The sequence below is a fragment of the Amblyomma maculatum genome, unplaced genomic scaffold, assembly GCF_055883805.1.
Source record: "Amblyomma maculatum isolate TAMU_Amacu unplaced genomic scaffold, ASM5588380v1 scaffold_13, whole genome shotgun sequence".
NCBI lineage: Eukaryota > Metazoa > Arthropoda > Arachnida > Ixodida > Ixodidae > Amblyomma > Amblyomma maculatum.
In genome coordinates this window covers 25,801,115-26,058,672 of record NW_028146738.1, presented here as the reverse complement: position 1 = coordinate 26,058,672, position 257,558 = coordinate 25,801,115, and the positions used below count along the sequence as shown (strand labels likewise).

The 257,558-nt window shown below is 47.3% G+C and overlaps 1 protein-coding gene across 1 annotated transcript; it reads right to left on the bottom strand.

Moving 5' to 3' along the window:
- Nucleotides 1-16,544: 16,544 nt before the first annotated feature.
- Nucleotides 16,545-200,007, bottom strand: LOC146172401 (band 7 protein AGAP004871-like). Its single transcript, XM_084586070.1, has 8 exons — nucleotides 199,703-200,007; nucleotides 63,311-63,414; nucleotides 41,890-41,962; nucleotides 38,459-38,541; nucleotides 24,100-24,303; nucleotides 23,129-23,184; nucleotides 20,698-20,776; nucleotides 16,545-20,403 (listed from the first exon to the last, which is right to left on the bottom strand). Exons 1-8 carry the CDS (start codon nucleotides 200,001-200,003, stop codon nucleotides 20,146-20,148), a joined length of 1,158 nt encoding a protein of 385 aa, XP_084442196.1. The 5' UTR covers nucleotides 200,004-200,007; the 3' UTR covers nucleotides 16,545-20,145.
- Between the last annotated feature and the right edge of the window lie 57,551 nt (nucleotides 200,008-257,558).

Genomic DNA, 257,558 nt, shown 5'->3' with positions numbered 1-257,558 from the left:
GTGTGTGTGTGTGTGTGTGTGTGTGTGTGTGTGTGTGTGTGTGTGTGTGTGTGTGTGTGTGTGTGTGTGTGTGTGTGTGTGTGTGTGTGTGTGTGTGTGTGTGTATATATATATATAGCAGCTGCAGGGCACTGCCTGGTTCATGATGCTTATGTGGAGAACAGGGCAGGCAGGCGGCCTCTGAAGGCACAGGGCAAAAGTAAGTTTGTTGCAGCTCAAAATTCAGTGGGAGCTCGTGGAACCTACAGAAGCAGCTCGCGGAACCTCCGGCTTACGGTGAACCCAGTTTGAGAGCCCATGTTGTATGGTATGCTTCTTTATAAATACAAAAGTAATGGAATGAACTGCTGTAGTGCAATGTGTTTTACATACACAGTTAACGGGAGTTACCTAAAAAAGCGCTGGGTAATTTATTCGTGTGATGCGAAAAGATATGTGTGGTGGCAATAGTCCGGCCTTGCCTCCTCTGGACGACGTCGCTGATATGGCACATCTTACCACGTCCACGTTGCGACGACTTTTCGAATAGTCCCATCGCGTACACCCTGTGAACTTCCAAAGGAGGTCTGTTTTAGGATGTGGGACTCGAACGTTTTTGAAAGTCTCGCGGATATTTGGTGTTTTCTGTGTTTCTCCTTGTTATGAAGATTCAGTTAATGTATTGAACTTTGAACCATTCAAGCACTCTGCTTTAACAAAACTGGAAGTCGCTATGCAGAAGTGCGCACTATAAAATTAGTTTTGAACCAGAATGTTTACGAAAAGAGATACCAGAATACCAGAACTAGACTCACGTGCTTAAAAAGCGCTAAATCTGGTTAGGTATGGCACCAATATTTCTGCACCTCCGTCTCAAAATAACACGGTGATGACATCTGCAAGTCCGCAGAAACAATAATTCCTAACAGTACGGAAAGGAGCTTGCGTTCCTTATTATGCCTCATAATCTGTCCCTTGTTTTATTGCTTATGCAGTCAAATGCTTGATAGTATGTGCATAAAACGGCTGTATGTGTCCCTCAACAAATCAGCGGAAGCGCTTGTTCATGTCTGTGTCCCTGTGTATTGTGAAATTTCAATGTTTCCCTAATGACGAGACTTCAGAAGGTCGTGTCTTCCAGACTGAGACTGCCAAGTCCACATAACTGCGCCTAACTAAAAACGGCGGAATGCAATGACTCTAACGGCATTTTGCTGATCGCATAATCAAGGTTGTTAATAAACGAGGAAGGAAATGACAATGCATTCTCTCCTTGCCCTTGAGCGTCAGTGTATTAACACTAATATCAGGAAACCTTATAATTGACCTTTTTCGTGCACTTTTGAGATAGCAAACTGGAAATAACTAGATCGAGCGACAGAGACACATCGTCAATTTGTATCAGGGCGGGTACTATTATCATCTGGCAAGTAAGAAAAACTCGAAGCATAAAAGCGCATCTCTCTCTTCACTATTGCACAAATGCCTACCCTTATGCTGAACAACTTCCCTTCTCTGCTATACTACTAATATTTAATGTCCTGTTACTCTTTTTTTACCCCTTAAAACGTGATTCTACGCTGACTACATCTGAAATGCGATGGCGTCTCAGATCTCTGTGCTGGTCTCTGCTTGTGAGGGTTAAATGTTCTTGCAGTGGAGAAAATTATGCGCACTCTTATCCCATCCTTGTGCAAAGAACGGCAATTATCGTCTTTAGCGTGTAATGCTTCTATGTATGTTGCATCACGTCCTGTACTCCTTGTCCTAGCGTTGCAACGTAGCGACAATCGAAGATAGCTTCCACTTTAATCTTGCACTAAGTTGTCCAGTAGAGCTTTAATCTCGCTTTTCTTAGCCCTTTCTTTTTTCAGCCAACATTCTTTCGACCAATTATTCTCTGTTTTGATTAATTCTACTTTGCTGAGTTGTACTTCGGCTTGACATCAGTAAGCGCACTAGCGCATTTTGACGACAGGCAACGGTTTGCGCCGCCTAGAGATGCGTCCTGCAAAGACTGTTCTCTTTACCTACCTTAGCATCCACCAGGCGACGCGAGTGGGCGACTGCGGACAAAATACGTTCTTTGTGAGCCACGAAGACTAGGCGGCGGTCGTTTCCAGGCACTGCAAAGGCACAAATCGGCTTACCTGAGTGCACATGAGGGTACACCCTGAAAAACATTCTACACTCCGGTTAGTTTTTGTTCTGTCCGGTGATTAATAATCTAATGTCGGGTAGGGAGGCGGAAAGACAAAAGAAGAAATTAGCAGAGCTGCCATCATCATTTTTTTTATTCTTCTATCCTTTATTTCAAGCCTTGTTCTATCTTTTAGCTTTGCCTTACATAGCGTGACCATCCAAATTACCAAATGGTCACTGTTCAGTTAGCTTTTCGCCGCCATGAGAAAATTATTTTGGTTTTTGAAATCTCTCCCCCATTTCATCCTGTTTCAAAGATTAAAGCGACATTATATCATAGTATGCCTCCTTAATATCGGGGTCGATATTATTACCTCCTCTTCCATTGGTTCATAAATTTATGCAATGAGCTCCCATCCCCAAAGTCCTCCGCTCCTCCCTCAGCAACCTCGCATATCAGCGTTATTTTGTAGTGCCACTTGCTGGCAAAATGTGACTAAGCGGCCTAAACCCAGCCAAGAGCCGTGTTCTGTCACCTCCCTCATTACTGCCTTGGGTCCCCCGCGGTACATGTTTGAGACAACCCAATGAACGCAAGGTCGTCCACAGAGTGACCTCGGGATGCCGCAGTCCGAATGTTTGGCCATGCGAATGCGATCTATCTATCCAGCCAAAGCACTTGTTCATAGTATCCTCAGGAAAAAGTTTCAGGACCTTTTCCCTATCGTTCGAGGACAACCTCTGCAGGTTTGCTTTCGTACTGGGCTCGAAGCAATTCAACATGGTGTCAAAAGATGCGCTAAGCTATCATTAATACTTCTCTCTTAAAGGCCCGTGTTTGGGTATTAAAAGAAGGGGGGGGGGGGGGGGGGGGCAATAAAAACCTTGATACTGAGAAAAACGTCAGGATAAATGTAACAAGGTAGCTCAAAACGTGAAAAAGGCAAATAATGCGCTAGGCTAATCAATATTGCCTTAACACTAAGAGCATCAACCTCGTTGGAGAGAGATCCGGGTGGCAGGGCGAGTATACAATGATTACATAACAAAAGATCAGTATAAGAAGCTTTTCTACAAATGGGTCCGCTTGAGCAGCACAACACAAAGTGCGTTGCAAAAATGGTAGGTTAGCAGAAGACTAGAAGCTAAGAATGACTGCCTAAAATACATCTTTTGCCGAAAAGAGCTCAATGGTATCCATCATTAATGAAAATTCCTTGCTTGCGTCAATTCTCTTACAAGCCTTCAAGATATGTTTGAATTCGATCGGTCGGTCGGTCAGTCGGGTTTAACGCTCCAAAGCGAGTCAGACTACGAGACGCCGCAGTTGTGGGCTCCGGAAATTTTAACCCCATGGGGTTCTTTACCGTGCACTGACAACGCCCAGGTGGCTTGCTTTTCGCCTCTATCCAAAAGCGGCCGCCACGGCCGAGATACGATCCCTCCCCTCGTCCATCGATTCAGTAATCGGGCGCCCTAGCGATTGAGCCACCATGGCAAAGCAAATATATAGAATGATATCCACTGCTATGACAGTCTTGATCATGTGCATATAAAGGACTCATCTGTAGTTGAACACAAATTAGGTGCACTTATAATACACAGCTCGTGGTTACAGGCAATGAGATATATGTTCTATTAAAAAACGACAATTCTTCTATGTGTAAATAATGTGCAAAATGAAATGAAACCATTCCCATCTATAATTCAAGGACAGGTTGGAGTTTTGTTGGAGGTTTGGAAGTAGATGCATGTGATTTAACTAGGCTGCTTATTCAACCTCGGAAGACTGGAAAATAGTTATTATATTGTTACGGGGATGTACTTAATGTAACAGCACCGCGAGATGGGCTGAACTCGACGCTGAGACTTCAGTAGCCGTGCAGTGTCCACTCTGTCAGAGCGTCGTCCTCTTTTTCAACGCTTTGTCGTGCCCGTGTTCCTCGGTCGTAGTCTTCGTCAGGGTCCCGCGTTTCCAGGTAACACTACCCCCCTCGGCAAAAGGCAACGTCCCGGTGCGTATTAGGCGTGCGATGTGGAGGGGGAGTAATATGGCTTTAGGCGGGCGACATGTACGATTTCGGAAGTGGGTGTAGCAGTTGGTGCCTTTGGGTGGAGCGGTGAAATCTCATAGGTCACGTCGGTCACTGGGCGTAGTACACGGTAAGGACCTGTGTAGTGGGGCAGAAGTTTTTGACACAACCCCACACGATGGCACGGAAGCCAGAGCAACACCAGAGATCCGGGAGGATAGTGCACATCGCGGTGGTGAGCGTCGTAGCGGCGTCTTTGAGCTTCTTGAGAGATGGTGAGATTGTGACGAGCAATCTGGCGAGCAGCGTCGGCTCGGGCGATGGTATCGCGGGCATAGGTTGTGACGGGGCCAGCGGCGGAAAGCAAAGTGTCGAAAGGCAGTAAGGGGTCTCTTCCAAAGAGAAGATAGAATGGAGAGTACCCAGCAGTGTCATGACGCGAAGAGTTATATGCAAAGGTGACAAATGGCAGACTAATATCCCAGTCGCGATGACTGTCGGATACGTACATTGCGAGCATGTCGGTGAGTGTGCGGTTAAGACGCTCCGTAATGCCGTTCGTCTGAGGGTGATACGCAGTGGTGAACTTGTGCCGAACGGAGCAAGAACGAAGTATTTCCTCAACAACTCGGGAAAGGAAACAGCGGCCACGGTCGGTAAGTAGTTGACGGGGGGCACCATGGTGTAGTATGACGTCGTACAAAAGGAAGTCAGCAACGTCTGTGGCGCAGCTGGTTGGAATGGCGCGAGTGATCACGTACCGCGTGGCATAATCAGTGGCCACAGCGATCCATTTGTTTCCTGACAAGGACTCGGGGAAGGGCCCTAGGAGGTCAAGGCCAACACGAGAAAGTGGCTCAGTCGGGATAGCAATCGGCTGCAGGTGTCCAGGTGGTAGCACAGGGGGTTTCTTCCGGCGTTGACAAAGGTCGCAAGCGGCTACATAACGTTGGACAGAGCGGTAGAGTCCAGGCCAGAAGAAACGCCGGCGCACGCGGTCGTATGTGCGTGAGAGGCCAAGATGACCAGCTGTAGGGGCGTCGTGCATTTGTTCGAGAACGGCAGAGCGTAGGTGTTGGGGAATGACCAGCAAGTGCTCAGCGCCATCAGGTCGCATGTTGCGGCGGTATAGCGTATTCCCATGAAGGAAGAACAGGGCGAGGGAAGAGTCACGGCTGTGTGTGCGGAGGCGGTCGATAAGAGAACTGAGGGTTGGGTCCAACCGCTGTTCGTCGGCTATGTGGGAAAAGTCCGATATAGAGAAGACGCAGGGGTCCGACTCATGGTCAGTAGAGTAAGGGGGATCGACGGGATAACGGGACAGACAGTCTGCATCCTGGTGAAGCCGACCGGATTTGTACACAACGGAAAAGGTATACTCCTGCAAGCGCAGTGCCCAGCGGCCGAGGCGGCCAGCAGGATCCTTGAGGGAAGAGAGCCAACATAAGGCGTGGTGATCGGTAATTACAGTGAAGGGTCGGCCAAACAAGTAGGGTCTGAATTTTCCAACGGCCCAGACGAGAGCCAGGCACTCCCGTTCCGTAATAGAATAGTTCTGTTCTGCTGATGACAGGAGACGACTGGCGTAGGCAATAACGCAATGTTGGCCGCGTTGTCGCTGTGCAAGAATGGCACCAATCCCGTGGCCACTGGCGTCGGTGCGAAGTTCCGTTGGGGCAGACGGGTTGAAATGGGCCAACACAGGAGGATTGGTGAGAATAGCGATGAGGGTGGAGAATGCGTTAGCCTGCTCTGGTCCCCATGAGAAAGGAACGCCTTTCTTCAGCAGATTGGTGAGAGGACGAGCAACAGCGGCAAAGTTTGGGACGAACCGGCGAAAATAAGAGCACAGTCCTATAAAGCTGCGGACATCACGGGGTGAACGGGGACATGGAAACGCACTGACAGCGCGAACTTTGTCGGGATCGGGTTGCACTCCGGTGGCATTCACCAAATGGCCAAGCACTTTAAGTTCGCGGCGACCAAATCTGCACTTCTTTGAGTTCAATTGAAGTCCGGCACGGCGGAAAGGTGCCAAGATGGAAGAAAGGCGACGAAGATGGCTTTCGAACGAGGGCGAGAAGACAATCACGTCATCCAAGTAACATAGACAAGTCGTCCATTTGAAGCCGCGGAGTAAGGAGTCCATCATTCGTTCAAACGTAGCAGGGGCGTTGCAAAGTCCAAAAGGCATAACCTTAAATTGGTAAAGTCCATCGGGTGTGACAAAAGCTGTCTTCTCGCGGTCTTGTTCGTCAACAGAGATTTGCCAGTAGCCACTACGTAGGTCGATGGAGGAAAAGTAGCGGGCTCCATGTAAACAGTCCAAGGCATCGTCTATTCGCGGCAGCGGGTAAACATCTTTCCTTGTAATCTTGTTCAGATGTCGATAGTCGACACAAAAGCGCCAAGTATTGTCTTTCTTTCTAACGAGCACGACAGGAGATGCCCAGGGGCTGTTCGAAGGTTCGATGATATCGTTGCCCAACATCTTGTCGACCTCCTGCTGGATGACTTGGCGCTCAGAAAGGGACACACGATAAGGCCTCCGATGTACAGGCTTTGCATCGCCTGTGTCAATGCGGTGAGTCACAACTGATGTTTGGCCCAGAGAACCGGCAGCAAAGTCAAAAATATCGGAGAAGGATAACAAAAGGTTGTGCAGGTCCTGAGTGTGTTCGGGGCTGAGGTCAGAGGCAATGATTGCGGAAATAGGGTCAGTAATTGTGGTGGAGAGTACAGGTGTTACAAGAACGCTTGAATGTGGGCCAGGAGTGAGTGCACAAATGGTGCAGTCTGTGAGAGGGGACAAGGTAGCAAGGGATATTCCTTCGGGGAGAACTTGGGGTGACAGTCTGAAGTTCAGGATAGAAAGGTAGGTGCTGTTCTGTGTAACGCGTACGATGAGATGAGGAAGAACGACGTTGCGGTCAAGAAAGACCTCTGTGATAGGGCAAGCAAGATAGTCACCATCAGGCACAGGCGGGAAAGGTGACAGAGGTAGGTAAACAGCAGAGTCAGGGGGCAGGCGAGCGAACTCAGTGGAGCGGAGGCGGGGTGCAGATGGAGGATGTTCTGAGCAGACAGGTAGGTCCAAACGAAGAAGGCCGCTGGAGCAGTCGATAAGGGCAGAGTGGGCCGTTAAAAAGTCAAGGCCGAGGATCACATTGTGAGGGCACTGGTTGAGGACGGTGAACAAAACAGGGATGTGATGACCGGCAAGGGTGACTCGGGCAGTGCACTGCCCAGTGACGGCAGCAGTACTGCCATCGGCAACACGAACGGTGGGCGAAGCGGCGGGGGTCTGTACTTTCTTGAGGCGGCGGCAAAAGGATGAGCTCATGATCGAGACTTGGGCACCAGTGTCAATGAGGGCAGAGACGGGAACACCATCCACGAACAGGGAGAGGAGGTTACAGGGCGAAGAAATGGGCAGTAGAGGATTTCCAGGTCGGGGTACCAATGCAGCGTCACCTCCGGGAGCTGCATTGGCTAGTTTCCCGTGAGGCGGCCGGCAGAGGACGGCGAGGAACTGCGGCTAGGAAGAGGTGAACGGGACCGGCGGGCTGGCGGGGAAGGAGACCGACTGGACACAGGAGGAGGCGGAGTAGTATCGGGGCATGAGATGGGCTGAACTCGACGCTGAGACTTCAGTAGCCGTGCAGTGTCCACTCTGTCAGAGCGTCGTCCTCTTTTTCAACGCTTTGTCGTGCCCGTGTTCCTCGGTCGTCGTCTTCGTCAGGGTCCCGCGTTTCCAGGTAACAATATATTGCTACGGACGAGCAGCGAAAAAGTAGCGGGCAGTGGCGCGGGCAGTGGCGCGGGCAGGAGCGCTCACGCTAGACCCGCTAATATATTCATAAAACGCCATCTCACGACGATCGAGCATTATCTTTCTTTTCTCTGTTTTCATAAGCTTGCCGCCAAGTAACATTTGGTTGGAGGTGGAAGGTACTTCAACATCACCCCCTCATCTTGGCCCGGAGCTTCGGCGCCCTGCGATTTCTTGCGCCGTCGGCTGAAGGTTAAGAGGCATCGCATGGCTGCTCCCCAGCCTGCCAGACCCAGCAAGACTTTGCCGTTCCTCCACCGCGTCCCCCTGCCCCGACCGCAAGACACGACAAAGGAGAGACTGACCCGAGATGGCCACGCATGACCACAAGACACAAGGAGAGACCCGAACGACCATATGTGACCCCTCTGACCTGATGTGCCGACCAACGACCCCACGACCCAAGACACCGCTGCACTTGAAGACATACTTCCCTGCCTATGCCATGCGGTGCGTGCCTTGGCCTCCGCTATCGAGTCGGGGCAACGTGTGGCCCGAGAGTGTCCTGGGCCAAGGTTCATCGGGCATCATCGTGCCGGCAAACCGTACTATTCTTCCATCTTCCTCTTCTTCTTCGACCATCCAGACATCATCATCATCAGCCTGACTATACCCACTGCAGGGCGAAGGCCTCTCCAATATTTCTCCAATTAACCCGGTTCTGTGCTAGCTGCATCCACTTGACCCTTGCGAACTTCTTAACCTCATCCGCCCACCTAACTTTCTGCCGCCCCTTGCTACGCTTTCTTTCCCTTGGAATCCAGTTTGTTACCCTAAGCGACCATCGGTTATCCTCTCTTCGCACTTCGTGTCCTGCCCATGCCAATTTCTTCTTAATTTCCACTAGAATGTCAGTAACTTGAGTTATTTCTCTGACCAACTCTGCACGCTTCCTATCTATTCATGTTACCCCTACCATTTTTCGTTCCATAGCCCTCTGAGTTGTCCTCAACTTACGTAGAACCCTCTTGGTTAGCCTCCAAGTTTCAGCCCCAGGCATGCCCATCATCATACCATGGAATCAACAACATCGGTATTCTTCCTCGTCCACGATCGGGACGATCGCTCGGTGGCACCGGATCATGTTACGGACGAGCAAACGAAGAAGCGGGCAGTGGCGCGGGCAGGAGCGCCCGCGCTAGCCCTGCTAACATATTCATAAAACGTCATCTCACTACCATCGAGCATCATCTCTCTGTTCTCTGTTAGAAAGTTGAGGTAAAAAGGAGTTCGAAAGTATGAAGCAGTTGGAGTTTGCCACCCTAGCCGCTTACAGTTCCTCGTATTGGCCTGTATGGCCTGTATGGCCTATATCTTTCCTTTCTCGGTCTGGTAATACCCAAGCATGTATACGCATTCGCATTTAACATCAATTCGCCTTTGTTCCCTACCCCAAGTGTCAGACTGCTTCTTTTCCGACTACAAAGGGCAACTAGACAACTCTGGAGACAAGGATAGGATTGAGAAGGCATGAAATCCTGCAAAGTAATCAACGGGCCTAGAGAGCGCGCAGGAGGCATCAAGAAGCACTGCGAAAGTTGCCGTGGTCATAGTCAGCATAGCCATCGGGACGCATCGAACCGTACCGTCACTCGATGAGCGATCGGCAGTCGTACACAAAAAGGTTTACCTAATACTTGCAAATGAAGCAGATTTCGGGTGCGAGTGCGAAATCAGGAGGACGTCAGCAAGCAAAGACGCGTTTACTTCCTCACGTCCACTGTTTTTTTTTTTTTCTTCTCACTCACAACATGATTATGCTGTCACCCATTTCTTTTCATGTCAACGTCTGACGCCACAAATTCACGTACCCTTAAATGCATGTCGCCTACTCTGCTGGTATCATGAAGACAACCTGTGAAAAAGTAGGCGCCAGTGTAAGATAATGGATCGGCTGCGGCTTCTAGAGCAGAGTCGAAGCGACCGCCGCTGATGGGAAGGGGGGTTGGAGACAGACCGTTTGGTGAAAGCGTGCTGCGCTGGCCGGTCTTCGGAGGCTTGAATTACGTACGCTGCTGCGCCCTCGCTCCTGGCATCGGTTTCTTGCTGACCATACGCGGCCGTGGACCGCTTTCGGCCGCTTGGTGAAAGCGACCACTATGCCACAAGATGCCACCACATCCTGCAGGCTCCTATAAAGGTTCGTGATGCTGTCTGATCGGCGGAGGTGGCTGAATTCGCCTCTTAGATGTTCTTTCTCCGGGGTGACGAGAAAGCAATGGCCTAGTAAATTCCCCATACGATAGCACTTCCGGTAGCACCGTATGATGGCGCTGGTAGCCCTCCTTGAAGGAGTTGCAACACCATCGGTATTTCCCAAATGCGACCAAAAAAGAATCGACTTGTAAAAAAATGAAGAGGTCTCACAATGCGAGAGGCCGACGTTTTGTGAAGCGAGCAGAAGCACACTGACTTAATTTGTTCATTCTAGATTTCTTAAAGGGAAGCTGAGCATCTTTTGTTTTGTTTTGCTTTGTTATTTAATTCGACGAGACTCGAGAATTCGAATGGTGGACATTGTAAGAATCGTGAGCGCAATCGCAGAATAAAGCCGGGACAATGTTGACAATGTTCACGCTTTTCTCATGGCACCCCAGCAACGCGGCGAAACTCGGTAATGGCATCGTGAAAGTCTGCAAGATATCAAATTTCTTCTTCCTTCGCTCTGTCCAAGCTGTGCGTCTTCGCATACCACCAAACAATGATCCGTGCGCTTCATCCTCTGTGGCTATGGCTTTCTTCCTGAGAGCGAGCGTCTATGATCGTTCGAAAAGTGCCAGTGCCGTAGATGATGATGAGTTCTGCTGAACATCGTCGCGGATTTGTTCGGCGATTGCCTCCCCATATGGAATGATAGCACTAAGGCTGCAAATGATTTATTATCGAGGTTGACACGTTCGAAGCCCCTTAAGCTAAATGAATTCTAAAGCTATTTCAGTCGCTTTGAAGTGGAAAACTAATCGCGTTATAATATTATACTGTACTTTTTTTTTTGTTTATTAGTACATATCGGAACAATATAACTGCATCCCTTTTGCTTTATAGATGACACTTTGGTTCCCGGGGAAAACTGTCCAGACAGCGAGTTGGCTGTAATACCAAATAGGAGAGGAAACCAAAAAGATAAAAAAAAAAAATTTAGGGATCGTGGTCTCTTTCTGGGCACTCACTATGACAGTGATGTAGCGAAATGGAAATAAGGCAAACTCTTGGCGGCTCCAAGCACATCATCTTGGTTTGTTTTCCCTTTAAAAATTTTCCGTGTGATTTGGATTACCTAATCATTCACGACAAGCTTAATGATGTCTCATGTCGTGATCAAATATATCTCATTACAACACATGACACCCCATAAACCGCCATTACATATTTTTACTCTCCTGGCTGATATTTAATGTAATCATAACCTTAATACTGTTTTTCTTTTTTTCAGCAAAAATTGTGACTGTGCTGAATACGGCTTTCAGCGTAACAAAAGCTGCACGGGAAGTTCCATTCACACGCGCTAAAGGGAAGATGGTAGGGCTCATAGACCAGGTATATTGGAGCTGTAAACATTAAGTGACAGAATACCATCACTGCAAGCACTTCGATTATCCCTGTTTTCTGTTGTAGTTGCAACTCAAAACACAGGAGAGAACATATCTGGCAAGCGCGGTTTACATTCGGTTCTCATTTCTGTTCACATCAACACGACAAAACGCATAGTTCCCAAAGGATCAAGACAAGGGATGCTTGCATTTGCACCATGTTCATTGTCCAGACAGCGAGCGTCAATATAAATGAGGACTAAATATATTGAAAAAGTGTGGTCCCTAGAGAAAATATCCATCAATCAAGTCGTCAATTTCAACACAGGTAGTATTAATCCGCCGCGGTGGCTCTGTGGTTAGGGCGCTCGCCTGCTGGACGCAAGGACGCAGGTTCAATCCCAGCCGCGGCTGCCGGGCTTCGACAGAGCCGATAAGCACATCCTCTGTGTTTTGTGCGATTTCACTGCACGTCGAAGAACCACGGGTGGTCAAAATTTTCCGAACCTTCCACTGCGGCGTCTTTTATTCCCCGAGTCAATCAGGGACGTTAAACGCTATAAGCCAGCCAATTAACTCGACAAGATTATAGCGTTTAGCCATGGAATCCGAACGCACAATATCTACACAGTGCTTGCAGTTTTCAGCCGAATAAGTTAAGGTGGCGGGTATTTAGCCTACAAGTTTTGGACACCTCAAAAGCGTCCACAAGAACAACTCCAACCGTAGTGGATGACGTGGAATGTTCTTTCTTAGTTAAGAAGCCCGGTACAACCCGAGATATCGAAAAGGGCGTCGGCTGTTTGAGAAACCTCTTGCGCTACGTGTTGAAATAGAAGCATGTTTGTTCTTAATATGCAGTGAGGGACAAAAGTTTGCGGGACGGGAGTTCGTGGAAAAATATTTGTTCTTGTGTGACAGGGCAAACATGGTAAATAATATATGCTAAATAATGAGGGGTCGTACATGCCCCAATCAGAGAAAAAATATCGGAGGAAAAACAAGCAAGGTAATGAAGATATAAATACTTTTCCACAAATTCGCGTCCCACAAACTTTTGTCCCTGACTGTACCTCTAATTCAGCGCTAAAATACTTCGAAAAATAATTTTTCACTCTAAACAACAGTAACAAAAACAAAGCATTACATTCACCTATGCTTTGCATGGTTTCAGTAGCACATGGCTTCATTTGTGAGAAAACGCGACATAGGGAAGACAGAGACAGTGACCAGTACAACGCGTCAGTTGCGTATATATGACGTTACCATTTTTATTTCACTCCATTCAGCGCCACTCAAATGACATCTTGAGGTTGCTTTCGATGACATGAAACCTAGTTGTGTGTCTATTAATGGCGACATCATTTTGAATGAACATTTCTTTTTTGCAGGCTGCACAGCAAAGTCCACAGGGAGCAAACAAAAATATACCAGCATCAGATCTAAGCATTCCTTCCTTTCTCACACTCAAAAAGCCAGAGAACTTAAAAACATGCATAGCGAAGATTGACGCACGTCGTTTTATATCTCCTTTTTTTTTTTTTGGCACTTCTACGAGATAAGGCTCATAGCTTTTTCAGTCTTTATAGCCGCTGCCCCCCATACATTAAGCGAAGCTCTATGTATTGCGAAACTAGACTTAGCATATCATCTTCCACATCTTTGGCACTGTCCGAAGTGCCCGTTGAAATTCAATGATTCTTGCAGTGAGACCTGGTACAGTATGTTTTTGTTCTTTTTCAACGCGGAAGAAAAAAACATGAGAAGAGGGTGAGGTAGAGAAAAGTGCCTTCTACTGACTCTTTCCGCTTACATAATACAGTGGGTTGCCGTGGGCGCATAATCAGCGTAGTAGCTGAGCTGCCATGGCGGACTGATCACATGAGCTGTCATATAGTACGCGAAAAAAAAAAAAGCATAATTCGGCTTCGGACGACGGCATGGGAAATGTAAAAAGAAAAAAAAAAGAACCAAGAGAATCATGACTCGGGGTCAAGACGCTGTCCACGGTGAAGAGAATAGATATAGGTGGAACATGTTTCGGCAACGTCATCACCGTAGCGGGAACAGAACACGCCATAACTGTTCAGGACCGTGCTAAAACCTCCAGTAGCTGGGGTCAACCCGAGTCCTGTGCTCGGTTTCTCGTGCTTGTCACTCGTTTCTTTTAGTTTTTTCCATCTATATCAAGAACGTTGGCAGCAGAAGGAAGGATGTTTAGAACAGGAAATGCTAAAAGAGCGCCCGAAAATATTCGAACTAAGTGCGCACGAACGTTCAAGCAAAATCTACACCTCAGTGTGGGCGCGGAACGTGGTTTCGCGGAAAAGTTCCAGTTATGCATGCAGTGCCACGATCAGTTACGGCCACGGTGAACGCGAAACCTCGGCCTTCGACGCGCGAGTTCAAAGTTATTTGCACAGATGGTATGGGAACAGGATAACTACACAAAAGTTTTGTCTTCATGTGCCGCTTGGACGAACGGTTGGATGTTACCGAAAAATGCTTTAATGAAATTAACGGTTCGGGAAATACTTAATTCATACAGCGCGACGTTTCCTCCAGATGATTCAATGAACCTAGACATTTTTCTTATAAACTCTCACCGAACACCTTTTGCGAAGCGCTGGCTGTGATTTGCCACTTTCTTAATAAGTCTCATTAACGCCACATGGAACATTGCAAAGCTTGGCTTCATCGCCACCAGCGAACTGTTGAACAGAACATCCAGCGATATAACGTCAAGGTAAGAATAGTTTCTCCAGCTTTACTTTACATGCCTAATCGGCGACATTGTCGCCGCATAATTGGTCATAACTGGCGGTTTGTTTTCAGTGAGACTGTCAGCGTGCAAGCCACATTCAAGGAGTAACAAGAAAGTAAAAGCTTGACAGAGCATGGTCCCGAGAAAGAAAAAAAAAACATTGCAACAACCTATAATATTTAATTCTCACACAAGCACTACATAAGGATCACGCACAAGAAATGTAAATACTGAACCATTGGACCACCAAAAAGCGGCGTTAAGTGAGAATCCCAAGCCACCTTACGGCTAGAGCAAATGGCAGCTCGTTATCAGTTGCGGCTACGATCTTTCCAAACACAGAAACTTTGCCGGGAACGTTTCCAAGCAGCTACATTGACAATAAAGAATTGTGTAAAGTATACTTCTTTCTCTTCATTAGTGAACGTTAAAGGTTATTAGGCGCTCCTCAATTTTTCCTGCATACAGTCTTAAGCGGGAGTCAAAATGACAAGCGTCGTAATTGTTCCAAGCGCATATATCTGTTCGTATCCCTGGCTGTTATTTACTGATATACCTGTCGCGTGGCAGAAACCCAGTTGCTTGATAGTTTGAACTGCGACGCCTTCGACCAGAATGAACCGTAAATGATAACTTCTTCATTCACAAAGCCCCTCATTAACGCTACCAGAGCTAGCTGTTTTGTAAATGCAGCCGTCTAACGCTCTTTAGCTGCATTCAACTGCTATTAGCGGCCATAGTAACGGACGTGCACTGCTTCCGGATTGCTAGAAACTATGCGCCTAGGAGTTATGAATTCCTCAGGCATCTCGAGTAGCAGAAAAAAAAAAAACATTCCAGCTTTATATTTCCATGGATGTGCCTCTCAAGCACCACTAATAGTACTTAACGATATTTTTTTGGATGGAATATTATGAGTGGTGCTAAGCCTGTGCATTTGCCTCCAATGACTGCAAATGGCAACACGGAGTATAGGCTGATCTCGTTCAACAGAAAGGAAGTGCGGTTCGACTATCCGAGGTCGAAAACGAGAAATTCGGACAGGTGAAATATATAGTAGCAGCAGAATTACGCATTACATACTCGTAGCAAGTGACTAATTCCTCTCTCTGCTGCTGCGACTCTCACAGCTTGTACTGGCGCTGTAAAAAAAAAATGAGTTCTTAACCTCGCACTCAGTTATCGACAAAGCATTATATCTGCTTTTTGCATGCCTCTTTCAAATACTGTTTAGTCAAGAGCTGTAGGCTGACAAAAAAGCGAAGTTACAGAGACTTGGAAAAGGACAGAGGCGAATACACTGCGTTCTCTAGTCTCATTATCAAGCTGTTATCAAGCTTCAAACAAGCACAGAAGCGAGGCGCGAATCGGATCGAGTAGGCATTGCTACACTAATAAGAGCAGTACCTTGCATGAACGAAGCTTTACGTAAAAGTCTGTTATTTTTGTAATATTTTTCTCGTCTCACCAAAGCTATCCTCAATAGAATTGCGTTCAACGAAAACTACATATCTGCCCGCTTTAGCCAGACGAGAACAAGCGGTAGAGGTGAGCTTGTCCGAGGTGAGCGCGCGATTTGCAAAGAGGCCATCAAACAACGACGTACACCAGCCTTGTGAAGGCTACGAATGACAACAAAAAAAAAAAAAAAAAAAAAAAAAAAACGCAACATAACGCAACAGAGACGTAACAAATGACGCAGGAGCGAAATGTTAACAAGCACATCGCACAACAGTATCGCATCACATTGAGCTTTTGCGTTTTGTCTCTCTTATAGCGCATAACTCTCTTCTGCATCGGAAACGGTCGAAATATATATGTATTTACAACAGATAGCATTTTTTTATTGAACTGGAATACACGGTAACAGCACTTTATAGTACATGTGCACTATGCAACCTCAATGTAGGGGTGGCTGGGAAGAAGTAATCTGTCAGTAACGAGCTGTAAGCCGCTATGCCCCACTGCAGGCTTCTCACATTCACATGCGCGCTGGGACTGTTTGGACACGGAAAGAAAAAGCGCCGGAAAGCACAACTGGAGTGAACCTCTCCTTCTTTTATATACACGTCAAGTGCAAGGTATATGTACACCCAAGATGGCGATTAAGTAGCCCCGAGATTCGATCCCATTTACTGAATATAACCCGCCCTCTTCTTTTTGACAAGTTTACCGAGACATTTGCATTGTGCTCTCACTGAAACGTAAGTGCTCCCTTTGCTACCCCTAGATGAAGCCCATGTGTTCGCACCAGTTTCATTCCCAAGCTTGAGAACACTCATTTATTTATAGTATATATATATGTATATATATATATATATATATTTATATACCGGACTTATAATATCTCATATGAATGTCGTAGTTATATCTATAATGCTTAACTCTGCGTCACTATGGAGGTGTACTTCTCTTCACATAGCCTATATGATACAAGAGATAACAAGAAATTGGATGGACGATAGTGGTATAGTGCAAGTTTACTGGAATCTAGTGCAGCAGAACGTAATGTGCCGCGAGGAGAAAGGAGGCCTGCTCCGCGCAGGTTTGGATGTCCGATATCTTTCTTCTTCTTCGCACGGAATTATACAGCGCACATTGCCGGGGAGTGCATGGGTTTCGTCGATAAAGGCATTTAGGCTTCAGGCACGTCGGCCTGCAGACTCGAACTGTCTGAATTACGAACTCGAAAAATGGGCGTACGCGGTTCAGAAGAGAAAGCGCGGACTCGAAGCAGTCGAATTGCCGCTTCCGGAATGAAGCGCATGCGTGGTACTAGCTGAACATTACAGGCTTAAAGGTCGCGAGCAGTTGGTCTCAAAGAATGGGCGAGGCGTTTATTTGTTTTCAGATGGCAAGTAAACTGCGCATGAAGCGCAACAGTGCCTCGGAAAAGCAGATAAGTAGTGTAGCCTTTTATGTTTGTGAACATACGCGGAGCACGCTGTTATGGTTTAAAGAAAAATGACACTCTTTCTCTTTTCCCCCTCACCAAGAAAAGCGTTTGCCTTATAACACGCGAAATTGTGTTTACCGCTGTACTGAATCGACCATACCCTTCAAATTCGAAATGGCAAGCAAGGAGCTAAAACGTGGTGCTGACATGGCCTAGCCTGTTCCTGTGGTTGCACAACCAGCATGCATGTTTTGCATCTTGCAAGAATGTTAACGAAGGATTCCCCCTATGTACACAGAGATAGATGATTTGGTATCCCTGTTCATGACTGTTCTCCTACACTGTATCGTACGCTATTATAAGTTATTACACACGTGACTAATTCTCCCGGGAAGGACACATGAACGCTGTCTTTATCCGTACACTCGCGCATTTAGAAAATCTACCTGGACAACCCTAGAGGAATCGACTCTATCTGACAGACTGCGGTGTAATGCTATACGTAGTCCTCGCTTACAAGCGAAGGCTTCAACATGCCTTAATGAGGACATTCACCCGTGATGAACTTGCAATAAAAAGTAATGTCTCGCGTGATAAAATACAAAACTAAAATGTATTAAGTCGGCGTGCTCCATTCATTAAACCATGCTCTCTTCGTGCACGTTTGAAACTTCTTTATTTTCCTGGTGCCTTCAGCCAGCTCTCGGATGCAAGTAAGAGTAATTTGCATGGGTTTCACATTAAAGACAACAGACAGGGGAAAAAAGCCAAGCTCCCCGAGTATTGATAAGAGCTCATCGAGATGCTTCCTTCAGGTTACTTGGCCAAGCGCGGAGGCAAATAGCGAAGATAGCGCTAGGTTGAAAAGATTCCTCAGTTTGAGGGGCTTGGATACGAGTATTCGCTTTTTCAAGGCTACAAATGAGCCGCGCTATTTGGGGAAAATTTAAAACATGCCACGCTTATATTACAGGTTAAATCTTTGCTTTATGGAAGGTAAAAGTTTCAAAGAGGCAGTGATCAGGTGAATAAATGTTTAAGAGACGTTTAATTAGCAGTGCCACGCGACATAAGATACGAAACACGTGCGGCGCGTCAGCTTACCCCATATTTTAGCTGGAAAACCTAATTCATGGCGCGAGAAGTGAAAGCGAAGGGTATGAAAGCAACGTGTTTCTTATCGCACTTTCTCACAACCAGTATTGAATTATGCATTTGCGCTGGATATTTTGCCCTAGTTTGTTGTGACAAGTCACTGAAATTGAAACTAAGGTGATATTACTTGCCCCATTTCAGGTGGAAACATCGCATGGCGCACGATCAAATATCGCATGGGACTGTGGTCAGGCTGTGAGTATAGTAAAATCAAATGGCATACTCCTCGCAGCGTGAACTGAATTTCTATACACCTGCGGTAAAGCGATGTTTGCGGCTCCGTCCTTTGCAATTTCACGTAATGGCTCTCATACCTCGGCTAAACGCCCTGACATTTTATAAGGTAATCTCCTAAAGCTACGCTTTCAAACTCTGCAGCTAACGCACCATTTTGGTGCCCCGCCCGAGAGCACCAGCAGTTTTTGTGATACCTTTTGAAAGTGCGCCTTGCTTGGTACAAATAAACAGTACAAGGTTACAAATCACATAGCATGCAACAGAACATGACAAACGCCCGTAATAAATGTGCGCTTCGGAAAAGATAAAACACTTAGAAGCAGTACGCCTTCCGTTTTTCTCCTCCACCTTCTAGGCCAAATGGAGCACGTTGGGTCACATAGCTCAAACGAAACAATACGAAAATGAAATAAGGCAATACTGCTGGAATCGTGTGCTCACTCACTGAACGTGCAAGTTTTTGACCTCGGCTTCATTTCCGAGTTGGACGACCGCTCAGCCGAGTCCATGACCGTTCAGCGATCGTCACAGAGTGCGTTGCTCTGGTCCAGTTGCCTGCTCTTTTGGCCTCCGTTTGCGGCGTTCCGCTGCCCTGTGTTTGGCCTGACTTCATCGTGGTTTCCATCCTTCATTGCGTGCGCAGCCGCGCCAGCATGTGAAGGCTATTCACCCCCTGAGACACGTCGGATGCATGCATCGTCTCTGTCGTGTAGCGCCGCACTGCCCGTCTCTGCGGTCGCCGCGCCTGGCAGCTTCCTTGTCAGCGCCGTCTTCGCGCTTGTGACAGACGGATGCAAGTGTTTCGACGCTGTCCGTCCTTCGAAGCGCCCGTAATTTCACCGCGACAACAAAAGCAAACAAAAACTCGCAAAGCACGCCCAATACTACCACGAGTATGAAGCGTGCACAGCGGAAAAATGGACCGATTCTCCAAGGTGCGCCCATAAGTGTGTTAACGAGGCCGTGCTGCAGCACTCGTCAGTTACTGCGGCCCTCTGGCAAATGTCCTAACCCGTGCGTAATCGCAGGTCACCAGAATACACAACACGAAACATGGTACACTGTTGGGCCCTTTACACACATTTATCGCAGCACTGGGATCTGTCAGCGTGCAAAAAGAAAAGCGAAACAAATCACACAGTGTGCAGCGTGCTTAGGCAGAAAGGCCGGCGGCACCGACAGGACTGGCGTTTCTGCGTAAGCAGCTGCCAGTCGTTTTCACCTAACTGCTGCTACCCGTCCTCGTGGAATCACAACTCTGCCGGGGCGCTTCAAAGGACAATCTGTTGCCAGCAGTGAAAGAGGAGGAAGGGGTGGGGACTGTGCGCGCAGCTGCGTTCTCTCCCGCAGTTCACGCGGCGCCCGCTCCTCGAGGGGAAGAAGGAGCGCCCCAGCGACTCTTTCGACGTCGTTCTGGCCACGATGTGCGCGCGTCGCGGGCGCAGGCCGCGGACCCGGGCGATCTTTTATTTGCCGGGTCCGCCCAGGCGCAGCGGTGGAGGCAGGATAAGCGAGAGCCGCCTCTGGCCCGTCCCGCTCCAGAACAGGCTATTGGAACGGGACTGGCGGGCCCTCTGCTACGCGGACGCTTCGAGGTCCTTCTTCATATCGCCCCCTCCTCCGCCGCCTCCGCCGGCGTGGCTGCTCGCGCTGTTGATGAAGCCCGAGAAGAGCTCCATCGGTATGGGGAACACGATGGTGGAATTCTTTTCCGCGGCGATGGACGCCAACGTCTGCAAGTACCGCAGCTGGAGTGCTGACGGTGTGTCCGCTATCACCTCGGCGGCTTCTTTCAGGGACCGTGAGGCTCTCTGCTCTCCCTCGGCCGCAATCACCTGCGCCGAAGACAAGCGTGCTCAGACCCTGGCCATCTTAAAAGGTTCCATTCCAGTGGATTTCGAGAAATGATTCATTTTGCTGACTGGCACTGCATTACATTAGATTAGGCGTAGGATAGTACTACATACGCAGTCAAGGAGATATCCTAGCTGGTGAACTTCCGGTTAAGCGAGCACCTTGCATGCCTTTTTAAGGGGCAAAACAGTTCCCCGAAAGGTAGGATATTTGTGCGCAGACCTGGCCTCCAGGACACTTTGCGCCGCAATGTAAATAGACCCCGTGTGCCTTACTTTGGCTCGAGCTTCCCGGGCTGCTTCTGCTTCGGCGGCCATGGCCCTCTGCAGTTGCACTGGCAGCCTCACGTCCTTACTGCAATATAAGGAAAGAGTGTCAACGCGTCATTCACTATTTCCGATCGCTCTACCACATAAAAGGACTAAACAACAGCTTACATATGCACCTCCAAATCCTCAAAGTGTCTCACTGTTTATTGATATGCGTGTGTGACGCCGTCTCGCTGTAACCATAAGCTGACTTTGAAGGTAGTCAACATTTCTATGTGCCAAATTAGCTAATGACGCGGTTGCTTCGTTATCAACTTATTTTAAGGCACTGATCATCTTAAGATTGTGCGCATCCCAACTACACTGTCTACGGCGTCAGAGGCACAATTTCAGTTTCACCGAATGGGTGTGACAGCTTCAACCACAGCACGACACAAAAACGGAACGACAGTCTATCAACACATTTTAAAGCTACCCAAGGAAACGTACCTTACAACTAAAGGCAATTAAAAGAAACGTGCCTACATTAGAGCACTGCATGGACCTCAGCCTGAGGTCCAAGCCCAGCCCGAGTCCAAGGCACAAAGCCTGAGCTTGGCCTAGGCCTGCGGCTTCAAGCCTGGGTTCGGCCCGGGTGCGCTAAACTATTGCTCTACTCAGCCCGATCCGGCCCGCAAAGTTTGGAGTAAAACCCAGCCCGGGCCCTGTCCGCACCCGTTCTCGCAATAACGCATGAGGTAAATTGCTTATTGTGAGCAAAGACTCCCACCGTGCAAATAAAGGACTAACCCACAAAGTAGCATAAACCACATTACCTCTTGAACATTTTTTATATGGAAAAGGAAGCCATAGTGAGGCCCGGTCGGCTTTCTGAACAATGATTTCGTATATTCGTAGAGATTGGTTGGTGTGGTTTGGTTGAGGGGGTTTAACGTCCCAAAGTGATTCAGGCTATGATAGATGCCGCAGTGGAGGGCTCCAGAAATTTCGACCACCTGGAGTTCTTTAACGTGAACAGGCAACGCACAGCACACCTCCAACGAAAAGTTGCAGCAGAGGCCGAGATTCAATCCCGCACCCTTAGAGACAGTAGTCGAGCGCCCTAATCACTGCGCCACCCCGGCGCGGTCGCAGAGATAACACAGAAAAACTGGAAAGTTGCAAAAGCGGGATGAAAAGCGTGTATACACGCGTAATAACCTACTTTGCCTTCCAGTAAAATTTTTAAGCAGTCGTATCTAAGGGATCGAAATGTCCCATACTAAACCAGCCTCGCAGCCAGTGAAATGACCTTTTTCTTTAACGAACACGATTTCAAGGGCTGAATTCATTGCAGAACTGGTCTTTTTCAATATAAGCGACAAACAAAAGGGTCTGCGTACATCTCCACCAACTCAGGCTACGAAGGATGCCACGTTGGTGGTCTCCGAACAATTTTTACCCCCTGGGGCTCTTGAACGTGCACTCACACCACACAGTACACGGGCGCAATGCTTTCCACCTCACGCGAAACGCGATCACCGCGTCCAGGGTCAAATTCGAGTGCCCACTCAGTAGCCAAGAGCCTTAACCACTTATCTACCACTGTGGACTGAAAGCAAACAAATGATTCAATAAACCTTAACTTTTACCAGCGCTAACCGTGGCTCTATTTCATCCATGTCATTACTCCAGTGCTTCAAGTTTACTTCAGTCTACAATAGTGAATCAAAAGCCGATCATCGACCATCTTATGTACGGGCTCTAACCCGACCCAGGCTCGCAACTTTAACCCCGAGTCCAGCCAACGCTCGGCAAAACAGCTCATATGCAGGGCCGGTCCGAGCCTTCAGGCTGGCCCGAGGCCGTGCAGTGGTCTAGTCTACAACACCAAACAGTATTGAGGCAATGAGGAAAGTTTTCTCCTGTTTTAGCATTGCTCACTTCCTCCCCTTGCCCTTTGCGTTCATATGACTACGGCTTAATTTCGACTTGAGAAGTCGACTGCCATTTGACAGTTGCAGGCAAGCACGTGACTCTCGCGAGAAGGATAATGCTGCTGTACGGGGTAGCGCAGCAGTAAAGTTTCTTTAACAATAACCAGGGCCATATGCAGGCCAAGATTTTTTAGTAAGATTCAACAAGGTTGTTCGCAATGGATTGTCGCTAAATGTTTAAAGATAGGCGGACCACAGTGCAGAATGGAAGGCTTAGGAACAGCAACAGGATGCTTTTTTTTTTTTTCTTGAGCACTGACGAACTGTCAGCCTGCATTGCAGACATACTGCGAACGCGTTCAGGGCAAGAAAGAAGAAGAACGACAGCAAAGGCATAGGCCACTGGTTTCCTGTCTAGTCATCGATATTGTTTGGTGCTGTATTCCTAGCATATACCAGTGACCACGAACTCGCCAAAGCTTCGATACCTTTAGATTTGAGAAGAAACAGATAACACTTACATCTCAACTCGTTCCACTTTTACTCCCCAGGGGTCAGTGGCTTCGTCCAAGCTTGCCTGAATAAAAGGAGGCAAATGAAAGAGAGCGACCAGTGAGCCATTTGAGTTATTTGCAACGTACGCCTGCCAAGGATGCAACACATAACACATATGAAGTATCAAAAAAGGGTGAATATTTTTTCTGAAAATATGCAGGTTTTTTTTTTAGTTTTTTTTTTTTGCAGGTACTTTAAGACAGCAATGCAATATAAAGCACACTGTGAGTTTTGCTGATGTGTTTTATGCTCAGCGAAGAACCCTTACTGTCGTGTGATAGACCAGCCCCATGACACGGTACCTGAACTGATAAGTACGATTTACGCGCACACAATGCAGTGTGCTTGGTAGGAGCTTGAACACAACTTATTACATATGGTCTCGATTACAAATTCATAGATAATAACAACTAATGTTGGCGTGCCGGAACCAATTTAATCAAGAAAATAAAAACTGAAACATGAACACCTGAACACCTGAAAAAAAACAGCACTTATTTCAAATCGAAGAATCACAGAACTCGTGGCATCGCTTCATCCTGAGATTTTTTTCCGAGTTTCTCTTTTTCTTTTTTTCAGAGCAGTCACTCATTTCAGTTCACGTACAAGCAAAACGCGGCTCTAACAGCGACTCAATCTGTTCAGTGCGTCTTCTCCGTTTCAAGCCCAGGTTCGTGGCTTTCCAGATTTTCGTACTTCCTGCCCACTAATATAAGTCGGCTGAACTTCACCGTAGTGTTATTGCTGTTCCTTTGTAAGCATTTCCAGCGGGTCCGGGCGATATACGTTTTCGTTAAAACGCACGACTTTGTTGCCTAAGTTTTCGTCCAGGCATGGCAAAACTGAGTCGCTCATGCATGCGCGCTAATCTATTGGCGTATAGCCCTGGTTTTCAACCCTTCGCGTCGAGGTGAAAGAGGGAAGGAGGTATACATGCCTGCATGACGTGCGAGATGGATTCCCTCTCGGATAGGATCTCCGAGAGGTTTTTGGTACCGAGCACGTTCCGGAGCGTGGTGGCGGCCAGGAGTCGGGTCGAGTGTCCGTAGTCCTCCACGTTGGAAACGGCGATGGTGGCGTTACTGATGCGGTAGTACACCACGGCATCCACCGCTACTGTCACCGAGTCCTTGGATAGGATCTGCGCACGAGGGTCACACACGACACAGTCAGTGCTGAGCATCGCCGACTGCGCACGACACACGGTCGCTCACAGCACCATGGTAACGCTAACTGAAGCCATGTTTCAGTCCGAAACATGGCAGAAAGTGAACAGTGCAGAAAGTGAACAGTCCGAAACAGTGCAGAAAGTCAGGTTTATGCGTTCTCGAGTCTCTTTGTCACTGTTGATATGCCAGATACACGACAGCAAATTACGCACCACACTTGTCACCTCTAGACAATTATGATACATCCAGTTAGTGATCGTGCCAGAGCGGAAAAAAGAATAGATCCTTCATAAATAACGCTATATAGGTAGCGATGACTTCGTAAGTAGAAACGAACATTTCTTTCCGCCTGTGCGTACGTGTGTGCGTGTGTGCGTGCGTGGGCTTCTTTTTTTTTTTTTGTGTTCAAGTAAACCTTAGTTCCATATTCACCTAGCGAAAGTCTCGTGGTCCTATGTATAAAAACGGGAAAAGTTCTAAACGCCTTTTTGGGGTACGAATAAACCTTAACGTAAAGGGGTGATTATCATTGAACTGACTTGTAGTCATACCCGAGCATTAAACAAGAAAAGGCCTGTATTATCTTTTTCTTTTCTTTTTTTCAACCGCATTCTGCTACATAATATCTGGGGACTGGCAGATTCTGTTCGACGTCGCGGTTAATTCTATTTCACGAAGGTAGTACATGCCAGCCAGCAGCTAAGTCATGCAAGCGTCATAGCAATAGGGGGACTAAAATGGCAGGAGGACCTTCATTACTGTGTATTTCCTGTTTCGTTTTTCTTTTTTTTTTTTAAATTGTCTCCGACTGTAATACAGGAAAATATTCGTCAGAATTTTTAAACTTTCACGAGTTATTGCGCGAAACAGGATGTCTAAGGGCAAAATATAATCGTCACACGCTCAGAAATGTTTTTTCACAGTCGTGGACAAAAACATGAACTTTCAAAGTCGTTTTAGTCAGTGTTATCTCTACCGTACCGAATAAACACGAAGCTTAGAGCTTAGACCAAGTGCGCCGCAAGCAGACATCACTCGAAAGAGTTTTCTTGATTTTTTTATAAACGCACCTCGATCGTTTCCTGTTCATTTTTTGTTTCTACATCAGAATTATTTTCGAAAAAAAAAGAAAGCGTAAACAATGGCGTTCGCTCCAAATTTTGTAAGCAGGAGGGACGAACAATATCGATGACTTTGCGCTATCGTCCCAGTGAATCTGGGGGAATTTTCTCTGCTTCGCATAGCTTCAGGCTTAAAATCTATAGCCTGAGATCTAGATCAAATGTTTTTGTGGTTGTTGATACCCAGACATCGCATGGCACACACAGCTCCAGAGAGAGATCGACGCAGAATCTGGAAGCATATGGGGGCCATTTTCCTAGGGAATATCATTAAAAAGAGAAGGCAAACAACCCGTGCATGCGAGCAGAGCCGGGGACTGTAAAATAGGAACGGAAAGCTAGAACTAAAACCAACAAAAAGAAACAAAGCAGATATTTCAAAACAAAGTTTAAAGCAGTACCGAATTAGAGTTCGCTCTGAAATTTAGTGATGACTGCTTTTATGCATTTTAGTTCACGTGAGTTACTATAATGAGAGTTTAACTTTAGATCCCTCCTCACATTTTCCCATCACAGTTGGAGTGATCTTAGCATAATACTAATATTTCTAGTATCTTAGAAACCCTCAAGCTGCCATGATCTGTCGGTTGAGAGTTGAGTTGGTTGAGATTTCGCTTGTCATCATTAGAACAATGATTTGCACGCATTATTTTGTTCGCATGTGTCTTAATGCAGGCGAACCACTGTTCATTCTGTAGGTAAAAAGAGGGACACTTGAACCGAGTATTTTTATCCGCTTCACCAAAAGACAGAAATTCGTAATAGATCAAATGAAAACACAATTTTTTCCGTTAAAGGAAGCCGGCGAAGCAAGTAATAAATATTGCAGGTCGCCAACTGTTCCAAACTGTCAACTATAAATACTGTCGACAGTCTGATAAGCGTTCTTAAATCCGCACTGTCAAAAATGGGAACTTATACTTCACTGCACGTGCAGCTATTAATCAACAGCTGCACTTCAGGCAATGTTGGCGCGGAACTTTCAATCATGTAAGAACGCTGACAGCTCACAATGTATAACATTCATTTTAGGGGAAATAAAAAACTCGAAACTTAAAGGAGTAGCTTGGCAGCAACTGCTAGTATAAGTCCGCCACAATGCGCTATATTTCATACATACATCAAGACTACAAAATATAACGAGCAATCCTGGCCATCGCGTGCATGCAGTAAAAAGGAACCAACCTTAATTTATTTTATTTTTTTACTTATTTTCGGCTAGGTGAGAGTGCACGCTATCGAATGAATAGAAAACATATAATCCGGCGGCCCCGTTGTTCTCGCGTGTCTTCTTTGTCCCTGTCCCTCTATGCTATCCTTGGAATCAATTTTAGCCGAAAACCAGCTAGCAGAAACCAGATTTCTACTTTAACGTGCTCGCGTTTGAAAACTGGAGCTCACGCTCGTGCAGCGCTGAATCCCACAGTTCGACCCTTTTTCATTCATTACTTTGCGGTCATGTTCATCTTTTTCTGGCTGGCATTTCAGTGCTGGCCACCCGTGTTCTGTTCTGTGCCAACGGTTATGTTGCAATTCAAAGCATCTACCTGGTATATTCACCTTCGGTGTCTCTGTATCTCCACACACAACATATCACTACAAGCCAAGACCAGTTTACGACGGAAGTGCTAGTCATCCTTTAGGTACCCGAAAGAGTTTGAAGAGCTGAAGCAATGTTACGTAGCAGATAAACAAGCGACAGTATATCCCTAAGATGTTTCAAAAGTAGATGGTAATAACTTGTATTTTTTTTTTTTTTTAATTTTGACTGTCGTAAAGAAGACGAGCCGTTCCAGCCAGCTACTGTGTAAGACTCCTAAAGTGGAATCTCATGGCACACCACAACATTCTCGCTGAGCTGATTCGACGTTCAGCGCCTGACCTGCGCAAAGCTTGCATAGCTTACGTCGCAGAAGCGCCACTCGTAAATCCTTCACACACGCCGCAACCAAGGCACTCGCGCATTGAAGGGAAAGCGGCGAACGAAATCCTAAATTCAGTACGAGGGCGCGAGCGGAATCGTAAACTCCGTGCGCATATCCAATAGCTAGGCGAAAGCCCCGCTAAAAAAATACTGAGTGTCCTTCGCCATGTGAGTGACATTTGAAAGCCCACGCCGCGGCGAGCTCCAGCCGCCCATTTTCCCCTAACTTGCAGCGCGGCCGCAACCGCCTAATGACTATCCAGCCCCACCGAAGCGGCATGAAAGCAGCGGAAGAAGGGGGCGGGGGAAAGAGGGCGATAGATCAGTGGGAAGAAGGTGACAGACTTTAGACAAAGAGGCCTCGTCGCAAGCCTCATCCTCCTATTTGAAGAGACGAGGGGAAGCGGCAGCCACGGGGGAGAGGTAATTCCAAAATGCGCGCCTCAATTCGTGGCGACGACGACGACGACAATGGTTTGCGCCGCTAACGAGGTAATTAGCATTAGTTAATGAGAATCGCACGCAAATGGCCACGCAGCGCACGCCACATTGCTTTTCGGGCCTTGTTGTAACCGTGCTCTTCTTGCGCGGTTTTAACGTCAGCGCTATGCATGATCGCGCAGGAGGAGCCTGGCCATTTTCGTCACCGCTACTGAATTCCATTTATCGTGGTCCATCATCAGTGCACTGTTATTAGGATCCGGAAATATTTCTGTTTGCAGGCTTAATAACGCGAAGAAAGCGTGGGGTATAGAATGGCTGCGTTTGCATTTTGGAAACGCAAGCCTTGCGCGAGAACTCCGCTTGTAATCGTTTCAGCAAATGTTGAGAAAGTCTGGGTGACTCGCGTTTTTTAAGATGAACACCAGATATGTATGGCCATCGTAAGCGGAAAACAGCTTAGTATCGATTATCAGGAGTGGATCTCCCATTGCTTGATAAACCAGTTTCAGAATGGGCAATTCTCAGGAAAGCGTAGCAGGGGGAGGCAGAAAGTTAGGTGGGCGGATGAGATTAAGAAGTTCGCAGGGGTCAAGTGGATGCAGCTAGCACAGAACCGGGTTAAGTGGAGAAATATGGGAGAGGCCTTCGCCCTGCAGTGGGTATAATCAGGCTGATGATGATGATGATGAATTCTCAGGGACACTCTCGAGGCCGTTCATTTGCTCCCCTATGAACTATATTTGCGAACGACAGCTTCCTAGCCATTCTCTGAGCACCATTCATACGCCATAACAGCGGATATTATGCGGCGAAACGACGAGCTAATGATGAATGGTTAATGTCCTTGCCACTAGTTTCTGAACGCATATACTTCCAGCAGCAACGCTACACGAGACGAAGTGGAAGAAACAAGGGGCGACGCGAGCGCTGTCTAATAACTGTTTTTTTTTTGTTTTTTTTTGTTTTTTTTTTGTTTTCTACAAGGGTTTATTAAATAGGCACCATACACAACAACCAAAACAAAAGTAATTTACCATAAAACTGCGATAGCCCTCAAAAACCGTACGCACGTGCAGAAGGAGGTCAGTCGTATCATCTTAACAAAGCAATACATGACAAGCACCTGCTACCACCCAGTCGCCGCACATTCGCCGAGAGCGCGAATATCCTTTCCCACAAGATTGATAGAACAAGAAGCGACAAAAGCGTCTCATTTCTGCCTTATCAAAAATGCCTCAACTAACTCTCTGCAGATCCGACCTGGGTGACTGAACAAGATTTTTGTCCTGTCCGAATGGCGGAAACAATCTTTACACTTCCGGCAATACGCAGCAAGGTTGGACGAAACTGCACCTTTTACTGACTTTTTTTTTTTTTAATTTTGTTGTTGACGCTCGTGTCGTCCCTTGTTTCTTCCGCTTCGTTTCGTGTATCGCGCTGCTTTAAGATGGATCATTTCCAATTCACAAGTTTTCTGTTTTCTTGCACTTCCCGCAACTCCGGAGAGTTTACGCGGCAAGCCACGTGTTTTTACGACCGAGTTTGCGGCCCAAAACATTCGTCTCCTAAATGTTTCAAACGATCAATGTATATTGGGACTTGTTAAAAAAAAGAAACAAGAAAAAACTAGCAATTATTTGCCTTACTTTTTTTTTTTTTTTTTACTGATATAACCTATTCACACGAGTTGTGATTACCATGCATTCATAAGCATGCAACAGACTTCGCTTGAACCGCACTGGAGCCAGTTTGGTGCGCTGAGCAGAATTCGTTGTGGGCAACGCGCAGAACAGTACGGGCAGCTCCACGCCTCCATGCCTGAGATATTTCTCTACAAACCTGAAATCCCATTCACCTTTCGCTTCGACCCCTGATTCCCATCACATGTGTTTTACACAGGCGCCTCCGAAGGCACCCTTTGTTTTCCTTACTGGTGCGAAAAGTCGAAGGCAACATATTAGCTACCTATGCAAAAAAAAAAAAAAAAAAAAAAAAAAGCAACGAATTACATTTGCGAGCCAGTGATTTAGTCAATCGCAGCGCAGTTTAGGCGGCCGAACGCGGCGTTCGAGAGCGCGGTCCCCCGCGGAGGAGCGCGCAGAGGGGAGGCGCGGGCAGAGTGCCTGAGGGAGGAAGCCAATGATGGGGCCAGCACGCACCCAAGCGAAGGAGTATTTGAGCGGCGGCGTCCCGTAGAACACGTCCTCCGCGAGCGGTGGCGGAGGCTTCGTCTTGGTCGGCACGAAGGCGGACAGGTACGCCGGAGTCCCCTCCGCCCGGAAGGCGTCCGCCTGGCCCTGGGAGGGGACAGCACGGGCCCTTGTCAGCGTCCAGCCGAGAAGACAGCGCACCAACACCAACCAACCCCCTGCTGCCCTCGCGTACGCTGCCCGGCTTAAGGGAACGCCGAGGACATGTCGCCGCCACACACGTCGGCTTCGAGCGAGTTTCCTCAGTTTTGAGGGGAAGACTTGACGTCGTCTACTCGCGCTTCTGGCTTTGCAACGGCGATCGCTACACGGTGCGCGACAGGCTTACCCTGCAAAGGCCGCCGACTCCGAGTGCCTAAAAATATATTCACGGTTTCGCAAAAAATGCTGCCGGCTATCAGTTGCCGAAGATTGCTACCAAATATGTTAGGGCTTTTTTTTTCTTCGTTTTTATACATCTCTATATTAGATCGCCCGGCCTGATTACACCTGAAGACACAACATTCACGTCAGTCGAAGTATAGTTAGTATAAGTTGCGTGGTAACATACTGCTTCGTGGGGCACCGGCTTCGTGAGAAGGAAAATATGACCCTTGCTTTTTGTTCCTGGTTCAGGAGCAGCTGGTAATTGAGTATTAATTACGGACTCATATAGAATTTTTTTTTTCATGGTCCTGCGATAAAGGACTGCCAGAAAGTTTTATTTACAGATTAAGAACATTACAAAAAAATTTAATCAATGAGAAAGCACGTATTTTTATATTTCCTGACAACGTGAAGCCTTTGAAAGAAGTATGGCAGAAACAAGCGTCACCTGGCAGCGCCTGATTACACTGCGAAACATTGGGACAAAAGAACGATTCCGTGTTCAGTTCCCGCGAATAGACATGGATTCCGTTAAAATAAAGATAAACGCGGATCTTCACCTCCACATCGCATCGCTACGTATGCAAAAGAAATCTGCCCTGCGAATGAGTTCATGCACGTGGGCGACACCATTCGGGAACATTTCGACATTTACTTGTCAAGCCTTCGAAGACAGCCCGACAATATCTGGGCTCGTGAGTTATGTCGCCGCGGCTGACTTCAATCTCCGACCCATGCATTTCAATCTGGCCCCGTGAATCGAACAGAAAGAAACGAACCTCCTTGGACCGCCTAAGTTTACGCCGGAAGGCAGAGTTATTGAGTAGGCGAAGAGGGGGAGAACGCAAGCAGAACAAAAAGCAAGTCTGCCTTCCCCTGACACGTAATCACCTCGGCCAAAGTTTTACGAATCCCATCTAGCTGGCTTCGATAAAAAGATGAGCGCGGGAGACCCTTTCCTGCAGGTACCGGGGCCCAGATTGCGAGGGCGATCAATACTCATCACTGCTTCAACTAGGCAGGTAGTATACTAGGCGGACATCCGGGCCCAGCCAGAAAAGACTGACTGAGAGATCGCGCTGAAGGAGAAGCGAGCTAAGACGAGGAAATATATAAAGGGAGAAGGCGGCTGTCCTGAAAAACAAGGCTGCATGGCCGCCCCAAGAATGGCAGCCTGTCTCTGCGCGAGAGCTAACGGGTGGTGGACGAACGAGCGAGATCGCGACGAGGGCCTTCTCGACGAATGGCCGCTCTCCTTTGTCGGAGGACGGGATAAGACCAGCCCGCGCTCCATTCCCGCGATAAGGGCTAGAGAAAAGCGGAGCGCCAGGTGTACGACGCCGAGCGCGCGCAAGGCCTTTCGTTTTGCCGGACGGCGCGGAAAGCGTCGCGGGTGGGAAAGGTGGGGGGATGCTGTGCGGTGCGAACAGCGGTCGTTAGACCACCGGCCCGGCCAGAACCAAGCACCGCTTCTTCGCTCGCTTTGCTCTCGCGCCAGTGTTTGTTGTGCTCCGCCGACCTGCGCACAGATAAAGCCGCGGCGCTCTCGGCGGTTCAAACTGCTGATGCCACCCTCGCTTTGTCCAGCTTAGTTCACATCAAGAAATGTGTGAGGCGAACGAAAGAATCGGGGAGCTTGCGCCTCGGCTCTTCTTCCTATCCTGCCCGCTTCTTTTCTGCGTGCGAGGAAAAAGGAAACCGTTCATTGCTTCTTTTCGGCGTCATCGAGAAACACTTATGGTTGCTCGCCGATAAAATAAAGCGCCACTTCAGAGAAACTTGAGCGGAACGCGCACCATAGTGTACTGATGTCTAAGCAATGTATATTATATCTGTATGTAGACCATAATACGCTTAATGTTTGCTGCACCTCTCCCAATATACATAGCGGTTCGTAGCCCCGTTTTGAACTAAGATTATAAGGCATCCACATCGCGGCAAGCGCTCTATCTGGCACCTCAGCCGAGACGTCTTAATCTTAGTAGCTCCATTGATTAGCCTGTAGACCGACGGTTTTGTGTTCACGATGTTTATAATCAAAATGAAAATTAATTTACCCATTGTGACCTCAACATCACTTTTCATTACTGTTAAGCGTTAAAAAATGAACTTAGCACTAAAAAAAGCGGCCTAGGCCTACCTTTTGTAACGATTCATTTGTTTTCATTTGGTCGAGAAGCGAATCGTAACGGCAGGTACGATAGAGCTGAACGCCACGCCGCTGCTTGACCCGTACTGCCGCCGCATCCCGTCGGACTATGTTCTGCCAATTAGTTGCCCGATCATCGCACATTTTATTTTCCGAGAGATGGCGCCATGTGAGGAGCATTGCCAGGCTCCCTCATTCGTCGGCGTCAGCGGCGGTCGCCCAGCACGGCACAGAAGCTTTACTCACGTAAGTGGCACCACTACCGTCAACGTCATCGGGAGCATCAGCCAGTGACAGTGAACCAAATGAAATAAAAACGAAATGAAGAGTTACGATCATGGCCTGAGGGAGGGGGGGGGGGGGGGGGGGGCGAGCACCAGCATTACGGCTATCTCCCATCAGTTCTGTTATACTGCCACTATCCGCCACGTCACCTGGCATACCATGGCGGTATGAAATAATATAATAAAGAATAGGGAGATGCATAAGAACTCTCTTTACATATACCCGACTGCGGAGGTCGAGTTGATTGTAATAGACCGGACCAGGTTTACATGAACCCGACCCGACGAGCGGCGATTACGGCGGCGCCTTGCGTCGAGGCGAAGAACTAGCAGACGGCACCCTATTCCAGTTTTATTCCTCCGCGGATTTCTAGCGTTTTCTGTATTGTTCTCCTCTCCCACTGTGCCCCGGCTCAACTCGACGGCATTTATATTCTTCCTGCAGCGGGGTCGAGTCGAGCAACCCACTACCTGCTCAGCACTTTATTCGACTCGACCCCTCGACTTCTCGACCCAACCCCACAGCATTTACATGAACCCGGTAACCGGTTTTCGACCGGATAACACAACTTAATCCGCTCCTGTCGAGTCCATGTAAACGTCACTAAGGTCTGTCTTTAAATGCACGACGCGATAGCGGCCAGTGGTCCTCTGGCGTGCTTGCGCACTGAGAAATCAAGACGATCGATTTATACTGCGAAGCCCGCTTTCGGACGGAAAACTCTGACGATACACAGATGCGATGCACTTTGACGCTGATGCAGCACTGAGAAATGAACCGAAAACAGAGAAATTTTGCGGTTAGGGCGCCGTAGGGCAGCGGCGTACATCAGGTCGCGGTGGTTCCGATGGTAGCCGCACGCTAACGCCACTAAGCCATGTCAGCCAAAGATTCAATGAAATGCTCGCTGACTGCTTCCATAATGCTTCCTTCCTAATTAAGCAGACTGCGTTAGAACACGATCGTAAGGTGCCGCTTTACGTGAAAGACCACATAATATACGCAAAAGCTTCCACTTGTTTCCTAGCCTCGTGAAGGTGTCCTGCGTTGCCTAATTGATAGCGTGTCGGGATCGTAACGCAACGATCGTGGTTTCAAATCCCGCCTGAATTTACTGAAGGTTTTCTTCGGGCGAAATCAGTTCATTTATAAAGTTGCATCATTTGCGACATGCGGCGACCGTTATTTCGCATGGTGCATCGTGTTTTGATCACTGTTAGTCCACGCGTCATATGAAGTTCAGCGTAAATGTTGCGAGTGTTCCTGCGCGAGTTCATGCGGCTGGGAAGTTGTGAGCCTATCGACCGATCAGGATTTTACGCGGTAGAGCAATGTCGCTCAAAAACCAGCGTCGGCGTTTTAACGTTAAAATGCACACGTTATTTTCTCTCAGAATTGCAGAGCAGCAGTTTTTTGTGCAGCCTTCGGGCTGGTGTCGTATCAATATGCTTCTTACTTAGCACCCATCAGCTAGTCATGTTGGAGGCTAGTTTCCGGTAAATATTGGTACCGACACCATATGTACTTCCGATTGTATGCTGTTAATGGTGAGTGTATAATCCACGGGCACGTGAGATAGATACGGCGCCTTCTTCCCAAAACCTAACTGAAACAAAAAATCTAAAGGTTTGCGGAATGAAAACGCGGTGATAAGGCGCTATCGCATCTTCTCTTAAGGAGAACCTTGAGCGCCGCCTGTTCTTCGTATATTTTTTTTTCTCAAGGCCAAATACGCCAATTCTGTGCTTTGTAACGAAGTTGGTCAGGGAACAAAGGTGACCTAGTGGCATTACAGTCGAAATGGAGAAGTGGGTATGGGTTGGGCATAAGCCACTCTGCTTGCTGCCCTTAGCGACTATCGAAATAGCCTCTAAATATGATTATTAAGGCGAAAGCCTTTAACGGCTCATCGTTGACGTCAGCCTCCTTGACTCTTAACAGGAAATCCAACCTCCACCCCCCTTGGATCCCCAGCCTAGCGCTTTATCGCTGCGCCACGCCCCGGATTGTGAAACGCTCTTCATAATTCTCCTTGTCTACAGTGAGAATGATAGCGAGATTTCTTGAGTGGCAGATACTGCGCCTTTCCTTTCCTGTAGACGAATTATAGAACGCGGGTAATGCGTTCAATGAAATGCTGGTAGTGTTCGACAAGGGGCGCGCGATGTACAGTCACGACAGGTCATGACATCAAAAGGAGATTCATCCATATACGAAGCTGCATGACCCCGCCGGGCGTTCGATCCAGGCGTCCGTGCGCCCTTTTTGCAGCATTGAAAGTTAGGTATCTGCAGTGATGTTTCCAGAACCATCACAAAGGCGTTGTATCCGCGAAAATATTCTTCTCACGTTTTGTTTATTACCTAATTTGACGATGAATCGACTATAGTGGGCTTCATGGTGAGGTTAGTTCACAGTTCCTACCTAGATTCAATTCCCAAGATATGAACGTACTGCAAAATAGAGGTGAAGATACAGCTATATCTGTGGCACATGGGAATAAAATGGCGATTTTGTTTTCTGCAAACATCCTACGTAGAGGTCACGCTCAGAATGCACATGTTCTACATTTACCACGAAACACTCTTATTAACTAACACGTCGTAATTTGGAGGGCACACACTAGTGCTTCTAAGGGGATATATTGGAGTAATAAAGTAAATGTCTACCCAGATTACTGATATTGCTTTGTCCCCATACCATACAGTAATTATCTATCCCCTTGTTGAGAGTTTGGCCGTCATCGCTTCTAATTTTTGGACACAGATCCCTCAAAGAAATTAGCCTTTGGCATACTACCTACACTTTTGTTTTCTCTGTATATATGTGTCAGATTTAACCATTTGACGGTTATTTAGCCATGGCTACTGAGCGTAAGCTTTATACGCGAAAGCACATTGTAATGCATCCTTTCACTTAACTCTGCTGTTTCACTTGGTAGCGTAGCTAACCCTAATCGAGCTGATTTATACTTTGGAAGGCGCAATTCCGGCCAGTGAGTGCTCAGAGACCAACGTTCTACTGGAATGTAACCTTACACTCCTTTAGGCCTAGCTAGGCATTTTAGACTTAAATATGAATACGCTCAAATAGGCTGAGGAAGGTATGTTCAAGTCAACGTGTGTTGAGAGACGTTCAGGCTTCATTTTCTAATCTGTGCTTTGTTAGGCATAATTAGCGTTAACTAAAATTAATTGTATTTGTCCTCCACCGTGTTCATGGCCATCGTCACTTATAGCAAGTCATAGTATAAGCACGTATAGCAAAGGTAAGCTTGGTTGTTGTCATGGCAACGCTCGGAGCAAGTCATAGTATAACAATGCACAGCAAAGCTAGGCTTGTTTGTAGTCGTAGCAACATGCGGTTAGGCCGACGGAAACTGAAAATCACGGAAACCCACCGTGTTAGGCTAGAAGAGTTTTCGCACTAAAATATTACCGAAGAAAGCTGCTTCATCTGCCTGTACCGTACCTCTGTCGCGCTAGACTCATCCTACCTGCGAAACCTTCGGGGAAACACCGCCATTGTCAAAGGACACAAGTCTACTACATCTCTGCGAATGCTCGGCGCAGCGCTGTCGCTCAATGCCGCCTTCGTTCCTACAGTGCAAGAACGCTCTTTTATGGATCACAGCCCTTGGGCGAAATTACCCTCCCACTGGTTGTTTAAAACGGCCCATTGCTTTCCAGCTCACTAACACTTGCTAGAAGAAATGTGCGAGATAGAACCTGGTTAGGTCGACGTCAAAGAAGAAAAAAAGAATGCCAACCAGTTCGATACAGCCTAGCCGTTTGACTTGAAAGAGATCAGGAATACCACTGCACGCCTAAGTAATGCCTTAAAACATTATATTTCGCGCGGAAACTTCGAAGGAGAGTCTTGAAGCAGGGCACACCTACATGAGGCGGCCGTCGCAAAGCTTACTCGAAGTGAGGGCGAAAATTCGAAATATCCGCTTTCGATCTAATGGCGTTTCACCGCGGAGAACACTGCGGAAAGCGAGAGGCGGGCGAGAAAGGCCGTTAGATTCCTCCAAGTGCATTGGACGGGAATGAATGCCACCGCCTAGGACGACACTACTTACACGGCCTCCTCGCTGGCATCGCCGGAGGGGGAACGCGGGCTGCGAGGGCAGCGCTGGGGGAGAGCAAGTGCGCGAAACAGAAGCGGCGGCGCAGCAGGCGCCGTTGCAGCGCTTGTGCGCACGCGTAATGGGATTTCGTGTCCATTAGGCGGGAGCCGGCACGCGCGGGAGAGCGCACGCGCCCGCACGCCACCGGCGTTTGCCCCTATTTGCGTTTTCAAAACAAACGGGCCAAATATCGGGAGGCGAAGGGGAGCGCGCAAAACACTCGGCGCCGCCACTGCCTGGCCGATGCGCACCGACGCCACGGCTGGAAAACAAAGGGCGCGCATACTTCTTCTCCAAATACAGCGGCCCCCAGACTAGAAAAATGGAGAAACGTACAAATTAAATCAACGGCGTGGCGCTAAGAGGGGTAGAAAAGAAGAAAAAGAAAAGGCAGTAATGAAAGATAGAATGTCCGTGAGACAGTACCCCAACACCACGCTCGCGGGCTAATGGTGTAGAATCCCTTGTGAGATTTTGCTAGGGTTCGGCGGCCCGAGCCTTCTGTTCTGGCGCCCGCAAGCAGCACTGAAGCTATTGCTTGGTGGTTTATCTCTATTTTCTTTCAGTTTTGCCGGTCCTTGTAGTGTAAAACACGCAGATGCATGCTACGCCGCATTCAAAGACAATAACACACACGCACACCATTATATATATATATATATATATATATATATATATATATATATATATATATATATATATATAGAGAGAGAGAGAGAGAGAGTAATAGAGTACTGCTTGCTCTTGCTACGCAGAGTATTTAACCACCACCGCGCGATAAAACTGGTGTATTGTGTGTTTCGCGCACAAGTTTGCGACTAAAGCCGGCTAAAAAGAACAAGCGTTCATTGCAGTGCCTTACAAATTTCTAAACACAACTTTGTACTGTTGTGTTTGCACGCTTGCCGCTGGTGCAACTTTTCGGTGACTAAACGCGCATACCTGCGTAAGCAACAACTCCCTCGCTTCCTCTCGAACACACTGCTACCGCTTCGTTCGCACACACACAAAAAAGGAAAAAAAGAACTGGCTGAACGAAATTAGACCGTTTCGCCGCGAGGTTTACTGCGGTTGCGTTCAAGACACTCCGCGAAGTTAGCGCGAAAATAAGCGAAACAGCTCAGCAGCGCCAGCCGTCGACGAGTTTAGGGTGCGCGGGAGCGGAACAAAATCTCTGGCATTGAGCGACAAAAAGCACCCTCGGGCAACAAAAACAACAGCCAGGACGAGGCGCACGGGACGGTGCTACCCGACCGGAGGGCTGGCAACCGGTTGGCACGCAAATGGCCGCTGCAGCTAAATATGTCCGGAATGCGCTGCGGAGCTGTTGTACCACACGCTGGCCTTAGTTTCAGAGACAAAAAGCGCTTTGCTCTTCCATGGGGCCAGAGGCAGGGGTGGGGGAAGAGTGCGTTACACACGAGGCAGCAGGTATAATTAGTCATGCAATGCATGAACACAAACTTTGTTAGACCAAAAGACCAGGCAACACTTACCTCCTGTGGAGGAACATCGAATGATACTGTCCTCAAGTCCACCTTGCAATAGGTGTCGATACAGGGTATGATGAAAAAGATACCTGCACCAAGAGACAAACGGCGAGTTTCAGGAAAATGGGGTTTGTTTCGTCTGTAATGAAACCTCCCTTCGCAAATTTCTCTCTTTGATTTTCTTTTTTAAACGCTGGGGCACTTGTCACGTCAGGATCTTTTCCGAGATTTTTCAATTCAAAGATTTTTCTGGGAGGCAAATGCGCGTGGTCCACATCGAGGTTGCACTTTGCCTCCCTCATATTCTTCTCGGAGCTGCTCGTCTACCCAGTGTGCTCCAAATTGGCTACACCGCGGTCTTACAATGGCGGCTTAGAAGCCGATCAGAAAGCAGGAACAGGCTGTCAGGCGCCATTTTGGAGCCGTGCTACGGCTCGCTCCTGTTGCTTGAATTCTATATTGGCCAACCGTAAAAAGGAGCAACTTCTCTTATCATATTCCTGCCTCCTCCTATATACTACACCTCTCTTCGTTATTCTCTCTTTCTTTTTTCTCTTTTTGGTACCACTACTACCAGCTTCACTGACACGAAAGCAAATACAGTTTCGCCTTTTCTTGTTTATTCGGAATGGACAGCGAGTTCTGGCAGGTTAGTAAAAACAGTTTCCCTCCTCTTTCATGCCGAACGTACATTTTACGACAGGGTGTCATATGTACTCTTGGACGGACTAATTTTGCCTTTAAAATGTATATGGATGCACCGCCCATAATTGTCCATAATCGCATCATGCGAGAAGTGTCACTTTCGAGAAAATGTGTTATTCAGATTTCACCTAACGGAAGCCAAACGTGGTGGCGTCGCCTGCCTCCGTAGGCAGCGTTATGCGTTAGCCTGTGGTTAAAAGGAACCGCCTTTATCAAAAGTAGCTTGGCATTCACGGAATTCGTTTCGCAGCAGAACAGTGCAGCCTTTATGGCACCCCTGGAGACAAAAAGGTCCCGAAAGGTGAGGACGAGTGTTTTCATTACTTTGCGCAGCTTAATGGGGGCCATGGTTACGAGTTTCATTACGTGGCTATGGATCAAACGTTGTTATTTGGTTACTGTTCGGCAAAAACGGTACACTGACCTGCTTTCGTCGCTCTCTCTAAACATTATCATCGATTCTAATTCGAATCTCACAGCATTCCAGCTTCGGTGTGAAATGCCGTGAATTGATGCGCATCTCCAGCACATGGCGCCGCTCGCCTCAGTGATGACAGGCACAGGCTCGGATTTGGGAGGAAGGCACTCACTTCAGCTCAGACGGAAATGTTTTGTAGCGAAACCTAGCAGAAGGGAAAGTGGGCTGAGGACCTCCATTTCTTTTTTCGTTATTTTTTTTTTTTTGCCGATGAAAGACCACGAATTGTATTGAAGAATTTTAGGAAAGTCCACCACCCGCCACCTCGAGGAGTAACCGTAAATCCACCCTGAAATATTCAGCTTTTTCTAAGATGGCAAGTTGGGCTAGTTGGGTTATGTTCATCTTGAGGAAATATACAGCGCGACCTGAGATTTTTCTAAGATCCTGGAAATGTGCGTGTCAGGGGGCAGAAGGCCCGTCCTTTCCTCTGCAGTTGATGTTTCATGCAAGAACACGTCGAATGGACTACCATGAGAGGTAACTACGTTTTGGTACATGCAACAAGCATACAGTGCAGTCACTCAAATACTATATACTGAACGGTGTGCATCCACGTTTCGTTTTGGGGCAACGATAGCCTTCGATTTCAGTTGTGGGTCGAAAGATATATATATATATATATATATATATATATATATATATATATATATATATATATATATATATATATATATATATATATATATATATATATATATATATATATATATATATATATACCACGACTTAGAGCACCGCTGCGCTCAAATGCGCTAGTCACGTGGTATTATTTGTATTTCGCGGGCTTTCTTTTGAGCCCGGAAAAAAAGATACACGTGAGACTTTCTTTATCGCAATTAATGGAATGGGGGTTTCCGAAGGTGCTCTACAACTTTCTAATTCACATTTTTGGTCTAAGGTGAATATTTATTAAATTAGAAAAATTAACATAATTAGCCAATTAACTAATTGCAAAACAAAAAATCGCCTGTAGTGCGCAAGGAGGCTGGCAGTTGAATGCAATTGGTTTCACTGACCTACCTCAAATGTATTATTTTGTATCCCTTGGTTCAAGTTAGTTGGGACACCCGGTATATATTTGTGTGCGTGCGTGCGTGCGTGTGTGTGTGTGTGTGTGTGTGTGTGTGTGTGTGTGTGTGTGTGTGCGTGTGTGTGTGTGTGTGTGTGTGTGTGTGTGTGTGTGTGTGTGTGTGTGTGTGTGTGTGTGTGTGTGTGTGTGTGTGTGTGTGTGTGTGTGTGTGTGTGTGTGTGTGTGTGTGTGTGTGTGTGTGTGTGTGTGTGTGTGTGTGTGTGTGTGTGTGTGTGTGTGTGTGTGTGTGTGTGTGTGTGTGTGTGTGTGTGTGTGTGTGTGTGTGTGTGTGTGTGTGTGTGTGTGTGTGTGTGTGTGTGTGTGTGTGTGTGTGTGTGTGTGTGTGTGTGTGTGTGTGTGTGTGTGTGTGTGTGTGTGTGTGTGTGTGTGTGTGTGTGTGTGTGTGTGTGTGTGTGTGTGTGTGTGTGTGTGTGTGTGTGTGTGTGTGTGTGTGTGTGTGTGTGTGTGTGTGTGTGTGTGTGTGTGTGTGTGTGTGTGTGTGTGTGTGTGTGTGTGTGTGTGTGTGTGTGTGTGTGTGTGTGTGTGTGTGTGTGTGTGTGTGTGTGTGCACGCACCGACACACAAGACAGCCCATTCTGCTTAGAATATCCCCATGGACCCCCACTGTACTAACCTGGAAGTCGGGAGGTGTGCAGCTGAAACTGCGCGAGCTCTAGAAATCAATATAATCTCACCGAAAAGTGGAGAAAATGTATGAATATTCTTGGCTGCCTTGCCGCCTTTCCGTTTACACTTTTTTTTAGTTTATGATTTGCAAATATAGCTCAATAAAAGAGTATCTCCTTGACCATACTAATGCAACACTACTGCATTAACAGTGGAGCACAAGCAGCTGTATCACCCGTACCAATTACCTTAATCGCCGTATCTCAGCCTCGGCAACAGTACAGGCACCATGAACAATGAGCATAAACACAAAAACTCAAATGTTTTTGCTGTTGATTCGATAAAACCAGTAAACGTTACTTCCATATCCATTCTTTAGAGCTGCTATCATCCCTTAATGGCTGATTCTAGCAGTGCATATATGCAAGGTTTATCGTCCAAGAAGATTTCAAAATGATTATTACTTCACGAGCAAAATTTATCAAGGGCGCTGGGTTTGCAGACACTCAATTTCCAGAGTCTTGGCTGTGGTCATCCGTAGGATCAACCTCTCACCTGGGCCTTTGGCTCCTCCGCGAAGCAATCGACCGAGGCGGAAGATGACTGCACGCTCGTATTCTTGAACTACCTGCAATATTGAAGCACTCTACTTTGAACACTGTTGGAAAAAGCACATGATTCGAAAACTGCGTAAACAAACGGTCTACGCCTATTTCGGCTACATTTTAGCCAAAGAGAGTCGCCAGTAGGGGCTCTGCTGTGCGATGAAATATTACACCTATTTCCACTCTGATTTTTTCTTTACCAAAATGAGTAAAAAAAAAAAAAAATCGGAAAACCAGTTCAATTTATATTTCGCAAAAGGGTACATATTTATTTTAGCAAGACCGCCAAGAAACCAATGAGCTCACGGCAGCCAATAGCTCCCAACACAACTGCAGGATGATTTCACGCATCTGTTACCAAACGACGCCCCCACATCGCCGCATTGAGGTTGATTCCTGGTGAGGCTGGAATTCTAGGCAATGAGCTAGTGCATCACCCCTCCCACGAATTTCAGCCCCTCATCTACCCACACAGGACGCTATCTCTTCACTACAAAGGAGAAATCTGTCTTCACTATGACAACATCAGAGAAACTCTTCGTACACTTCCTATTCTGGACAAATCCCTCTCTACCAAGCAAATATCCAACTACATTCCTTAATCTTACCCTTTCTTTTCTCTACCGTATCACGCACTCTCTCGCATGCCCCAATCGTCCTGAACTCTATGTTAATTTAGGACACCATATTTCCTCTTCCCCGCTGCAATTCAGCCCCCTGGTATTCAACACCCTTTTCTGCAAAGTGGCGGGCCTGGCTAGCCTCGGACCAGCTGAGAGACCAGTTTGGTGATTGTGGCCTAGGACATTCTATGCGCTTTAGATTGCGTTTCAATAAAGTTTTTTTAATTTTTCTCGTTCGCTTTAACCGAGTCCTATAAGGAACGTACCAGCGTGGCCTGCGGCCAGCGTGTCTTACTCGAAACCCAAGAGTCCTGAAGGGTTGGATTCCGACTTCAACCTTCCCATCTCAAATAAAAAGCCCTGTTTGGTAGCGCCAGCCAACTCGGTCATGTGATGTGGTCTCGTGACGTCACTCAACCCGATGACCAGTCGGTGCATGGCCGTGTCACCTGCCGACTACCAGAGTCATAGACAGTCTTTCGCTGACAACGACGTCAACGCCCGATTTTGAGAGGAAAGAAACATTTAACTATTTTGCTTTATAAATTATCTTAATTTATTGGTGGTACGTGCATCTTGCACGTATTTACAGTCCAGTGCGTCTCTGCACTCTTCATGTAAGCCAACTGAGCTTCACGTTAATTGTTTTACGTTTCTCTCCCAGAGGCACTCAGACACGAGGTAGAAATACGTGCGCCTTATAAATCTGCAAGCAGAAATAAAAGTTGATATGTGCCTTGCAACTAAAAAGAAAAAAATATACATTGCGCCGTGCGCAGTCATTTCGCGGGTAAAAGCAGCTGGCCTTAAAAAAAGTAGTGCAGCAAGAGTCACCGCAGAGAAGCCAACGCCAGACTGGGCGTTGCGAAGCGTTTTGCACATACATGCTGAGTAGCAGTGCCGGAAAGCTGGTACACCAGCAAACGCAATATCGTCAGCGCTTTTTCTTTCGGACACGCATCGACCTCATTCCATGATTCCATGCTGCTGCAGGGCACCCTTTGAGGTTTGTGTCGCCTACACTGGCAAGCACTAGGTCAAAAGGCAAGAGCTGCATCTGAGAAACGATATTCGTAGCCCGTCAGCTAGACGCATGCATCTGCGGGTATGCGTTGTGTATAGAGCAATGCGTTTGTGTGGAACAAGTGTTGATAAGAATTCATGAACCATGTCACAGCTTGCAACAGCTTCTGTGCACCTCGGGTTATGCAATCGCACCACGGAGTGGGACAGTATGTCATTGCGGAAAATTCTATAGAACATCACTGGTGTATTCGTTCGTAACATGCGTGGCAAGAGCGAAATGCACGCTGCGAGCAGCTGCCCATGATAAAAGTGAAATTGACCGGGGCACACAGAACCACTACACACCCTGCAGCCCGCCTTAAGAGCGATACGTAAAAAAATACGCGATTATGCAAATCGAACGAGTGGAGAGGGACCAGAGCCATATGACGAAGTGTTTTCTCCAGAGCTTTATAAACATGAGCATGTGAGCCCTCGTATGTCTTCTTCAGTTGCGACTTTCATATGCGATTGATTATGATAAACGAGGCTTTCAACTGCCATTTATGCGGGTGAAGAAAGGGATGTGCGTTTTATTAGTGACAAAGCGGAGCTACCCTTCCGGGTATCTTTAAAATTTACATTATACTTTTATAACTGCCAGGTTTCAGGACATTGCATTTATTCCGTCCTATCGAAGCGCTCCATTACGAAGCAGCGCTGCTCTGTCTTCCTCCGTCAGTATGCCGATTGATTTCTCCATCGAGTCTGTTGCGACTTGGAATCATTCTCTCGAGTCGAGAAACCAATTGCCGATCCTCTCTCGTACATTATATAGTGACAGCTATACAATACGCGCTAGCAGGATGTGGGGCCAACTCCAGAGGGCGAAAATACGTATACGATGAAGGTTCGCCCCCCCCCCCCCCGGGGGGGGGCGCAGCCGAGAGGGAGGCAAAGGCCTTTTTCCTGCGAAAATCAAAATGCAGAGCGGGACGAGTACGCGTCAATTAAAACTTGGGCCCTTATCTCTGCCTTTCGCTCGGCCGGGTCTGCGCCTGCGATGGTGGTCGCAATCGATCGACACCAGCGCCGGCAGCAGGGGGTGCGCTAGAGGTCGATCTCTTCCAGTTCCCCAAACTCCTATCGCTCGGTGGTCTTCGGAGATAAACCCCCATTGTTCGCAACCACTCCCCCGCTTTGAATCGCGCATTGTTTTGCACAAACATAAAGATGCCAGTGAAGAGACGAAAAGGCCACAGCGCCTTCTTCGGTTTTAGTTTCAACGCGCCCTCGGCAGAAATATATGGAACGCCCGTGAAGGGCGGTAACTCGCTTATCGCTCGCGAAAAGTTTGGTGAACCGTGCGGGTATGCGCGCGCATCCGCCAGCTGGAGAGTGCGGGCTGCTTTGCGCTCACTATTCTTTGAATGCAGCTGTTTTCTGTTTTTTTTTTTTTTAATAACTTTGTGTACTTGGGGCTTTGCAAAATCCTACTGACGTTTTGGCTTTTTGCCATATTTACAAGTGGTCAACGCTGCAATGCCAATTATGAGGCTAAGTTATCACTCTTATCATAACTGCAGTCGTCCACACTATCGCTGACCATAACACGCAAAACTTGTTTCCTTGCCAGAAGTATCGAGCGCCTCACGGCCGTAACCATACCAGGGTAAGAGCGCGGCGGCCCTGCTATCGACAAAGCTGGCGCTAAACGAGGAAACAGCCCTCTCAAAAAGCCACGCTATTAGCAAGATCGTAAGAGGTACAGGGACAAAATTTGACACAGGAGGTACCTGTATACTGAGCTGTTATTTATTGTGCAGTCAGTGAGCAGAGAACGCTGCTAGCTTTGCGAGAAAGGCTGATGACGGCAAGCATATGCACGGCACTCGGACGCCTGAACTATTCGCAGGCGAACTTACAAGATTCTCATTTTGAGCTCGTTAGCAACTGGAAAGCCTTGAAAAAACACTTAAGCAAAGCACGTGATTAAAGTACGTGGAACAGAAGTCGAGAAGCTTCCAGGCCATAGCGGATCTGTAAAGCGCACCCTGTGGCTAGAACACTTTTGTCTATTTCTGCACATTAGGTTACATTTGTTCCGAGAAGATTTTTGTATGTCGTGTCTTTACCACCGGCGCCGTCGGGTTTATTCGGAAATGTCTTTCCGGGCATAGCTTTTGTTGCGAACGACTATTGCTGCGCCAGCCTCCTTCAAGTTCTTAAGAATATAACCTCAAGTTCGCCCGGCTATCAATTTTGCACCGTTCGTCGAACATTAGGCGTGGACTCGCGAAGCGTATGTACAATGCCAAGCTTATTCGTAATTTTTTAAATCTCGCACTCTTGATCTGCCTCTTGCTAGCAAGCTTACATTTAAGATTACAGCGGTATTATAAAATTATGTTTCTTTCGTGTTTATTTTGTTTGCTTCTGCGAGCGCCTGAACCAAAAGTAAAGGGAACGGCTAACGTGTCGTGCGCTCTCTTCGCCAACTGTATTCAGTACCCTGTCTCACAATTGAGTGGGCTAGCGCAGTTGCATTTCATGCCAGCAGAGCAGTGGCAGGACCGTCAAAGGTATGCCGCGGAGTGAGAACGACAGATCGCGTCCATGACTTCACTATTCGAGGTATCCGGGGGTGCAATTGAGAAACGGCCTACCGACCTCGCAACGCTGTAATCTGCGTGCAGCTTTGAGAATTCCAGTTTTCCAGGCAGAAAAAAAGAGGGGGCGACATAGAAGTTAGCTACACAGCAGTCCACAGAGCTAATCCCCTAAAATTGTGGTTCCAGCTGTATTTTATACATCAATGTCAACAAGTTGTAGGGCAGAGCAAAGTTCCTATCCCAGTGTCAGCAGTAGCTAGCCTTTGGATAGATCTGCAGGTGAATTCATATCTGTTTGACGCTGCATTTGTTACTCGTACTACATGGACAGCATGGCCCTCGTTTCTCCAAAATCTGTTGAGAAATTAAGTTATGACCGCAAGGTTGTGCGGGTGGAGTGTTTATCGAAAGAGTGTAAGAGGCAGGGAGATCAGATGGCATGCAGTAATAGTGGTTCATACGGAGCGCGGAATCGAATAGACGCAATTAAAAGATGGATAGTGCCACACCGCTGTCCACCTTCTGGCGCCACCAAGCGGCTGAACCATGTCTTGGCACGTGGATGAGCGTCGTCCTCGTCTCTCTCGAGCTTCGCTTCATTAAAACGGCCAGCTAGGTGGTTCTGCTGCTTTCTATACGCTTGTTGGTGGCAATATTATGAGTGAATTTCCAAAGTCCAAAATTAGGCAAATTCTGCTCTCACAAAAGTGCCGTATTAGACTGCATGTTTGCCAGTTATTTTTATATGTCCAAGCATACTGCCAATTGTGTGTGCATTTGTGTATGCTGGCCAACAGAGTTTTCAGACCCCTACCAAAGCCGTGAGTGCTCCAAGAGATCTCCTAAACTCCTTTTAAGGTTTTTTAAAAGAGCTAGTGCGTACGGTGCTAGTAGTATAGATTATGCAAGCAGTGACCCGTGAATGTTTTCATACAAAAAAAGCTGGCAAGAACTACAAAAATGAGCGTTATTATTTTTAGTTTGTCTTTTTAAGTTTTTCTCACAACACCATCTCCATTCAGCCAGAGTAAGGGTGAATAAAATAGGATATCCAAAGTAGCCTACCGGCAAAAAAAAAAAAAAAAAAGAAAAAAAAATGAAACGCTGTCTTCACTATATAAGATGTTGAACGAGTTACTGAGTTTTTCAGTGCGCCAAATGGATTGCTAAAATTACACCCTAATAAAACAGCCCGGCACTTCTGTCAGAGCCGCGCTTTCCTGCGACTGGCTCATTCGCTCAGCCCTTCTCGTTCAGTTCAAATTGTTTCCTTGAGACTCTTAACATTCTTCTGAACGAGCTGCTGCGGTGTTTGCACAGAGGGAGAGAATGCGTGGAGCGCCAACGCGTTAAGAGCTTCCGGATAGCGCTCGGATTGCTCCCGGGTTGGCCGAGTGCAGCGCGTTTGAACGAAGCGCGAGGATGTCGCTGGGAGCTCTCGTGGAGGACCAAAGAGCTGTTCACTGCTCAACACCGACCATCCTGTGTGCATGAATAATGCACTCCTGAGGATGGAACGTGCTGGCCCTGCGTCTAGCGTTACGTGCGCGCGAGTAAAAAGCAAAAAAATAATGAAATTGGGAACGCCATTGGACCCAGGCTCTGTGCCAGAAGGGACCGCGTTACTTGGACTGCGAGTGGCTCTCAAAGAAGGGCAAGTAACGACCACTTGGGTTACGCGGCTGACTGTCCTAGGAAGAAAACGAATTGGCGCATGGAGGAGAGACACGCACTCTCCTCTTCTGCTTGATTCCCTCGCGCTGGGCGGCAAACCTGATCCATGTGCGGTCGCCGCCTGTGCCTTTCAGCGCCTTCCTTTCAGTTTCCCCCTTTTCGCCAGCATGTTTTTCAATGCGTAGTTCGGTGCTTGTCACTGCTCAGCTCTGATGCAAGGTTACAAACGTGGTCTCCCATATACCGCACTGCGAACGTACCACGGTACCCTCCAACTGCCACAGTACGTTAATCGTATATGCCGACTTGGACCGAAGCAGCTTGAATCCTGCTGCCCCGCTAATTTCGTAAGAGCCAATGCTCTCGCCGGGTCTAGGGACAATCAAGCGTATAATACGGAATTACGCTCCTTCTAGAAAAGCAGATAAGAATGTCCATGGTAGTGGGAACTCTCCTGCACGTTCATCCGCAGTAGCTTAGTCTTGCGTGCTGAATTCTTTGGTGGATTAGAGTTCGCAATAAGTTAGCCTCCCAGAGGTATCTGAGCAATACTTTGCAATGTTTTTTTTTTTTTCTTTTTTTTTTTTTTAAAGGAAATATAGTAGTTGTGCTTCGCCCTTTTTTTTAGAATTCACCTTTCATAATTTTGTTTGGGCGAGTGAGATTTTGTTTTTTCTTCGGACTTGGATATATTAGACAATTTTCTCGTGCTTTCATCGAAGTTGTAGTCTCTTATATTTTGAACACTCGAGACAAATCAAGTCCATTTCACAGACAAGGCTTGTCAAATTTAGCACTGTGAAGAAGCGTTACGGCATCTCAGCGAACCATCGTGTAAGCGATATGCGGTAGCAGTTAGTCATTTTAGAGTGCGTAGACAGCTATTGTGCGTCTATTTTACAACAGTTGGCCTACTCCTGACAGGAAGAAAAGTGGCTGTGGCAGCAGTTTTCATGCTGCAGGTGTTCAAATGGAAGTACAGTAGCCACGAGACGGACTTGTGTCACTTAACTTGTGCGTCACTTGATGTTCGATATAAATTATGCGCATTTGATTTGTATCCCAAAGATTTGCTCTTCGTAGACCTTTGATATTTTCTTTGGCGCACCAGTCGCATGTCCCAACGATGTCATAAAAATCAACTTTACGCACGACACGATACGACACCTAGCATAAAGTCGTCGTTACGATCGCCTTCGGACAGTCGGACCTTAACGTTTCACAAAATGAAGAGCTGCATGTCTAAGTACCAGCATGGTAGAACGAGGCAAAATGCATAAACATCCCTGTGTTGTGCGGTTCTATATATAGCAGCTAAAGAGCCTTGGGTGGCCTCAATTCCGTTCCGACCCTCCCACTACGGCGTCTCCCATAGCCCAAGTGCGGCTTTAGGGCGTTAAACGCATCATAACATGCCAGTGCAGGCTGGCCTATATCTTAACTACCATCACTTGTCTTGCAAGACCAAACCTCTTATAAATAAGTTTTATTATAACTTAATAAGGAACCGGCCTGTTCCAAGCGCAAGATGTCCCAGGCCGCTCAACGAGGTAAACTTGTAACGTTAGGCGGAGCTCTGGGTCCGGATAAAGTACGCAGTTCGAAATGCAACGCTCAGCCTGCGAGGCACCCGCATTAAGGCGCGCTTCCGCCTAATGACCATGAAAGTGGCGAGCGCGAGCACTTCGTGGCCTCTTTAGCTTGCTGTCTCTCATCTGTCGGATTGGCCTTCTTCAGCTGCTATGTCCGGCGGCGTCTCTACCGCGGCAGCGGGGGCTTAACGACCTGGCGTCAGCTGTTCGTGGTTGTATTCGTAGTCTGTCGCAGCATTGTACTGCATCGCAAGAGTTGTTACTTAGTTCTAACCAGCGGCGGGTTGCAAGCCTGACGTGACAAATAAGCCGACGTGCCAAATTAAGAATTTGGGGCTTGGAGCAAATAGGCGAGACCGAAATTATATTTACAGACTCCTTGTTACAAAAGGGATGAGACTGACGAAGCGTTTTTGTAGGCTTGTCGTGCGGCGTTTTTAAGAACCTAGCTTCGAAAAAAAAAAAAAAAAAAGAAGTCAGAAAGAAAGCAGGTCGCAGGACAACGTGAAAAATGCCCGCAGGACTGAATGCCTAGGGATACGCAAAAATTTTGACGCGCCAAAACGAACCAATAACTAAAGACATTGCTCATATGTATTTAAAGGGCACTACATTTTTTTTATAATCATGGTTTTGATCAACGAGGGAAATTAGAAGGTTAATTAACTTTAGGCGGGAGGTAGTTTAACAGAAAGAAGATCTTAGGCTCCCCAGCAAGGTTAATAACTTAACACTTAAAGCACTTGAGAGATAAATTCTGCGCTGCGTACTAATTAAAAACCACCTCTATCTTCCCGCACTGAGAGCTAAGGATGAAATTCCTCGGAAAGTGGTGACACCGATCAAGTCAAGTCGTATATGTCATTTGCTATTAATATGGCAGCAAGTTTCCGCGACAGAATATGAAAGGACCTACTCATCGACATCTACATGATAACTTCACCCCCGTCTCTTTCCTCTTTCCGCTTTACTCTCCATCTTTCTGTTCCCGCTGGACAGGGCAGCGAAAAAAAATTTTTTATGTTGATTTGCCTGTAAATCGAATTTTCCCTTACCTGGAAATCGAAAAAGCTGCTATGAATTTTGAAATTTCGGAAAACTGAAAAAAAAAAAAAAAAGTGGCAATGTGGAAAAGGTGTGAAAAAAGGACTAATTACGTAACTGTATATTATTAACGCTATTGCTCTGAAACTCCCGTCCAGCGGGAAACCGTCGGCGTTCTGAGATAATCCCGAACGTGCATCTGGCAGGTGATTGTTGGCAGGTGACATGGCACTGATTGGTTGGCAATTTGTGTGACGTCACGACACTGCATGGCATGGACGGAATGGACGGAGGGTGAGGTGGGAACCTGGCCCGGTTACCCTTAGAACGCGACTCAGATACACTAATGTCACGCAGGCTCGTCCGTAAGGCTCGCTTAAAGCGGGGCTTTGCATATACATGTCGGGTGACCTTTCGAATAATATGTGCCAATTAGTATACATGAGATATAAAAGACACAATTGAATGCGTCGGGGATTAATCGACAAGCTAAATTCATGTTCGCGAACGAGTGTCCTCAGGACGACCCACAGACGAAAGCCGTTAGCACTGTCGCGTAACGTAACCTTCGAAGGCGGAGGTTAAGGGTCTCTCGTGTGTTTCTTTCCCTAACGATGGGAGTCACAGCAGTCCCGCTGTACATTCACGTTGTGGTATCATGGGCAGTTCAACTCAGAGCAAATCATTTCTATCGTTCTGCAAAGCATCTTATATCCAGCAGCATTCTGATCACTATCCGTCGCCTCCTCGCTGCAGCATCTTCCCAGTTCCTCCGCTGTCGCCAATATTTTGAAAGACCGCGTGATCTCTGGCATCGGCGCCAGCGTAGTTAGTGAAGCCAATACGCGTGACGGTAACGCGTCGACCTCTCGAAGTTTTCCCACGAATAGATATCGAACCCTTAGCAGTTCAAAACGTTTTTTGTTTTCTTGTTTTATCTGGTGTCACAGGTGCATCAGAATTTAGGTTTCGTTTACAAATTAGAGATTCTTGGTGCTTGCATGACACGAAAATAAAATATGATAGGATATTAAAATACTTAAATCGAGGAGGATGTGCGAATGCTTTTGCGCGCAAGTGGAAGTTGATGGAGACGAGGACGTGGAATGCATATTGCGAAAGTATTACATGCCGGCACCAGGGGCGATCGGCTTCGACGATTTTTTATTACCAGTGTTTCTGTTTAGTTATAAAACGGAAATGTGTCTTGTCTTCTTGTTCTGTACTGATGTGCCAGGTAATAACGGAAAAAAAAGCGACTTAGTTGCGACGTTACGCAGTAGCTTCCGACGAGGAATTCCTGGGTTCCAATCCATTCCAGCGGCATTTGTTTTTTTTTCATTCGGGCTCGGAATATGCTATGATTTTTTGGATGTTTGCTTTTGTTATACAATCGGATATCTTGCCAGTCAATGAAACCGAAGGAGATCGCAAAACAGTTCGATACATTCGGTAATTTGATATGCCAGAAGTAGTGATTGATGTATAGTTATCTGTAACCGTTCCACCCACGCTAAAGACGTTCTTCCTGCAGCGGAATGCTTCCAGCGGGCGTACTGGTTGCGCATGGCTTGCTTGGCGTTGTTGCGCCCAATCTGCTTCTCATGGAAGTAGCAGTGCTCATCGCATTTGAACTAACCACTACTGAAGTTAGTGGGGGAAATAAGAAAATAAATAAAATAATGTTGCCTAGCCAGGAACCGCCTAAAGCGCAACGGGCTTAAACCAATAGAAAATAAAATGGTGGCAAAAGAGAAAATTTGGCATTGCGGAAAGAGAGAGAGAGAGAGAAAAAAGAGGACCCCCCCCCCCAAAAAAAAAAAAAAAAAAGGTGGAGGGAGGGGGTTCAACTAACCACTACTATCAGAAGATGTATAATACTGTTACCAGTGCGCGATAAACAGAATAACATCTCATTAAACTAAGGAGGAGTTGGTTTACGCAATGCTTTCGGCAGCTAGCGGAGCGAAGATGACGGTCAGCGCTAGGCTTTAGTTGTCTTCACCGCAAGGCCGCGGTATAGCCTTAAAAATGAGTTCTAAAGACAATAAGAAACCGTTAAGCGCCCTCTACGTTCATCTTTTTAGGTCGTTTCACAGCACAGCAGATTCCTAAAGCCGCGCAGTCCCATCGCGCGGAAGGGAATTGAGAAGCACCGGCTGAGATAAGAGCCCCTTGCAGGGTCGCAAAGAACCATTCAGTGTATTGAATGTTCGGCTGAGAGCGAGCAAAAAATGCGGTTAATAGGGCTGTACATCTTTACGGGATTTTCAAAGGGACTTTCTGACTGTTCGAAGAAAGAAAAAAAAACGATATTTGAATATGCTCGGACTCGACTCCTTATTTATCTTCTCATTTCCCTTAAAATTCATCGGGAAATAGAGTTCGAGGATTAAGTGGACTCTCTGGATCAGGCTGGGGGATTAAAGTTTCGCCATAGCACCTAGGCGGCTTCTACTGTACTTGGCTTCAACTTCGTCTTCAACTTTAGTTTACGGTGAATGATGTGGCTTAACATGAAGGACAGTTTCTGCGTGGGGTCCTATTAGAAAATCAAATGAACGATCGTCGCCGAATGTGAAGCTATGAATTGTACTGGGAGATATAAAGGAAGTTGAACAGTACGCTAGCGGTAAAAGAAGCAATCATGTAAGCGTGAAAAATAAAAGCTGAATTAAGCACAAACGCAGAGACGAACCGGTGCTGTATGCGCTCTATTGTCCTGGCTTCGTTTACGTGTGCAAATGAGGGAAAAAAAGTGCACACCGTTCATCCGCTTGATCTGAACTAGCTAATAATAGAGGGTTCGCAATTTCTGTATTCTTAGACGAAGCATTTCATTTCCTTTCCGAAACTGTCGTCTAAGCTGCATTTTATATTGCGCAGTTTCGTTGCCTCCATCGCAGAACGACGAATCTGAACGCCGGTATTGGGAACAGTATGGGACACTATGCAGAAGGAGACTGCTTCCCTGTGCCCCTACTGCACTACTTCAAAGCAAGCTGCACAAGCGGAATATTCAAGAAATAAGTTTTGCTGCAACCGTGTATCCTCGTGTACCCAACAGCAAGTTTACTTACAGCGCGCGAAGGGCCTATTTCTAAAGAACCGTGGTGCAGGGTGGTAAAGAGCGCGTGTACGACACCGTTCCATCGGACACGCGGAATGGAACGAAATGTCACCACGGCAGCCCCGCTGTTCACGAGCCAAAAGCCGCTTACTAAGCTTGAAAAGGGCGCTCAAGTTCGGGGACTCTCCGAGTGCGCTGCTGCTAATGCAGAAAGTGCGTGGACATGGCCGCGGTGGCGGCGGGCGTTCCGTAGTCAAAGCTGTTAACGTCAGATGCAATCGATAAGTGCCGAGCGAAGGCGTCTCATTCGCCCACTGAGCGGTGAGCGAGGGACTTTATTCGCTCCGTTTGCCTGCCTGCTTTCTTTTCCTCTTTTTCCAGCTCGTGCGTTGTTTTCTGAATATTGATAGAGTATGGTCAGCCCAGTTCAGCTGCCTAGCAATAACTGTGGATTTACACGCAGTTTAGTGCACTATCTCAACCTGCCCGTATTCGCAGCATTCTGTATGTTGGCTCCAGCTATGCGATCGCGCATTCTGGTACACATTTGCTTAAAAGGCGCAAACCTCGCAAGTGGCGTGAGAAGGAGGTCTGAACAGAAAGTGTGGAGAGGGAATGGCAACAAAAATTTAATGTCATTGTGTATAAAAACTGTGAAGCAGCCGTTCTTTGTGCAGCGTCCAAGAATTGTATCATACCGTTTCGCTTCCTATTTGGCATGCAGCTGCTAGTCAGTTTGGAGGCTAGTTTAAGATAGGGACGACACACCTCCTAGTTGTATACCATTAATTGTATGTGTAGTTATCCAACCAAAAGTTAGAAGGCTAGCGCACCTCTCCTCCCCCCTCCCTCCTTAAAAAAAAAAAAAAACAAACAAACAAACAAAATGGAGATGTTTAACACTTAGCCAAACTCTGTCCCAGTCTCTCGATGCTAAAAGCAAAATCCTGCCAAATCATGCCAAATCATGCCAAACAGTGCTTTCGCGCATCTTAACCGGTTTAAGCGTAATTAAACGCTGGTTAAATTTTGTGTCGCCATTACAATTGGAAAATCTCCCAGAATGACAACCTAAAAGTAACAAATGCCCAGGGAATATAGTATATTATTGTTAGTTTTGAAAACAGTGCCATTACGTAGCTTTGTTTTTAGGGCAGCGCCACTCCACCGCGCCTGGAGAACACCGAGAATGAGCCATTTAAATTACCTTGTTCTTGGTTTTCATAAAGTTTCACCTATTTGCCACATGGCAACGCGACTCACGGGGTTCGCAAGCGGCTGCTGGTAACAGCCGACCGAGAAATTCGTACATCCAGCCAACGGCCTCCCTTTTCCTTCGTGGTGTGTTGTTTCTCTCGCGGCGCATTCGTGTACAGGAGCCACAATATTTTCGGCCACTCTTTTCGCCGCCCTTTTCCTCCTAGTATCATGGATACGTTGCACCAGTCAGTTGCATTAATTTCTGCACGTTTTAATAATAGTGTGCCCCGTGCGACAGTGCGGTTTATTGGGGGCCTTTCTTGGCCTTTGGGATAAAGAATTGCCGCTGCCGCTTCCAAGTGACCATACCAACAAGAGTTGTTGGGTGGAGAAGTTTGTCCAAAATGACAGCCATGGGCAGGAAGACGGCCACAACTGTTTAGTAGCTTATGTCGATCTAGTTTAATTGAAGTAAACATCAAGAATAATAATGCCGCATGAATAAACGATAGCCAGGTAAAGGCAAAATTTGTCTCAAGGAAATAAGATAACGAATGATAAGATCCTTAACAATGGTCAGATAGATTTCTGATGCATGACCTATATTTAGCCCCTTTTCGTTTTATTCACCCCTATAGAGCAAATGCCTCCCCTCTCCCTTCCGCGTGCACTTTGACGTCTACGGCTGGCGTTTTTTGTCCCGCTCCCTGGCGCTGCGCACCTTCACGGTAGCCTTTTCCTCGCTTCTGTCGATTTCTTCTAATTACGACAAGCTTGAGCCCTCGCTCGAACCCTCCCTTCCTTCCCTCGTCTTCTAAGCGCTGCCGAAAGCCTTGACGCATCAATAATTGATTTTCACGAAGCTACCCAGGCGATAATTGATTTCGCACCCCTGGCCCCCCTCTCTACCCTAAACCCCCTTCCACCTTCCTAAACAAACTTGATTCGTTGTTCGCATATCCGCGCGCGCGAGCGGCTTCCTTTCCGGTCACCGGGACGAGGGCGCTGTCGCCACGGCGTGCCCGTCGACGCAGCCTCGAGACCTGGCTTCCTCTGACAGTTATCGACCTACGCCTCGGCGACGCGCGCCGCAATATGCGCGCCCTCGCTACGAAATACGCCCCCTCTCCCGTCAACTCTTTCTCGACGCCTGGCGACGACGTTTCCTTTTTTCTTTATATAGCCTACGCGCTTTTATCCGTTCTCTGCACTTATTTCCTGCGTCCCTTCGAAACCCTTCGACGCACCACGGCTTTCTATAACCACCGTTTCTGAATATGCTGGGCCCTCCCTCCCTCCTCCGCCAGCCCTGTTACTTCCTTGCTGCTCCCGTCTCTCCATCGTCTCTATATATTTTCGTCTCTTTTTATTTCCGCTCCATCTCACTGTTTTATACTTGCCCGATCATTGGCGAGCGATTCGGCGCTTGTTCGGCGCTGCCACGTGCGAAGCAATTTTCCCTTTCTGCTAACCACTGCTCGCGCGCGTGCGGTGGCGTCGGCACGTGTCCGTGTCACCCTCTTCCTTGGTGGCACAAGGCGCAAATACGGACTGCGCTGTCTGGCTTTCTTTCTCTCTCTCTCTCTCTGTCTCTCTCTCTCATTCAGTCCGCTCAGCTGGATCGCGTTCTGTATGCAGTATTTCAAATGAACCCTGAGCCAGTTCTTTTTCTCGCCAGCAGAAGGTTTTCAAACTTGCCCAGTTCTCTCTTCCAACATTTGTTGTTTTTTGTTTGTTTGCTTTTTTTACTAGGAGAAGCAAAACAAGAAAGAGATGGAGGGAGTAGATAGGAAAATAGCGGACATAACGCTGCCGCAATGAAGTGCTCCGAACAGAGCAAGTTTTTAGCATTTCAGGTATGATTAGCTATAGTTACACACTCAGGTTGATAACCTTTCGGAAATGAATATTACGCATACGAAGTGGATAAGGACCTAGAAATAACAGCGCCTGTAATAACTACACATACGCCCCTCGCTGCTAACATTATAGTTTTGTGACAATGGAGTTTATTTTAAGGCGGTTATTTTTTCAAGCCAGTTCGCGAATGAACTTTTGCCGCATATAATAGTGCCTCCAAAATAAACCAAAGCAACGAACGAACAAAATTTCGTTTCGCGGCGAGCCCTGGAAGCGGATGCGCATGTGTATAGCTTGGGTGCATGTGGGTCACCATGATGTTCAGCTTGACGATTATCTTCAGCTTGACGATTATCAAAATCGTCAAGCTGAACATCATGGTGACCCACATGAGCATCCCGGACGAAGGAGAGCACTTTTTCCACAGGCCCATGCTCCGTTTTCTTTTGGGGCATTAGTACTTATTTGGCTTGGTTTATGGTGTTTAACCTCCCTAAGCAACTGAGGAACGCCGTAGTGCAGGGCTCCGGAAATGTCGGCTACATACGGGCTCCTTGCCTCCATCGAAAAGCGACCGCCGTAGCTGAGATTCGATCCCGCATCATTAGGTGCAGCTGTCAGGCGTCCTAACCCCTGCGCCACCGCGGCGGGAATGTCACATGTACTGTTGGCGTCCTAGCAGCTTAAAGACGAAAATGATTAAAAATTTGCATAGTAGCTCGCACCTCCGCGAACTCATCAAATTAAAACTTCGCTCATGTCGAGCTTTATTCATTTTATCCTATCATTTTTATTTGTGAGCAACTGAAATATTGTAAGACACTACTGTTAACACACCGATGGGAATGGTGCATCATTACACCAAGTACCCATATCTTGCCCTTAATGGTTTTGTTACGCTCACCCCGAGTATTTAAGGCCAAAGTAGAGAGCAGAATGGGCGTTTGTGACAACTGTGAGGCAACTGCGGAATATTGTCAAATACTGTTGCGAGTATAGCGATTGAATTGTGTAATCTTTCGAAGCGTAGTAAAATCTTCCTTCTAAAGTTTTTTTTCTCAGCTGAACAAAATAGTAAGTACTTCCATACGAAGCCAATGGTGAGCGTTTTTGACAATAAATAGCACAAAGCTGCCAGAGTTTTGAAGCAGGATCTGAGGATATATTGACTGATTTGGCGAAATTTTAAGAGGTGGAAAAGTGCATTTATAAGCAACTTCTTCGTGAAAACAAAAGCGGTTTTAGACAGTTTAAGGGTGCATATATATTTAATTCGTAGTCTAATTTCATCTGACGTCCTCTGGGAAAGACATAATGGCTACGCCTAGATAAATTTCGACCAATGAACACTGCAGAAGGGAATGGAAGGCTCATTTCAACATGTCTGAAGTTTAATTTGCAATTTAGTAACCGTGTTGTGATTCTTCCGTCTGCGTGTAATAAGTGTCACCGCTATTTACTAATGGCGGTGAACATGACAGAGAACGAGAACTCCATGGCCACATAACATTAAGCGCCCAGCCAACTGGTGCGCCAGCTGCTTCAAGGCTAGCCAAGTCCGCCGTTGGGGGAGCATGGCATAAGTCCCCTGCTAATTCGCCTTTTCAAAGTGTCATTTTGCGTTCGGCGAAAATCACAAGCGCAGGCCCGACACGTGTGAGCATTTCGGCTTTGTTTTTTTAGTAACCTGGCAGGAAAATTCTCTTGCAAAACTGAATCGCCCCGGCATATCGTCATCGCGTGCCCTTCAAGCCCCACACACGAATAACAGACCGTCTGCCACCAGGATAAAAGGCAAAGCTGTTGACTTGTGCAAATCCCTGGAGCTGCAGAGACTGGCAAGATATGTTTTGAACTCACCTGTGAATAATTTGTCTATCTTCTTTTCAGTGAAGACCCATAAACCAGATGCACCGTTTAGGGCCATAGTCAGCGAGAAAGGTACTTGGCAGCAACATATAAGCCGCTTTTTGCTTAAGAACCTGAAGGACTTGCATGTTTCTGACCCTTTTTCCACAAAAAAATTCTTTTGATGTAGTCGGTGGGTTGGAGAGGGAAAAGCATGTCGGTTACGCCTTCTCCGTAGATGTCGTAGACCTTTTTTACTCGGTGCCCCATAGCGACCTGTTCACTTCTGTCCGACAATGCATTGAAGCTAGCGGTACCATTGCATTTCAAAATAAAGCAGGGGTTAGGGTTGACAATTTCATGTCTCTTTTAGAGTTTTATATTAAGTCTACTTTCATCCAGTTTGACAACCGGCGGTTCCTACAACGCCAGGGCATTTGCATCGGTTCATGTGTAGCGCCAGTCTTATGTAACATCTTTCTCGCATCTATTGACAACATTTTGGCATCACTAACTGACGACGGAACAGTCCTAAAGATTTTTAGATATGTAGATGATTTTTTAGTGATTTTAAACAGACATGACACAGGCCGCTATGAGGAGACTGCCATGAGAATATAAGAAATGTTTAAGCAACATGGGAAGGGGCTCTCATTCACATTTGAGCTTCCCGAACAGGACTGCCTCCAGTTTTTAGACCTGAACATTAAGCTGGGGGACAGAAGTGTGTGCTGGCGCTACCTTCCTAGGGCTAAGAAAGATTTCTTGCCGTTCGATTCGGCCCAGTCAAAAACTGTAAAGAGGGCTATTGCCGCCCTCTCTATGGAATCTGCATTCCTCAAGTCGTGCTCTCACATGATGAAAGCGAGCTTCCAGGGTGAGGTGAGCAGACTGCGCAAAGCAGGGTTTCCAGACCATGTTTTGGCTAGCGTGACCGAGGCATTGCTACAAAACCTCAAGGGCAAGCCAAAGGGGCAACGTCGAAAACAATCCTTTCGTGGAGCCAAGCCAGTGGTGATACCGTATATACACAAAGTATCCCACAATTTAAAACGAGTTGGCTACAAGTACGGAGTCGCCATGGTCTTCTCCGCCCCCTGCAAATTGGCCAAGATGTGCCCGAACGTTACCAGTATAGGGCTCAAACAACATCTTAGTGTGGAAAGAAACACTCGAAGCCCTACGTAAAGTGTGCCACGGGAGTGGTCTACGAGATCCCCCTTACGTGTGGCAAGGTGTACGTCGGTCAGACCGGACGCTGCGTTAACGAGCGTGCCGGCGAGCATAACAGGTCTTTAGGGAACGCATCAGGCTCGTTCCAAAACCTACCCGCCCATTGCCGCTTTTGCCTTGATGAAAATAAAAAAAATCTGTGAACCACGATTTGGAGAGATTAAAATTCTAACCAGAAGTAAAGACAGATTAGCTCGCGAGCTCGCAGAAGCCTTTTTTATCAAAGAGAGGGGGGGTAAGTGTGTCAGCACGACTTCTGTATCTTTACGCGAAAGTGAACACAGATTGTTAAAAAATACGAGATTATGAGAAGGTTTTTACCTTAGGGTGTTTTTTCTGAATGGTTTTTTCCTTCTTACTTTAGGGACATGCGCAAGCGTTCACTGTCTTCGGGTTATATATGTGCACATGAATCTTTCCATAAACTTAGTTGGAGTTAGCGCCTGTCCCGTCCGTCTTTCTGTGTGGTTCGTCTAAAACTTAGCGCTGTATTTCCTTTGGTTTAACGCAACAGAGCTGATTGCGAGAATTCTGAGTTCACTGGCGTGTGCGGGAGAACAGAGTTCGCGGGTGCTTTCAATTGTATGACGCCCGTAAATTTCAGCCTCAACCTTCCTGCCATGTAACTTGCTATAACTTGCTGCATGAGCAATGGTGCGCGGGCCTTTGTGCTGTGCGTGACGTAACTGTTCCCTTTATCGCTCCACCCCCATCTCTCGCTAACCTCTCTTTCGCTGAAGGTTATTTCCCCGGGGAGCTCCTCAGGGAACCTCTGTCGCACCGGGAACGTGACGTTTGAAGCGCGGATGCGTCCAGCACAACCCGCAGCGACGGCACGCCTTCCACTCACGAAGAATTGTTAACTCGGCTGTAACGTGGGCGGTTGTACCCAAGAATACTTTTATGACAGTCGCGGCTACAGCGCAGGGCGTCCGTTCCGTGACGTGATCGGAGAATGGCGTGTGTACGAGTCTTGCCCGCTGGCCCACATGGCGTGCGCGCGCGCCGGCGTGGCGTGTCATGTGGTGTCCGCGCCGGCGTCATCGGCGCAGCCACACCGAGCGTGGTATAGTATTTGTTTCTCGGCCCGGCGCGGCGGCGCGTGCGTGCGCTGCATGGGCACAACAGCGCCTATTCCTTCTACAAGGGCGTTGACAGATTTCTCGGGGTGTTGCCGTGCAATTCCTACTGCCCGTTGCCTCGACCGACCAAAGTGGCGTCCAGCACGCCATCGAGTGTTAACCGTCGTGTTCATTTTGATGCCCCCATGTTTGCCTCCACTGGTCCCGAGAGAGGCGCATGCGGACGACAGCGCTTCAGCAGTTAAACAACTTCACGCACTCCAGTGATGAATGGCCTCGTTACCGGTTTCTCTCATTTTTTTTTTTTTTTTTACATGGAAGTGGGACGCGACAGAAGTGATCACATAATCCGTGGTTGTATAAATAAAACTGCCCTTCGCATCCTTTTTGTGCTGTATGATTATTTTTGCATGTATAAGCATTCCTTTTGCGCTTTATTTACTTTTATTTATTTCTTCAAATACGCTTGAGAGCAGAGTTTGGCACCCTTAGGTGAGGGCGGCTACTTCTGTTCCCGTTTCGCTTCAACGCACACGGATAATCTATTCACTGATACGGAAAGCCGCATACGAATGGCGAAAGTGCGCAAATGCTCACAACTGAGCCTAAGAGTAGCGCTATGTCTTCTCTGTATAACCAGCACGCTGGTGACACGGATCCCATGTTAACGTCCTGTTGAGGTCTCCAGGAAGTTATCAGAGGATCTGAGCTTGCGCAGACAAAGAGACAAGAGCATGGCAGGCAAAAAAAAAAAAATATTGGCTGTGGTTTGACCAATGGCCATCCCGAGTAGAATTGCGGAAGCAACGTGGCGGCACCTCTGAGTCACCGCGCCGCGGAGGAGTCGGCGGTGTCCCCGGCGCGCCAGCTGTGCACCGCGTGACATCACTCCCTCCTGGCGCATGCGCAGGTGGCACGGCGCCGGTGGCACCTCTGAGTCACCCGCACAGTGGAGGAGTCGGGGGCGGCTCTGACGTGACTCTCCTAGGCTCTCCAGCTGCGCTTCGTGTGACGTCACTCGCTCCTCACGCATGCGCAGATTAGCTCATTGGGTGCTCCGCGGAATGGCTCAGGGACTAGCGTAGCGTTGCTTCCGCAACAAAAAATAATCTAAAAGCAAAAGCTGATTTTATCGCTGCTTAGCAAGCAGTTTTGGGGACAAAGCGTCTGAAAAAATTGGCAGTGGTTTAGCTCCGGTAAACCTTGTTGAGTTGCGAAAGCAACTGTTACATGGCTATGCTTAGGATAACTTATTCTACGCGCTGAGCAACGGCCAGGCTCTCCTACTCCATAGTTGGTCGATCCTGGCCCCGCTGTCCTAGCTATATATACACCCCACACCTCTTCTCCTCCCAACCAACGGAGAGAGTGATGCGCAGCTGGCGCCGGCTGTGGTTGTGACGTCACTTCTCCGTCACTGGCGGAGTTCGCGGTGAAGCGCGGCCGCGACGGCAGCTTCGACACACCAGCTGCTCCTTCTAACGTCACGCGGCTCCTTGCGCATGCGCAGCTTGGCCCAGGCTGTGCCACGCGAAATGGCTCGACTACTAGCGTAGTGTCCCAACAAAACACTTCTCGTTACCCGCACGCTATGAACGAGCGAGCTGATGCGACAAGTTGCACGCCACTCAAGTCCTATTGTAGTATGATTGCGCTAGAAAGAAGGGCGCTATGCTCGCGCTGCACCCGGGCAGCGCGCCACCCGTAAGAGCAGCGAATTAAGAAAATTATATGAATTGATCTACGAGCATGAAACGGCCGCCTCTTTGCCAGGTCAGCGGGACGATATGAATACGCTCTCGCAAAATAGTGCGGCTTTCTCGTGCCTGAGAAGAACGACCAATTTGTGCAATTTAAGACTCAAGTTGCAAAACGACCGTCGTGATAACAGTCGTGCAGTCATCAAAAACAGAGAAGCGTTTGCCAGTATACACTGTCGTTTACGAACCGCACAGGATTCGTTTTACAATCCGTAGTATTCCACTGCGTAGAGCCCCGCGGTTAGCACTGCAGGCTCATATAGCAAGTGTGACTGATGGACACCTCCAAGTGCGGTAAGGGGTCCCTGTGCACGTACCGAGCCTCGCGCCTCGCATATTTGTGGAACGGTAGCCGCGGAAATTCTCGACTTAGGGCAGATTATTGAAAACGTTTCCCGTCTGATTTCGTTAGCCTATTCAGTTGAATGGTTAATACCGTAGCCGGAGGCTGGGATGCTTGCTAGCTATCAATCCTATATAAGGAGACAGGTGGGTCGTAGATGCAAAAGAGATTAACTAGAAAAAGAATCGCTGTGCATTGCAGGTACTGAGGCGCTGCTCCTGAAACTTGCATGCGTGCTACAGAAAACATGCTTTATTTCAGCTTATTCTTTTCATATAGTTGGCTTTTATCTTAGCAACAAGCATTTGTAATAGAGCTAAACGTTCGAAAGAAACGTTAGGTTTAGTGATATTATGACTTCCACAAAGTTAAAAACATTGCATAGAAGCGAAAATTGAACATATGCAGCTGAAATGTCTACTTACCTTGATACAAAAAATGAGTGATACAGGAAACGTGGCGATGATGATGAGTATCGAGATTGTTGTGAGTATGTAGGCACAGATGTCGAGCCCTTCAGACACGGTGGCTGCGAGGAGAGAAAAGAACGCCATTCAATGCAAGAACAAGGTCAATTCTTTTTCGCGAATACAATGGTAAGTATATTAAATGCCAAGTTTGCTCCGCTTGGGGAACATCTGCATAAACAGCGAATGGTCAGACAGGTTTTCCCAGCCTCTGTGTTTCTGCAGAAACGTCCACGATTTTGACTAAGCTTGAACACACACTCCGTATACGCGATAATCCATACTCAGATAATTCTTGCCTCCGTTTAATTTAACATATTTCCAATATATGGTGGTTGCTGCATGCTGCTATCAATGCATCTGAATGTATTGAGCTTTCTTCTGTGTGAGCACGCAGAGTTTCAAAAGAAGCTGGGCAGAATGTTCATAGCATTCTAAGGTGACAAACTGGGTTCAAGTATTATCGTTTAAATGCGCTAGCATTTCATGACCGGCCTTTGTCGGAAACTTTTTAGACGTTTCTCAGAAAATTCATACTCACCTCGTCCCTTCATTCAAGATATTTGTTTTTTTAGTCAACCTAAGAAAACTCCTTTCGACGGTCTGACTGAAAGAGGAAGTTCTTAATATATGCATATCTTAATCTGAAAATTAGAAGCGAAAGAAGTGGGTATGTATACTTTTTTGTCGAAAGTAACCAGGCTGCAAGGTCTACTTTTCAATCGCATTCTGGAGCATTTTTGCCTGATCTCTAATATTAAGACCGGTATTTGTCGCGACTTTTTAGGACGCTTCAATAATCTGAGATTGCTTATGGTCTTCATAATGCAAATGAGAAACAAAACATGCAGTCCGGTTACTTTTGGCAAAGACGACCAACTGCTGCATCTCAAAAGCATGCTATGGCAAGATGTTGAATGTGCTGGCAGATTTGTATGCTCTGAGCGGCCAAATCATGCCGGTAACATTATATGTTCTGTGGAAAGACTTCTTTAGTAATGTAAAATAAAATAGCTTGACTGCAGGTTTTGAATTAGCGCGAATAGACTGCGTGTCGTTCGGTCACTTCCACTCGGAAATGGCATTTTATTTACGCTGAAACGTTGCTGCAATTTACAGCCGCTGCTAATGCAACCAGTAGAAAGGAAAGATTTACAAGGGGGAATTCCCATGCTTCGAATCGATCACAGAGAAATAAAACAACACAGTGAGGGGGAATTCAAAACAATCGTTTTCAACGTTAAAAAGACACAGCTAAGCTCCAGCACACTAGTGCGCGCCTTCCTTTATCTTCGGTGCCTGCATGAACATCAGTGAGTCAGGGGATAATTCGTTGGCCCGAAGAATAACAAACAGTAAACATCGTGCCGGACGGGGAAAAAAATGCCGGAGCCTTCCTGAAGCACACGTGTCACAGTGAGCATAAGTGAAAGACATGGAGTAGCGTATACCATGTGAAAGCTGCTAGTCACTATGCAGGAGGAAAAAGTACCGCATTTTCCTCCAAAACTCATTTGGCACATTGTATTGGTAAGACAAAATTTCTCAAGAAGGTTTCACCCAGATTCAGTTCAAAAAAGACAGCCCGCAAATGCTTTCTCTTTTTTTTTTATTACCTTTCCTAAATGGGCTTCTAACTAACGTTTCCCACCAGTGGCGCGCTTAAACAGCTCCACAACATTTCTAACGACACCTCCGTCATGATAATTTGATAAAATCTAACATCCGAGAAAGTCCACTTGCGTAATTTCGCATCATTTGAGGCCCAGCACGCAAGTATCCAGCAGGCCTACGATGGGAGGCTCGTGCAACTTGCCTCACTCATCGAAAAATGCCCGTCGTGAACCTGCTACTGAACCTGAACGTGGCGAAACTGCAGCCCAAGCCAATGGTATCCTGAACTGAGGAAACCACCCACGCTGTTCCGTTAAACAATTAAAGTTTACTTTCTTTCTCTCTCTCTCTGCTACTTACGACTATTTTCGCTCAGTATGAAAGAGAAAGAAGTTACAGCATTTAATAAATTATTACTGCGTATATTGTGTGACAAATGCATTTTTTTTTTTCTTTTGGCGTATAATATCCATAAGTCATTACTTGCTCCAGTAGATAAATAACGAATAAATTGGTATGCTTTGAAAAACTGTTTGTTTGTCGCATTTATTGTTGAGAGAGTCTGCATTTACGTGCTCTTGTGCATTTTTTTTTTTTGGTCAGCATTTTATTTACTGAACTCCACGCATTTCTTGCTTTCATGGAGCTGATTTACGCGGTTAAAACGAATTTAGTTCGTATTACCAAAAAAGAAAGTTTTTCCACAGTTTCCGTTATAATATGTCGCAGTGTGAGTTTGTCGTAGGTATAAAAAAAAAGAAAAGAGTCTATATTGTGTACAAAGAGAGAAATACGTGGTCTATTCCCTATATATATATATATATATATATATATATATATATATATATCACCTTGTTTGTAGTGATTATGTGCCCATTTTAATACCGTTGTCATCCTTCATTATCGCACACGAATTGGCGAAGCACTTGAACGCTTCCTTCCTCTTTAGCATTTTCTGGAAACTGCCACAATCTCCCGTACAGGATGCGGACAGGAAACTTTCCGCCGCCTTTTTCCCTAGCAACTTTCGAAGGGGAAACTTTGAAGAACACGCAGGGAAGAGAGCAGGTGCGCGCCACTGCGTGGAGCAAGCACACAGCTACAAGAGAGGACCGTTGTTTGCGCTCTCTTTTTCCTGCACGCACGCTCGCATCCGCGTGGAACGCATTGACCCGCTCGGAGAAACTAATTCGCTGCGAGGTCTAGTAGTAGACGATACTCGGACTGGGCTGCCTTCTCCCCTCGAGGTTTGCAAGAGGCAGCGGGCAACTAGGTAAACAAGCGTAGCGAAAACGGGGCCAACACTTTGGGGCCCCGTACACGCAGGAAGTAGGGTCCCGGACCGCAAGAGTTTGCCGAGCAAGGAGATGGGGAAGGAAGGGTAGAGGACTGCGTTCCTCGCTCTGTCTTGACCCGGTGGCTCCTCGCCCTCACCGCTATTTTTCCCCCTTTATTTTGTTTTCCAGCGGACTCCTTCCGCTGTTCGGCGTAGTGGCACCATCTTCGACAAGGGCAACCTTTGCGTTCCGGGCCGGTGGGCGCGCTGCAGGGCCTCGCGCTGCCACCTAATGAACCGACCAGTACTGCCTTCGAAATGAGCTGCGAGAAGCCTCAGGTCCCCGCCCATTCTGTCTTGCTGCACCCGGAGCCGCTCCAACCTCCTCTCCCACACGTCCCGCGGTGTCCGCGTTAGCCTAAGGGGGACGCGCCTGTTCCTGGGGCTCCTGAAGAGCCGCGAGAAGCGCGGGTGCAGGAAAAAAAGGAAAAACAAAAAAAAAAAAACGAGAAAGGTAAAGAAAGGAGCAGCAAACAGGCTGAAGCAAAATGTACAGTAGGGCACAGCCGCGGAATTCCGAGGCCCAATCCCGCATCGAGTGTCGTGGCATGTAGGGATAGCCGTTCCTCGTCGACTGTCCCGCAGCAGCAGCGAGCGCCGCGATCGACTGATTGGTGCCCATTACGGACGGTGGCAGCCGAGCTCGCCTACTCGTACAGCCGGGCCCTTCTTCCGACGTCTCCTACCCGCATTTGGCGGAAAGGAGGGGAAAGTGGTACACGCGCTCTCGATGGAAGCGACTGAGGCGGCCGCCACCGCGTCTAAAGAGCACGAGCCCCGCGCAAACGTGCGACGCCCGCTGCTTCGCCCGTGTGCCCATGGCTGCTGCCCGAGAGCCCCGAAATTAACTCTGCCCGGTCAACGCGCGCGATATTTCCTCCTAGCGCGCATTCCTCGTGCCTTTCTCCTTTTTTGTTCTATCCCTCCTTGCGTTGTGTCGGCCTGCACTGATGCTGCGCTAAATGAGGACGTGCACCCATCGCCGTGGTGGGGAAGTGTTCGCTCGCCTCCGGTGCGGGCAGAGGCAGCGCGGGAGATACGTTCCTCCGAGTGGTAGTGTGTCTGGGTAATTGGATTTCCATGTAAGTGCGGCACACCGCGCTCCTATTAAGGAGACCGCTATGATAATTGAGACTATTTAAGGCGAAAGGGGGACGGGGTGGTAAAAATCTGAAATATGCGTCGCCTTCAATTCGGAGGTTATCGTTTCGCTTCACTCGAGACTCATCCGAACCAACGGTTTAATCTATCAGTTCGCTAATGTGATTATTTTTATCTTTAGTTACCCAGAAAGCTAGAGAACAATCTTCAGCCGACACCACTTCCTCCCTTCAAGTAACAACTGAAAGTGAAAGGAAACCAAGCCTATAGAATAGGTTCTGAAGTAAAGATACAAAGCCATGTGGCGATGGCTGCAGTGCGAAAAAGACACAGAAGTTTATGACTCCAGCGCCAGTCAACTCTGTGGATGAAACGAGAGGGAAAATATTTTCTCTTTTGTCTTTCGTTTTCGGCGTGCACGAAATTGTTCGTTAGAGCAAGCGGCAAAAAAAAAAATAAATAAATAAAATGAAAAAAAAAAAAGCCAGCCGGGGTGAAAAAATGGAGGGGGGGAGGATGCCGCGACGCAGGAGCATTTTGGAAGCAACGAAGGTGCTCGCTCTCCTGGCCGGCGAAGTCCATCTGGAAGTGCGACTCGAATGATGGCGTTCGCCTCGGAGCAGGGTTTCCATCGACGTGACGCCACTGCTAAGGCGTGCGAAGCTCCCGCGAGAGCCGCGAGGCGCCGCCAACGCGCGGCACCCGGCGCAAGCGTGCAGTCCTATCGTGTCCTTGTCGCGGTGACGCGGACGCGGCTGCCGCTATAAATCAGTTGGCCTGATCGATTGATCGGCTCTGCCGGCCGATTCTTCACGGCCGCGGCGGACGCCGCCGCGCGCTGACGATAAGGCGCCGTGCCTCCCCCCTCCCCCCATCCCCTCCTTTACCACACACCAAGCCTTATCTACCCCTTCCCTTCACTTCTGGCACAGCTTCCCTCACACAGCCCATTGAATATTCGTCCGGCCCAGATGTATGCGCTCTATAAGGCTTTGCATACTTCCGACTGAAGAGGGCTCGCTATGGTCGCGAAAGGAAGCAAAGGCGAAAAATCTGAAAAGGTGGTTGAAGGACTTTACTCTTGGGAGCGTATTTATGATGTGGAAGTGAGAAATATCCAATCGATGATCATTCAAGTTTGGTATCAAGCGATCAATTTAAAGAAATTCATTATTTACGCCGAAATTTTCTCCTGCGTATAACTTACGAACAAGCAAGGTGTTAAACTATTCAATCTTCTCGCATATCCAACTTATTTGTGTCGGCGTGGAGCTAACTGCAGTCGTTGAGATAGTGTAAGCTCGCGCCAGGCGAAAAATATTTGCTACGATACGTCTGAAGTACAAGAAAAAATATTGTCCGGGGCGGCGATCCGCGAAAACTGCAAGAATTAAACCAAAAACATATTATAAATAGAGAAAATAATTAGCTTATGAACTCTAAACTACCCTTCAACGTAGCTTCTTTCACCTCTTGTTACTCACACTAAGACGAATAATATGTGTTTTTTTTTTTTTTTTTTTCTCGGTAAGCATTCAATAAAGGCCACTACCAGCATCTAGACGCTTGTGCCTGGTACCCGCCTCGTCTCTATAGTTTGGCGGGCGGAAGTATTTGCTTTGCTTTATGGGAGCGCGTCTTGGCATGAATGCATCTCCATTTGAAACTCACGGTTTATTGTCCTGATAGCTGCCTTTTTTTTTTCCCAATATGTACGTCAGTCATTGCTTTGTTGGGGTTGTTCAGCTGCGTTGAAGCTGACTACAGTGATATACTACTTCTCGCATAATTAGTTCTCGAATACTGATTTTCTCTCCAGCTATAAGCTTTATGCAAATAAAAAAGGCGGCTTTGGTGGCTCAATGCCATGAGAAGTGCCCGTCCCCGAAGCAACTAACGATTTCATAAAAACATGCTTTATAGTCGGTTGTCGAGAGCTCCTTGCTGGGCAAGAGATTCGCATTCGTGGAAATGAGGGCCAGGAAAAGGAACTAATCAGTAAAGAATAGCTTTGTGGAAGGAAAGGAAAGTAGGCGCACCAACCAAAAGCAACGTTCATTTAAGCTGCTATTGGCATTCGCCTCCTTGCCTGGTTAGAGTTGCCGCCCAAAGTCTTCTCTTTGCTTTTGCGCGGTCTAGCCTCGTCGTTTGGTTTGCGCGCAAGGCTGACTCAAAGACCAAGAAGAAGAGAGATGAACAACAACAAGAAAAAAGAAATTACGCAGCCCTTTCCTCTAAGCAACGGGCGAGGGTCGCGAAAGCGGGCCGTTCTCGGTGTCAATGAAATTTTCTTCCTTTCCGCTCTTGCAGCGGCGGGCGGAGGACATCTTCATTCATCCTAAACTTGGACCACTGGCCCGGTCGGAACTCCTAATTACATCCTGACCGTCAGAACACGAACGAGCCGGATGACTAATGGGATCCTATCAGAATGGCGGCTCAGAGGCGGTGCTTCTCAGTTTACGCCCGGCGTGCTCCGGCGACGGGGCCGTACTCTGCGCAGCTCGGACGCTGCACGACTACGTGAGGCCCGGCCGGCTGGAGACTGCGCTGTATACGCCCATCCCTCAAACGGAGCCGCGGTGACTCCGGCGATCGACGACGTCGTAGCGACGTGTTCGTCAGAAATATATCGGTCGCGCCGTGGTTATATAGCGCCCAGCCGTTCTTCCCTGATTGGCCAGAGAAGACGCAGCGACGTGACCTGCAGAAACAGTTGGTCGCGCTCTTTTCCTCATCTTTCAGCTTACTTTGCACTCCGCGAGAACAACAGGGATATCCACAGATAACTGCAGTTCGAACTCTTCAGCGGTCATGAGCGAGAAAAAATTTTGATATTTGTCATAACGCCTTGCCACACTGATATATGTTATCTCAGCGTCTCGGTATCTTCAGTGGAACGAGGAGAGAATGCTATCGCTGAACCGTAATAGGCAAGTGACCCCAGCAATACGGTACAGCAGTTGGTCCACTTTCCTTTGTGTTTTAATGGATCAAGAATTACTTGCTCTTTTAGCTTATTTTACTAAACGAGGGGAAAGGAGAGGAAGGGAGGCTGGGGAGGGGGGGGGGGGGGGGGGGACTAAAACCTTTGCGTTCGCGTTGGCATGCGTTTCGTTCTCGGTTGTCGTTACAGCAGCCACATTGTTTTAAACCAGATATTCCGGCCCCAATACATTAAAATTCCGCTCTACTGCGTCTTCATAATGAAACCATTGAATACTGTGGGCAGTATAGATTCGGGCGCTGACACTCGGTCACTAACATCAGAAACTACCTCGAGCATTTGTTTGTATTCATACCAATTATCGCGCCAATGGAGGTCCTCTCCTCTAGCACATCGCAAAATCGCGCAATTCGAGTTCGCAGCGGAAGAACGGCTTTTCGACCCTTGCATATCACCCAGGCTCGCGCTCTCGCACCGTAGAGCTTCAGGTGCGCCTGCTTTAATCCGCGTGCTACGTTGCTTTCAGGGAGCGACTTCAGGAGAGAACACATCGTCGCAACGAAGTGCGTAGCGTTCTAAAAGAAACGAAATGCTCCACAAAACTCTGGGGCAGGCCAACTGAGTAGCAATATAACTGGCAGTTCAGGCACTGCTGTTGGCTCATTTATTACCGTTCTCTTTTTCTTTTCCGCGGCGTCTTTGTAGGCCACGGTTGTAGTTACAAATCGTAGCATTGGATGCTAGGCCGCCCTCCCCTGACTGGGTTTTCCTCGGCCGTTCTTTAGCTGTGTCCCGGAGGCGGCGGCAAAACTTCCGTTCGGCGGCGGCTGCGCGTTCCCATTTGTACGGCGCGCTGTTTGCTCGGTGGCACCGTGATGGATGACCGGCACAACCCTCGGCCTACGCACGGTAGCCGCCGGCGAGGTTTCGCATCCCCGTTGTCATACTCCCTTCTTCCGGCCTCCTGAGGATGGATTAAGCGGGCGTCAACCGTGTATGCCGACACAAGTGGCGCGGCCGCGCTGATTGATTTCGCTTTAGCAGACTCGAAACCGCGCTCGTTTGAACGCCCGCGGTGATTTATGTACGCCGCTGGACCGATTGTTTCGAACCGCCTGCACCGAAAAACTCGTTCGCAAGCCAAAAACGAACTCGCCTAATGCAAAACTCAAAAAAGAATAAAAAAAAAACTTTTCCGGGAAAGTCAGTGCGGAGAAGGGAAAGATTACAGCTCAGGAAAAATGAGAAACCAGGGTAGACCGCTGAAGTCCATGGGTCACGTGTGACGCGAGGGATATGCGGCTCGTTGCAGCTAACAGCCCAGGCATGCTGCCCAGAATAAAATGGACCACCCGGTGCCTTCCCTGCAGGTCAGCCGGTGAACCTTTAATGCCGTGCAGGAGCTTGAAGGCTGTACGAAAATTTTGTTATTTCTAGCCTGTATTATTCTGCTATGCGCGGCTACAAGCTCGCGCTCAAGAGGCATCAGAAATTGAGCGGAAATAAGCTCCAATTACATCATGCTCTGCTTGCTGTAAAAATTGCCTACACCAGTCGCACTGACGTATCTCGCATAGTTGTTAAAATAAAGATCTGTAAAAGTTAAAACATGCACCACTGGATCTGCGTGTTTTGTTTGTTTGCTTGTTTCTGCCGGTAAAGTTTCACAGCTTAAATGAGAAATGCTGTCATCGCCGGCACAGTTGAAGATGTGTAACTGGTCTTTTATTTGACCGCTGGCGCCCAATCTATTTCCAGTGCCGTGTTCTCACCTACCCACATGCGTTACATCATGCCCAACACGTAGGCCTCCTAAATCTACTAGTATCAGCGCACGCCAATCATGATGCCACGTTTCGCTCTTAATTGTGTTCCTTTTAAAGGGAACTAAGCGCCAGAATGCGTGAAGCGCTACACGAGTACACGTTGCCCAGTACGTAGCAGGAACAGAGCGGCATACCAGTTTACTCTCTTGTAGCTTAGATTAGCTCTCCGAGAGAGGCTGTCTCGGAAAGAGACCGAGTTTATCCGCCACGCATGAGGTGTCAGCCAGCGACTGCGCGAGTGCGAAGGCTGCTTTTCACAGAACAGCGGACAAAGCTCTCAGCGTCTTAACACGCAGCCTAGCGCCAGGAGGAAGCAGTTTCCAGAAGCACCCGCAATGCATTTGCAACAAGTCTGTCCCTGGCCGCTTCTGCACTCTACCGCGAAGTCATGCGTCTAGGTTAGGTAACCGGACCTCGCCACCGAGAGCACCTAGAAAAGGAGCGCCCCTCACCGTTTACAGCATGGAGGACATGGTTTATAGTGAGGTATTGCGTCTGTTGCGACCAGAGTGGCTGGCGGCAGAATTCTCCATTAGTGCAGCTGATATAGATTGCAGCACCGTCTGAACCTTGCAGGTTGTCTTCAGAATGTGTTAGAGAGCAGGATTGCAAACAAATTGCCTTAGGAGACGTTGCGGACAGCAGTCATAACGTCGCTAGCTTATACAATGATGAGACATTTGCTACTGAAACTCCCACAAGTGAACTTCCTGTGTATATATATATATATATATATATATATATATATATATATATATATATATATATATATATATATATATATATATATATATATATATATATATATATTTTTTTTTTTTTTTCTGCCGCCAGTCTGTCGTATCGATTTACAGCAGAAGTCAGTTGACGTCCGAATGTAAGCAATGAGGACAGAAAAGGTGCGGTAGCAACGAAGTCGGTGGCGCTTAGCGTCACGAAATTTTGCCCCAGGTGCCACATGCAGCGCGCACAAAAACGATTTAAACCCAGGTAGCCAAAAGTCCCGTTACAATACGTTCTCAATTTTTACCGCGCTACCCTCCGCAATCTGTCACGACCCACCATCGCAAGTGAGTAGCTGCGCACACATTGTGCAGCTACAAAGTACGCGTGTGCAGCCTCACCAGGATGAATGGGGATTATCAGCGCATCCTTCTTGAAACGGTGAAACGGGGTGGTGGCAGTTTACAAAAAGCTTTTCTTTTAGTTTTTCTTATAGCTTGAATATTGTTATATACCCCTAAACTATTTTGTCATTTCAGTTATTAAATTTCATTAATACGTTTACGTCATCTTTCTGCTTTTCAGCCGCCAGCCTTTCAATCTCTTTTTACTAACTGGCACCACAGATTCCTTCATCCGAACACTGGTGTCTCTAAAGCGTAATGTAAACTCCTCAGGAAGAGTGACTGACAGGTAGTGCTCCCAGTATACACACTGGCAGCGCCATCTGTCGAGCGCGTGCGTTGCGAGAAACTGTTTTAGACCTAACATGCAGCGCTCTTTGGGAACACCAGGTGAAGAAGAGTGCATCAAAATATGGACAATCACCTCCAGCCGTTATAGTCGAGTACTGTTCCTATATGCGCCTATAGGTTCTATAGGCCCTGCGTACAAATACATATTTTCACACACTTTGCTTGTTTCAGATGAATCAGCCAGGTTCCATTATATATGTAGTATAGTGGGTGCTAAAAGGTGTTACGCACGCAGAATTTCTGGCAGTACGGGCGCGTCGGCCGGTTTGCCCTGGTACTGCAGCGCCGACGGCCCTTGGGGCTCCAGCGGGGCCGGAGGCTGGGGAGGCGGGTGTTGCGGCGGCTGGTGGGGCGCCGCGGGTGCCTCCGTCCCGCCTGGAGGCGAGCGACAAGCGACAGAAGCGCTCTCAGTGCGCCCAGCTCTCAGCGTGAGTGGTGCAGTCCTCCTGTTCTCGTCTCCGAAGTGGCTCATCGTCGACCTCACGGTACACTCGTGTGTGTTGAAAGGCTATTCGTGCGTAAAATAACTGTTTTGATTTGTGTGGAGCAGTCCGTGTGAGTGATTGATCCGTGTATAAACACTCTAATGTACGGAATGAGTGGTAGCAGCAGAAGCAAGGGAAACATGTCCATATTGTTATTATCAGGTACACACAGCTGATTTGAGCTCGTCTGCACGGCCCAGCGAGCTTTATGCGCCCCCTCTCGTGACGCGTGTTATTAGAAACGGTTACTGCAGAGTAAGCAGGCTGGACCGTTCTTTCAGATCAGTGAAGTTTATATAGGGTTGTGAACAAACGCCAGTCTCCCTCAACAAAGCTCAGCCGCATTCGTCCTAAATGTTTGGCATTTATTCGGTAATGCTCGATATCTGTCATTAGCTTCCTTCCGGAAGCCGAATAACAACTCAAAACAGATATTTCCCTTCCCGCATAATCTATGGCAAAACCGGCTTAAATCAGGATAAAATTACCAATGACACACAAGGAAAGTATATTGCATATCAGAAGAACAGAAAAAGAAAAGGAAGAAATATTCAGTCGCAGCGAAACCCGCATAAGAAGGGCAAGCATTTCGTAAAGTGAGGTAACGAATAATCATTCTATAGAGGTATTGTTTTTAATTGAGGTATATTATAGAACTGTTTTTACACGCATAGTAAATGAACCAACAATATTATACAATGTTATTGTGCTTGCGTAATTGTGTTCTCGGCTTACTGCAAGTACACGCGCGGGAAGAAGTGACCAGGGTACAACGTTTTTTTTTTTTTTTTTTTTTTTTTCCTGCTAACAAATTTCACTCGTTGCCTGGTTTGAACTGCAGTAGACGCTATATAGCGCGCTTTCTCGTGGACAAGCAATACTTTATTACGTCCGATCCTTTACGGTGGTGTAGTTATACAAAAAAGGGGCGTGTTCCGTTTTATTATACTTATGTCAGCCCAGATGCGGACATAAGTAAACCGAGCATTCTTTTCCGTTCAAATAAATATCACGCCTTCTGCTATACAGATAAGCAAACAATTTTTGTCCCAGTGAACGGGCACTGGGGTCTACTACTGGTTCGTACATACCACAACTCCGAATTTCAATTATTCAACCATGAAAAAATTTAGAAGGAAACTGCGTGCCCCGATTACTTTTGTCCGCACCGGTACAGGTCATAGCCGAGCGTGGATGCTTTCATTCTCGGTCCTTTATATCATGTCTACCGAATGTCGCTTCTCCGGTGTATGCGCACGCGGCAGTTTTCAGGCCCAGGATTCTGGGAAGCGCTTTAACTGTGAGGCAACTGCGGGATATTACAACATAATGTTATGCACACGTTGATGGGAATGATCTATTCTTCCACATGAGTGACAACATTAGTTTTAAACTTTTCTGCGCGGGCATCGAGTATTTAAAACTGGCGTAGAAAACCAATTCGCCGTGTTTTTAATGTAATTCTGAGGCAGCTGTAGAGTAGTGTAAGGTAATTTTATCAACGGAATTGATAGGAATGATCTAACTATCCGATTGCGCAGGAAAATGTCGTTTCTGAAGTTGTTCACGCGCTCGCAACGAGTATTTAAGGCGTGATATTAAGAAGATTTTAAAAACTGGCAGCAAAGAACCTAAAGCCTGCTGAGCGAACACCTGTGCACATTGCTCATTATTGTGAGGAAGCTATACAACAGGTGAAAAAAAATAACGACCAAACTCTGTATCAGAAATTTCAAGCTGTTTCTCGCCAAGAGAGCCTGCTCCTCGTTAAAAAATAAATAAATAAATCAATAAATAAAGAAATAAATAAATAAATAAATAAATAAATAAATAAATAAATAAAACGTGTAATAAAACGTGTAATAAAATGTGCGAAACAACGCGTTGCGCTCCTGCAGAAATGCATTCTCCCACCGACTCTCCACAGAACCCACTGAATTATATCGAGGATAGCTTGTTATCCTTACTTCTTCATCTTTGCGTTCTTCATAGCTTACCTGGAGAACCATGGAGAGCCTACGAGGTCATGCCCCTGGCGTTGGTTATGAGAGCTCGCGTGCTATGCTTTTAAAGGCACTCACTTGCATTGTTCTTTTTACTCATATCCAAGTGAGCTATTCAGGGCGGACGCAAAAGTGGATGATGAAAAATGTGGCGCGAAGCTCCGGGAACGCTTTCTCGCAATAAAAGAAAAATGGGGGGGGGGGGGGGGGGGGGAATAGAAGTTAGCTTTTCCTGCTACGTAACTCTGAAGGCAACGCTATAGCGCAGCACGGAAGACAAGCGGCCAGTTTCGCAGCGAAATTGCAGGTAAGACCCGCGAATCATGCATACTTCCGCCCTATCGCGGGCCCTTATTCCCTCCTCCCACCCTCCCCTCCTCCCCCCCCCCCCCCCCCCCAAAAAAAAAAAAAAAATGGCGCCTTCTTTTAGGTCCGGACCTTGGCTGTTCTCGTTCTTTTCTCGGCGCCCATTCTCTGCTCTCTCTCTCTCTCTCTCTACTCCGCCGCCGGCCCATCTTAATGCGGGAACCGATTCACCGCTTACCACGTTTCGGCTTCACGCGAAGGCGGCGCCGGGGATAATACGTTTTGATTATGCCGCCATGTTTCGTCCGTCCCGGGATCTCCCCGCTGGCCGGGCCAAACCGCTGCTCATTTGTCTCGGTTAAAGCCCTGCTCTGAGCGGCCGCTTTGCACATGCGGGGCACGCGCGCTTTCCAGCCCTGACACCAGCTTCTTCTCGGGCAGCTCGATTTGCTTTCGCTGCCTCTGTCCTTTTTGTTTTCTTTTTTGCTGCTTTTCTGTTTTTCACTCATCACTCGTTTTCACGTCCACTCGTCGGCGAACAGGCTGCTTTTCGCGCTAGGCGCGGTTGCCGGTATAAAATGAAGGAATTCGCCAAATAATAATAAAAAAAGCACGAAAAGAAAGGTTTTTCTACACCAGTGCCAGATCCCGTTCTTCGTTTTCTTCAAGTACCCACGTACGTTACTCTAAATCTATTTGTGCCGCTCGCCACTCTTGTTCTTTTGTTTCGTCCTCGCCTTCATCCGTTCGTGCAGCATCGCGCCTTTTCATGATTCCTTGCTTCACCGCTTCACCGGCGTAGCCAGTGCGTAGTTCCCATTTGCCCCTTTCGTAAGAAGGCGCACACACTTCGCGTTCGCATGGCTTTTCGAGTACCTTCTTTTCTCTCTCTATCTCTCTTTATGCGGTTCTAAGTTCATGCACAAGAGGTAATGCTTCAAGTCTGAGAAAGTAATATGAATGGAGACGAAGAGTCCTTTGCGGCAGCTTAAAAAGAAAAAGAAAGGTGAATGAAAGAAACCCACGGAGAGTAAACGACAGCAACGACGCCTGGTGTCACGTGCGGTTACCTTGTTCAAGAGCGGCTCGCTTTGGGGAGCGCATATAATATGCAGAGAGTGAGAGAGACTGAATGGGGAACAATACTGCGTTTAAACAGAAATATTCGAATAAAACGCACGTTTCAGCGGCGATTTTGGGACCGATGCGCACGAACGTACGTTCAGCGCCCACCTGATACGCCCACCCGTATTATCCTCAATTTTATGGCGTAGTTGCTGTTCAGGAGCCGAAAGTTAAACGCCATTTTTCCCATGCATGGACGCTCGAAGCCTCTGTCGCATAATAAAAATGCCATTTATGGTTGTCGAGGCCCGTGTTTCCACCTGCCTTTTCCACCTTGCATTGTTCTCAGGCAGTTCTCGCCAGAGGTTGAGTTTATTGTGTCTAAAGCGCCGATTCAAATGGTCAACCGCACTGGATTCAAACCAGAACGTTCGAAAGCGATATAAACGGCTTTAAACTCGGCGTTCTTTAAAGGAAGTACAAGGTTTTCGAAAACGGCTGTCGACAGCTCGCACCTAAAGTGGACACGCGAAAGAACAAGAGAAAAGTCTGTAGACGCTTTTACGAAGGTACAACGGATGGAAAAGACTCGGAGACAACATGCCTTCCCGGGTTTTCTTGTATGATATTCTTCAGCATTGGTGGATTGTGCGCACCTATCGATCGTTTGCCCAGCTTATTTGTAACAGCGCGCGAAACGAACAGATCCGAAGAAAGCAAAGATAACTCGATATAAAAAAAAAAAATCGAAGTTCCTGAAGCGTGAAAAAAGAAAAACAAAATATGACGCAAAGAGCTACGAATTTTCATCAAACAGGACGGCGCCAACATTTCTTTTTTTTTTTTTTTTTTCTGGAATTTCGCCAAGAACACCTCAATCGGTAGTAGAGGCTGTTCGATAGACAGGTTTCACTACCTTCGAGCGTCAGTAACGGGTGACACGGCAGCGGCCCTTGCCGGCTTGAATGTCTTGGTAGTTAGGCCGCCAGCGCGTCCACACACATACACACGCACGCAACACGCACACACACACACACACACACACACACACACACATTCACAAGCAGCCGCTCGGCCTGCGTTCACGGCGACGAATCTGCGCGCAAGCAGGAACCATTTGGCTCATGCGTGTTTCGTTTTGTTCCTGACAGAGGCCAACAGCGGCATGAACCGCAAACGTGGAAGTACAAATCCATTTTTCACCATCGTTGTATATTTAAGAAACAAATTTTAAATTTAAAATAAACAAATATAAAATATGAAATGTGATTCACAGCTGAACGCCGGAAAACAACAGAATGTTTGTTCACGCGTTTCGTCATCGTATACACCGACATCGATACAAAGCGAGCGCAAACTATGCGTGGGAGATTCAGGAGATATCGCTCACTTCGCAAAGTGTCCAATTCTGCCCCATTCTAAACTTGAACGTCTCGCATAGCGATTTGTGGCAACCGATGCGAGTCACTTTCAGCTCTGTAAAGACTTTGTAAAGCACTTGCTTTTCTAGCCTTACCCGCGTTTTTCACACGCCCGAAGCAGAATGGCTGTTCGCACAGCCCCTCCGAAGCAAAACAAGTTACTTTGTGTGTGTGTGTGTGTGTGTGTGTGTGTGTGTGTGTGTGTGTGTGTGTGTGTGTGTGTGTGTGTGTGTGTGTGTGTGTGTGTTGTCGTGACGCTGGGGCTATGTCGACCCGGCCTTCACTTGGTAGCGTGCAGAGACTCGGGGTTGAAGTAGGATTGAATCTTCGAAGTTGGTGAAATATGTACAAGCAGGTTTAATGGCACTTTGAGAAACTTATTTACAAGATTATTTACACGAAAAAGAAGGGTACATCAGCAAAATGGCAAGCGTTAAGAGTTCATAGCGAGAAGCGACTGGATGAGCCGTTTACCCAGGGCCCAGAGCGACATTTCGTGCTCTGCAGCGTCCTTAAAACCCCCTACGTCCAGCCCCTCTCTGAAGATGCTGACCAACCAAATCCAGGGCACGCCCCTCAGGTATCGGCATCCAATCGAACACATCACTGCACTGATGGTCTGAAGCACTGACTGGTCCGGCATTCATTCGTTGGGCGTGATCACTTGTTGGCGGGAAAAGCTTGGAAACGGCGAGGAGAGGAGGTACATTTCTATTCTTCAGCAAAGAAACCACAGGCTGGTTCTGACAAGGGGTTTTACTTCTCAGAAACCCGAGTGCACGTGGCGCCGCATAGGGCTCCCAACATTGTCCCTTTTCGACAATTGCAAATCTTTCCTGCATTCCCGGGAAATCACTTAATGGCCGTATGAGTCATGCTCCTTTCTTGTCCTGCACGTCAGCGGACATGTCACTCTGTCGTCTCCTTTGGATAGGAGGCATTCATCACTGGAGGATAGCACTTCTCGACTGGAAGGGTGAACAAAAGAAAGAAAGCACTTCCTGCTATTTCCCGCAGGGGGACGTTTCTTTGTGTTTTTCCAGACGTTCTCTTGACAGGGTCAATTTGGCATTTGCAGGTTGTCCACAAAGCAAAACAGGCTTACAAAACAGGATTCCTGGAAACAGGCTCACTTAGAGCCATTGGACCATCACCACATATTCACAATACTTTTCCATGCCCACAGGCGAACAATAGAGCGCGCAAATGCGGATGCACGGTCGTAACAGCCTCCTCCCCCGCCAGAAGAGTCACGGAGGGCAGCAGTCGCCGCTGCTGCATGAAGAGACGACTTAATGGCCTGCACGTGAACGCTTGAAGCTCGCTGTTGCTTGTCGCGTTGTCTTGATTGTTGTAGGCCAAATTGCTCGAGCTGTCTGAAACTCAACCACATGTCTAAACAAGCACTCGGCTCCCGTCTGAAGAGACCAGGTTAAAAGAAAACTGCCATTGTTGTTCGAGAAAAGCCCACTCTCAAGACGTTCAGGACCCACGTATGCCTAGAAAACCAAACGTGCTGCTTTACATAGTCACACATATACAAGCGCACGGAAAAAAAAAAAAAAAAAAACCTGATTATCAATTTCGATACATGGTGAGGAACATCTCGGACCGCTTAGAAAGAGCGGCTAAGCGCGTCCGCATTCCCATTTAACTTCCCCTTTTTGTATCTTATTTCAAAATTGTACTGCTGTAAAATCAAGCTCCACCTAAGAAGGCGACTGTTCTTCGATGTCGCAGTTTGCAGCCAAGCCAGGGGACAATGGTCCGTCTCTACGGTGAATTTGGCCCCTCCAAGATAGCACTGCAATTTTTGAATGGCCCATACAATGCAAGCGCATTCTTTCTCTGACGCGCAATAAGCCCTCTCTCTAGTACTCAGTTTTCTGCTCAAGTAGAGCACGGGGTGCTCATTACCGTCGTCATCTCTCTGGCAGAGAACAGCACCTAACCCTCGATCACTGGCATCACACTGGACCGTGAATTCTCGGCCATAGTCTGGAGCTCGCAATACCGGACGGCTAATCAGCACAGCCTTCAGGTTTACGAAGGAGGCTTCCTTTTGTTCGTCCCAGACTACATTTGTCGGTTCTGTCTTGCGGAGAGCGTCGGTCAGAGGGCTAGCCAAAGCTGAATAGTTAGGGATGTAGTGATTGTAGTACCCAGTCAGACCTAAGAATGCCCGAATTTCCGTCTTCGTGCTCGGCCGCGGGTAGTCTGCTACCGCAGAAATCTTAATCTCGCTGGGTTTCCTGAAACCTTGACCTACATTGTGACCCAAGTAGTCCACGGTCGCCCTTGCCAGGCAACATTTCTCGGCCTTTACGGTTAGTCCAGCTTGACGCAAAAGGCTCAGTACAGCTCTTAGATGTACCATATGGTCCGCCCATGAGTCGGAAAAAACCGCAATGTCATCTAAGTAAGGCACTGCGAATGTTTCACACCCCTTTAAAACCCTATCCATGAGTCGGGAAAAACAAAATGGAGCATTTTTGAGCCCGAAACTCATCATTGTTGGCTGGTAGCTGCCCGTCGGAGTGACGAAAGCCGCGTATCTGCTGGCGCGTTCAGTGAGCGGTACTTGCCAGTATCCTCGAGTAAGGTCCAGCGTAGTCACATATGCCGCTCTACTGACCTGTTCTACTCTCTCCTCAATATTCGGAATAGGATACACTTGATCCCTGGTGAGAGAATTTAGCTTTCGGTAGTCTACCACAGGCCTAGGGTCTTTACCTGGAGCTTCTACTAAGATCATAGGCGAAGCATAATCGCTTTCCGAGGGTTTTATTACTCCCAATTCCAGCATGCGAGTTACTTCCCTATCCAGAATTTCTCTTTGCCTTGGAGAAAATCGGTAGCACCTTGATCGCACTGGCACGTCTGAAGTCAGCTCAATATCGTGCTCAGTCAAATCAGTCCTGCCTGGCCTGTCCACGAAGCAGGCCTCAAACTCTGTTATTAGCTCGCCCAGATCGGACAGCTGGGATTTCTTTAGTTCTCCTCTCTGCTCCGTCTTTTTGTGAAGCTCCTGAGCGTTGCTTCCTTTTCCGCTGAGGCAAATCAAGTTATCCCCCATCTCCTCGGGAAGGTTTAACGTTAGATTTACCACGGCTTCCTTCTGCACATAAGGCTTCATAAGATTGCAATGATAAATGCGCACTGCTTTACGCCTATCGGGGATTTTCACTGCGTAGTTAGTGTCAGAAAGCTCTGCAACGACTTTAGCAGGTCCTTCCCACTGTACTTCGAGCTTATTCTTGGGATCATTGGCTTGCTCCATAGCTAAGTCCTCTCGGGTTCCACTTAAAAGTCTCGTGAGATTACTAGACACTGGCGGCAAGAGGTTACTTTCAAGAACGTCCTCATTCCGTGTCTTATCAAGCTCACTTTCATGTTGACTTATCTGAGATGCCTCGCTCTCAAAGTTTTCTGGCCCGCTATTTTCCGCATTTACCACTGTTTTAACTGCCGTTTCCTCCGCTGTTGATTTTTCTGAAATGAGCAGTGTAGCTAGTTCTCGCGCCTTTGAACGTGTTAAGGCCTGCACATCTCTGTCTCCGAAAATCAGAAGGCAAGCTTTGACCTTCTCGTAGTTGTCCGCGTCCTCCTTGTTTAGCCGCGCGACAACCTCCGCTGCCTCGCAGGGCAGAACCGTCAATAATCTCTGAGACCACGTGTCTCGCTGGAAGGACAGTTCTTCGCAAGTTCGCTCAAAGTTACCCAGATACAGACCGATATCCCCTGATATCACATATGGCTGCATGTACTTTGACATCTTGAAATCTGCCTCCTTGTTGAGAAGAGGTACCGCTAGCTGGGGACAATTGCCCGACCTCTTGCTCAACTCTACTTCTAATTTCCGGAGCTCAATTTCTAGCTCCCGCTTTTTTGCTTCTCTCTCAAGCTTCTCACGTTCGTGCTCCCTTTCCTCTTTTTCCCTCTCAAGTTCACGCTCCCTTTCCTCTTTTTCCCTCTGACGTTCGCGCTCCCTTTCCTCTTTTTCCCTCTGACGTTCGCGCTCCCTTTCCTCTTTTTCCCTCTGACGTTCGCGCTCCCTTTCCTCTTTTTCCCTCTGACGTTCGCGCTCCCTTTCCTCTTTTTCCCTCTCAAGTTCACGCTCACGCCTCTTTTCCTCTTTTTCCCGCTCTTTCTGCTGTCTGAGCTGTTCCTCCTTTTTTTGGGCGATGAGGTTCCATGCTTCACTGAGCTCCTCATCATCGGCTCCCAAATCTGTGATTGCCTTTATAATCAAAGGTTTTCGTGCCAAACCACTTGTATCAATTCCCAATTCCTCACACAATTGCAACAGTTCCGGTTTCTGCAGCTTTTGTAGGTCCATGATCGCTCCGAGTGTCGGCTACTTCCAAAACAGTGCAAACTACCAAACCTAAAGGCGTTTCAACACTTTTTACCAGTTCTAAAATCTAACCCTGTTCTAGAACCTGGTCCACATCAGAAGAAAAGCCAAGCACTCACCCACACATGCGATCGATGTTCCGAGCTGCTCTCTTGTTGGCCGATTGTTGCTCCTGCTTGTTGCTTGAGATGCCACCTCCGATCACCAGATGTTGTGGCTTGTAGATTCTGATCCACCTCGAATCACCAGATGTTGTAGCTTGTAGATCCAGATCCCACCTCCAGTCATCAGATGTTGTGGCTTGTAGATTCAGATCCCAACGCTGGTCACCAGTTGTCGTGACGCTGGGGCTATGTCGACCCGGCCTTCACTTGGTAGCGTGCAGAGACTCGGGGTTGAAGTAGGATTGAATCTTCGAAGTTGGTGAAATATGTACAAGCAGGTTTAATGGCACTTTGAGAAACTTATTTACAAGATTATTTACACGAAAAAGAAGGGTACATCAGCAAAATGGCAAGCGTTAACAGTTCATAGCGAGAAGCGACTGGATGAGCCGTTTACCCAGGGCCCAGAGCGACATTTCGTGCTCTGCAGCGTCCTTAAAACCCCCTACGTCCAGCCCCTCTCTGAAGATGCTGACCAACCAAATCCAGGGCACGCCCCTCAGGTATCGGCATCCAATCGAACACATCACTGCACTGATGGTCTGAAGCACTGACTGGTCCGGCATTCATTCGTTGGGCGTGATCACTTGTTGGCGGGAAAAGCTTGGAAACGGCGAGGAGAGGAGGTACATTTCTATTCTTCAGCAAAGAAACCACAGGCTGGTTCTGACAAGGGGTTTTACTTCTCAGAAACCCGAGTGCACGTGGCGCCGCATAGGGCTCCCAACATTGTCCCTTTTCGACAATTGCAAATCTTTCCTGCATTCCCGGGAAATCACTTAATGGCCGTATGAGTCATGCTCCTTTCTTGTCCTGCACGTCAGCGGACATGTCACTCTGTCGTCTCCTTTGGATAGGAGGCATTCATCACTGGAGGATAGCACTTCTCGACTGGAAGGGTGAACAAAAGAAAGAAAGCACTTCCTGCTATTTCCCGCAGGGGGACGTTTCTTTGTGTTTTTCCAGACGTTCTCTTGACAGGGTCAATTTGGCATTTGCAGGTTGTCCACAAAGCAAAACAGGCTTACAAAACAGGATTCCTGGAAACAGGCTCACTTAGAGCCATTGGACCATCACCACATATTCACAATACTTTTCCATGCCCACAGGCGAACAATAGAGCGCGCAAATGCGGATGCACGGTCGTAACAGTGTGTGTGTGTGTGTGTGTGTGTGTGTGTGTGTGTGTGTGTGTGTGTGTGTGTGTGTGTGTGTGTGTGTGTGTGTGTGTGTGTGTGCGTGCGTGCGTGCGTGCGTGCGTGCGTGTGTGTGTGTGTGTGTGTGTGTGTGTGCGTGTGTGTGTGCGCGTGTGTGTGTGTGTGTGCGTGCGTGCGTGCGTGTGTGTGTGTGTGTGTGTGTGTGTGTGTGTGTGTGTGTGTGTGTGTGTGTGTGTGTGTGTGTGTGTGTGTGTGTGTGTGTGTGTGTGTGTGTGTGTGTGTGTGTGTGTGTGTGTGTGTGTGTGTGTGTGTGTGTGTGTGTGTGTGTGTGTGCGTGCGTGCGTGCGTGCGTGCGTGCGTGCGTGTGTGTGTGTGTGTGTGTGTGTGTGCGTGTGTGTGTGCGCGTGTGTGTGTGTGTGTGTGTGTGTGTGCGTGTGTGTGTGCGCGTGTGTGTGTGTGTGTGTGTGCGTGCGTGCGTGCGTGTGTGTGTGTGTGTGTGTGTGTGTGTGTGTGTGTGTGTGTGTGTGTGTGTGTGTGTGTGTGTGTGTGTGTGTGTGTGTGTGTGTGTGTGTGTGTGTGTGTGTGTGTGTGTGTGTGTGTGTGTGTGTGTGTGTGTGTGTGTGTGTGTGTGTGTGTGTGTGTGTGTGTGTGTGTGTGTGTGTGTGTGTGTGTGTGTGTGTGTGTGTGTGTGTGTGTGTGTGTGTGTGTGTGTGTGTGTGTGTACTGCACCACCTTAAACTCGCGGCGCAAGGTTCTTCTAGCGCAGAAACCACGCGATACATCCGAGTCCATCGCAGAAGGTCGTTCGGCACATCCAGTTTGCAGCTGTCCCCAGCGTGATCGCCTTTACAGAAAGCTTCATTTCCTTCTGACTGCGCCATCATGTCTTCCTTCCTGTTTGCGCCACCGAACTTTTCGTTCAAGCCGATGTTTGAGCATTTACGCAACCTAATATTCAACTCACTGACACCAAGTCATTCCTTTTTTTTTTTTTTCATACGCGTCCCTCCCGTTTTAAGAACATTTTCTTCTTCCCGGTCATCGTGTCCTTCATCCCCGTATCAGCTTTACCCTTCCACCACCCCTTCGTTCTTTTCTCGATTCTCAGTGCGAAGCCAGGCATCTCTCGAAGGACACCGAATCCCGCGCTACATGAATCTATGTATGCCGGAAGCCCGTTTCGGCGCGATTTTTTGAGCTGAACCCGCCCAAGTGTACACGGCCAGTTCTTTATATATACCGTACGCCCGAGAAATAACGTCACCGATCTCGGGGCTGTCGGTGGCTCCTCGTAGCTGCGGCGTTTCGCACCGAAGCCGCGCAGCGAGGCGTCCCCTGCTGCCAGGTTTCGTTGTTTGTGCGAGGCTCCATTTTTGAGCGCGCGGATAGTGTGAAGGGAATATAGAAAGAAAAAAAGGAAGAAACGGCCGGTCCACTTCCGCCCGGAGGGCGACTGAGGAATGGCGCTGTCAACAGGAGCGAGGCTTCTGCAGCGGGTGGAAGCGCCCCAGGTCGACGCCCATTTCGATATTTCGCAGCCGAAAGGAGATCACGAAACTCATGGAGCACGTCGCGTCTCTCTTCCGCGCGCGTGGGGCCCGCGGGGCGCTCTGTCCGGCTGCGTCCGTTCGCCGCGCGATGTTCGCAATGCTCGTTCGTTTCCCCCCCCCCCCCCCCCCCCCTCCTCGTTGTCGCCGCCTCCTCTCAGCACCTTCGCCCGCACTTGGCGCAAGAAATAAGAAAATCCAGTAGCGGCAATTCGACACCTGGCAAAGAGTGCCTGCCATATATCTCCGATTCGACAATGTTTGTTGCTGCTCGCTTGCTGCCGGCTCCATTACTTCTCTCTGTTTTGTTTCGCGGATACTGTGCCGCGATTTCTTCTTCCTTGTCCGCGGCGCCCGCTGGCTTCGTTTGGGCCGCCGGTGCCGCCTTGAGTGAGTAGGAGGATATCTGGGCGCTCTGGCTTTGCACCGCACTGCTGTTTCTCAAGGGGGACGGGGGGCTGCCGAGTAGTGTATGTTTGCGCCAAGGCGCGATTGTTTTTTCTCGGCTGGATCCCGCAGATCCCTGCTTTACTCCTCCCCGCCTCTTCTCCTATGGCTTTCGGCATCTCTCCCGAGTCGTCGCGCCCGCTTCGTTTCTGTCGCGGGAAGCCCGAGCTGGAACGAGCGGAAAGACGATCCGCACTATTGTGTTTCTCGGCGCCCACTGAATCTCTCGAATTCGGAGGGAGAGCTTCGCTCGGATCATACATTGCCCCGCGGGTGCTTTGTTGGTTGCTTCCCCTCGACTTCTCAGCGCCTACTTTACGTGACCTTTGCTCCTTTGGCCAAATGGAAGGAGCCAGAAATAGTGCGGAGGCGAGTGCTCCGAAGGTGAAGCGGAGAAACGAGGGACGATATTGCCAGATGCGTTATGCTTCATTTTCGTGAGCCGTTCGCGAGCCAGATATGAAGGAAAGGAAAACGAGAACGCGTGACAGTGCCTCACTAGTTGAAGTGCTTGCACCCAGTTTTCCACGAGAAAGTTCTTGACAAGAACAAGTTAAACAAGACAGTGGTGAAGGCAGCATTTACGAGGAGCGTGCTGCTCCGAGCGCTAGAAAAGGGTGTGAATAGACGTGAATTCCTTAGCGAGTGCTTTCGCATAAGGTCACAGTGGCTCTCAAAAACGCACATAGGTTCCGTTTTATCATGGGCGCTGCCACTTTGTGCATGTGGCGTCATCTAGCGGCCAAGTTGAGTACAACCGCCATGCTGGTATATGCGCTCCCATCCGCGAAACAGGCGACAAGTAGCGCACATCGGCATTTCGGAGCTTTCACGTGAATTTTTTTCCTTCCTTAACGTACCTAGCGGAAAGAAAAAAAAAAATAAAAGCTTTTCGGCAGCAGCCAAGCCATTCGGTAAGAAATGCCCAAAATTTATGCTCCTGATGAGACCTGATTACAAATAATCTGTAACTTTTATGTGGAACAGAGAGGCGGTGGCGCACCACTCGCCGCGAGGGCGGTGAAGCAAGCAAGCAACCTTTCAACCTATTTTTGATCCTTAATGCTTTCTAAGTACGAGCTGCCGTAAAAATTTGACCAATAAAAGCAAGCGAATGTGGCCGTTATTTGCTAATCGCGCTACATTTGTTTGGTCAGCCAATCATTCATATACTGTTTGCTGCTTGAGCGGCTATGTGGGAGTTTTTGCACCTCTACGGGGGTTCTATTCTTAAGGATCCATTACCCATTTCGGATCCATTTACTCTGCCTTCGGCTACTTTTGTTAGAAGCGCCCACTACCAGGCAGTTATCTCAAATTATAACCGTACCGCGAGCAGCACAGCCATGAAAGATGGTCTTTCCCTCCCATCCTTACAATCTCGCAGAAAAATCAATCGCTTAACTATATTCCACAAGATATATCATCACGACACGCTACACGACGGCTTCATCTCACCACCAGAATACATTTCCTGTCGCATCGATCACCGCTACAAGGTCGGAACCGCTAAATGCTGTAAAGCTTTTTTTTTTCAGTCTTGCCTTCCCCGGACATCCGTCGAGTGAAACCGCCTACCCTCCGACACTGCAGCCATTGTAGATAACGAGTGTTTTCGCGATGCACTAGCTAATTTTGCTTATTCTGGAAGAAACTGAGTTTGCGCTCTTATAGCATTCAATGTATTGTAGGTACTGTTGTATTCTATGTAGCCTACTCCCCTCTGTAATGACTTTGCCCTGAGGGTACAATAAATAAAATAAATAAATCGGATTTCAGCATCGCCTACATGACTCAACCACACGTTTGCCGGTATGTGCGTGAAGTGGCTATAACTGTTGTCGGTGGCGGGAGCTGCTATACTGCAGTTTCTATGACTGGCCGCTAGCTGCGTGTGTTTGACGCTGCCGTCATGCTGTCATTCAGTTGAAACGCAAAATGGAATAGTGACCTTAAATTATGTTCCATAATGACCTCAGCGAAAGTTGCTCTTATCAACAATTATATCCCATTTGTCATCGAAAGATTTGCTTACTTCAAAAAATCGCTGCTGTTCCTATGACTATATTCCTATTAATTATTGGCAGCAAAAGCTTACGAGATGCCTGTTTAAAAAAAAAATATTGTAGCGCTGTTTCACTAAATAAAAAGTTGACAACCAATTTATTAGGCCCCGTTGTCTTCAAGTGGGACATGTTCTTTCATACTTTCATAAACCTCAAGATGACTGTATGGAAATAGTTTATCTTTCTAGGCGGAATCTCGTAAATATTTGCCGCAAGGAATATCATCTCAAAGGCTGCCGTTATTGCACAGGTATTGAGTTTTTCCAGTCCCTTCTCTACAAACACAGCTTTCGGAACTCACACTAAAGGCTGCCAAGGCGAACACTTTCGGTGGGCTTTGAAATTCACGGCTGCTCTCTACGCCCAAATGAAAGAGTTGCAACTGGAACAGCGTAGAGCGACACACGCGCATACCACTGCTGTTAACATTTTATTTTCTGTTAATCATCTCCTTTTGGTTGTTATTTTCTTGTTAATTCGAACAACATGATAAAGAAAAAGATTTTGTTATCCGCGGGACCTCTTAGCAACTGAACTGCGGCCGGCGAAAGAAAGGAGCGAAAAGAAAGAACAGGGCTGGAGTATGTAAAATGCGCAGAAAATATAAAAAAAGGCTGTGAAGATAATGGATCGCTCGCATCATCTAGCCTGCTTAGACACTTTTCGGATATCCAAGACCCTTTGTGTGCAAAAGACTGCGCAACGCGCGCGCTTTCTCCGTAGAATGTCCTGGTGCCCCCGCTGCTGTCACCGCGTCCCCACGTACCAGAGAGGAGGACCGGCGCCGTGCGCTCCGATTCGAGGCTTTTTTCCTCTTAGCCGGGAAAACAGTCTATAGGTAATAAAGCGACATACCCATATTAGGGTGCCGTTAAACGTTATTCCCCTACAAAGTATAAAAGGCATGCCTTCTCTTTTTTTTTTTTTTTTTTTTCTTTTCTAAGCGGTTTTGCTCATCATGCGTCATATTGCCCAAGTGCTTTTCACGTACGATACACAAGCACAAATGTATTTAGTTGTGCAGTTTGAACAAAATCGATTACATTCTTAACGCTCACAGCTTTACCTTCGAGCCTAGACAATTGGGACAAACTCTTCAAGATTGCACGAATGCCATCTTGTGCCTCTAAAATTATATCTCAATTCTGATTGGTTGGACACTGCAGTGATTTCCTATGTACACCGGGACTGGTCTGTGCGAGCGTAAGAAGCATTTTATTAATAGTTTACAAGCCAGGTTCCGAAGCGCGTAGAAAGAGTATAGGCCCTTAGCATCAACATCTCCGCGAACCATCTATCTATCCGAACTGTATATTCTCTCAATTACAAATGAAAGCATACTACCAACAGTGGACAGATGACGTTAGTTTGTGAATGACCAGCAAAACTGGGCATCGTTTCGTCACGGTACACAACAAGGTTGCGGCGAGATGTGTGTGTGTGTGTGTAAGGGGGGGGGGGGGGGGGGGGGGGGGGTTAACATTCCTTAAGAAAATCAAACGAAGGCTGGATTTCAGAAAACAAGCTTGATGAATGAAAAGTGTTATGAAACGAGCGTTACAAGCTCATTTCCACCGCGGTGAAGATGACAGTGTCTCAGTCAGCTACACTTTGTCCTGTTTACATCACGGACAGGACATAAACCACATGGGAACAATCTATGTCGAGCACCTTCAAAAAGAAAACAATTGCTATCGCATACAAACGCACGCCCAAATGGATCCCCCCCCCCCCCCCCCTTTCTGAGCCAACTGCATTACGTGTATGTCCATCAGGAGTAGTGTCCCGCTACTCTCCGAACCCTCCTTCTCCAAATAACTTGGAGTGCTTGGATAGCGACGCCTAAGTAGTGTAGGATCAACTATAGGATCGGCGTAGCAAGCAATTGGTATATTATGAGAGTTAGTAAGGAACCAAAACAAAGTACTTCGCACTCATGACTTTGCAATAGAGAAAAGAGCAGCACGCTTGCAAAAATTGTGCTCAGAACAGGTGGCCTTGGGTCACAGCCCCGATAGGGTGTTCCTATTTCAACCCTCGTCGTATCTACATTTTAATAAAAATTAATGGATGTTGGTCAGAGTTTTACAGCTCCACCGACCAACGCGCTTTAATGCCATCGAGTGAAATCCAGGCGATATTGAAAACACCAAGTTAAGAATAGCATGCTGCGTAGCACCTTTCCTAAGCGACCTCGCATCGCATCTTAGAGCAGCTGAGTCGGTGTGCGCGGCCAAGAAAGGAGATCCGGGAGCGTCGCACTCGTGACGGGCTCCTAACGCTGTTTGCGTTCCTGCGTTGCGGCCATGTAGCAAAGACTCCATGGCAGCAGCGAGCCATACTCGCTTCTGCCGCCCTTCTCTTTTGCTGGCGGGCCGCGTTTAATGCGACGGCAAACATCGGTCCTTAACCTCATTAAGTGCCGCCTGATGGGCTCAGAAGGAGCGCTGTCCGTCGTCCGCGATGCGGCCGTGGCGCGCGTGTCCACGTATCGAGCGACGAGCATATGGATTCTCCTTCCCAAAAAGCACCACGGCGCCTGCGTACATGTTTAATAAATGAAGCCATTCGAAGACGAGCATGCATGCGCTGAAAAAGCTCGCGCGCTCCATTATTGGCAGCGGTGAAGCTTGCGCGGAGGCGACGCCCCGGCGAAGGCCGCAGTGAAGACGCCGCAGCAACGAAGGTCGCCACCGACAAGGACGGTGGCGCAGTACGGCCCTGCCTCGACGGATGGTGGCAACTCACGAAAAGCAGTGACAGCAGCGGTCAGCAGCGGTCAGCGCAGCGAGTAGCAGCGCTTCAGGGCTTCGCTTTCAATCACTCACACCCCCGCTTACCGAGTCGCTCTATGAGGACGAAAGGTACGCAGCCACAACCGACACTTGTTCGGTTAGCGGAAATCCGCGGTATGGCTCTTTTCTATTCATAATTTCGCTTGGAAAACGCCCTGACACAATTGAGCAGCTGATTGGTGATGCTCACCACACTAAAAAAAAAAAAAAAAAAAAAAAAAAAGATTGTCCTTCAAATAGAGATTGTATCAACAGTTGACGATACGAGTTAACAAAGAACCAGTGGAATGCAACAGAAGCCAGACCGGTTTGTATCAGAACGGCAAAAGTAATCGCTAAGCGACCGAATTGATTGATTGATTGATTGATTGATTGATTGATTGATTGATTGATTGATTGATTGATTGATTGATTGATTGATTTTTGTGTCCAACATCAGCTTGTGCACCTGCAGCCGTTCACAGAATCTCATATTACCTGGCGCATCGCATCGTATCACACCCCTATTAGACCCCCGCTTCAAGGTGCAACCGAATTAGGCCCGTCCGTATTACACTTACGTCTCATTCCGCAGTGGGACTTGTCATGTACGGTCATAATAGACCACCCGCAGAATTTTTTGCGAGAACGATTCTTGAAGGGCTGCAGTCAGAATGATATTTTTATACTATATATTTGTCCATAGCATTGCATAGTCTCCTTCCTTCAGCCTGTTATCTCCGTGCCCCTTCTTATCCAGTTATTTTCCCGTCTCATCGGCGCACGTATGTTTTACTGTTTTGTGATTTTCAGTGTTTTATATTTCATGCGGCTTTTAGCCCTATCTAATTCCTCTACATGATTTTCAGGATACACGGATAATAATATTTTATGGGCCCTAGAGCGGTACTAATTTGAGCCGGCTATTTTCTCTGTGCATATTTTTTTCGTCATCGCGATTCACCAGCCCCGCTTGACAACAGACCTGGCGAATCATACACTGCTTCGTGCATGTAACCAGTGACATCACTGATTTGCACACTATGCAAAATATGGCCACAGAAAACACAGAAACAGCTGAAAAGCACATTAAATTCCGAAAAGGGCGATGAAGTTCTCCGTCAAACCTGCCGAACATATCTCATTATTTGGGCAGCGTGGCAGTATACTCCGCGAAGTAAAAAGCAGTAGCGAACCATCCACGGGGCAACGGTGCAGTGCAGTTGTCCAAGGCATAATCGAGCTCGTATACGAAGTCGCCACTGTCTTGCAATCTCTGCTCTGCTCGCGAAAAAGAATATACACATCGGACTAAAAAAAAAATAGAGTTTCACAATCAAAATACCTGACATCTAGCACCTTACCCTTCTAATGAAGACAATCGCTGCGGAACAGGTACACACAGCTGAGGTATTAAGACATTCGGTTTGTTCGCATGAGCCGCGAAGCCAACGAAACGGCAACAATTCCGCGCGTGTAAGAAACAGGCAGCGGGAAATAATTTAATGCCAGCCTGGCCCTAAATGCAGAAGCTTATCAGCCAGATGAACGAAGCGGTGCTCGGAATGGCCCCGATGCGGCATAAAAGTGATTCACCTGTACAGGAGGTAGAGGAAGAAAGATTCGCCAGATGCGCATGGACAACACCATGTATGGCACGCTCATTAGTTATTCGCCGTCTCTTTCTAACATGGCCTTTTTTGGGTGAAGACGAAGTAGTGTACTCCTGTTAGCTTAGGATAGTCTCGTTTTCTGATGGCGCTGTGATCGAGGTACTGCACTGAGTTTTTCTATGCATCAGTGCCTCGACATGAAAAAAAGAGATGAAGCATCTATCACGATGTCCTTTGCTCTGTATTTCCTTAAATTTTCATCTTAGTCAGCACTGCAGCTTCAACCTGTGCAGTCCCGCGAAAAAGAGTGTCATTGCTTGGTTTTATCGGCATTCAGGTTAAGTATCGCAAACAGAAACATGCGTACAAGACCAAAGTGCAGGAAGCAGTGGGTTATAGGAGGACTCTATCGAGAAGCTTGCACCGAATGCGTGCAACTATCAGGCTGCTGTAACACGGTAAACTAGGTATACATGTATACCCCATCTGTTGCAAACATTTATAGTTCATTGCTCTATTCATCCGAACAACACGGCGGATTGTAAAGTTTTGCAGGAGACGGTACATGTATATAATTTCATATACCCGGAAGCATTCTGAAGAGTCCTTCAACGAGACCGTCACGCAGCCTCACTACTTCCTCCGTGATTTTCCTTTTCTTTTTCTTTTAATCTCAAAGCGATTTCCCTCGTCCTGGCTTACAAGACAACATTGCAGAACTTCAAGCAACCGGCGCGACCATCCTGTTAGCGTTAAAGCACCATCGCCCGAAGAAAATCGCAGTCGCGATAAAAGTAGGAAGCAGGTTGTGACCAACAAAACGAATTGAAATTAGTCCCCCCCCCCCCCCCCTTTTCTGAACAAAATATTGCAGCCGATTAGGTAGACTACGTAATGTGTGCTATAGCACGTAGTTTTTCGTTCCACTTTGGGTTCCAGACTCCAGCGTTAAGGTTGGGCCAAATTAATAAGACTGGCATAATCGATGATTGGGGACCTTCGTGGCAGATCAGCCGTATAAAATTTGGGAGCGCTTGAAGCACATTAAGGCTGTATTCTGGGTCCATCGCACACGAATGACAGTCGATGAAGAAGACAACGTGCAGTCGCCAGGGAGTGGAAATTAACTACGAGGGACGATTGTTGCGGTGATGGTGATAGCATCTGAATGATGTGACATTTATGATGGGTTGAACGATGCGGCCTGTGGCTCAGAGCCTGTCATTAGTGTTGCACTTCCAAACCATAATTACAGAGAAAGAAATTGCGTCGCTAGCATAGCGTTTTCTTGCAGTTGATAGCAAAGCTGTTGCGTTCGCACCAGAGCGGGTTCAGAACACAGTAGCGGCGCAGTTTGGCCGAGCGAATTTTATTTCTTTAAGCGGGTCACAAAGGTCATTCGAGGACGCGGGCAGTAGTGATAACGCCCTAAAAACGCTAATATTGGTTATACAGAAAAGAGAGAACTGGCGCGGAATGACACGTTACTATAGAGTAAGATATATATAAAGAGAGGATACTCCACGCCATTTGTGGCCCAGCTCGAGGTTCCACGACTCCGCCAGACGGCGTTGCACCCACAAAAAAAAAAAAAAAAGTTTTAGCTTCAGGACAGTGCGTAATTAAAAATAGAGTTTAGACAGATCGAAGTAAGTGAATATATATTATACAAGCAGCAACATCGTTCTGTATTGCTTCAGGTACTGCCTGCGCTCTTTTAAACAATGCCGGTAACTACTTTGCGCAAGTGGCGCAAGCGCCTGTGTATCAAACTATGAGACGCACGCGAAAAGCCGAGAGTATAACAATACGGCCTCAGAGATTTGGTATTTTGAAGCGCCCCGCTCTGAGGCTGGCACGCTTCGCCGCTATCCTCTCTTTATATATATCCTACTCTATGAGGTTACGCCGCAGGCATGGACGGCGTCATCATCGCTCACTATTTTCTTTTACCTCGTCGCTACGAAGCGGTCAGACACACATCGGGTTTTCCAGTCGGCCTTCGGCGGAGGGTCTCGCGCGCGCGCCCGCTGTGGGTCTCGCAGCACTGTCAAGTGCTGGCGTCAAGCCAGGGACGCAGTGACGTTGTGCGACGCAACGGGCGGCGATGGGACAGGCGAACAACCACGCATTGTTTTAACACGGAACGGTTCGCGACCTGCGCTCAGCGCCTGAGCCGGGTGCTTGGCCGGGTCGCGTAAACTCTGGGCCCCGGCTGGCGCAGCGCGCCAGCTTTTCCCTGTTGACTCAGCTGGGGCTGTAAACCAGTCTGCTTTATATTTGGAGTCGCCGAGTCTGATGCCGGCGCTGATAGAGGTGGGCGCACGCACACACGGCGCTCAGTTTCGGAATACGTCGCGAGCGCGTGTTTGTTTGGCCGCCGGCATTTTGCAGCGACGCTCCAGCACTTCTCTTCCCTTGTATATACAGCAAATAATAGCGAAAGAGGTTATAACGCATGCCACGGCAGAGTAATGCCCTTTAAGGGGCGTAATATTGGGGAGGAATATCTAACTTGTTTGGTTAGCAACCAGGGGTCATGCCCTGCTTAGTTGCGCCAATATTGCCGAATGACAGCTAGCTGGGATATTTGTACGCATTCTGTGGTAGTTGAGTTTTGCAGAGAAACGCACGGCTGACTCCTTTCTGTTACTCGTTCACTATACACCAGGTGTGGACCCACTCGTGGGCAGCCGGCCGAAGTAAATGTTAACAGGCTCTTATCCAGACAAAGAACGTTGACCGCGCTTTCGGTCTAAAAGCGTGCCTGTGAGCGCTTCTTCTACTTGTCCAATTGCTGCTATTCACCTGCACTAAGTTCTCCTAGAGGAGGAAGACCGCTCGAGCGCGTTCATGTTTGTCAAGAGGGTGCAGGGGCTTGTTAATCAGATGCTCAGAATGCTTGATGTTCATGATACGTCCCGTATGACACAAAGACCAAGTTTAAAGTCACCTCGATGGCGACATAATGTGACACTTCCGTGTATTATTTACATGCTTGACCGCTGAAATGAAAAAAAATAACAATAATAAACCAGTTTTAGCTTTTCTGCAGGGGCAAAATATATCCTCATATTTTCTGCTTTTGTGGCGGCAATTCTTATAATGCCTGCATTAGGTAAAAACTGCACAAAGCACAAGGATAGCTAGGAGAGAATGAATTTGGCCTTACTTTTTATTTAGATGGAAAATAGCGCGAAAGCACACGAAGGACGGAAGGAAGTAAGACACGGACAAGCGCTACTTCCTTCCGTCCTTCGTGTACTTTCGCGCTATTTTCCATCATGAATGTTAACCAACTCGCCCAACTTTCGGCATTACTTTTTATTTAGAAGCACAAAATTTCGAGCACCAAGAATTTCAAGCGCAAGTTTCTTAATAAGAGCAGCGCCTTGAACTGATCATAAGGGATTATAAGGTCGGCAGAGGATAGTGCGCACTATTTCACATCATAAGCGCGCTTACAGGGTTCTGCTGGTGGCGCGGTCATTTCTGCGGTGTACGCATTGTGGATATCCGACATTCGAGCGACCGAGTGTCAGTGATAAATGGAATAGTAATTAATGTAAGCTCGTCGAATCCGCACGTGCTATATTATTTCAGAGATTCCACGTGAAATAAAAAGAAAGAAGCGAAGAAGGAAAGAAGAAAGAAAGAAAGAAAGAAAGAAAGAAAGAAAGAAAGAAAGAAAGAAAGAAAGAAAGAAAGAAAGAAAGAAAGAAAGAAAGAAAGAAAGAAAGAAAGAAAGAAAGAAAGAAAGAGCCCCGAAAACCTCGTCGCAGGCGCAGGGACATTTCATAATAAGCTAGTGCGCACGTTCTCAGATGTGCGGCCTGCGGCACTATAGGCACGCGCGCGTGCGCATATAACGCATGCTAGCAACTGGCGCCGCAGTGCCGACATCGGAGTGCGGCACACGCGGCCAAAAGCGGGCGCACGCATGTGTGTGTGTTCTCGGCAGCGCGTCTCCTTCGGTTAGCATGTCTCAATTAGGGGGAAAGTGGGGCCTTTTGTCGCTGGCAATTTTCGTCCCAGCCTGTCGCCTCTCGGTGGGTCCCCGTATGAAACTTTAACGAGCCAAGCCGAGCTGTCCCTGGCCATTTTAATTTGAGACGCGAGGCGAAGGCGGTATTCCCCAGCTGCTGGCCGAAACAATTAGAGACTCCTCCGGCACAACCGGGACGACAACGGCGGCGACGCGTGCCGCCAGAAAAGAGGCGTCCGCAGAGTCATGCCGCGTGCAAAAATCAAAGGCGTCGCAACAAAGGACGTACGACGCGACGCGGCGCCGTTCTAAGCAGCGACGCGACAGAAAAGCGGGCGTATACATATGTATATGCAGCAGCCCCGAGAATGGCCGTGCCTTTCGAGCGGGTCTTGAGGGTCAGTGCGGGGAACGAGGGCCACTCTGGCTTCTCTCAACGAATAAAACGGGCAGAAAGAAACAGAGGGCGAAGAGCGGGGTATTGGCGAAGGTGTAGTCACTTTGTCCATCCGCGTTTAAGGTCATGAACCTGAGGGCTTGATGGAAGCCCATCTGGTTTGAGATGGACGTGAAGGCGAAGGCGAAACACTGACCAATAATGCATGCTATTCGCCATTATTTCATGCCGTGTTGATATGGCGTGAGATCTGGAAGAAGATTAAACAATGAAAGCACCCCGTGTTATACGCATCCCCGTCGGTCGAACAAAGGCCCTTAGTTTCTCGAGGTTTGCAGGAAAAATAACAAGAAACACCACGGCCCGCAGACAGCAGAAAAGAAAAGAACGAAGAAGGCCAGAATGACCAAATCCAAAACCTTCATCGTCAGTTGTTACGAAAGAGAGCAGCCCCAAACGGGGAAATATATTAGGATGAGAATACCGTTAAGTGAAATTACAAAAACCTGAAATGGCATGCATGCATCTCAGTCCGACTCATTCAAGGTGCCACAAACGCCGCGCTCAGGCTGCAACAATGCTGTGTAATGTATGCATACGTAGAGAGGCTGTAATAGCTACCGACTCTTTGCAACAATGATTCAGAGTCAAGGAAGAGATGTCGGAAAAAAGTGTCAAGCTTCGCACGTGAAAACAATGCCCCATGTAAGCGGAATGGGAAAGACAACACGGCAGACTGCTTAGTGCAATATTTGATTTCAATTGCCAGTGGAGGGATGAAGAAAGACAGCAGTGATGTCGCCACAATCCGCTTTCTATATTTCGCTGACATATTGCCGAATGCTGTGCCAAGTGCGCTTTTAAAAGTTAATTCCTGTCACCGTCTGTATCCGATATATCAGCGTTCCCCCAGGTCAGGTGCCTGCTTAGAATGTCATATGTCACTCCAAGTTCTCGACGTGTTTTAGCAGCAAACTGCACGCCGGTTATTGTGGTTTCATTCGAGGCAAATATCCCTGCGCTCGTAGACATTTAGGATCGTACCTGTTCAAATTCTTTACTTTTTCTTGCTTCAATTTTTTTTTCTGCGCACCTACCGTTCCCGCCGTTTAATCAATACCCGCACCGACGTCTATAAATAACACGTCCTTATTTCTGGGTCGTGAGCTCGCATGAGACGAGAAAATCGATTATCTTTGTTTCGCAATTTTCTGTCGAGAATCTTTTCGAAGTAGACACAGCGAGCAGCGGCAGGGCTTAAAGAAAAAGCAACAATAAATCGAGCACACGGAGGAGCTTAGGGAGGGACACGTCAAGTAGGAGATCGGGAACAAGAAAAAAAAAAAAAAAGGCATGACAAAATGAAAAGGCCAACGCTGTTCTTCGAATAACACCGAATCCAGCGGCGCTCGGGGCAGCAAGAATTAAAAGTATAGAGAACTGTGTCATGGGAGGGATGAAAAAGAGAGCCTGCAGTGAAGCGGGAGGGGAACAGTGAGGCGTCGTAATCCCTGTGTCTGACATATTCTCTCGGTGTGCGCTAGGCTCGCCAAAGAGGGCCGTCGGTGGCATTCGCTCTTTCCGAATGATGGATCTCTTTCCGAGAGTTGACTCGTTTCTTTCTTTCTAACTTGCGTCGCGCGCGAGCGTACAGTTTTGCTGCGATGCCTTTGTTCTCCCCCCCTCCCCCCCCCCCCCCTTTTTTTCTTCTTCGGCCCTGAGGAGCTCATAGGTTTGATACTTTTTCGCCTTTCCGATAGCTTTGGTATTCGGCGTTCCGGTGAACATGCTCAGCCCCCGAATTTCTTTCCCGCTTGATACTTGAAGCGCAGCGGTTCCAGCTTTCCAATCACCAATGAAAGAGAGAGGGGAAAAATGGCCATTTTCTGTACCACGGAAGGTACAGAAGGCTGTCGTTATTGAAAACTACGTTTACTCCGTACAGATTATAAATCGTCCGCCAGTCGCACCAATTTTTGAGCCGAGCTCCGGTATGCTTGGTTCATATCCCTGGTGCAGAGCGCTGGGCTCCCCCTCCGTTCCGTTTGCTGATTGAATCGAGAGACCGACGCGACGCTGGTGCCAAACAGTGTAATATCATTAATAACATATCACCAAAGCTTGCGACACCTGTCACGAGGGTTACTGCCGTTACGTAACAAATTCTCCGCTTTGAAAGCGAAAGCAGGAAGCGCGCAATTGAGGCTGCCTGAAAAACACAGCTCCCAAATGATACAAAAAAAAAAAAAAAAAAAAAAAAAGCTATAGGGCAAAGGTTAACTGGCAGAGAAGCCGATATGTTCAGCAGAGTTGCGCTATATGTGGCTAATCGATGTATTACACTTGAAGAGTGCGTGAGCCTGATAAAAGCAAGTACACTTCACCGCACCCTGCACTTCTCGCGTAAAACTTTAGCAGGGACCACGATATTGCACCGTGGCAGGGACGCAAAGGTAGACCTCATGTCCGAAACTAACAGATGCCTCGCTTGCGTGAAGACCGAAAGAGCAAAGGGGCTAGAAACTGCGTAGCGGGAGAGCGTGGGGAAGGCATGTAGGGCGGCATGTAATAATCTAAGCCGTAAACCGGCGAGGGGAGGGGGGGGGGGGGGGGGCAGTGCACGCACGCTGCTGCCGCACTGTGAAGCAGCTGCGCGCTTGTCGGCGTCATTTGTCTCGGGAAAAAAGAGGGAGGAGGGGGCGAGTGACTGCGGCGGCAGGCGCACCGCGGGCGGTGGCAGCGGAAAGCGGCGCCGCTCGCGCGGGCGCGCACACGCTCTTATCGGTGCCGCTTCTTAATAAACTGTCTCACTTCGCGCCTTGTCGCCAGGAGGCGGGCCGGGAGAGTCGTCCATCATGGACCCGGACGAAGGCCGCCGCTGCACGTTTGGCCGGTTCGGCGGTGATTGCGATCGCCGATGTCTGCTGGCCACTGATCGCCGGCGTGCGCGAGCTCGGCCCACACCGCCCCTCCAGCCGACGACCACTTTGTTCTTGACGCGCGCACATCTCTTCGCGCCTCCTCGACGATGCTGCTCCGTGATTACGGGGCAGCACTTTGCTCTCGCCGTCCTACGAAATAGCTATATACATCTTTCCATTATTCTGTCGTGCTGCCACTGGCTTCCTTGTTCGGAGTCCCTCGTCTTGGCTCCTGCACGAGCCTGTATAGCTGCCCGCACTCGTCATCTTTCTCCTTTACGCCACTGTGAGCAGCGGAGTCGAATGGCCGTGGGTGGGGAGTGACTGCCCGGAGGGCGTCGAGCGCCGTCCTTCCTTTCTGTGCTGCCCGTTTGTTTCGAACCTAGTACATTGTACCGTGCAATCTGCTTGATCTATGGGCGGATGACATTCGGTACTGGAAAATCACACAGTCGCCTCGTTTAGTCGTTTTATGGCTTCATTCCGCCGTCCATAATCAAGCTATACAGGTTCGCCTCGCGCTACTTCTACGCGGGACTGGCTGTTTTTCTGATTGAGATTCGTAAATTAGCTCCCGTCTTCTGTTTTGAAACATAAAAAAAAAAAAAAACTAAAGGGCAGATGGTGTGCTGTGCTCCACCTAAGGCACTGAGAAAAATCATTGCAATGAAATCTTTCTATTTCCTGCAATGCCACAAACTATTAGGTCCCGCCGCGGTGGTACTATAGGGTGCTCGACTGCTGTATCGAAGGAATTCCGGACGCAACGGCCGCTTTTCAACACAGGCGAAAAAGCAAGGCGCCCGTGTGCTGTGCGAATTCGGTGCACTTTAAATAACCCAAGGTGATCGAATTTATCGGAGCATTCTACTACGGTGTCTCTCATAGCCTTAGTCGCTTTGAGTTGCCAACCCCCATAAACCAAAACAAAGCAAACGAACTATTGCAACTGCCAACGTAAATTGGAGTCGACATAATAGGCGCCCTTGAAAGCAAAATATTGAATTCAGCTTTCAACTGTCCAAACAAGGGCGCAAAAATGACGCGACGTTTGCGTGGCCATGATGCAAAGCAAACCTTCAGCCGCAATGTGACTTGCGAAACAGCCAGCCCTTGAAATTGATGATGACGGATTCTCGACGGTGCTTGTTAGCCATCATCCTCTTGCGCGAGAGATTAGTCCGCCTCGCAATTTTCCTCTCGTCTCAAGCTGGCGAAGACTACTAAAATGGATGTCGTGTGAAATAACCACTGAAAATTGCTTGTGAAATATGATTCGCGTTTACATTTTTAGGAAACTTCGCATTGAAGCAATGCAAAGGTTTCCCTCCCGAGTTGTTGCGCCTGGCACAAGAGAAAGGAGCACGACGAAAGTAACTGCACTGAGCGCATATAGGAAACGTTGGCAACCGCCAGCGCAGTGGTTGTCTAACACCAGTTCAAGCCTGTAGCAGACGGCCAAATCAAGCCAGACAAAAAAGTACAAGCTGGCTAGATGAGCTTTTCAGCAAGACGCAGACTGTCAGACGCATCCATCGCCTAATTATCCGCATAAATTGTAAGCAGCTTAAAACGATCTCTATTGGCTGTCCTACTAGCACGCCGATCGATTAGGTGCCAGCGACTGCCAGTGATTCGCGTTGTGATTCTAGATAAGGAAGGCATTGGGCTTCATATCGGGGTGAGCGATGGTGCACAAAAGTTACATCAGCTAAACGAAAAGAAACGAGGTGCATCACCGGTGCAATCGGACAGTACGCGTGTGTGTCAGAAGCATTTGAGGTTCCGGCTCACGTTTTTGCGTGTCCTTCTTGTAGTTGCCGCATTTTTTAAAGGCCATTTAAAATGCAGCCGCTGCGGTATAGGCTATTGGTTTTGATGTCTGCCTCGTATTCGCGGCGTGCAGTGTTCAATGACCAGAATCACCGGTTACCCCTCGGTTTTCCTGAGGATACACCTGGCCTTGTCTTCAGCTTCCTCGAGGGGAAATGCTGGGAAAATGTGGTTCTTCACTTTCAGGTCGTGCATTATATCAAAGTCGCCGTGGCTCTCTTTGGTCGAGATACCCTGGCAGGCCATTAAAATCCCATCAACGGCAGCATCCTCGTTCGAGATGCGCCCACGTCATTCAGGACAGACCTGCATGCCCCGTCGGGACCACCTGCGCATGAGCATATCGGCGGCGCACGCTATGCTAAGTGTGTCTAATAATTGTCTTCATTTTGCTAGTTTGCACATAAATGCAGAGATGACAGTTCTTTTCCTGGAAAAAGAAACAGCAAAGCAGGCCCGCTTATTTTTCGTTCTATAGGAAGGCTCCATATATTTGTTTCAAAAAGAAAAAAAAAATGTTCGTAAGTGGTAAATTACATTTCGTGACAACACCGGGATTATGAAAACGTTCCGCCACACGGTATGGTTATGAAATATGAGTGATTTGATTTTCTTTCTATATCCTCATAAATCTGTAGCGAGAAGTGCCTATAGACACCGGGAAAAAAGGCAAGCTTCGAGCGGCATGCCTTTCTTGCGGAGAGCGTTTGAAGTTTTTCCTCATTAACCCCACTGAGCCTAAAGTGAGCAGTATAAAACAAAACGGGTTAGTGTATATATCATTACTGTGTATCGCAGACAGAGCTCTAGCAATCTTGTTCCTCCTCGCTCCTCACTTCTGACTTGAGCAGAAGACGCTGTTGATTTCCTAAACGAATTGTGTTCGAGCTGTCCACTCCTTAGACGAAAGGAAGGACCAGAGGCCATTCATCAGCAGGCGAAGCTTGAGAAGCAAAGAGTGAAGAGGCGTGGCACGTGCACCACTGAACGAGTTACGGCGTGTGGGATGGGGAGAAGGAAAAGAGGCAAAAAGTGGACGCGAGAAACAGCGACATAGCGGGAAAGGGTGGCGACAGTAGCAGCCTATTCGGCAGACAGTATACATACTTGCTAGCGCAATCAAAGAACCCGGCGTTCTCGGCGCCCAAAAAGCGCGACTTTATCGCGCGTCCCGTGCACAGGCCCGCAAACGACCCGCTAATTTCGCAAGTGGTGGGCGGAAGAAAGGCGGGGCCGCGCGCACTCTTTGGTGCCGAGTTTATTAAAGATTCATAATTACGGCCGCACTCGTGTTCGACTGCGCGGACGGGTGTGCTGAGTGCCAATGTTGTTGCCGAGAGGTCGGCCCGTCTGCCCGATGGGTTTGTGAGTACACTGGCGATTACGCCTTATGAGGCGGTGGCGTGCGCACCAGCCCGTCATTATTGGGGCCCTCGCATCTCGACGTGCGCCCACGGGCGTCATGCGCCTCTCCAGGGCTCTCGCGCCACGATAATATGAGAGCTCGCGTCTCTATACGGGCGAGGAGGATTGGAAAGGAGCGAAATAAGAGCGAGAGAAAAGCTGCAGGGCAGTCCGAACCCAGACGCGTGCTGTCGTTTGTCCGACGATTGAGTTGAGCGAGAGGATCGCGCCATGGCACAATGGTGGGGAAGTTTGAAGGCCGGTGGCTGTCTTAATTACAGAACGCATTCGCTGCCAGTGAGCAGTAGAAGTTGACAGCGAGTGCTAATTAACCCATGACCGTGTCCAATGCTAGATTAAGGGTTAGAGCCGCGCTAAAAATGAGCTGCAAGAATAATTTCTTCCGACTATGCTCAATAAATAGGCTCACCATGAGGAATCACGCGCACTAATGAGCGAGAGCGAGAGAACACGAGCGAGAGAACCCCAGGTCCAGTTTTATTGTCCCAACTTTCGCTACCAGACGGCCAGGACGGCGTCAGCTCAGTTATATTTGTTGGCTAATTAAATTATTCGACCCTTCAAATGTTCCACGTAATTTGATCAAAGTCAGTATTTTTAAAGCAATCATATTATCAGTTCGTCAGTCATATTCTAATGACCAAACTATTCCTTTCACGCTCGCCTTGTTTGAATGAGGACGTCGATTCTTCACGCATCTGCGTCAAATCCGTCTTATGTGCTCGTATCGACAGTTATGATACCAGTATGTACCAGTATGGGCTAGTGGGAGCTGGCGTGAGTGAACATTAGTAGCAAAGGTCATTACAGCCATAAACTTAAAATCCACTGTAGAGACGCAAACACAGAAATTATTGTTCACACTTAGGCTCCGCCCTTAAGAGTATGACCCGATAGCTTGGGCTACCACCAGACATATAAGGCCCCGTTTCAAGCAACCCGTATGAACATGCCTGCGCGGCCTATGCGTAGCGTGCCTGACCGTAACTACCGGGAAATTAGCAAGGCCGATGCATGATCTCCCAGCAGCGAATGTCGAGACAGGTGATGGGAGACGAAGGTTCAGCAAATGAGTCTGCACGCACAGACTTAGGTAAAGTGGTGAAGGGACATCGCATGACTCGACCCACGTCCGCGCTCGCAGCTTCCTTTTCCTGGCACTTTATCGCCCATCCGAAGTAGTGACGTAGGCTGCCATGGGGTGTGCGGGCCTTGTCAAGATTTCGGGGGTGACAGCCTGACCCGGTATCCGAGAGCACTGGAACGTTGGTTCTTATTAAGAAGAAAGCATTACAGGCGCGTTAGACTCGAAAACTGTCATTGGAACTTCGTCTACAAAACGTGTTTACCGGAAGTGCTACTATTTGTGATTACAGAATGAAGGTAAGGAAATAAGATTGCAGTCTATAGATGGGAATCGAACTCGGCGTGCCAGATGAGGACGCTGCCACTCCGCCACGGCGCTTCGACGTTTGCAGCTGTATAAAGGCACGTCTAGTGAGTGCCCAGTTGTCTTAAAAACGTATCTTGGAGATACGTACCGTGGCGTACATGAGTAATTAGGAGCGCGTTAATTACAGAGATCGCAATTACGTGACAAGATGACTCGTAAAAAAAGTTTCAAAGTGACTGGACGACGAAGATTATGTGGCTAGACGAAGAAAGACGGAAATACAAAGAGGACCAAATAGGGATAAAGAGCGACAAATACAGGCATCTATATACATGCATCACCTCAGCGGGTAATAATGTTGTGAGTGCTATCATTTATTTATTATTTTGTCAACAGCTACAAAGACCGCGTAACATTCGGCTGTAGATATTCACGCTTACGTATTATGCATGCATGCTGACTTCGCTTCTTAAGAGCAAAGCAAGAAACGGTCGTCAAGCGGACGAATTGATACATGTCCTCAAACTCAGAATGTGGTTTATAAGAGAGTGCAGCCGGCGTACAGCCACCTTGCTCATCTTTCCTGTCCTCTCCTCATCGTAGTAAGCCCTGTTCGTTACGAAGAGGGAATTATCTATTCACGCGAGTCATATCGCTCCGTGTTTGCTGCGTAGTATTCGATTTTTTTTTTTCGTCAAAACCTCCTCGAAGCTAAATTGCTCCGTGAAGCCCTTGTCAAAGAAAAGAGAGAAAGAGAGAGAGAGAAGAGGGCTCCAAAAGTCCCCTGGACCCGGGATCCACCCCACTCGACTCCACCCACCCAAACCGCGCAGTTCCTTTCCAATCAAACCGGCTTTCTTCAACACAGCTCGGGATAGCCGGGCCCGCTCATGTCGTCAGTTTCATTAGGACATGTGCTCAGGCGTCTCCGCGAGGACGTCATGGTGTCTCTCCGAATATCTCAGGATCGCTCTTGCCTGCGCCCGTGCTGGAGAAACGTGTCCCGCACTGAACATGAGCGAGACGTCCTTTTCTTCTTCGTCTTCCTCTGCCGCAGTTCGTCTCGACCCGAGCTTAAATTCAATTAGGGACGAGGCCAAAACTAAATTTCCGGTCCGTTCTAGAAAAATCGTTGTCGACATGGGGCTCGCAAGCAGCGATGAATCGATAAATCTTTTCCTCTAATCTTGTTTTTGACATCCGCATACAAAGCAAGTGTATCACCCCCATCTCGAATTCCCCCCCCCCCCCCCTCCCTTTCCCTCATCCGCACTTACTTTTTTTTTTTATTTCTTGCCCACACTTCCTCTTTTCCCTGGGAATTCAAATCTTCGGAGGACACTTTTTCTTTCACGGCTGTGCGCCCGCGCAACTCTTATTGGTTTTCGTTGTTCCTTTCTTATCCTGCTCGCTTTTCGCGCACATTTCGGGCTCAAGGTCCGCAGAAAATGCGGGCTCACTGAAGAACGATGCAAAATGCCAGAACGTTGAGCAGCGCGAAAAGACCGGCGCGGACGGGATGAAAGGCGAACAAAAACGGTAACGACCGCCTCTTCGCCGGCGCGAAAACATATTAGAAACCTTCTTTGAGCCGTTTCTACACTTTCGTGCGCGCCCTCAAAGTCGCTTGGCAAAGGAATTCTTCAAGCGCGCCTCCTTCTCGCATACGACGAACGCCGCGTCGCCAGCGTGCGTCTTCCGACGGCCCGTCCTTGTTTTGTCTCCTTTTTGATGGCTCCCGTCGGCGCGAGTCTTAGCTTAGTCAGCAAGTGACGTCCTCCAAGATATGAGGGGGGCGTGTGCTTCGATTCGAGAGCGCGCATTTGTCGTCGCAATCGCAAATGTTACTCGGGGCGCGAGCCAATGTTATTGTTTTCGATTTCTGTACTTGAGGCCGTCAGTCTACGGGTCATCTTTACTTATTGCTCGATAAAGGAGGTGATAGGAATTTTTTACGACAAAGCAATATGGTTATGACACGAGTGTCTCTTTCTTTCTGTTTTTTTTTTTTTTTTTTTTTTTCATTCCCACGGAAACGCCGCCTGTTCGCACCTTTCTTATCGAGAGCAACATCCCAGCGATGGTTACGGACTAATTGTTAAGGCGTAATATTTGATTAATAACACTTTTGTAGAAAGCAGACTATGCGCTGCTGTTCGATGGACTGAGGGGGCATAATACGTAATACAGACAGCGTTGTGAAACCGACGCAAAAGGAGCAACCGCGCTACGGCTCGTCAATAACGTTGAATAGCTTTCCCCGCCCTGCGCTACAGGCGAGAGCAAGCGATGCGAAGGAAGAAATTGCAGGGAAGACTGGAGCGACATTCCGCTCGCGCCGCTCTTCGTCCGATTCGTTACCTGTGCCATTGGGTTTGGCCTGCTATGCGCCGCGGATCACTGCTCTGAAATTATCCTGTGACATCATCAGACCAGCGCACCTCCCGCTTTTAGCACTTCTGACTGGTCTCAATTATTCCTCCAGCGCTCGAGAGCATTGCAAGTGCTGTAGTCAGATTATGGCATTATTCGATCCAGCTGGACTTGATCTGGGCTTGTGTAAAGCTATATTAGATCGCGTCTTCCTGATCAAGTCCACCTTTCATGGACAACCATTTTAATTGTGAGGGAACTGTGTAATATTGTAAGATTGTTATAGAAATACTGAAGGAAATTGTGATGTATTCCTCGCACCGTGTCAAACTCTTTCTCTTAACGTTTCTGCTTCTCTCGCATGAAATATAATTAGGGCTGTCATAGCAACTCAATGAGGAACGTTTTTGCGATAGTATGGTAATGCTTTGACTTTAGTCAAAGGCAAACACCTGTGAGCCTCCCGAGGAAAGGTCTGCAGATATCTTGATTGTTCTAGTTTTAATTCTTCGATTTCTACTATATTACAAAAAAAAAAAAAAGAAAAAAAGAAAACGGACGGCGGCTCAATTCGGCTAAGCCTGGATATGCGTAGCGAAAGCTACTAAACGGATTGTTCACAAAGTCCAACTGGAACGCTCTCGGCCGATGCAATGACTGTAAAGTCAGTTATATGGAGTTTTATGGCGCATAAGCAACTGTGGTTATGATGCGCCAACCGCTGGCTGCAACCCGTGTGGTATGATCGGCAACTGAACGTGTCTTCTTGGCGTCTTCCGAAAGTTCTTGCTTCATTTGACCTGCTTCTTCTTCTTTTCCGACCTCTTCTCTCTCTTCTTTTTTTTTTTTTTCTTCTTCTGTTTCTTCTTCTGTGGATAGGAATAACTAGTTGCCATGGTCATGGCTCTTGCGCAGTAGCCACTAGCGACGCTTACCCGAAATGCCCCACGGACTAGCCTATTGTAGATTTCGCTAAAAAGGAAAAAATAACTCTATTCGCAAGCCACGGAAAAATGTGCTTGTCCAGAGCTGGCTATTATACAATACAGGGAACCAATCTGAGTTTAGAAACCCACTGAACAGAAGTATAACTATAGAAGTTCACACTCTCCTTGCCAACTAGAGGAGTGATCCCTAGAGCATGAAGCTTCTTTTTGAACTCAAGCATGCTTTGTCTCACCCGTCTGCAGCATGACAGTCATTATCAATATTTTAACGTGACCTAAACTGTCACTCCGTCAGCGTTACAGAATCGCGTAGAAGTATAGGCATGATTTGACTGCGGCCAAAATTAATCACCGGCAGCCAAGACCACCCGCTTGCTTGACTATTTCTTGCATGGTCGGTTTCGCACATCCATTTAGCTCGTCAGGAAAGACAAAGAGAGAGAGAGAAAAACAAAACAAAACAAAAAAAAAAAAAAAGCATCGTGATAGCAGCAACCCCTAACGTCAGAAATAAGGGACTTTCCGGCTCCGAATATTGATATTAGATGCAGCTGTGCACGCATGACTTAAGCCAAAACTTACCTGTTGTTAAAGAAAGAAAACTGCAAGTCAGGATTGCCACACCGATCGGATCATCTACCAACAGCCCAAGAGTTCCAGGGGACTATATCAAGCATATCAACCTATCTTAATTTGACATCCAAAAAAGGAATCTTAGGGTATATGCTTCACACAACTATTGTATTTTTTTCATAGAAGCATTGATCACGTACTGGAATATCACCTTTAATTCGGATACCAGGCGTATCCGATTGCCAAGAAGATCTACATTGCTCGTTATTTCATAGACAAACTATTATCCAACCTACAAACATCTCTACGGGAGCAGGAAGGGAGGGAAGAGAAGATAAGAAAAGTATACTTGAACTATTACTCTTTATATAGATACCTCTGCGCTTGGATCCGCTCCCTCGGTTCAGGGATCGCTGGTTATAAAGGATCCCATATCTTTGTTTTCCTATTTTTAACCTGTAATCCTCACACTCATTATATCTTTTGTGCTTATGTTTGTTTTTCTTTTCAGCAGTTGGCCGATTTATCTTACAACTGAGCTTTCTTTTACATTATTTTCCTTCTACCCACTATATTCTAGTGGCGATGGTGAAGTTCCCATGTATCACACCCCGAGCTGTGTAGTATGTGTATACGTATATAGCCTGTTTCATTTGTGGCTATGAATTGACAACATCAAGCGAGTTTACGCTCTCTCTATCGGGTGTGTTATACAAGAGTCCTTTAATACATTATAAATTTATCGAAGGGCTCTAATTATACTTCCCCGCTGGGGTGGCGCAGTAGTTACGGCGCTCGACTCTGCGCCCACGGACGCGGGATCGACTCCTGGCCTCGGCGGCCGCTTTTCGGTGGAGGCGAAAAGAAAGCGCCCGTGTGCTGTGCGATGCCAGCGCACATTAAAGAACCCCAGGTGGTCGAAATTTCCGGAGCCTTCCACTGCGGCGTCTCTCATAGTCTTAGTCGCTTTGGGACGTTAAATCCCACAAATCAACCTAATTATATTTTACAAATCAGTTTTGAGCTGACATTATCTTGCAGTGTCAGTTGTTAGATTTCGAGGGCAGGGGCCGCATCCCTTAAGCTTCCACTTTCCATTTCGGATCGATTTCTTCCTCTGTCATTGATTGCGTGACGAAGATGCGGCTTTAAACCATCCGTGAGAAGCAACGAACCATTTATTTGTTTACCCTCATGGCCGTTAGGCATTACAGAGGGGAGTGGGAATAACATACAACAGCAAACAACCAAACGCAGCAGCTAATAAAACATAGTTACAGGTACAGCTTATACAAAACTAATAACAGCAGCACGAACCGCAATGGGATCAGTAATTTCAGCAATATCACAGGGAAGGTGATTCCAATTGACAAGTTCTAGGTAACAATGAATCGTGAAATCATTTTGTGCGACAAGTAGGCATTCAAACTTTGTGGCGATGATCAATGTGCGATAAAATATACGATGGTCTTTTTATTAACCTTTGGCCCGCCGGGGTGGTTCGGGCGCTGCATGGACTGCTGAGCCAAAGGTTGCGGGACCGAATCTCAGCTCTAGTAGCTGCTTTTCGATGGAAGTGAAAAGCAAAAGCGCCCGTGTGCGATGTCAGTGCACATTAAAGGACCTCAGGTAGTCAAAATTTCCAGAGCCCTTCACTACGGCATCTCTCATATCCTGGGTCGCTTTGGGACGTTAAACTCTCTTTATAAACCAAACCAAACCATTTATATCACTTTTATTTTGAGGTAAAGAATATGATAAATTTTGTGTAAAGTACATAAAGAAGCTTTTGACCTGCGATGAGAAAGAAGCTGGAGGGAAAGTTTAGCTTTAATGGCAGGAACATTCCTAGTACGATGATAGTTGGAAAGTATGAAACGGCAACCACGGTTTTGAAGAGATTTTAAGTCAAATATGCGAGATTCGGCCCTAGGGATCCAGATTGATGCAGCATATTACAAAGTAGAGCAGACCATTGGCGATCGAACATCCCTCAGCACCGGCTGCATGACGTAGTCAGCGGTTAGACGATGCGTGCGGCGAGTGACCATGACTATCGCCAACGGCAGGATCTGCTTATCTTGCGATTTCTGACGCTGGCTGCGTGGTTGCTTTCGTATGATTATACCATCACGCTGAGATCGGATCAGGAGAATTGGAAATGCGAAACAGAAGCTCAAGGAATAGGGCCCAGGTGACAGTACTGACGTCAATTGCCGGCAACACATCCTGTGGTCGCAACGGTTCGTTCATTGGTTGTGCATTTTGCTCTTTGATCTTTTGCAGCTGTCGCTTGTTATGGTTGCTAGCCAGCAAATTATATTATTTGGCGCCTCTCGTATCCGCCTTGCCTTAGTGGTCCAGTAGTTAGGGCACTTGACTACTGTGTCCAAGGGTGCGGGATAGAATCTCTGCCACGGCAGCCGTTTTTAGATGGAGGCGAGAAGCAAAGGCACCCGAGTGATGTGCGATATCAGTGCACGTTAGAACCCCAGGTGGTCGAAATTTCCGGAGTCCTCCACTACGGCGTCTCTCATAGCCCGAGTCGCTTTGGGACGTTAAACCCCACAATTAAACCAACCAAGCTCCCGCATCCAAGGCGCTGATCATCGCGAACATGGAGCGAAAGGCTGGAGCGAAAAAAGAAACTAAAAATACGGGTCCTCCCTGCGTTTATTACCTCAGCACACAGTGTAGAAGGTACATTTGATATGCTGAATTCGATCCATTCAGCAATAATGCAGTCTTTTCTTTTCTCAGCAATAGTTGGCACTTGTTTCATTCGATTACCACCAGAAATATGTGAACCACACGGAGTGTTAAAATGAGTGCCAACATTTCATTTCTGTCTTGCGCGAACAGTTCGCCAGTTCTTTTCTGTGCGATCGAACTGACGTATGGTAGATCTCAGAATGAGCAAAAGCTCAATAAAACGCTATTCGGGCAGTGGGAAGGAGCGACAAACATTGAGTAACACTGGAATCATACAAACCGAGACCTGCGTGGCACGGAGGAACAGAGCTCCCAGTGGAGTGCACGCGCTTTCAACTCCGCTCGCCCTGTTTTTGAGGCTCATTCCGTGGCGCTCGCTATTCGGCGCGCGGCCCTTGCCCCCTTTGTGTAAACCCGGGGCCCATTCTCTGCTAAACAGCCGACGCGTTGCTCGCTGGGTCTGTATTGCGCCGTCGCTGAAGAATGAAGTGTCTCGAAATGAGCAACATCTATGCGAAGTACGAAGCGGGTTGAGCAAGGCGCGGCTAAAGCCGAGCGAATTTGCAAGTCAAAGCTACCGTGTGCACGGCGCGCGCATTGTCGCGCGCTCATCGTCGAGTCTACGGAGCAGCTGCCGCTCCCTATATCGGGCCTCGACATCGCCGTCAGGATTCGTCGCTACAGAGCAGCAGCGAGCGTGGCGCGCGTGCCTCGTAATGAATACAGCCGCTCACCCGGCGGGCCCCGCCTCGGTACTCGACGAAAACAGAGAAACGGGCGAGCGACCAGTAGTGTTTGCGAGTGGAAAGAAATAAGATGTTTCTTCAGCTCTTCTTTTTATACACGCGCTTATACAAAGGAATAACTGTAAAACAGAACGAAATAAAAAAGCAACAACAAAAGGGAACGCCCGGGAGGTGGGGAAAGGAGAAGGAGTGTGAGGGCTATTTACTTCGTTCGCCACCGCACGCCGCTCACTTATTCCTTTTCTTCTTTGCTGCTCGTTGTTTCGCTTCGGAGTTTTCCTTCCGCCTCAGTCGGCCCATTCTGAGCCTACGGCACCAAGAGCGCGCACGTATGTGCCGAGTTCCGAGCGTTGTCGCCTGGTCGCCCGCCTTTGTTGTCACGGGCGGCCGCCGCCGCAGCCGAACGTCTCCGCCCGCTGCCTTCGTTTCTTCTCGGGCGAGCTATTTCCGAGAACTCCGACGAAATTATTTCAAGAGTAAAGAGAAAAAGGAAGAGGGATGCGATAGCGGTGCGTGCGCATCGCCGCGGACTCGCGCACGGCTTGCTCTCACGTAGCCCGCGGCCTCCACGAATACGACTGCGCCTGGCGGCCCGGTGACGACGCGCGCTTATTTCCCCGAGCAACAGCAACAAACCGGATCAGGCAGCCGGCGCGCGTCCGGAGCGAGCGAATGAACTCCTCAGGAGGAGGCGATGCGGGTCGCGCGGTGTCCTCGGGGACGCCGACCACTTTATTTTTCGCGGGAAGACTCCGTAAATCGACTATCGATCGCTAGCCAGTATAGTGGCTCCTCTTGTTTGTTTTACTGCCTTCTTTCTCGCGGTGCCGTGAAGTTCTTGCTTCGGGGCAGCGCAGATAATTTTCAGTGTGGAAGCTGATGCAAAAGCCTTCCCCCAAAGTGGCGATTCGCTCGCCCTATGTACACTGAACGTGCGAAGAAAAGCACAATGGGCATTAACCAGAAAAATCAAACGAAGCACCGAATGTCAGCAAACGCACTCCGAATTCACGTATTCCGTCATTCGGCAGCAATTATCGTAAAGTTTCGGGACGATTTCTAAAACCGGAAGACGAAGAAAAGTAGCCCATTGTTATGCTGCCGTTGACTCTGCGCGGTCTTGCTTGAGGGTGGACATTAAAAAGAAAACGTTTTCAATAACATCACCTGGCTGACACCTGTTGATTCCTTGATCTGCCAAAAAAAAAAAAAAAAAAGAAAGTCTGTGCAGATTCGTGGCATGAGGCTGAGCGCAACCGTCTAAACAGCCACTGGGCTTCCTCATCCATACTCATATACACCTTCGGTTTCAAGGAACGCTTCAGCCAGGGGAAGCGGATTTGAACCCTCAGGATTACGTTGACGAAAGGAAGCGGTCGCATTCTATACACGCTGAAGTTTGCGATGGAATGTGGTCACAGCCGGACTCCAATAACATCCGAAACATTGAACACCGCGAAATGCGCATTGCATTCAGGGCGACCATTTCCGAAGGTGTGACTGTTCTACAGCCTGGTGATTTCAATGTCCGACCGCGAAGAAAGCAAGCCTAATTACTAAACTCATAAATGCTTGTAAGGTACACCAGAGTCCTAAGACGGCCAGGAACCGTGATGCTTGCTTCACAGGAATCGCAATTAAAGCTTGTTGCCTTCGGACGATGGCCTCCCCTCTCACTCATCGTACCCGTCGGAAATCACCACTCCGTTAATACTTAAATAGAAAAGTAAAACCATCATGCTGGCAGAAAAAAAAAAAAAAAAAGTTGCAAGGTGTCTAATTAACCGGGTTAATGCTCTTCCGGCTTCAATGGCAGCTGAAAAGCGTTTTGCCAGTAAGTAAACTGCAGCGTACGTTGACTTTTATATTTGGCACCTCTATACATTAATGCTGGAAGAAGGAGTTGCCGTTTTCCTGTTAATGAGGTGAATCGCTTTCTTAAGTACTCGTATTGCATCATGTACAGCGGAGCCTATTTTTTTACTTGAAAGCAAAAATTTCTTCTTGAGGCTTATTACGTGCCTGAAAGAAGTGAAAAGCGAGAAAGTTCAGGGAACACAATCAACGATTATTCTAGGAGCTTTCGAAATCAGAAAAGGAGGAGTCTCCCGGTGAAATTGCACAAAACTGCACAGGATGTGTAACATTTACAGGTGTGTACTTCTCGAGAGCGGAAATATACCGCAAGGAGGTTCTAAGGCGAACGACTACCAAATACCGTAATGCCTTCTACGGAAAGAGACTGCGCGAAATGACTGAAAAAAAGAAAGCAGGAACAATAGGTGAGCAGCCGAGTGTAACGGGCACCAAAAAGGGAGGGGGAAAAAAGCCGGGAGCTATTCATTTGCGCCACTTAAATCAGTAGAAAGAAAACTTTCCCAGCATATTTGGTATCTGAAGACCAAGGCAAAGAATAAGGAATGACAATCACCCCAGGAACGTTACATTTTGGAGCAAGACGATATCGGTCTGTACACCAAAAAAAAGGAGCGCATAAAGCAATAGGAAGCAAGCGATACGAAGCGATATGGATGAAAAGAGGAAGCCGAAACGGGCGAGACGCAAACATGCGAGAAACAACTTACAAGAGAGGCGTTATTTTTTATTTTTCACCGCTCTCACAGCTCTCACGTGAAAAAGAAGAAAAGAAGGCGTTGGGGATGGCAAGGTGAAGAAAAATAAAGAAGACTTGTATAATGTGCAGCCTGACCGTGCGACAATAGCCTCCATGAAGGCGGCCGGCAGGCGAGAAAGGGAAGGGGCGGCGAATGCGCGGGAGCGGTCGTTTTGAGAATAATGGCAGCCACGCGACGAGGTGCTTGCTAATTAAGGCCGGCCCGAACCGGGTCCCGGCGCCCGAGCGGCGGCGAAAGGCTTGGCCGCCGCCAGCTCCGGTGATGTGCCGCCATCTCCCCCAGCGGGACATCGCGACGACGGAGCCGCACGCAGGCACCACGGAGGCCGAGAAAAGAAGCGCCCAAATCACGCGAATGCACACGGTAGGTAGCACGGTTCGTTTATGAAAAGAGGGCATTAGCGCGCCCAAGTAGAGAACAAAGGCTGCCTTCGTAATAAATGACCTTTCATCTCCGTCTGGGCTTCCTCGGGGGGGTGGTCGGCGTTTTGTCCGCGAGCGACGCTGGCTGTGCGTGCGGGCGTTTGTGCAGGGGAGGCGTGCGTCATTTTTTCAGAAGAGACGGAAGAATAGGAGAGGAGCTGAAGAGCGTGTGGGTCCAGGACGCCGACGACAGAGCGGTCGCGTAATTTCAATAATTAAACGGCAAGTGGACTCCCTCAAACCTCGCGCGCTTCTCGAGGAACTTGGCCTTTTGAAGACGCTCTCGAAAAGAGATGTCATTGGCAGGGTCTTGGATGTGCGCACGCACGCAGTATCAGAACTTGCGCGCTGCGCGTCAAAGACTGCCGAGCGGGTTTTGCGTCGGCCGGTGCGTTGTGGGCAGGCCGCAGCGACGGAGCCAAAAACATGCGACGAAGTAGAAAGGAGCGCGGCAATCGGCACAGCAAACAAACAAACAAAAGAAGGCCGCGCTACACGCTATATGGCCTTAGATGTGCGTGCCGCTTCGGCTCGTGCTTGCTCAACACACGCACAGAAGCCGTGTTCCCTTCACTTTCGATGCCCTGCGTTGGCATTTACCGTCGCCGAGGAAGGCAGACAAATAATACTTTAGCACACTCTTCTCACTTAATGTAGCCACTTGATGAACTACACCTCGAATCTTTCCTTTTGAGCTCCAGCGCTATGCTCAGTAATTGATCTGAATATGACGCTCGCCTACAATGCATATTTATAAAAGAAAAACAGTTTCTGCTAGTAATTTTTAAAACGATAGCTTTATGGTTATCGTTCGGTGGGAAAATCCGGCGTTCTCCCGTCGGCGTCCTGTCTCAAAAATCCAGATTGCTCAAAATGGTCATGACGTCACAGCCACATGCCTTCGCGGGAATTTCAAACACCTCGCAATGCTCGCGTGAAGGATGATGTCACGCGTGGAACGAAATTGAATCATCTTACGTAATGCGAACTAAAAGTTGCCTATGTATGAAATGACTAACTTTTCTAAAATAATTTGTTCCGCTTAAACAACATGATGAATTTTCGGCTGCAGGCGAGATGGGAACCCACGATCCTTGGTTTGCGAACAAGACTGGGCCAGGCAATACCCTTTCTTAAGTTTACTTCATGGAAATACTTCCCGAGGAAGAGAAAATAAATCAGTTCATGCCTCAAATCACCGGGCTGCATAATGCAAGCCCATTATAATCCAGTAATTCCCTACCAAAACAAATGGCAGAATTCTGGGAGGCACACATAAGCATCGAGATGAGGTAGACAACTATTTTTTTTTTATTGCGCTCAAAATACAAAATATTTACACAGGAACTGTCAGCCGTATTTGACTGACGTACCAGGGTTAAAATTCTTTTAACGGTTTCAGAATTTCAATATGCGGAAGCCAGTCAGGTGCTGGATCCACAACCTTTATAAGCTCCCAATATCTTGCAACACATTCCTTTAAGTATTTTCTAACTGGCCGTGTGTCAAGATCTGCATGACACACTGCCGCCCTGCTTCTCCATATACTGTGCAGGCCCAATGCCATTACAAGATCTTAGGGAATATCGTCCTCGTTTGCAATCGAGAGATAACTAATCCCGTGAGAGTCTAGAGGAAAATCCTTTTTAATGGTCCTTTTGGCGGACGTCCCAGAAGAAAACTGCGTCGCAGGAGTCCAAGAAAACATGTTCTATGGTTTCATCATTCTTACATAACAAACAGCGGACTCCCCATTGGACAAAAATTCCTGTCTTTTGCATCCACGCTTTAAACGCAAAGTCCCGCTACGTAGTCGCAAAAAGAAAGGTTTGGCTGTAGGAGTAATGTCCATTGTTTTTTAACTGTTTTAAGGACATCTATACTAGGGCCTGCACTGTACATGGTCCTATACAATGGTGGAGGGAACAGTGAGTCACATATATCTCTGCTAAGTTTCTTCCGTGCCACATGACTAAGATAATCTGATGAAAACCGCATATAAAGAAAATGGCAAGCTTGAACAACTTCTTTCAAATACCCCCGCATAGTTCCTTGAATACACTGCGATGTAACGACTAATTCAGGCAAACCTCTGCCCAGTCTCAACTGAATAACAGCACGTAAAAAGGGGTCCTTAATACCCCTAAGGAAAATAAAACGGTTAACTACCTGTCACACAAATAAATGACAAACTAGGGCCTCCAGCACGTACCCTCCGAAACAGGTTGGCGGGTCTTCCATGGCAGCATGCACTCCCCGCACCAAGTGCACTGCTCTCGGACCTTTGCAGATCCATCCACGCCTAAGTTTGTAGCCTAATAGCTACGATTTCTGAATCCCAATATGTTCCACAGTTGCGAACCCGAAGCAAAGAAACCCTTACGTAGTTTAGGGGCCCACAATCATAATTTAGTCTCCCAAAAAGACTCGGCCTCGCGCCCCGTTGACCCAATTTGTCTAAATTAAGAGCCGCTCCTGATAGCGCATAACTGTTCACTTAAATGCAAAGCCACATTCTTTTTTGTCAGAACAAAAAAAGGGCGAAGTAATCAGCATAGGCCAGAATCTTAATTTCACATAGAGCCAGGGAGAAACCTCGAATAGCAGCGCTGTTAATAATGTTCAGACAAAGGGGTTCAGGATATAGGACAAACAACAAAGACGAGAATGGACACCTGTGGCGAACAAATAATTTCAGTGGAATTGCTTTGGTTAACTCTTGGTTAACAAATAGTCTTCTATAGGACTCCTTATAACACAGCCGTGTACCTTTTAGCAAATTATCATTAATATTTGCATGCTACAAGACCGCGAACAATAAATCGTTACGGATTTATCAAACGTTTCCGCAAGGTCGATCGGAATTAAAGCTACCTCGTCAGTCCCATGTGGTACTGTCTCCAATACTGAACGTGCAATATGGATATGGCCTTGTATACAGCGGCCTTTAATGCCACAAACCTGGATACGTCCCTATTAAGTTTGTGACTACTAGCTGCATACCACCACAAGAACCTTATCGAAAATTTGTATTCTACATTGGAGAGGGAAATTGAACAATGTCCTTCAATATCCTTCAAGCGATTAGTGTATTTGGTTTTTGGTATAGATATAGCATGCCCACAATACAAAGTGGGAGAAAGAAAATCAACAAACTTCTAGCAAAACAGGCGCAAGGCAAGACGAAAATGTTTTATAAAACTCGCTAGTTATACCGTCCGGCCCAGGTCATTTCTGACCCTACAATTCAGAAAAAGCAGATTTAACCTCATCTAAAGTGATAGCTCCCTCACACTGCTCATCGTCTAGTTCAGGAAAACCTTCGAGCAAGCGACTGAAACTTGATATCCCATTTTGACCCCCACAACTCTAACAGAGCTTGCGATAATAGTGAAAGAAGGAATCAAGAATCTGAGGTGCGCCACTGTAGGGGAAACCACCATATTGAATTTACAATACTTCCTTGGCTTCCTTTCATCACTCAGGGTCTTTGTCAAAAACCTATTGGATATAGACCTTATTATTGCCCCTTATACCTCGCAGTTGCAAATTGTTAAAGGTCTGATTCAAGATTATTGATTTCTTCTTCATAAGCACGTGCGAATTCCCTCTAGCTCATGTAACTCAATTAACGTGCGCCGTAGCTAACGAAGGTGATGCCTCTCCAGGAATGCGGTCTTTGCTGAAGCTTCAAAATCCAAATTCTTTGTCTCTCGTTTAAGTAATTAAGTCCTACTTTTGAAAAACAGAGATCAATACGTGATCATGTATCTTTCAAGCAAGTAGTTACAGCGCACATGAAAGATTCCGTCTGCCAGGAGACAGCTATTTATTTTCCACAACTCCCAACGAGGGTACATTATGCACCGGCTGTGCTTTCCTATTTGCACAGGCACAATGTAGTGATCACTCAGAATATGGGCCGCACCCAGTAACCGAAAACAGTGTCTAACCCGTTTAGTGAAATGTAAATCCTGTCAAGCCGGGAGCTAGAGGAACAATGAAAATGAGTAAAATTAATACTGTCACCCTTATTTTGTCCAACATCTACAAGGCTGCACTCCGACGCTAAACAAATAAGTAAAGCTGTACTATAGGGTCATAACGCTTACTTAACACTGTTGGGTTTTCATCCCTGTAAACACAATTGAAATCTCCCAAGAGCATAATTTTACGATCTGTTCGCAAATGGTCAACCAATGGCAGAAAAAATAGCCTTCTATTCTGCTGCTTTACACGGGCATAAACGCGAATAATTCTCCAAATTGGAAGGTCGAAATTGCGAGGTCACAGCCTATATATCGCCCCTCATCGTCTATGCAGTATATCATCACTGTGATATCCTGTGTGTTGGCCAAGAAAAGCATGCACCCTCCAGATAAGCCTCCCGACTGGCTAACGATAACATTGCATTCTCGCAAAAATGGCTCGAGAGCTGCTTCCGTATCCCCATCAGAGGACAGCAAGGCACGCCTCAACGGCGCGGGAACAAGCGGGAGTTTAATGTACATGTCCAGTGGCTTTTAACGTAAAATGGTATTTTACAGTTTTATACCAATGAGTATGTGTTCGATTAGGGGAATACAGGCCGCTACCGTGTCACACCCCTAAGGAGGAGCTTAAGTCTCTCCATAAATTTTTACTTCATAAGTTGTCACGTAACGGTTACAAACCCGGTAGCCACAAATGAAGAAACTGGCGTTGCACTTGAATGACTTGCGCCGGCAAAATAACTAAGCGAATCGGCGGCGCCGATAACAGCAAACGTGTCGTCGGCCGTCGAACTAAGAATGTTCGTTTCACGCGTAAGCGCTAGATTTAAAAGCGGCAGAAAAAGATCGAGACAAAACAGCAAACCGTGACTAGCGTATACCATGCAACATCGTAGAAACACACGCGCGTGGCTGCAATCTTCTAGACACATCTCGAAGCATCTTCTAATTCTACCATGCATTTTCCGCGACAAAGGAAATGATAAAGCCGTGTGTCGCGACAATGAGCATGAACAAAATACTAGAATAGATCTGCCCGGTAAAATTTACAGTGATAAGGCCGCCTGTCGGCGGCTGTCGAAAAAGAACAAATAAAGATCGGAATGGTTCGCGGCAATATTCAAGCTCTGGCTGCCGACTCCACTATTTATATAGTTTCCATCGTCGCGATTTATCATTGAGGTAGAGTTAGAAATGGAGTTTTTTTAGGAAAGCTTTGATAAAAACAATTTTACTGTTCGGCTCGAGCGCCCGACAACGAAGTTTTGTTTACTAGCTCAAATGCTTGAACATTTCAATTTCTTTTTGCTAGTGCGAAAGGGGCGGGTGGGGTGCGTGTTGCGTGTGTGTGAGTGTGCGTGTGTGTGTTAGGGGGGGGGGGGGGTTGGGTCTTCATTTTGAGCGCTCCTATTTCATCCGAAACTTTCGAAGCGTGGTTTATGCTTGCGACAGCTCAAAATATGCAATTTTCAGAGCTACACAATTCAGAGGTCCTGGAGGCTGAATGCCACCTTTTGCTGAGAGAGATGTGGCCACTTTAACAGCCAACTGCCTTGGAGCAGGCCCTCGACCATCGCAACCTTTGCTTGTCATCGCGGAGATGCTTTACCAAAAGCGGACAAAATGCGACGCTGTCGAAAGCTCGCATCTCAGTCTGAAAGCTTGACGAGCGGAGCCGTAACGCTCACGAATACCAACGACGCCGGATGTGGAACGGATGAATACGTCCTGCACTTTGCTTGCATATTTGTATCAAGCTCGCATCGTTAAAACAATATGCGTCGAAGGTCTCCGTGCTTCACGCAGGATGGTTTTTTTTTTTCTTTTTTGTTTGATTTTCCCTATGTTACGAGCCCGCCATGTGCGCGACCTTCCTTCGTATATGTTGCATTTTTACTAGTCTGTTGTTTTGCTTTGTCTATTGAAAACATGTTATCCTTTCACAAGTGCCCCGCTGCGACGCTAGTTGTTTCGTTCCTGCCAATACGATTGTTCTGAATTCATAATGCGGTATAAATCGAACCCCGGTGCAATGGTTCGCCGCTGTATGTAGTACTACATGATAGGCGCCTCTTCCGGCCGGCTTCTCGCGACGCGACGTAGTCATCTCGACGCACGATGATGACGAGAACGACGCGACCACGACAGCGAGTCTAGGCGCAGCTGTTGAATCCGGCGTCAGATTGTCCACAGAACGGGAGTCAAATATGCGCGCCTCCGCAATCGTTCGGCGTCACGAACGCCGACGTGCGCCATCACGCGCGCACAAGCAAACTTGCGCTTCGCAGAGAAGCGCGCAAACGCCGAGAGCGACTACTGCTTGGGCTGCTCAGCATGCGAGGCTGCTCGTCTCAGACACGCAGGGTTTCTGAAGGACCGCTGTTATTCTTTCAGCTCAAGCGGCTTTCTATAAGCTTCTTACACAAACTTGGTCCTCCCTCTCACCCCGCCCTCGCGCGTTTCCATTGATGCGCCACGCTTCCGGAATAAGGAGATGTAGGGTCGCGCTTACCCCTTCGATTCCGTACCGCGGAACGGAATTCGAGAGAGGCGACCGGCGGCTGGTTACTCTCCTACACAATTCCCCAAGCAGTATCCACGCGTCGTCAGAAATGAAAAAGTAATGGGAGTGCGAGGAGAGGGGGAGTTGAAATTTGCTGGGAGGAATGTATATTCGAGGACTTTTCCGCCGTTGCCGAAAGTATGAGGCAAGCAACTGCAGTGGCGTCGTGCAGGCGCGCGCTCCCACTTTGTAAAAGGAGGGCTGCTGCTGCTGTTGCCGCTGCTGCGTAGGAGTGATTCATCATGTTGCACGGCTCATTACGGCCAGATAGCGTTATCTCCGGCGGGCTCGAGTGCACCAGCGGTCCCAACTGATGCATACACTGGCATGCGCGCCGTCGCTGCCGCTATGTGCACGCCCCACAACGCCCCACTCCCTGTCCCTCCGCCTTCCACCCCTTTCGCGTTGAACCACTCTAAACAGCGTGCATTAATGGGCCTGTCATTTATCGCTGTTCTCTACAGCTCGGCCATCACGACGGCATTTTCTCGAAGGGGAGCATTGAAGCCCAAACCAGGGAGCGGCAAGAGGGCGGGATGAGATGAAGACACAAAGGCAATGCAAATGTCACACGCAGCGCTTCCGCTCAATTGACGGGACCATGGCTAGACGTTGCGGCCTAATTCTTGTCGATATGTTTGCAAGTGTTTCATACAGATGGCGCTGTCTATTAAAAAGCAGTGCAGAGGTCCGAATCGCTTGCAGATTAGTTGTTGCCTCGATACACACGCTACGGTTTTTACAGGACGAAGTATGGAGGCATGTTTTTAGAGACTGATTGTCACGTAATATCACTATTTGTGCTTATCTTCAGTCTCCTTAAATGTTAAAAAGTTGCGGTTCTGGTTCACCTTGAGACAATGAGGCTCTGTCATTGCTCCAATGTTCAAGCGCGGTGGCTGAATGTGTCGCTCGATGTCATACCGTTACTGTACCGCAAGAATACTGGAATGATTGTAAACAAAGTTTCATGGCAGGAGATTGTGTCGTTTAGAGACACTGCACAAGGCGCGAGCCAGGTCTCCAAAAGACAAGACTCGGAATCATCGTACCACAGTCACTGTACTGTGAAAACAGTGTCCTTTCTCTTTAAATTCTACTGCGCAGGAAACACAGGCGCAAGCTATTTCTGTTCGCTCTACTGTTGCCCACAACCTGATATGAGTTTGGCTACTAATGGGACGGAAAAACAAACAAGTGGACCCGACTGACGCAAGCCCAGGCTGAGCAAACCGATAAAGAAAATTAGCGAGGTAAAAGCAAACAGCAAGGCGAAGAAATTCGTGCCTGAACCTCACCTGTAGGAGCTTGACGATCTTTCCTGTCAAGCTCGCTCGATCGTATACGGCTCTCGGTAATAAAAGGTCGTGACGTCGCAAATAGTGCTCCCCTCACGCATGGTCTGCGGTGCGCTTGGATGTGGAATGAGATTGAAGGGGAGCATAGCGGGTGTTTACTTTGTGCGGAAGCGAGGACCCACAGTTCCGTCTGCCTCTAATGAATCGCCTTGCCCATCTCAATTAGGCGACGTGTCCCCCGCGCAGACCAAACGCAACCAAGTGCGCGTCGATAAGCTTGCCAGGAACGGTGATGTTCGCGTGCTCGGTTCGAATCAGGACGGGGAAATGGCGGCGTCGACCCTCCGCCCCGCGTCGTCGTCGCCGGCCGAGAGGAGAGAAGGGGGTTGTAATCGGCGGCCCGGCTGGGCTCCCCCCGGGAATCAAAGTCCCTGACGGAAGATAGACCTTGCGCGAGTAAAAGGCCCCCGTCGTTAATGGAACGATCGCGCCGCCTCCGCTGAATTGAGTGCCGATAAGGTTTAAAGCAGAGTCCGAGAGAGAGGTATAACACAGCGCTGGCCCCTTTGCGCCGAGAAATGGGGGTGAAATCAAGGGGGGAAAAATAAAGCAGTAAGATCGCCAGAGAAAGGGCGGATTTGGCGCAGCCCCTCGCTCGTATATTTGTTCTTCCCTTTCCTCCGCCACCGCGCCCATAACTGTAAACGGGCTTCGAGAGATGATGATGCCATTTCGGCAAGCTAAACGACGTGGCTCTTTTCTTTCGTCGTGCAGTGAAAACACTGAAGGGATTTCTGAAAGCACGACTGCACTCCTGAGGTTTCTCCCGGTCCGCGGGTTTTTCGCCGCTGAATGAAACCTGGCGGCCGACAGCGGTCGTGCCAACAAAGAGCGGACGCAGTGAAGGCTCGAGACGCGTCCCTCAGCGCTGTGCGGCGCGAGGACTTTGAAAGGACGGACCGCCAATCTGCAAAGAAAGCGAGCGGCCGTGCTGCGGCACAGCCATTCCGAGCGACGAGCTCGAAACGCATAGACTTGACTGAAAGCGTCTCAATGTTTGCTCTGCTGAGCTGAGTACACATTATTTCCGAGACTGTTTCTTGCTCCGACTTTCTACGTTCTTCACATACTCGCAATGTCGCAGCCATGCATTCACGAAAGACGCAATGGAAAAACAGCGCCAGCACAGACGGCAAGGCATTGTTTTTTATTTGAAAAGTTTGCCACAAGGCACAAGTTAAGAAAGGGGGAATGGAATGCAGGAGATAGAAAGTTAAAAGAAGGAGTGAAGTCCAGTTTCACAATCGCGGTTTCACATTTGTGTACCCGAGGTTCTTGTGTTACTGCAGGCATTTTGCGGGAAAGACTGCTCGGTTGTTAATAGTTTATTAGTGTACGACCGCTTGAAGATCTGAATCAAACACGTAGCCCTCGAAATTAGGTTGACCTTCACGGTACAGTACAAGAAATTATGTTAAGCTCGCCCCCCCCCCCCCCCCCCCCCCCACCTGAAAAAAAGAATCCAGGCTATGTACATCTGAATGCAATTTTTTCACCAATTGCTCAACTACTCGATTTGTTTAATTAATTGCCGACATTGCCAACCAGATTCATTTTTTTTTTGTTGCGAAGTTTATTGCCTCAGGGCATAAAAGAAATGTTATGATGGATGAAGGGTGTAGTCAAATAAATGAAAAAAGGTTGGCTGATGCAACGAAATCGAGGAGGGAACGATGATGCGGTCCCAGCGTCCAAACGGCATATGACTGCGGATTATGGGGGGAAAGGCCAGCTGCCATCAGGTGCCTGATCCGCGTCGGCTTCAACGCTAGACATTGCCACAGCAGGTGATGGATGTCAGCTTTTATATTTCTAGACTTGCATACGGGGCACCCAGGGTGTGGATATAAATACCAAAATTGCGGCCACTTTCAGATCACTGCTGGTGTTAAGGCCACTCCAACTCTAATTCTCCGAAGCGCCACCTCCTCTGCACGGGTTAGACTGCGAGGGAGGCTTACCGTACACGGAGGTATAAGAGCACGTGTACGGCGCCAGAGGTGCCCCTTTCTTGTTAACCTCGGCGGCCTCGGCGGCCGCTTTTCGATGGCGGCGAAAGCAAGGCGCCCGTGTGCTGTGCGATGTCAGTGCACGTTAAAGAACCCCAGGTGGTCGAAATTTCCGGAGTCCTCCACTACGGCGTCTCATAGCCTGAGCCGCTTTGGGACGTTAAACCCCACGAACCAAACCAAACCAACCGAAACGCAATGAGTCCGAATTTTCAAGGTACAGCCTGTCAATTCTTAACTAGTACCGCGCGAGCGTCTACTTTAGACTAAACTGCTTGTCAGCGCCTTATCGCGGCGCCGGGCTGCGAAGTCAGCAAGGATAACTGCGTGCGCACAAGGTTGCCCAGTTCGCGATCGTCGTCTGCTAGGCTCTTCCAGCAAACAGGACGCAACCCCTGCCATAATTTTTTCCTCTCCCTCGACTGATGACATCGGCGTCATGGGGGAGGGAAAGAGCACGGAAAGACAAGGCGTACTAATCTTTGATAAAGTTGGAACCTCATGTCGCTCACTTTTACTCAGTCGCAATATGCACTACGAAGGCATCATTGGTGATAATGCAACTGAGGTTGTGTATAAATTGCGGTCGCCCCGCGGAACGTTCTTCATTAGTTGTCCAAGATAAAGAAAAATGCCCCCATGCATCCGGAAGAAATGAGGCGGCTTATTGCAGCACTGGCAACCGCGGAAAAATCTCAGAGAGATTGCTAGGGAAGTTGGTGTGAAAAGAGCAACAGTGCATAGGATTATTCAAGCCTTCCGTGATGAAGGCCTGATTGGAGACGCTCCTAGGTGTTTATATCCCGCAAAGCAACACCAGGTCTAGATGTGATCCTCGTTGCTTTAGCTGCTCTGGATCCCTTTATGACGGCGGGCCAGATAAAGGACATTGTGGGCTTGGACACAAGCGAAGAGCTTGTGCGAAATCAGCTACATGAAGCAGGCCTCAGGAACAGATGTGCGGCTCAAAAACCGTTGCTTTCGCCAGCCAGCAAGGCGCGAAGGCTGAGATTTGCACAGGAGCATCGGCATTGGACAGTGGACGACTGGTATCAATTGGCATTCACCGACGAGTCCACGTTCTGTTCGCAGTGGAGCCAGAAGCAAAACGTCTACCGTTCAGCTCTCACCAGGTATCTCATGCACGGCTTGTGCGCGATTGTAAAGCATGCCCATGGTGAACTTTGCACTCAGTTTGATGTCACCCACAATCGCTTCAAAACTGCTTATTGTCTTCGCCACAAGTGGACTCAGCAGCGTTTTCTTCCTGTGTAACCCATCCGTTATGAGTTGAATTTGCGCGGAGAATGTGGTACTAGACTCAGATTTTAAAGCTATGTGTTTACTTTTGTAGGTATGACCCTCACTACACCGAGGTTGTAAAAGCAAGCGGTCGCCGGAGTGTCAACGTCTGGGGAGTCATCAGCAAGGAGGGACTCGGGCCCCTATGTCGGATTCCCAGGCGTTTCTGCTCGGATGGATACATCGAAATTATTGAGGAAAGTCTCCTTCCCCACGTTCTTGATGGCCCTTTCAAGGACGGTTTCTTCTATCTGCAGCAAGATATTTCCCCTACTCACACTTCCCGATCTGTCAAGGCTCGCCTAGAGCAACTCGGCGTCATGACAGCCATGGCCGCGGCAAGGAGCCGACCTTAACATAATTGAGAATGTGTGGGGAATCATGAAAATAAACTTATCAAGATTGGACCTGCACCATGTGAATGCCGACGAAGTCTGGGAAGCCGCGAAGGGGGAGTGGGAACTGCTTAAAGCTGATACGGATCTCGTGCCAGCTCTAATGAGTCCCTATCCCGACGCATGGGTGGGGTTGTTGAGTCGGGTGGAGATTTTCTGGCTTATTAACCACCCTCACATGGACTCACGTTGGCTGCAACGTAAAGTGCTTCAATAAACAGTGCCTAGGTCTGCATCAACATCGAGCGGGCGTCTTCTTTTTTGTAAAAAGAATTTCTCCTGTTTTAATAACTTACTTTCTCGTTTTACTGAGTATGCGCCATCATGTGATAAATGCTGCAAAAAAAAATGCAATCTAGTTAAACGCGTTTCTGCTGTCTCGGTTCGGATAACAATTTTTGTACACGGCATACAGTGACGGGGGTTGTGTCGCATTATCGGGAAGAGCCCAGCCGACGACAATCGCGACGGACAAAGCCGAGGACGCAAGCGGTTATTCTCGCTGTCTTCTCATAGTGCCGTGATAAGGCGCTGACAAGCAGTTTGGTCGACGCTCGCGCTCTACTGTTAAAGAATTGACATGCTGTACATGTGAGGATGTGATAGCAAGAATACGTTATGCAATTAAGGTTTTCGTGAAGGACGTGGTTGTTTCAGAATCAAAAAGATATTTGACGCTTATGCAACAATATTTGCAACATACCTTGTCGTTAGCAGCCATATATATATATATATATATATATATATATATAAAGGGTGCTCGTTAGAATACATGAAGGAAACAAGCCAACAGTCGGCGATGCCAAGGAAAGCGATGGGGATGGTACTTTTTCTTTTTTTTTATGTTTACTTGGATAATCACAGAAATAATTAAACACAAAGTAGAAGAAAAAACAACGTGCCGAAGGTGGGAACTGAACCCACGACCTCCGAATATCGCGTCCGGTGTTCTTCCGCTTTCCTTGGCATCGCCGACTGTTGGCTTGTTTCCTTCATATATATATATATATATATATATATATATATATATATATATATATATATATATATATATATATATATATATATATGGTATATATATATGGTATATATATATATATATATATATATATATATATATATATATATATGGTTGGTTGGTTGGTTTGTGGGGTTTAACGTCCCAAAGCAACTCAGGCTATGAGAGACGCCGTAGTGGAGGACTCCGGAAATTTCGACCACCTGGAGTTCTTTAACGTGCACTGACATCGCACAGCACACGGGCGCCTTGCTTTTCGCCTCCATCGAAAAGTGGCCGCCGAGGCCGGGATTCGATCCCGCATCCTTGGGACAGCAGTCGAGCGCCGTAACCACTGCGCCACCCCGGCGGGGTATATATATATATATACCCCGCCGGGGTATATATATATATATATATATACCAATATATATACCTATATATATATAGGTATATATATATATATATATATATATATATATATATATATATATATATATATATATACCTATATATATATATATATATATATATATATATATATATATATATATATATATATAGGTATATATATATATATATATATATATATACATATATATATATATATATATATATATATATATAATATATATATATATATATATATATATATATACCTATATAGCACTGTGAACGAATTAAGGCCTCAAGAGTAGATTTTTGAGTACTATATAAAGGCGAAATACTTTTTTGTCTCATCAGTCACATGCGCACAAAGTGACTGTCCGCGGAATGCGTGACCAAAAGACAGATTCAAAGCCAGTCCAACACTATCCATACGAGACAAAAGAGACAAAATACCGACTCCAGTCATGACTACTTGGCTAGAATGCCTTAATGTCACTGAATAATGACTAGCCACATTAGTCACAGCCCAAATCCGATTTATAACAAGCAATACAATCCAGAATCCACATAACAAGCCAATAGCAAATCAAGTCATGATTAATTGGCTATAACGACTTAATTACAATGTGCAATGACTTGCGACATTAGGCATCGCCCCAATTCAACTCATAGCCAACAATGCAGTCCAGAATCCGCATAAGCCAACCAAAGCGAACGTAAGGCGTAGGAGACCCATGTGTGTTTTCGTATTACTGCACGCAGGGAGACAAGCTTACAGCCCTTTAATTTTTTTTTTAACTTCCTCTAAGCAGAAATTTTCTTAAGCTGCAGCTTGAGTCACTACAAGAGGCATACTGAACTGCACAATTGCTTCACGTGCTCCATTTTGTGGTGTGTGCCGCGCCTTTGCGTATCTGTACGCATCGGCATCAGAGGCATTCACCGCGCGAACTGTTAGTGTATTCTGTAACTTTGTGGTGCCCCTCCTCTCTGCACGTAGACAAGAAAAATGCAGAAAAGCCTAAACTATTACACGCTGACTCATTCTCTGTCCAGGATCATGTATTGTACAGTCGACAGCAAAACTTTACAAGATGCATGTGCTGGAAAACATATTGATTGCAGCTCTCACTCGCTATCCAGTCACGTGTTATTTATTGACACCAGGCGGTTGGTCCGGCATTGAAATATTCTGGCACTGCATAGGGCAAGCGAACAGCCTAGACTGAGACAACTGTGGCACAGCTGAAAAAGTGTAGTGTTAACGCTCAGCTTATACAGATGTTTCGAGGGCAAAATTTGGATTCCAAAAGAAATGCCAAAAATATGGAATGGGATTTGTGTCCCTTGCCGTGCCCTCTGCAGCACCACCGTATGCAGAATTTGCTGTCTGCTTACCTGCAGTGCAATGGACTTGCGGAGAAAATTTTCAGACCCTGTTGTAGCCCTCCTTGACAGGTACAAGTACTAACTCGTGTTATATGTCTCGTTTGGTCGCCAGTAAGCCTTCATGTTAAACAATTTTCTTTATCCTTCTGTTACCGACATCTCTATAAACCCGATCACCAATGCGGAGTGGTACAGCAGCTTTTCTTATACGCGAGCTAAATTTTGTATTGTACGATTAAAGAGGCTCCATAGGATGGCGCATGGACGCCTTTTTCATGCATGTAGACATTCAACACGATTAGTTTTGCGCTGCTGCAGCCAAACATATGTTGTTGTTTTTTCATACAGCCGCATCTTCAAAAATTTTGTCGCCGACTTCATATATTTGTTGGCCATCATGAATTGTTAATAAACTCGACATCCTATCAAATCCCTCCCACTTGTTTACTCGGTCATCCACCACATATGAGTGTCTTGTAAACAAGCCAATCTCTTCGACGGCGCTGCCACTACCGTCGCGAAAAGGATGCCTTCAACTTCCCTTCGAGCAAAGATGGTACACAACAAAGACTGTGCGAGTTTGAATGTCAACCCGTGGAGCCCTGATTTTCGGTAAGTAACTAGCGTTTTCCGCCATTTGCAGTCGGTTTACAAATTAATAATAAGTTTTGTCATTAAAAAATGAAATTCACTGCGTCTGTTTCACTACCCGTTCACACCTGATCCCTGCCATGGGCGAAGGGATGTAAAAGGCAGATTGAGAAAAAGCCTGTTTATTTTTCACTATATCCGAAATTGCTGCCAACCGCGAGAACAGCGCTGTTCAGCCTTCCTATGCCTATGGACGCCGCGCGTGGTTTGTGTCAGGCAAGCCATATCTGGCTGAAACCCGGCTTCACTCCGAGTTCACCCTGGCTCAGTGCCCTCTATTGATGGATGGCCGTGCTTGCAGATGTGCCCCGCATGTCTTTATAACGCGATTGGTGTCATTCCTACTTAGGCGCAAATCCTTGAGAAAGGCAGCGGGTTTTTATACTACATTTTACCATTTCTTCTCCCGGTCCTTCTCGGGTGCCACACACACAAATAGAACTAACAGACTGAATTAATAACTTGAAGCGGCTTTTCAATCAACTCGGTCTGTCTCGGTGCTCCCTGCCAGGCCAATGATTTCACCGCCAATTTCCCCTCTCTCCCGAGCCCTATTCGCCTCGATTCGACTGGAGCGGCGCGCGGAGCACCAGTCTCGGGCAGATGTGAGTACGCGGAAGAAGGTAGGGAGGTTGCGGGGGAGTGCATCGCGAACGGGCTGCCTTCGCTCGGCCCTTTGTTCTGGGCCGCTGGCTCGCGTCGCAGCAGCGGCAGCAAGAATCGTCCACCACCACCACTGTGTGGCGCGCGGCTTCTCGTCGTCGCTCGCTCAGGCGACTAATAAGCTTCAGGGCAAATCGTTCCTTCGGCCCGCGCGATAACGGCGCCTATAACAGCCATTGGTGGCGGCGGGCTCAGCCTCTGAAGTGGCGCTGGTCGCCGCCACTCTTTGTCTTGCTGTCGTTGCGGTGGCACTCGCCCTTATTTCTCCTTTCTCTCTTCCGCTGCACTCCTCCTCAACCTCTTGTTTGTTTCATTTTTTTTCCCCTGACTCTAGCATTTGGGAGAAGGGCAAAGAAAGCGCGAGCGTTGGGGCGGATGCTGCCTCCACGTGGTATGAGCACGGGTTACGAATGGGGCGCGTTTCTGGAGCGGTTTGTGTTGCCCAAACGGCTCCCTTTGAAGGTGGCGCTCTTTTTTCGGCCTTCCACATTTTCATCCCTTTGATTTTGGAAATGGGATTCTCCTTCTTTCCCTCGATTCTATATTGAAGCCAATTATACAGCGCGGAGGTGATTTAGTTGGAGCAAAGTGGCACAAAGGGCAGACCTTTGCGAAAATCGTATTCATTATAGTGAGAACGAAAAGTTTCAGTTAATCTTTTATATAATTTGCACGCACAAAAAAGCGAAAACACGATGTGATACGACCTTAAGGTATAGCAGCAAATTAATTAGCCTAGAACGAGAACAGTTTGACTGAAAAAGCACTTACAAAAACGAGTTTGAAGCGCTTAAGCTTTTTAGCGCTCATTAGCAAGTTTAATATACCCTGCATGACACATATAATAATTTGTATCGCGTTTAACGCCCCTAACCGACATGGGTTATAGGAACTGTCGTAGTGCAGGGCTACGGATTAATTCCGACCACTGGCACTAGCACTGAATTCGGACAGTGAACGGGTGCATGCGCTGGCCTCCATTTGAACATGGCCGACATCGAATGCGGCGCATTTTCCCGCACAATACCTAAAATGGGCGGAATTCCTAGTAAGCGTAACGTTCGCTGATGACTTGCTGCGATGATTTCGGTGCCAAATTCGGACTGCCTGCTCCATTGTGCAGTGCCACGCATGCTCTTTTACCTAATCACTCTAAAATATAGCGACCGCCAAGATGGCGATGACTTTTCTTTTCTCTGCACCAAGCGCTGAGACGAAATGATGTGCATGACTTGTTGTAGTACAGGCATTTACAATCAGGCGCAAGAGGCACTGCAACCCGTTATCGCCCCATGTTGAGTTTACACCGGCCCTGAAAGGCGTCTCGTGGTCTGTTTCGGCACCGTGGGCGAAAAAAGGCCGGGATTTTTCGCGCTGCAGAACTCTACAGAAAGTGATTTTCTCTTCATTTAGAAAACTGATATGGCATCGTATTGTCAAAGCCTTCAACCTCGCCATTTCGCTAACCATTCCAATGTGTTGAATATAAAGTTAACGAATGGCGTTCAGTTAAACATCCTGTATATGAGCTCAACGTTTAAATCAGGATTCCTCACTCGCGGTGAAATCTGGGTATTCCGCGAGTTGCCGTGAGATGTGTCAGCGTACTCCCCTTTCGGGTAGTACGCTATGCCTTCATTCTCGCACGTCGAAGAAAGCAGTCCTGATATGCCGATGTTGCCGACGACGAAGCAGAAAAAAAAAAAAAAAGAGAAAGAAACTAAATCATAGCTGTTATACAAACACGCAAGATATAGGTATATAATGGAAGGTTTAGACATAAGAGGTGGAGACAAGAGGTAGAAGAGAAGGAGCAGAGGCTTTCGTCATTAAGTTCTTCAGCGAAGCTCAGCGCAGTGCTGTAATAGGGAACTCAACCTCAAGTTTCGCTGCGCGACTGCAGCACGCGCTCCTCCCCTGCGACGAAATTCTGCAGCGCTCACCTAGCGCGAAGCCGCCGCGGCGCCTCTGCTGCTCGTTGCGCTCCTCCTCTCGAACGCGGCGGGTGCGAGCAGAAGCCCGGCGGCTGCATCGCGCAGCGGTTATGCTCGTCGGTGGGTAGTTTTTTGATGCCTGAAGCGGCATCGCGGCTGTCTAAAAGCGAGGATGCGTCATTGCTTGACTTGATTACTTACCTTGCGTCCTGCTTTCCTCAGATGACGCATTCGCCTACTGGCTTGAGTATTATGCCCTGACACTCTAGGCAGGCGGCACGAATTGTGTATGCAAGTGAAATATCCTTTCAGCAGATCACGACTCTACACCCGCCTGCGGCAACAAGAAAAAGCTCGCCGACGGTCCTTCACTATCATTTATTAGGACCCTGTAAAAGGTAGCCCGTACAATTTCAAAGGCGAAAATGGCAGACGCCGTCTCATGCTAAAATTTCTGTCGTACATGTAGGGTAGTAAAGCACAGCTCTGTAGTTTACAACCCTTGCAATTTATAAACTTCGGCGTTACCGCGCAAAAACGCTGTCGAATTAAGCGTACGAAAGCAATGCCACGGTAGTAGTTTTTTTTTTTTTTTGTTAACGACTCGAGAGCGATTGTAGCGGGCTACCAAAGCCACATTGGAGGGCTCCGGATCAGTGAATTTTTGTTAGAGCTCCCCGCATCTTAAATACACTAACTACGACCATAAAGTAAGGCAGTAACGACTAAGACTACAAGGCCGCCAGGTGCTTAGTACTAGGCGTCGGTTTCGGGCACTCGGCCATAAAGGGTGGTGGTCGCTGAAGCAGAGACGGACCGAAATCTAAAGAGAACTTTTAACAAGTTCATTTATATAATGAGTACTGAAACGGATGACTTTCGGCCTTTTTAAAGGAGTTCCCTGAGCCCCTGTTCCTGGGTGAAGAGTTTACTTTTTATATAATGGGGGGGGGGGGGGGGGGGGGGGGGCTAATCAGTAACCCCTTCGGCTTAGGCATGTGTGTGGCCGTAACGAAACGCCCAACAGAGATGACCTCTGCTCCTTCTGCCGTCTTCCGGCCAGATACCGACCCGGGAACAGTGATGACAGCCTCGTAAATTAGCGTGGTCATCCTTCAAAATGGGTCGCATCGCTCACGCGACTGAATTTGTTGCGCAGTGATGCCGAGGAGGAGGCGAGGTGTCCTTTTAAAGGCGCGAACACATTGGCGCCGTCGCGTGTGGTTTGAGAGACACAACTATGCCCAGTCGTCGGTCAATTAGCTAGCGCAGCCGACTCCAGGGAAACAAAGATGGGGACACTCTTACTAACGCTCATCAACACGCGGCACCATGCCGACGATTCCTGGGTGGCTCATGCGGCGCGAACTCACAGGCGGTCGAAGTCTTCAGTCAATCTGGCTCAAGCCTTCCCCCGAGAAAAACCGCGAAATGTTTTGCTGACGCCGCCGAATTGCGAGGCCGCGTCCTGAGTTGTTCATACGGCGCGAGCTGAGGAGATCGCGTCGAACTTTCTCAGGCCAGCGGACGTCCAAGACAGCACCGCCGTCTCGATGCGGACAAACGGTAGAAACGTCACTCCCCAATTTCAGCCACCCGTGTTCATTCACGTGCAGCGACACCACTAAATGCGTTCTAGTATTTCGTCCACATCAAAAAGCGCCGAGAGTCGTTCGGGCCAGCAGCCTGGAGCCAAAGCGAATAAAGCAGACAAACGCAAGCAGGACACGAAAACGGCGGAAGCAAGCACAGCGAGTCGAGAAAGTACGGTATCAAGGCACTAAACAGCGAAACGCATTTGTGCCGCTGATTCGTTTAGGGTAGACTTTAATTGTCTTTCGCATACCAGGCGATTATTATCTAACGAAAATAAAAAAGAAGGCTGACGAGATAAGCGCAAAATACAAATTCTCTAAACAACGGGAGCGAGCACCAAGTAAAATCTTTCACAGCGGATTCACGGCACAACCGAGAAAGCGCAAGCTGAACAAGTTTCTTTTGCTGGTAGACGGAGCACACGCACGCAAGTCAGGAGAGCGGTTCGGCCTGCCCGGTAGGTTACGCGGCGCCGCTCGGAGATGGCGCTGTTTGTCGGCACCCGCAGCGCCACGCTGCGGTGCTTGGGTCCTATATTGCATGAGCTTTCACTCTAGAATGCTGCAAAGCATTTCCACCTGCGGCCGTGGAAAATTGCTCATTGATGTGGAACACTTTTTGTAGCGATTAGAAAATAAACAAGTAAGGTATTCTAGTAAAGAAGACTTGGTATTTGACACGTGTTTTCGGAGACCTCGCAGTTAAATTAAATGATATAAGTTACAAAAAAATTCATCACTCAGTTTTAAGTGAACATGACATTCCCGGCACCTGTCCGGTATTTCAATACAGCGTACAGTAGGCAGGAAGAATAAATGTGAAAATCTTGAGGATTGCATTCCTAATGATGTGGCGCTAGTTAATGAAAGCTCGCGTTGTCGACTTGTATACTGTCGACAGATTGAACTCTCCATGGCTGTTAATAGGATGACTTAACGCGGTGCCGTTGCAAGAACAGAACACTTGCGGCGATTCGATTACGCGATTCCTGGCACAATGTCAACAGTACTGGAGACGAAGTCATTATTTACGCTAGAGAACTGATTTTACTCAGCCCCCTCCCCGCCCTCCCCCCCCCCCCCCCCCCCCCCAAAAAAAAAAAGGCAAGAAATTTCACTACACAAATCAACTCATTGCCCGTCAACCTTTCTTTCTTGCCTTTGTCTTTCTCAACGAAGGCCAGGAGGGCGCGATCAATCGCCAAAAAGCAAGAAGGGAACTCCCAGCTCCAACTTCGGCGCGCCCGCCTGCGCCTCTTGGCGGCCCCTAGAGCGGCGAGCCATGTACAACACGGGCCGGTGCAGTGCTGAAGCGAAAACAAGAAGTGGGCGCCAGGGGCGGCGCTTGCGACACGCCGGAAAGTGCTCCGGCATTGCATCGCCAGCATGGAGAGAGCACTGTACGCGCCGGTTGCCACATTCCGGCGCGCCGACGTCTGCGGGCGCAGATGAGCGCGGGGTCCACTCTTGAAGCGCGCTCCCCCTCTCCTCACTCATCTATGGTCGAAACCAAAAGTGAGCCCCAACCCCCAAATTTCTCTCGCCCGTCTCTCGTAGTCCCTCCTCCTCGACGCCTCGGAGAAGGTCAAAGGTCCACGATAAGAAAGGGAACACTTTTGTGCAACGAGTCCGAATGCCCCTCCCTCGAATCCCCTCTTCACCCGCTCCCATTTTTCCTTTCCTTTTCTTCGATCTCTCGCCACTCTTTTGGTCTATTTGTTTGGCGCCTTTTATTACCGCCTTCATGCGTTTACTCTTATTAACTTTTCCGTGCTCTATTTCTTGCCCTCCGCTAACCCGCTTGCTCCCGTTCCTACCCTCTTCCTTCCAGTCGAATGCTCTTCGCTAAGGATGGGAGAGGAGGAGCAGCGAAACTTCTTTGCCCGAAAACCTTTATCGACGGCCCACTGCAGACCAGCACGGTTTTTCTTCCTAATGGCAGACACGCTGCCAAGGAAACAACTCTACCCATGGCCACCTCTCTCGGCATCCCCACTTTGCCGCCATAAATAAATCTCTCCAAATTTGTTTCACTTTTTATTTACTTTCCCGCTCGCGCTGCGAGTGCTTGCGACTCCTTAGTTATGCGCGCTAGTCCTTATTATAAGAATGCGCGAGTGCATTTCTTTTATCTTCGCTCTCGCTTATCTTCCCCGTGTCCCCGTTTTCCTTTTTGTTTGGTTCGTGCACATGTTTGCCGCGAATTACCTACAAGTTGGGTCGGCACTTTTCTATCTACTTCCTCCCAGTTTTTCTGCTGGCTCTGTGTCGTGAAATTAGGCGCCATAAATAATTCCCCCGCTCACCTCTGGTCCGTAAGCTGCGGCGCTTTGTTACCCGGATAACGAGCCTTCTGCAGTCGAAAGGGTTCAACTAGCATCGCAAGGCGACACTTCAACTGCGGGATTTATTTACCGCATCTATAAAACAACCGGTTATGTCAGCCAATCCTTGATTTCCTTCCTTTCTGTACATAAGCGGTACCACCCTCTTGCGCGACAGGCGGCCATTTAGATTGAGTCTCTCGACGAATGCCGGATGAACTGCATTTCTTTACACTTCCAGGGTTTCGCGAGCTATCAAATATGTTGACTAAAAACACGGTGCATAGCATAGAATAAGAAAAAAGAACAATGTTTTCGCAATACTGCCTCATCGATCATTTCACGCGTATATAGTATCTATAAACTGGACCCAATAGGCATATGTGTCCTAACCATTTTCCATTTTATTCGTCCTCTCGAACTGAGAAAAAAAAAATATAAAAGAAAGGAGAGGGAGCCAGGACCAAGTGGCAAGCTATGATAGTCGGCGCGAATAAGAGATTGGAAATAATGTCTACCGGTTAACCTTTAGGTCAGCCGTCTTCATGTCGTCAAGTGTCCTATGTGTATCCAGGCGTCATAGTGTGTTTCTGAATTCGAATAAGCGTGATCAGCCTCTTCGCAGCATCAAGAACGGTAAGATTGAAAAACAGGTTCGAGACTTGAAATTCGCAGGTACAGGTGACCAGCACAAGACGCATGACTAGTGCTGTAATATGTAAAGCACGATACGTCAAACAATTGTCTTTTCGGCGAAGCACAACCGCCAAAAAATAATTAAAAAATAAATTAATAATAATAATAATAATAATAATAATAATAATAATAATAATAATAATAATAATAATAATAATAATAATAATAATAATAATAATAATAATAATAATAATAATAATAATAATAATAATAATAATAATAATAATAACAAAAGACCGTAACAGCTGTACCGACATCGTGTTTTACCGAGCTTTGGCGTTGATACCGATAACGCGCCAAACTTAGGCACGATTCGCTTTGTGAATCAGATTCCGCTGTAGTGCACACGCAGTGTGCACTTCGTTAGCTTTTACGCGCTTTCACGAAGTTGTGCCAGACATTTTTCTCCCACACAAAATTTTCCACGCTTTCTGCGATCTTCTTTCGTTCAGAAACGGTCGATAGCCCGAAAGTGTCATCTGATCAAAGGCACTTTATTATGAGGGTCCATTAGAGTACCTTTCTACCGGAACAGCGCTGTAAAAAGGAGAGACGTTGCTATTTTTCTGAGCGATGGAAAGAGGAGCAGAATTTGGCGGAGAGAGCAGAGGGGCCTAACTCAAAAGCGATGACTTTTTTACAGAGATGGGGCTGAAAGGCTCTTCGCAATAAGGTTTGAGCGCACAAAAGGGGTCACTGTATTCCGAGAAATCTCATCAAAAATAAGATATTTTAGCTGCCGGAACTTGCTCCATACAGGACGGTTTTAAGTAAGCTCACGAAGGAAGAAGAGAGGAATTCATTGAAAAGAAAGTCCTGAAGGGAAAATGAAAGCCGTCTAAATTAAATGTGCACTCGATGCAATACCGAGATTGAGCTTTAACGAGGCTTCTTTATCGTGAGTTGAGCACTCAAGTGCGATCTGAAAAGATGTTCAATTAGATTGGTTATACGAAAGAGAGAGAGAGAGAGAGAGAGAGAGAGAGAGAGAGAGAGAGAGAGAGAGAGAGTTTAATGTCGTTCGAAATTCCAAAAATAAAAGAAAACACCAAACTTCTCCCTTTCAGTCGCCAAATGTTTTGTAGGCAGTATCGGTACGAATTCCATCCAAGGCCATTTCGACTCAAGCTTGCCCACGGCACCCACTAATGAAGATCAGTGCTGCAGTTCAGCATCTCCCATTATTTTACACCAAGAAACAAATATGTAGGCAGCTTTGCTTCTGCTATCACCGCAGCATTTGGAATAGTACATTCAGCGCAATTCTATGAATTCTTGCTTGCCACAGACGGACTTCCGAGATTCGGAACTTAAATGGAGATGGCTTTCCAAGCTAGGTCACCATGAAACGCTGCATGATCCTTGACTTAATCACCATTTAGGCTAGATTGCTCTATTTTTCCCACACCCCCCCTCATTTCCTTTCACTTCATATTTGCAAGCAAAACGCACGATAGACATCCCCCCCCCTCCGGCCAGCAAGAACTGTGAAGGCCCAAATCACGCCCCTCTAGAGTCGAAATCTCCGACGCAGCTGTCTCCTTATCGCTTCCTATCAAGACACTGCGATGTGTGTGCTCGGTTACATCTGTACCGACCGCTTTCACCAGCGGTCTGCGCAAAGAGCCCGCCCAGCGGCCTCTGTAGGGAGACGCACTTGTGCCCTCTGACCAGGGAGACGAGAGGACGTGGAGCTGTTCTCCATTCTGCGTCTCCGGCTCCGTAGAGCAACGCCTCTTGCAGAGTGTGCGTGTGCGGGGATGCGACGGACGCTCGGAAACGACGGCGGCCGTAGTCGCCCGCAGTTTTGCTTGCGCTTCGATGGAGACGCCCCTTTGTTCGGCGTCGTTGGCGCACACTGCCAGTCGCCGCTGTCGAGCACTTGTTTCTTGCGCCGACTTAGCGCGGTAGCAGTCGCGGCCGCATGTTGCAAGCCCGAGAGAGCCCCTTCTCTGGCGTGCGGAGAGATATCGGCCGAACGCAGGGGCGTGGAACAAGAGGCACGAGCAGCAGCGCGTCTCCTTTTGTGCACGCCGCGTGTACGTCGTCGCTGGCGCGCGTGTGCGGGAGACGTGGCGGCAAAAGACAAACGGCCCTCGGACGGGGGAGACAGCACCGCCGTCGTTGCTCCCTCGTTAGCGCTTCCCGAAGGTCCCCTAATTTCCTGCCGCCTCGAGGCTTTTCCGGGCCGCGTCACGCTGATGTGCGGCCGCGAAGCGAAATGAGAGGAGCCCGCAGTGACAAGCGATAGCCGGCCGCCATAGCCCGCGGGCGCACGGTTTTCGGCGCAAGTCAAAGTTCGAAGCGGCCAGTGGCGGCCTCCGATACTAAGCGCCGATAGCTCTCGTTGGCGCGTATCGCTTTGTTTTCAGGCTATACTGAAGTGTTAAAGACGATGCACTTTTTCTCACTCATCTAACGTGCGTTTTTCGACAGCATTGCCCCGATAGTCCGCGCGTGAGTCGTTTTTACTGTCCAACTGGGTTGCGTGTAAGGCATCCGGGTGCGCGATAGCAGCCCCTAAGAAGGCTGCCATAGAGTAGCTAGACGCCTGGTAAGAGAGCAGTGTCCAGGGCCGGAGCAAGCTGCTGCGATCCCACGCGCCGTACAATGGGCGCGCAGTTACTCCGGCGCCCAAGTTTTATCGGGATCCCCCGGGGAGCTTGTAACCGAAACGCGATTTTCTTGTTCGCTCCGGTGGCAAGAGCGCTGTTGACCGTCATGAGCCCGCGCGCATTGAAGCGGGCCCGCCATGCGCCGCTGGCCCCGCTCGGGTGGCGCGTTTTAGAGGCCCGGATTTAGTTGTCGGATGTTTATTATGTTTCTTTACGACCTTGCCCACGCTCTCCCCCTCCTCCTCTCACGAACCCCTGCGAGTGCCCATTCGGCGCTCTTTTCTTTACAGCCCCGAGCCGCAGGGTCGAGGTTTCTGGCCGTTTCCGAGCTCATCTTCTCTTTCAAAATTTACGCTTATTCGCCGCGGTGTGGAAGGAAAGGCGCTGCCATGCGTCGAGCGGGAGAAGCGCTTGATCTTGGGTTCGTCGTGACGCAGAGAGATGCGATAGCGACCGGCGGCAGTTTGAGACGGCGATCGTAAGACGGGCGCGCGCGCATCCGCGTCGGGCCCTGCTACAGCCGTGGGGGCCATTCGCTTCTTTATTCTGGCCCGCCCCGCTTCACTGCCCTGCTTTCTGGGCACAGATGCTGCGCAGATTCCGGCGATGGCCGCGTAACGCGTCGCACTTGTTCCGCGATATGGACTGCGGCGCCTCCGGCTGCGCGCTGCGGAACGAGCCTCCTCCCTACCGGCAAGCTAGGCTGTCTCCAACAAAACAGGAACGCGTCTCGGTCGATGCGATAGTTTCGCACAGCTATACGGTGTACGCTCTCCTTTGTGGGACCGGAGAAGGGCGCGTCGATGATAGCAGAGAGCTTGAGATTCGGACCAGGCATGCTCCAATATCGGCTCGTGCCTGGCTCGTTTGCCGAGCTGTGTTCTCGATGGAAATGAGACGTTACGCCTGTGCGGCTTTGTCGCAGTTGCTCTGCGTTATCGCTGCACTTTGCACGCATTGAAAAAAAAAAAAAATCTAACTACGTCGCTGTGCGCTTCTAGCTTGCGGTGACATTTAGAAATTTGCACTGAGATATGCGCGCCCGACGGAGGCTCTACCCTCAGGACAATTCCGAGGATAACCGACAAACTATATAATTCACATCCGCGAACACCAAAAAAGTCGCTTCCGTTTTACACCTTTTTTCTGAGTCCTTCTAGAAGCATATAATTAGCTCAGAAACAAATAAAAAATATATTTAAACCAATCCTTGCCAAAATCCCTAAGGCAAGAAAAGTATAACCTTGGGAGTCTTGCTTTCGGATGACAAGTTTCCCATTCTGATTCGGCCTTGATTGAAGGCAGCGCGATGCATAGGAGACGGCTTGGCGGCAGTTATTTTTATTTCACTCTCGCTATACATAAATATTTTTTTCTAGAAGTCCATTGATTAGAGCACGAGCGAGCCAGTGGAAGAACGATAATGGCAGTAAAAGAAAAAAAAAAAAAGTGGGACGGAAGAAGGCATGGGTGCCTGCATAGAAGTTGATTAGGTTAATTGCAGAATGAACGTGTCCACAGTTCGCCTGTTTTCGTGTTTTGTTCGCACTTTTTTCTCCATACGATATTTCTCACTGCGGTTCTTGGCTTTCTTTTTATAGAGTTTTTCCGATAGCGCGGAATCAACATAACTGCCCCAGCGAAACTAATCGATGAGCGCCGTTCGTGTAATGAAGTCAACAGAAACAGCAGCTTATAAGACAGGGGCGTGACATAACTCAGAAGAAGTAGGGCGCTCAACACCGCACAGAGGACATGTATTCGTAGCTGTCGACAGTGCGTGATATATTTGTTTTCTTTCCGTCAATTGCGCATTGCACTGCTGGTGAGGCACTTGAGACAAAATGTTACGCGCGAGAGACGAGTTCGCAGGAACGGTACGAGCTGGCTAGCGGGCGATTGCATGTACTCGAACATCGAACACACGAAGATAGCCATTTTCTCGCGCTACTGTTGAGCGCCAGCGTTTCTTGCACTCTTGTCCGCTCAGTGCTCTCATTAAAAAAATCAAATGAAGAACCACTATTGAGCTCCTAAAGAGGAAGTCTGAAATGTATTAACGTTTATCGTTTACAGTGCAATTGCAATAAGCCCAGCTGTAAAGCTTAGCTGCTACATACGAGTTCATCAAGCAAATTTTAAGTCCAAATGGATATTTAGTGTTTCTGATATGGCTCTTATTCAATTTGCTTACGTATCCCATACCAATTCTGAACTTTATTATGGCGTAGGCCTAGCGCACGTACTGATAATATTTCCACGATCACCGCCGTTCCAGAAAAGATCCTTGTCGTATCGAGGACGCGCCGTTTTTGCATGTGGCAAAAATGTTCATTCGTGAAGCAGACTGAAGAAGACCTGCCGAAAGCATGTATGCATTCGCGGATAATGAATTCCAGGTGTTCTTTGCTTACTTACTGAAAATAGCGAAGAGGATGAGCCGGTTGCAGCCAAGAGCACATTAGAGAAACAGCGAGAGGCATGAGTGTCACCTATCTTGAGCGCTAAGTGACGAGGAAGTGATTTGGTACAGATTTCACCTCCTTGTTTTAACACTGCGAGTTATCTTACGGTTACTAAATGTGCTACTCCTATCAACGTTAAAGGCCCTTCCCAAGTGATACAAAAATCCACCGGACACTAACAAAGATTTCGAATGGAAGTTACACGATACGCATTTCAGGGTGCACCTGGATACTTGTGCTTCCCTTCTAACGCACGTCTTCGACTGTCTGCGTCACACCCACCTTCTAAACTCCCCTCACCTTTATTTGCTTTTTCGCACAGTACCAATCAACAACGCTTTCGTCCGTAGTTTTAGGGAGAACGCTCCAAGCAGCGCTTGACGTGAACGCTTTGCACGCGCCGTAGGCACGCCAGTCTGCGCTGGCGATGACGTCGTTTGTCTGCCCGGCGTTTGCATCACAGGCTCGAAATCTGCGCTCGCAATCTGCTTGGGCGCGCCCGAACGCGCCGGCGGCGGAACCTAATCGAGGAAACCGGGCCTTGACGGCGGCTGCGCCGGGTCTAATTAGCTCACCCGGTTGCTAATGATTGCAACATGAACTCACTTGTTCGTGCCGAGATCCTGTTTAATCCGGGTTTCCATAGGGCGCTCTTCGTTTCCAGCGGGTTTATAGTTCGGTTCGCGCATACTCCCGCGCTTGATGCAGCCCTCCGGCGAGCCATCCTTTTGTCTGCACCGCTCAGAGGCACGTTTAGAACTTATGCGCACAAACAGAGGCGGTCCTAATGAGTGAGTCGCTGCGTATCGCCCAGTCTTCTAGGGAAGCAGTGAGCCCGCTAAATCGGAGTCCTATTGAAACAACTCTATAGCTATCGGTTCTAGCGCGGGAGCACCATCAGATCGAATTCGTGGCCGGAGGTAGGCACGCCCGTTTCGTTGTTTTATTTGTGGACATATTGTGTTTTTTAACATCAAAAGCTAAAGTTTGACGTGTCGCCATCACCGCTGTTCAGCCTGATATAAAGACGTCAAAGAAATATATTACGACTTACGCCCACGCTATGCATTGCAGCCTGATAAACAATACGGCACGACCCCGGAACGCAGGGCTTTGTTTACCACACAGACGTGGCTCCACACAAGTGCACAGGCCAGCTAATATATCCATCGTATAAGCCCCAAGAACCGGTGCTTGGCTTGTGCCGAAGTCTTACAAAGGAGGACTTTCTTCTCAAGCCAGCCCCTCGGGCTGCTTGGGGCAGCAATAATGAAAGGCTTGCTACAGGAACGGCCGGACAGTGTTCGTAAGTAAGCGAAGAGACCGCGACGCCCCTCGCTTGGGCGGTCTCATTGATTGGCCGTGCAGGCCGAGTGGTGGTGCCCAGATTTCGCCTGAGCACACATGAGGCCCCCGCTCGGTGCCGTCGGCTTTGTGCGGCCTTCGTACCCCGCAGATTGGTCATATCAGCCGCAAAGACCCAGGGAGCGCTCAATTATTCACCCTGGGCCGCGCCATAGGTCTCGGCCCATAACGGGCGCTCCGAGCATTACGACAGGAGGAAAGCCTAATCGGTGACCCTCTCCTCAAGCAGCGGAGGACTCGGTCAGCCTTGCCGGGGCTCGTCGTCGCGGTTTGTCGCCTACAGATTTCCGCACCGGGCCTCCGCCACAGAGACCTTCCCTTTCATCTTTCGAGACCACTCGTCTTGTCTTTGATGAGAGAAATGCTCCGAAAGGTGAACGACGCTTTGCATTGCGGCATCACGCCTATACCAAGTGCTCTGTAATGTATTCTGCCTGCTTCCTTTGGCAGAGGCAAGCAATGCAAGGAATATTAACTCTAAATAATGCCACTGTGATATATTGTGGTTTCAAAAATGGCGCGCTTGTATATTTTCTTCGGTTAGACGTTCAGCGTCTTTCGTGTTGTAAACGCTTATTTGAGCTTTTCGGATTAATAGCACCGCAAGCGGAAAACGAATGTCGGGATTGTTTGTTCACTCAATGAGTTCCTTTAGCGAGTAGATATTTTTATTGCGAAAGCAATACTACTCCAATTTTCAGCCATTCGCGTAGCCACGGTCGGTAGGCACGTTTGATCTTTAATGACCCCAGATGGCTGTGACGTCATACCAGCTGTGAGAGATGGGCTACTAAGTCGAGTCGTCGGGTGGCGACGGTCGGTAGGCACGGCGCGCTGCAGCAAAGCCACCTAGTCTAGGTGCCTTTGGCTGAAGCTGGAGCCGCGCTGCTACCGAGTGGAGGCACTGCTGTCACCTCTTCTCTCGCAGTTGAGAAGAGGAGGAGGAAAACGATGGGTATATAAATGCTCGCGTCTGCTCAGCTGCCGCAGTCGCTATGCATCCTGATAAACAGTAAGAAAAGTCACGCCGTCTCGATGAAGCCATGAAACAACGACAGCGGGCTACAGAGACAGATGAAAAACGGGAACAGTGTCTCGCTCGACAGCGCGCTCAAGATTGAGCTAGACGAGCGCGTCGCGCATCTCTTGAATCGTCCTCAACCGGCGACGACTCCGAATGGAATGTAATGGACGCTATGAACAGTGAAGACTCTTTGTCGACGTGTTCACTCAGCAGTCAAGAACGTAGGAATGCAACTAGGCGGCAACGACGCGTTCAGAAAGCCGAACGGCAACGGAACTATATCGTAGCCATACTATTATTCCCTTCGCAACCTACCGGGCTTAACTAAAGCTATTTTTTTTTTTTGCTCGACCAGTCCAGGCAGCACTATTTCTGCTGAACAAAGCTACATTATAATGTATTGTCACTCCAAACTAATATTAATATTCATAAGCAACCAGAAAGCAAAAAAAAAAACATAATGAGTAAAATGGCCTCTTGTGCTACTGAGGACCCGCAAAAAATCCAAACCATATGATTTTCACGGATAATAGAGTTTTTACCTGGAAATTAAGCTAGCGTTAAAAATTTCGGACTGTTTGTTTTCTATTTCTCGAGCAGATGGTCAGAATACATGTGAAAGCCACAGTCATAATCCTGGTTTATTTTTTTACACAAAACGTTTCTTTTTCCGAATATGAAAATTTCATCCCATCTCAAACAGATGTATTTCCTCTCTCATAATATTACACGAATGTGACGAGCGTTCTTTACTGCAGCACGAAATATCCCCCATATAAATACCCCACTGTCTTGTAACTACACCACAATTATTCTGCACTACCTTCTCAGAATAGCCAGAATGGCATGCGCTGCAAAGTTGGACACTTACCACGAAGCGTTCGATGCATTTAGAGTCTAGCACAATGTCGCATGCACGTTGCGAAACTATAATTGAAGAACATTCATCGCACTTTGGTGCTGTAAGTAAACTCCTGGTATAGACCGGCCTCTCAAGCCCTACTACACAAAGGGGCACTAAAGGAAGGAAAGTGTAATGCAACAAAAACAGACTGGAGAGAGAGAAGTCTGCATACAGCTTCCCTCCTCTTCTCCGCCGTATCTCTAAAAGAGAACAAGCAGAAAAAAACAAACAAACTGAACAGGCTAACAGAAAGCAACAGAAAGTCGGAGACAGTGTGAACCTTACACACACTTGCGAACCTACCTCGTTGCGAGTATTCTAAAATTCTCCGGCTGCTATAAAGACAGATGGCTTCTGTTTGCTCTCACAGCGCGGTTAAAAGCGGCGAGAGGACAAACAAATAAAGGTGACATGGCGATGCAGTAAAAGCCAAAAGTTGAATGGGGTCACGGGATGAGCAGACCTCCCAACAAAGAGGAAGGCGGCTGAAGCGCGACGCACAAAACAGGATCCATATTTTGTTCCCTCCCGTGGCGCCCCCCTTCCCCTGGCTCTCTTTCTTTGCAGCTCCCTCAGTCGGCATGGCATTTTAGCGCGAACCATGACGTCACGAGGCACGATTACTTTCTAGTATAAGAAAGCCCGCGCTGTCGTGTTTTTCTGCTCCCACCCCACGCAGTTCGTTGGGCGCTTCGTGTCTGAGCCGCCGCACTTGGCTCGATGCCAGCGAATGACGCTGCTGATTTATGCCCGTCCGGTTTCTCGAAGGCAGAGCGCGCGACACTTGGCCGGTTTTCAATGATTGGCGAACACGCAATATCCACGCAAACGGGAACGAGAAAAAAAATTGAAAAGTGCAGACGGAGAAAACAACGAGAATGTGGGTTGCTCACAGAACGCGCCGACGCGGGGCGGCGAAAGAAATTCGAGTTTGACAGCGCCGCCCAGATTCCTAGAAGGGGAGGTTCGACACAAAGACGACAAATGGTGCCTTCGCGAAAGACAGCGAGAGCGAAAATGGCGCTCCGCAGGAAGCGACACAAACGCCGAAGAAATAAATATCTTATATAAGCGCCCGTAATTGCTACATGAGTCTCCCGGAGTACAACTGCTTGCTGTTCGTGTGCGCTCTGGGATGTGCACGTTTTGTCTATACTTTGTGCCTTTGTGTCTCCCCCCCCCCCCCCTCCTTCCTTTTTTTTTTTTTTTCAAAAGCGTCACTCGTTTCAATTCGGCTTTTCCCAACCGTGCGAGGCGGCTCAAATCGGGCAAGCGCACAAAGGCGTCCGAACGCCCTGAGGCCAGGGGGAATGGAGAACGACGAACGCGAGGAAGCTTCACGCGTGGCAGACTTCGTTCTCCACTCGGCCGGTCACCAAAAGGTAATCCACGGGGACTACGAGCAGCGGAGCAAGCGTTCGCTGCCTGCATTTCTGGGCGCTCACGGCTGCTAGCGCGCGGCACTTGTAAATGACCTGCGACAGTTGGAAACAAAGTGCGCGCCGTGGCACTCTAGAGCGGAACTCCTCTCGCACAAAGGCGGCGCGGATGGCTAGCTACACCGCCCTCTAAACGCCACGGTAGCCTGGCTCACGTTATCGGTTTGCCAAAGAAAGGACCCGACATTGTTTAGGCGGCTATGTAGAACGCCCCGAATCAGCGGCACAGAAGGGCTGCCGCATGCGCCATTTTGCTAGGTTTTTTATTTCGTCTAGTCAGCTTGCTTTCTAACCGTTCAGGCGCCTCTACCTGGCACCACTCTGCTGTCAGATATCTTCTCATGTGCTGCATGTGTTTATAACCAGTTCATTTCCTGTATAATTATTGACTGCAAACCTCAGCAAATACTTGAAGACTCCCGTCTCTTAAGGTTCCAGACTTACATTTAAAGACTCTAGAGGGTTTTCAGAGTTGGCAATGTATGCTTGTCGTAATTAAGAACTTTAACCTGCTTCTATGAACTCTTACGAAAAAAGCTTAGTTTCACTGAAGAGTCTAATTGAAACTGCGTATTACTAATAAGGCTACATACTGCTCGTGTGAAGAAATACAGGCTTCTTTCAACCGGTGTTCATTACTTCCTGATGGCTGTAAGCTATTACCTATACCTTGCAGATGTTAAATACCGATTATGCCGTGGATTGAATGTAATGGAAGCAAGAGCATGTTCTTTTTCCATAAGCGCTTAGCTTATCCGATATATTGAAATTAGTTTTGTCTTTTGCAAACTTATTTCGAATTGAACGATAAAATTGTCGTAGCCAACGTTTGGGCGCCAAGAAGACATGACCGAAGAAAAATGCTGCATCCACTAAACATGCTAGAAAAGTGTATGTGCTTCAAGCGCACATCAAATAACCCTAGGTGGACGGTGTTTACCCGGAGTGCGAACGTAATTTATGCCTCATAGCCCATCACGTATATTAATAGAAAAAAAAAATCTTCATATCAGTGTTACACCTCTTATGCAAAAGTATCTGAGTCATACAAGGCACGGCACACACGACTTACACCTCTTGTGTTTTTCGAGGGAAAAAAGGTGTTATAGAGAACTTCCTGTTGGGCTAGTTAGTTATGCACCATCTTTCAACTTAGACATCTGCAGAAACGCAGGGCGACCATAGGAGAAAGCGTTTCCGGCCTCTCTTCGTGTTCCGTGCTTTGTTAGCGCCTTCAAAACAAACAGAACAAATAACGTAGAGCACACAGAGTTGGCCCCAATCTCACAGCTGAATGGTGCAGTATTTGGAAAGTTGCAGAATAGATTCTTGCGAGAAACTCGTTATGATTTATTCCGTGGAAGTACATAACTAGGCAGAGAGGTTTTGTATTTGCAATATGACACTAAGTGCGAATTATTACAGGTCTTTTTGTTTTTTTCACATGCTTTTTTGCAGCACACATATGTCTTACAGGCAAAGCACGCTTTACAGGTACTGTTCCTGATTCCAGCCTTCGCCTCTACTTTCTGTGGGCGTATTTAGTGCTGATGGCGTGTTGTAAAGGGCTTTGTAATAGTAATGAAAGAAGGCTGGCATTTGTGCCACTGAGACGGAAAAGAAGCCTGCAGATGTTAACATGACGCAGCAGGTGGGCAAAATATTTAGGGGAACACTTGAGCTCTACCGTAAGGCTATGACGCGTTAGTAGCGTGAGGAATTCTCGGGTGCATCCGCATTGAGGAATCGACGTAGAAGCGTAGTTTGCACTCAGAAAGCTAAGAACGCCAAGGCGCCATCTGTATTGGCAGCGGCATCGAGTTTCGATTAGTACCAGTGTCCGGTGCACGCCGACATCATTTTTTCCCCCCACACGTTGTTCTCAATAGTGGGTCACGACGATGGCTACGCTTTTTCGACTGAAAGAGCTGTCTGTATATGATATCGCGTAATATCTAACAGTGTCGCGAAATTTTGCTGAAAGCTTAGTGACGAGATATCCGATGCTCTCTAGCTGTAGTAGAAGGTGAAGGACAGGTGCTCCCTCGCATAAGGATGGCGTAGGCTATTCATGCGTATGCGCACAGCCAGCCTCTATATTAACTAGATGAGAAGACTGGGATTTTTTTCTGTGCAGATTTTATCCATAATGATGGATCATAATGATCATAATGATTCAAATAAAAATGCGATAATTACTAATGATGTTTCAGTTAATAACATTATTAGTAGTAGAAACACATCACTATCGTGATCCTTTAAAATCACCGCCTCAAACACTTTGTTTTGGCCTCGTTTCATTCCATGTTTTTTGTTACCAGCCTGGAATCTGTTCGGCGGCCTAGTTCCGAGCTAGCTTTGAAGGCTAAACCCGTTTTAACCCCTGCTGACCACTACATGAAGCCCATTTTCACGCGAGCATACGCAGAGTGAAATGATTGCCGTATACGCCCGCATGAGGCCGACTCATATTCACCTGGAGCTGCTTAATCACAGACGCTTGCTGCTGCTTGCGTTTCTCAAGGAGCAACGGGCGCTTCTAGAGAGAAATTGCTCTTGCCTTGCTTGCCCGTATCGGTCGTATTCTCCCTTCCTGTGCAGCCTCTTCTCTTCAGTTACCGTTGTCGCCTGCAGACTTTCTTCCGGCTGCGGAAGGAAGTTAGCAGCCCGGGACAGAAACTTGCGAACAAAAGACAAAAATGTTTCATTTTCGCGCAGAAGAGCCAGCCATTGTCTTGTCTCCAGGCTCATTTCCGTTTCCGTCATAAGAATCAAATCGACCAAGTGAGGAAAGAAAGGCGACGCAAAAAAAAAAGGAAGGTGGCAGTCGTTGGGAACGTGACGGCGCCGTTGGCGTCGCGATGAGGGATGCGGAAAGAGGGGGACGATACGACACCGACGGAGCGTCGTCCCTGAGTAGGACTGTCGAGGCGCCCTCTGTACGGAAGCAATAGCGGTTTGGCGCAGGCGCCTTTTTCTACATAACACTCCCTGCGACATGACCGAAAGTTCCTCCTACGATGCGACCACAGTGTGCTGTAGATGCAAGAGCGTTTCCGGCCATTTCGGCGGCATGCTGAGAATGTCGGACCTGACGATATTGCTATTAGGATTTGGATAGAGGCTTTACGTTTACTTGCATAAAACTCCATCACGAAGCAAGCGAGCGCTAATATTTCTGCCAATTTCTTTGCTTATATTTAGAGCAGCTGCTGCGATTGTCTCGAAGCTTAGTGAAGGCTTTCGCTTAATGCAACTAATCGTTTAGTGCTTCCTCCGTGATGCTGTAAAAAACGATGTTTAAAAAATCTTCTCGTGTCTTCTTAAAACAGAAAATGTTACATGGAGTGGAGAGAAAATAAAATAGCGGTAAATTATAGAGGTTGCTGTTTTGAATTGGTCGCAGCACAATATATGCAGACGCCGATACTACCCGTCTCTTGTAGAGACATGCGTACGCAGAGTTACGTGCCGTTGTTACACCTATCTGCTGCCCTGCTTGCTTGGGAGTTTCAATGCAGCGGAAGGTAAACGTACACTCTTTCGACTAACTTTAAGACGAAAAGAAAGGAAGCCAGATTCGAACAGTCGACCATTTTTCACCTGTTTATGCAGTCTGTGGTAAGAAAGTAAGAAAAATTAACTTATCGGCAGAGAAAAAGAGTGAACTATATAAAGCACAAACTCTCTTCTTACCGCTAGATCATGCAACGATGCCTCCGCAAGAAGTTATCGCAGTTCAATACTTGATAAGTAACCAATCCTCCACAAAAGCGTCATACGGCGACAATCGCCGCCGCTGATAATGATAATGTGCACGAAGTTATTGTTGTGTTGCGCTATTAAGTTGGTATATATATATATATATGTATATATATATATATATATGTATATATATATATATATATATATATATATATATATATATATATATATATATATATATATATATATATATATATATATATATATATATATATATGGTAGAGACACAGGGCCTGCTGCATCCTGTGACTCCACCACGTTGCGCATTTGAGAAAATCGGAATCGACCTTATGGGTCCCTTCCCGAAGTCATCCGACGAAAATCGTTGGATCGTGGTTTGTGCCGACTATCTCGCCCGCTACTGCGAAACGGCAGCTCTTCCTTCAGCCACCGCTCACCACGTGTCCCAGTTCTTGCTTCGTTCTGTAATCCTCCGCCACCGCGAGTGATAATCAGTGACCGAGGTCGCCACTTTATGGCATATGTTGTGGAAGAGCTTCTTCGTTTGTGTGCGTCGCATTTTCGGCATTCCACACCATATCACCCTCACACCAACGGCTTGACGGAGCGCACAAACCGCACACTCACAAACATGCTATCTATGTACATGGCATCTGACCACAAGAATTGGGATACTATACTGCCATTTATAACGTTTGCATTCAACACTGCAACACATGAGACGACTGGCTACAGCCCGTTCTTCCTGCTATATGCCCGTCCGCCTTGGTATTGTCTAGACACCATTCTTCCTTACTCCGTCCATGACGAACCGGGCATCGCGAAAACTCTTTGTCGAGCCGAAGAAGCTCGCCGTCTCGCCCGTTTGCGAATTCTCGCTTCGCAAGAGCGTTCAAAAACTCGGTACGACAGCCGGCATAACCATGTGTCTTACGCCCCTGGAGATTTAGTGTGGCTTTGGCCACCTCTCTGAAAGCGTGGTTTAGCCCAGAAAATGTTGGCGCATTACGCTGGCCCTTACGTTGTGCTTGAACGCGTCAGTGAAGTGAACTACCAAATAGCACGTATGACAGCAAGTGGTCGTCGTTCAGTCAGAACTGAAGTTGCCCATGTCGCCAGGGTGAAGCCGTGTCACTCTCGTGGAAACGAATGACTACCTCGCCTGGGGCCTTCGTCTGCCCAGGGGGAAAATGTAACAGTACAGAAGAAGATGAAGCTTAGAACACAAGTGATGGAAAAAGACGTTGGAAAAAGACTCGTGCCGGACGCGCTGCGGTTGACCAGCTGAGCTCCCTGCCCTATCGTCTTGTTGTTCAGCGCTCCGACGTGTTACCCTACCCCCATCGTAACAATACATAAATATATATATATATATATATATATATATATATATATATATATATATATATATATGTATTGTTACGATGGGCCTGAAACAGGCCACAAAATTCTGCTTCGCTCACAATAAGTGGATTCATCCTGTGAGGTGCTGTTCACATTAAACTACACACGCTACAAACGACAGCACAACGTGCTCGCGGATTTCCGCCAGCTACAACAACATGACTCGCGACAGGAACGCTTTCGCACAATTTTGGATTGAACAGCTACATTTTTTGTTGTTGCCGTTGTTCGTGTCTTGCCATATTCGCAAGCGGAGCACTGAATGCGAATGAGCACCCACTTATAGATCGAGCAAAAGACGTATAGGACAGCGACGATTTCCTGTCGCGCTAATGACGGGCGTTCTGCGCGGCTCGTCGTGAAAGCACGTATATTTGTTTCGTCGCTGCGTACCTTCCTATAATATTTGTTATCCCTGCTCTACACTAGGCCACGTTTACTTCGACGCGGTAAAGCCGAGCTTTTCTACTCACTCTCCGACTACTGCACAGTGCCTCCTTTGGCAATGCACCTTTTCCACTTCCCTTTGTGCCGTTCCTTTTCGTTTCTCCCTTCCCGTCGCTCGTTCCCTGCGCGAGGATTTACAAGGGCCGCCGTGCCGCCAACTGTTTACACTACGCCCTTCCCTCGGGTGCCGTGCTCGGCCCAGCGGGCTTGAGGCACGCACTGGAGGAAGAAAATCCCCAACCCAAATATTTCCGCGCGGGGCTTCTTCGCCTACCGTGCTGATGTGAGAAAACACGAAAGGCTTGCTGTAGAACCAGGTGTCGGAGAAAAAGGAGGGAGCGGTAAAGAAGGGGAAGAAAAAAAAAAAAAAGGAGCCCTCCCCACGTTCACGATAAATGCGAAAGGGGGTGGCAGCGCGCGAGGAATCGCGCCCTGCGATCGATGCAGTCGAGGCCCCGAAACGCCGCTGCCGCGCCTCCGCCTCCTGCGCGCGGCGCGCGTCCGAGGCCGATAGGGCATCAGCGTGCTCACCTGCCGCGCGACGCCACCTACGCCGGAGTCACTCGCGCTTGCCTTTATTTGTCTCTCTTACTGTGTCTTCTTGTTTTCGCACCAAGCATTTATGCGATGCGACTTTCGGAGACCGCGGAGCTGGGCAGGTGTAGCGAGCGAGCACGCGCAGCGCGTTCCGTTCCAACGAAATGCCCCCAGAGGCGCCTAGCCGACCGTGTCTGCTCGCCGCACCACTTAGGCGCCGGCGCACGGAAGTGGTGTGCACGCATTCCCGCTCCGCATCGCTATCCCGTCCTCCTCCCCCGCCTCTCACCTGGACTTCCAGCGGCCTGGCGCAGTGACGCGCGTTCCTAGCTCCCTCCACCGCCGCTCCCGATCTGGTTCTCCACGCGGGCTACTGCCGCCGCCGCTCCCGATACTCCCGTCCCTTTCCCTGCATCCGGCGCCTCACGAATACTGTACCTCTCGCTTCCTCGACATACGCCCACCCCCAGCAGCCTTGGTGTCGCCTTAACGTGCGAAAACAAATCATCAGCGAGAAAAGTGCCTCTCGGTCGGTATACAGCAGCCGCGGAGTGCACTGCAGCGACCATGCTCGCTTTGAGTGCGCTGTGAGCTTTCACGATTCATTCGCCGGATAAAGCGCCGAGTGAAGGAAAATTTGGTGGAATTGATTGACTGCTGGTAGCGCCGCTTCGCCTTAAAAAGGCGTCAAATTTAATGCTTGCTTCTTGTGTTTCTCTTCGTAATGTTTTCAACGTTGCAACTCTTTAATCTATTATTACTAATGTCATTAGAGAGCCTGCAGTCGTCACAGGTGTTTAACTGCATCTCTAGTTTTGTATATTGCCTGTAGGCGTTACAGAAGTCGAGTAGCCGACGTAGGCCTTAGCTCCACTTTTACGCACCGCCATTTCAACCGAACAAAACGAACAATCTTTCATTATCGTTACCTTCTTTTATTAAAGCAGGGGAATTATTAAGTTTTTCTATTTTAAACAGGCATCTTTAGAAATTGGCTGTGTAACTGGCCTATCAGTTTTTTTTGCTACTGTCTCGTAAGACTACCATCGGAATAACATGATCTGCAGTCTAAGTCCTTTATTACGTTATTTAGTAGCAGTCGGCAGGCATGTTGGGTACATTCTATTCAGTAGCACCGAAACTACTGTCCGTGGTAATACTGTGCCTTCTCTCCTCTACAATAGAGATGAGTGTAGAGATGAGTGTAGTTAGGTGAGCAGTGAGTATTCCACTTGGGTTTGTCTTAAAATATTCACCGTGCGACATCCGAATTTTTTTCAGCGAATCATTAAGCGAATAATAGTAAAGAGCCAGGGCTATCGCTCAGCAAGAAAGCATGATCTTGCCACGAAACGTTATTAGAGAAGCGCCCAAATTATTCGTCACAAATTCTGAAGCGTCTTACTACACGCACGGTTTTCAATAGACATCACTAGTTGGCAGTTCATGTTGAAAAATAAAATCTTATAATCAAAGTACTTTGTAATGACACCCGCACACAAAAATATAGACAAAGAATGCTCATTCAATATTTCTTAACAAAATCCTCCACGGAAACATTGGAATTCCTTCTTTACCTAATTTTAGATCATCAACGATACGAAAAGCGCGTCAATAATAAGTCCATCCGCACCATAAGACCATATTTCGCGAAAACAACCTAATTCATGTACTTATGCTTTCCGAGTGCAGTAAAGAAGTAGAATTTATTGCCTGAAGAGAATGTAATCAGTTATAATTTTGAAAGGTGTGTGAGCAGTCTGTTACAATGAAGAAACATCACGGTGTATTTTCGGCTTCCATTTTCTTTCGCTCATTGTAACACTTTCGTTAACGTACCAACCCTATGCAGTTCTTGAAGACATGCTCTGTCATCTGCCTTTCCAACCCTTCTAAACAATATCCGCAGTACTGCGTAAATAACAATAAAAAAATATGCAGGCTATCATGCTTGAAGCAACATAATTGTCACGCCGAGCAATTTCAATGACAACATAGCGAAGAATCGTAATTCAGGGGGCATACGGCTTACCAATCGTACCTTGCCTGACGGAAACGCCCTGATATCTCTGAAAGTAAAATATTCGACTGTCGCCGCCATATCTCAGCTGCCAGTGCGCCGTACGCGAGACAAAGGGAGGTATAGCAGGATCGGAACCCATGACTTCCGAATCTTTTATTGCGGAAATAATTATATATATATATATATATATATATATATATATATATATATATATATATATATATATAGCATAAGTAAATAGACGTACTTGGTTGCTAGAGGTTACATACAAGTGAAAAATTGCTTCATACTGTTTCCAAGTTTATTTGTGGTCGACGTTTCGGCAGGAGCCCTGCCTTGAGAAAGGCAGGGCTCCTGCCGAAACGTCGACCACAAATAAACTTGGAAACAGTATGAAGCAATTTTTCACTTATATATATATATATATATATATATATATATATATATATATATATATATATATATATATATATATATATATATATATATATATATATATATATATATATATATATATATATATATATATATATAATGTAGCGTGTGCAAATGCAGCCGCTAGGCAGCTGCTCATCGACAGTCTCGTGTGCGCACTTGAAGAAGTGGCCCCGCGGCGTTCGATTACAAGATACTGAAGTTGGCTGCTGTCTCTCGGTGCTCTGGACCTGCTCTCCTGTGCCTGCTAGTCCAAACCCCCATTAAAAATCAACTTTCTGGTTACGGGCCTGAACGGCTACGTGACATATATATATATAGTATCACGCACGTCCCGCGGCAGTCCCGTATTGGAGGAAGATGAGGCGTTGCAGGAGAAGCTGAAGAGGAAGAGGAAGCTGGTTTGGTTCGCTCTGGGTGTGCCAATGGCCAGCGCATCTAACACGCGCCGTGTAAATATACCACGCAACAACTGTGGTGGAGGTGCTGGGTGTTGTCTGTGCTGAGCACTGCCACTGACTCAACAGCGTCTTCGTAGAAGTTGGCAGGTTTTAGGCCACGTGGTAATACAACAGGTTAATTAGACCAGTTAGTCGTCCACAAAGAATAATGGCAATTCCTGACTGAAATCATGCAACGGGGAATCAGAACATTTTTCTTCGCGCAGTTGAGAGTGAGTGCATGGTTCAACTACAGCGTCGAACGCATCACTGGTACAGCTTGAACAAACAACTTGTATAAACTCTGCTGACATTGCAGGAATGACTGTGTCATCCGAAACCGAAAGCGTGCTAGGACTGGTCAGCGAATTTTCACACAAAGCATATTCAAAGCGAGTATTCACAGAAATGTCCCCATTGCGAAAGTCGAGAGTGGCCTCACATTGTCCCAGAAAATTGAGGCCAAGAATGACGTTATGCGTTGATCGACCAAGTACTGCAAATTCGGTTCGGAATGTGCGGCCGGCGATTACGAGGCTGACGGAACAGACTCCAAGTGGGTTAAGCGGTTCGCCACCAACACCACAGAGTGTCGTCACTCTATCCGCAGCCAGACATAACTTTACGACTAAGGCAGTTTTTAAAAGCGAGGCTCATAATAGAAATGATTGCACCTGTGTCCACCAACACCATAGCACGTACACCGTCCACAAAAACTTCAATTTTGTTCTTTAACATTGAAATGAGCAGAGGTATAGGTAAGCTAGAATAATTTGCGACTTCACCTATGATCGGCCGCACTGACTAGTTTCCCGGAGGTGGCGACCACCTTCGGGGAGAAGGTGAGCGTCGTAAGCGCCGAGATGGTGGTGTCAGGCTGCGGTCAAAGGCCGGTGATTCATTTCGTTTCAGCGCCGTTCTGGGCTCTTGTCGGCTAGGTGTTGCTCTGTGCTCATTACGGCCAGGTGTTCTTTTATATAGATCAGCATTGTCAGCGGGTAACCTTGTACGGGAGTTCATCCACTGTTGGCGATACTGCTGGTATGGACGGCGATTGCGGCAAAAACGTAAAATGTGGCCCATCATTCCACAGGTATAACACACCGGCGGCTCACATTCACGCGATGAGTAAGGCTCATCGTGGCTTGGGTCGAACGTTTCATGGTCTGGATGTCGACGAGGAGGACGAACGTGCTGGCTGTTGTAGGTGTTGATGGTGGCATGTTGGATGTTCGGGCCATGAGCAGCAGAGCATCGGGTGTCCCAAGAAGATCTATCAGAGGGCACATAACGATCGTCTGCCGAAGAGATTCCACTGTAGACGGGTCTGCCATGACCCCCAATATCGTGATGCCTCCGAAGCTCTTCGCGGACAATCTGTCGAATTGTATCTGCCATGCTCGTCGCTTCAGGCACATCCACACTGACGACAGTTGTGACATTCGGCAGCCGACCGAATTTCGGGATGATACGGCTTCGCCTTAAACCTTCAAACGTACGGCAGTGTCAGGTAACATCAGCGGCGGTATTCAAATCATCATTGCAGATGAGAAAACTGTATACGTCTACCGCTATTCCTTTGAGGAGGTGGCCCACTTTGTCGTCCTCAGTCATGCGAGCATCTCAATTGCGAGCATCGAATATATATATATATATATATATATATATATATATATATATATATATATTCGGACCTGAGCAGCAGATTTTAAAGTTAGGCTATGTTTGAGGTAAGCGGGCACCTTCTGCGCAGCTAGAATAACATCAATCTCGGACAACACAAACAGACGAATAGAATAAGGTTAGCGACTAAGCGACTAAGCTGATTGATTGAATTCTAATAAAATAAATTATAACTACTGCAGTCAGGCGCCCCGGGTCGGAATTGGAGATACGTAGCCAGCCGTTAGTGGCCGTCATATCAGTGTCTAGAGTTTCGCAAACGCGATTAGCTTCGGCGCTGTGGATTAACAAATTTAGCTGCCTGTCGCCAAAGACACGCAGTGTCGAAAAGCCCGCTCGCAACTCGATGCCCGAGCCATGTCAATCCATCACACATGTGTTACGTCATCTACGCTGTCTCGCCTGCTCTTTCGCCGCCTTTCGCTGCTGCTGTACAAGCGTCAAAGTAAGGCTGTCGAGTCTTGGGCCTCGAATGGCGTTCGCTGGATGCACTTCGTTGGACGAGGTCTTTTAATATGAAGTAATAACGAAATATGCAGGAAACTGGGCATACGAAGAAGAAAAGACAACTCCATGCCGCGGTTGGATCCGAGCTCGTGGGCTCGGATGCCACCGGCAGCATGCGGTTGTTTTATTCTGCTTCGTAGCCAATTAGGTGGAACCGTTCATAAATTATTACTTCACATTTACTGACATCACATTCTAAACAAATTCTAAGGAAACTGACGCCCGCTGACGACTGCCAACATTTGGTGCTAGGGCCTCGTCAGGCTGCTACACGCGCAGAAATAAACTTCAACTTCAACACGCAGAAAAAAATCACCTGCGTTCTCTGTTGCGTTAGTGGCTGTTAGCTCTTTTATTATGTATCTTATTCTTTTAGTTTCTCCCCTCCGTGGTACTGAACTGTGGCCGCTATTCGCCTTAAGTAGATATGTACCTTGACCCGTTGCTATTGCCTCACTACTTGTCGTAAACGGTTATTTCCTTTCTAAACTGGTGGGCATTGCTTGCTGCATACACATTTCGACACCCACTGTTATGCTTTGCCTGTCCATGTCATTGGTGACCAGCAAGGAAATACCAACAGGGAGATAGCTGTCAGGGTATTCTCCATTCACTCTTGCTCCAAAAAAAAACAATATGTATATGGTTAGGTGTTAAGAATAAGAGTCGCAACGCATCCACTCATGTCATATCTAACAGCGATATTTAAATCATCCTTGTTAAACGACTCTTATGCTCGGCATTTATTCGGTACTTGTATTCACACAGATGTCTTCATGTCTTCACACGTTACGTGACACATGAGACATAGCCTGTTAAAGCTTGTCCTCTGGCTAATGGCGTGTTTTAGCGACAAATCGTAAAAGACAGGGAAAAAATGCACAAAGAACGTTCCGTGACGGCGACAGCTTCTCGTGAAAGCGAGCCCGCCCGCTACCAGCAACCTACTTCTAACGCGGTCAGTTTAGCGACAGCAAACGACAAAACGACGACCGCGCATTTCGATCTTCTAGACGGGTTGCCTGGGTATTCGAGAGTCCTCTTTTTCTCTTTACTATTTCGCCTTTGTTTCAAGCGAGGTCATTTTTATTCTGAGCTTCTCTAGGCGCCCTTCTTGTTCCCCTTGTCGCTAAGCGGAGAAGACGCGTCCTCCCATGAATCGCGACTCACCGACTTTTGCTTTCTTGCGACTCTACTTTTTTTTTTTTTTGCTGATCCTGGATCCTCTCAAAAGCTCTGCCAAAGCAATGGAGTAAAACAAAATAACAAAGTTAACTTGCGAGGCCCGCTTTCGCGTCTGCTTACTATTCCGTGAATACTTTGAATACAAAACATCCCATCAGGACACAAGAGGGGCTAGGCAGAACAGATGCAGCTACTTCCCCCCCCCCCCCCCCCCCCCCCCCCACACACACACACACACCATCTGTTCACAGTATAGGAGAGAGTAAAACAAGAAAACAAAACGCTTGCGATCAAAATTTGGAAGACAGTGACGAACGGAATCAGTAGCAGCAAAAGCCATGTTGCTGCGCAAGAATAGAGAAAAGAATTTGCTTTCTTCGGCTCCGCCATCGAGGTCGAAGGTCGGGCCGCCGTGCAGCCCGGCTTCCGTCGCTTCTATTGCCAGTCTTTCCGTGTCTCCTACGCCACAATGGGCGCCCCTCGGCGCTTTTCATCTTCACGCTGCGGGCGTTCCTTTTTGCCCTCGTCTGTGTTAGCCGCGGCTGGTGGCTTCCTCCATTCTGCGTGACGCTGCCGACTGTGTGACCCACAACCGAATGCCGAGCGCTGTCACAGATCCTCTATTAGATTCGTTTTACCGAGTGATTCGCCCCTCTTTCCTGGCCAGTTCCTGTCGATTGTTGCGGAAGCAGTAGCGGTTTTTGTTATTTTTTGTTCAAAGCGAGACCAGTCTACTGGTGACTCATCGGACTCGCACAGTCAGCCAAAACAGCGGTGTCAATACGCTGGTGGCGACTACTGTGATTTGTCTTAACTCGTTCAGTGTCAGCAGTCAATCCAGAGTTGAAACGCGAAAACACGCCGTCTCTCCGTAAGATCACGTGGCCCCTCCATAATGTTATTGCCTTTTTTTCTTCGCGTTTTCTTTGTTTCCTTTCTTCTTTCGCTGTTTCCTGCCGCCAACTTTACATCTGTGATGCTATCTTGCGAAGCAGTGCGGTACATATTAGCAGTGGCTTACGTAGAATTCGAAGAGAAGCAGCAAAACTGAAATGCAAAGTTACAAAACTAAGAAGCTGTACTAAATTACAAGGAGGTGCTCAAACTACAAGAAGGTAGGAGTTAGTAGCCACACTTCTAAGCTCTTCTGAAGTTTGGCTCTATATACGAGTGGAGAACGACAAAAAAAGCGAACGAGAGAAAGAGCAGGAAAATTGAAAATAAAAACGTTTAGTTTAAACATGATGAGAAGTAAGGGGAACAAACTTTGTTTTGAGAACAATATATACATATATATATATATATGAAAGAAAACAGCGAACAGTTGTCGAGGCCAAGGAAAGCATTGGGGATTGTAAGTTTTTTTTTTTGTTTACTTGACAATCACATAAATTAGTAATGTAATGTGTTTAGGGGAAAGATAAATAAACAGAAAGTAGAAGGAAAAACAACGTGCCGATGGTGGGAACCAAACCCACGACCTCCGAATATCGCGTCCGGTGCTCTTCCAACTGAGCTACATCAGCCGCTGTCCCCCCTGCTACTTTCTTGGGTATTAATGTTGTCTATATATATATAAATATCTTTTGCGATGTAAATGTTACCATTGTGCACAACAATAAAGGAAAGTACTGAGAATGCGCTTGCTGAAGAAAAACAAATCTGCAGCAAAAAGCAAGGCCAGTTGTTTCTTTCATTCCTGCTCTTTCTGTAAACATCATCTCTGTCTTCGTGTCTGTATGTGCTACTGAGCGCTCTAAAAAAGCAGCACGAACACATGCGCACAAGACAGCGGGAACGAAAGCATCGCAAGATTTTTCCCTCTTGGCTCAGCGCTACTTTTATGCGGTCACGAACCAATTCTGGCTCTTCACTCTGCTTCCATATCAACAAGGACACGTTGAAATAATGTACAAGGTAAACGAAGCGTGGGATCGCCTTCTCTAGATATCCAGCCAAGCGAACGCGAGGAAGCGAAATATGTTTACGCCCTCTCTGTTTGATCCATCGAAAACGATTTTGATCCGAGCTTCTGGTACTCCTAGGGTTCACGACCGGGAACAGTATGGGTGAGTTCCCGTGAATAGCCGAGCTGCGCACTTGTATCTCGCGGAGCTTCAGGCCTCGTTTTTGCTAAGCCGCAGAAGCTGGTCTCGTTTAAGCAGTGGTCGCAGACTAGCCACGTCGCCTTACCCGGCAGAACGCTCTGCACCGTTTCATGGCAAGTCGCGCAGTCGTCAGTGAGCTGACTTTTCTTTATTATTAGTTGTTTTTTTTTTCTTGCCGTGAAACTTCGGTAGTCGAACTGATTTCAAGTCTGCGACGCACACGGATAACGTATTTGTGCAGTCGAAACTATGTGAAACAAAATCACGTTTGTTACACTTCAGTGGGGCAGCTATATTTAAAAAGCCCAATCCATGTTTTCAGCCACAATCTAACGAAGACAAATGGGAAGCCAGTCCGTAATTTGCTCTTTCCTGGATGGTAAGTAGATTTAGTGGATTAATATGGATAAACTGTTCGTTAGGCCGAGTTTGAAGAGATTGCAGCCTCGCTTCTATTCACGCATCCTCGCGAGATGCCAATGCATGGTTCCAACAGTTTGAGCGCAAGGCACCGATTGCCTACCATACTTCCAATGGTGATCGAATAACGGTTATTGGGCAGACGGCAACAAGATTGCCGATTCAAGTATACGCTGCGCAGTCCTGTCTAACAGACGGCGAAATTGGGTGCCAGAGGTTTTGGACGGACGCTTTCCAGGCGGGTCTCATGCTCGGTCGCCGGTCAGTGTTTACAGACGGTGGACGTATCTCGACAAAAGTGCACTGAGTGCAGAGAGCGCCGCGAAACGCGCTAGGAGTATTCTATTACAGAGGACGTGAAATGCCTCTTTTGGACCAGTAGTTATTTGTTTATATAGCTTTCACATTTACAGTTCAGTTTGAAATAATAAAACGACGAAAAGTAAATGTGCAGCCTTTGAGAAAGGGTGATCGATTGACTTCTGAAGCTTTTCTTTTTACATCTCGGTTTATGAGTCCTGCAGCAAAAGTTAGTGAACAAGGAAAAAATTAAACTAAGAAACGACAAGGGCAATTCAGGGCACGTACGTCTTCTACATTCATCAAGTCCTAAGAAAACATATATATATATATATATATATATATATATATATATATATATATATATATATATATATATATATATATATATATATATATATATATATATATATATATATATATGTATATATATATATATATATATATATATATATATATATATATGTATATATATATATATATATATATATATATATATTCAGAATGCGTACATCAGCGAAATATACCATGAAATTTGGTACTGACAGGTTGCGTTTAGCTCGACATAAGTGTTTTATGCACTTTCTCCAGCTTTCTGCGAGCTTTTTCGCTAAAAGTGGTATACATTTTGTGCTTTTGCATTTCGCATGCAGTAAAAACGCTGTGATTAGGGATGCCGCAACTCGTTTCTAGCTTCCTTTCGCCACTGAACTACGTCCGCCTAATGGACTGTAAAATGCGCGCCATCAAGTGCCGTCAGCGAACTTGAGCACCCTCCCTGACTGTGAAGTTTTCGTCCTCTCTCTTCGCTGCTTCTTGCAGCCAAGAAACGGCTGTCTGCAGCACTTCAACAAACTGTACTTTTGCGCGCTCATTAGGCACACAAATCGTTCGGTATAGACTGGGCATCATTTCTACATTAAGAAGAATGGTCTTTTTGGCAAATGAAGTAGGCTTTGAAGTTCGCTTCGTTCCCTGCAATAAAGTAAAAATAAGTGAAGGCACGGCAAGACTACAACTCCGCAAGACATCCTCGGCTAGAAAATGCAGTGCAAACCATGGTTCGTTTTGTCGGGGTTTTTACGGCTCGAATTCGCAAATGACCTCCATCAAAAAGCAACACGCCGTATTTGCTGCTGCTTCTGGAAGGAGTCAAGAAAGCTTTCAAGTCGTGACATTTCACAAAAATTTCTCAGTCTGTTCTCATCCGGCTAACGCCCCAGTTAGTATGCCAAATACACTCATTTGTAGAAATTCCTGCAAGGTCAGCGGGCAGATTAAGGGAAAAGTAGTTCCACATTTTTCAGCATGAAAGCTACCGATGTATCCAATTCACCACCGCTAATGCGACACGGGCTAATACAGCTAGTAACATAGCACAGCTAGCGTAGAAGAGTTAGGAAGTGCCAGAATGGGATCTTCCACTTTTCCTCACTCGGCTTGATGACATTTATCGACTTCAGTATTTTTTTTTTCTTTTAGTCCGCAACGCTGAATCCCGTGCGCTCAGAAAAGAGAAAAAGCGAAAGCAGAAGAGTGCGTTCCGTGATACATGAAGCAGCGCTGGCAGAAATGTATGTTACAAGGGCTAAAACACTTTCACTCGACGAAAGCGACACAGAGGACCGCAGTGACAACATGCAATTAACAAAAAGGGCGGATGGGTCAGAAAGGAAAATGCGGCGATCAAGAGCAAACGCGAACAGCGCCTAACAACCGACGCACAACACGGCCGGGAACACGACGCCGCACCAAGAAACGGAGTGTGCGGAGAAAAGGGGGAGCTCGAACGCCATGGAAAGACTTTATTCCCGTCCTCGCCATCGTTCTCTCTGTCATTTTGCCCTTCCCGCTCTTTTCTTTTCTTTAATACTTCACTGCCCGGGTGAGCGTTATCCTTTCCCGTCCATTACTGCGCTGTATCCCTCTTTCTTCTGTCGCTTTTGTTTCTAGTTTCCAAAATGCGGCGCGCCTCTCGCACTGTCGGATCTGATGGGAGAAAACTGCCCGAGCTATTTTTAGAACGGTGCTCCGCTGCTTTGGTGACGCCGCGCAAACGTCACCGTGACGTCAAGGCCCCGAGTCGATGGCGCTGAGGCTCCGCGAACTTGCAGAGCAGCGCCGGCACATTTCGCATTCTCGCTCTCGCTGGCCAGCCGCATCAACGGCGGCGGGGCGACGGCGCGCCTTGACGTCTTGTGACGATCGACGCGAGCATCCGTTCGTTGCAGATGCGATCACATTACTATTGGCGACTCCGTTTTGTTGCCTTCCTCCCCCTTTTCTGCCCGCGTCACTTGGCTTTGGACTGTCTCTCGCTTCAGTGGCCTGATTATAGAGGGCGTATGCACGAGCGATCTAGAAGCGAAGCTGCGTGCGATTGAACTTTTTTTTCTTGTTTTTTTGTCTTTCTTTCCTAAATCGCGTCATTTTACATTGACATTTACCTCGCTGTGTACTTTGCCGTAACGCACTTCGTGCTGTAGATGAATAATGAATTATTATGCCACAGCTATCATTTTAATGATCACCCGCTTTAGAATACAATCCAGTTCGTGCACTCGCTCTGCTGCTGTGGTGGGGTATACGCTGATTTCATAATGTCCGACACCATTTTCGCGAGCCTTCTTGACTCCTATAATTTTAATGCCACCAATTTCACATTCCCAGTGAGAAAGGAGAAAATTAGTCAACGTATCCCACTTGTATTTAGGGGTTGGATCTGCCAGCTTTTCATTCAGAGTGCGCTCGACTGATCGGAATCAGAGTTCGCTTACATTGAAGCAGCGAAAGATTCCTCTGGCATCAGGGTATCAGGTGCCGAAAGCTGAAACTACCTTGGAAACCACAATAGACAGGCTTACACGCCGCCCTCCAGTACTTACGCCCCCCCCCCCCCCCCAAAAAAAAAGAAAAAGAAAAGAAAAGAAAAAAAAAAAGAAACGTAATTCATTTTCACTAGAGTCCGAGACCTTTGTAAAGCGGGAGCCCGAGCTCCCTTGAAGCAAACACTGTTAGCGTAATGCTAATGTTTGGTGTGTAAAATGATCATTGTAATACTGCAGGACGCATATAACTACAAGAACCAACAGATATACAGAACAATGAGAAATGAAACTTTCCACTCTTTTATAGCATTCAGCTAAACTATGCTTAAAAAGAAACTGGGAAACGTAAATATCCTTTCCCTTCGTGATATTGAATATTGGTTTCAATATAGGCTTTTACGTGTCGCTGAATTGGCATTCCCGTCGAGCTTTCCGGATCCCGAATATTGCCTCAGCCGTAGATGTTCCTTCTCTTATTGCGACGGTAGACAAAGGGCCGTAGGTATCCCAAGAATGAGATGCGATTTCGGAGATTTATGAAAAACTGAACGTTGGTTTAGAAGCCCATACTGCCAGGCACAATGCAACGGTCGCGCGGCTAGAAGCCAATATATTTCCGTTACTTTTCTGCGGTTTGTGAAGAGGTATTGATCACTATCGTATTTATAATCTGCAGATCCGATGTACAACAAAAAATAAACAAATGCGAAAAGAAGAAACAGCGAAGCTTGGGCTGAAGCACTTAAAATGAAAACCTCGCTGTATTTAGCACACTGACCCACTAAAACAGGCCCTCCTTACCACATGTGCTTACGACAAAAGTGTCAAAGTTAAAATAACACATCTCTGTTCTTTTCTTGACGAGTGCAATAATGCAGAAAGTGATATTCGAACGTACCAAAGTTCTAGGCAAACTGATATGATGTATCAGAAATAACGCGTATTCTTCCAGATTCTCTCAGGCGAAAACACCATAAATGAAGTAGAAAATGCTAGTCACACGTTCGAAACAGAATGCCAAAATCCGGCTGTCTAATGCTTCAGCAGCGAGCGGTTGCACATTTCCATACAAAATTTGTGGACATACAGACCGTGAATCGGTCGAAGACGACGCCAATTCTCGAGCCGTATGCGTCTGGATTCACAGTAAGTGTCCGCTGATAGAATCTCACACACTACTATTTAACCAAAATTTTATGCAGGATCCGTGAAGAAGGGTGGCAGAGGTGGTGGACAGTGCACGGATGGAAAAACGCAGTGTGGAAGCGCGGCTCATGTCGACCTCGGGAGCGCGTGCGAACATCCATTATTGCGCGCAACGCATGCGCGGGCAGTGCAATTCAGCGCACCAAACTGCAGTGTACACTACACCGTGGCCCACAGCCCACTCACGCAAACTCACTTCGAAGCGAACGGAGGGACACAGAGCGCCCGTGTGTGCCTTTCGTTTCCTTGTGCCTCGTCTCTTGAGCTGTTTCATCACCACGCAGAACCAACCGACCAGCCCGCCAACTCGCTCTTCAAAAGTAAAATAACACACTAGGGCGCCACAACTATACGTTGCGCGTTGTCTCACTGGACGCTAACCGATCAGCACGCCAAACCTTCAGCCGTACATTCACGGAATACAGTGGCACCATTTTGGAATCCTCACAAGCTATAGGAGACATGACGGAATTTAAATTGCTTAAAAAGACAGACCGCCTTCTTGATATTTCGCCAAAAAATGGCAGAGGTTTGGGTTTCTGGCTGATTTACCGGCGTTAGATTTCACGCCACTTTTGTGTTACTACACTTGGCACTATTAAAGATTTTCTCTGTTGTCGTCACCAGTATAGGTTTAGCTTTCAATCAGAGCACAGTCATGTTTAAAAAGAGCCTCTTCCCTGCGTGCCATGGAAATCCGGAACCACAACCTAGTGGTACTTGCGCAGCATTTTTGAAGAAATGTTTAGACGCGTGTGATAGTAACTGATGAGTTTTTACTTTGTTTGTTTGGTCCTATCCGTGTTCGGCTCAAGTGAAAATGCAGTATCCGTAAATGAATTAATAAGTCCCTAAAAGAGCAACCTCAGTTGCTCGGAGACTTACTGCAAAGGGATATCTGTCACATTTGGTCACCCCTAGGACTGACAGTCCGTCGCGAGGGCGATAAGGGAAGCAGTTGGCCCCACCTTGCCCATTTTTAGCCCATAATTTGTCTTTGCTGCTTGTGCCAGCCTATGGCGTTGCGAGCGCAGTGAAAAGGCACAAGTGTCGTACTTGGGTGATGGAATGCGTATTTAGCGCCGCCTTAAAGCATTCCGCATTTGTGCGTTGCGTGTAGTTCTCTTCATGAAGAGAAAACTTACGTTCTTTAGACTCCTTTCTCTTTCGCCCTGCTTCTCATTAATTATTCTGGGAATTTCTCACTAAAGATGCAAACATCTTGCCGTCTCTCAGATGTATCACGAGGCGACTCCAAACATTTTGTGTCGTTTTCAAAAAAAAAAAAACTAAGACATGCTCAACATGCAAAAGTCAAGCTTTCATTCTTTCTTCCAAGAAAACGACTCCGTAAGAGCCAGCCGATCATCAATAAGGAATCAGCTCCCACGAACGAGCGCTAGCCGGGGTTTCGGGCTCAGCTTCGTTTCTCTGTCTACATATGGGGCACTGCGGCGTTTGAGCAAAAGCTGCAGCCTCGTTTCTAGGATGAAAAAGTACCGAAACGGAAGGAGCAGAGGAGTGGACGAGGCTGTATAGAACAGAAAAGAACATAAAACTCAACCAGCAGGAGGAGCACTGTGAAGGGGGTCGCCGGGAGGAGCGGGATTCGCAGGCGTCTGGCGTGTTAGGGAGCGAAGGCCCCTCTTTTCCATCGCCCAGCCTTGGCGTCATTGCGGATCGGAATCCACTGGTGCGTCCGACCACTCTGACAATTGCATTCCTATCCGCGTTGCTGCGTCGGGTAGGGTGATCGCTCGCAGCTGCTCGGGGCGGAAATGGGCGCTCCTCCGGTTTCCTCCGACAACCGCCATCTTCCGGGACGGCTGCGCCCCACTCCTTAGCGCCGGCGACACTCGCCAAATGTCTCTGAGCCAGGCAGCGAGCGAAGGCTGCGGCGGATTGTTTTCTTGGCATATTGCAATGAGGGGAGAAGCGCGCGGCAGCCCTAAGGAGACTCCTCTCTTTCCTTTATCCCCCATCTCCCTCCTTCGTGAGTGGTAGCCCTCTCAGCCTGCGCCCCGTTTTGTAGAACTCCGAACGAGATGCAGGTAAATGAGTTTGAAGCCAGTAATATTTTTCTCTATTAAGTTCAGTCGACCTATTACACCGTGTTCGGTCTGAACAAAACAGTCAAAGGTGTCTTTGCTCAAAACAAGGTAGTATCCCGAGCAAAATCATTTATTGCTTGTGGAGTAACCGCATGGCAACAGCTGCGTAGCAACGCGTTACTACGCATTTCAGCTGCACAAAAGCTGCATAAGAAAATTGCCCAGACGACGCCAAATCCCTCGATATGGCGCTCCTGTCGGGAAGTCAATAAATCAAAGCAGACATTTAATTGGTGAAAATGTGCGTCTAATTCCAGCCAATCACACAAAGCTAAGCTAAAAAAGGTAAATAAACCTGCGCCATATTGCTTTCGCGCAATATTAACATTTTTGCCAATTTTCTTGATTATTTTTTCGTTTGCCTCTTTACCTGCCAAATATACTTTCATCTCGTTATTTCTGCACAGAAAAAAAAAAATAATATGCGCAATTAAATCCTCGAATATGTAAAAACAATATCATATTTGTTCACGAGGGGGCAGAAATTGCTTTTCGCTTTTCAGAAATGAGGGTTGCCACAATTTGGAACATTAAAAATATAACGAGTAACGGAATTTGGAGAACTGCACACTTTTAAGAACGCAATTGCATTGCCTAGCTGTGTTACATCATAAATAGAGCCAAATTTGAGTTTGGTTTGCCTGTTGCCCAAAATGACTATGAACATCGTCTAATTAAGTCCAGCGAAGCGAAAATAGCCACTCAGCATGGCTCCAGATGCACACGAATACGGAATTTTGATTAGCTGCACCCACTGCTACTACATTTATAAACTTGAAACTTGCTTATTTTATTGCTGTTGCCGGTGTCGAACGGATTTTTAAGTTTATGACGCACACTCTACATCGCTTTCCTTTATTCACTGCGTCAAGCATAATATGCCGTAATTCTAGCGGTGAAATAAGAAAAGTGAGCGCTCACATACTCACGTATTGGCCTCGAGATCGAGCAGAGTCGCCACCTTGCGGCTCAGCGGCAAAACCTACTCAGTGTGGATGCGTTTTCGCGTCGCGTGCCAGCCCGCAGGGATTTACGCGCGCGCATGCGGCGTGTACAGGAGTGTTTTTGTTTGTTTCGCAGTTCCTGTGAGCTTTTGCTTACTTATATGTCTCTTGCAAAATAAATATGAACAGTCTATAACCCCACGCTTCATTAAAAAAAAAAAATGCTTGTCCGTATCGAGCATGTCATGCTTGGATAAGGACATCATCCATCGCGGTCTTCGGCGCTTGAGATCCTTTAACATGCAATGTCTCAAACGAAGTGGTACTGTCGTTACCGCCGTTATAGTGTTCTAGAAGATTATTCTAGAGCACTATACCGCCGTGTCAAAGCAAAACAGGTCGTTGCCGTCAATAAAAGTTAATGCAAGCGCTCAGAAATCGCATATATTCCCGTTTCTGTTTGGAATACCGCAGCTACTAAAACATATGCCACCGCAGACTGCTTCATATAGCAGAATGCAGTTTGAACAGATCACTCTATGCCTACTATGCCGTCTGCATGCATGATAGAGTTGTGTGAGTGCTTTTTTTTTTCTTTCTTTCTTTTTTTTTAAACCTCTGTCGCGGTGTCTCAAGGGCTCTCGACTGCTGATTTCGAGAACGGGGGATTCAATCACAACTGTTTCGAAAGGCGTTCCTCTGCTGTGGGATTTGACTGCACAATAAACAATCCTACGTGCTAAATGTGGTGTTAATAATGAAAAAAAAAAAAAAAGACACCAAAACCAGCCTCTGCAATCATCCGTCATAGCTGATGCCGCTTTCATACGTTAAACCTGGGCCAATATGCATTTCTTTTTTTTTTTTTTTTTTTGTTGAAGGCTTCTGTGCATCCGTAAAAGTTTTAGTGAGCACATTTTGCTTTAGAGAAATGCTCGAATGTTTGGGAAACATATTCCCTAAACCTAATTGTTACCCTAAATATTACATAATACACCTAGATCAATGTACTTTACTGGTAGCCTATTATAATCATTATAATCCCTTTTCGTGCTGTCTTCCGAGCAAACTCGTCATTTCTGACAAGGGGAGTAAAACAGCTTCATGCGAGCTTAAATATCAGTGTTTAGTCCGGGAATAAATACATTTTTATAGTCGCATGATAAGATGACCTCCATTTCTTTCGGAATAATTTTATATCCGGCATCTGTTTTGGAAGCAACCCTAATATTTTACTTCGCATAAGATTTAGTCACTGCTAAATAATTAGTGATAAATAAATTTTCAGCCTGTAAAATTGCTTCCCAGAACATGACAGTGCCCATGCGCAGTTTATAACGATGTCTTCGCAGCGAGTAATTCGTAGCTTGCACTTTAACGTTACTGAAAATTAATCGCTGATTATTGTAAATTCTGTCAAGTGTTTAAACGTACTCTCACACGGTGAAATTTATTCGCATTGCAAAACTAAATAATAACACTACTAATTTACCGTTATATATTAACATCACACACATCAGAAATCCCTTATACTTTCCTCGGTTTCAGGAAATCATTTACAGTTAGTGGCGCATGCATTAATACACTATCACATTCTATGGCAGTGGCCGTAAAAAGCATCTTGGCAAATTCAATCCACTCGGCGCTGTACACGTGAACAATCAGCTTTCCTGTGCGGTGAGGTTTCCTGTATAGTGTCGGCGTGATCTCATTTTTGGGGAATACTTGTGCGTGGTTGTCTGGGCCAGAGTTGATGTGCGCTCAGTCTAAAGCAACTCGCCATGCAGTGCGCTGCCAATGCTACATTTAACCTGCTTAATCCTCGAGTCAAGTACGATATAATGAACCAGGCTTTCTCGATTCAATCTAAAGTACTGCAGGTCAGAGCACGAACCTTGTATCTGCGTGGGCTTGACACTAAATTCGCCCGTCTCAATTTGCATGAGACACCCGCAAACTTAAAAGTCGATAAGAAAAACAAAGCTACCATTAGGCACGCCCAAGCATTAGGCGCGTGAGCGCGGCACAGCGCAAGAAACGTGCAAAGTAAATCTAGAAGACTGGTGGTTGCGTGCTTTGTTTTCCTAAAATCCGCTCTTCTTCTGCTGCATTGACGAAATTCTTGGATTTTTTCTGCAATATTGCAGAAATACTGCAGAAGACACGTTTTCATCGCCAACAAACCCGCCGTAAGCTCAGAAGCAGACCTACGCAGCGTGCGTTTCTGCGAGCGCCGCCGACTGCCAAACCACACTACCGGAGTGACGATGGCGCCACCTTTAGGTCGATCTCGCGGCGAATAGAGCACATACTAGTACACCCAATTAGAAGGCAAATGAGCAAACAAATGCAGGGAAATCTTGGGCTCGCTATGAGGTGTATGCGAAGAGAGGTAGCCGAAACCCACTCACACAGAGGAAAATAAAACTCCCTTGATCCTGGTGACTGTGGGCTCCCTTATTATACAGGCTGTCCTGCTAACTTTGCAGTCTCGGGTTCCGAAGATGCAGATAGCGCTCGCCTTCTTCTTGACACCATATTTTTTCATGATCTTAAGCAAATTGTAAATGACCCAACACGCATTACTGAATCGACGCAATCGGTTCTTGACCTTGTATTTCTCAAAAACATGCCCGATGACTACGCAGTTAGTGCCACAGATGGAATTTCGGACCACAAGCTCATTCACGTAAATGTGAAATTAGACAGTAAAAAACCCATGCATTGTCGCGAAACTTTTCGTAATTTTTTAGCTGCCGACGATGAGTCCATTCTTGATAATTTACACTTCTCCTTTTCTGAAGTCGACCAGAGAGCCGATGTCTCGCATCTTTGGAATAAGTTTAAAGCTTTAATTCTATCCTGCAGTAGAAGTTTTGTTCCACTACGTCATAAGACGGCAAAACGTTGCAATCCGTGGATTAACCGCGATATAATTCATTTAAAACGCCGTATTGCACGAAGACGGAAAACGAAGGGAAACGCTTCCACTGAACTGGTTGCCCTTAAGGACGAACTGCTTAATAAATTAAGGAACGCACGCAGCAAGTTTTATGGCCAAACGTTAACAAATTTCTTAAAAGAGTCGCCCCAAAAGTTTTGGCGCTTCCTCTCTGAAACCAAAAGAAGTGTGGAACAGCTGAAAATAAATGGTAGCATAACTGACAACCTCACTTATATTGCTAATGAATTCAGCAGTAGCTTCCAGCTCGCTCTTGCTGGACCAGGCTCCTCTCATGTGCGAGCCCCGAATGTTGTCCAATTCCCGTCTACTGCTGTAATGCCCGACATAGAGCTTAGTCGTGAGGAGATATTTTCACTCTTGCTAAATATGAAAGTAAAGTCGTCACACGGCACCGACGGCATACCTAACGCATTTCTTAAAAGATATTCCGAAATAATGTCTCATTATCTTTTTGTTATATTTAGTGCATCTCTTCAGCAATGTTCTTTACCAACCGACTGGCTAACAGCTAGAGTAATCCAGTATTCAAATCGGGCAATAAATTTAATGCTGCTAATTATAGACCAATCTCTTTACTATGTTCTTGCTGTAAGATACTAGAACACGTATTAGCCCATCACATATCTTACCACCTCGAATCTAAAAGCTTTTTCGTCGCCTATCAACATGGCTTTCGAAAAAGGGTGTCAACCGTCACGCAACTTTTATCGGTCATTCATGACTTTGCTTCGTCCGTTGACGGTGGCAAGCAGGTTGATGCCATATTTCTTGACCTATCAAAGGCTTTCGACCGCGTGTTGCACCCTTTGCTTATTGATAGAACGAAACAAGCAGGGGTTCCAGACAATTTGACTAGATGGTTGCAGGCATATTTAAGCAATAGGACCCAATTTGTGGAATGTTCAGGATATAGATCTGCTTATACTGATGTATTCACCGGAGTGCCTCAGGGATCTGTGCTAGGTCCTTTGTTATTTTTAATTTATATCAATAGCATTGCCGAAAACGTCGATGAAAGTGTAAGCGTGAAATTGTTTGCCGACGATTGTGTCTTGTACAGTGTCATAGACAGTGCTTCACAACAAACTGTGTTGAATGAAAGCCTTTGTAAACTTGCGCACTGGTGTGAGGAGAGCGGTATGAAGATTAATTTTGCAAAAACTGTATCTATGTCAATAACAAGAAAGAAGAAGCCCCTTGGTTACAACTATCACATACAGGATCAGTTTCTTAATTCTGTTTCAGCTGTTAAATATCTAGGGTTAACGATTACAGACAGCCTCAAATGGGACACCCACATTGACAATATTACCACGAAGGCATTCAATAAGCTTTGTTTTCTTCGCCGAAAATTAAAAGGCGCTACTCGTGGCGTCAAACTTGAAGCATACCGCTCTCTAGTCAGACCAGTTCTCGAGTATGCGTCGGTAGTTTGGGATCCGTGCTATAATGAAGATATTATCAAACTAGAGCGCATCCAGCGTCTTTCAGCCAGATTTATTTTTTCTGCTTACCGTTCAACATCTTCGGTCTCTAACATGCTGAGTCAGCTTAAGCTTGAACCCCTTAAAGTACGCCGTCAGGTTTCTAGGCTGAAATTCTTTCACATGCTGTATAACAACAAGTCTGGTTTGTCACGTGATGTCTATATTTTTGCTGCACCCCAGAGATCTAGTAGACTGCACCACTCCAAAGTAGTAAGCCCATATTTCGCCAGGAACAAACTTTACCAGAATTCATACTTTCCCCTCACAACACTTCAGTGGAACTGTTTGCCTCAACTTATTGTTGAATGCACCAATGAAAATATGTTTGCTGAACTGTTATTGCAGAACATGTAACCCCTCTCCTGCTTGGGCAGCGCTGCTGTCTGCAGCATTTGGAAATAAATAAATAACTTTAGCCAAAGGTTAAACAGAAACATTTGAGGTAGGCCAAGAAACCGCTTGCATACAGGTGCCAGCCGTCCGGCGCGCTACAGGCAATCTTTATTTTCAAATTAACTAATTAGAAATGAAGAAAAATTTAAAAATTTACTAAGAGTTATTTTAGAAAATTTTATTTGCATTGAAGGACACTTTCTGAAACTCTCATTTCATTTATTTCCGATAAGGAAATTTTCATACGTATCGTTTTTTTTTTTTCAAGCTCCAAAGAAGGTCCGTGAAATACATAAACTGTAACGTGAGTAGCGGATTCCCGAATGCACGAAATTAACTGCGGCCGTAGCTCAAGGACCGAGTTCCAGCGTTAAGCTGATAATTTGGCGATGGCGCAGCCCGTCAGCTAGCTCTCGCCGCGCTCGCTGCAACTTTCACCGTTACGTACGCCAACTGGACGATACTGACGATGGCGACGCAGTCATGTCAGTCTGCAACGGCCCTGCTCACAGGCACGTGATTTTGTTTATTTCATGGGCATTATTTGGAGATCGTAAAACAATACACTTGAGGGTTTCTTTATCGCAAATAAATGGGATAGGGGTTTCTGATGGTGCATTCATTTGTAAGCCACATTTATTGTCCGAAGTCAATGTTTAGTGATTGAGGAAAATTATCTTCATTACTAATTAGTTATTAGCGAAAAATTTCTGTGGTGTGCAAGAGGGCGGACAGCAACTGTCTTCCCTTGTTCACCTCAAATGTTTTATGTTTTGACCCTTGGCTAAAGTTGGCATGGACACCCTGTATAGAAAGCCACTTACCCAGGAGGTAGATTCAATATAAGCGAAGGCAGGTTGCCTTCGGATATCAGTGTCTAACTGCACAAGTTTCTTTTTCGAAGCCCTACATGGCTTTATTAGGCAGACGAGGTGTGAAGCGTGCGTAGCAACTGCCTAATATAGGAACAGCACTAGCACAGTCTAATGAGAAAATTAAAAAAAAGAAAAAGAGACCTCCGGGGCAGATTCAAAACCAGGGTATACCTCGTTGGAAGCGAGTACGGAATCTCGCAGCTAAACCGCTATTCGTTTCCTTTTTTTTTTTTTTTAACATGTCATTTATGTAATACTGAAACAATTTTCTATGCATACATCGATTCCTTTCTCTAGAGGTTTGTTGACGTGGTGTATCCAGCAGCGCATTGTGTTGATTAGATGCTGTTTTTGTTTTTAATTTTCGGAGCCATCGCCGCAGCGGTTAAAAAATTGTGCGTTTTGCTGCCTGCCCCTCCTTATTCTTGTGGCCACTGATGACATGGACCTTGCCGCTGTGACTTAGCGGTTACGGCGATCGACTGTTGTTCCAAATGGTGAGGGATCGAATCCCGGCCGCGGCAGCCGTTTTTCGGTGGAGCTGAAAAGCAAGGCGTCCGTGTGATGCTTGATGCCAGCGCACGTTAAAGAACCCCAGGTGGTAGCAATTTCCAGACCCCTCCACTACGGCGTCTCCTATTATAACCTGAGTGGCTTTGGGACGTTAAACCATACAGAACTAAACCACGCTGATGACATTGCGCATACCCACAGTAGGAGTTTGGCCAGCGTATGATGAACATACAATGATTTATTCGCCTTGTTTCAGGTTTTACCTTATATAAATAATCAATTTGGAACTAACGTCGGCGGAAAATGTTTTGGAGAAAATTTTGATGTGGTAGGGAAAGTAATGAACGAAAAATATTTAGGTAAATAAAATTTGAAAGCATAATCAAGACACTGAAGCGCTAACAAATAAGTGTTAAAGTGTCCCCATTACATCTGTGGAGTCACACGCACGCTGGGCTCAAAGCATGCTCTTTTACGGTTGCAATAAAGGAGAGGAGGACGGAAGTCATAAAATAAAAATCCTCATCGAGCGAGAGGAATTTCTAAATAATATCTTCTCTGGGCAGCTTACCTCCAGGCTCCAAAAGGGGAGGATTTATTGATCTACAGTCTACACGTCATTGCATGGCACACAAAGATTCGAGGGCGTGAGCCCAGAACGGCATCAATAAACATTGCGGCAAATGATTCTGCAGCACATTGCATATTGTCGTCTTCATCAACTTGCCTCCGTGCGCAATGTATCCAAACACGCTGATATCGCATTGCCCTATTAAAGTGCTTTAAAGGTGAGACACGTTTTGACTAATAGACTTGGCCCACCATAAAATTTGTGCGGCCAACCTCCAACCATGACTTCACGCATTTCGGAAATAAAAATTCGAAAATTTAGTTGGCCCACGCTGAAAACCGACTTGCCCCATCCTCAAAATATATACTTGACCTATGCGCGAAACTTGGGTAAGCCACTACGAAAATTAGATCACAATGTAGTTAAAAGTAGAGCTGAAGTCGGAATTTCGATGCTTGCGAGTTATACAACGTCGGTTGGTGGAGTCAAACTGTCCGTCATTCTTTTATTTACGCCGAAATATGAATAACCATTGCAACAAAATCAGTCATAACAAAGAGAAAGCGTGAGTGTCGAATGGACGTAGCATAGGAGATGCACTAGGTAGGCCCTTCGAGCAATTGTGGGAAGTAGCGAGGAACTAGCGGTGGCACTACGGTGCAGCACTTTTTATTACGCAGTTATAGTCGTAAAAAGACGTAGCACTGATCTCCATTAGGGAGTCGCAACACAAAGGCAGTATATTAATCCAATAATCGTAGATTAGGTCATGCTAATAGGAAAAGTACCATTTCTGCTGATGACGGAAGAGAATAAACTATACATCCGTACATGAGACTGCCGAAGGCTGCATATTACTTATGTCATGGCCCCCCAAACCGGGCATCAAGGCCGGATTTTGCTGTACCTGCTTGCGCCCAGCCGCCTCGTCCGATATCTAGGGGCATCTATGAGCATTATGAAGACCGCCACGCAAATGGACCGCTTCGCAGTGCTCAATGCTCCATCATGCGCTCACCAATCACGGCAGCCTGTTGTTGCGGCGTCACAATGGTACATCGGTTCTTGGAATGTAATAGCCATAAAAGAAAAATATTGCAGGTCTTGTCCGAGCCTCGCGCCAATTATTCGAAAATTATACGAAAGCTTGATGCTCTAGTTGATTCGTTACAAATAGTTCTGCGTACGCATTATTTATATACTTCGTAGGTTAGACGAATCACATAGGATATTCGAATCGCTGTTCGGAATTCGCGAATATACCCAAATTAATGCTGATCTACGTACAGAAAAATGCGTTGCGACCGCAGCTCATGCTTTCTTTGAAGAAAATAAAGTCCCGCGCGAAGAGGAGAAAAAGCTCATTGCGAAATTTCACGAAAGACAGTCCTCCGTGCAGCGACAGCGTAGGGGCGGTTGACGTCTCCGCGGGAACGCGGCTAATTCGCGAGGGAAGACATAACCCGAGCCGCGAGAGGACACCGCTAGCTGCTTCCCAGGCGCTCCCTTCAACTCAAAATTTCCTTCCTCCCTCCCACACAGGCGCCGAGGCTGGCACAACTCTGCCCCGCCTCCCGATCCCATCATGCGGCGCAGGGAGGGCGCGCATGACCGCGGCTAATTGGATTTCCGCTCACTCTCAAGTGATACGGAAGTTTCGTAGTTTCCGAAGTGGATTACGCGGCCGGCTTAATTAGGTCAGTTTTGTTCCCTATAGCCGTAGGAGGACAGGCTCAAAGAAAGTGGGCTTAGCTTTTCACCCAGTCGGCAAGAAAACAGAGCATGCGCCCTGCTGGAACAGATAAGCAGCTCAGCTCAGGTCAGCCACGGGCATTAAGTCGAAACAAAAAAGCTCCAGCCACACTTTCACCAGACAACCTTGCGCCATCTCGGTGGCGTTTTCAGTGCTTTGAAAACCGACACACGATATAACAGAGAATATTTCGGCGCCATACTGTTCTCCTAGTTTGCGCGGGATGGAGGACACTTAAGCTCCGCCTTTAAGGATATGACGCGATAGCCTAGGCTACCGCCACACATAAAAGTCCGGCTTTAACCAAGCCGTACGAACGCGCCTGCGTGGCCTAGAGATAACGTGAATTGAAATGTTCTGGCAGGCTGATATCACCCTCCCATGTGAAAGGAGAGGCCCGAGTTGGCATCTCCTGCCAAAATGTCTGGCAACCCTAGGTCCAGTTAGTGCTCGGCCATGTCAGCTATCGCCAGCCAGCACCATGTTCGTGATTTCTCGATCACAATGCCAAAGCCGGATTCTCTGTGAAAAGGGTATCAAACGCTATCGCGTTAAAGAAATTAAAAATGGCGGCAACAACTCGTATTTCCAGAAAAAAAAAAATATTTAGCGTTTCTTTTTTTTTTCTTTTTTTTTTTTAGAGGATAGCTGCAAAGGCGTTGGCCCACCAAGCTGCTGGCCGAAAATGGCGAGAAACACGCCGTGACTGCGGAAAACACAGCTATCCCCAGTAGACGCTGAGAAATGAAACCTAATACAAGTGTGAGAAAATAGAAGGAAAGGGGAGCAGAAAGAATGAAGATGTTACGAAGCATATCTCTCCGTTATGTAGCATCCAAGTAGTATAGGTTCATATCCATGTTTTGGAAAGACCAGCAACGATGTCACCTGTCATTTCATATCCCACGCGGAGTCAGTGTCAGACGCTGCTTTCAATGAACGGAAGTTAAAGAAGGCGGACGGCTGAAAAGTCTCTGAGAATATGCTGGACCAGAAGTTTCGAACAAGTTCTCTTTATTACCAGCGAAATGAAACCCTATCAATAACATGCTGGCAAGCAAGAATAGCTCGGCAGTTGCATCGCGCTCAGATAGTTGAGCTAGCGGAAGCTCATAGCTATACTGAAGCCAAGTCTTGAACTATAGGCGTAGACCGCAAGAAACGTCGATAGTAATCAGTTGCTAGAACCTGTCTAAGCTCTAGTTACCTGGTCCAGAAGCTGGAAAGCAATTTAATTTCTTGTTCTGAAGATAAAAACAAGCATCGAATATTAAAAAAAAAAAGGAAGAAGAATCAAACCTACAGTCCAGCTTTTATTCTAAATCTGTTTAATTTTTGCGTCAGCTTTGGTTGCCCGTTCGGAAACACTTCTGCGTTTCTTTGTTATTTTTATTGGTTCTTGTACGCGGAGGGTGTGAAATCATTGCCTCAGGGAAGGCGACTATTTAAACCAGGCAGAGGACCCACATGCGCGCCATGAGCAGCTGGGCGACGGCGGTGAGCGGGAGCGCACCAGAGCGCACGCATATTGCGATGCGGCAAGGAATCGGCCGCCAAGGCAGAGTGGGAAACAAGGGAGCCTCTCCGCTACCTTTTTCTTCATTTTCCTCTCTGCCCACCGCGACCGGCGTGCGGCCCCAAACAAAGGGCGCCGCGAAGCAATATGGAAGCGGCCCGCTGTTGGGCAGAGCTATCCTGAGCGCTTACCCTTTCGGAGTGGCCTCCGCACTGCGTGCTGCCCCTCTCGCTGGCGCCTCACCGGAGCATGATGGACAGGAGCGTGCAGCGGCGGAGTCGCCGAGTTGCGCAAAGGATGCGAAATTCCGACCCATCGCGTGCGCAACGTTTGTGGTGCGTGCGCGCCCAGGCGGGGGAACTCGGCGGGCCAACTCGCGGCCGGCCCAGAGGCACGGTCTGCTTGTACCTCTTCAGAGCACGAAACGTGCCAAGCTAGACGCTGCACGACCAGCCGCATCGAATCGAAACAGTCTGCCGGTGGTGCTGCTCTGCTATTGCTGCAAGTGTTCGTGTCGGCTTCCCTCGCAGAAGCAGTTCCCTTTGCCCACTCACCCCTGCCCTCAAATGCCCGGGGAGGAGCTCTTGCTGTCCTTCCTGTCGTTTGCAAGGAACAACGCGATCTGAGACCTCGTAGCATGCCATGGTTTTGTATGTGTATGGATTTCAGAGGGGTTGGATGGATATCAAACTACGAAGCTTGCAGCCTATGCAGAGCCAAAATCGTTGGCTGCGATTTATTTATTTATGTAAGTAATATCCTCCCTTTTCTTTTTTTTCAGAAAATAAAACTGAAAACTGAACATTCTTTCTTTCTTTCTTTGCTTCTTTCTTTATTTGTTTATTCTTTTTTCTGCGTCTATTTATTTATTTATTTATTTACTTACTTCCTTCCTTATGTCCTGCTTTCTTTCTGTGACTGTAGTTATTTGTTGTTGGTAGTGGATATCAGATTTTTTAATTGACCAATCTCGGTTTTCCATCCATGCAAGCAGAATTGTGCCAGTAAAACCAAACTGGAAGCGCTATGGTTAACGCGTGTAATGCGAAAGATAAAGTTTGCGATGAGGCTGGTTAGCATCGAGGACTTTCTAGCTCTTGATGTGAACACAGCCGGCGGCGTCCGGAGCTAGCTGTCCCAGAGGGCGAACGGCGCGCCCTAGCGCGGTCTCTCACAAGAAGTGTTCCTCCGCTAACCACCGCCGCCGCGGCCGGAGCAAAATGTGACGCTTCCCGGAAGAGGTTGATTTTCTGGGGCGGCCCCACGCAACGCGGGAGTCGAACAATGGTCCCAAGGCCTCGCGTTCAGAAACCACAATAGGGGGGCGAAGGCGGAAGTTGTTTCCTTCTGTCGAGGCCGAAATCGGCCCGATGCGTCGCGACTATCGTTCTGGAATCGGAAGATGCCTTCTGCCATCGCTTTCTTCTTTACCGCCGCCCCGATTTATTTACTTTTATAGTCGGCGTTGGCAACCGCCTCCCCCGACCAGCGTCGTCTCTTCCGGTGTGCCTGTTTCTGGAGACACACTGGCGCGGTTGCTCTGCCTGCAGTCGCAAAACAGTTTCTGCATTTCTCAGTCTTTGCTGCAGCTTTAGCCCGGCACCGGCTTCGGTCGGAAGCGCTGTGGATCCAACGGGTGAGGAGGGGGCGTGGAGGCAAGAAGAAGAAACGGAGGGGGTGGCCCACGAGCGCCGTTTCATAATGCAATTTGCGGAATGGCAAAGGCAGCCTTTGTTTGCCGAGCGTGCGCTGCGAACGGTTCGACGCGCTTTCCGAAGCGACGCGACACTCCAGCCCTCCAGTGGGCGCTGCGGCCGCGGTACAGACCGCACGCAGAAGCGACCAGACCAAATGCTCGATGCGGGCGCACGGTGGCTGTAAAATGGCTGTAAACGAAATAAGCGCGACTCCTTTCCTTCTTGCATTTCTCTCTTCGCTGATTCTTACATCCACTGTTTTCTGCATGTGTCCGCCTTTGTCTCACTGCGGTTTTGGCGCGTGCTCCTCCCGTTAATGTGCAATATTCTACGCTTCTATAAAATCAAACATCGCTCTTACTTCGAACAACGTGGCGCAAAGCGTAACGGAAAGTAGGAAAAAATTTTGGGGCTGTTTGAAACGCCTCTATTTATTTCCTGAGTTTAAAATTTCAAACACTCAGTAAACATAAAGCTGGGAAACAACTTGTCGTAAGCGCCACAGGAACATGCATTCAGGCAGTATTTACTTATATATTTTTTTTTTTTGATTGACTCCTTGCTCTTTTCCTTTGCTCTGCACGGAGTGCGACTGCAAGCTGCTCATTTTATTTCTGCCTTAATCGCCCGCGGCAGCGATTTTCGCGGTGTAATACTTTTGCCACTGCTCAATCTAGCTCCACCGAAACGGCAGATAAAATGACAACTGCGCCGTTTCGCTCCGTGACATCCCCCACACCGGTGTTTGGAGTAATCCTCTATTCCGAGTCCCGTTCATACGACGGATTCGCATTCCGGCGAAGAAAAATAAACACGGAACGCGCGGTAGACAGATCTGCGAATGGAGAAAGCGAAGAGAGGATTACGCTAAAAGTGAATCCTACATGATGGGCGCTCGCAATTTGGCAAGGATGTAACGTAGGCAACGGAGCTTATCGCGGCGGACACAAAGAAGAAAAAAAAAAAGAGGATAAAGAAGAGAGAGAGAGAGAGAGAAGGAGGGGAAGAGAAAGTGCGCAGTGAAGTTAAGTAACACGGAGCAGTTTCGCTGGGGACGTTTCCAGGGCGCGCAGGGGGCAATGTTTAGCATCGGCCTACCGCTTGCCCGCAGTAGTGTATATACTTACACATAAAAATAATGAAGCAAAGAAATAAGGAAAGAGAAGGAGCCGGAAGAACCTCTGGAGACATCGAACACGATCAATCGTGGGTGACTTTTGCCGTCTCGAATCCACGAAGCAGAGCCGGCGACCGAAAGTGGCGCAACGAGGGAGAAGACCTCGCGTCGTCCCGCTCTTCTGAAACTCGACCCAACGAGGAGCCCGGGCGGACGGGAGGCCCCCTTCCAACACTGATTCCGGGACGCAGAGCAGAAAAAGAAACACAAGTGGTCCTCTTCGTTGCAGGGAAAACACTCGTCGGCCGTGTGCTTTCTGGCGCAGCACAGGGCGGCCGCGCGCTTATCGGCTCCGTCCGACTCGTCTAGCGGCCGAGGTGCGATTCCGCACACGTTCGCACGCGGTAGAACGCGCAACGTGATGCTGGAGCATAATGCCCGAACAGCCCTTCCGTTTTGGCGTTAATGAAGACACGCCTTGGTGAAATTGGATCTCGTAGCCGAAGGTGCCGTGGGGAGGAAGGGCGATTCTCGCGACTCGCGAGCAAAGAGAGGGTGCTGCGGGCCGAGCACTGGCGGAGGGCTGCTCAGGCACGCGGCTGCCTGCGGGGCTTAATTAAAGCTTCGTTCGGCTAAAACAAATACAAAAAGGGTGAAAACAAGAGACGGCATTTATTACCGCGTTGCGGTCGGGCTCGACCTGTAATCGATTTCGCGCCCAACCTCATATCTTTCCCGTCGCGTCGCATGCCGCTTCGTCCGTCCGCGGTTTTTGCATATAAACACGATGCGCGCGAGACACATCGCGCCTCCCTCCCTGCGCGCTAAGGAATGTAGCACCTCTCTCCACCACTCGGCTCGTCATCACGGTGCGCAGATGCGTTCGGCAAGTCTTGCTGCGTGTAGCACCGAATCGCTCATTTAAATTCTGCTCACCGACCGTTTTCTGCCTGGAATTTCTCTTGTCAGAATACAAACGTACGAGGGCAAATTAACATATGTTTCCGATACGAAGAAAATTACTTTCCTCTCGAGTCTTATTTAATGCATTCGAATATGCTCTTAAAGAAGAAAGTATTGGGGGGCGACCTTAGCATAGTAAGTTATGTCAAGAAATGACGAGGCGACACGAAACGTATCCAGCCTCTTCCATTTCTGCTTCCCATGCGGCTTTTATTTTTCCGCTATATCATGCTTTTCTTTTTCTTGTTGACGGCCGCATGGCTGTAAACTTCATAAAATGGGTTAAACGGCGGTATTTTGAACATACAGCACACCTAAAACACATCTTCGAACAGTTTTTTTGTCAATAATGCCCTGTCAAGAGATGATTATTTGTTTATAAAGTGCTCTAACTAACGCGCTCCGAGTAAAGATAGCTCCAGCTCTTGAAATGGGTGCATAGCATCCTAGTAAATATAGGATAGATTACAGCAGAAAAACCGAAAGCAAGCAGCTTCGCACTAGAACTGTTTAGTATTTTTTCTACGAGAAAGTTCTACTTGAAACCACTTATATGGCTCGAAAAACTAACGGATTAAGCTGCGGCGCTACAATAGCGAGAAGGAACGAATCGTAGTAACATCAGCTTCGTCTCTTCTTATAATTATTGCCACATATACTGGCGATAATTTCGGCGTAGCTTGGCGTGGCTAATCTTCCTGACATTCTGATCCATTTTAGGGTCAGATCCATATGATCTGTATAAATCAAGCGTAAGTAGGACAGCCGCATCTGCATCCCAAAAATGGGCAACAATGAAGAAGCTGGGAGAAAATTACGTTGGTTCTCATATTTGCGGCGCCTTTTCCCTATTTTAGACATCACAGTGCTCGTTTAAATGTTTATGTGGAGACCACGAAGGAAGTTTACGTACAATGGTGAGGGACGAACCGGCGGAGATGGAAAATTACTCGAACTCTGCAACACCAGGTTCCCTGCTTCACAGCTTTCTTTTTGCCAGGCAGAAACGTATGAATCAGTAACTAGAAATCTGTGCTCCGAATCAATGTATTAGCTTGCCAACAGCTACCAAACCTGAATGATTCGCAAAAGTTACCCTTGAAATGGGGCACATAAAATTTAAGACACCTTCGTGCAGGCGTTAGTGTTGCTTATTTCTGCATACTCTTGCACGTCGCAGTCACCTTCGCAGAGCGAGTATAATACGTACCATTTATAAATTTCTGATGCACATTGGTGAACGCAATCCAGCAGAAGAGAGGAGTAAAATTCCGCGAAATAGTGTGATGTAATCTTTGTTTATTACTGCCAACGGCAGCTGACATGCGCCCTTATCAATTTTCTCGTAACGAGCAGAACGATCTAGATAAGGCCGCGTAGGTTTTGTGTTTTTGGTTTCTTCACGACCAGTGTCACCTTGACGTGGCTTTATCACATTCTTGTTCCGCTTGTTGCGCAAGCGTAACTAATTGAGGTCGCGCCGTGGTCGTTTCTATAAAACAGGCCAAAATTAACTAATCAATTTCATTTATGACTACCTTTCCTGGGGCAGAACTGGTGAAACGATTGGGCACATACTTTCCTTCCCTAGGCTTGAGTGAGAGCATGCCTTCCTTGCTGCTACAGTCCCCAATTTGCACTCCCGTCCTCTTACACAAGCAAATATTTCGAGGCCTTGGACAAAACCTTCGTCCCAAAGGAAAGCGATGAAGGCGCTCGTGAAGTTCAACTCTTGATTGAGTCCCCGACTATAAAGTTCAAGTGCGCGCCCACTATGCCCTTATCAAAGTGGTATATGGACACGTAAAAAAGTCATTTCTACTGCCCCTCTTTCTTTCCTTATTTCTCCCCTTTGCTCCCCAGCCCACGTGTAGGGAGGCCTACTGGGCATCGCCTACTTACCGCCCTACCTTTCCGTTCTGCTGTCTCTCTCTCTTGTACGTAGCGCGAGACGCGCCAAGAATTATCGCGAAGTATCGCGAAGGATCGCAGGCACACGCGTCTGCTTCTATGTTCCTTTGTTCCAGACCGTTTTAGTTGCCTATAGGACGGTTTTATCTCGACGTGTTTTTTTTTTTTTTTTTTTTTTTGCCAACTTTCAATGCATCACTGCCGGAAGCAGCGGCCATTTTGTAGTTCGACGGCCAGCGAGCACATTTCGCTGCTATCCCCGCCGTCGAATTGGATTGTTCTTTTAGGGCGCAAGTCGACAATGAAGAGATTATTTCAGTGATAGGCCAGGCCTTATTGCTTACAGTAATGTCCCCACCACATGATAATATAAACGAATATCTACAACCAAGTAACGCCTATGGAATTGTCTAGTCCCTAGTCTACCTAAAATGACGCAAGCACATGTGTATGGGGAATAGACAAGCAGTACGGAATGAACAGTGTTACAGTTGTAGCTTTTATCTAGCCTTCTCACGACATACTACGTATTGGCAGAGTGCGCTAAGAGGCACTCTGTAGTGGAGGGTTCCTAGTTGATTTCGAATAGCCGGCAGTCCTTGCATACTGCGAAATATGTCTACACGGGTGTTTCCGCATTTCGTCTCTTATGCAGTGCGGGCGCCAATACCGGCGCCAACATCGCCGAACTAGTGTTCAAAAGCCGACTGCCAAACTACTCAGACACCGGGACTGATTCACGATAGATGAAAAATCACACGGCGGATGCAAGCCAGAAAAGTCTGCGAACGCAGGGTTATCTAGTTTTTTTTTCATGCACATCAATGTGTATTCATTAGAGTGAATGCAGAACATCACAGCTCACGCCTCGTCTTTTGACTAGCTCTGAAATATAATTTTCTTTAATCTTTTCCACGTTTAACGCTGAAACCTTCCCACGTGAAAGCCTGCTGAAAGGAGCTCGATAACTGTAGCATATGTACCTCGTATTCCGGCGGCTCTGGGAGGTATGCCCGGAGCTTGTGTGTATGCAGGAACTGCATTTTCATTTTTCACAGCCACATGTAATCAGTACCCCTGTCAAGTGGAAGCTTTTTATAGCGCGTGTTATATTTTAGAGCCAAAATATAAACAGCACCTTGGTGAAATCACTTCATTCGGCTGTTTTTCAATGCAGTACACAACTTCTGCACTGACACTTTGTTCCTGAAACTTATAATCAAATTGTTAGCTTATTATTTGTTACTAATTACCTAATAAGCTTTGGGAATAAACATGCACTGCAGACCAGATCATGCGACCCTCAGAAAACCGCATTTGGTCTCACTTGATGCCATTAATCTGCGAAGCTCTGTGTGTTAGGAATGCTTCTCGTTTGTGAGCGTGCGATACAGGCTGCCTGCGTTTTTTTGAGCCCGGGTGTTTTGTTTTTTTTTGTTTTTTTTTTCAACAGACTGGGAGTATACTTCGCTTACAGAATGGTTACTGATGTATAATGAATGGTGCTACAGTTCTCAATCTTGTTTCAGCAAGCTTTCATGTGGAAAGGTTTCAGCGTTAAACGTGGAAAACAAAATTATACTATTTCAGAGGTAGTCAAAAGACGTTCGTATGACGTTGCGGCGATGTTTTGACGTAACTTTTAAGGATGCTCTTTTCTATTACATAGGCTTAGCATCGTCTCAATGCAATGCCGTTCTTTCCAGCGTCGCTTTGTTTTGCCGAGGGGCGGGTGCAGGTGAGGGGTTTCTCTGCGCTGCGAGCAAAACCTCCTTGAGTGATTTACTGCTTTGGGGATAGTGTGAAGGGAGTATATGAAGAGCCCGGTTGAAGCCATGGCTGAGCGAAAAAGCAGCAAGAAATCAGGGCTGCGAGAACATGGAGAGGGAAAAACAGTTTTACGATCACCGCGTTGCAGTGACAGAGAGATATAGTCCGGTCGAGGGGTAGTAACTCTTAGCGTAACGATAATAGACATGAAACTATGCGCAGTGCTAATATTGAGAAATATACTCTTCTACCTCTGTGTAAGGGAGGATGCACTGAAATATAAATATTTAAAGCAATAGCCTCCTACGAGCTAGTGGGGAGAATATTATGAAACGACAATAAACGCTCGTGTCCGCCTAGAACTGCCTCGTAAACGCTCTTGCTCCGGTGCACCTGAACTCTACTGGGAGGCACAAGGCATTCTAAATTATGGATGGAAGGCTCCGCAAGAAAAAAAAAAAAAGTTTCTGTATTCGTACAAGAAATGATGGGCCTTGCTTGGGCAGTGCCAGAGAATAAACAGAGCTGCAACACGCGTAAGGAGGACCGTGCGAGTTTTGTTCACTAAACCGACTTTGTCTAAGGTGGCAGTGTGAGAAGAAATGGCACACCTTTTGCAACATCAGGGTGTCGACATAGTTTCTTGCATTTTGGACATCGGCTGTAGTAGCTACTAAGCGATACTGCTACCTCCTTTTATTGCCCTTAAAGATAACATAAAAATACAGGCAGTTAAGCACGGTTTCTGGGCATGTCCACAGCTAAGAGCTTCATGAACCCGAGGAGGCCGGGCTCTGCTTGAAATGCTCGTAAACCTCTGAAATCTAACACACTAGTACAGAGACCAGTGCTTCTCAAATGTTTTTGTACTAGCGAACGACGGCTATTTGCATCGAAATATTTGTCGACAGTAACATCATTTTGCTTCTGGGTCCGCCTTCTTAAATGTGGCAGCTGTTTGTATGGTAATGCTAGACGTTTTCTTTAAGGCTGTTTTCGTTCACAGATCGGTGCTTGAGGGCAGCAACTTGCACGTTATGCGCACCACACTTATTTAGGTATACCCTACACCAGAAGCTGACAGAAGTGTGCCTCACGGTTTTTGTACTGTGGGGCTGTTGGCTACGTCGCGAGAAACTTTCGCTTTCTGCACAGCGTGCCTCAATATGTTTCCTGTCCCGGTTGTCAAAGCGAAGTCAGTTTGGTTCTATGCTTCCAGTAGCCAGCCTGAGCTGCCATGGTGTATGTGCAGTGTAAGATCAAACAAAATTCAAAATAATGTGTGAGAGGATTCCTCACCATATGGCCGAAATTATTCTCGAGGCAATTGTTCATCTCCGGCATGACCACCTCTAAAGTTCTACTGCTACAGAAATAGGACAAGGAAAGGTAACGAGGAGTGTGGGAAGCCGGAAGAATAAAATATGTTTGTGCTAATCTCGATTCCAAAATACTGTAGGTAAATAAAATGAGATCTCGCAACCATAAGAGTAGTCGCTGACTTTTTTGGGATGTAAGCAGGCGTACGCAGAAAATATGTTCCTTAGGCAAAGATCGAAAACAGCAACTCGGCATACTTCTAGGTTCACTGATGTCAACAACAACAACCAAAATGTGACGGGAAACGTCGCTCCTGCATTTTCTGCGCGTAGGCTAATGTAGAACATCGACCTCTAGACTAATTTCTTGCTTTTCAACTCGTTACACAAGCCTACGCATTTGTCAAGGCCTTATTGCGATCAGAAACATAATCATTAGTTCTGTCTAGTTCCGCAGCATTCTATCTTGTTAAGAGGCGTGTACAGCTGCCAGACCTACAGCGCAAATTTAAAACCACCGTTAACCACTCGCAAGGAGTAATTTCCAGTGACTACTAGGTGGCTTAAGTAAGACAAAGACAATGTTGCAGTTTTCGGACTATTCTTTTTTTATTTTCATTTGCGCATTGCCCCGGCACTGCGCGCTTAGTAGTTTCCTGCAGGCCGTGGTGTCCAGACTGCAAAACTGCAGTTTACAGTAACGCTCCGCCACCCGTTAGAACTTGATCTGAATGCTATATGTTCAAAAGTAGGAAGTGGCCGAACTCAGCGTCGGAAACGCAGAAAAATTCTCCGAAAAAAAAAAAAAAAACGGTCAAATCGCGCGATTTTTCGCGCGTGGACCCCAAAGGATAGCGGCTTCCATTTCACGTGCAGCTCATGAAAGGATCGCCGCCACTTCCCCAGAGTGTCAAGGGCGTAACGGTCGGAGAGCTATCCCCCCCCCCCCCCCCCCCCCTTTTCGAATATCACACACACTTTACTAGCCCGCCTGGACACGCAGCTGAACTGAAAAGCCATCTTATGCTGAACCCGTCATCCCAAACGAATAGACACAAATATTGAGTTTAAACTGCTCAGCTGTCAGGCATAATGATAGGATTTTCTACGCATCGAAGGAAGACACACATAGGGAAGCATGTATCTACCGTTAAAGAACGCCGCTTCCGTTATGCTTCAAACGAGCTTTTATTCCCCGTTTCGGTCAGGTTGCAGTGGGGTTCGCTATCCAGCTAGGGTGTCAGCGGCGGCCATTGGCGCTGCCCCAAGTGGCCGCGAACAGCGTGGAAGCGACCACCGAACGGGTCGCACAGAGGGCAGATAAGAGCACGCGAGGATCATTCGCAAGCGGCGGAGGCGTAGCTTCTCGCTCTTCGCTGGATTTATAGGGCCGTTTCCTGTCGCCACCAGGCCGGTCCTCGGCAGCGCCGCCGCTTTGTCCCGGCCTCGGTTGCCAACGCCGCCGCGTACAGGCGCCGCCGACGGAAAGACTGTATTAGGGTGTCCGCCACCCCTCGCAACTGCTTCCGTGGTGGAAGTAGTTATTGTCTCTTCCACACTGGCTTTTGTTCTTTCTCAGCCCCTCCTTCCTTTTCGCATGAATAGGGAATAATGGTAATTAACGTCCTGCTCAGCGCAAGGGACTAACAAACTGTCTTACATATTCGGAGGTGAAATAAAAATTCCTCCCCGACTGGCGGCTTTAACCTTTGTTGGCCTGAGGGGCAAGAGGGCTGAGTGATCGGATGGCAGCGCGAGGCCAAAGTACCCAACGGTTTCTTGGTGATATGTATATGATATCCAAGTTCTTGCAGTAATTAACTAAAGCGGAGTAAATGATAGCACAAAAGAATAATACAACTTTAATTCTTCCCGGAAACGCAGATATGTCATAAAGGCAGGGTCTCCAGTTTTCATTTAAGTGCGCAGGTAGGTGGCAAACAAAAGGTGATCTGAACCAGTGAGCGAGAGGATTCTACAGATTACCAGGATTTCTTCTCAAGCGTTTATTATCTGAAATACTTTACCCTGAAGCCTCACAGCTCCTTGAATTTTTGATTTCTGAGTATTATTCCCTTGCTTCTTTCGGATCGACCGCTCATATCGCGTAATATTGCAACAGCATGCATTGCGGAGACATAGTAGTTTCCATTTACAATACGTCTAAGCTAGCTAGGCGAGCTCTCTCCGCCAGCAGGTAAGGAAGCAATATGAAATCTTTTAGAATAGCTTAAAAATCGACCACGCAAGCGAGGAAAAAAAAGAGAAAAAGTCAGCGATAATATCAGTTACTGGTATATGATTTTTCAGACGTATTTTGTGTGTACGGAATCATTTCTTACGTGTACGTCGAGTCAAAATTTACCATATTGTTACTAGTCCGAGAAATATATTCTAAGATTCTGGCTTATTTTTTTTTTTAAAGTTACATTCGCCAGTGGCTGCATTCGCTTTAGCTCTTTAAAAACAATGCGCTCACAGGAAAATACGGATAGGCTTAGTGGGTTCAAACTGAATGCCTATAAAACATTGCACTTTTTCACTGATGTAAAAATTAGGAAGAAATTGAAGCAAAGCAATTGCTGTTGTGCAGGAAACCACGGGAGTGAGTGCTTGGCAGAAGGTAACTCAATGAATGGTTACGAGCAAGCAAAAAGGTGTTTTTGTATCAAAGCTGATACCTATTACTCTGCCCTCAATCGACAAGAGGAAATGTCTCATTACTTTGTGCATCGCTGTATTTATTTCCCCGACGCCAGCATAGGAAGGCCGCTCCGCCTAAATAGGCTGACGGTGATAAACGTTCAGTAGCTTCATTTATTTTTATCTTCAACGACGTTTTTGTCAGTTTCCCGCCTGTAGTATGCAGCGCTTTTAATACACCAGGAACCTATCTGGTTTTTTCAAAGGTCGCACTTATCAGCCGGTGTATAGAAAGGCGGATCTGAAACTAAATGCCCCTGATGAACGCAGCCATGTTCTGTACGCTCGAATCAGTCCTTATTACTGGGAAAGAAAAACAAGCTGTGTACCGGTAAATGAAGAGGCCACTGGTCTCTTGGGCTCTCGGACATTGCTGTCCTGTACGGTGACAACCTGACTTGTACTACTCTTAGGAACTCGTAATCACGGAGTGTCCCTCGCAACTGCTCTGTTTTATGTTTGTTTGTTTTTTCTCCTTGACCTTTGCGCTTTTCATTCGGGTGGCGCTCTTCTCCTGTTCGATTCGGGAGCTCGGGAGGGACCTCTTGATAACGAGTGGCAGTGAGCAGCGAAGAAAAAAAAGTAAAACCAAGCACCGCTTACCTAGACAACCTTTCAGTCGCAGGAGAGGAACCGTACTCCTTTCGTTTACAGTGGTCTTGAACTTGCTTCTACATCTACGAGATTTGCTCCTAATCTAGTTCGCTGGGCTCTGACAAGAAAGAAAAAGAAAATAGCAATCTCCTATAGACAGTATTGTATTGAAGCTGCTCCTTCAGGGGCCCTGGACACCTCGGGCGAAAGTTATTGTGTGATATTGTGATATTCTCTTGACATTCACCATGGGTTGACATTGACGGCGGGAAATTAATGAAAACAAAATACTGGTGAAGGCACACTGATGTCAGTCAGACTCCCCTGTTGGGAAAAGCCGCGTATAGGCTTCTGTCGACACTGAGAATCAATTCTGGCGGCGCTTGTAGTTGCAGTCGTGGTAGCACTATCTTGCTATAGTTACATCTATAGTTACATCTATAGCTATAGTTAATGTTTTGTTAAGGTTTAATGACCTCTTCGAGGTTGCGTCTTACCGATCAGACTCATCTCATTTCTGCTCATGCATTCATGTCGTTAAGAATGTACGAAAGGGAAATATGCCAGAAAGTAAATATGTTAAAAATTTCGCGCGGCGTGCACTCAATACATAACTAAATATACATGCATCATTCAATATCATATTTTTTTTTCATAACGGAGGCATGACCGCTGTAACCTTATCACCGCACTTTGCGACCGGGACACCGGGCTTTTAAAATAGCCTTCATATGAGCTTCAATCGTGGTGCACTAATCATTATGTGGATAGCGAAAAGTCCCAAAGAAAAGAAAAGAACGGGCAATAACTATTGCAAATTTTTCCACTTGAGCAAATTTATAAAGTCCCCCTAATTGCCAGCAATGATCCAAATGCTAGCGCAGTTAACCTCTATAATTGCTTGTGGAACGAACGCAAATGCATTCAAATAATTCAAACGAATAGTCACACAAAAGGTCTTGGTCCTCAAGCAGCGACCGGATAAAGTGTGTGATTCCAAGCATATCTGTCCGCCCTCACTCTCAAAAGTCTCGCAGGTAAACGCTCTCTCTTTCTCCCTCTCTCAATCTATCTATCTATCTCGCTCTTTTTCTTAGTCCTGGAATGTGGAATAAAACGCAGGTTTCACGCTCGAAAGCTCCCACAAACGTCGCGATCCCAGTGCTCTGCCCGTGTCTCGCACAATGGGGCACTACTGGAGCCATCTTAAAACAAGGGCGGGTATAAGCTTTCCTCTGCTTTGCGGAAATGGCATCCTCGCTCGACGCGGCAACCACTTCCAGCGTCCTTTGCAAGCGCCGCAATGCAGGGCTCAAGGCAGCGGAGAAGCACGAATCAAGGTCTCAAACTTGCGTCGACGCCGCTGTTTTTTTAATCCCCTTCGCGCTAGGCGCCACCGCGGGAACGCGCCTGCCTAATCTGGCAAATGTCCTCCTACGCGCTGCGCCTTTCCTCTCTTTTTCTTTTCTTTTTTTTTTTTTTTTCGTTCGCCTTCGCTGCTTTCTCGGCGCCTTCGCTGCTTTCCTGCTCCAGGGTAAAGTGGGTCTTCGTCCTATTTCCACCGTTTTACTCTATCCCCAGCGAAGATATGAATTCACTGCGGCCTGTTTGAAATGATTACCTAGAAGCATACCCCTGGCTTCGTGCGCCTAATCGGGCGAGCGTAGCTAGCGTTTTCTCTGCTTTATGGATGTGAAGCGCGCGAAGCAAGCCCTCTATCCCCGCAAACAGCGCCTTGTACATGTTCTTAACTCGCTTCTTCCCTCCAGCAGTTAGAAATTGGAGTGCATCGCAAACCACGAAACTACCGCAACAATTTAATGGCGGCAAAGCTAACACTGACTTGAGCGAGAATACAATACAGAGGGCTAAATTAGCTTGCTGACTGTGGCTCGTGAAAGAAAAAGTTGGGAAATCTGCGGCGTTTGCCACTCATTCGAAGTTAATAACCACAAATATACTAAGATTTTGAATTCTCCTCGCATTTAATATGAAAAACAAAATGAGGTTGTTTCGTTTCGGTCGCGACATTTTTTTTTTTTTTTTACTAGATGAAATCTGCTAAATATTAGCGGCGTCACAAATTGTCGTCACAGTAATTTTTCTTGCCAGTCGCCTTTGACGGCTGAGACATTGTATGCCATTTGATAAAGTTGTGAAATATAGAGTACTGCACGTGCCAGCCTGCAAAGAGCATTCAGGTTTTCGGCGACAACTTTCTGAAACTGATTGCGTTGAAGGTTACCGGATCCTACGCTTCTTGAGGCTATCAAAAAAGTGCCAGAACAGTGTCAATTCGTGTAGACTTCGCAAATATGCGAGCCAAAGGAAAGAAAACACTTAGAATAGTTTTTTCTAAAAAGAGTAAAGCATGAACAAAATCTATAAGTATGCGACATAACCGCCTGTCCATTGGAGGTCGCTGCTGCCATGTGGGCGAATGAAGCCAAGTGAGCGCATCCAAATTTGCTATCAGCATGTAAACTGCCATGCAGCGTTGGACTAGCCTGGAGCATCTTGTTCAATGGGCTGGAAAATAATGCTGTTTCGAAAAGCCTACCATTAGGTGTCATCTGAAAAGCCATGAAGCCTTTAATTTACATTTCCTAATTTCAAAGAAAATAGATTATTCGGTTAACCGACAATCTCGCCAAGCAATAACGATGCTATGACTCGCGAAAGTTGCACCCTAAAACGATGGTTTTGCATCATTCATTTTAAGCCTCGCATAAAGTACGGCTCCATGCGTGCGGGATGTCGTGTTCGTTTCAAACGATCCGTATATTTTTATAAAATGGTCAAACTGCCAAGAGTGTCCTGCTTGTGGTTCAGATCTCTGGAGCTCACTGCTTGTTGCAGGGCCGAATGCGCGTCAGAGTCTGCCATATTGTTAATAAGATTGCTCGTTTGCTTAGTTTTTGTTAGGTTTAAGCCCACTGACGCAGCGCTACCTTTCGGGGGTGTCGTCGTGGCAAATTTATGGAATTTAAAGACACTTGAAGAGCTCTGCTTGGTTTGGTTTGTTTTGCGGGGTTTGACGTCCCAAAGCGACTCATACTATGAGAGACGCCGTAGTGGAGGGCTCCGGAAATTTCGAATACCTCGCACAGACATCACACAGCAGACGGGCGCCTTGCTTTTCGCCTTCGTCGAAAAGGGACCGCCGCGGCCGGGATTCGATCCCGCATCCTTGGGCGCAACAGTCAAGCGCCCTAACCACTGCGCCCCCGCGGCGGGGCTGAGTGGGGAAACTGTCGCCATACGGGGCTCCACACAAATATCTTGCAGCGCTTGACTATAGGCTGCGCAAACAACGTATCTGTCGCTTCACTCAAGAACGCAAATAATTACTAATTTTCCAAGTTTAGCTAAGCAGCCATTGGCTGTGCATGCGTCTCATCGTGCAGGACAGACAGGCCGGTAAAATATAGCTTTGAGATGTGTCAGAGCAAGTTTGCAGACAGCGCTGAACTTGCTGTTTGATTTAATTTGCTGGATAGGTTTTGTTAGAAGCAAATAAAAAGCAATGCAGCGCTTTTAGGTGGCGTCAAAATTTTAGAATTAATATTCGGGGAAGCTTTTACTTTGTAAAAAAGGAAGAAGCGAAAAGTAAAAAACAACAAAAAAACAAAACGCGTAAGCAAGAGTCTCAAGTGAAGCACGTGGAAGACGCGCGCAGATAGCGTCAAAACTGATTTTGACCTAAGACACTTGTAGGCGGGCCTCAAACAACCAACTGTATATTGTACCATAGTGTATATCTCATTTTAATCTCTTTGATTCCTCTACCGCTTCTTATACTTTCCCTTTATTCCACCGCCCCAGTTCAGGTGCTTCAGATAATCAGATAGCATGCAGATACCGAGGCTGGCAAACATCTTTCCTTCCGCTTTTTGATCTCTGATAAATGACCCCTTACTACTTACTACGATGAATAATTAACGCGGATTTGAGGTAGCGGAAGCTTTTCAGTAATTTGCCGCTTTATGATAAAAATGATGACTGCCAAGCTTTAGTTGCGAGAAAATAATGTCAAGTGCTTCGCGACTACGCAGTCTGATTTCGTGGCCATGACTCATGATTAGGGGATGCAACAGATTAAAGCCCGCAATTTCTATTGAAAGCATGGGAACAGCCTTTCTGTGCACAAAAATCGTGGCAGCAGGAAGCTAAATTATCTTCGCCTATTTGCAAAAGACTAAAAACCGAGTTTACGCCGATCTTGTTGGCTTTCTGCATTTTAACGCCGCGGCCGCTATATATTAGCTATCATGACTAGGCTCGTAAAAAAATCAAGTTTCTGAGCAGTTAATGACTTTTTTGACGAAGCAGGGATTCTGAAATGGGAAAAGTAGCTAAATATAATGAAATGCATTGACAGTGGAGGCATTATTGGTTTAGCTCGATCACTTTTCGATGGGAAGTAACTTCACGACATCTGCCACACGTGCGCTTTGAACGCAGCAACGCATACAAGAACAGCGCCCCCGTTAACCGTTATCTGGCTGACGAAAAGGCTCCGGAGCGCCAAAAGGCCATTTTCAGTGACGAATTATTACGGTCGGGCGAATGTTAGGCGCATTTCACAATGCCGCCTCGTGCAGTGTCGGTGCATGGTGGTAGTGCACTTCTTCGAAGCACCGAGAGGAGCGCACAGAGGTTCCGCTGGTTACGCACGTCGGTGGAAAGAATTAGATATTTAGCGGAAGAATACACGATTACTGTTATTTCATAACCGAACACCCCAAGACATTGCCCATGGATCGCGAAAAGAAATTAGACCCCAAGCATGTATATTTTCAAAGAAGGTACCATCAGTCAAAGAAGTATGTTTTAAAGTTCGCGTTATTCGTGATTCATTTCTCTTTCAGACTCATCGAGATTGAAACAGCCTGCCGTCAACTATTGTTCAAATTCGATCTGTTTATGCTTTGAACTGCACCTGGAATATGCGACGAGTGTTTTGCCGATACTTCTGTAGCTTTCACCTCCCCCTTGATCTTGATGCAGTGCCTGCAAATGCTATGCATACCAAAGGAATCGCGAATGATACCTTGCACAAATTGTTATTTTCTTTTTAAATTTATTATATTCTTCATTTCGGTAGTGAAATGCATTCGGACGGGTCGCCATCAGGGTAATTATGCCACGCGTTCGACAAAACGACATCCCGAGGAAATCTCAGATGCGTCCAACTTCAATCTGAGAATTCATCGAACGCAACTTTTTCCGCCCACTTCCTTAACTGAATGTGCATCTGAAGACATCCGAACTCTTGGCTCGTTTCTATCACTACATTCTGCCATCCACATGCCAATGTATTGAGGAGCTGCTCGAAAAACGGATGCGCCTTTCATTAATTAATATGCAAATATGACATATTAGCCAGCAAATCCTATGGTCTGGCCAAAACTGAATCGTGTAATAAATTGGAAGGCGAGAAGCGCTGGTTCGCGTTGCTAGGCAGCACGAATAGACTTTATATGAGTGGAGTGCCTTGAATGCTAAGGAGGAGGAGTTAGTTGGCTTAGAAGTGAGAGGAAAAAAAATTCATGAAGCAAAACGAAAGGATTATAGATTCGTCAGTCTGCATCATGGCGTGCTATGATAAGTTTAAAAATATTGACGAAGACGCGCGAAGTGGGCAATATTCGTACCGAAAAACCTTTATCTAAAAGCATTGGCCATTCACACGGGAGCACAACAAAAATATTGAGACAAGTTGCTTAGAATAAAATAGGTCTGGCACTTTGGACAGATTGGTCAGTCGTAAATCATCACAAAACATTTGAATGTAAAATACCTTGTAGTCCACATTACAGAAAGTTCAACCATAGTGACAAGATTGACCGTAAACTTTGCATACAAAGAAGTTTTTGAGAAGTGAGCGCCGATTGGGTCGTGTGGGACTTCAGTAACCGAGCGTCTCAAGTCCTCCCGACAGAGCAGACCTTTTGTCTCCGTAACGATAACTCAACAGCCTGAAATACGAAGTAACGTGCAAGCGGCCACTACCCCTCCCCCCTCGTCTTTTTTTTTTCTTCTTATTTTCAGGCCATACTTGTGTTCGCAGATGAGTGTAGCATTGAGACGTGTTTACTTAAGCGTCACAGCTGGTCTTTGTTTACCACCATGGTTTTTCTTGGGCTCCAATCTTTATGAAGCAAGTTGAAATTTACGCTGCCCAATGCCTCTCAGAAGTTGGAAGTCAAAAGGTGGGGTAAAAGGAACTAAAACTAAGAGGGTACATATAGCGGAGGGTACGTACAGAATATCATGCAAGGTGTACACTCCACCACAGAGCTTTGGAGCTTTCCGACAGACACTAGTGGGAAGTAGCGTGGTCTCTTTCTCACAATGGTTTGATTAGGTAAGGCACAAAACCCACGTTTAAGGCCTGACTCTGATCACCCTTCCGGTCTGCGGGGCGGTAGAAAGCGATTTAATTCGTGCGCGTTCCATTCTTTGGACACAGATATAACACTCAGCTGTGCATCAATGTAGCTTGATATACAAATTTCCAAGAAGCCAACGAGAACATTATTCGGGGAAGGAGGGTTCAGCAAGTTAGGAGCCCTCCTAATTGGGGGGCTACGAGAGCGACGGCGAAGATTAAAGGATGCATACAAAATAAGATGGCCAGGCGTTGAAACAGAGACGGAATCCGGGGGAGACAGTCCCGGCTGTCGCCAGGCGACGGCAGTTGAAAAGCCTAGTGGGAACGCTTAGAGGAAGCCGGCACATTCCTTAGGCCGGGATTGGAGGGCGACGGCGTAGGTTCTTCCCGCGCGTCTGCGTTGGCGCTTCTTGCGGCGGCAGCCACGCATTGCGGCAAAGGAATGTTCGCGGAGGGCAAATATATAGAGAAAAGCCGCGTTCGCATTTGCGCCCTCGCTATGGCGTTGTTAGGGAACCATCTCCTGGCAGTGTACTGGCGCTAGAGTGTGCGCCCGCGTAACGAATTTCGAGCAGACTTGGCCAACGCCAGGAGTGCTTCCTTCACCCCACTTATTCAGCGCATCGTACATGGCGGCTCTCACGAGCCGCTTTTAGTGATGTAGGTCTACGCCGGTTACCGTAGCGCCCATGCGCGGGAGCTGCAGTTTGATAGCAAAAGAAAAGACGGACATAGCCACCTAGACCAGAGGCTGTGTTCGCCTTTTCTTCTATTCTTTACTCAAGTAGTGTTCACGTTTAGTGGTGTTCAGAGTAACTGATGATGACTCTCCGGACTGCAAGGCTTGTAGACCTAATAAATTCCAAATTTCCAGGATATTTATGCGCTGTTATGGAAGTTTAAACATACCGCTGTGCAGGACAGTGTAATAATTGTGAAGATTTAATTTTCTATGCCACTCTCATGCGTGATCTCATTTGCAAAGCTTTTAGCACCACTCTGTAAGCATTTCCGCAGTGCCATATGACTTGCGACAAGAAAACACAGTGTCCTACTCAGGGTCTTCATCACCTACCTTCATATCAGCATGACCTGATATCAAGGTACGGATAAGGAAAGAACAAAGTAATGGCGAACAGTCTTTTGCAGAACAGTGGCTCGCAGATGCGAGTTTCGTAAAGCAGCGCAGAGTATCGCGAGCGTCGGGGCTCCAAGAGGGGCACCTGGTCATAGTGGATCGTTTGTGCGGCCAACGGACTGTGCACACCAACAAGACCTGCGCAGCGAGCGCCTAGCTTCGCTCCGTGGCGTCGCGCAGCGAAACCGAAAGCGTGTCCACGTGCGACGTGGTGTGGCGCTCACCGGCCGAGGTGGTCTGCGACATCCAGCGGTGTCCCGGCGGGTTCGAGTAGCGCGCCTGGTCCTGCACCAGGTGCGGTCCCATGGCCGGGTGGTGGATGGGCACCACGGGCGGCGGCGGTGCGGGCGCCACTAAGACGGGCGGTGCGGGCGCCGGCGGCTTCCCGCTGGCAGCCGACACCACCACCACGGGTGGTGGCGGCACCACCACCGGTGGTGGCACGGTGGCGGCTGGCGCCACGGCGCTCGGCACCTGCAGCTGCTGGGCCGGCTCGACGGGGTAGCCGCCGCCGCCGCTATCCATGGCCCTCCGGTCGCTTCCCACGGCGAGGGCCTCGGTCGGCCGCCGTCGTGGCTTCCTCCCGGGCTCCCTGCGCGACTCCTCGGTCCCTCGCGTGCAGCAGAACGTCGTCTTCCTCGTCCCCGGAGAGCACGCTGCGCTCGCGGCTGACCCAGGCGGCTCTGGCCCCAGCGCCGCGGTGCGACGCTGCCGCGCGCAGCGCCGCGCGCCGGCGCACTGCAGGCCGCCCTCCTCCTCCGACGCCTTCCCCCCCCCGCGGGCCCTCCCGCTCCAGACCCGGTGCCGGTGGGCCCCTTGACCTTCTCCGCGCGCGACCAAATCTGCTGGCTCACCACGTGCATGTCCATGCGCGTGCACTGGATGGGCCTGCTCTTCGCACATGGGCTGACATCGCCAATGTCGGCTGTCGCGTTACGTCAGCCACTGGCCGAGCATACTTCCAATGTAATTCCTAGAAACCTCGACAGACGTTTTTTTTTTTTTTTTTTTTTTTTTGTGCGCTGCCAATGCGCGACGCTATGAGGGTTGTACTACGACGCCATGAGGGAGGCTGAGGGTTTACTTCTCATTCACGGGGCACGATCAAGAGGGATTGTGCAGCTAGGGAAGTGCCGTCGAACGGATATCTTCGCTTTCCTGCAGTGGCTGCACAGAAGGCTCACTTAGAATGCCTTTTGACAAAACATCTTCCGTGGAGATCTCCGTTCTTTCTTCTCAGGCATCGGACGAAGCGGAGGCTTGTGCCAGTCCAGTGATTAAGAATACCTATACAGTCGTGGCAATCAGCGGAAGTCAAATGTAAGGTCGAAATAAGCGAATGCAAAACCTGGCTCCAATCATTGTCTACTCGCCGTGGTAATGCAGTAACTTGGGTGTTCGACTCCTGTGTCTAAGGATGTGGGATCGAATCGTGGCCACGGCGGCTACTTTTGGATGGGGGCGCAAAGCAAGTCGCCCGTGTGCTGTGAGATGTCAGTGCACGTAAAACATAACCAGGTAGTCGAAATTTATGAAGTCCTCCACTACGGCGTCTGTCATAGCCTGAGTTGCTTTGGGACGTTAAACCACATGAAAGCATAAAACGAAGCATCGTATTTTCAATAAACAGAAGGCAGATGTGCTCTGACGCTCTCGCTGGTATAGAACGGGTGCTCCTGCAGGCGGTCTTCAACAGTGAACTAATGTTGGCAGTAGACGCTTTGCTCTGCGTATGTATCGCCGAAGTTTCGTCTTCAGCACTTAACATCGAGTTTTGCACACGCGGAATCGAACCCATTCACAATCTCGTCTTAGTACTAAAATCCGCAAAACCAAGTCTCTTATAACCGTGCGGCACTGCTGTGTCTGTCTTCAAAGAAAAACATTTTGTTTACAAAGAGCGGTATTCACTGGTACTCGCGCCCATCTCTTCTCTTTGTATTTGTTTCCTCCACCAGAACGTTTTGCGGCAACAGTATAAATGAAACCAAGAAAACTTTCTGGCCCAAACATGCGCATTGACTGAAGATAAGATTGATTGCTTTATTCTACCTGGTCTCAAATATACAGTAATAGGAACTCGGTGATATGAATGGTCAGGTCAAAACCGTACTTGACATAGGAATAGCATCACAGCAAGTCTACAGAGGTAGATATTTAAATGCGGCATGGGACACAAACTCACATGAAAGTCAATTATTAATTTAAACAGCGCGAACGAGAAGACACAGGACAAGATAAAAGGAAGCCACAGTACAAGCGCTTCCTTTTATCTTGTCCTCTGGTTCGCGCTGTTTAAAATAATAATGGATGTTTACCAACTCGCCCAACAAAGTACCTTGGTGGCGTGAAAGTAACTTGAAGCTTGCGTGTTCACCAAACGTTATGCTTTAAGGGAACAAAAGATGCTGGAAATCAACTGAAAGATTAAGCGTTTAGGGAGAAATCTCGTATTTTCTTGTACCTACAAAATATAGCCACCGTAATATGTGCGCATGTCGAAAGGATACCAACGATAAGATCGTACTGAGATGTCTTCGTTATAACAACAGCGACCTCTCTCAAAAGTAGGCTCCCGTGCTCAGGAACTCAAACGAAACTCACTGACTGCACGTGTTGAGAGATAGAGGGATAATAAACTTTATTGAGAAATTGTTCTCGAGAGTTGATTGACGATATGATGGGTGGGGTCCTCCTCAATACAGAACACCAGTGGCTCCCGCTGCTTCACGATCCTAGTCGGTAAGTTTTACAGTTTAATCGACTGAACCTCTCACTGCTCGTACGAGTCGTCTTTAAGGTTGATTGGAGCCTTCTGTTTCGAGAGACTAGGATCGCATCTCCGCGTTCTTGATAGGTGTTGTGAACGACTAGAGCTTCTAACCACTCATTTCAAGGGGTGATCGGACGGCCTCGCACCCTTATGTAGGCTCATCTAATGATGGCGTGGATTTTGGCTTCTTCCCTTCAGCTGAGGGTCTGGTACAGAAAACAGTTGGTGACCCTGATAACAATTAATTCTAGGACAAGTCGAAGGGCGTCCTCTTTCCTCATTCCTTGGTTGTGTCGAGTGATGCGCCTGATGATGTAGGTGATGTGCCTAATCACTTTATATGCAAAGCCCACTTTTCATCCAGAGTCATAGCATAAGAACATTATCAAATTATTTGATCTGCTGACGCTTAGTGTAGAGATTAATAGGGCTGACTGACTTGCAGCTACGGCCGCGAACTCTATCTACTTCGGTTATTGGAGTCCACTCCTTTCTTGCCGCGAAGGCTTTCACCGACGCAGCGGCCGCTTGGGGGGACTTTTCCTTTGAACGCGAGAGCATTAAATGCCCCGTTCTCAAGAAAATCCAGCGTCGACATTGTAAGCGAAGAATCTTGCCTCTTTGCTGACAGGTGACATGGCCAAGCGCTGAATGGCAGGTGCGAAATGGCCGATCTGGCAGGGGCTGGCAACTAGGGGTTATTATCCTTTGAGATGGGAAGGTGACATGACAATAGAACCCCCTCAAAGACCTTTGAATTCCTAGTGAGACATGCCGTTCCTAGCCAGGTAGGCACGCTGGTATGGCTTGTTTAAAGCAGATTATTACTTCAATGGCGGATGGTCTTGAACCTGTTGTTGTAGCTTACATAAAAGCTAGTTGGGCTTGCTAACAACTTGCTGGAAACATTAACAGGCGGAAAACTACAGTTATCGACAATATGTTAATAGACTGGATAGCCGCGTACCTTTCACATTGCAGGCAATGTGTTAAAACAAGTGAACGTGGGTCTGAAGAATCATACGTCTACTCAGGTGCCCCATAGGGGTCTGGGCTGGGCCCTATCTTGGGTCCTAATATCCACTAACAAAATTCGTTCTCATATTGAGCCTAATATAACGGTAAGGCTGTTTGCAGATGACTGCGTCATCCACACCACAGTGCCCACGAATAATGACCTGGTACGTCTCAATTCTTCCGTGACTAACATTTCCAGGTTGTGCCAAGAAAAGTAAATGGAAATAAACATGAAAAAAAAACACACATTCATGAGCATAACCTGAGAACGGGTGCTCCTAAACTTTGCTTATCATCTAATGGAAGTACAAGTAGCGGAAACCGACGCAGCAAAATATTTAGGGGTCACCATCACAAGCACATTGAAATTGGGTGTTTTCATCAATATAACGCGCGCAAAAGCGTTTAGAGAAACTTTAAAGAGCCGGCGACATGTTCTTCTTCAATTACTTCCCCCATGACTGTATTGATATAAAAAACACGAATAGCTAAAACCACCCCACCAGCACTCAGCCAGAACAAACCATGGCAATAAAATCAGGCCGCTTATAACCAGCTGTAACACGTTCAATTATTCTTTCTTTCTTTCTTTCTTTCTTTCTTTCTTTCTTTCTTTCTTTCTTTCTTTCTTTCTTTCTTTCTTTCTTTCTTTCTTTCTTTCTTTCGGTCCACCATATATAGTTGTGGAATAAGCTACCACGTGACATCGTAACTTCGATACCTGCAGATGATATTGGTGCTAAGATGAAAATATTTTTTGGCCAGAAAGCTGCAACATTGTGAGCAGATGCATTTATGACTGCCAGCTCCAAAGCGACAATTCATTGAGTATTCTATGCAAATGTAGTCATAGGTACGTAGCCCTTAACCGAAGTTACTTCATGTGTTCCCCAAGGTTCTGTACTTCTGTTTCTAATAAACTTTAACAATCTGCCTAAGTGTGTTTCTTCTAGCATACACTTATACGATGATGATTGTATTTTAATCAAGAAATTAATGCCCAAGACGACATAAACTGTCTTCAGAATATTTGAATAGCATCAGTCTTTAGTGCAATAAATGGCAAATGCAATTAAACTAACGAAAGTGCGCTTTAATGAAAGTTAGCAGACAGAATAGCTTTCCCTGTTCCTATACTCTGGACCGTATTCCGAATGAATCCGTAATATCCTACCGGTATTTTGACGCGCCTATAACCTCATCGCTAGCCTGGGAACCACAAATCGAAATAGTTATTAGTAACGCTAACCGGAACTTAGGTTATTTACGTCGAAATTTCAGCAATTCACCGGCCTCACTAGAATTACTTTATGAAACACTTGCTCTTACAAAATTGGAGTACGCCGCCCCCATTTGCGACCCTCACCACGCCATCCTTTGTGTTGCATTAGAGCTCGTTGAAAAGAACGCAGCTCGCTGATTCCTTCCTGATAATAACCGGACCGTGAGGGTAACAAGCAATCAAACCTAATATTTTCTTACCTGCTCTAGCCCAGCGTAGAGAAATTTTTCCGCTTACGCCTTTTTCATAAACTTCATTATCACCAGTGACTGCACAAACGTCTTACCACTGCACCCACCTATCGCTCTTTGCGTGTCAGTCATCAGCAGAAAACTGATCCGTTTTTGCCTATACCAACACGCTCTTAGATAGTTTTATTCCTCGCAAATCAAAAGATTGGAACCGCCTTCCCGCAACCGTGGCTTGCATAGCAGATTATACTGATTATCACCAGTCTCTGATAAGGCTTATATAATGCAATGCCATGTGTTAGCTATTCTTGATTCCGATTTTCTTTTCTATGGAGCAGTTTTTGTAGCGACAGCTACACTGCGGTAGGTTTTCAAGACATCGGGTGGCTGCAGCTACGTCGTGAAGAGGTGTAGCTACGAGAAGTAGAGGAAGAAGAAGAGGAGAAAGAAGAGAATGAAGAAGAGGAAGAAGAAGGAGACGAAGAAGAAGACGAAGAAGACAAGGAAGAACAAGAAGGCGAAGAAGAAGACGAAGAAGAGGACAAAGAACAAGAAGAAAAAGAAGACGACCGCTCGGTCACCCGCCGCTAATGCTTTCACTCCACATTCAGTTCAGCAGCGTTGAACCCTTCTAATTTTTTTTTGTCACTTTTAGGCGTTACTTTCATAATTTTTCATGTGTAATATTTTCTTGTCTCTGAATATTTGTATTTTTTGAAAGGTTAACATGAATACATGCCGCATTTTATATATTTTTCAATTGTGCTACGTCCTTTATAATGCCTCGGCGCTTGAGGCTACGGGAAATAAATAAATAAATAAGTTTTTACCGAAATAGTCACATAATGCTCAACGATATTTGTTACTCTGTTTTCGTTTCTTTTTCTAGGATTTAGCGTACATTGTCTGTACAACTGTGAATCTGTATGTACCCGCATCTATATGAGCCTGTTGAAAAGGTTTGCGTTATTAATAAATAAAATATAATAAAACACAGATACGTATGAAGACGACACACAGAAGACACACGCGCTTACGACTCTGCACTTTTCAATATGTCTGAAATAACAGCTAAGCAATTCAAGGGATTAGTGGCTAAAATATTAGCAAAGGGCGTTCGCGCGAACAAGGATCTGTAAAGGAGCCGCCAAACGGGACTCATTAACGCTGTTGCGTGATGTCCTTAGAGGCTAAGTTTAAGCATAACCCCCCCCCCCCCCCTTCCCCCGGCCTTTTTTTTTTCTTAACGAGTATTTAGCTGCCCAAATAGGGATGTCATCTACATACAAAGAGTCGAAGAGGAACGGGAATGAGTAATGCTTTCTTGAGCATTAACACTGCCGGGGATGATAGGAGCGTTCCGATAGAAATGCATTCACATAATTAAGGATTCGATACCCGCAGTATTGAGCGTTATTGGAGGATTGCTTCATGGAAAACATTGGAAATGCACCCTTTATATTGAGAGCGCGGGTGAGGTGTTCTCTTCCCTGTGGTATTCATGTTCATACTTGCCTGAAGAGTAGGACGGTATATACTGAGCTAGGAGGACAGGCAGCATGCAGACTGGCGTAAAAAGGTTTTAAAATCAAGGTTATTTTGGGCCAGTCTGGCCTATTAGTTCCTTGAGCTTTCCCAAGTAAGACGTCAGGGAGATGGGAAGAAGTGCATCGATGGTGGAGCGCTTCCCTGGTTTAGATATAATAACGATGTTTGCGTGGCGCCACTCATCCGGCACCGGTCCATTCTCCCTTAAGTCTCTATTGGGTAGTCCATGAGGTCTTGAGCATGTGCCAGGCTGAGTGGATCATACCGTTGGTGACTCGATAAGCTCCAGGGGTGGTGTTCCATTGTGGTGCTCTTGGAGTCACAAAAACTTCTTTGATGGTACAAGGACGTCAGTCACTTAGTTCGGTTCTCCTTGGAATCCCAGGGCACAAATATGTGAAATATAGGTATTACAGACATACCTTGGTATAGAGGACTGTTTGAGTTCCTGGTCTGTGCCGATAAACGTGTGCGAAATTTTCCAGAGAGTTGTGTTACTCATGTGTTGACGAATTGGGAACTTGAGCATGCGTAAAGTCTGCTGCTTGAAAGGAGCGGATAGGGAAGACAATAAGATTAATGAGCCCGTAATTGGTATCTCTTGCTAATGGCAGTTATCCAACTTAAATAGGACAAGATCTATCGCTAGAAACTAAACCGAATTAATTTTGCCTTTAACCTAGCGTCAGGATTTTTACGCTTCTCGAAAGCCCGAGAGTTACAAAACATCGCGGCGTGATTAATGTTGCGTCAATTTCTCCGTCAAATAGTAACTCAGCGCTCCAGCACGCGGGCGCTATGGTTATAAGAAGACGTCGTCTAGTGACAGGGTGAATGAATGAATGAATGAATGAATGAATGAATGAATGGTTAGCATTTCGCTTTCGTGTAGCAAAAAACGTGTGGGTGACGAAAAAAGAAAGCCGCTCGTAATGATTGCTTGACAGGACCCCGTCACCAGTGAAAGTTGAAGATGAAATCGGTGGTAGTTCATGCGGTACAGAATGAACAATTATAGCGTTATAAAAAGGAGATAGTGCTGTGATACAGTACAGGCAAATGTTTTACAATAGGAAGGTGATTATGAACGGTGGATAGATGCATTTTAGCACCAATACAACCTAATTAGTGAACATTTCTCGGAGGGCAGAAAACGTGAAGAAATTTTGTTGAGGTTAATATAAGGAGAAAAGTTCAAACATTCTGGCAGTATACACTTCAACATAGTGAAATAATAGTTGCACAGCAAACATTTAAGGTTTTTAGCAATACAGGGTATGTTGTGTGGCCTCGGCTGTACAACGCGGGGCAAAAATGGGTCATTTTGTGGTGTCTGCTTTTGACAAATGCGTAAAACCTTCTACTGGAACAGCTTAGGAACTGAAATTATTTTGTATTTTATTTGCTAGGCCGCACTGGGGCGCGCTGGGGCGTCATAGAAGGAAATGATAATGACTAATGACTAGTAGCATTTTCTTCTGCAGAACAAAAAGCTTTTGCAAATTAGACACAATGGTATGTTTTCATAGCAAATAGCAATACCCTAAATATGAAAAGAAAAGAAAAGAATCTATAGTAAAGGTCCAGACTTGGTTTTATAGGTTTATTGATTTCGAGAGACTATACCTATGATTTTAGTAAGCGTGGTGTAGACCTTGCTTATGTGAGCATCCCGTGACATTGAAGGCGTAAAACCTATGCCAAGTGATGTGAATGGTTGGCCATAATCGATTTTTGTGGTGCTGAAAAGCTGAAAAAGATAGGTGCTGCATTCCCTACCAGCTTTCTCTAAGCATGATGTATTATTGTCGATTTTTTTTCTTTATTTACTGTTTCGAAATTCAAGGATGACCCTAGTTGATTTATATCAGTGGAGGGGCAGAAGGACAAGGTGATGTCGTCAGCCAAAATAGTGAATTTTATCTCAGTGTCTATATCACACGCACGCACGCACGCACGCAAGCGCGCGCGCGCGCGCGCGCGCACACACACACACACACACACACACACACACACACACACACACACACACACACACACACACACACACACACACACACACACACACACACACACACACACACACACACACACACACACACACACACACACACACACACACACACACACACACACACACACACACACACACACACATGCGCGCGTGCGTCTATTGCTTTTTCTTCGAATTCCGCTTCCTTACATTCAGCGTTGCTTGAATACGAGGCTTCCTCCTCATATGCTGCTCTCAAGTAGGACACAATCTTCTTGGCTAGTTTCGCAAGAGATAGTATTCAGTGCCTTTTAATCATATTGACATATCTTAGAGCTTTGCAGATTCATTATTATCCATCTGTGACTTTGAACAAGACTAATTATTCCAGGCCTAAAGCGAACGGCAACCATATATTTATGAAAGACCAAAACTATAATATGCAATTAAGCGGAATTCATGAAGGTGGCTAAATTGTCACTCTCATCTAACAGATTTCGCCTAAATGAAGCATGTGCGTCGTCTTATAAGCTTGTTTTTCTGCACCTAGCTATTACTCTCAAACTATTTTCATCAAAGTGTAATGTGGCACTCTTTCACAGCGACGCAGAAGAGACGGGAGCTCGATTGCTCGAATAGAAATATGTACCACGGGGGTGTATAATGAGGCGCGCGCTGACTGGGTTCTTTAAGATATCTGAGATTCGAATACTTAGTGACGAGGGTCTCGTATAGAAAAAAAATTGCACGATGGAAGCAAGTGGAGCAAACTTAGAGGGAAAGCTGTGTGATCCACGAGAACTACACATTGGCTTAGAAGGATTATTCGCAAGGCGTTTCGCTAAACCCCCTTTTAACCGTACAGTGGCTTTTATGCTCGAACAAAAATCTGTTTCCTCACTAAAGGAGCCTCACTTTATTCTTTCTTTCTTTCTTTCTTTCGCCTTTCTCTCTTTCTCATCTCTCTCTATCAAGGAAGCTTTCAGACCCGTGACTTCGTGCTGCTGTGCTTAGTGGCTACTCTGACTGCAAATTATGATTGAGATTGTGAATTACAAAAAGAATGTCATTTCTGGGTACACGTGGCACATTACACTGGATACAGTGAAGTGACGTGAAGGCCAGCAACGTAGTGACTGGGGGCATTTTACCACAAGCTGGTAATATATAAGTATAAATAAAGTCCAATCTTCTCGGGGATCAGCTTTAATCGAGAGACAAAGTGGAATATAGTATAAGATAGCGTTATAGAAATATTGTTATGGTGGATATTTATGGGGATAGTCGAACCTTGCCATACGCAGCAAAATTCCAGTGGGGGGGGGGGGGGGGGGCACTTTGGACCACTGAAGTGCGATGAGGCGAAAGCCTTTATTGCGCGGTAGCCCGTAGCCCTCCACTACGGCACATCTTTCTTTCTTCTTTTACTCCCACCTTCCTCCTTTTCCTTACGGCACGGTTAAGGTGTCCGCAAAGAATTGTGACAGATACGGCGCCTTTTCTTTCCTGTAAATCAATTTGAACCGCCGCTGATGCCTGCTGTACTGCGTCTGCTCCTGTACGCTGTGTGGTGCGGCGTTCGAGGAAGCGCCAAATGAAAGGAGCCGCACGGACGCCTGGATCGGACACCCGGTGAGGTCAGCTTCGTATATGCGTGAATCGCCTGGTGACGTTATGACTAGTCGTGACGCCATGACCGGATGCGACGTCATCATGACATCAGTGTTGTGTATTAGACATGACCGGATGTGACGTCATGTTGACGTCACATCCGGTCATGTTTATAACGTCACCAAGTGATGACGTCATAGTCGCAGTCATCTTAGTCATTATCATCATCATCACTGCCACTATTATAATTACCACTAATTATCATTGTCGGTCACTATCTACTTGTCTAGCTGTGATGGTCTCCATGGTAACCGCGCTGGCATGACGCTAGTCAAGGAGAACTAAAGATACGTTTCTCACGTGCCCTGCGAGGCTGTCAGGATGATAGACAATGTGACCGTACGAACGAACGCTGACAGTATGAGCCATTAAAGGCTTTCGCATTAATATTTTTACAGTATTTTCTGCACTCACATCGAGGAGTCAAGGCCGCCATAGCAAACAAATCGGGAACATTTTCAAGCATAAATGGGAGATAAATGTGCAACATTGTAAGATACTGCTATCAACACATTGATGGGAGCGTTCTTCCAATGCTTAGCAAAGTCATGCTTTGAAACTTTGAGCTGCGCCTGCATTGAGTATAATACCGCATGTGAACCCAACGAGATGGGTTCTGGCAATAAAAGTCGCAGCCTGCAAGCGTAGTGGGAGGTCTGCGGATGTATTGACTGTTACGGTGGAATACTAAAATACGCGAAAAGATTGTGTTCATAAACCACTTCCATTTGAAGAAGAAACCCTTGTCTTGGTTACCTGGGTGTGATCCGCTTTCGTTGTTTCACCAAGTGCAGATCGCTCGTCTTGTTGACTGGCTAGCACAATCCATGTTATACTTACTATACTCCTGTTTGCGCAGGCTTATGCATATCTTTCAGGGAAACTACATTTCGTCCACCTTCGTGAAAGAAATCTAGCCCATTGCCAATATGAGGGGAACAGCATTTCTATAAATCAAGACATTAAAGATAGTACCAATCTATCAGTTCCTGATTCCGGAATGTATTGTTACGGAAACCTTGTTCCCTGGAGGCGCATTGGGTAGCGAAGCTCATCTTCAGGCCTTCGGGCTGGACGGCGGAAATAGCGAGCAGGTGGTGGTTGAGGATGGTACTTATAGTGCTGATCGTAGTGCGACAAGAATTAGTCGGGCGTGAGTCGTAGCGAGGCGAGTGACCAGGGCTATCGAACCTTGGCGTTGGACTGTTGGAGCAAGCGTCCGCGTGTGCCGTATTGATAGAATTCAGAACGGGCATCGAGGGGAGCAAGGAGGGAGGCCCTCGAGAGCCGACAACATCAGAGGGAAAGGATGGTGGACACCGTGCAGGGGGCTCGAACCGCTGCAGTTCCTCGCGAACTATTTGCCGGATCGTCGACGACAAGTTTATGAAGCTGTCTCCAATGCTCGCCACAGATGGAACGTTGGCGAGCCGCCCAAATTTTGGCGTTATGCGACGACGAGTCTTCAATGTCTCGAATGTGCGAACGTGCCGAATTACATCACAGACGGCTTTCAGGTCACCTTTGGCAATTAGAAAATTATCAACATCATCTGCGATGCCCTTCAGAAGATGTCCTACTTTATCTTCCTCGGTCATATTAGCGCTTGCTGTTTTGCATACCTTCAGGACCTTCTCTATGTAATTTGTGCATGTTTCCCCAGGTAGCTGAGCTCTGTGCGCAAGTGTGTGTTCAGTCCGCTTCCTTCGTGCAAGGCAGTCGCCAAAGCATTGGCGCAATTCGGTAACGAAGCGGTCCCAGGTGGTAAGAGAGTCTTCGTGGTTTTCGAACCGAATAAGAGCGGTATGTGTTAGGAAGAAAACCACGTTTGCAAGCTGAGCGGCGGTGTCCCATCGATTGTAGCGGCTCACCCGTTGGTAGTGGGTCAACCACTCGTCGACGTCCTCTCCTGCCGCTCCAGCGAAAGTCCGAGGCTCCCGATAGTGATGCGAGGAACTGTTCGCTGCGCCGCAGGCCGGTCTTCAGCCTGGATCACCGCATCACCACGGGCTGCTTGCGAATCATTGGCCGATTGCATGGCGCTGGTTAGCGGTTCGAGGCCCGCAAGGCGACGGCTCCGGCGAGGCTCCAGTTGTATCGGTGCTGTGTGTAGCGCCAGGGATCGTTACCCAGCACCTCCACAACAATGTTAAGCCCTTAGCGTCGCGACCGAGACGTTCTAGCCGGTTCAGTACGCCAGGACACGGCCAGCGGGGAGCAACACAGGTTCCACAAGACAAAGGTCGAACGGGCGCGCACACTTCTTCTTCCTCTTCCTTCTTCCTTCCTGTGCTCTGTTTGAGAACACGTCCGTAACAATATGATAGGCTGAAGTTTAGGTCCAGGAGAAAAATATGAAGCATTCAAAATTGAAAATACACTTCGGTAATTTTTCAAGTTTAACCAGCGTGCGCAGGAGAAAAACAACTCGTAGGAGGAGCCTTCGCTGGTTTTGGCATATCTCCACTTAGGGGTGCATTGAAACGGAAACTGCAAGAGCCGTTTTTAAAGTCGCGCATGGAGGTAGATGTGGGCTTCCGGGGATATGCTCACGTCTAATAGCCCATTGACACTGTATATTATGGTGTCAGTATAGCAATGGTACCAATGCACCAGATTGCCAGGCCATTATGAAAATGATGTCTGTGAGACAGACATCGCATCGGCAATGCTATGCCGCCGCTCCGAAAATTCATTCCGGTCGTGTTCAACTCTCTTTGCTCTAAAGCCCCGATTCCCAGGTTGGGCGCAGAATCCCCGCCCGCTGTTGTCTAACCCCATAATGAGGTATTATGCGCCTTTCAAAAGTAAATGCCGTGTTATAGCCGCACATTCTGGCATAGCCAGCTGTTTTTCATTAATGTAAAGCTTTTGGTCGTTTTGTGGGGTTTAACGTCTCAATGCGACTCAGGCTATGAGAGGCGCCGTAGTGGAGGACTCCATTGATATCGCACAGCACATGGGCGCCTTGCTTTTCGCCTTCGTAGAAAAGCGCTAGCCAAAAAGGCTCCAGTGATTTTCAGTATACGCACAAGAAGTTTCAGTATGCTTGCGATGAAAAGTATACGACAGACCGGTCACAAAAAGGATTCACACTCTATCCACAAGAACGTCTTTTGTTAACTCTCTCGCATAACCCCTTACAGACGCATTAAAATTTGCTCAGAACTCGTCGTTAGTTCCGCAGCGTTTCAGCTGTCTGAAGTTAACATTTCGAAGCTGTTCCGTTTGCCACCTGCACACCGGAGCCTGACGCGGGATGCGGAAGAAATTGACATGGGCAGGACATGTGTGCGAATAGAGGATAACCGATGGTCGCTTAGGGTAACAAACTGGATTCCAAGGGAAGGAAAGCGTAGCAGAGGGCGGCAGAAAGTTAGGTGGGCGGATGAGGTTAAGAAGTTCGCAGGGGTGAAGTGGATGCAGCTAGCACAGAACCGGGTTAAGTGGAGAAATATGGGAGAGGCCTTCGCCCTGCAGTGGGTATAGTCAGGATGACGATGATGCTGCTGCTGATGATGATGATGACAGGCACCTCGCATAATTAGACCGCTTGTATCCTACACAATACCAGGACACATGTCAACAGTGCTCGGGGTCACCCTGTTTATGCCGCATGACCCGGGCTTGCAAACACCACCCAAGCATTCCAACAAGCCCCCCCCCCCCCCCCCCCCCCTTTCACGAAGACCTGGGGAGCTGCGCTGCCCAGCTCTCAAGTGGGCGACCAGCCTCCCTGAGGGGGACGAGCCAAGGGAGCGGAAATTGGCACTGGAGCCCTGGACTAAGTTGCCGTCTTCGGCAACTTTTTCTCCACGTCTCCATAGAGCATCCCCCCCCCCCCCCCGCCCCCTTCTCCTTTCTACCACCGTACAATCAGTAACGCCAAAACAAAACGATCGATGTTGGTGCTTTGAATGATCATCCTTGATTTACGTATGCATGGTTATTACTCAGCGGTCTCTCTTCAATAAAAAAAAAGAATGAAATTTTATTTCAGCCTCTGTCATGTGTATAATTCGCTTATGTGCATGCGTCTTTTCTCGGCTGGTAACTAGTTGGTAAGACGGTTAGAGCTTGCTTTGTGTTTCTTCTTTTTTCATTGTGTCTCTCTACCTTTTTACGCTTAAGTACCAACACGCTCAAATCACGGTATTCATTACCAGGAGGCCAACCATTCAGCTTTGCATCCGTAACGCACTTCTCAAAGGCAGGCGACCTATTAATAAGGTTCTTATAGACGAATGATCAAAGTGGTTTCCACTGACATTTCACGCATCGCGGACGTTGTGTGAAATAAAAGGAAGTGAAAATTTTTTCAATAATTCACTACATTTTATACAGAGATAGGCTAAAATATAATAAGCTTTTCGGGATGCTCATTATATTTAGATACTTTAGAATTTACTGGAGTCCAGGTTGCAACGCTTAATGTGGCAAGAAGCTACTCGGAGAGCATTCGTTTTGTCAGATTTGTCCGAGCTTGATTTTTCGAATATACAACCACGTGACATTCCAGAAAACGCCCCGTATCGATGTCTTTGCCAGAAGGCTGCTTCTATCATGATACTTCTATTACGCATATTGAACACCACGTGATGCCCCCGCATGTCCGAAAATGAAGTCAACACAGGACATCTCACGAGTTCTGAGCAATATCAGCGCATAAGCTTACATTGGTCTTTTCTTTAATAGAAGTTCAATGCATAGGATAACCAAATAAAAAAAAAGCAATGCCCACCCATACATTATGGTAAACGGTGCCTATTACGAGCTCAAGAACAAAACGGCCGCTTAAAACAATCATATTTCTTCGTGCCTTGGTGTCACTTCATACGGCCAGTTTAATTAGACCTAAAGCACGGCTAGTACCTTTTTGTAGCAGTAAATTTTATTCGAAAAAAAAAAGAAGACAGGAGCGTGCCCCTAACGCAGAAAAATCAGTGGCGATGGCTTTCTAAACATGAGTAGTTCAACTTCGCGTGTGTGTGTGTGTGTGTGTGTGTGTGTGTGTGTGTGTGTGTGTGTGTGTGTGTGTGTGTGTGTGTGTGTGTGTGTGTGTGTGTGTGTGTGTGTGTGTGTGTGTGTGTGTGTGTGTGTGTGTGTGTGTGCGTGCGTGCGTGCGTGCGTGCGTGCGTGCGTGCGTGCGTGCGTGCGTGCGTGCGTGCGTGCGTGCGTGCGTGTGTGTGTGTGTGTGTGTGTGTGTGTGTGTGTGTGTGTGTGTGTGTGTGTGTGTGTGTGTGTGTGTGTGTGTGTGTGTGTGTGTGAATGCAACTTGAACATTACAGTAATTTTAAATTTGAAATAAACGCTACACGCACCATCTTCCAACGATGTGAAAACAAGCCCCTCGCATGCCAATGGCCTGATCTGTGATGTCTGGTCCGATCACAGGCACTACTAAATATTTTTGCCTTGACTCAACAAGTCCCTCGCCTCGGAGCACTGGCGGGCCACGTCTCAAAGGAGGCCTTTACTTTTAATCTCCAAACTTTTGCCTCGCGAATCCGGCGCTGTAAAAGTAACAGCATAAGCAAACAAGAAAAAGGTAGTGAGGGGATGAAAGAAGTGAGCTCGAAGCCGTACACGGCGCTGCGGTGCGTCTGTTAGTGCTTACCACCTTTTGTGTGCCTTTTCTATCTTCTCCCGAGAGCCCGTGTGTGCGCCTTTCGCGGCGTTCTGCGTGCGTGCCCTTTACTTTGCACCTTTCCCCGCCGACCGGCAGCCCCCCGGCCTGCGTAGTGTCTTCACGTGGCTTCGGGAAGCTTCAAAACTCGTGAGACTAAACAGAGAGCGCCCCACCCGCCCACAGGAGTGCGGCAAGCTTCCTGCTCTCGCCCATCGTCACCCGCAAACAAGACGAAATGTTTACACCCTGCCACGCTGCGAAAGACGCCCGCGGCGCGCTCAGCTCAGCAGCCGCTGGTCGCCGCTGCAGCCAGCGGAGCCGCGAGGAGCGCGCCAGGCGCTCCCTCTCTTCAGAATGCTCCGCGGGATTTGTTTTCGTGCGGGCATTCAAAGTACAAAACGTTTCTTTGATCCCCGAAGTACTAATGAAGCTCGTCAAAGGGCTTCTTGATAAATAAAGCCTCTGTTAGGTGCCTTTGCCCCCCATTTTCTTTGTGTGTACAGTTATTTTCTGCCCCTCCACCCGACCAGCCGCCGTCCTGTCTCTCTTTCCAGAGCTCACCAGAGCTCGCCAGAGCTCCTTCCATTTTTTGTTTTTCTTGAAACTTCGACAACATGGAGCAGCTTTGTTTAATGCTCAGCTCGGTGTGTTAAAATATGCCCTTCCTTTGCTCCTACACTGGTGAACGCAGCTGAACAAGGGGTGTTTACATTTTTTTTTCTTTTTGCGTGGCGCACAACCACTGGAAGTGTTACGATGTCGGGGACTGTTTTGTGCGGCTAGGGCAGTTAGGAAGCTAATAGACTGTCATTTCCGCTGCCAGTCTTCTTGTTCCAAAGTAAAAGCATATTCGGCATGACGAAGCCATTGATGTTTTGTTATGGACATGTATTCAGCGACCACTTCTCTGTCAAAAGAAGAAATAAATAAGGGTTGAAAGTACAATAGATGCGTGACAAAGTTGCTTTTTTTTTTCATTCGTTTGCTATATTTGAAGGGACCGCGATACACAAAACTTCAAGAAGGCCGGCGGCCGTAAATGAGGACCTTCAGCTGCTAGTACGTAGTGACGACCGCCCACTGCCACTCGATGTTGGCATATGCGCGCGAAAAGCTCCTCAGCGGAAGCCAAAAACTGGCTGGGACACAAAGGAGTATGGTGGCTTCGGCGAGAGAGTCATCGTCTCAAAAAGTCCATTCAATGTTCCGCAGGCTGTAGTTGAAGTCAGTGCCCTAGCGTCAAATTAAAGGAGTCGTTCGAATATAGACGGGACTCCCGTCACAACAGCAGACGAGGTGCCCCAGCCAACGGGGCCTTCTGTGGTAATTACTGTCGTCTGGAGCTCGGTTGCTGATTCGGCAGGTATTGCTTCAAGAATACTGCGTTGGGTTTTCGGGCCAAGTACACAGCAAATTTCTTAACGGTGCTTCAGTACCGACCGAAATCTCGAGTTGAATGGAAGTGACGGGTCAGGTCATTTATCCTGTGATTACAGCCCTGATAAAACGAAGTAAATGGAAGGAAGGTGCAGGCAAGGTGACAGTATATCCACTATTGCTGAACGCAGGTCCACCAGAGGCATATCCGATGGGCTGGATTGGGAAGAGCTAGGTATAGGAGTTCATAGAGTTCGAACGCCCCGGGGATGGCGTCACCCTGATGAGCTACCCTAGGGACGAACAACGGCGCAGACTTGAACACCTTAACTGAAAAAGTGCAAAGACCGGTCTAAGCAATATTATTGTTACGGGGGCGGGTTTGTTATTTGCAAAATATGCGGGCAATGCATAAAAGCTAAGAACAGTCAGAGTAAGGCTTGTGCCAGAGCCAGTCCGGCGCCTTCACCTCGTCCTTCTGTTTCACATGCGCAACGCCGCGCGACACAGCGTAATTGACGTAACAGTTGTCCCCGGGGCAGATGAAGCTCGTCCTCGAGCGAGTCAATTGGCGTAACAATATGAAGACACACAATTATTATTCAGCTCTCTGTGGAGGCAGCAACTGTGGAGGTAGGCAGGGAAGCAGTAAAAAACTGCGTACGTCTAGGACAACGATATGAGCTCAGAGAAAGAATTGACCTTAATAACTAGAATGGGAATGCGTGCATTTGGCAGATATTCTTAAATTATGAGCCGCATAATCCTGACACAAGAACTGTACGCTTTTTATTCAGTCACATTGCCGGTATGCGTACCTTGAAAGGTAAGAAAATATATATATATATATATATATATATATATATATATATATATATATATATATATATATATATATATATATATATATATATATATATATATATATATATATATATATATATATGCGTGGTTAAAATGAGTACAGCGCGGTAAGTTATGGAAACAATTGGTAACAGTGACATTATTAGACGGAAATACGGCAACCATGATTATAGAGCAATATATATATATATATATATATATGCGTGGTTAAAATGAGTACAGCGCGGTAAGTTATGGAAACAATTGGTAACAGTGACATTATTAGACGGAAATACGGCAACCATGATTATAGAGCAGACGCGAGTGCGCGATGATGAGCAAGTCAAGAAGCGGGCTAGGGTTAGACGTGTTATGTTTTCTCCCTGCTTCTCAAGAATGTACTTTGTATTTTTTAAGACGATATTCTAAACACAACTAGGAATTGGATAACACAACCAACAAAAACTGGTGGCCGTATTGATTTGACAGCACAAAACGGATGTCGCATTAACACAAGGGGTCTTGTATGTTGTTCTCTCGTCCTTATTGTGATGTGCTGTTTCGCACTGATAACGATTGCATGAGCTCGATCTTCTTCTGTAACGATCCAAAATCCCGCTCAGCTTCCAAGATGCGTGGATACGGACAAAAAAAAAAAAAATTTGGAGAGAGCTGGAAACACGCTGCCCTCATCAAGGCTTTGAACTACATTGCTTCCTGGGCCCGAAGCTTACACTGCTATTTTCCTTTCTTTTTTTCTTTTTTTACTGAGGAACCTTACATGCCTTGCAGCCTAACGTATGTAATACCTTACTTGCGAGCGGGGCGTCCGGTCTTGAATAAGCGAAAACACATGGGAGGCGAAAGAGAACGCTAGCGCCACGCGAGTAATTTACCAACCAGAGCAGATCCCTGCAGTGCAGTCAACATTGCAGCCAAACGTAACTGCGTCTGCACCGCTCCTTTGACATGCCTCACACTGGCGCATAGTAAGTAAGCACGCTCTGCATCTGCCTGGTGGGTGGCCTTTTATGGTCGATCATTTCGCACACTAACCGTTCGGGTTTATCCCAGGCGTGTTCCACCTGAATTCCGGAATAGTTGCTTAAACCAAAACCCCGAACAGCCTAATAAATCAGAATATACTACGCTGTTATGCTATGGCTTCGTAGCATGACCCTCCGAAGGTGTCCTTGGGCTATAAAAGGTGCTACAGTGGAAGGCTGAGGATTAATCGAGACCATCTGGAGTTACGTAACGCCCGCTAGCATCACACGAAAGACGAGCATTTATTTTTTTTTTCTTTTTTCATTTTGTCCTTTTCGAAATGAAAGCGTAGCAGTAGAGACTCCATCCCGAGACCTTGCGCTCAGCTGCCGTGCAGAAGCTTTAAGCCATAGCGGCGGTTACGTTATGATTGGATTATGGTGGGTAATGAATAAGGTCCAACTTCGTTATGTCCACGTAACGCACCATAACGCACCTTAACGCGGAAAGCTACGCGTGGCCGGCAAGACAAGCCGTAGTAGTGGACCACAAATTCATTTCAAATGCGCGGAATCCTCCGACGGCCACTGACAGACCAGTGCGCCCGCGTTTTCTCTTTGCGCCGCCAGCTAAACTCAGCACCGCCGAGGCGACAAATTGAGTGCTCGTGTTCGGCTGTGAAGAGCCACAGCTGGCCAGGCACAGAAGCGGGGCGCAGAGAGAAAATTCTGCTTTAAAAGCGCAACGCTATTTCTGCACGTTCTAGCACCCGCCACGTTCGGCGAAGTTGTTTGCGCCCATTTTATAATGCTCTAAGTGCCGAGAATGAAACTGGTGGTACTTCTTGGGGATATCAGAGCGTGAAATCCAATCTCTGTTTGTACCCCTACACCGAGCTCTATCGCAAATCAGGCTGAAGGCCTTCCCCAATTTCTGCCTTCGCTTTCTTTCGAGTGGAAACATAAATGTGCGGTGCAGGGAAACATACGTCTCCAACATTTGTAGCAATGTAATAAAAAAGACAATGAAGAGAGAGGATTTAGAGGAGAGAAAAGACAACTGACAGCCTTTATAAGGGCCTCAACGGGCAGCTTTTCGCAGCCGTATACGGTTCTCTTTCTTAATCGCGTAAATCACTGCCCTCGCCATCTGCGTCTCAATGCTTCTGAAAGCAGCGCCGTTTCATTTGTCAATTCGCTGCCTTTGTACAGCTCAGAATCAGAGAAACAAGCGCCGAGAATCATCTAGAAAACGTTGCCTCTCCCGCGCACATTTAGGTTAGTGGATGAAAAGAAAAAGCAAAAATGAAAGGGAGGGGGATATACTACAGCGGGGCAAGTGGCCACGAAAACGAGCAGTGACGCGAGTCGAAGGTGTGCGGTAGGGAGGGAAGGGTGGGGCTGGATGTGATGCGGGGATAGAAAGCGGGGAATGAAACTGAACGAAGCGTGCGCCAACGCAGTCGGCTCTAGCCACGGTGCGAGGCTCGAGCACTCGGCCCATCGCCTGCGCACTCGGTAGTGCTCGGCAAGGAGCGCTTTAAGGTTGTTTCGGTCCAAATAACGACCAGATTCTCTCTCCCTCCAACAGTGCACCCTTTTCCGCTCCCACTTTCCACTTTCTTCCGTTCTTTGTTCCCCGCTACTCCGCGCTGCGTTGTGCGGCGCTTCAGATGACGGCACATTTGCCGTCGCCGCGGCGGCGCTATTCTTCACGGAGCTCATCCAAACGCACTCGCTCGCCGCGCAGTTGTTTATGGCTGCCGCTGCGTCGGCGGTGCTCGTGAGTCGGGACTCTGGGTGCGTCGCTGGCTGCGGGACGAACGACGGGGGGCGAAAACTGCATCGCCGGCAGCGACCGGACGGTGATGAGCGGCGCGCGCTCGGACTCCGGTTAGTCGGTCCCGAACGTCCTTCACTGGCTCTCCCCAGTTGGGGACCAGAGGGAGTCTAAGCGGCCGGCGCCGTGGTCGCGTTTCTCGAGTCGACGCTAACGCTGCCTCCGAGGATTAATGCGCGAAATGAGTTCCTAAACGCGAGCGACTGTAAGGATGGGGTCTTCCTGCCGTACTAAGTAGCTATTCGCTGCTGAAGCTCTAGCTCCAGCCATGTTTTGAGGATACTTGGAACTATCTTCCTAGATAAAAAAAAAGGAACATAAGTGAACTTGTTGAGTCAGTCGTTGAGTATTTTTTTATTGAGATAGCAATATTGCGCCAGGTTTCGAGTCGTCACGTAGTCCCGGCGGAGGCCACGTTTGAGAAGAAGAAGAAGAAGAAGAAGGAGAAGAAGTAGAAAAAAGAGAAGAAGAAGAAGCATGATGGGGGAATAATGTAGCAGGCAAAAGAAGCTTCCGTCGTTGATATCGCAATGCAACTAGGGTTAACCAAAGTTTAGCCACAACTTCTTTTTCCCTTTTTTTTTATTTTGTTGCTGCATTGCTCATATGTGTTCGGGCAGACAACCGGCCGTTGAGCAGTTTTGACCAAAAGAAACTTTGGACACACATTCCTTTTTTTTTTTTTTTTTGACAGCTTTGTCTGAAACTCATGAAACCCGATGCATCTACCAAACACCAGTACAGCGCCCATATTGGAGCCAGGGAGTGGTACTTATAGGTGTGTTAGCTGCGATTTGCAACAACCAGCATAAATGCAGTGTCTAATTCTTTTTCTCTTCCATTTGAGTGATGTAAGTGCCCGCACACAAAGTTGCGACAAATAATTCCACGCCTAGTGCTCTTTATCTCTACGTGCAACTTGCGCTCTGTGGGCGCAGTGTCTCGCGTTAAGAATGCTGCTCAGTGACGACGCAAGAGGGCGGAATACGTCTGGTTTTCGTGAAGAAAGTTTTATCATGAAAAAAAAAAAAGTGAATAAGTGAGAACGGTCTATACGATACAGCGTTCGTTCTCGGCTGTCTCATGGTGCGCCTTTGCTTGACGCTTTCAATGCCGTCACCAGTGGCCCTGTCAAAAGGCCAACTGCTCAGCCACGACTTTTACTTTAATCCAGCTTTTAAGCCACTCGCCGAAACACTTCCCTACCTATGTAGAGTGGGATTGATGAAAGAAAGGAAGGAAGAAATTAGGTAAACGGGGTGCCCAGGAACACTCTGGACACGCTATTTCTAGTGAAGAGAGCTCTTCCTGGGCTTTCAGGAGAATGAGGAGGAGGACTGAAATATATTCAGTTATATTTTAGCTTTAATTGGCAGGCAAAAGTAACACCAATCATGGTTCAAGGCAACACAGTTATTGACGCGGTATTTATCAGGAGGGAGGATCAAACATGTCCGCCTGAGCACGTGCACTTTGCTTCTACGGGTTAGAGGAAAGTGAATGTTAGCATCGCATTTATTGATTAGATAAGAATGTGCTGGGTCTCCCTCTCTGAATCGGTAACTGTGTGCATGTTAGCTAGGTTTTCGTTTAAGCAAGAGTACGAAGTAATTGCCCCTTTCCTTTTCTTTCCCCCAAACTCGCAGTAGTGTCGCGCCCCTCGTGACCACCGACACCAAACTACCCTCCAATAAACACTTCTCTCACGGATATTCACATTTTATAACAAAAAAAAAAATATTTGAACAAATACAGAATTCTGCCTGCATTATCATTATTATGAACAATAATGCTAATGAATGAAAACTTACGGTGTTGGGTAAATGCTAGCGCAAGCATACAATGCTTGAGTGAAATATTTTACGGATTTTCTACGGAACTGCAGAGCGCAAACAGAAGACAATCCACAGAGAAGAAGAGAACACAAGGACAGGCGCTAACTAACAACTACTTTATTCTTCATGACAACAACGCATATATAGACCTCAGACCACGCTTGTGCAAGCAGACAAGGATCCGGCAAGTCATTTCATCCAAGTTAATAACGTCGCGCGCTCGAAAACCTATATTCGGCTTCGTAGAAAGAGATAGAAGTATCGCTAATACAGTTTTCACCTTTTTTCTTGATATGAAAGGCTTCAAGTGCCAACCGCGCGTGTTCATTTTTGCTTCTGCCAAGAATCGTCGTCTCATCAAATCGCGGTGCACACTTGCAAGCAAAGAATATGGGACACGAGATGAACACCTTTGTCACCTTTCTTAACATTTAGCGCATGCTCCCTGAGTCGCTCATTAATACAGCGGCCAGTCTGCCCGATGTACGTCTTCCCGCAGGAAAGTGCGATGGAATACACCGCTCCAATGGCGCATGGAATATGAGCCAATTAGGCCCAGCCAAAGTTTTATTTGACGGATACTGTCAGTAATGTGCAAAAGGGCTCGACGCTGCATGCACTGTACTTTAGGAGGCACTGTCCGTACCAACACCCTCACTAAACCGTACAAAGCCGACCAATTTTCTGTGCCCTTAATGTCCTCAAATGACCTAGCAAAGCGCAATGGTTTTCGCTAGGAGGCGAGGCCTTGTCAGACCTAATCAAACGCCTTTTGAATCGTCTATACCTCAGTAGAATGAGCAGGTTGTAACGTTCTTTGTGCATGTTATGTACATATCTGTTTCGTGCCAGAAGTAAATACAAATAAAAAAAAGCACAGTGGAGGCACTTGGTTGAAAAAAAACGTCAGAAATAAAAACAAAACTTATTTGCACTTGTTTATAGGGGCATTTGAAACCTAAATGTCCTACGCTGAAAACATTCTTATTGCTGCTGTAGCGGCAGCAGTCAAGAAACCTGGCGTTGACCCATTCCTCTCTGCCTGAACAGAACGTCGGGGTATCAGAGATGGTGCCTGTTAGATTTAGGTATAATATTTTCCACTCATGAGAGGTCATGTGAAAAAAAAAAAAAAAGAAAAACTGCTTCTGTCAACCCACAGGTTTCCAAGAGCCCTACGTACAGCTAAAACTTCCCTTTCTCCCTCTGCTTTACGGAAGCGCTTGCTTGGGTTCTTTTTCTGAAACTTCTTTCGCATCTAGAAATGTAGTCAAAGGTTTCACCGGAGCCCGCTTGCAAGTCTTGAGAAAGATTTAACGCCGAGTTCAAACGTGAGCACAGGGTGGCTTTCCCGCCGTCCGCACTTCTTTTGCAATGTAAAAGAGGGACTGCCTTAGTATTAAGATGGGCCATTTCCGGAGCGGATTCCTCTCACTTTATCAGCCTGGTCTGGATGAAAGGGCGTTCGAATAGAGATTGAGAAAATGCTGACCAAATATCCCTCCGCTTGCGGCCTCATCGTTCGGTTTAGTATTACCGTCGGAAAACGCACTTATTTCCTCGCTGCGTCACCAGAAGGCAGCCTGTCTCTCTCTCTCCCTATCGAAGTGACACCGTTCCGAATTGCTAATTGTGCCCGCCTGCTATTTCACGAGCTCTTTGCTCCGAGTGGGAAGGGCTGTGCTGTGCAAGCAGAACACTGAGTCACAGTCGTCTTCAAAGGAATCGTCCAGCCCCATTAAGCAACGAATACGACGCGCTAGGTCAGCGAGAATTCCACTCTTGCAGGCGCTGCCGTCCGTTCTGCTTGTTTATCCCTGCATCTAAGTGCAGCTCTTGACGAAGTCTGGTACCATTGGAGAGCCTTTGCGCTCCTTCTGCACCCCTCACTTCACGACGTACAACAATGAACAACTTCAGAAAGGCTTAATTTTTCTTTTCAGTCAAGAGGACATTCAACGTTACTTTTTGTTCAACTTTCGCTGATTTTCGTTCGGTGAATGATATTCCATCAAAATACATAGTGCTAGGTAGCAAACTTGAGCCAGCAATCACACTTTTTCTTTCAACGACAGCTCTAAGCGTGAAATTTTGGATGTATCTCTCGCGATTGCGCTTACCATCCAGCTACCAAAACTGTCTCGTTAATTTCAGTATTACTAATGTTCGGCTTGGTATATCTAGAAGTTCAAGACCAGTTTTGTTCGGTTTAGAGCCCACACAACACAGAAAGCGTTAAGTCACCGGGTACTTCTTTCTAGGGTGAAAAAAAAAAAGAAAGAAAGAAATGAAATGCTAACACTGAATGCATTCCTGATGTTCATTGCAGCCTTTTATTAAACTTAGATTAAAGGACGCTTGAAATCTTTTTTTTTTTTGTTCAGTGATGGGACTTAGCGCCGAACGCTGCTTTGTTTACCTTCATGGTAAATATTTCCCTTGTACATTCTTTACTTCTTACGGAGAAATTAAATATCCACCGTTCCTTTCTCATCTCTTTTTTTAACCCACAGCCAGAAGCCGACCGGTTCACGCTTAGACAGTGCTGTAAGGCACGCTTGGGCACCCCGCTGCCTTGCCTAAGAACATCGGCGACTGTCTCAAATGCCTGAGCGAGCCTTGGCTTACTTTTAGAGCACGCAAGAATGCGTCGTACCAGGCAAACTAAGTTAGCATGCAGACTTATTCAACGCCAGAGCAGGCTATCACTTCTTGCGCCTTCTGCCTTCTTTCTCTTTTGTGCCATATACGATGAAGGGGATTTTGCGCGCGTATGTTTGTGAACGGGAGAGGGATGGAGGGGGGGGGGTTGAAACAGGCACCGTTCTCTGGGTTGTTAGGGGAGACACGGACAATCCCAACGAAGCAATTTTAGTGTATTCAGGTGCGCAACGGGTGTCCATCGATGCATAGCGTGCCGTTTGCGGCCGTTCACCAGAAACAAGAACTCAATAAAGATGCAAAGAACTTGTTCGGAGGCTTTTTGTCGCTCTACTTAAAGAAAAGAGCGGATTGCCAGTGAAGCCATGCACGGACACCATGAGCGAAGCAACTGTCTTTCATTAAATGAGCGAACGGTGGACGAATAAAAAAAAAAAAACTGTAGGAAAAGCAACACAAGAAAGAGTCGCGTCCCAACTCTTATTCGACAGCCTTCTTCGAGCCAACTTCTAGGCTATACATCTAGCGCTTGCTTGAGCCACTTTCCCGCTCACCTGTCTCAAACGGATCAGGAAGCGCTGTTGAAAGTTTTTTCTGCGAGTTGCGGGACCATCGCTGATAGAGAGAGAGAGAGAGAGAGAGAGAGAGAGAAAAAAGAATACCACATCGCAGCTTACGCGCTGTTTTTCTTTTGTCTCTACTTTGCGCGATGCCCTGGCGCACTTTTGAAACGGCGTTTTGGGCCACAACGCGGCGCCACCGCAGAGAAGGGCTTCGGACGAGAGCAACAAGAAGGAACGAGTCAAATAAGCGCATAAGGGCAGCTAAAAGAACCCAGAGGCGGCTCCGAAAATATAGAGACGGGCGGAACCTTAACCCCACCATTGTGCAGCCGACGACTGCGGCGGCCATTGTTACGGCCGTGATTGATTGCCGCCGAGTAGAGCAATAGTATCTGCCGCCGCGGCACTCCTGCGCGCCTTCCCCTCTGCAGGCCCCGTGACCCCCGGGGGCCACTTTTCAGGATCCCCCTTTGCAGCCGGGATACTTTTAGGACCCCGCGTCCGCGCGCCGGCGGCAGCCCTCTCTGTGTCGATGATACCGCCGCTCCCTTTTTATCGCGGCCCGCATACAATACACGCGAGCCCAGCGGCTGCAGGCTGTGCGAGGCCGGGCTTGCCGATATCGCTAGGTTCCGACAGCGTTGCGAAGTTTGTGCTCGCTTTCGCAAACTCGCTTTTGTCTGTTCTCTCGCCCATTGCTTCTTCTGTCTCAGCGATGTTCGTAAAAGACTATCTTTACTGACATTATCCTACTCGCGCTCTGGACCGTGCGCGGGGAAAAAGAAAAAAAAAAAGAAAAGAAAACGAAGATGACAAGCTTGCCGTGACGCGTAGACTTCGGCTCGTGCTGGGCTAGCATGCCCCGATGTGCGAAACGAGCACCCCAGCGGTTAAAATCGCGAAATCGCACGCCTCGAAAGAAATTAAAAATTTCCTCGTTGCCGAAACGATTCATAAATTTGCAAACTTGTCTTATTTCTGAAGTGGAATGTCATTGAATCGGAACACTTTTTTGGTGCATGAATGGTCCATAGAAAACGGAACCAGTATATTAGAATGGTAACCCGCAAACAGAATATTTTCGCACAGAAACAGCATTGGACTGAGCGCGCTTTGCTGGTCGCCTGGCAGTAAGGTATCTGCAGTGGCGATAGTGTACCGTACCCATGTGCACTGGCGCCACGTGCTTGGGCGCATGCGCACTGCGCAAAAACGAGAAAGCCTATCTTCAAAGCTATTTCAGGTAACGCTCTCTCTGGTGATAACATTCGCTCGCAGGTATGCCTGAGGGCATCAAGCCACTTTAGGAGGAAAGCAGAATGTGCTATGGCCTTAGGTGCCAAAAAAATACAAAAAAAAAAGTAATTATTTTACTCCCGCGGCTGTCATACTTCGTCGATTGCTCTGTGGAATGCGCGGTGGCATAAAGACAGCAATAGTGAGGTGAGCATTTGTGCAAACTTTGCCGTCTGGTAATGGTACATGTACAGCTGGGGCACGAGGACCGTCATAGTGAGGGACTGAGAACAGATTTTTTGTAATTATATTATTCTAAGGACCGACACAAACCCAATACACTGACATTCCAGCGTTTCGCCCGCATTGGCAGTGGCTTGTTGCTTTTGCATAGACAGTAGTATCTCATTTGTATATTGGTGATGAATTCGACAGCAGTTCGAATTTTGGTGAAATTACAAACGACCGATGTTACCGATGTAGCGGTGTATGCATTACCGTTAGAGTACGCCAACCGCGTGCGAGTCATGTACGGGGGGCGTTCATAGAGTTCTCTTTATCAGCACCGTAAATTTAATAAAGGCGTACACGAGAGGCATCAAAATGAACGTACATCTATCTACTTTTAGCGGAATATAAAAGCCGTGTTCTACATAGCACCAAAGAATACCGCTGGACATAAACTGTAAATGGCAGCACCCATCGAGAAATTGGAAGCACTTCCAGTGATTCACTTTCTGTGTCTGAAGGGCCGCCATTCAAAGATTATCCATGCCGAACTGATGGCGATGTATAGCGATAGTGTTCAAGCCTATAATTAAAGGATGCAGAACATTTTAGGTCACTTAAGCAAGCCTGGGCGATCATGAATGGAGTTTCCAACCGTCTCTGGCTGGTGTATACCCAGGAATTGCAATGAGAACGGGGGCTCTAACACACGCTGGCCGGTGGATAACGGTCGAATAAATGTTCGAACACGTTACTCTGAGTGCAGGCGCAATCCCTAGCATTTTTCAGAGTAACCTGCACATGACGAAAGAAGTTTAGCGATTGCGAAAATCTTTTGTCTGCTCCATGAGAACGCAGCGGCTCGCTCAGCACAGGTGAAGGGGTGACACACGCTGCCGTCTCAGGCTACGAAATATTGCATCACCCTCCATATTCACCCGACGTCGCACGACCTTTCCACGAAGAGCACATTATGCAAGAACACTTCCAGGACGACGAGGAAGTGATGTTTCGAGTGAATGCTTTTACGAAACACAAATAATGAGTAGGTCTAGAGCGATGGTCTGCGCCAGCGCACCCATGAAGTAGTAGTAGTAAACATTTTATTCAGGAAAGAAGAGAGTTTCTTGCTGAGAGTGTGCAGAAGTGCGTGGTTGTGGCCCAGACGAAGTCAATTCCACTTGTCGAAACGTTGGCTCGACCTGCGAATTGAGGCTTCCCCCCTCTACCCTTGTTCAGTGCTCTTTCATGCCGTGTAGCCATCTTCCTCTCGTTATACCTGTTTCTTCATGCCAATAATACGACTTTTAATGAACGGCCCTCGTACACAGCTTCAGCTGCTAGATGACCCATTTACAATTTTAAAATTGCTTTCACCGTGACTTTGTAGTATAGGGAGGTTTCTGAGGGAATGGAGGTTGGTGCGTATATGTGAGCGGTGGGTGGACGCTCCCAAGTGACAGATGCATTTTGTACCGTCGGGTGTTCGGATGAAAGCGCATTCTTGTTCCGGGCAGTGTTATACAGTGCGTGAATTGTACTGTTTTCCATCTGATCCCCTTTTCATTCACCATTTCTGTTACTTTCCTCATTTTCTTTTTTCGTCTGCACTCTTCGGCGCGTCACACAAGACAGATTTTGCGAAATTGAGGGTATGAATACTCTCGAATAAACGGAAAACTGCGACGTCGTGTTGATAATAACTTGTGGAGGGCGTTTACTGGTCGGGTCGCGCAAACGTTGCACAGAACACCAGTGAAAAAATAGTTTTTTTGGCTGCAAGTCAGACGGTTTAAATATTCCGCTAGGTTTCGCACGGTAAGATTTGCCCCACTACATTAGATATAGTACCATTCCGTGTCGCTTGCCGGATAAATGCGATGATTTTTATTGCGATAGCAATACTGCGCCAGGTTTCAGCGCCCGTCGCGTCGTCCCGGGAAGGGCCACGTTTGACCTCGAACAGCCGCGAAGAAGACGAAGAACGCTCAGTCACCGGCAGCTAATGCTTTCGCTCCACATTCGGTTAAGCAGCTTTTAACCCTCCTCATTTTTAAGCAGCTTTTAACCTTCCTCATGATTTTTTTTTTTTTTTTTGTATTTCGCGGGCTTTCCTTAGAGCTCGGAAAAAAGATACACGTACAGCTTTCGTTATCAGAAATAAATGAAATGGGGTTTTTAGAAGTTGCTCTCCAACTTTGAAAATACCATTTATTGTCTTAATGCAATAGTTAGTAAGCTAGAAAATTATCTTAATTACCCATTAACCGCAAAAAAAAAAAGCTGCTTGTTTTATTTATTTTATTTTTTATTTCCAATACGTCAAAGACCCCAGGAGTACGGGGTTTTACATTAGGGGTAGGCTTGACAGTATTGTCGAGATTAACAAAAAAAGTTTTCAATGGCGGTTCTGAAATGGCTTGGGTTAGAGTGAGCGACGATGTCAGCGGGAAGATTGTTCCAATCGATGGCTGTCCTTACAAAAAATGAGTTGAGGTGCGTGGTCGTTCGGGCATGTGGCGGATAAACAGCCAAGGTGTGGCTGATGCGACTGGATGTTCGATGAATCGGCATGATGACTGCTGTGCTAGATGATAAGACATGATAAAATTTATGAAATAAACAGAGTCTAGATATTTTACGGCGTGCTTGCAAGCTTGGGAGACCGGCATTAGCTTTTAGATTAGTGGCGCTAGTATTACGAGAATAGTCAGAGAAGATAAATCTAGCTGCACGGTTTTGTGTTAATTCAATGGTAGATATCAAGTTTTGAAGATGCGGGTCCCACAATGCGCATGCGTACTCCAATTTGGGCCTTACAAGGGTTACATAAGCTAGATGTTTAACAGAAGAAGGTGCCTGAGCTAGGTTACGCCGAAGAAAGCCAAGTGTGCGGTTAGCATCGTTAGTAACGGATGTAACGTGAGAATGCCATGTAAGATCACTGGAAATTGTGACACCTAAATATTTCAAAAAAGATACCGATGACTGAACCAGATGACTGGCAGCTGTACACAAGTGGTTTCTCTGACAAACCTAAAATGCCTTATTTTTATTGCGTAAGCAATATTACGCCAGGTTTAAGCCCGTCGCGTAAACCCGGCCGGTAGCCCCGTTTGACCTTTAGAGTGACTGAAGATGGGGCCCCTCTTCAAGCCGTCGGGTAAACGCGGTCGGTAGCCACGCCGCGCCGCAGCCTAAACATATCGCTCCACAATTGGCTACACAGCATGCTGAAACTGAACGTAGCCATGCAGTATTGCTTATGCAACCTACCGGGTTTAACTAAAGCTAAACCCCATCTAATTTTTTATCCCTTGACTACAGTTAGCTTGGACACCCTGTATATACATGATCTCATATCCTTGAAAAGGTGTCAGGACAAAAGCAGTAACCGAAGCACGCAAGCCTGCTCGCCATTTTCGATCTCTCATGAGGGATAAAGGGTGATTGAAGCCGTAACATCCCACCCCACATTTCTGATAACGCTGGCGGCATGTGTCTGCGTGCTCGATCTAGAACCTGCAGCGCAGTCAGTCCTGCGCATCCGTTAATTTCAAACAAGGAGTGAACCCTCCACTCACGTTGATAAACAGACTAACAGGATATACTCCCGAATTTCGCGTCTGTGATGAATATACCGTGAAACCGCGAGAACAATAATGTGCTACTTGCGCTAAAATTAATTACGGAAATTTTCTGCATGATTCTGGTGCTGGCTGAAATTTTATTGTGATACCTGAATATCGTTGAGTGGAAACACCTCAACTATGTTTGAAATTTCTGCGAATTGTTACTTTTCTAACAGTGCCCTGGTAGCTACAGTCTGCCGTGCACAACGGATGGAGCTACAGATCTCACCTGGTGGCAGAGTGGCACGCTTTTTTCAAAAGGCAAAACAACAAGAAAAACCTGTTTATTTCACAGAGATAATACACAGACCCTAGAGGGAAAGCTGCCCATTCAGTTAATGCATTGGAGTGCTGAACGCATGTTAGCCGCCATCATCACACTGTTTGATGGTTGCCAGATGACTTTTGCTTGCTAAATCTAGCCGATGAACAAGGTTTTAGCCTGGCAACATACATCGTTGAAAGGTGGCGGCGTTCAGTTAACTGGCGGCTGCTGTAGAGTAGCTGCTGTAAACAACGGCGAAATTGTCGCGTCTGGAGCATTTGTGAAGTTGCGCCGAGTATCTACTGTAACCTCATAAAGGTGTCAAGCTTCTTCTGTGTTGTTGTCTTAAGACCAGCTAGCCACGTGATTGTTACACGCTTCATGTGTATTTCTTCCGACTAGCACACACGCATCTCTTTTGTTCCCGATTGCCCATAAACACGTCCGGATTTTGCTTTGGCACAAAGAGGCGAACACAATAGAGAAAAAAAGAAAAAAAAAGCTGACGAATTCCCCAGCAGGGGCCCTGCCTGGTATATTCTGGATGACCAGTGCTGCGTACAGCAAACGTCAAAGTGTGTTCACGTGTGTGTTTACTGTTCACGTTATTTTTCCGGTGTTCTTTCAGAAATGACGGCTGGAGAATACTGTGGGTAGAGCAGCGTGTTCTGGTCATAACTAAGACTGCGGTAAACATGTGGTCAGCATGCCACTTGCTCAGCTGTTCCTATAAGAAAATCAGTGAATAAAAGTGTTCATTTTGCTTGGTGCCATTAGTCTGCGGGATGTTTTCGTTCACACGCCTTGCAGTCCATAATTCACGCATAGCTCTCGTTGTGGAAGGAAAAACCTGCCACGAAATTTGCAAATTCAACGCGGCGTGTTTGCTCACACGTGCGTGGGGCGATATGCTGGATCTTTTTAGAGCTTCGGCCTTCCATAAAACGCATGAAGGTTCCATCGCGTTGCATGAGAGCGCGAGGGGCTCTTTTCACCAATGGCTTCTTATTTTAAATGCTTTGACCTCGCAACTGCAAACTGAAGCGACACTCCAAAATAAAAAATTCAAACCGAAACTCAAAAAGCGTACGTCTGCTCGGGAAAATGGTTCACAATCGTCCTACATCAACTCCTTATGCCCTAAACAATGTCTGAAAAGTGTTTCGAAGCTTGAAATTTTGTAAAACTACGTTATCTACCGCACGTTTTTAAAACTCCAGTCCTAACCTTGCTCATGTTTGACTTAGCGAGAAAAAACTACGCTGGCCACGGTGATGAGTTGGAACTTCTGGAATATGTGGGAACTTCTTTTTAGTCACAACTTCCCCCCCCCCCCCCCCCCTCCCCTTTGGTTTATTTATCGTAGCGTAATGTATTAAGTTTTCAGGCTTGTTTGTTTCTCAGCTAGGCCACTGGTCACGAAGACACCGCGGTTGTTCAATCACATAACGCAAAGATGCCGCGCTTGATGTTCAAACAGTCGGCCGTGTAGCCGAGAATAAAAGTTGGAGCGACATTCGTAGCTGCATTAAAAAAAAAAAAATGAAAACGAGTCGGTGAAAGGGAGAAAGGACAGAAAGATGAGCCGGCCGTTGACCATGCGATTTGAGTCGCATGCGCCCGGCCGAGGAGTGCATACGATGAGAAAACCAATCGCCAGAGAGTGGACTTCACTTTGTCCTCGGCTTGGACGGACCTCGTTTGTTGCTGGTGTGTTTTCGATTTCGCTCTGGGTAAACCGCAACAAAGTGGGGGAGAGGCCAAAGAGATTGAGGGGAGGGGCAGCCAAAAGCAGAGACGGAGTCGCAGCAAACAAAGCAGTTGAAGCAATTGGAGGCGCACCCGGTAGCAGAAAACACGAGAGAGACAAAAAAAGCAACAGCAACCGAGTCCGACCCCGCTGGAAGTGCGCACGGTGGTGGTTGTAGTAGAGAGTAGAAGATGCGGGGGGAGAAAGGGCACGAAGGGCGGTGTTCAGCCGATGGAAGAGACAAACGGAGAGATGAACGAAAGGCCACGCGGGCTTCTTGCAAACCTTTCTTTTTTTCTGTTTGCGAGATGCACACATCTCTTTTCAGAAGTTACATAAACAGGGTTTAGGTTTTACGGGAGCGCTTGGGGTATTGGGCTAACCTTGTTCGTGGCTTCCGCCCGGTAGCACGCAGCAAGCATAGCCAATCCAATTCCAAAAAGATCCCCTGTCGAATAACACGCCGGAGTTCCTTCCGCTCCAGCCGCGGAGTGTTGGCTCCTGGGGGAAGGCAGAAAAAAAAGGAAAATGCGAGCGCTTTCCAGGCTGGATTTTTGACGCTAGCCGAGTGCAGTTTATGCCGAGGAAGCGACCGTGCTAGGCAGTGGGAGGCCGAAGGAGCAAGAGAAGCGAGCGAGGCGGCCACGTATGCCGTTTCGCTGGGCGGATGCGTGTAAGCCAGATTATGGGGTGCATGCCTTGGGCTTGGAGGAGCGGCGAGGCAAGAGCGCCTTTTGATCGCTCACAGCGCGGCGGCCGCGTCTTTTTGATTTCTGCCTTCCCGCTAGAACTCGGCCACGCGCGCTCGTTGCGCTGGCTTGGTTGCAGCCGTTGTAGAAGTTATCGGCACTGCGCCGCGCCCGGGGCTGTAGTCAAGAAAGCAGGGGTCCAGCGATGGCTCAACTTATCTGTTCACTGGTCTACTACTCTGCGGTCGTATTCCTTTCTTTTTTTTTTTTTTCTTTCTTTTAGGCACATACCACATCGGTGAAGCGCTCTCTAAATTGCCATGGCCGCGATGTGCGCAGTGCCGAAAGGGACGTTCGTGGGAAAATTGGCGCTCCGTGCTCCGTGATTTAACACCTGCCCGCTTTTATGAGAGCTGAAAGCGAAGGCTAAAATCGAATTTATCGATTAAGAGGTGGAACCGAGTAAAGCTGGCATGCTGTGCACAAGTTACCTGGTACTTCACTCAGTGGCGGCTGCACTGATTGACGTACGAGTTAGACGGCATTAATATTGACATGTTTCCATGGAGACGTACCCCGTTTGCTACAGCAAACACTACAGCATACTGCGTTTTCATATTGAACTTTAGACAATGGCTTCAACCGAGAAAACTTGGAATACATTGCTTGAACGTTAGAAAGCGGTGGCTAGCGGTTCTGACAAATTTTGCACTTCTGAAATAGCAATATACTTTTTAAGAATTAGTAGCCAACGCTTGGCTTCAGGATTTAGGATAAACGTCACCAGCAAGCAAACCCAAGTTGTTCCAGTATATTTTGGCGAAATTTGCAGTACTTCACTGCTGTGCCTTTGGATAACACGGAGGAATTTCTTGTAGAAGTGTCCTTCGAGTGAACTTACGCCACTGAGCAAAGCATTGAATGCGATAACGGTAATTGCACACTAAGGCTTTGAAAAAAAAAAAAAGAAAGTAGATGCTCAACTATCTTTGAATCATTGAGTCTCACAAACGTGAGCTACCAGCTGCAGCCACAGTCGCTGCTGCACGCTTCTGCTCTTGCTAAGCTTCTGGGCAACGGGCTAGTCTGGCTTCTAGTTCTTTTATGACCTCGGCAGCCAGTCTGGCACTGCTGCGGCCTCTTTCTGTTTAGCCAGAGTGGTTATGCCATTCCGCCTCTTTTTCTCATACCGCGCTTGGTGGATTCACCAGGCACTACCCTAGAGGGCGAACCTCGACTGCACTTGACCAGATGGCTTATGCGTATGGCGAATTTACCTGCTCATTTTATTATTTAAGAACGGCGCGCATGAAACCTCATGAAGACGGCGATGTTCAGTGCATATCGCAAGAGTGTGTTTTTGTTGGAAAGGAGATGAAGACAACGATGTTTGCTGCACAGCGCGAGCGTGTGTTGCAGTTTTACATAAAGCGTGCTCGGCTGCGTTTTCTTAGACTGTTGGGAAGAATTGTTCTTTTGGGACATTCTGCAACAAACGATTAAAAAAAGACCTACCTGGGGATGCATTCGGAATTATATTTTTATCAATTGGAGATGATGATGGGCTACCGCTGGACATGTCATGGTATTAAGCCTGCACAGTATTTGGCGATCAAGAATGACTTTCAAGCATGCAGACATTGATGCCAGGAAAATACGGCTGTACTTTCGAGAATCCGTTGCTAGGGTTATTGATGTTTTCAAGGCACAAGACCAAGTGCCTGGGTGCAGCTATCCGTGGTTTCTCTCTGGCTCAATGTGAAGTCAAGAATTTAGACTACGCTGATGATATCGTCCTCTTTAGTTGTGACAAAAAGAGTGTACTTGAGGCTTTAAGCTTGACTAAACAGTTCTGCGATGTATCAGGCGTGGCTCTTAATTTAAATAAATCCAAAGGCATTTCGTTGGGCCATTGGGCCAAACCAAATGGGCCGAACTCGCATCCCCACATGTTTCGCGGTATTTTAAAAATACTTCGCCTCGGTAATGAGATTTCATATTTTGACGACCTGTTCTAACATGTTCATAGTTGCTTTATACCGAATAACAACATCACAGGTGCCCCGTGAAATGAGAAAACTGCTTTGTAATATTTCGATTCCATGTATTCCTAAGGACGCTAAACCTACTTTTCACCCCCAGTCGGCTGCGGCGCCGCGAGTGCCCCCTTTGTTTGTAAACACGGTGTTGGCCTATATGCTGCACGCGAAGAACTTCAAACTGGCTGCCGTACCTGAATGCATGTGTGTGCCTCCCAGGATTTCGATGTTTTGATGGTGGTGCATTGTCGGGCATGGCGGGCTTGTAACTTCAGACATGAGCAGATTTAAGTAAATGAAGTTTTTCTTTTTTTACCCAGGTTTTCCCATGCAGTAAAGGAAAAATGTGCCTGAGTGGCTTCCGAGAATGGAAGTGTTTCTACACATGCGCTATTTTTAATGGATCACGCAGCCCGAGATCGTGTAGTTTTTAACCCATATTGTGCGTTTGTCGCGTAGTATTTTATCTGTGTAAAATCAGGTTTTGAAGTTAGCAGAGAAGTAAAAAAAAAAGCTATGATAGTATAGTACTCTTGTGCCTGGGCCGGGGAAGCTTATCTGTTCGTTCTAGCGCGGGTTCAAAACCCAGTCGCAATAATGTTTTTCTTTTTTTTTTTTTGTGTGGTGTAGATGACAGTGGGGGGGGGGGGGGGGGGGGGGGGGGGGGGCTTGCGTAGTACCTATTTTGCGCAGATGAATGACCTTGGAGAAGGAAGAGGACGATGTTTGCTCCACAGCGCAAGTTTTCAAGGTCATGTGTTCGGACCCTATGGCCTTGACGTTTGGCATGGCAGAAGTAGAGTAATATCCAATAACTTTTAAAAGTAATCGTAGACATACCGCGTTAAAAATATGCAGACGTGTGCGTTACTCTACATAATGCTGGCGCATTCATGTACTTCCATGCAAGTGTAATCACGGCAAGCGTGGGTATTTTAAGAGCGCTAGCTCTTACTACTTGCATTTGCCTGTTTCTCACCCGTTTCTCCGCTGCCCTCAGATTCAAGATTGCGGCCAAGTCAGTGACGAAAAGAAGGAGAGAGAAAGTCTTTCCCCTCTAGGAATATTCTGGTTATCCCCCGAGAGTGAAGCCCATCATCATGAGTCCTGGCAGCATGGACTGAAGGACAAAGGTTTCCCCTTCTGACTCCAGCAGACATGTCCCGCCCCGCGCTAGCCGTGGTCGCGTTAATCAAACAAATTTTATGACGTTTCTGTCTCTTCTGAACATCGATTATATGTTCACTGCCATTTCATGCCTCTCCCTAAATTTCAACCAGCACATTTCTGCTAATGAATTTCACCATTCAATCAGTCGTATAAATATTTCCGCGCTTCCATCATTCATCTGATTACTGGAGCCGTACTTGATAAGGAGCCATTGTCCATTTAGTATCAACTTTTCGTACTGGCATTGGTCACCGTTGTTCAGGGACGAAACCGCGGCTTTCAAGCGCCCATGGGAAGCGACCGGAGCGTCAGCTCCGAACATCGAAACTCGGCATTGGCTGCATGACGCAGACAGGGGTTAGTTGATGCATGCGGCGATCAGCGATGGCGGTCGTCGATGGCGCTATACCTTGTGATTTCTTTGGTCACTCACTGCGTTCGTCTGATGTTGCCGTTGTAGACGCCCGTCCAGAGGTTGTAATAGAAAATAGATATGCATTTCAAACTTATCCTTATATATAGCATACGGTTCTTTGTCTTATTTAAGCCCATACAAAAGTTAAAACCATGAATTAAGCGACCCAGTTTCACGTCACCTATCCCGCTATGCAGTCCATGATGTTTTGCGTGTGTGCGTGCGTGTATGCAGAAGACAGAGAGATAGAGATAGATAGAGAGAAAGAGAGAGCCTGCGTGCGTGCATTTAACCTATGATTGACGTTGAAGAAAAAGAAGGAAGGGATTCATGCCCAATTCCACTTTCACACTGACGTCGTTTCTGTTTGCAATCGCATTTTCTTAAAGCAATCGAACGGGCAATCTTTCCCATAGTAAGCCTACTGTTGTTAAGCGCTTCACGCAGTATCCCTGCGGCTTTGAGCATTGCGCGAGGCGCGGGCTGGGTCGGTCGGGGTCTCATCGGCGCGGCGGGGTTGCGGGGCTGCTCCTAGCGACGCGTCCGGGGCTCAACGAGGCGCTGCTGGCGGCGCACCATGTCGTCGGCGACCATGCAAGCCGGCGTCGTAGCATGCCACGGCCCGAATCTGGCGTCCCACTGTACAAACGAGATTCCGCCGCCGAGAGCGTTCGCTTTTTGGACGGCCGCCAATAGCGGAGTGCTTTTCTTCTTCGCCAGAGCGTAAGAGTTTTCGCGCGCGCTCCCTCTTGCCACGCGCGACGAGACGAACAATGCCGGGCCCGGCCGGCGGCGCTTTCTTCTTGGGCGCCCTTGTTTTTGCTTTGCGCCTCTCCCAGAATGGGCCACGGGGCCTTTTTCGGGAAACGCGCGTCGTCGCTCGAAAAGTCCCCTTCCAGTCCCCAGCAGAGCCTCTTTCAGGGCTGCTCAACGAGGAGGGATGCCCTCCTCCTCCTCCTCGAGGCATCGGTCGCCCTTTCGGCTCGCTTCTCACTGAGCGTCTCCCCGTGGACGAAAGATAAATAAAATTCCACCGAACACAAAGCGGCTAAGATTGAGAGAGCAAGAGAGAGAGAGAGAGAGAGAGAGAGAGAGAGAGAGAGAGAGAGAGAGAGAGAGAGAGAGAGCGTGTTTGATGATGATGGCAGTGGCTATTAATTGCAGTTCACTTACGCCGCGCCGGCATTCCCTCACGCCTACTCACGGTACAGCTGCCGCTGTTGTAGCGGCGTACGGGCTCACTTTTGTCTCCGAGCAGCCGTGTAGAGTGGCGAAAGCGGTTGTGCTTCCACGAGCTGCTGCGGTTACTAAAACATTCAAAGAAGAATGATGGACGCAAAAACTGAAAGCAAGAACGAAAAACAGAAAAAAAAAAATCAACGAACGCCTTCACTGCTTCTAACGACTGCAGTTATTTGCTCGCGTTTGTAGAGTCTTGCGTCGCAGCTAGCGAGCGCCTGGATCGCGCTCGTGCCCGCATTTCTATGCATGGCGCGGATTGTGCGCGCGATCCCCGGCGAACGCAGCCCGTCTAGATTCCGCTGCCGCCGCTGCTGGCGTACATATATACTGTAGAGCAAGCTGCTGGCGGGCTAAATTCGTGGAAAGCAGAGGGCATAGCCGGCGTGTATAGGAGGGGCCATCATCGCCTTGTAGTTGCATCCCTCTTAACGAGCACGCTGCCATTGCAAACACTCGGGGATTGCTTTCAGCGCGCTCATGGAAACGCACCGAATTGAGCTCTCACAGGGTGCGCTGTGTGCCCGCCGAGTGAATATGTATAGGCGCTTCCGCGCTACCTCGGCTTGTCTGCCTGCGCGGTGTTTTCGAGAGTTTTGTGCTCATTAGGGATCGAATAACCGAAATGAGATGGCTGCAGTATACAGCGTTGCCTGTGGGTTATTGTCGACAACGGGCTCTGTCTTTCAAGGGCCGTTGATGAATAGCTGACGATCGTATGCCGCTGGTAAAATGCAGTGAATAGAAAGGTATTTTCCCGCGCTTTCTCTCTTAAGGCTGCTGAAATTATCGCGGGAAATTGCACATATCTAGGTACCCACGGGCTGTGCGCAAGGAAGCGCTGCATCGAAGTTGCATAGCGCAACCTACGTGCAGGGTGCTTGCTCTCTGGTGCTGCTTCCTACGACGCGTCACCGAACGCATATCATCAGCGCCAGCTTTAATAAGAGGATAGCTTAAAGTGTCGAACGAGGTGTTCTTTCTGAGCCGGCGGAAGAAATTCTCGTTCAAAAGATACCTGCAAGCCTATCTTACGTCCATTTTATTTATCCAAAGCGTTGACAACTAAGCGGTCTCCTCATTGTGGCGCCTTCTCCACTATTCTCTCTCTCTCTCTCTCGTCGTTGCTGCCCTTCGTTCCTCAATCTTGCGTGTATAGAGAATGAACTTGGCCATATATTGACCCACGGGTCGACTTCCCAATGCTGCACGAACGTAAATTTGGTTTCAGAATGGACACTGTGCGCGTCTCATCACGAGAGCCGGTGAAGCAACAGAGTCGTAAATCTAGTTTACGTGCTATTGGTTCTGTAAATCCACAAGCTCGGGGGCCTCGTTCTCAAAGCTGCTCGCAGGTCTTTGTACGCGAGACCGGGTCGAGATATGTCGACCACTCAGCTGCTGCCCTGTATACTGCTGCCAGAGAGGGCATAAATCCACCACGACAATCGCTTTCCTCATCACGCTCCTGGCTGCAATGATCGATCCCGGAGCTGAGAAGTCACAAATGGCCCTTTTTTTTACGCTCACGTGCGTACATCATTACAAATACGTTCCCAGGTTTCCAGTCATGCAAGGAATAATCGTGGCCAGGAGTAAAGTTGCGGCAGTTGGTTTGCGTGTAAACCTTCCCTTGCTTGAATGCGTACAGCCACACTCCATTACACTGATGTTCAATAAAGAACACTCCTCAACTGTACAAGGCCTCCGGTAACGTTATCGTGAATTCTTTATAATATGAGGTACGGGAGGGTGGCACAGTAATTTCGTCGTGAATTTGTCTTCAGTGAAGTCAAGTGCTACTCATCGCGGAGTCCGTTCATTAGTTTCCGAGGCCCCTAACATTTGTCGAGAAGCCATCAGTGTACAGGAACGGAGCACATTTCATTTGCAGCCGCCTGTATATTCATTCGGGTAGATACGGAGCAGCCCACCACTCTATAGGCAGGCGTTGGAGACGCAGGTCAGGCACAAGCAAGTGGAGGCCGGACTTCTGCTAAGAAATTTATGCCTTACTGCACCGCTGCGGCCGCGTAAGAGGAAAGGAGACGAGGGAAATCATGCGAGATGGGCAGCAGCCATCTCCTATCCTCGTACTTGCTGTTGGAACGGCAGACCCGACTTTGTGGACCCTTTAACAGGCAGCGCCAACGGCCGTTAGAAAGTTCGAATCGCAGGCTGCATTTAAGAAGCGAACGTACATTGATACACTTTAGTTTTTGTTATCACGACCAAACGATATCTCCCAATCGCTACGAAGCCTACAAAGAAGAACGTCGTGCAAGACTGATAGAATGTAGCCTGTCGAAGGAATGCAGCTACGGCAACGGGGAGAGAGGATGCGGCCGCTGTAGGTACATGGGCCGCTGGGGAGCAGCGCAAGCCCTGGAAGAGGGCAAGCCCGGAAGAGTTATGGGCTACAAACAATTTTCATCAAGAGGCCGGCCATGTTTGCCTAGTGTCTATCCATTGGCGGCGCATAAATTTGATTAACGCTTGACAAACAGAGAGGCTCAGAAAAACTATTCCACACGGAGATATATCACTGAGTAGCTCGAGGGGTGCGCCCGTAATCGATAGCGCTGAACCGATATCGATTGTCGCCAAATTTGTTTGTCTTTTCCGACGGGCGGTACAAGCTACGCGCACAAGCGAGCCCCAGCGTCAAGGCCCCCGAATCTGCCCTGTGGACGTTGCAGGTCGTAAAATTTCCTCGTTGACCGTCGTAACTAAGTTATGCCGCTTCTCGGCGTAGATGTAACTTGCGGGGACGAAAGTCGAAGCGAGACCAGTCGGACCACAGTGTTCCCAATCGGCATAACATAAAACAAAAAATATCGCTAACAAAAACAAGAACTTCCCCTGTAGGCGGGAATTCAGCTGCATGGCTAGACTATGAACTGCACTTAGCGTTAACCACATTTTCTAAATAATGATAATGTGACAATCATACTGTCTCACACACACACACACACACACACACACACACACACACACACACACACACACACACACACACACACACACACACACACACACACACACACACACACACACACACACACACACACACACACACACACACACACACACACACACACACACACACACACACACACACACACACACACACACACACACACACACACACACACACACACACACACACACACACACACACACACACACACACACACACACACACACACGCACGCACGCACGCACGCACGCACGCACGCACGCACGCACGCACGCACGCACACGCACACACACACACACACACACACACACACACACACACACACACACACACACACACACACACACACACACACACACACACACACACACACACACACACACACACACACACACACACACACACACGCGCGCGCGCTGTTTTAGCCGAGTAGAAGTTTTACTCGAGGTCTATTAGGGTTAGCTAAGCCTAGTCAACATTAATTAGGCTTATGAAGCTGTAATTACGGCCAATGTGTGTTCAGATAGCAGCATACTACAATAATGCGACCTTGAAGAAGTTTAGGCTTCGATAACCTACTGTTTAACTAAGCCCAACAGGCGCCTTAAGATGACGTATTTACGCCAATGTGCGTTCAGACACGTTGAGACCTATTTCCTAATCTGCGCTGCACGCACTTTTAATTAGCGTTAATTAGGCGAAATTAGCTTTGAACTTGAACTTGATAACATTTATGGCACTCATGGTCACTCATAGGCAGTCATAGTATACGTCTCTCATAGTCTGAGTCGCTTTGGGATGTTAAACCCCCCAAACCACAACCAGTCATAGTATAACCATAATTAGCAAAGCTAGGGTAGGATGTTGTCATAGCAATATTCAGGTCGACGGTAACCGGCAATCTGCAAAATCTTTCGCGCCAGCAAGAAGTGCTTGCGCACTAAAATTTGTACTTGTCCAGGGATCAAGCCCGTGACCATTCCTGACCTACTCGGACTGCGCTATTACTTCTTGTTTTTTTTTTTTTTTACTTCACTGCCTTTCCTACACATTATCGTTATATTATTTTAGACTTTTGCTGCCTCTCCTTTCTTAAATTGACTTTAAGCCCGGCAAATGTTTCTGGTCCTAGCTCCCTCTATTTATTTGTGCGTCTTTTGGAGGACGAATAAAATGGGTAAATTAAGAAATAAAACGGGTAAATTTGGGTAGTCGGTCTGAGTAAGCCCATAAAACACAGACAAGCGCTTCTAGTTCGAATGGCTGTCTCTACGTATACCGTGCGGCAATGTAGAATGATGTGCACATCCCACTTGATTTTCCATGGCCGTAGGAATAAGTTTGAGTGGAAAACGCATTTTAAGGGTCAGATTTTGCAGCGATAAGGAAGAGTCAACGATAACAATCACCATGCTCACTCAGATAATTCCGGGCTCTCTAGCCTTCCCAAAATCGCCACTCTGAATTATTCCCTTAAAGCTATAGGCGTTCATACTGAGCTCGGCATGCAGCAGCAGCAAGTGGTAGCGGGAGACCGCCTTGATTAAGAACTCGACATGGTCACGGCGCTAGTCCAATGAGTTTGGAGAGACGCGCCAAGGTGGAGGGAAGCTATTATCTGTTCTATGTACTGCTCTAAACAGAAAAGAAATACTCAAGATCACGCCTTCAGCAGATTCACCATGCGCCCTAATCCGCAACAATATATGCGACGCGTTCCAATATAGAGGCTAACATAAAGCGCGACGAATATGTTTCGATGCAATATGGAGGACTGTGGGGAGAAAAGTTAGGTCTATGCGGGGTGTTACCATGATTACATTCGTTCCTTATGCAGCCTTGGAATCATTCCTTCCAAGAAAAATCCCCTACATGAACTCGTAAACATGATTACTTCAGAAAAAAAAAAAAAAATATCGGCAGCTGAGCATTATTGGCTTGTACGTTCATTTCCTCATATTAATATTCGTTTCGAGAATTTGCTGCATCAATATGAGGCCTCTCTTATCCGAAAATCTATTTTAACTAACCCGATTCGCTTCGTCTTTGATGTGCATGCCCCGCACCTGTGTCGGTTAACTATTTTGGCCGTTCTTCGGCATCATATCTCAGTGGCCGGCAGAGAAAAAGCAGCCGCATTTTTTTTTCCTTTTATTTCCCGTTCAGCCTTCATGTCAACAACATGTCCGAGACGTCTTTTTCGCGCAGCACACCAGACGCTGTTGCAGTAACAAGCAGAAGGCGGCACTTCAGCGACCCTTCAGCAGCGCACTCTACGGTAAAGGCCCGAATGATTGACGCCACAATAAAGAGCGACAAAGGTACAGGGATAAAATGTGCGCAAACAATAACATCTCCACTGATCCAATGGAACAAAAGGAGCCGCGGGACAGACACGGTTGAGAGGTTTTTCTCATCAGAATGCCGCACTAATCTATCTTCGCCTTAGTTCGAACATCAGTGCCCCCCCCCCCCCCCCTCCCCCCTTCAAATTATGTGTTTATACAATATACATTTATACGACACTTTCTTTTTCCTCACCACTATCCTGCTGGCACCAAACTAAGGAAGAGAGCGCTTGTGGGCAAAGGGAAGAGGCTATGTCCTCTTGGTCTGCTGCTTTTTTTCCTCTTTTCTTTCCAGATTCCTCCAGGAATATTTTCTTATTTTTTGGGTTTCCAAGTGCCATTCATCTTCACAAAAGCGTCGTTCGCTTTGCGCCCACTAGCCCAACTTTCTCTTTCCATCAATATGATAATCGACTGGCGGCGAGTTGGAGCTGGGACGAGCTTGCTCATTCCGCGTGATATCGCGCGAGGGGCGAGTGCCTTCATCGCACTCCATGTTCCGTCCTCCCCCCCCCCCCCCCCCCCCCCTTCTACCGCAGAGTCCTTTCGCTTTGCCCATCTTCCCCCTCCTCTCCGACGTGTTCCTTTGTGGCTGTTCAAGCCTCCGCGATTCCCAATGATGCGTGTTCTTCATTCCTCCATTTCATCTCTTTCTCTCGTGATTGCGTCATTGCCGCAGCGGTGGCAGCACTGCCGTGTGTGCGCGTGATAGCGCGCATCGTGTTCATCGCAGCGCGAGTTTTAATACTGCGTGCTGTGGGCATTCTATAGTCGAACTCGATCGATGACAGCGCCCTTAGATATGCGTAGATGCAAGCGCGCGAGCTGGGTTTTAATTGCCTCCTTGTTCCCATGCGAACAATTAGCAATTTGATCGCCATCATGGAGATAAGAATGAAGAAAATATTCCAAACCTCAACCGAACTCCCACAAGCGTACTCATCTTATGAACAGCTACAACAACGAGAACAGAAAGAAAGTAGAAATGCGCGATTTTAAACCTGGCTTCCTAACAGTCGGCTTTTTTGGTTCCTTACAAAGCTCAAGCACGAGGGAGGAAGGCTGTCCGTCATTTCGTTGCAATGTGACTTCAGTGCATTTTGCTTGAGAGAGCACAACTTTCGGCAGGTATTGATCTAGTTCATATTGGTTACACAATGTGGGTCAATGGCGCCATATCTTACGAGCAAATATTACCCTAGTTGTGCGAGTAAGTACAAGTTTTCTGTCCGCTTAATAGTTACGAAAACCATGTGTTCCCCTATTCCTCCGACAAGTTGAAGAAAAGGTCAGCAGTAGTATTTTTGGCGTTATTTAAGCAGCATAATTGTATTCCCAGTTTGTGCCTACCTCCAATAAGACCGATAAGGCCATAGCCTAAGCAAGATATTAACATTCATGACTACTTCTTCATGGGGAACTCATACTCTACCCTCGAACAAAGCCGTAATGATGTGACAGAATTAGAGCATGGATATATCTAACAGAAACTCTTGAAAATTCCAAATCATTATTTTCAATGATTTGAGAAATACGCAGAAATACAGATATGAGACATCAGTTTTCACGACCAGTGCATGCGAGTTGCTTGCAGAGCAAACGTTTGCGGTTTGCGGAGGATTTAAATCGGAATTGTCCTAGTTGCTACGAGAAAATTGAGACGAAAAACCAGCGCATTTTCAATTATTTCGGCTCGTCCTGCGTACTTGCGTCATCCCGTGGACGCATCCTTTCTGCTGCTTTTTTTTTTTTTTTTTTTTTTTTACGTATAATTCATGCTTCATCGTTATCATGTCTACTTCTGCAGCCTTGTTCGACTTAAACCTAGAAGAATCGATTTCAGCGCATCACGATAATGAAAAAAAAACAACACAATCTCCGGTGCTATTCCGCAGAATAACCGGGAAAGGTTTAGGCCTCGCAATATTCAACGAATTATAGAAAATGTAATAATATCAGTAGCAGTCATTTGACAGATACTACAAAAATGGTAAAGAAAGCGCGATAACATTTTTTCTTGACAGTCGGTGTATGCTTGTTTCGTCCACTTCGCTAACTGTTCATAACAGTTCTGTGCTCAAGCTTCGCTGAGGTTGCTTGTCAAAGGTATTTTCTTTTGTATCTCGAAATGAGATTTTTTATAGCCTGTACGAAGGCGGTTGCTCAGTCAATGGTTTATAATAAAGTTATTTTTATTCCTTAATACCTAAACATTCATAAGTAATTTAGGGCAGTTACGATGATGGTTCGTTAAAGCCATAGGAAGCGTTTTCTTGCATGGTAGCTAATATTTCTGATCGCACCACATACGCATTTAAGTTTTACTTTTAACCATATGCAAGGTGGCTAACCGAAGTGTGAGTACTGCAACGTACTTGTCACAGATGGCAGCTGTTTCTACAGCGAAAATAAAATCGTCAGCAACAAGTTTGGTAAAAATTGCAGTGTCCACGATCAAAAGTACGATTTTGTTTCGACAGCTGTACCATAACCTGTGTCATAAAAAGGGCGGTAAAAAAAATGCAGACAAGCTTTAAACTTTCACCTGCGGATAAGGTTTCAAAGCAATGGGTTAGAAGTTTTATCTGATATTCGTAAATTATAAAAATTTTACCACGAAAACATATTGTTACGTAGTGGTGACGAGGTCGACGACACAAATGAAGGGTCGATGATTGCACTGAAGAAACTCTTTATTTGGGCTGACTTGCGCCCGCAAAAGAACTAAGCAACTCGGCGGCGGCGATAGAAACAAACGTGCTCGTCGATCGTCGAACAAAGAACGCCCATCACACTCGTCAACGCTCAAATTAAAGGCTGCACAGAACAATCTAGATAACGTCGCAAACAGCTACCAGCACGGGCTGGAACATTGTGGAAAGACACCCGAGTGGCCGGAACCTTCGAGACAGATCTCTGTGCATCTTGCGCTACAACAAAACTGATAAAGGTGTGACTCGCGACATCGAGCATTAACAAACAAAGATTACGGAACTGATACGCGGTTCAGAATCAGAGTGATAAACCTGTATGCCGGCGGCTGTTAAAAAACAACAAATACAGTTTTGAAGGTTCCGCAGCAATATTACGAAGGTTTAACGTGGCTAAACCTAGTATAACGTTCGAAAGTGCTAGTTTGGTGTAGTTGGTATACGTGGTGCTTGTAGATGATGATGATGCCACTGTTTTCCCGCCGGCTGTTGTTCAAGCCGTTTGGCTCGGCGTATCTCAGACTCCGACAACTGGCCACGAAAGAGCAGGCTTACAATCCATTTCAAAGCAGGCTGAATTCCCCTGGTTCAGCAAACGAATATATATGGTTAAACCACGTGGCACATACGTCACTGCCTTCGCACTAAAGAAAAAAAAAATCTACACGTGTATAGTGACTAAATGCTGCTTTTTTCCAGTCCCCACAGGACAGTGATATGCCAGTTGTCACCAAAGTTGAAAGGTAGAGCGGGTCTTCCCTAATGTACTGTAATATTCCCACACATACTCCCAAGGACACAGCAATGCATGTGCAGAATAATGTCCGCCTAGAAATAGACAACTGCTACCGCGTAAAGGTTGATAAACTGCGATCCCGTAAATATATAGGACAAATGAGCATAAGCTTGGTCCGCCATTCTTGCTATAGGGCCATATATATTTTATTTTGTAAGATGGGGGTTTATATAAAGGTACTGAGACTGGGAAGATCAGCGGCGAACACAGCCCGTAGACAGTCAGGTTGAACACGAGCAGCGATAAGTGCCACAGACAGAAATGTTCTGGACGTAATTCTTTCTTTTCACACTTTGTACATTTAATGGTAAAAAGTGGGTTAAGTATTAAAATTGTCGCAACGAATTTTATTACTACGAATGCTAGCGTGACTACATTGAAACGCCCTACCCTTTGCATTAGAAAAAAAGTCTGCACACAATATGAAAGGACCCGCATTTTAATAAGCATGACACTCCACCTTTATTTATCCCACATCGTTAGATAGTATACCAATGCGAGTAAGAGGATTGCTTTCCTTTTTCTAAGTGCGAAGCTATTGGGCGCCCGTCCCTGGCTCGAGCGGCGTCACCGTCGCCGTCAGCATCGGAGTAACCGATGGACAGTTATAGCCTGTAGCTATTGTGATAGAGAGGCCCAGAGAGCCATTATATAGAAACTGCGATAGAGAGGCCTAAAGGGGCCGCTTTCATAGCCGGCATTGGTCAACATGGAGCGCACCGTTCTGCTCAGCCTACAGCAACTCGTCTTGGTCATCTCGAACACATACGCCTCGGACAGTGCGACTCAGCAAAATAATAATGTCCAAGGATGACTCAACAAAATAAAAGATGAGCAAGTATGGCTCAGTAAAATGAAAGAACAGCAGCATGACTGAGTAAAAATAAACGCGTCCAAAGCGACCGAATTCAAGATGACAATGCATGACTCGGCGAAATTAATGATGGTTCAGCAAAATTAAAGATGACTGAGCATGATTCAGGAACATTAAATATGACCAAGCCTGACTCAGAAAAATTACAGATATCCCAGCATGCCTCAACAATATTAAAGATGATTCAGAATCAGTCGGCAAATGAAAATACTGGCTGTAGATGGCGCCACACGTAATACTATGATACGGGTAGCAAAATGACTAAGCAAAATTAAACATGATCAAGGATGATTCGGCAAGTAAAAAATGACCAGTCTCTACTGAATGAAATTACCATTGACCAACCATTAATAAAAAATAAAAAATACGAGATCCTCTCAGCTAAATTACATACTACTGAAAATGAATCAGCATAATTAAATATGGCCAAGAATCACTCGGAACGTTGATGAATATACTGGTTGTACAAAGAGCCCGTGTAAAAGCTGATGCGGATAGCAACAGCGAAGGAAACAAGGAACTGTTTCTAATCTTACAAAGAGGAAAGTCTTGCGGGGGTGCACTTCATCCACCATGGACGCTCTAAACACGCCAGACAGACGCAGCACTTGGTGCGGGACAGTCAGACTTCTTCGAACTCATAGAGAGGCATTACTGAGCTGCCTCATTCCGATAAGACTGTCTTTTCATTTATTCTTACTTAGCGCGCATATCATAAAAGGTGCTTAACTCTCGCAGCGCAAAATACTACGACAAGCACAATTCTGTTACTACAATTTTTATCAGCAGACTTCGAAGCCAGGCGCTGGCCGGGCATTGCTCACAGAAATGTTATTTTTGAATTCATTAATCAAAGCACTCGCATCTTGGACTCGTCAGCATGAACACGGCCGTCATTCACTTGTAGTAGGACAGGGTTCCGCTTCCTAGTTCGTATTTTTCTTTGCAAAATGTGTGCGCGAATTTCCAGAAAACGTAGGGCGCGAGAACAATAGTGGGGAAACCACAAAAGTAGCCGACACCAATAGAACGTTTCGGCTTTTCGTAATGTCTACAAAAAAAGTTGTTAAATAATTTAAGCGACAATATTTTCAACGCTATCGCGTTAAAGACTCCGTTCTTCAATATGTCTTCGTCGGCGTTGCGAGCTAGAAGTCAAGGGTTAGAAGTAACTCCTTCGTCAGGTTTTGTGACGTCACAAGACCGTATGACATGTCAGATTTGGCAGGCCATGCCAACTTGTACTTTCAGATGGCAGGATTTGAGCAGAATCCAGCTATCAAGGACCCTGCATCCCGAGGTACACACACTACTACTATAAGCCACGCAGGCGTGACCGTACGGCTTTGTGCAAGCTGGGCTTTATAGCAATGTCGTCGCGTGGTCTTTCACATAATGTGGTAGCGTACGACTAATGAGTATGCGTGAGATGATAGATACATAAATTAAGGGATTAGTAATTAAGCGGGTCACAAAGGCCATGTATGCTAAAGAGGATCTGTACGGGGAGCCGAGCCGGAAAATGAGAGCCATTATCGCTGTCGTGTCATAACTTAGTGGCGGAGCTAAGGGCTGCCCCAGTTTTTAAATACTATTTGCTTTGAATGGCAAAAATGTAGGTTTCGGTTATGTGGTATACCTGTTGAACAGAAGATAAAGCCATCTCCCATTTTGGACAATTTTTATGCTCGTTTGCATTTACGCTTTTCCTTCTCGTGTATTGCAATTTATAGCGAGCACATTGCAGTTTAGAACATTTCTGATTTTGAACGAGCATTTTTACAATATTTCTTAGCCAGAAGTTCTGGAGTAGGTATAACTCGCCGTCTGTGGGGCATACCTATATAGTGTCCATGAAGTGCTCCACAACAAACTAGGTAATACTAGGAAAAGTTATGGGAAGAGAGGAATCGTGAAGGAAACATAACAACGATTAAAAAAAAAAAGAACGTTGTCCAAGCCGTCTTTAACGTGGTTAGCACGACTTCCTGAGCATAATTCAATTGATTACCCCAAATTGTTTTTCTTTTAACAAAACTTGCGTCACAAACTAACGAAACAAACCTTCCTAGCGGGCAATGTGCATGGAAAGTTGAACAATGTAGATATTCGAGAGCGCCATGTGCTAACAATTATCCTGAATTCCGCAGCTGTTATCAACTCCTTTTCGCAGTATTATGCAGCCCCCGACCAAAGCGTACAAAACGCAGATAGTTTCAGGAAGTAAACTGCGGTCTCAACGTTTTTAAAAAGAATCATGAAAGGCTGTATTTTTCGCTTTTGGCAAGCTCATTCAGACATTGTCCCGACAAAGAGGAGAAATTGACGGCGAAAATGAAATCAAAACTAACGCAAATTACCGTCCGCAGTGCTTCCGTATAGCCGAAGAGAAAACAAAGGTGCCCTGATCCGAGTTAGATTCGAGCCCATGCCGGTGCGAACTTAGTAGCCAGGTTGAAATGTGCTTTAGTCCACGTATTCACAGTTCACTTTTCTTTAATGCGAAAGAAATACATAACATGGTCCTACCCATCCAATAACTTTGTCACTTGCATGATCTTGAAGTTGGCATTGGCTAACCTAGCATAGCAACAGCCTCTGCCGAGTTCAGGAAAAAAAGAAGAAAACCCGTTGCAGCGGTGAGGATACGAATCCCGGAAAATCTCGCGGTAAACGAGTACGGAACTTGGCAGCTATTGCTGCAGCGATCACTTAGCCTACTTTACTGCCACTCCCTTGCGCTGTGCATTACATGTTACCGTCTTAATCACCTCCTATCTGTACGCAATTAATCCAAACACACCGCTATCGGACTGACCTCTTAAGGTACGTTAAGCAGTTTCAACATTTCCATAGTGCGCTAAGGTCCCCAGTAACCCACTTCATCGATCGCTGTCCGAAGCCTTACCTTAAAACCCTGAAACCGAAAGCGAAGTGAAACGCTCTTTCACTCATACTTCGCATTGCGCCAACGTAGCTAAATAGGCTCCAGTTTTTGAAGCGTTAGCTGTACTGCGTTCATTTGCGAAAAATAGCCAGTCATTCCTAAACCTACAGTACCTCATGTGTTCGACATATGGGGCCACGTACTCGTGCGCTGTGTTCTTTTTCATCTCGCGCTGTGCAGTAAACGTCTTGCGTATGGTTCCCAGGCACGAGAGCAGTATGTGCCACTGCCGCAGCCGGTCACACTTCGTTAAAACTGCAACGCACTCTCGCGCTGTGCATTGATCATCGTCGTCTTCATTAAGTTCCATCTGCGCCGCTCCTTCATTTAACCTAGGTAAATACATCATACACATGCGCCATCATACACAGAGACCGTGTCAGGCAGGCTGTCGAGACCATCGAACAACAAGAAGCCAGACTAGACCGAGAAGCTTACCAAGAGCAGAAGCGAGTCATGTTCGAAGCAGCGACTGCGGCTACGCCCGGTGGCTAGCGCTCGCGAAAGACAGTTGAGCATTTTGTGGAATAGCGCGAACGAGAGACAACGGACAGAAGAAGGAGTAAACGACACGGGCATCCCTCGTCTCGTTCCTTGTCTTCTGTCTTTTGTATCGTTCGCGCTATTCCACAAAATGAACTACTTCCAACTCACCCAATACAGCATACTGTTAGACAGTGAACCTATACGTTGTTATCAGATATGCTGACTATTACAAGTGTCCATGTACGAAAGCAGGCTATATACAGAGACTATTTAGAAAGCAGTCATTAAGTGGCTAGGCTGCATTTATTTAAGAGAAAACACAATACTACCCCTAATTAACAAAGAAAATGGGGGCTAGGAAACACAGTACATCAACGTTACGTGTAATCAATTTTCAGTCATCATCTGAGGTAAATGTGCATTGAGGGATGCTTGTGTGGGTTAGTTACAGCCCAACATAAGCGTTTTGCACATGCTATGCATTACAAGGAGCATATGGCCCGTGATCATTCTGAATGGAGGTTAAGACGTCCTAGCTTAATAATGAGGTAAGTTCAATCGAAGGATATTTCTACCCGGTGTTTCCAGGTAACTCATCAAAAATTTTTAACGTATATTTTTAGATCTATAAAGGTCGTTTCTGCAGCATAGCAATACTAGTGTTTGTGGACGTTATAACAGAGGTGAATCGTGTTAACTGCGTTTGGACACAACTCAAGAACGAAGTGGCGAATGACCCTCAGAAGAGACCTTTCAGCCAGTGATATCGAGCGGTTCTTAAGGAGTCGCATTCAAGATCTTATTAATCCCTTGTATCCTTAGCATGATCTGAGATTAACCACGTGTTAAGCATCGGTAGACGCCAATGGCTGGGAGGCTTCCTTTGAGAAGCATTTGCCACTTCGTTTTGAGGATGCATTCGATGATGACAAGCTGGTTAACTAAATTCTAATACTTATCTTTTTATGTATTGCGGGTAGGTTACTGATTGCAATCAAGCAGTTAAGTTTCAACTGTCAGATAGAAATACCTAACTCCAACAAGCAACTAAATGTAGTGGTTAGGTGCCTGCTGGTAGTTAACCATTAGAATTTAGTGTATCAGACTACTAGTTAACAAAATTAGCTTTTTTTTAGTTTTTCCTTTGTGTGTTCGCCATCAACACTGGCGCTGTTAAACCCGCAAATCCATCTTTTTACCTAAGTAAGCGGATATTTGAAAGTTAGTTCTGAACTTCCCTTAAGCACCAGGCATGTATGAACCATGCTCCCAGGAGATGACCATGATCATATTTTATTGCCTCAAGGGCAGTTCGCAATGGACAAAGAGCGCCATGGCTAGCGTTGTTGATGACATCAATGATGGCAAGTGACGCTTTCTCAACGATGAAGGTAGATACTATGTGAAAAAGAACGTAGCACGACTGCCTCGGCTACAAAAATGAGAACTGGAGAAGTCACTGTGATCGTCAAGTGCTATTATTTATCTGCTTCCACGCGTTGCATGGTAGTTGTTACTTGCTCACTGACAGCACTGTTGCGGACGGTTGACAGGAATGAATGATTTTAAGATCCCCAAACTGCCTCCATAATTAGAAATAGCATGCGATTTCGACACCAGAGCAGATTGGCGTGCCGCTGATCGGCGAATAGTAGCTTTTTGCGGCCACAGGCTAACAGGAGGTGGTAAAATTGGCCGAATGCCTGGTCGAGACATAATCAAAGGCTGTGCCCAGCAAAAATAAGTGTTTTGTTCTATGACGCACTAAGGCCGTCATGCAAATGCATTTCATGATGCCGTCTGCTCCCCGTGACCAGACAGACCTGAAGTATTGAAACGGTGGTTCCATCAAAATTTACAGCTCACAAAAATAATAAGCAATTAACTACGTCAAGAACAACATTAACCTTGTCGCTGATTAGCAGAAAAGGTGTTATGTTTTTCCGTACAAATAAGACATTTATCTTGGTATCGCCAAACTGTGTGGAGCGAGACTGGGAACCCTGAATATGAACTTACTTTCCGACAAAACATTTTGCGCGAGTGGTGCGCTCCAACGTGCGTAAAATACATTCCTTGCAATCTTAGCCCAAATCTGTGAAAAACAAACAAAAAACAACAATAACAGAATAAAAACGAAAATATGGTCAGGCAAGTCCCTCTTCTGCCAGCATAGGAACTACGTATGAACGCTTGGCTATACATTTTACCTGCCTCACCATACCGTCCATTTTCATTTATTGACAGCAGCACCGATGTCCGATAAGTGCGCTTCCCAGAAGGAAGAATAAAGAGGGGTTCGCTGTCTACCGTAATCAGATAACAAGAAAAGCCACCGCGGCAAAAGGTGACGGCGTATCACTCAACGCCCTACTCAACGCCGTAAATAACAATAGCCCACGCCCGCCAGCGTCTGAGAAGGAAAAAGCTGATTAACGATATATTCCGAGCTAAAGAAAGACACCGCAAAGCTCGCACGAAAAAGGAGAAAAGGTAGCACTCGGCACAGTACGGTTGCGGCCTGTTCTCGCGGGAGCGAGCAACTGAGACGGAAGAAAGGTTGTATACGCAACCCCCTCGACTTCCGCCAATGCCCTTCCTAGACATCAGGTAGAAGACCGAGAATAAAAGAAAGAGAGGGAAGAGCCCAAAGGCTTCCCGCAGCGGCGGACAGCGAGCAGAGGAGGAGTGTCCCTTTGCAGCCGCGTAGATGCCACCGCCTTGTCTTGGTACACGCCGGAGCTGACTGAGATAAACGGCCGGCCTAAATATAGGGGCTCCCTGGCGCGAGTGACCGACCTCTCTCCCGCGCAAAAGCGCGCGCTCGCGCGGCCACCGACTCGGCGCCCTATTCTTTGCTTTTGGGCTCTCTCTTCAGCCGGCCTCTCATGCCCAGGGATCAATGTCGGTTTAGGGATCCGGAGGACGCCGAACACGGGCCCCTCTCGCAGATAGGTTCGGCCGGCTCTCTTTTCCGGCCGCCCGCCTTTATAATAGATGTCGCACCCGGCTCACCAGGCAGGTAGTTTGGAATATCCCGGGCTTTATGCGCCGATGGAGCCCATGGGGTGACGGGTCGGAAAAGCGGGGGAAGGGCCACCTTGAAGAGGCAGAAAATGTGCGATCGCCAGAAGAAGGGGATTCAATGGCACGGAAGGCAGCGCGCTCGCGAAAGAGCGCTTCCCCGCCTCACCCCGGTGCTCACGCGGCGGCCAGCGCACCGGCGCCGATTGATAACGCTTCGAGTGCGCGACGAACTCGTTCAGCAGGCCTTGTTCGCCGCCGTGATCAACGCGCGCGAGAGGTGTTGCGAAAAACCTCCTTCATCGAGGGCGCTTCCCATCTTTCATGTTCCGTTGCAAGACGCAAAAATGACAAACAAAAAAAAAAAGCGCTGAACTGACTTGGACGCAGGAAGTGGCAGATGGTGACGAAAGCAGCACCCTCGCTGATTCTCACCTCTGCTTTCTATGCGAATATAAAAAGCGTCAAATCATGTGGTAAGATATCGCATGACTGTTGCGGCTCTCGATGGGTTATCTTCGTAGCTGTCATCCTGCTTGCGGCTCCAGTGTCTGCTTCGAGCCCAGAGCGTTGCGCCACGCATATCGAACCACGAAATCCCTTTCGTAATGTGCAAGCTGACAAAATCGTGCTCTGATTGTTTGCTTCCTCTAGGATATGGGGGAGCGGTAGTGCGCATTTGCGCCTCTGCTTGGGAAACTTTAATAGTGAACAGAGTGAAAAATCCATCTTTTCTCAAGCCATTTATTTTTCCGGGGGGACAGTATTGAGATTGAAAAGCCTATAAGCATATTTTATAACGACGGCTCACAATATAACATGATATTTGATCAATAGCACTCGAAGACGTCTTTTAGCAATGCTGCAAATGAATCACGAGAAGTCACGCCATTTAACACGCTGGTAAGCAACAGCCCACATTTGTACGCTTAAGTGAGAGTCCAGAGCTACAGCTGGTATTTCAAATTACATAGGAAATGCCAGTAAGCCGCATCGCGAGAAAAAATGATAGCAGCACCAGTATTGTAACTAGCGTGCTGAAACGATAACGGACAGCGAAAAAAAAAAAAGATAATAAAGAGCCCGGCGCGACAGAAAGCTAGCGTCTCGCCGATGCCCTTTTTCACACCGTCATTTGTCTTTTTACAGTGCTAGACGCAATGTTGCAGCCATTTCGTCACTAACCCTAATTTCTTTTTTTAGACAGCAGAGAGTCACGCATATTTGCCGTGCGGTTAATTCCATTCGCGGGCATCAACATCGCTCCATATAAGCAAACACATCTCTACACTGACATCGTTTCTAGCGTACTTTTATTTCTCTTAACGTAGCGCAGCGCGAGCGGGTCGCGTGACCAAAAGACGCGGGGGAACGGCGCTGGCGAACACTAAGCGTTCGTGTGCCCTGCCCCGACAGTTAAGGCTAGCAAGAGGAGGCCGGCGTGCAGTCGCCGAGGCTCTAATATCTCCGATCATCACCTCGCGTGACGTGTGGTGCCCACGCCACGCCACTCAAGTAAGGGAAGCCGTACGCAAGCAAAATAGAGAGAGATAAAGAGAGAGAGAGAGAGAAAGAGGCGCAGTTGGTTTTTATGCAAGCATGTGCAGAGGAGATGAAGATAGAGGCATGAGAAGAGTGTCGACTTGCGTATGATGCTCCAGTTACTCTCCCTTTCTCTCCCACACTCTCCGCTGCTTCAACTTCCTATCGCAGTAATATGCAAGCGCGACACGCTATCCGTGTCGGGCCTTCCGGCGAGCTTGTCAATGGCTCGTCTGAGGTGACGGCGCCGCGTGCCGCAGAAAGAAAAGTGAGCTACGATATCGCTAGCGGCTGATGGACACATATTGCGAACTGGGGCGTTGCTTCCTTCGGCCCTTGTGATCGGAACGCGCGCGCATATCGCACGTTGGGCACAAGGCGCGCCAGAACGGAAGCGTCCGGCTCCAAATGAGAAGCAGTCCTTTTCGAGGACGACGGAGGAGGGAATCTCGCAAACAGTACCCAGTCCTTGTGCGCGGCGCTCGAATTTTGAATCACTGTGTTGCAGCGATCCTGTTTGAAGTCCTGCGCATAGGTGCTGCTTGTACGCGGCAGGGGCAGCGAGATCATGCTTAGAACCGGCTGCAAAGACGCCGACATAGCGGGATAGTGCAGATGGCAGTTTGCCATTTCCTCTTAAGAGCTAAACTGTAGCGAATGAAAAACAGAATTAAAATTGGTTTGGTTTGCAGGGTTTAACCTCCGAAATTGACTCAGGCTATTGAGAGACACCGTAGTGGAGGACTCCGGAAATTTCAACCCCCTAGGGATCTTTAACGTGCACCGAAATCGCACAGCAAACAGACGCCACTCCATTTCGCCTCCATCGAAACGCAGCCACCGACGGTCGGGATCGAACCCGGGTACTAAAACTGAAAATTGTAGCCGATTTAGTGAATTTGACCGAATGCGAAGTAGGCGCGCTAGCGCGGCGCGTTACATTCCGCTTCGTTTCGAGGCTGAGGTTGTTTCAGTGTCAGGCCCCAGGCCAAGACCGGCGAACTCGGTAACCGGGGACCTTATTGGTAGCGCACTATAATGTTTTGAGACCCCTTAAAGCATCTTAAGTGGGCAGTGCGATAGCAGTGCTTGCTGAATCCAGTGCACCTGAATGACAGTTGAAAACGGCGACGTGCAAGACGTAGCACCAGAGGGAGTAGTTGCTACGGTAGCATTATGCTCTCGTGCCAGCAAAGCTTACCTGTCCGCGCCGCCAAGACATCGAAACGCAGTCTCGTCGCAGCTGTGGCCGTATTTAGTTTATTTTATTCACGGTCAGAGCCCTTTCCTAACTCACCGACTGTCCTCTCCCCTAGCGGCTCAGCTGGCGGTGACCGCACACACCAGCAGTCCGGCTAAAGGGCTCACAGCGGAATCTAATGCTGGAGCATTAAAAAAGCTGGTTTTGCGTTTCTGATACCAGCGCGTGAAACTAAATCTAAAATGGAGCAATCATACATACACGGAACACGTAATGTCAGCCTTGTCTACTTATTTTAT

Excerpts from the sequence above, each read along its gene's own strand:
- LOC146172401 (XM_084586070.1), bottom strand. The coding sequence starts at position 200,003 with ATGGATAGCGGCGGCGGCGGCTACCCCGTCGAGCCGGCCCAGCAGCTG. Across the intron at positions 63,415-199,702 it reads GTCGCAGACCACCTCGGCCG|CCACCGTGTCTGAAGGGCTC; the intron begins GTGAGCGCCACA and ends CTCTCCTCGCAG. Across the intron at positions 41,963-63,310 it reads CACTCATTTTTTGTATCAAG|GTAGTTCAAGAATACGAGCG; the intron begins GTAAGTAGACAT and ends TCAATATTGCAG.